The sequence below is a fragment of the Limanda limanda genome, chromosome 4 (assembly GCF_963576545.1).
Source record: "Limanda limanda chromosome 4, fLimLim1.1, whole genome shotgun sequence".
NCBI classification, from domain to species: Eukaryota; Metazoa; Chordata; class Actinopteri; order Pleuronectiformes; family Pleuronectidae; genus Limanda; species Limanda limanda.
In genome coordinates, this window is record NC_083639.1 from 7527004 (window position 1) to 7740536 (window position 213533).

Consider the following 213533-nt stretch of genomic DNA (forward strand, 5'->3'; position numbering starts at 1 on the left):
ATCACATGTATTAGTAGCTACAGGTTTTTGTAGGTTTGGCCCCTTTAAATGCAACAAGTGGCATGTGATTGCTGCTTTTAAAACTATATGTAAATCTAATAGACCTGGTGTGATATTACCTCAACTAAAGGCAAACATGTACGATTGAAACTTTTCTGGCTGAGCAGGCAGATACTTTCTGGATAAAGACCCCAAGATATCACCTTTCCAAAGGTTGTCTCTCCGTGCTTCGATCTACATTTAGCAAATATACCAGTCCTCCAGTTTTGACCTGACCAGTGTGTGTTTGTGTTCAGGAGTGATTCGAATCTATAACATTGAACCTGTCTTGATTTTATTTAGACTTCAGAACTCAATAGTGTGCATCCTTCAGAGAAGACCAAGTAGTCTCCTTAAATTCAATCAAACGGAATCAAATTACACAAACTCATTGATATCAATCTAGAAAATATGTGTGATTGTCTTTCATCAAGATCCCAGCGTGGATAAATTAAGCAAATTGACCAAAACAATTCCACGTGACCATGTTACAAAATATTCTAAAATATTCAATGGCCCACTTTCAATACAACTCAGGCCTGAGACTGATCTTGTCACTTTCTTCACCATTCACCAAAAACCATCGCTTTAAACATTTGAATTTATCCAAATCAAAAGGAGTGTTATAAGCAAATGTTATGAAAAATACCTTCTTGGTAAGTAAACATTCTTTTCTCAAGGAATCAATCAATTATCCTTATTGTCATTGCATTAGACAAAGAAACAGTGAAGCTGGTTCAGGATGATCACATTTCATTTCATTGCTGTGCTTGCAGTCTACCAGTCTAGTTACCAGACAAACTGTATCACACACCAGCCTCTCCCAGTTTTCCCAACCATCGAAAAGAGACACAACTTTAATTCAGTGTATTGTGATACCTTAATTCCTGTAATTTTTAATTAGGGTGTGTCACACAACCTGACATTATTTCACTTTGGTAAAAAACAGGAAGCAATAAGTCTGTCTCTAACAGACTGTCTCCTTCTCCAGTGGTCATCTTTTCCGTGCAAAACCTTGTTGTGGAGCCGTGTCTCTTTGGCGAATCCTCCTCTGGTTGCTCTGCTCCGGAGAAGGAGAAACCGCTTTGAGGTGATGGCAGTGAGTGAGTGTGCGCTTTGTTTGCTTCTGAGTCTTCTCCTTCATGCTGCACGATGCTTCACGTTGTGTGGTTGTCTCTACAGAAGTGGACAGGTGGTGAGACATAGAACGGAAAGGCATAGAAAGGTTAAATAACTAGTGGTATTGAATCTAAATACTTTTTTATAATGTTTCTTGGACATGTTTATTGAATCAGATCACAGATTACAGTTGACCTGTAACAAAATGCATGTGAAATAAAAATCACTTGCTTTATTGACAGTATATATTTACTGGTGTATAGTGGTTACCACTGTCACCAGCCTGTGTGGAGTTTGCATGTTCTTCCCATGTCTGCGTGGGTTTTCTCCGGGTACTCCGGCTTCCTCCCACACTGGGGTTAGGTAAATTGGAGCCTTTAAATTGTCCATGTGAATATAAGCATGAATGGTTACCACGCCTCTCTCCCAGTGTCTGCTGGGAGTGGCTCTGGCTACCCTGCGAAGTGGTGATAGATGATTGACGGAAGGATTTAACTTTTACTTTGTCACTGAGAAGTTTGGCTTGTTCTGATGAATACAAAATGTTTTGTTAATATTCTTTGCACTCAGAAACATAGACTGCACTTGAACCATATCATACATTACTGGAATATTTGATTGAATTTTCAAATCACATCCTCTGCAAAGAAATGGAAATGGGGCGACGTTGAGCAGCTCACACTCAGTATTCAGTCAGAGAATGAGGAAAAAATTATCCACTCACGCAGTTAATGTGAACTCTGAAAAATGTTTGGGAAATTCGGACATTCCGAGTTCACATATGAGGAACGCAGCAGGAGTTTGTCTGGGTCAGACGCGCTCACAACAACAGGGAAATGTCTGGAACATTAATGCGAGGGGGGGCGCCTAAGAAGAGCATGCAGGCGGCAGGATATAATGTATAAATTCCTCTGCGGAAATCATGCATTTTATTTAACATTACATTGACACTGGCGTCGGCCTTTATTGCCAAAAGGTCTTGAATCTCCTCTTCTTTCCAAGTGGACATCTCCCTCAGCAACTTCTATGTGTAGGACATTTTCAGGACATCTAACAAGGCGACTGGAAGGAAAAGTTTCCCGGAAAATGTCTGGAGCAACTAATTTGGACATTTGTGTTCTCATACACAGCCCCTCCCAAGAATTTCTGGAAAATGTTCGGACTACAGTGCATGTCCGGTAGGAGCTGGAGTTTCTGTTTCAGTATTTTCAGATTTTCCTCTCTACTGATGATGTCCTCATTTCAATTTAGGATCTTTTACTTTCAAAATAGTACAGTCAAACTGACCTACTACTTATTTGCTAGGTAATTTCTTTGAATCTTTCTCAAAATGAAAAATCTTTCAAGCCCTTCATGCATTCAGTACATCCATTAGCTTCCTTGTGTACAAGCAAGTTCGTCCAGCAGGCAACTCTCGTGATATAGCAGTGATGGTTTTGCCATTTCTTCGTCTTGGTGGTAACATGAAAGCACGGCAGCAGCACAAACAAGCCTGAAACAAAGCACTGGGACTCTTTGGATGTTAGACCATGTCTATACATTGACATCACACGCTTGGTTTTAAGTGCTTCTTTCTTTTCGGGGGTGAATAGCCTTCTGTTTTCTACATTTGTTTTAAATTGGCCTCTTGGTAACATTAGGCCATTACAGCGACCGAATAAGTGTGTATAATGGCGGATCAATGGAATATCTCGCCATAATGCATTTCCCTTGACATTCCCCTCTGGGCTGCAGCCCTCAGAAAATTAACAATGTTAATAATACTGCGACGGAGGGGGAAAATTGAAATGATTAGATGTGTTTTACTTTGCTGCTGATGGAAATGTGGTGAGAGGGAATCAGGGTCAGGGATAGACTTGCCTTGCAGCATGACTCGGTGCTATTTTTCCAGGCTGTGTGGTCAAAGATTCAGAGAGCTTGTCAACGGAAAATGAGAGAGCGAGAAAAGAGGAGAAGAGAGAAAGAGGGGGAACATATAGACAGAGAGGCTGCGAGAGAGGAATAGGGTAAACAATGTACCAGTGAGTAGCATGTACATTACTACGGCTGTGGATGCTGCTGATTGTAGCTTCAGATATTCGTCACTTGGGCCGTCACTTGAGCCGGCCATGAAAAAAAAAAAGAAGAGACAGCACGCTTTAGATTAAATGACCTGCCCGGCTCATGTGGTCGGCCTCTATTTGGAGCATGCTGGTGGTTCTGAGTAATCCAACCGCCAACAGGCTGCATTTCAACCAGTGGACAGAACGTGTCCAGTCATCAGACATGGTGGTAATCAGGAGAAAGTAATCCTTTCCCTATGTGATGATTTTTTCCTTTTCACCTGCGGACTGTTTGTCCAAACACGAGTACAAGCTAGGCGAGATGTTTCCCGATGGTAAATACTTTGAAGATTGTTCCTGAACGATCGTTTCAGTGCAACGTCCCCCCCCACCACCATCAAAGTCTCATTCGCTGCCGTCTCGCTGGGATATCTTGGTGACCACACGTCAGAAATAATCCCACATGGCGCTGGGGAGACATTAATTGTTTTCCTCTATGAAAAACTTTCTGACTGTTTGTAGAATGAGGGATTATCCCGAGCTGGAAGCACAAAATGTTGTGTAAAACGCTGAATGTGCTGTTTGGCATACTGGGTATTACGTTGAAGTATCAGCTCGAGGAACACAGAAGTCCATCTACTCCCAAACAAATCCCAGTCCACCGCCTTCTTGCTGTATACAAGCCGACATCTGGCCTGTAATCTCGCCGTCTGTCGAGGAGACCTGTGGCCACCTAATGACCCCAACAGGCGTCATGCATGCAATTGCTCAGGATGGCGCAATGGGAGCAATGACAGTCTCTTTCAATATTTCTTTATACATACTTTGTGAAATGAGAGGGACTTAGAGGATTACTGTGCCTCTGACTGGACACTGCAGGTTAAAGCGGCACTACATGCAGTGTGGCAGGGTTGGATGGGTCTTAATAGCTCAAGAAAACCTCTGTTGCAACAATAATTTTGTGCATTCAAAATTAAAATACATAAAAAGAGGTTTGAATCTGGATGGTTAGCCTCATCCAGATTACGCCTTTTATCAAACTGATTTGATCTGGAAATTCAAATATAAACTGAACAGCACTTAGAGGAAAGCAATCCCTCTGCCAAGGCCTTTTCTTCCCCTTAACTTTAATTAAGCTGCATCAAATCACACACACGTATAGATATTAGTTCCCTAAATGTGCCTGATTTTTTTTAAATCAAGATTGATGAATTATTCGCTTGGCTAATGGAGGAAATGTTGGAAAATGCACAATGTTATTGCAAGTAAAAAAAATATTCCCGAATCCACGCCCTGATCCAGATCCGTACCAAAATGAAACGTGTTTTTTCTTGGTCGCCACCACATCCCTCCACCAAGTTTCGTGGAAATGCGACCAGTAGCTCTTGTGTAATCTTCCTTAAAAACAAACCAACTAACGAACAAACGGAGAGGGGTGAAAATACAACCCCCTCGTCGAAAGGTAAAAATATCTTTCTGTTTGTTGTGTTTGAGTTTATTTTACGGCAGTGCCGTGTACTTGACCGTTTAACTCGAGTCAAACCTGGGTCACAATGAAGTCTTCAGGCCCCATAAAATTTTAATTAGACTTGAGGCTTGAAACCAAAAACATTCAGCCTGGCTTTGACCTGGTAAAATCCCACGAAAATAAAAAGTTAAAAGAAATAATCAAGCCGATTTTGCATTGAGTTTCAGCTAAAAATTTAATTGCTTGACCTTTGTTTAACTGTTTTCTGTTCAAGCTGAAGTCATAATAAACAAAGCTCTGAAAAAAACCTCATTAAATGTTGTGTGATATATATATATGGTCAGTGTTGAGACCTGAAAGACACTGGGACTCGTAATCTGATTTGGAGGACCTGGATTTGCCTTGAAGGACTTAAAGGTCACAGTGTGCTTCAAGTGAGGAACTTGTCAGATCATCAAACAAACATCTGAGCGGACGTTTTGACCGAAAACAGCCCTGTGTTAGAGCAGTGCAGGGGGGCAGCGGTGCTGGGGGGCAGCGGTGCTGGGGGTGTGTTGCTTTAGGCACTGGTGAGGCATTCAATTCCATCCAGGAAGTCCCGTTAGAGGAAAAGATCTGAGAATCTGAAGCCTTCTCCGATGCCAAAACACTGCTTTGACGATTGCAATGTAAACATCAGAAATACCTTTGGCCAATGCTACAAGCCAACTTGCATGTATGTGACTTGCCAGTGCAGCACCTTGCCGGATTATATCATGTTGCGTTGTCTCAAAAGTTGAAAATGGTTCGACAATTTTGCAAGACAACCCTGTGTTGCTTCGGTGGGTGGAGACCTCTGCTTTGACTTCCTCTCTTCATTCAAATAAGTGAGAAGGCTGCGTTTTCACATTGGACATTAAGATAATTGTCATAATTTCTGAAGAAAACAGTTCAGGCCCCATATTTAATTCATAAGAAAATATACTAAATTGTAATGTAGTTTTATTTCTCCTCTCTCATGGTGGTCTCTGGAACAAACAGTACAGCCTGGGCCTGGTTCTGGTGCAAACTTCTGGGTCATGGTGTCTTTAGTGTGAGTCTCTGTATTACAGGCCACTACCTCCAGCTCACTCTCCTCAGCTACTACTACGGACCTCAGGGTGGACCGGTACAGTGCCAGTGTGCATCTGGGCCTGCCAGGGAAACGTGTGTGGCCACAGAACATGAGACCATCAGGAAGTAGGCGAGCAGGCAGCTGGGTGAGCAGAGGGGGAATATGGCGAGTGGATTAGAAGCAGACGGAACGGTCCACCTTTCTGTCAGCATCAGGCTGGGTGGAGTTTTAAATGGAAGTGATCGGCGAAAAAAAATTGTTAGAGGAATCTGGCATCAAGTTCTTAATGAAGCTCAAATAAAAATAAATCAGATTTCAGGTGAACACCCAGAGAAACCAAATCCTTAAAGTTAGTCGGTCCAAGTGGGCCGTGCTGGAGACGTAGGTGAGCGACATCACATAATTACACAAGTCTCATTTTAGGACACAGTGTCTGAATATGAAACATGTAGAAAAAAAAATTACTTTTGAAAAAGATGCACGCATCTACCACAGTGACTTGTGCGACTTTTCTTGTGTATGAAAAAATATAACACCTCGAATTTCCTCGACCAAAGATTGTGTAAATTGTATTCTCATTTGATTGATTCTAACAGCTATAAACAATTTTGCCTTCAGATTACTTTTTATACAAACTTGTACATGTTACGGATACGTAAATCTTAATACTGACCAAACGGGACCAGGTGTCTTTTACTTGGTTTTTAGGTTCAGGTCACAATTAGATTTTAGTCAGTTAGGGTGAGATTCAGTTTTATGATATGGGCTCGGGTTAGGAATTTCTTGCTGTGATTCCTCTGATCAATTTATCTTTTTTCTCTTGTATTTGAACTCCTAGTGATTTCTTTACACCGTGTCATGTCAGAGGGTGCTGAGCTGTACAGTACCCCCCCGAGGGCCGACCAACACCCTCCCCTCTCCCCCGGCCGGTTTGTACATATTTAGTCAGTGCCCCCAGACTCTGACAGCAGCTGGTGCTGAGGTTTGGGTGGGAGCTCATTACTCCCTGGCGGAGCCCTGCCAAAAAAGAGGGGAGGGTTTTTTAAAGGGAGTAAGTTGAGGTTTTCTTTTTTTGGGTTACTTTATTTCGTACGGCACATCCAACTCCATGCATTGTGTGATCTGTTCCATGTGTCGTGTGTGTGGGTCTGTGTGTGTGTGTGTGTGTGTGTGTGTGTGTGTGTGTGTGTGTGTGTGTGTGTGTGTGTGTGTGTACCACCAGCAGTCATCTCTCGTACCCTCGCCCTGGAAATAATTTATGTTCCTCTTGATTTAATGAACTCTCCTCATGGATGTTCTTATTGTACTAAAATAACCAGAATTCTACTCTGCATTTCCCTAAGTCCATCCCAGTTTTTTAAGTGTTTCCTGTTAGAAATGCTTTTTTCCTGGTTTTTCATGCTAATTCTTTTACTTTGAAACAGAAGTCAGACACAGCTTTTATAAAATTGTAATTTTGACTCGATGAATCTTTTAAAATTCAAGCTAACACACTTTAAGGACCTATAATGTAACTTTAACCCTGATCTGCTTCAGCTCTGTGGTCCACCACTCTCAAGTCAAAGCCTCCATCTCTTTTCCTCCCAACAGAAGATCGTTCAAAGCCGTACATTTGATGCCTTGGTGCCATAACGATGTGGTTTTGAGGACTGGAACTATCGTTTATTTATGAAAGACATATCGCACTGCAGGAGAGGGATAATGTCTTCAAGTGGGTCAAACGAGTGCGCTCGCGTCCGTGTTCTAGACGGGTGACCAAGAGTATCATGTGTCCCTGTCTATTGAGTGATTGTGTGGAACAGAAGTGAAGTGTTTTTGACTTGTCTTTTCTCTTCTGGAGAGGAGACTGATGTGGGGGCTTCCTGGTGATTCAGATCAAGACGGGAGAGGGGGGATCGGGACGAGCAGAAGCAAGGTTAGAAAGACAGGAGTTGTTCATTAAAGCAGGATTTTAAATGGTCAAAACTAGAGCTGGGAATTATGCGAAAAGTCCAGATTTGGGATTTGTGGGAGGCCTAAGCTGGAAAAAGGCTGCAAGCACTGAGAGAAATTGTGAGCGAATAGGGTAGGGCGTATAATACAAAAATAGAAGGACATTATAGGTAGGTAAAATAAGCAGGTCATACCTAAAGGGGACTTTATTACTTATAACCTAAAACCCCTAAAATCAAAACAAAAAGGCCAAGCCGCACCATATGTGTGCAAGAGGAAGCTCAAGTCTTCTCTCCTTTAGACCACCCAACGCTTTACCCACACACTCTCCTGAAAAACACTGAGCCTGCGCAGGTCTAAATCAACCCGACTACACATATTTCACAAGATCTTGGAACTAAGTTTATTACTTTCAGTTAATCTATTCTTTTATTGACGGGAGAAACACCAAACCGCACAAGTAAAACAGACGGAGCAAGGTATCGGGATGTGGAGCTTAACTTGTTTTGAATGAAAAGTTCCACGTTGCTGAAAAGTTTGATGAAAAACTTTTGCAGGAAGTAAGATGGGATTTCCTTTTCTTTTCCATCTATGAGATAAACAATTTGTCCGAGCTGACTGAGGCTACTGGAGTGCAAACGTAGGAATTCTCTCAAAGCTCATGGCACTTTGACTGAAAATAAAGAAGAAACCTTCCTTCCCCCCACTTGCCTGAAGCCACAGCATGTGGTCTACTCTGCTGCTGCTCTAAAAATGGCAGGCGGGCGGCCTCGGGAGAAGCCCAGAACAGCCTCCACCGTAATGGCCGTGTGGGTGTGGCCCCTCGTAGATGGCTTTTGAGGGGGCCCCTCCCGGACGCCCGCACCCCTTGCCAGCGCCCAAGGGCTCCAGGCTGCCTGACCAGAGACACCGCGATGCGGCCCACGCTGAACCCAGGCCGAGCCGGGCTAGAGTGGGCTGGGCCAGGCTAGGACCAGGACAGGCTTCACAGCAGGTTCCTGTGCTCCTGCCCTCTGCTGGGGTCACAGAGGACAACACAGAAATATGTGTGAAAGAGGACAGGATTGGCCATCGCGGCCTTGGTGCTCCACTGAGGAGCATTTTAACAAAACAATTAGATTTGTTTTTGTAATTGTTTTATAATGGGGTTTTTTCCTGCTTCAAGTTACATGTCATTGATCTATTTAACTCCATGTAGTAATTATTGAAAATAAGTAAAGGAACACATATTGAATAAAATGTTCCAAAAAAAATTTAAGTAAATAAATTATTTAAAATGTAAATTTGAAATTAAACAGGAGAAAACATAAAAATCAATGTAACATTTCACAAATTTGACTCACCTTTGAAAATATGACATTTGAAGAAGTACTTTTACTCATTCTGTATTACTCACAGTTACATGGTACTAGTATTTTCATCTAATGCTGCAATACAGTTCAACTCCATTACATTTAGAGGGAAATAGTGTCGCGCTACATTTATCTGGCAGAAATAATGATCAGATAGTTTGGAAGTGAAAGATTTGCATGTAAACCTTTTGATGGGTTTATATGATTTAATGTGTTGCTATAAGTAAAATTAGCCAACAGCATATAAAGTTGCTTGAATGTAGAGAACAATTAAAATCAGCATAAAATGAATGTGGCAATAATAAGTCAATATATAATGATAACTCTGATGAGACTAACATTGAGTACCTTTATTGTGTTATTTGTTGTATTTCTCCTTCAATACTTGTAGTAATTTTGAATCTACTATAGGACTATGTCTTGTAACAGCGTTATCACTTTTAACAAGACCAAAGAATCTGATTACAAGTTCTTCCAATACAGTGAAACCATAACAGACAGTAGTAGGTGCCTGGCAAAGACTGGCGCCAAGACAATGAAATGAGCTGGTATGTTATTTGCTGCCATTTCTACTGTTTTAATGTGGTGAAGAGAAGGCTTTAATCCTTGAAAGGATCCCTGGCAGGTCAAACAAAAACAGAGCAATTCCATGTATGTATCCTGTGGAGGTGTAGCCTGTCATTGAGAGAAACATACAGCAGCGACTTCACGTCTTAAAGCTTTGTGACACACGGACAAGTGTTGGAAGAGCAGAACAGCCTCATGGGTTTAAAAACGTTTTGAGAGTTGTAACATTTCATAACGTAATTTTTTTTTTTAAAAGGGATCTATCATGATTGTCCTTTTTTTCCCATCACATATTTATTATGTACAGTCATTTGGTGATGGCAGAATTTTTAGTAAAAACTACTGCATTTGTTTTTCCTGACCTTTTCCGGTTAATTCAGTGTTTTTAGTACACTATCATTCAACTATCAACAGGGACATATATAGAAAATCGTAGAAAAATTATTGTGAATGTAATAATAAACCATGTGTACATTTTAAACAACAGTGAAATTAGAATTACACTCAGTAGAGGGCATATCTCTGCCAACACCCAAGAGTCCCCTAAAGTTCAACTCACCAAGTTACACACATTATAAATATCAGTTCCCTAAAGTTGCCAGATTTTTTTCTTCAAGATCCTTAAATAATTACATTGCATAATGCAAATGCTGTGTCTTTTAAGTCATGCTGTGAGCATCGCCTGGTGCGAGTGAGGTGTGATCGTGTCTATTTGAATCTTTGCATTAACTTTGCGTTTGGTGTGAACACACGGTGACGCAAATCTGTGGGCCAAGCTCGACAGCTCTTGCTTCTTTCGTTTCCACAACAGGTACAACACAACACAACTGTAGTCACAGGAGAAACACAAACGCAAAATCTGCTCCACATTTGGTGTGAACACAGCGTTCGGCCTCCAGATGTTCAGACAGTCAGAGGAAGTGGGCCTTCAAGGTGTGAGCCTGTTTGACTTTGAGGTTCAAGTCCAACTGAGGAGCTGAATTAAAGACAGTTTAAGATAAATAAGAACCTTTTTTGAACTGTGAATCATGCAACGATGCTCCAGTGGACTCTGAGAATAAAACATATAGAGCTTGAGATGAGCATAATGGAGGAGGTGTATGGTCATGGTTAAAGGTGCCCTATTAACAATGACCATACTGCTGATGTGCACTAACCATGTGCACATCAGCACGGGTTAGGTTCTATGTGTAAAACGTCCCATGTGACGGTAATACGGCCTGAACTGTGATAGTGAGTGATAGGGTGAAGCCAGCCAGTCACCTTCTGGTTCGAATCAGTGGAAGGGGATCGGGAGGGGGGGGGGGGGCTGCTCTCGGTAGGTTTGGCTTTTATTGCTTCTCCCCTTTGGTTTTAAACAGATCTGCCTGTTTGTGGAAGTGTGGCCGGCGGTCGGCTCCTCAGCTGGCAAGGCAGCGGTGTTTAATTGCTCTTTGTTGTGGCAGGTCGGGGGGGAAGGAGGCGCTGTGGTCGCCGCCTCACAATGGCGCTTCGGCCTGCCAGCGCACACACACACACACACATATTGAAACACACATGGATGCACGCACATGCACCTACACACTCACACAAGCGTGCTATGCATACTTGAACACAAATCCTTATTAGTATGCACACCCAGATGCACACATGTACATAAGTATATATATCTGTTTTAATTCACATTAGCTGAGAGCTCCATAATCTTGATATATATAACAGTGCACCGAGGAAACGACTTAATGATGTAACAATATTGGTTTATAATGGACTTACTAAGTGTTGGGGCAAATAAAGGAGGAATTACGGGGAGAATAAACAGGAGCAGCATGGTTTGTATATTTGTGCTGTTCTGTGAATGGGCAAGTATATAATTATCACATTTACGGGGAAGAGCCGCTGAATAATGGGTCATAGCGGGTGTAGGGCAGCAATTCACCCGCCCTTACTCAGCCCCTCCCTGCTTGTGTGTTTGTGCGTGTGTGTGTGTGTGTGTGTATGTGTGTGTGTGTGTGTGTGTGTGTGTGTGTTTTCTTTTTTGTTAGAGAGAGAAACCTGGAAACATCTGATTTATCTTTCAAGGCTAGTCTGTTCCTAATCATATGATGAACTAATGTTTGAACAGTGAGCAGCAATTACACGTTTCCTCTAGACCAGATCGCATTGGGACCCGGGTTCGCCTTTCCCTCCTACAACCAATCAGGTTTGTCGATCAGACGACGCAGCTTCACCTTCCTCCGCCTCCACCCCCCAGCCGTCTCCAGCGATGCCCTCGGCCCCGGCCAAACATCTCTTTGCCCTGTTTACTTTTCCCTCCAGCCCCTGCACGTGTGTTTACCCAAATCCCAAGTAGACAGGGTTCTTTTTTTTTCCTCTGCTCCCTCCGTCACGATGGCTTTTGTGCTCAGCTGTGGTGAGCTTTGTGTATTTTTGTGTAATTTACTCCTACAATTGGAGGAATGATGTGCTCCCCCTTGCTCTGCCCAGACCCCACCTCCACCCCTCCCTCCCAGAGAGGCTCTTTTCCATTGATGCGCTTACTGTAAAGTGTTCCCCCTTGCCTCCATCGCTCACCACATCAACTTGGCCAATCACTGATGACTCATTATACACACATAAACAGAACAAAGCACAAACAGTCATCACAGAGTTACAGCATAGGTTTACACGTGCAGCGCAGCAGCGTCTCTCTCTCTTTTTGCTGTTTCTCTTTGTCGCCCTCCCCCTCCTTCACCCTCAGTGTCTCTCGCTCTGTACCGAACACACACACACACACGCACACACACACACAGAGCGTATGGATGTGGGCAGAATGAACAGAACGCTACGCCACTGTAATTTCTGGAAATGAAAATGGAAACTGGCACCAATTAGGGAGACCAATAAAGCAACCTCAGTTCCATACGTCTGCCAAGTGGTAGAGGGGATTCAACTGGAGAGTATGGAGTTACATCAGGCCTGTAGGTTATCATCCAGATATCATCATCCAGTTTTATCCCATTGATGCCGCTACATCTCTTCTGCTGCCTCTTTCCTCTCTGCCTGAACAGAAGCACGACGGCGTATTTAGCAGATGTTTTACTGTCACTTATCTATTTTTTACTAGGGATGAGCTTGTTACTTGTTGATTTAAGGTCTTTGTTATCTTACATGTCGCTAGATGAACTCACTGAGTCATCTCAATAGCCTTATTTTAAGTGAGTCCATATTTAAATACACTGACAGATGAAAGTGCAGGAGTGAAAGGGACATAGTTTGTTTTTTGCTTTTATACTGTCCAGATTTAAGATACAGCTGAGACAACAAACAGAAACACTCACAAGTCAGGATATAATAAATAAAATACAAATGCAAAACCAAACACAGACAAAGTTAAACCTGCTGTATGTAACTTGAGTTCTTCGGGGTCAATCAAAACAATAACAAAAGACCTTTGATGATGTCGCGAAGCAGCGTGGGATCATGAGAGTTGAAAATCGGCCTGACACGAATTGTGGATTTCTCTGGATCTGAACATTGTTGCTAAGATTTTGGATAATGTAAGAACACAAGTCAACTAAATATACAAGAGAGGTCTGGTTGTTTTTAGACGTTGCATATTATATCTTTAAGTTGGACATGATTCAAAAGTTCTTGTTGATTTATTTTGCACAGAAAATCTTTTACATTCCAGACATGAGAGAGGGACATGTTTTGATTCAGTTTAACACTTACTAATTGCAGCCCTCATGGCTGCTGCCATTAATTGGTTCCTGCAGACGGCTGTATTTTAGAAAGGAAAAGGAAAGGAGGCAGATGGGGCTCTAAGTTGAACGCTGCCTCTGGTAGAGACACAGTTATGGGGTAATGAGTCTGTGTCCCTCTGGTGCTGATGTGGTGTTGAAAGAGAGAGAGAGAGAGAGACCTGAGCTTCAGGAGAACCACTAAATACTGCCACATTCGTCCACAGCAGCAGTCGATGGCACACGCCAGTCACATGATCAGGTACGCACTCACATGTGCATGCTCACACACACACACACACACACACTCAGACACACACAAAGTAGGCAGCATCTTTCATGTATACCATGGCAAAGAGAACTTAATACACAAATACAAACAAAATCACCACCCTGTAGTTGTATGCCTCCGCCAACAAGAGCAGTTTCAATCTACATTCCCTTTTGTCACCGTATGAGGTCACTGTGACTATGACCTATTTGAAATATGTTCCAGACGCCAAAAACATGTTTTGTAAGGTCTCAATGCACATGGCCTTTGACCCCCCAAATTGAATCTGTTCATTTTTTAGTTCAATAGAATCAACATTTCCTCGATGTGACGTCGTGTTCACAAGAATGGGACGGACAGAGAGACAGAGAGACAGAGAGACAGAGAGAGAGAGAGACAGACAGACAGACAGACAGACAGACAGACAGACAGACAGACAGACAGACAGACAGACAGACAGACAGACAGACAGACAGACAGACAGACAGACAGACAGACAGACAGACAGACAGACAGACAGACAGACAGACAGACAGACAGACAGACAGACAGACAGACAGACAGACAGACAGACAGACAGACAGACAGACAGACAGACAGACAGACAGACAGACAGACAGACAGACAGACAGACAGACAGACAGACATAATGTCCGCATAATGTCTCCGGCCGTCTGTCCAGAGTGGGGAGGAATAAAATGCTTTCACCCATAACAAAACTGATTCTTTACATAAAAATGCAGAGTCCAGACTCGAGAAAAGTTTTTCATCCACAAATTCATTCGAATAAAAGAGTTAAACTTGAACTGAGTTGAACTCACAGACTGAGAAATACTATTGAAGACACAGAGATGTGAAAACACCCAGTTGTCAGTGATGCAGTTTTAGAAGATGCAAATATATGCAGAGTCACAAACATCCCTGTGTGTTTACTTTTCCTGAACTCTCCCTCACAATGAATCATGGATCCGCTCAAACATTTTTGTTCTATAAAAACAATTTCACTCCAGACACTAGTTTGTTCCTGTAGTTCTCTGTGGCTCTCAGACTGTTGAGCTGTATCCTGACGTTTGCCTCCTTTATTGCTCTTTTCTTTCCCCTAGGCCGTCACTCCTCCTGCTCTATACATCTTCCGTTTCCTGTTTCTTTTCCTGTCCTCCATCCCTCCCTCGCGTTACTCTCTCCATCCCTGCCACCCCTTCTGTCTCCTTCTCTCCGTCTCTCTGGCCTCCCTGTCTGCCTCTCCCTCTCAGTTGGACTCATGTGGGACTGATTGAGCTGGAGGATCCAGCCCTCATCAAAGGCCGAGTGTGGTTGAATGCGAGCAAGCCACTGAGGCTCCAATCTCGCACTGGTTAATGAGCCTCCTCTCCCCCTTCCTCCTCCCTCTCTTCTTCCTCAGCCCCCTCCCCAGCCCCGGCATACCTCCAGCGGCAAAGCTCATACGATACAACCTTCCCCCCTTCCTTCTCTTTTTCCCTTTTCTCCTCCTTCCTTCCTCCTTCCCCCTCGCCTCTCCACACTTCAGTGCTCTCATATAACACATCTCTCGTCCTTTTTTGCCGCTGCCTCTTTCCGCTCCTTCAGCTCATTCGTTGCCAACGCAGCTTCCTGCTGTCCTCCGTAATTTATCTACATTTCAGCATTACTATATCCCCAAATTCTCTCCTCACTCTCCTCTCCCCTCGTTCCCCCAGTCGCTCGGCTCCCTCTGTCAGCCAGAGTCCCTCCTCAGGCTCAGCTCCAAACCGAGGCTGGCGTCTGTCTCTCTGTGTCTGACCCCCTCCTCCTCCTCCTCCTCCTCCTCCTCTAACCACCACCACCATCACCGCACTGATGATACATACACTCTCGCACTCTCTCTCGCTGCAGACCCTGACTTTAATCACTGCACACACTCAGGCACACTCCAGCCACACTTGTGCAAGTGCACAAACTGTGCGCACACACAACTTTACACAGGTGGGCAACTTGTGAGCAAAAAAATTCATGCACATGTCTTTGTAAACACACACACACAGACTGACATCATTTTGTTTAAGCACACATGAATAATTTATCATTTCCGCACTGGGTTCTGTGATACTTTTTCTGAAGCAAGAAAAACAGCACAATAATTTGCATGAATTCACAAAGTCAGTGGTACAAAGGAACCACGGTTGTTTCTATTCCAGATGGTAACTTGGTTTTGGTCATTGAAATTCAAACAACTGCTTCTAAACATCACAGGAAACCAGTGAAGTGATGGTACAAGTTGTCGTGTTGGATACTATTTCAATCGCAGCTGTTGGAGAAGTGAGAGAAACAAGTGAGTGAATAAAAACTGATAAATAAAGGGGTGATACACAAGACTTATTAAATCATAAGGTCATTTAAAAAAAGGAAAGCATTTTTCACTGGAAAGAAACAAGGTGGAAAATGAATCTCACATTTGTTGCAGGAGATTTAATGTTTGCAAAATGCTGCCAGAGAAAATAAATTGTGGGACAAAATATTACATTTCAGTAGATAAATGCAGGTTCAAAACACCGATGAGTTTTGTTGACACTCACTGTAATAGCATGATGAGAATATCTTACTTTTATGCGCATTTTATGATTTATATATCTTAATTTATGATTAACCCAACTTTGAAAGTTGTACTGTGTGTTCAAAATATAAAAACAAATAATACATGCTTCACAATACAGCTATACTTACGATATACATTATAAAACACACACAGACATGAACTTAACTTACTAGAACTTACTTTTAATCAGATAAACAATATTTTGATGCATCGGCCACAAACTATACCAAACCTTTGGGGACACATGCAGGCTCATATTGCCTCGACAGAAATGTGACTTGAAGCTTTGCACAATATAAAACCAAACTCTCATTAAAACACAATAGGGGGGGGGGGGGTGCTGGGGGGAGATTGGGGGGAATCAGGAACAAACTGGGGCTGTTGTGGTTAGAAATATATACGTCCATTTGTCCGTCAATCTTTTTCTTTTAAAAGAAACAAGAGAATAGTGGTATTGTTTTCCAAAGAGTCAACATTTGAATATGGACCATATGTGCTTGTGTTGTACATGAGTGGCAGTTTATGGTTTTGATGATCTGCGTTTGTCCTGCTTTAATCCATTTTGTTAAAACTGGAGGCTTTCTCTCTTCACGTGTCAAATTCCCTGTATCAAGATTAAAATAATTCTGAAAACCTGAGGCTTCGACGTGGTGACTACCTGACTAGTGGCCACCAAAACTTTCCGAGCCTTGTTCACCATAACGATGCCTGGAATGATGAGCTGCATCTAACCAAATGAAAATGTGTTGTGTCATTTTCAGTCTCAGCTGCGGTTCCATTGTTGCTGCAGAGAAAGGCCTCTGACTCGCCACTTTGGTTTGGGGCAGAAAGGACTCACTGTCCAGTCTGGTGAGTGTTTCTTCAGGGAATCATCTTGATGTGGTACCAACATCAGCAGGCGGAGCTTAGTTGACAAACGACGGCACAGAGCTCCTTTTGGTAATTTGGCCAAATCATCGAGTTAATTAGCAGCAGATGAAGCGGCACCACTCGTCATGTCTGAGCTCCACATGAGAAAATGGCAATCTCGGGGTTACGGATTTTGAAAAGAATATTTTTCAAACTTTTTAAAGCAGTTACACAACCATACGTATTTGTTCTGCTGTATACATGACACGCTTGCACTGTCCATATTTATACCCACAACCATTCCAACTTTGAAATGCTACTTGTGGCATATTGTGTCATCTGCATTTGTTTAGCGTTTGCTATAGTTGCCATCTTTCTTCCATAAAACACTGCCAGTCAGTGCCCATGTATCATCACCTTCGCACTCAGCCTCACACCATCTCTGGCCCATCGCCCGTCTTTGTTGTGTGCGGTCGTCTGGATGAGGGCGGAGGGGGGAAGACCAGCAGTCAGACCACTGCATGTGTTTCCAATTCCCCCTTGTAGACCTTCGCCTCTCCGCTTCTGGCCTCCTTCTACGCTTCCATCTCTCCTCTCCTCTCCTCTTGCGTGTGCCTGTCTCCCTCCTGTCCACCAAATTGCCCATTAGACTTAATATTTGTCGATCTGCCAGCCTGCCTGCGGCGTGGCGGCTGGCGAAGACCATCCTCCAGTTCATGCCAATTACACCATGGGAGACCACTTCTAACAATTTAGACACACACACGCGCGCACACACACACACACACACACACACGCACACACACACACACACACACACACACACACACACACACACACACACACACACACACACAGTAGTCTCCACACTTCAGAGGACATTACATTAACTAACATTGAATACCTTGTCTAAGAGTCTCGCTTAACTGTTAACCATAGTTCCCTAACCCTAACCCTGACCCTAACCTTAACCTTAACCTAAACCTTAATTAAACTTTAACAAAAATCTCACCTTAACTTTAATCTAACTTAAAACCAACTTTTATCTCAACTGTAAACTAAGCTTATTATCCCTGCCCTTAATTTAACATTGACCTAAACTTAACCTTAACCTAAAAAACGTGTCTTAAGATTCAATGACACACACACACACACAAACACACACACACACACACACACACACACACACACACACACACACACACACACACACACACACACACAGTTTTCCATCCATACATTAAGCACACATTGTTTCTGGTAAAACTTTCTTGTATTCTGTTAGATATGAGTAGATATGAGTGGCCTTTGTACAAAGAGTTTTAACTTTTGTGGAAAGTTTGATGATTGTCAATCATGCAGCTGAAAAATAAAGCTGAAAAAATATAGTTCATCGAGGGACGATTAAACATCTGGTTTTACCCGACAATACGTACATGAGTGTTGTTGATGCTTTTTTAAAACATCTCTTTTATGGGACATTTGTAAAACTAAAAAAGTCCTTTGTTCCAAGAAAAAAAACCGACTGATCAAGTTAACACATTTCGAGCCCAAGACACTGACCAAAAGAAATCAAACGATGCGGTCCAATGCTAAGCTAAACATTGTTATTGCAGTCTGTAATAAAGAGAGGAAACCTACAAAACCAGAGGCCCTCTGAGAGAAAGTTATTAATATCCTGTCAGCAGTAAGTTAGCTGTACGTGTACATGCCCCCTCCTCCTTCTCTTTGTTTTGTCTAGCAGTGGTCCTTACCACCGCTGCTGGCTGAGCGTGTCCCCCCCCGCAGCGGCCAGACGGAGACACGGCACGGTGATAAAACTGCTGACAGGAACGCAGAACAAATGGAGCCCATATATATATATATATATATAGTACATGCGTACATGTGGAAGGATGACATGTATGGTCAGTACCAGGACGTGTTTCTTGATGCACTGTATCTATATGCAACAGACATAAACCGAGGAAGTATTTAGACTGAGGTTAACACGAGAAATCGGGAAAGGATGGTGACGTGGAGAGAGAAACAAACAGAGAGAGAGAAATGTAGTGTGTGTGTGCCAATGAAAATACTCTTAGAGCAACATGGGCAAAATGAATGAACCTAAGTTGTCCGACTACGCTTGTATGTACAATGAGAAGCGATGCCACCCAGAGTGAGAGGATCCTCTCTGACAGGCATGGTGAGGACTGCACTGTTTGCCTGGCTGTAGTAACTGAGTGCAAAGTAATTAGAGACCATCTCCAGTAGGTCACAGTTTAGTCTGTAGTGGCCTTGAGAGAGACAGAGTGGGAGTGAGCGCACAAAGAAGAAGGTGAGAAGAAAGACGGATAGGGAAATGAAAGAAGAGGGAAAAGAGATGCTTCATCCTGGAGAGGAATTACGTTCTGCTCAGATAAATGGAGCGCACGCCACTGAGTCAGCACAACACATGATTGTCTAGTTCTGATTGACTAGTTCTCAAACTCAAACTAAAAGCCAGTGAGAAGAACTGGGTCTTTAGCAGTGATTTAAACATTTGGTCTGAACGGTTGTGATATCAAGAGGTTAACTGTTACAGAGGTTAGGGGCAGCCACTGTAAAGGCCTGGTGATCATCTGTTTTTGAGCCCTTAGATCCTGGGACATCCAGAAGCATCAGCTTGGTGGACCTCGGTGTCCTGGGGCCAACAGGCAGACAACATGGCTGACACCTACATCACCGTGCTGCCTTAAAACATATCGAGAAAGTACAGCACCAAACTTAAAAGGGTTCTTCCCAGGATCCGTTCCTCCATGAAACTAGTTGTTCTTGCATAATCGAACAAATAAAAAAAACACGGGTGAACACATAACCTCTTCGGCGTAGTTAACAAGCCATAAACAATTAGAGAAAACACACCTAAAGATCTTAAGATTTTCCGATTGCCTGTCACGAGTAATACACAGACAGATCAATGCAGCTTTCAGAAGTGTTTTTCCCTGGATGTGGTTCAGGCTACATCGTTCTCCAACTGTCCAACTCAGTTAATAACTGCAATACATTGGAAGCCGTACGAGTGAGGAAGTTTACTCTGCATGTGTGCCATCCCTCAGCGCTGGTGGAGGCTCCTGCTGATGTCTGCATATCCTGCCTGCCGCCTTGTTAACCCAGAATACCTAAATGACTTCCCCTCTCTGACTGTCAAGCCACACTGTGAAGTCATCCATGTTTCCATGTAGCCTTAAGCGAGGAGAGGAGGAAAGGAAACAGGCTGGACAACAACTGGTTCACTGGAAAGGAAAGGAAGGAAAGGGAACCAAAGGAATTGAAACAATAGGAAATGGCTGGAGGGCCACTGGAATGGAAAGGAATGGTAACGATAGAAAGGCTGTAGGACCACTGGAAAGGAAAGGAAACTACAGATAGGCTGAGGGCCACTGAAAAGAAAAGGAAAGGAAACTAAAGACAGGTTGTAGGACAACTGAAAAAGAAACTAAAGACAAGCTGGAGGACCACTGAAAAGGAAGGGAAGACAGGCTGTAGGACAACTGGAAAGGAGAGGAGACTAAAGACAGGCTGTAGGACAACTAAATGGAAAGGAAGGAAAACTAAATGCAAGCCGAGGACCACTGGAAAGGAAAGGAAGGGAAACTAAAGACAAGCTGAGGACCACTGGAAAGGAAAGGAAACTAAAGACAAACTGGCACCACTAATGAGGTGTGCTCTGATGGCATAAATCTCTCCAGAGGGCGAAGTATCTGAATGGCTGCGTCCTAGATGAACATATACTCAGAACCACATATAGAACCATATCCTGCCCTGGTCAGCTGTAAAGTTGCCCCATTTACTATCTATGCTCTAATATTTCTCCTGACTCCACTGCAAGGGTGGAAAAATAGTTAAATAAGTGATTAGACTCATTTATTGCTCTTCCTTTGAGGGAAATGCAAATAAAATGGAGACAGAGAAGGCGGGAGTGGAGCAGCGCTGCTGTTACAGGCCACAGAAATGTCAGCTTGGTTTTATCGCTGTTTTACATCACTGTCGGCTCATGGAAATTATTGCTAAAAAGCTCATGTGTGAAGGATTCAGGTTTTAAGGTTGGATATCAATATAGTCACATGCAGTACACACTCATTTAATTAACTGTGATCTAAAGATATCACCACCAGAAAACCAAAAACATCAATCATGTATAATGTTTTGGTTAAATTCTCTTTTTCTTTTCATTATTTTGAAGCTTTCTTTGTGGGGGCACATTTAGGGTCCGTGAACATGATGTTAAAGTGTGGAGCGTTCAGTAGGGCAATTGAATGTCGCCACCTGGTGGTTGAATAGAACAGCCCCTAACTCAATGCAGTGACTCGTGCATGACACCTAACTGTGAGCAAATGCGAGTAAATGATGATGATAATAATAATAATAAGTATAAAACAACAATATGAATTAAATAAACAAGTATTCTGACTTTCATAGGACACCAGGTTTAAAAATTCTTGATATGATAAGTGACTGAGAATGTTGCAGGTGGCAATGACTTCATTTTCTATGGGTCACATGCACTAAAGTAACCCAGCAATAGACTTCTTTTCAAAGCAGGTATTTTGATTAGTCATAGTTGGAAAAGTACCATTGTTATCAATATCTGTAGTAGTAATAGTATTGGTATCATTAACCATGGCTCTGTAAGTATTCTACTGAGGCACAACAGCGTGACAGAGAACCGACATTCACAATCGCACAGTAATCCTATCGCTTCCACCTTTCATTCTCTTGTTGGGACGTGTCAAAATCAGAAAAAAAGACCGGTTGTGTCAGATGTGTGGGTCAGTGCACGTACAAGCACACCCACCGTGCATGCACAGGCACATCTAATGTGTAAAAAAAAATGAAAATGCATTTCCCAATGACGACTCTAGAAATAATAGTCTATACTGTGTGACATGGAAGTATCACATTAAAGTGAGATATAACAGTATAGATATAGATAAGACCGGGTTAATGATAAGAATAGGTAGAGTGAGAATTATGAGTGAGTGATTCTCCTCTGAAATATCTCCAATAAGAGGAAGTTTAATAGTTGGGCCTCCTGTTGTGATAAAAAAAGTATAAAAAATGTAAGCTGCTACAGATCATTTACATATTTATTTTAAAAAAGGATCTATGCTTGAGACTTCGTAGTTTCACTGACATTATCTAAAAAAGGAAATAATCTCTTCTTCTCCTGATGCCTGTTGATAAAATGATGCCACTGTATTATAGATCCACAGTATGAAGTAATAAAAACAACTTCCCTGTCACCAGTGGTAATACTCCGCTTGAATATTTATGAAGTACTATACTGTTCCCCTTTAAGCCACTTTTTACTTGAGTGAATACAATTAAAAGTAATATTGAATGTTTTATGCACAGGAGCTCTGTGAGTGTGTGGAAGTTGGTGCTGCTTCATGAAATGTAAGGGGACTGTTTGGCCTTACAATCATATGAGCTCTCTGGGTTCCCTTCTGGTTGTATATAGATCAAACTAGATTCACATCATGAAAGTCCATCCATCCATCTTTTATCTATACCGATTATCCTTGGGTGGGAATTGTAAATGTTATATAATACATAATAGTGTATAATAATTATGATTATTATATATATTATGATTATATATATTATGATTATATATATTATTATTATTATCCATCCATCTATTATCTATACCGATTATCCTTGGAGGGTTATGGTTGGGAATTGTAAAGTTTATAAAACACATAATAGTGTATAATAATAATTATAGAGACATATATATATTATTATTAGTATCCATCCATCCATCCATCTATTATCTACACCACTTATCCTTTGAGGGTCATGGGGGGCTGGAGACACCATTATTATTATTAGACAGAAAGATAGATAGATAGATAGATAGATAGATAGATAGATAGATAGATAGATAGATAGATAGATAGATAGATAGATAGATAGATAGATAGATAGATAGATAGATAGATAGATAGATAGATAGATAGATATTATAATTGATCCCAAATTGGGAAATTATTATTACTATTATTAGTATTGTTTTTAACCCACCTTATTTCGCCTACATGTGTTTTTCTATAGCGCCCTCGTGCGGTTTAATCCTGTCTGCCTCTCTCTTTTCAACACTCCATTGTCATTGGTTCAAAATGCCATCGTCCCTATTTTAGACCAATGGCACCGGTTTGACTGTTTATTTTATTCCTCATGCATGCTCCTCCCTCTTTCCTTACCAGCCATCCCTCCTCCTCTCACACACACACACACACCCTAATAATCACCCCCTGCGATGCCAACCCGCCCCACGTCCGGACCGCACGGCTCGCTTGTCTGATCGCACCACTGACCCGGGATAAGGTGCTGCAGCAGCGGGCGTGCTGAGGGAGATGCACCGGAGACAAAGGTTCCTCCATCTTCACTCCTGCACTAACACTGATTCTCTCCGCAGCGAGGGCGCCAACTCCCCTCTGTTCTCTGCTACATTGTGACACATGATTGTTTCTCCTCCTCCTCCTCCTCCTCCTCCTCCGGCAGACGGTCGCTGTGCACGCTGGGTCGGTTCCACTATGATCGGCGGTGGAGAAGCGCGGAGAGAGAAGTCTGACTCGACCTAATCCAGCAGGACACCGGCCGAGGAGGGAAGAGGGGGGGGCGATGAGGAGCACGATGGCCTCGATGAAAACACCATTATTCCTGTTCCTGCACTGGGGTGAGTGAGAGCACGATGTGTGTGTGTGTCTGTGTGTTGTCCTGGAACCTGTTCGATCTGCACACAGCACCAGGCACAGCCACAGCCATCTGTCACATGATGGACCCTGTGTGCATTTGCATGATTGTTTCTTCATGTGCAACAGTGGGATTATTAATTCAGTGATCACCTCCAGCACGGGGCTTTTAGTGTATCATGATTCAGTCTGCAGCAGTTAAGTCTGTGTGCAGCAGGATACTCCTGGATCATGCGTGGGGGGGTCATCAGCCTCTCTCACCATCCTGTCGCCTGTGTAGGTGTTATAACTTTAGCCAGAAGATAGATAGATAGATAGATAGATAGATAGATAGATAGATAGATAGATAGATAGATAGATAGATAGATAGATAGATAGATAGATAGATAGATAGATAGATAGATAGATAGATAGAGACAGTCAAACACAAGAGCACAATGCCTTTATTTGTATAGCACTTATCTGACAATAATAAGAGGTCAGGATAGGTCAAGGGTTAAGTTCACTGCAGTGAGATGAAAGTCTCACCGCCAGAACGACTACAAAGCTGTCATTGTCCAGAAGTATGTGCTAATGGAGATGTTGACAATACAGAAAGACACAAGTAGCCGAGGCAGAGTGTTGAAGCCAAATACAAACACAGATTTAAAGATAAATAACTGAAGCTATTCAAAGTTGTGCATTAGACCGACAGAGCCTGTACAGTTATGGGACAGCATATGTAAGTGTATTGAAATAAGTGAAAACAATGAAAGAATAAACTTTAAATGATAAAACTAGAGAAAGTATAAAAAGTGACTGATGGGGTCGCCGTCAAGTTTATTACATATATACAGACACAGGTGCTTTTTAGTATTTGTTATTACTCGTAATAACTTTTTTTCTCATCTGCCTGGTTTCAGTTTGTCAGAGAAGCTTTTAGTTTTCTTTCATGTGAACTCACCATAGCAAATACCCATAAACTAGTAATGAAATGTATAAAGTATTGAAAAGTAGTGACATTTCTATATGAAACACATGCACCTGTTGGAAAAAGTTATTCGCTTAAGAAGACTTTTCTGTGAGAGGTGTTCTCGCATAGGGAATATAAAATAGAGGAAATACATATGCCAAGGCAATTGGCCACTTTATCACTATATTGCAAATATGTGTATTACATCAGATACATTTACCATGCACATAGAAAAGTTCTGCAAACTGTTTACATTAAATGTAAGCAGAATAAAGTTGAAATAAGTATTTGTTGCCATCCAGTAAAAGAATAAAGATCGGCTCCTTAATAAATACATTTATTTTGATTCTCAGAATCCGGCTCTTTTAGCAGATGGGCACAGAAATGTTGAAAAACGCCCTTTATCCTAATGTCAAAGAAAGGGAAAACACATTCCTGGATCTGTCCTCGGATCCAGATCTGCAGCAACATTTTATGGGTTCTTCCATTTCCGCATCCTTCCAGCAAGTTCCCTCCTAATCCATCCTGAAGCTTATCAGGTGGTCCTGTCCTGTAAATTATCTCCTCAGTGGAGATAATTAACCAAACCAAAGCAAAGTGCCTTAAAGTTAAAAATGTGCTTTTATTACAGGTTGAATACAGAACACACCAAAGACAATAAAGCTGGTGCTCTGAACTGTGCTTTGATAATTTGTATAATTTGACAGTTTGGACAGAAGGAGAATGTGCACATGTCTGACTGACACAGTTTGTAATCCCCCTGCTCATAGTTTTGATAATTACATGAATCTGCTGTAATAACCAAACAGACTGGCTTTCATGGGACTGAATTGTAAGGGCGTGCATTGTCTTCCTCTATGTGGGTCCCTCATAAGAAAACGGGCCCCCCCCCCCTTCTTGTCGCAGTTTCTAATCCAGACAGAATTGAGCATTGTGACGAGCGTTGGTGTCCCCCCCCAGGCCTATCAGCCAGAGCCCAGTGTTAATTAGGACTTGATCCGCTTAAGCCTCCCACTAGTCTCCCATGTCATTATCTGTGGGCGTGTTGTTATCGAAACGAGGTTTGGCCTGTGGGAAAGCTCCAGTTGTTTTTTAGGACCGACAAACCCACACACACATAACACACACATATACACGCACACGCAGATAAGGAGTGCCAGAACACACCTGTCGGGTTTTTCTAGTTTAGGTAGTTTAAAATAAATGGGTGTGGCCCTTTTGTTCAGTAAGTGGGCGTGTGTTTGTGTTTGTTTTTTGACTGTCGCGTAGAGATACTTGCATCTCATTAGCTTTGGGAAATGACAAGGTTATTCCACCACATGCAGATTAGCATCAAACCAGGCTTAAAGATGTCTACTGCTGTTTAGAATATCGTAAGTCTTCTTGGTCACAATATTTAGTTTTCAGCTTGCCAAAATGTAATTTGTTTATTTAGGAGAACCTTACCTACTTATCTTTCATCTCACTGGCTGGTTACTGCAACAAACAACTGTCAGATTTGTAATTGCCTCAGCCAAGGAAGTCATATTACCTATTAGTATTACAAACAAAATTTGACCACAAAACTTGGTGAAAGGATGTAGTATGAGACAGGATCCTGATGAAAATATCAGCCAACTTGAGAGGACTGGGATTTATGAGCGTGCATTTAGCAAATTAAACTCTGGATTTAGTGAATTTAAATGTTCATTTGGGGACTGCTGAGCCTTAACGCAGTTAATGGATTCTACTGAGGGCCGTTCTAGTTTATTTATTTAACTTCCATGGTAAGGGTTAGGGCTTCTCTTTATTTTGAAGCTAATCTTTTAATTAAATGTTAACTCTTGTTATTTGCATCGTCTTTCTTTTATTTAAACAACAACATATGGATTATCCAGTGGCGAGCAACACCAGGAGGAAAAGTTTCAGCCTTTCACAGACTACACATCTCTGAATAAACTTCCAAGCATCACCAGGCTTAAAATTCATACTTTACACACAGTAGGTAGAAGTGAAACACATTTGCATAGATCATCTTTCTCAAGATTAATTTGTGTTTGTAATCTTTATGCCATCGCAGATAAGACTTCTTTGAACAGAGGAAATGATTAACCATGTGTGAATTTCCCTGTCGTGTTTTCTTGTAAAATGGTGTCATTTACCTTTTGACGGACTCAGTATCAGATTGAGTGTTTTGCAGAAGTATCACAAGAGAGAACTGGTGGCATGAGAGGTTTCAGGACCTGAGGCTTTGGAAGAGGGTTTCACTCCTGAAAAACTGGAGTCTTAGCCCAAAACTGTTTCAGAGACATTCTATGGGGGAGTGGGGGGTTATGTTGCCAGATAATGAGGCAAGTAGACGTAGTGAAATACAATGAAGCTCAAACCTGCTGGAAGCTCGCTGGTCTCAGACCTGAGGCAGAAACAGAACACTTCAAATCTGCCACGTTACCAGACTTCCATTTAACAGGATGTGCTCGGCCCCCAGTACTGTTTGTATAACTCAACACAGTTTCACCTGTTTCTAAATGTAAAGCTGCTCACTTCCTTGCTCCATTGCCGTAGTTATTTACAGAAGTAAGAAACTGTTCACAAGCTGGGCAGAATATTATAATCTCTGTTGCTGTATTAGGAGCAGAGATGCTGCTGTGGAGTTATTCAGATTCATGTATGTTAAGTGTGCGTTTTATGTAGAGATAAACCAATACTGGCTTTGGATACCACAGTAAATGTAGACCTTATACTAAAGGAAATAATAATAATAAAGCCTTTTTTTGGACAAACAATTAATTGTGATAAGAATCAGCAGATCAATTGATAATGAAAATATATTTGTATCACATGCACGTTGTGAAACACAGCCAGTACCTGCTAATATGATGTGTATCTCCAGCACACTTACTAATGTTCTATCTTTAGTGAACTGTTCCTTCAAATCCTAATTAGTGAATATTTATGGCAGAGGAGAGTAAAGATGCCCTCTGAGACGATTGTAGTTCATTTATTATGCACATCAATCTGTTCGGATGAAGCTGGTCCAGCCCTTGGCTCAGTTGCTGCATTTATTGAATTGATTCTCTGTTAGCCCGTCATCAGCTCCGGTTATTGATCAGTGAGAGCATGTACCCAACATGCTGCGAGGCAACACCGTGACCCACACACATTCACACTGCTTCCATTACTTTCCCCCTTGTCACGTCTTTCATGCTCTCTCTCTCCCTTTCTCTCTCGATATTTTTCCTCCACAGTGCTGCAGTGTGCTGTGTGTCGCGACGTCACCCTTCCCATTGGGAACCTCTACCGAGTTGCAGGGTTCCAGCTCTCCGTGCCCTGTGTGGTGTCAGGATACGACGGCCCGCGCACACAGGATTTCGAGTGGTTCCTGTACAGGGACGATGCAGGTGGCAAGCAGCTGGGCGTGGTGTCCACCAGGGACAAGGGTTTCCCCTACGCACCCTTCCAGGCCCGGGTGAGGAACGGGGAGGTGAGGGTCGAGAGGGATTCTGGGGACCGGGTCCGACTGGTGATCCAGAGGCTCCGCGCCGACGACCAGGGGAAATACGAGTGCTACACACCCAGCACAGACACTGCCTACCAGGGAAACTACAGTGGCTCAGTAACTGTCAAAGGTAAGATATAATGTATATATATTTGTATAACTCAAATCAAAGTACGGCTTCAATAATCTATACTTCTGTCATTGTAAACAAATCCCACAAAAAGACCCCAAAATAATGATGTAGTCCATATGTCATGGATGGATGGATTATCTTTATTGTCCCCGAGGGGCAATTTGGATTACTGCAGCGGTCAACATCAGTGCACACAATACACACAATAAATAAGACATGCAGGACAAAAGTACATGTGAGGGAGGGGCTGTGGTAGATTACAGCCACTAAATTATGTTTCACTGGGATAAAGCCTTGACCACAGGTTTCTGGTACTTCTTGTTTTATCATTATTATTGCAACAGAGAGAAGAAAGATGAAGCTGTTGTTCCTGTCCTCTATATAGGAAATGCTTTTTTTGTGTCTGATGGAACTGATATAAGTGTGGTTGCAGCACAAAATATAGAAACACATTAAGTATTGCAAGCTGGCATTTGAATATCTGCTCGGATCACATCCTTTTCTCATCTATTTTTTGATCAGATTAAAAAAGGAAATGCTCATTTTCCCACTGCACATTATAGAAAGAACGATAAATGGATTTATGGTAGACTTTATTCATCTCTGGGAATAATAATAACGATAACTGGGAAGATCCCATTTTACAACAGCAAGGTATCAAGCACAAAACACACCATATGAAACATATGAGAAAATACTCCAGTAAAACTATGCAAAATAATATATATACTAATTATATAATTTAATCTAATCAAATTGAATATATATACTTAGTGTGAGAGGTTGCAATTAGTTACCAATAATGTGCAGTGAACTCAGAATATGGTAACAGGAGGTTTTTATTTTATTTTTGTTCATGGCTGCTTGTGTTTGTACATTCGAGATCTGTGGTTTCAGTGGTGTAATCTCTGAATCACGAATCCTCCGTCACAGAGTTTTAAAGCCGTACCGAGTTCTCAATGCAGAGAGATGCCAATCCTAGTTTCGCTGTGACATACAAAAATTCTGTCACAGAGGTGTTGACGTAAAATGAAAAGATTTTATCAGCATCTTTGCTCTGAGTCGGCCTGATGGACGACATTTTCCAATGATTAATTATACCATGTGTTTAACTTGGTGCAAGACTACATTCCTCTTTCAAGGCTCCCATTTATATTCCACCATCTGGAGTCTGTGCTCTTCTTTCTGTTTCCCTTTCCCTACACAAACTTCACTCAGACTCAAATCCTTTTGCTCACACTGTCCAAAATATTTAGGGGATTTTACACCGTCAATATCGTTGTTGAATCTTTTTCTATTCATCAGTTTTCCTTGGGAAGATGCTTTGGTTTTGCTGCTTGATTTCCTCATAACAGATTGCTAATCCTCTCTCTAAAAGGCTCCGAGTCTCTCTTAGCAACGTTATTTCATGATTCACTTCACTGTAAACATAGAAATGTCAATGAGGAACACAGGCAATAGAAATTTGCACATTTGTTTTCCTCCCATCTGGCTCCTGCAGCAGCTTGATGTAATGTAATTGTGTGTGTGTGTCTTCTTTGCTCACCGACAGTGATCCCGGACACACTCCAGATCAGCTTCACCCGCTCGCTCACCGGCCAGCCCGTGCCGGAGGGGGCGGAGTTAACCCTGACGTGCTCATCCAGCATCCGGTCGGAGCAGCTCACACATCTCTCCATCATGTTTGGGAAGCGTGGCGGTGCCGAGGCCCCGGGGGGCGGAGCCGGAGGAGGGGAGGTCAGCACCGTCAGAGAGATCATCGCCATCGACAACCTGCTGGGGATCGTCCCCGGGCGTTCCTACAAGAAGCGCTACGACAATGGCGAGATCACGCTGGAGAAGAGGAACGGAGAGGGCGGGCAGGACGTGTACCTGATGAAGATGAGAGCGGTCCAGCCAGACGACGCCGGCTCGTATTTCTGTGAGGCCACGCAGTGGATCCGGGACCCCGACCGCTCGTGGCAGAAGATCGCACAGAGAACGCTGGATATTGGCAACTTGACTGTTCAGCAACTAGGTCAGTGGGACATGGAAATGAGTGCTAACATTTCCCCATCCAGGTCGAGGTCAGACTGAAACAAGCACATTGCAGAACAGCTGATTATTTGATGCGGCGGTCATTGTTCAAGAAAAACATGAATTGAAATATGGCGAGTTTGGTAATATATGTTATCGCAGTAGGGAAAGAGGATGCGGTATAATAAAGTCGGCTGCTGTGGTCGCAGAGTAAGTCAGGGATAATAAAACTGAAACATCTGAAGTTTGGTTTCGACTAATCACCTCAAGGCTCCTGATTCGTTCTCGCTCGTAGCCAAGGAGCTGGCGTCAGTCGGCCTGGGCTTCAGTGCTGTTGAGCACACTGGACGTTTTCCAGATTTCAGAATCCAACTCTAGATGTTTGTGTTATTTAGAGCGTTACTGAACGTTGAGCTTCCTGGAGCGCCGACTCAGCTGTTTGCTGACTGTCTGCATAGGCAGTTGATAAAGTAACTGGAGACACGTCTGTTTTTAACTGCTTGGATACATTAAGTGTTGGCATCACTAATTGGCTGCCTACTTGGTTGGGTGGACGTCTGATTGTTCACGATGCGTCTAAATACACTTCATTTGTTTTGATATCAATTATTCTGCGAGTGATTTTAGACGTGATTAATAAGGGAACAGTTGGGCCTTGGTGGAGGTTTGAGCTCCACTGAGTGACATTCAAGTTGTTTTTCATCCAGTGATTTATCCTCTTGTCCTAAACACTAGAGATGCAGAAAGGCAGCAGATTTATGATCGGGAACTATCATTTTTAGTTTGGGCAGTTTTTCTTAAAAAGCAATCAATCAACAAAATAGGAAGCAATCAATTTCCTCTCGGCTGGGTAATTGCAGCTCTGTCGGCTGCCCGGCTACGCCAGTGACACGCTGAATGCTCGGCTGCCTTGTTGATCATCCAGGCGGATTTTAAAGGTCGATAGCAGACCGGCCTGGCAGCTGGATAGCTGCCTGTTGCCTGCACACTCGGCCCAGTTTAATTTCTGAAGCGCTCGTGTAGATCTGAAGGATTAAGTAATCTCCCCCCCCCCCCCAGCCTCGGAGAGGATGACTGTCCATTACTTTCAGAACAGCACAGTCCTTCCTCAACAACCCACTGGAAAGGGAAGTTGACCTCTCACATGCATTGTTTGCTCATGAATGTTTTACCATCCCTGTTTCGCCCTTTATTTCCGACTTCTGATAAGAACAAGTGTAAGACCTGGACGGAATTGATTGACTCATTATATCCAAAGGTTGTTTTATTCATCATTCCTGGTGAAAGGTAAAGAAACTAATTAGTAGTAAGTTACTACCTAGTGAAGCTAAACGTTATTGAGGTCATTCTTTATGCATTGTTTCTCACAGACGCTGACAAGCACAGCTTCATTGTGTATTTTCTGTCTGACTCACACAATGGTCCGACACGTCACCTTTTGTTTGTGTAAATAATGTGTCTATTATTGTGCAGAAAGAGAAGTTGTCTGTGTTTAGAGAAGTTTCAAATGAGGCTCTGCACACACCCTGGATCAGCAATGTTCATATCCTTTAATCATATCAACGACATTTTCATCTAATTAAAAAAAAAGTGACATCTTTTACTTAATTAACATCTCTGAATGCAAGAAAGGGATTTCATCGTTTTATTTATCAAACAAATAATCTAATATTAAATCTTTGATTGGTATAATTCTATTATTAAATATTAGAAAGGAGAACATTCTTGTTATAATTAATCAAAAGTATAACACTGTTACTTAATTAATACTACTTCATTATTTCCTCGGTTCCTGCCAAATGGTAGAGCCTTGGGTTATGGGAAACTGGAGACTACTAAAAATATGACGGTGGTGTTTTAGTTAATAAAACGACAGTGTATTTAAGTTCAAGTAGAGCACACTGTATCTGACACCAGGAGGAAATCTGCAGAAGACGCAGGTTGACAGATGCATGTCCTGATAAGAACAGTGCACAGTGGTTACAACCGTCACACCCAGCCTTTTGGACTGGGAATACCTGACCGGATTTATCTTTTTCTTATCAGCAGAGCAGAGCCCCTGGAACCAGCCAAGTACCAGGGGCACGGAAGACATGGTCTGTTAGAACAGAAAGCTGCGGCCTGACCTTCATTCCAGTTGTGAACACTGCAAACAAAATACAGAGTTTTGTTTGGTTTTAATATTTTTTAGATGCCAGAGATTCTAGTAATATCTTGGAGGAAAGTCTGGAGAAAAAACACACAATATGTTATGATCTTATCATCCTAATTATTCATTGCAAAAACCCTTCTGGTTTACTTTGCGACCTGTTATCGTGATTTTTACCCTCAGATTATGAACCACTGATATGGAAAGTCCAATACAGTACATGTACGGAAAATATGAATATGAAATCATTTTGTTCCATTTTGTCTCGTTCTATAATAACCAGTGGGTGACGTTTGAGGCATTGTGGCTCAGCTGACGTGATAATCCATTTTATCCCGACCATTAAACATGTGATGCACTAGAGAAGCTTCCTAGCTCGACCGCAGGAGTGATGCTCGGTGCGGTGCTGTAGATCACTTCCTGAGACATTTCACCGACACAGTCTAAGTGCTGGTTTGAGGTTTTTTAACCAAGACAGATTTCTGGTACTCGGACTCATTACTCTCTCCCTCTGTCTCTTCCTGTGTCCAGCCGAGTCCCTGAGTGTAACGTCCTCGCCCAGAGGGGAGGTCACCCAGCAGATCGGCTCTCCTCTCATCCTGACCTGTGAGGTGCTGGGGCTGCCCTCTGAAGTGACCTCTGGCCTGCTGGTGCAGTGGATGAAGAGGGGATCTGTGAGCAGCAGTGACGTCAGTAGCGGAGGAGTTGAGGTACATTCTCATCTCTCATGTTTTCAGACTTAAGCTCCTTTTCCACTGGTTTAAAGAAACCCACTGACACCCACTAACATCTGGCTTTTGTCTGCAATGGGGAATATATACGATAGGCATTCACTCCCGGGTCTAATAAATCAGTATCTACGTGGGTTTTATCGGCTTTTTCAATGGCAGTGATTGAAAATTAAACCTGGGTGAATGTGCTATTTTCTTCTTCTTCTTCTTTATTTTGGCAGTCCAGACGCTGACACTGCTGTTAGGACTCACATTGAACTTGTCTTGTAAACAGCCATGAATGTGTGTGTGTACTTCCACAGCGATCGTGCAAAAAAAAATGCAACACTGGCAAAACAGTGAGATCTCTGACGTGTTGATTTCAGCACATTTTGACGTCAAACACAAGTCTCTGAGGGGAGAACACACATATACAGTATATATACTGTATATAATGTTTTTTTTCTTCATTGTTATTATCAAATCGTATACTAACTGAAAAAAATGCCTATAAATGAAAAACTGCTTGCAGGGGCTTGAAATCTAATACTAATTATGATTAATGGTAAAATAATCGACAGTGAGTGTTATTTGCACTTGTAGTCACGGACGGGTGATTCATCATATGCACAATTAATCCTCATTTTCTGTCAGTAACGTTATTGTTGTGTGGTCATTCATCTAGAGGACAGATTTGCCGGTGGGGGGGCGTTCAAGTGCTGGAAGCAAAGTTTTGACAAAATTGATAGGAGGCTGCAAAAAGCAGCTTTTTCCATTAAAGACGTGAAGAAAGTGACTGTTAGTTTTTCATGACTCTGATGTTTGCTTGAGGTCATCACTCTGCTAAGCCACGACCTAGTTTCTCTGGCAGTAACATTAAGTATTCTCAGACTGGGAATGGAAATACACGTGATTTGTTTCAAGGCTTTTACTAGAAATCAACGCACACTGACTTTGTTTTAACCTTCAGGTGGAGGTGGCCAGGATGAGCACGGGCGGCGTGGTGAGCTGGGGCGATGACCTCAGCAGAGCGAGTGGCGGCTCCATGGAGAAAGTGGCGGAGGGGAAGTACGCTCTGAAGCTTTTCTCCGCCCGGCCGTCCGACACGGGGGTGTACCGGTGTGTGGTGAGTGTGTACGCCGGGAGGGCAAACCCCAGCCCGGCTACGGCGGCGACGCTCACCCAGAAGTCTGAGGGAGTCACGGTCAACCTGAAGACCAAAGGTGTGCGGCGTTACTCGTGTTCTCAGTTTGTTCTGTCATTGTTAGACAAATGAAGCCCAGGTGTGAGTGAGGAACAGAGAGTGTTAACACAAGTATTTGATAAAAGTAAAAATGTGTTACTGGATCTCGTCTAAGTGCTGTTTTCTGTCCACTGCTGAGTGCATTTCCTGTCCAGTCGCTGCTGTATTGTTGTGGTCTGAGGACGGATTAAAAAATCTGCTGAGTGTCCCCCCGGTGGTCTGGGCTTTGGGCCATTTGGCTGCGATGTGCTGGGCTCAAGTCTCCAAAAAAAACTGACCCATCTCCAAGTTTCTATTTCATTTGTAAAAATTAAATATTCATAGCTGCCTCCAAAAAAGCCATTAATGTTATGACATGTTTCACTTTGTGTTTTATGAACAGTGGTTTTGCTGAAAAAGGAATAAATAATAAGTTGTTGTCCTCTTCCAGTGATTATTTGGCTCAAGGGTAGAACACCAACCAACGATTCAATCTGCAGTGATTCCTCAGAAATGCATGCTGGCAGATCTCAGATCACATTATTGAAATGAAAACGTGTCTGTGTAGTTTAACCTCTATCGACCACTTCCTTTCACAGATGTGCTGGTGTCAGTCGCGGCTCAGCTCCCTCGGGGCCCGCTGCTGAAGAGAGGCAGCACCATCACCCTCATCTGCAACGTCACCGTGACAACCACAGGCCCCGCCCAGGTGCAGGTCCAGTGGCTGCGCTGGCCAATCCCGGCACCAGTGTTCAGGAGGGGACCGGGTTCAGCCGTTGACGTTGCTTCGTCAGAGGCCCCAGATGTATTGAAACCCACACAGGTGGCTGCTCTCATGTACGACGGCGTGGCGGACATCTACGTCAACGGCAGCGAGATCAGCATCGACCGCCTCTCGGCCATCAGCTACCGACTGAGGGTCCACGCCGCAACGATGGAGGATCAGGGCATGTATGCGTGTCATGCCGAGGCGTGGGGTCAGGACCCGCACGGAGGCTGGTACAACACGGGAGTCCGGGCGGAATCGAACGCAGTGACCGTTTACCTGTACGCGAGAGGTGAGTGTGTCCTCTTAGATTCTTCCTCTAAGATTGGATTTGATCTACCCGGGATCGAACCGACGGATCAAACGGGGATCAGGCCCCTGTTCGATCGGCCTTTGGTCGGTAAATATAACTGGAAATTCTCAGCATTTACTCTCGACCTTGAAGTGTGTCTACACATTCTAAGTAGATTGATTCTTCTCTTCATCCTTCGCAGACTTCAGGTCGTTGCTCCTCCTAGTTTTTGGATTTAAAAAATTTAGATTTGAGCTCAATCTCACTTGTTCCCATCCTGAGGGAAGTTGTGATTTCCTTACAGCAGCTATTTAAAATGAATGAAGGAACATATTTGAGATTCCTATAATGCGAGAGTCAATAATGCTGCAATTAATGATTGTTTATTTCCCATGAATAATATATTGAATATTTAAAAAGTAAAAATGCTTATTCAACTTTCCCAGAGCCCAAGCAGACATCTTGAAATTCTTGTTTTGTCAGACTCACAATCCTAAACCAAAAGATATTCAGCTTTCTGTCCCAAATGAAGGGATTCATCACATTTCAAAAAACTCAATAAAGAGATAAAAGAAGAAAAAGTACCTAAACCTTGACTTGAGTTTGATAAATTGAATCTGAAATAATTAATCCAGTAGCAATAAAAGATACATTTTCAGTTAATCAATGAACTGACGTTAATCTTCTACTTCTGGAGGTGGTTTGAAGGAAATGATCCTCAACACGACTTATGTAAAATGTTATTCTTATGAATATTGGTCCAATCCAGTTGCAGTTGAAACATCCAGAGTTTATCTCCATTAACTTGGTTCATCAATGTGTGTTTGTAGTTGTTTTGCAGTTTTCATACAATTGTGTGTTTTCATCACTGAACCCTTCCCTCTTATCTCCTCTCGTTTCCCCAGCTGCCGACCTCCTCCTCATCCCTCTGGTTGTCGGCGTCTCCTCCGCCTTGTTCGTGGGCATCGTCATCATCGCCACAGTGACCTGCTGCTTCATGAAGCGCCTGGCGAAGCAGCGCGCTCGGAAGTAGGTGTCCTCTGTCGGCGCCCGTCTGAAATCTGCTCGGTCACGAAGGGGCCGATGCTCAGAACACCACGGGTGAAATAACTTCAAGACTGAGCGAAGTGAGAAAAGACTTTGTGACCTTCACAGCTCATCTTCTGTGTTCTGACGTAAACAATCAATGCCAAATGATTCTGTTTTCTATTCTCTTATATTTTATATCCAAACCTCCTCTGGAAAAACAACGTGTTTTAGTGAGCGCTGCATCGCACACCCACGCCACCACTCCCACTCCTCGTGTGGGTAGACTAGAAACCAGTTTCCATGATAGTCGAACCCACTTTCTTCTCTATCCCCTTGTCCAAGCTAATCTTTCTGTTTAAACCGGAAAAAGGGTCAAAAGACAGAGGTACGATTTTGTTGATGAGGTCAAACGTTTAGATGTGAGTAACCGTACAGAGTTATAGATGTCCTCTAAGAAGTGAGATGCTAATGCTACATAGTTTGATAACGGTTCTAGTTCCTTACAAAACAAAGACCGTTCTGTTTTCACAAATACCACTCGTCTCTTCCTGAAACTGCTTGTTTTCCTTTTAGCACAATATCCCAACTCTGTCTAAATGTACACGCAGCTTCCAGCACTGTCACATGCTGTGGGGGGGGGGGGGGGGGGGTCCGCTCAGCCTCCGAGAAACTTAATATGAGCAGGGACCTTCCGGTGCTCGCGGCTCGGCGCTGCTTTGCATGTAAACAAACGACTCTGTCTGTGACTTAATAAGGAAGGTGCCAGCCGGGGGACTTTCTGATGCCAAGACCAATCGAGAACCAATTCTAAACACGAGCATTCCTCGGCACTGACTCCTCACGCTGTCGGGTTTTCTAAACGGACTTGTATAGATTCGACAAAGAGAAATGGAGGAGATCTCCATTATGCACTGAATGAAAAATGTAAATACTCTATGGAGTTTGGCTGTTTTTTTTTTCTTAATGTAAGTGAGAGCGTGCTGCGGCGCCATGTTGCTGTTAAGGGAGCACCTGTGATTAACAGTCTGCAGCCGTCTGCTCGGCTCGTTTGAAGCACTTGGACACAAATTGGAGCCGGGACCAAAGGCCCTTGGTTTCCTTCTTTTACTTGATTTTCTTCCAGCTGAAAAGTCGTTTCTTTGTGTATATTTGTGTTTTTGTGTGCAAATGAATGGCTCCTGACCAAGATAGAAAAAAAAAAAACTGTGAAAAAAGAGGTCCCTGTTTGTTTCACAGGAAAACTGTTGTGTTTTTTTTGCGTTTTGGATTCTTGTCCCCGAGGTGAAAAGTTCCTGAGCACTGCAGTCATATGACTAGTGACGCCTCACTATAGTCTTGTCATCATCTATCATCTGGTCCAGGCCACTCTTTTCCAACTGCCAAGGCTTTCTACAACTAAAGTCCCTGTTGCTGGCCTGTAAAAATCGGTGGGGCCGATTCACTCTGTGAACTCCATCCTCCTCTTCCTGCTCAAAGTAACACTTCAGTCAAAGCTCGGCCACTCGAGCGTTGCCGCATTGTTTGATAAAAGGTTTGATACATGTTGTTATCCAGCTCACAGGGCTCTCATTCAGAGTACTTCAAGTCTTTCTTTGGGGGGAGGCTTTTCTAAAGTTGCTTGCACTGAGCTGTACTTGACAGTCTTATCGTCTCTCCTCTGACTGTCTGTCCCCTGGTTGGTTTTCCACAGTGAGCCCCTGTCAAACTTGTTCACGATTATTATTAATGTTCACAAACGTTTGGGAATAAAAATCACATCTCCTGAGCCACTTTGTTCCAGATCAACTACTCAAAGCTGATTTGTCCCTCAACACAACCCACCCTCTGCATGCTTACACACACACACACACACACACACAAACACACACACACACAGCTAGATGCTCGTGCACTCAGCAGTGGCAGGATGGGGCTAGCTGGCATTTCAGATGGGAGTGAGTGAGTATCTGCGTGTTCTTCTCTAATCCCTCTTTATAGCTGCAGTGTGTCCTGCTGCCCTTCCCCCTCTGTGTGTGTGTGTGTGTGCGTATGTGTGTGTGCGTATGTGTGTGTGTGTGGCTCAGCTCCCTGAGAATTGCAGCCAGCTGTAAAAAGTGTAGCACACAGCATGCACAGTCTGAAACCTGTCCAAGTTGTGCATTTGTTTTCGAGATGTTTTTAAACCCCCTTTTTCTTCCACGTTGTAAATGTTTAGTTTTTGAATTGTTAACTTGCTTTAATCCCACTGCTCCTGAATGCATCTCGCTGCCATTGAAATGTATTAATTGCTTTGTTTCTTACGGTGCTTTGGCAAACCTGCCAGTTGATAAAACCAATAAACCGCTCTTGTCACTCGGGTTCTATTTGTCCTCTTCTTTTTTTCCCCCCGATAAGACAAAATTGTTTGCGGCACAGAAACTGGAAATGTTCCGAGGCCTCTGCAGGACGTCCCGAGGAGAGGAAAAGAACCCAGACTGACTGAGGACGTGTCCATGTGCATATTTTCCATCTTTATAGAAAGAAAGAACCAAAACATTTCTTGTGGTTCAGTGAGAACCGGCCAAGCAGGGGTTTGAATTTCAGCTCCAGTTAGCTCTCAGCAGTTTGTGATGCAGACAGCATGAACCATTTCTCATGTGGTGACAGAATGAGACTTGCATTTGTTTAACAAGTAAAAAGTTTCACTTCTATTCATTTGTTTTTCAGGGGGGTGTATTTTATATGGCTCATGCAGAGAATAGAAACTCTGGATGGAATTTAAAAAGCAAAACATCCATCTCACCTAGAACAAAAGCATTGGCTTAACAACAATTCAAACAAAGTCAGTGACGATTGAACAGAGGAGAAAAAGCTGTTGTGGACTTTATTCATATATTGTCTAATTGATCCATTTATCAAGTCGTTCAGATGCAAGTAACAACTGACTGAAAACATCATTAGTTTACCAACCAAACATTTCAGCTTCATACAGTCCTGCAGCCCACATGGCAGCCATTTTCCTCTGACTCACAAACTTTACTTAACTGCAAAGACGATGGGTAGTTAAAGTCTGGACATGGGACCGTGATTCAGGGTTAAAGGACATGTTTGAGTGGCTCCTCTCATGTTAAGGATAAGGGATAATAAAAAGGTGAATAATCAACATTTTACATGAACAATGCATTCGGTGCCTGTGCAAAGCCTTACGAGTTCAACTCTTCACTTTTAGTCTCACTTCTCTCATCTGTCTTGAATTCCAGAAGCCATGCGCTGCAAGCTCGGCACTAAACAGCCCTGCAGACGAGGTTGTTTACTACCAGGTGAACACTGGGGAGCATTTAGCGGCTGCAGAGATAGATGTTGCTCTCAGACACGCGCTGGACACCCGAGCGGAGCTGAAAGGCGAGCGCTTGGTTTATATTGATGTTCACAAACTCAACTCCAAAGTAGTTACAATGTTCTTCCATTTCAGGATGCTTAAACGTGTGTGTAAATTGAAATATTGAATATTTTAAAAGTCTACAACTTTCCTCTGGTCTGTGTTCATCCAGCAAAGACGATGTTTCAAATTGGATCTTTGATATGCAGAAGACCTTCCTCTGGCTCATTAACCACATTTGAGTTCAGAAATATGTGTAGCCACTTTGATAAATGTCAATTTATAGAATGATGGAGGTAAAAGATGTCAAACAAAATTTAAGAAAAAAGAAAATACAATAAAAAAAGTTGATGAATGTCAAAGACACAAATACACAATTCTGCTACTGACAGTGGATCCAGCAGTGCACGTCCTGCTCCACCACTGTTTTGGTTGGTATCGGTTTACAGAGCATTACATCACTAATGCAAACACTGTACCAATGTTGATCCTTCTCTTCCTGTGTGACTTCACAGGGACGTGGCAGCCACACAAACAGAGGCTTTGTGGCCCACTGATAAGACGCCGTGCTTCCTGTGGTTGGTCGGTTCACGTACCTGCTCTTCCAACCAATCCCTGCGCTCTGAACCGCAACCAGGGCAGGATTGCACAGGCGACACTCTTGATTAATATAGATCCTCACTGGTCGAGCCACAGATGATAAATCACACACACACACACACACACACTCACACACACACACACACACACACACACACACACACACACACACAGACACACACACTGCGGGTCAGGAGCCCCACTACACAAGGCTGCTGTATGGAAGCGTATTGCTCTCAGTTTCCGATCAATCTACACAGACTGGACATCGGTGAAACGAAAGCTTCTCTTGGGCTCCGGCTGTCTCGTTAATTCAGAGAAGAAGAAGCAGAAATTTTCTCAAGTGTATTCAAACCAATACAAGATGAGAATAAACAAACCTTTCCCAGGTTCTGTCAGCACAGCTTTAGTACAAATACAGCAGAAATAAATTAAATAAGCATTGAAGTTGACATCAAGTTGTTCTGTGGTCTGAGTCCTTCAGGGCTTGCTATTAAAATATGTAAACTTAAACAGTAAACGCTTTTCTTAAACAGCTTGAATTATAAAAACACTATTTAATACAAAGTTATCTCCGCCAAGGCCCGACCGTCCCCTTCATTAAATCGCACTGCACACATTCATAGATTCTTTCATCAAAATCTGTGCATTAGATTTGATCTGAAATTCTATGAATTCCTCACATTTCCCACCCTTCCACCAAGTTTCATGGGAATCTGTTCAGTAGTTTTACTGCTGAACAAAACTAAAACAAATGCACAGGGGCGAAAAACATAACCTCCTATAGGTGGAGGTAATACTCCAGATGTGACATAAGGAAAACATCACTTCAACATTATGACCAAAACAGTAATAGTCATATCTTGACCCAAAGAAATCTTGATGGAATAAAAAAGAAAAATACACGTCTTTCAAGTTTTCCTTCCACACTTTCGTCTACGTTTACTCTGTCATGATTTTCATCTTTTCATCCCTTCATCCGTCCCGAGCAGCAGACAGGCAGCTTCACCTGTGGTAGCTGCAGGACCAGGACCGAGGCGTCACCAGCTCCCAGAAACTATTCTGATGGAAAAACAGAAAGAACAGAGTAGTGTTATTAACATCCTGTTATTATCGCATTATAATCTCATTTTACAGACACCACTTCTATTTTTAGACAGATGTTATCTATGTTAAGCCATTGTGTGTGTGTGTGTGTGTGTGTGTGTGTGTGTGTGTGTGTGTGTGTGAGAGAGAGACACCCCAGGCTGTAGAGGTGGCCTCAGCCAGGGGTGATACACAGAGATGCAGTAGTAGTCCACAGAGGAGTAAGTATGTTAAGTACGTCTGTGTCCATCTGTCATGAAGATCCTTCACATCTGGGACTTCATTAAAACGCCTGGACGTAGAGGAGGCAGGGGTATGGGGGGGGGGGGCCGATTAAGGGTTAAATACATGTCAGAGTTTTAAAACCCTCAGCTGCTCAACACGAGGCGCTGCGTCACTAGTTGACGCAAGGAGACCAGATGCACTTTCACCTACTGGTCTATTTACAATCCCAGTACCTCAGGACCTGGGGTCAAAGTACAGTCTAATGACATCACTGTAGTCCAGACTCCCACATGTAAACCTCACCGCAGCTTCTCACTGAGCTTCTAAACAATTCCGTCCAGTTGTTTATGCCCTGAAACTCCCCATAGTGAATAAAACAGTAGAGATACTTATATCTTCATATTTCTCCTGGAGAAAAGGTCCCGATCTCACTGTCAGTCAGGTTTTATTAGCTCCGCCATGAAGGTTATGTTTTCACCTCTGTCCATCTGGTCTGTTGGTTTGTTTTTTTGCTACATGGACATATTATCACACAACCCGGTGGAGGGATGTGGTGGAGGTCGGGGGGGAACCCATCAAACGTTGGTGCGGATCCAGATCAGAGGGCGGATCATGGATTTATTTTAACATTGCCAGATTTTTTCTCAATTATTTAATTTCCCAAAGAATAATTCATGGATCTAGATGAAAAAAATCAGGCACATTAAGGGAACTGATATCTATGAGTGTGTGAAATTTGGTGCAGCTTGATTGATTTTAAGTGGACCGTGGTGGAGGTATGAGCTCGACTGAGTGCTACATTATCTCTATTTTAATATCTTGAAGATACTATGCTCATCACCCCCAGTAAAAAGCAGCTGTTGCAATAAGAACATTACACTTTACATGGTCTTTTCATTAAGTGGCAATTGCTCATATTTACTTTACTGTCTATAACTTCACTGCAGCTTCTCACTGCAGCTTAAAACAGTGAACGGTGAAGTTTTTTAATAAAGGCTTAAAGCAAGTAATATAACAGCAAGTAATATAACAATACTGATTCACAAATCATCATATTTCTGCTGAAAGAGGCTCACAAATCTCACTTTCTACGAGCTTTTATTCAGACGAGTTCCTGCTCTGTTGCAGATGTGGCCAAAGTTTAATAACACCCAACACAACTCTTGGTATTTCTTGCAATAAAATGTAGTGATTTCTATCTAGTCCAGCTTTAGGGAGGTTTTTGAGTGACTCCACCACTGATTATGTGCAAATCTATAGAAAAGCCTTATAACTGATCTATTAATAAGAAAGAGTATCTTCTCCATATAAGTCCCATACACAATAATCATCTTTTCCTTCCAGCTAGATTAGACTCCGAATTTACTCTATGGCAAAGACAAGGCATTTACAAATTTAAAGATATGTATATAAACAATATTTTTGCTAGCTTTGATGACTTATCACATAAATTTGGCCTCCCTCGCCTTCTGGTTTAGATGATCTGTTAGAAAATACCTTCAACTTTAAAGGACTTATTTCAAGAATCAATAACTGTATATCCTCTTTTAAAAATACAACTCTTGCAAAGATCAAGGCAGCTTGGGTGGATGAGCTGGGAGAGAACTTGGAAGAAGACATTTGGGACATCGCTTTACTAAGAGTGAATGACAGCTCTTTATGTGCCAGATTAAGCATAATACAGTTTAAGATCTTACATCGCATCCACTACTCCAAAGCCAGACTTGCTAAAATATACCCTAACACGGACGCAAGCTGCGACAGGTGTCGAAATACTCCTGCCGACTTAACCCATATGTTTTGGTTGTGCTCAGCCTTAACATCCTATTGGTTTGCAATAATGGCCATATTTGGTACTACTGATAGAAGATACTGTACAATAAGGAAAATATATAAAAACATCATTGCTTTTACAACACTGCTGGCAAGCATGAATTTTATTACATTGGAAATCTAAAAATCCACCTATTGTGTCTCTGTGGTTTAATGACCTAATGCAGTTCATACAGTTAGAGAAAATAAAATACACTCTCAGGGGGTCCAGGGACAAATTCTTTTCAGTCTGGGATCCAGTGCTGACATATTTGGGTAAACTTAAGACTATGCCTGCTTAGTACCACTTAGCAGCCCTTTAGCATCTACAGTTGTGATATTTATCCTTGTGAGCTATAGTGTGTAGTACACAACTTGAAAAAAATGGTGAGCCTATGTTAAGGTATGTGTTTTTTGTTGTTGTTTTTTTCTCTTTCCTTTTTTTTTTTTTTTTTTTTTCCTGGATGGATGTCCTGTATGTTCGGGGAGGGGGGGGGCGTAATTTATACAAAATGATGTGAGCATTGGTCTTAAGTTCTTTTGTGAATGTTGTATCATGTACAACTCCTGTGATATGAGTGCTCAATAAAAAATATATTCAAAAAAAAATAAATAAGAAAGAGTAGAATCAGCATCATGCGGATATAGTGAAAGAAATCAAAGTCGACATCGAGCCGTATTGCTCCTTCTGGTAACATCTGCAGTGCGTACCTCTTTGCGTGGGCAGTGGATCTGAGCGTACCACTCCTGAGAGTACAGGCACACCTGGACGCCCTGGCCCAGGAAGAGACACGCCCACATGATGACGTTGAACACGGGGCTCTGGCGCTTGTCGTTCATGGTGAAGTTGAACACCACTGCACACACACAAAACAAAAAAAAACAGACATGAGGCAAATGAAGGTCTTTGTGTGGTTAAACATCAACTCTGTGTTGGTGTTCAGGCTGTGAGATCTGGGACAAACAGTCTGAGTATTTCATGGTGATAAATATTTGTTCTGTATTCTATCCGTCACCTCCCAATACTGCAAACAAGCAGAACATGACGGGGTAGAAGAATCCAAGGCCCATGGTCAAGGCGTACTCGTGGACGACCGCGGAGACGATGAACACGGAGAGCATGGCAGCTGCTCGGAATCTCCTTTTGGACAGCTGCAGGGATCAGAGAGAGACAGGGAGGGGTCAGAGGTCAGGCTGGCTCAGAGTGTGGATTTTGTGTCACTTGATTTACAGGACGGCAGCAGACTTCATCGTGTGCTATGCTGATTTGGAAACGCATAGACAGCCGCATGTGATTTGTTTATTATTTGTTTATCTAATGAGAGTTGTCTTGTTTGCTCACCCAGAGGAAGTCTCTGTAGCCGTAGTAATACAGCCAGTCGTGAACCACCACATTCCAGGTTCGGTAATAGTTGGCAAAGGATGTAGAGTTCCACCAGTCCTGGAAAAGAAAAAGGACAGGAGAGTTAAATCAGTGGGTCAGAATGAAAAACTGCAGCAGAGTACGATCATTTTTAAACTTGAGAAAACACGAGACAGGCTGAAATGATGTAATTCATACTGCACGTTTACGTTACACTGGTCAGAGCAAAATCTGTGTGATTTAACCCCTTAAACATTTAAGGGAATATGGCTTTACTGTTTTAAGAACAAATATGTGGCCACATTATCATAAAAAAAAAGGAAAATCACAGCAAATGAGAGAAGTAAAATGATAAAATGTCTCCACACGGCTCCAGTGGTGTCAGCCTAGTGTCTGTGAGCTGTATGCAGGCTTGTTATAATTTTTTTGTTTTGTTTTTTCACATTTGATGAAGTGGTCACCATTTATTTCAGTTGTATCAGATTTTGGCTGCAACGCTGTTTACACCTGAAACTCCAGAAGTGTTTTGTGGACTCAAACACTTCCCCCCCTTCCCCTCTCTCGGCAAAGTGGTGAGTAGATAATGAGGGAGTTTTCATTTTTCGGTGAAATATGTAATTTCTCTTGATTAATATAGATCCTCACTGGTCGAGCCACAGATGATAAATCACACACACACACACACACACACTCACACACACACACACACACACACACACACACACACACACACACACACACACACACACACACACACACACACACACACACACACACACACACACACACACACACACACACACACACACACACACACACACACACACACACACAAACCTTGTAGAACATTCTGTCAGCGAAACGCAGCAGCTCCCCGAAGAGGTTGAGCCAGCAGTGCAGGAAGGCGAAGAAACACAGGAGAAGCAGCATAATACCTGAGACACACAAAAACAAAGAGAGAGAAATTTGGTGCAGTGCTCCCAGCTGTCTGATAAGAACCATAACTTAACTCTGACGCTTTTATATCAGCACTTCCTCTGAAAGCTGTTCACGTAAAGAGGGCAGTAAACATGCCAGTCTTTTAGTTAAACTGTATCGGATTGCACAATTGCATCTTTAATCTTATCACACTAATTTATACGTCCCATTGAGAAAATGTGATCGGAGCTTTATGTAGTGGGTGTGATGTGTGCAGCTCCTTTTTAAATACCTGGTAATATTGAGTGGAAAACAGACAGAACCATGGTCCGAGTACTGAACGGCTGGTTGGTCTGGGGTCTGAAGACGGGAATGCAGAGGCGGACCAGAATGAAGTAGCCGTAAAACAGGCAGCCCAAGATCTACGGATAGAGATCATAATTAATGTTGTAAACGATTTAGACAGATGAAATACAAAGTAGAGCATGCTCACAATTACAAGACCCAAGATCTATGTTATCACATCAAATATTTAAGCTGTGAACCATCTGTAGTTCACGATCACTTTTTTTATATGAGCAACTTAATCTTTTGTTGGTGATAACCCCACAAACGGCTTCTCAGTAGGTTTTAATACGTTTCTTTTAAATATGAATATGAAAGTGTCTCAGTGTGATGAAGAGTCTCAGAGTCTTACCATCGCAAGAGTGCTGCCCACATAGTTCCATCTGATGTGCTTGTTTCTGTGAAAGAAAGACAGGATGTTGCATTTTCAGAAACAGTTTCACATCTTATGAGTTTAGAATCGTGTCATTGCTTGATGTTTTTATCTGCACGGACATTTCAGCCCAAATTAAGAATAAGAAGCACAGACATATTTTACAGATTCCTCAATTCTATGACTGCTAGAATTGTTTTTAGATAAATTCTGATGATGCTTTTAAAAAACAAACACATGAATTAATTAAACAGAACAACTACTAAAAGAAACAATATAATATAGAAATATATATGACTCTATAGTATAAACCTAAATATACAGTGAGATGGAAATAAATCAAATTGATATGAAATTCTTTATAAATGATGATAAGCACGTACTGCACATGAAAGAAAACATCTTTCAGGGTTTATGTGCGTTCAGTGTGAGTATGTGTTGCTGTTACATTGTCATTTGCCGTTTGTGTTTACATGTGTTCATGAAACAATAAGTGATCAACGTAGGTGGACAATGTAATGCGTCTCACCGGGGGTATGATTCCCTGTAGATGAGAGTGGGACAGAAGAGGAAGTACAGATAGCTGGAAAATGGCGGAATAATCGGACCTTCTCCTGAAAAACAAAGAGAGTTCAGTCAATGAGAAAATCAAACTAGAAGTGATTCAGTTCTGAGGCTTCAAGTGCCTTGAATTATTAAAAAGAGGTTCTAAAAATAGCTGATTCAAAGTCTGAGGGATAAGACGTTAAGCTTCTCATGTCATTGTTCTTCTTTCATTGTCTGGCCTGATATTATCGTGTCCAGCTTTTGAATTCTGTAGCTTTTCGGTGCCTTACTGTAGGAACCTGCGAACAAATGACTCCCTTTAAAATTAAATGAGTCGCTTTTACTGCAAAAATCGTTAAACCATTAAACCACATGATTTGTCTTAAAGACCGTAATTTATTCTCCTGATTGTTTGCTTTCAGTAATTCGGTCTAGTTTGAACCTCTTGCTAATAACGAGAACATTTAAAACTTGTTAAACACAGATGAGGTTGTAAAAAAATTAATCCAACCTCAATCCATGCTAGTGAATGGGACAAAAATCAAAGTACACGATAAATACATTTTTCTCAAACATTGTTTGTGTCGTTTTATGTATTTCTTATAACGTTAATGCATGTTTTTGTTTTTTGCTTTTCAGGTGCTCTAAAACTGGGAAGCTTCATGATTGACAGCTGATACTGATTTGTGATTGGTCAACTCTGGCTCCAGATGACGTCAAAATTATGCGATGATGGCACAAGTATTTTATTTTGACTTTTTTGGGATGAAAGAAGCGGAGATGCGTCGTCCATCTTTATAAAGATCTTGTTTGATTCCATATAACGACATTCAAACCCTGGTAGACTGTAGATGCAGTTTTAACGCTTTTAACATTTTTAAGGATTATATTATTTTCTATTGGAGGTATGTTACTGCAGTGAGGGACTTTCTTCACCTCCTGGTTTCTTAGTCTTTCATCAGCAGACTTTTACAACAGAACCTCATTGGGCCGCACACTCTCCAGGTCGGTTAACGTATGTGTGTGTTTGCATTGTTAGTTCTCACTTCAGCATGAATCATTAGGCGGTAACCTACTGAGCTCTGCTTTGGTCATTTTTCTCTGGTGCCCGCTCGAGTCACTGTGAGTAATGGCGCAGCCTGAGGAGTAAATACACCTGACATCTATATAATACAGTACCTTCCTTTGGAGTATTCTTCATTATAATAGGAGCAGTTTCTCTTATGAAGGAGTAGCTCTTCATCACGAATCGAATCTGAGGGAAACGGACAGAGATATAATGTGAAGTGAGACATGCACCAGTAGTAATAGTTTCTGTCTTCATCGCATGAATGGACAAAGTGTCTGAGGACAACAACCCACATCTTTATGGCCTCAATTTCTACTTTTGGATTTGAAACACATGCTGTATGGGAGTGTTCTCCTCTTCTGCGGCTGGAGAACTCATTTATCATTTTCACCTCATGCAACCTGCAATTTAGGCCGCACAGGTCATCCGTCTGCACAGAGCAGGAAACGGCTCATTCCTTTTGTGCAATTTAACGAAATTAAAATCCTACATTTATGCATCAAATCAATGGACAGCTTCGGAATAGCAACCACACTGCCTGCATGGACCCGGGTCAGATGAGGATCAGGTCTTGGTTTCCCAAAAGCATCAGAGCACACAGGGATTATCTCACTCCATCGAATGGAGATAAAATGATCTTAGCACTAAGGCGGGTTTGGGAAGCCGGGCCCGGTGTAATAAAGAGGATGAGGAGGTATTACAGTGTGGGTGTGTGATGTTCAAACGTTTGAGAACACTGAGATCTGCATGCTGTCTCTCTCTGTCCCAGCTGGACGGACGCCATCTCTGTCCAGCACGGGTTCCTTCTCACAATGTTCCTGCTGCTGACAGGGCTGCGTTTATAACGTGGATGATCAATTACTATGATCCTATGTCCATAATATGTTGTTTTTTTACTAAGTTTTGTCATTAGCCTCGTCACAGTGGTTATGTTTCCACTTCGGTTTGTTTGTTCTTGGATGGTTTGCTGTTTGATTACACAAAAACTACTGGACACATTTCCCCGAAACTTAGAGAAAGGAGGCGGTTTGTATCACGGATGATTATGATGCTACTCAACCTGACAACTTTAGTTCTCTAGGAGAAATTCACACCAGGCTTAGCTCGGTTCCCCTCGGGTGGGTGAAGGTGGCCCGGTGAAGAGTCTTGTGCTGCCTGGAGTTGGCATTGAGCGGAATGGTTCTACAGTGGTTATCAGTGTAACCTCACAGAAACAAGGGTCTTAATTCAAATCCTGGTCCTGCTGTGCGGATATTGCATGTTTTTCTTGAGTCTGCGTGAGTTTTCTCCTGGTGCCGCAACTCTCTCCCACAATCCCAAAACATGCAGAATGGAGTTTACAGGGGAAATTACATAGTAAGTGGATGTGAGACTTGATTTTTGGACCTGCTGGGATTGGCTCCAGTTCCACCTGAACTGTCGAAGGATAAACTGTGTTGATAATGGATGAATGGATGAATGCATGGATAAACATTATGTGGCAGGGAGAGGAAGGGCACCATATAAATGTAACTGGACACTTGATTTGCTCTGAACTGGTTTACGGGCTTCGCTACATCATGTATAATCAATACCAAAAATGTCCAATTCTTCCACTGGTTTGAAGCATCTATATAACAAATCACATTTTTCATATTTTGAGACTCAGAAGAAATGAAACCTCGTTTCTCTGTCGTCGGTTTCATCGCCGTCGTGTCGCCTGCTGTGTGACTGCACTCAGAAATAGTCCGTCTCCTCTGTGTGTGTCCGTGAGTCACGGAAAATTACATTTACACCCACACTGTCTGCCAAGAGTCTCATAAAGGGCGAGTGTGAACAGGTTTTGTCTGTTGACATGTTTACTGTGCTGTGATTAAGCCTCTGATTTAGGTTTTTCTGCTCTTGTTGCCTCGTTTATTCTATTTATACTTTGGGTTCAAGTCTTCTGGTCTGTTCTCTGACACACACACATAGATTAGTAGCTACCAGCTATTTATTCCAATGTTCCTGGGGGTGTGGATATCATATTTTTAAGGTCAGGTCTCATACTGGAAATTGAAGAATTGTGCCCTCATGGATATTTTACAGCCATGTTCTCAGACGTTCTGCAATTTTCTACAGTGTGTGTGATAAGCAAAATTGTGCCAGTACCAACGGCAATTCTAATGAATGTGGATGACATTTACGAAAGGCCTGAAGCAGTGTTTTACCTCGTTCTTTAAAAATATGACGGCAAAACAATCCAGCTGAGGAACTCATCACTCATATGCTACTTGGTATTCACCGTATTTTTGCACCTGTGCACCTGAGAAGCTTTGTTCCTAAAACAAACACACACAAAGTCTCTGTCACACACACACACACACAGACACTGACCTGCTCCAGTATCACAATGAACCGCGAGGCTGGCGGCAGCTGGTTCTCTACCACAACGTAGATCGGGAACAGTCCCAGGACACAGGTCTGTGCGGCAGACAGGATTAAGCCCGTACCCAGAGAAAGACCCAACTTGGAGGGCAACTTGTGGTAGAGGGACGCCCAGAACACCAGCGTGTAGTAGGGCACGAGCAGGGTGTAGAGGAACATCACCAGCCAGGCCTGGATGACGGTACCCAGCTTCCCGAAGGCGAAGAAAAGCATGTCAAACTCCAAGACCAACCTGGGGTTTGGGAGAAAGGTATAGAAACCGTCAGTGCGTAAAAACAAGCAATTCGTTTTTACAGTGAGATGTTTAAATACTCATGCTGATCATGGTTCCTGAGGGGATTGAGTGTCCAGTAACAGTATTTACGCTTTAAACTGGGCTTCGAATGGCCAATTAAATGATATGAAGACGTTTAATAAATGCAAAGACACAAGTAAATGCTTTAATTATTTCTCCATTACTGTCTCCCATTAAAAGAGCCCTCTGGTGATGATTATAAATATATATTTAAAATACCTGCCCACTGCAGCGTGTCGGAGGATTGGCTTAGAATTAAACATGTGCTTGTTGCAATATTATTTCTTATTCCATTAGTTTCTCACCATTGACAAATCAATGTTAACTGAAGGGTGAATGTATCGAACGGAATCGCCCGGCGGAGCTTATTGTTCCAGTGAGAAACACAAGAATTAATCTCACAATCCTGCGTCCGTGTGCGTCAAAGCAAATTCGTTACAGCGCCGCCCAAAGCTGCAGCAGCAGAAATACTCAGAGGGATTGATTTCCCAATCTTTCTGCGGCCACGATGAGCAGAGGGGCCGGGAGAGGAGGGGACGGAGGGAGGGAGGGGAGGAAGATAAGAAGTGAGGGAGACGTTTTAGAAAAGCTTCAGGGCGATTGAGTCTGCATTAGATTTGGTTCAGGGTCGTGGAGTTTAAGGAGGATGTGACACACCTGCCCTGGTCGATGAAGTCCACAGCCAGCGTGCTCAGAAAGAAGATGAGGAGCACGGCGATGAACATGTGGTAGATGGTCCTGATGTGACTGATCTCAAACAGCTCACTGGTGGAGAGGAGGAAAACACAGGCAGTAACATTTCTTTAAAAAACACACTGGGCCAAATTTATGTGCATATTTATATACAGTGTATGCATCATATATTTCCCTCGTCAGGATGATATAAGGTTGTTTACAGTTTCTTCATGTACAATCTAAACTAACCGGGTTTCCACGAAACATGGTGGAAGGATGTGGTGTCGGTAAAGAAAGATCATATTAAATCCAAAGTTTTCATTGATTTCTCAGAGAATAATTCATGGATCTTGAAAATCTGACATGTTTAGAGGACTGATATTTACGAGTGTCTGCAATTGGTGCAGATCCAAGAACCTGGATCTAGTCGATTTGAATGTGGTTTCATTAGAGGACTGTTGGGCCTTGGCCGAGGTTTGGACTCTACTAAGTGCCGTTGTAGTTTATTCATGTGACTGAGTTACAATAAATAACATAACCCTGAAATGTTGTAAATAAAAAATGTACTTTGTAAAGCTGCAACTGTGATGAAAGCAAGATCAATAAAAAATATACTCAAGCAATGGACATAAAGTGTAGGGTTACAATTTATCATTACATCAATAAGTTAATCGATAGAAACATTTTCATGAAATATATATTTTTGTCTTACTTGACTGTAAATTGTGTATTTGTGTTTTTGTTGGTCAGACCAGACAAGGAAGACGTCAGCTTGGTCTTTAAGAAATCACCATGTGCATTTTTCACTGTTTCCTCACATTCTATGGACCAATTCCTCAAGTAAATAGCTGATATATTGTTACTTCACATTGATCTTGACTTCACTGTGTTTGCATACCAAATAGGAAATCAACCCTCAGCCTTTTATACTTACTCCAGCAGTGACGGCCTTTCTATAAACACTTTGCCATCAGCCATTTTCTGAGACCTGAAACAAAACCAAGAGGGAAACGGTTCACAGCAATGATCAAGTACATCTACCGGACCAATGTGTGTGTTGCTCCTTCTCACCTCTCTGAGGTCTTTTTTGTCAATCTGCCGTTAATGGTCGACTGGCTGTGGGTGAAAGGATGACCGGACTCACTCAGAGCTTCATCTAGAATGTTACTGAGCTGATCCTGGACCTGCTCCAGCACTTTCACCTTCACCCTCTGCAGGACGAAGAACAGGAAACTTTCATTTAACCAACGCACAAGGAACTCTATAACGTAGCATCCCACACATGGCACATAAAGCTGTGTTCAGTTTGCTCTGCACCGCCTGAACACTGATGTTTTTATATTTAAGAAATGCAGTAAACCTGGGCATGTTCTTTCCACTGTCTCTGCTCGTCCTCCTGCACGTTACCAGGGCTCACAGCTGCAGAGAGAACACAAGTTACACTGTCTCCATCCTCTGCTCATATTTTCACAATAATCCTACAAATAGACGATTTCAAAAGTATGGAATGTTCAGTAGTGCTGGATGTTGTTAAATGCTTTGTTTTTCACTTTCAAAACACATATTCACACATTTGGCAAACAGACAACAAAATTTGACTGTAATTTGAATTACATCACTGCTCATACCCTGGTCGGAGAGCTCATCTGATGGAAGGGCCTTGTTGTATCTGTGCCGCAGTTCTTTGGGTGGCTCTGCAGTCGTCATGGTTACCACTGGAGCGGGCCACACCACACAGAAATGTGGAGGAGCCTGTGCATGCAGAAGTTGCAGGTTAGTGTCACATGCAATAAAGGTTTGATGAGGTTTACATTTGATGTGATCTCATGACTGATTTGTATTTTCCTGTTTTGGTCCTTATTGATTGGTCCAATCAATATGTGAAAAACCTCCCCTTTGCCCTAAATCATAAAGAGTTTGTTCCATACGAAGCTCTGGGTGAAAAGTCCTGGTTATAATCAGAGGTAATATAAATCACTTTGACCCAAAACGATTGATTTAAAATCAAATGTTGTTGACATTAAAAAGCTTTAAGGCATGAATGTGATTCCCTGATATTTACTCTTTGTTGATGTTTGACGATTCCGAGCGAGGATTTCTAAAGATAAATCGAGGGATTAAATCAGGTCACAGGCTTGTGTTGCTGGCAGCTTGCCTCATGCTGAGGAATTAATATTCCTGACGAGCATCAGTGCCCAGGAGCTGAGCTTATACTCGTGTGAATCCCAAAACACGCTGAAACTCCAGGTTCTGAACATTATGTGTATGTCGGGGCCTTTGAACTGCAGTAACCTCCAGTGGTTTTCCAGCAAAGCCGCGTTATCACCAGTCACTGTGGGTCAAGCTGAACAATGTAAACAAATTATAAAGCAGCTGTACCTGGCTCCAGTGGGAGTTCACACACTATAGATAAGATACACAGACAGAGGGATTGTGTTACACACACTTCCAGGCAGGAGACATGGGAGTGACCTCATTTTCTAATCCATGCTGTTTGATCGCTCCTCAGGACCAATCTCAATATAACAGATAAGCTCGGCACAGATATGCAGATAATACATTGTGTGGCTCAGGCTGAGAGAAGGAGATGAAGAAAAACATGTTTCTGAGGAGTTATGCAACGCTTCTTTGCAGAGGAAGTTGAGGGTGAGTATCGTGCACGGTCATGTTTAAGGAAAGACACTTTTGGTTTTACTTCGCAATTGGGTCTTTAAAAATGTTCTTTCATTTGCTTAAAGAGTTAATATAAGTCAGAAGGAATGAACTGATTTTATGAACAAATCGTAATAATTATGAAATGATACAATGACATCATGCATCACTAGACGATATCATTTGACATGAAAAGATACGATACAATTTGACATGATATGATACAATATGAGGCGATAACATTCGATAAGACTCGTTAAGATTGAAACAATAAGATACAAACCACTTTATGACATATACCAGCATGTTCTTCTAACATCAGAAGAAAATGTGTCAAACTGCACAGCACCAACTTCTTAGATACTCTTCAGGTATAAAGTTTAATATTTTGTATAAGGCCTGGACCACTGCTAACTTCACAGTTTCATTTTCTTAAGAAGTTTCTCCAAGGTCAGAGCTTGTTAAACTCGTATTACTTTAAAGACGAGCAGCATTAATATTTCAGATGGCAAATATCTAGCTGTCATATCAGCTCCAACTCACTTCTGTACGGAAGGAGATCGATATGAAGGACGATGTTAAATGTCGATCCTATTACAGGTCAACCGAGGTTACAAAAGTAATAAAAATAACAACTCAAATCAACTAAATCGATCATGTTTAACTGTTGACTGGAATCAAACGTTTGACTCATAAAAACATCATATTTGTTGAAAGTGAGAACACAGTAAACATTTGAGGTCAAGTTTTAAAGGTACATTTCTAATGACCCCCTGATGTTTTCAGCTGAGTGCTTTATAATCTCATCAGAGGAACAGAGTCAATATTATATTAACATACTGAACATCAACTGATTCGATCACACATTTCCCTCACAACAAACAGTTTTAAAGACATCGAATCAGAAAAACTGGTGACGATCTTTGTTTTATTATAACTGTTGCGCACTTTAATAATTTAGAATTTTTTCTGTCTTTCCGTTTGTATTTTAGCTAATTAAACTTACAGAACAAACTGAGACTGAGGATTTCGGTCACATCTGATTCACTCGATACTGTGTTTTTGTTTAAAACGACACAACTACACAAATTTGTACAATACCAGGAAGTGTGGACTTTTAAATCCTGAAAGCGACAGATGTCAGACTCAGGCTGAGTGGGGCAGACGTGACGTTCATGATAAACATCGTCTGTATTGTACTCACTCTGTCTTGTCGCCTTGGGCTCAGTCAGTGGTCCACAGGGTGAGAGGCTCTGCTTCAGTCAGTGATTGACGCTGAGAGATCTGCTGGAGTGTTTTTCAGTGAGTCTGTGTCACAATTCCTCTGATTAGTGTCCTCGTCCCTTCTCAGCTACTACTTTGAACTTTGTCCCCCCGGCTCCTGCCCCAGACAGGACAGGTCCTCAGCTCTCTAACCCCACTTACCCCCTCCTGTTTATGTATTTCACATTATAATTGTTGCTTCACTGGAGCAAAACTTACGTGCACAGTTTGATGATATTAGACCGTTTCCACAGTCATCTTCAGAGGAGGGAAAGTGTCTCTGTGGACATGTTCATTTGTGACGCACACAAAATATTTTACGGTCTCACAACTAGATTAGAAACGGTTATAGATTTAAAGATTCTGAAAGTCGTTTTTTTAGAATAACCGCATCACTCACAAATGGTTATTTAACGTTAAGCTCTGTGTCTTAAACATGTCCAGAGAGGATAGTTACAGTAACATACCTGATATATTTGGGAGTTTATTTATATAGTTTATAATACAGGCAAATTTGTGCTGACACTATTCTTCTTGGTAAATAATTAATTAGTGTTCTTCGAAGTATTGTGTGAGGGAGGAAAATAAACTTGAGTCCACAGTGGGGCAGTGACATTCAGCAAAAACAAATCAATAATTAGAGCAGAGTTATTTGCCTCTGACAGAAGTGACCTAAGAGAGTTCACCTTCACTGAGTAACCTTACTCTGGCTTCCTATAAATTCTGCACTAGTTCAAATGAGTTCATGAGCAGTGTGTTGGTGCTGATGTGTTGATCACACGGTTATAGCTGTTTTTACTCTATTATCCAGAAATGAAGCCAGAATATCGTGGATATGGGGGATGATGCCTGTCAGGGTCACAGAGATCATATAGAGAACATATGGATCAGAATCCAGGTCCCAGTTTCCCCAGCTCATCAGGAGCAATGGGAGGCACCTGAAAGCTGTTGGCATTGAGCTGAGGCTGGGGGGGTTTATAAGGAAGTTCTTGTTCCGTTGCTTGTTTGCAAATCAGTCTCAGCTGTCAATCACAATGTTTCACCCCATTTGAACATTTACTTTCCGTATTTCAATATCATATTAAATGCTCCATTTAACTTGATTACGTAAGTTCAATGAAAAGTGTTTTCTATCATGTTGAGTTAGTGAATAAATCAAACTTACTTGAGAATGACTTAATTCAATAAAATGAACTTATACATAAATGAATACATTCAATACATTTAATCAAATCATCAAGTTATTTTACGTGTACTTTGATGTTTTGCTTTGCTCCATGTCCCATCCACTAACATAAAGGAGGCAGGGTCTATGACCAATACTGCCACAAGCCACTGGGGGGCGATTGAAACACTTTGGCTTCACTTTTGGGAGCTGTCATGTCGTCCATCTTTTATATAAAGTCTATGATCTGGATTTACTGACAACATTAGGGTGCCTATTCACGCAGAAGTTTTATGAGCCTGTTAAAAGGGATTTTTAAAGTATGAAAGTAAAAACAAGACGGTGTCATAATGATATGTACACAGTTTCATCTTTATTGAAAGTTGGTATGAGATAACAGTTCTGTTTCTCAGCAGCTACAGGAGAGTACTGCATGCACTAGATCACACACTGGAAACCAACCAACGCACGCACAAACACAAACACTTTGCGTCTGTCTTTTTTAAACGCTCGGACATTCTCATCATATTTCTATTACTGCATATGTTCGGCTACAGTATCACAATTACTGACCTCGCCAGAGTATTGTTTTTTTACACTGGTTACAATTACTGTCAGACAAACATAACAATCGGACTGAAAATAAACTGGACAATCATTCAAACGTTTACAGCTCAGTATACAACCATAACACATGACTGGTTTCTTCACTGGACCAAAACAAAAAGTCCATTCACGTTCAAGTGGTGGTTCCTTTGTCATTTAAAGTCGACTTCAATGATAAAGTTGAATGACCTTTTTTTTTTACCCTTTAGAAAGTCTGACAGCTGCAGGAGGAGATACTCAGAGTAAAGGGGGAAGAAGACGAACAAAAAGAGAGAGAATTAGGAAAAAAATATGATAAAGTGCTTCATGCATTTATAATGAGCCTCAGTCTCATCATAACAGAGGGCTTGTTAGTTCCGCTTTAAATGTCAGCCCACACTTAATATTGCACATACGGGGCATCAATGTAACAGTATGAAGGGATCACAATTTTGCATTTAAGAGGGAGCTTGAATAAATTACTTAAGTATTTTATAAATTACTGAATTTATTTTTTATAGAAACTTACATTGGAACAATATGTATGATTGTGTATGAAACAATTTGTTTTAATCTCAGAGAAATTCATTCTCATAGTTGATTCACATTATTAAGCAAAAAAAAGATGTCAATGTTAACTATTATTATTTATAATATATAAACTATTAAAATATACTTTGGGCAATGAAATGAATGAAACAATAACCATAACATTTGGAATAAAGTGCCGTGTGGTGTGCTAATCAACACACTCATATAATCTTATTTTACATTTAAGTTGTCATGATACAGTTTTTGTAAAAGGACACATACTACTAAATTACCAAGTAATTCAAAAAGTTCTTATTACGGTGTAATTTATATCAAGGTCCCTCAAGGCAAATTTGTATCTCCCCAATGTGCTTTGTCCCTGTATTCAATTGTGAGCAACACTCGTCCGTATTGTTAAGTCTCTCTATTGCTCTGTCACACACACGCAAACACACACACACACACACCCTGGTCCACCTCATCCTGACTGGTTGATCAGGAGGTCGACCGAGAGCAACAGACTGTCAGTGTGTGAGTCATTTTAACTTTATCTGCTCAAATAACCTGGACAACAACCAAGTAATACAGGATATGTAATAAAACTGTATTTTGGGGTCAAAGGTCAGACACAGTGTGTGTGTGTGGGAGTGTGTGTGGGAGTGGGATAAGCTTGATAACCTACAGTAACCCTCGGTTCACGTCTCCTGCTGAGCTCATATACACTATGTTACAGAACAAGTTCCACTTTAAATGACTCACTATACAATCAGGGCTTTGGTTTCAGTCTGACTTGCATCTTAAAGAATCGTCATTAATTAATTCGGAACAGCAGCTGCACACGTGAACCCATTTTATCATTCTGCATCACAGGAAACACATTAATACGTCAAAACAAATACATACGCTTCATTTTAACTGCCATAAATAAATAGCAAGGAGCAAATAAATAAATAACACTTAAAATAGAGCAGACGATAAATAATATATTATATTGTCTTTGAAACTAGAACTAGCGGTATAAAAATAGTTGCTACACACTTTTTCTTTGCTCTTGTATGAAATGAAAATGGCTGAATATCTCACAAATGATCCCAAGCAGGATTCTTTTTTTTTCTCAATGACAATTGAACACGTTCAGCCTCCTAAAAAGATGAGAGTGTTTTTTTTACCTGTGATTCAGATCGAGTTACGTGTCATTCAAGTTAAAGCAAGTGACAAGTACCAGACGTGCCGTGGCGACAGATCTTCGCCCCTCACTATTTCAATCAACCAATCGGATTTTATTTGTAAAGCCCATATTCACAAATCACAATTTTTCTCATCGGGCTTTAACAAGGTGTGACATCCTCTGCCCTTAACCCTCAACAAGAGAAAGGAAAAACTAAAAAAAAACAAAAACATTTTAACAGGGTAAAAAGAAGGTAGAAACCTCAGAGAGAGCCACATGTGAGGGATTCCCTCTGCAGAAGTGCAATAGATGATTATTTTTAGCGACCCTCCAACCTAATTCTTCAGTAGCGCGGTGGTTCTTCCTGTTCAAGGTGCCAGTGTCACAAGCTCAAGCATCAAGATTCACGAGGGCTTCTGGGTGTTATTTGGATTAATACTCCTGTTAGTTATTCTAATTGGTGAAAACATGATAATATAGAATATTGACATGTTAAATATCCTGCAAGGGTAATAAAATAAAAACAAATTGTTGTCTTTAATTGCTGGGTTGCATTTTCTGCTGCTAGTTTGAGTGTATAGTAGTTCAGTTACATTCTATGTGGCAACAGTGGCCGACATGTGACATAAAAACTACTGAACCTATTTCCACCAAACTTGGGTCTGGAAAAAACACATGATCTTTTGATGTGGTTGCGGATTAAGTTGTGGACCCAGGATTTTGTTTCCTTTTCTTTAACCGTTCTTTTGTTATGTCTTCTAAATAATAACGATTGTTTGGCCTTGGCGAAGATATGTGAGGCTCCAATTTTTTATTTTTTTTAACAAACCAACGTTAAAGGTGTATATTTCAATTGCACTAACTCCCACACACTCTTCTGTTCTGGTGTTTTAGACGAAAACATTTCACAATCATGTTGCTTCACGAGCTTTCTTCTTCTTTTGTGTATTTTCCCAGAAAAGCTGAAGACCAACATCGACATGCACAGTTAAAAGTATCATTACAAGTGGTTCACTCTTCTGATCCATCCAGACTTAATTTCAGTTTCATGTATCATCTACTGTTTGACGTCCACTGAGACTGCATCGTTGAGACAAACGGCACTGCCTAGTGGTCACCCACAGCGCTGCACCTTGTCTTCCCCCCCCCTTTCCATTCAAAGTCCCTTTTGTCAAGGGAGAAAGGGTGCAGCAGTTATAAGGGTGTAAGCTGCCAGGTCAGGATTTTGAGATGCAGTGTTTGTCAGACTGATACTCACATACACCCCCCACATCATAGCACAGAAAGGAGGACGGGCGGTAGAGGAACAAGCAAGAGGGAGGAAAAGGGGGGGGAACAGGAGATAGAGGGCTGTTTACAGAGGCTGAGGATGGGAGAGGAAAGGGAGTCTGGGAGGACTGGGATTGGCTGCATGCAGATTTACAGAGGGGGCCCCGGAAAACACATCCACCTGGAGAGAGAGAGAGAGAGAGAGAGAAAATGAGACGGAGAGAAACAGAGTAAGAACCACAGTCAGACACTTTTGAGGGAAACAGGGAGAGAGAGAGAGAAGAGGAGACAGCAGCCGGTGAGTCATGCTAACATCGCCAGAAGGAACACGTCTCAAGTCGTTTTACTCCTGGTGTCGACGCTGAGAGGCAGTTGTGTTCGGGAACTGCGTGAAGCACTCGGGGGCCAAATTTAGACTTGACAGGATGGAAAATCCGGCAGCACTTTGCAAAACCTACATTTGCTTCACAGAAAAACTCTACAACGTCTTAAAGACCCAGAAATAAGTTAGATTAAACTTTTACGTTTTATCGTAAAAAAACGTATAATGTGGTTTTCAGCCTGCAGACCAGCTCCAGGGTTTTATTATCAGCATGTTGAAAAATAACTTGAGGAGAACATTAATACACAAAAACAGACAACCAAAAAAAATAACCCCATGAGAGTGGGCGAGAGTAAAATCCAAAACAATCCCCCTCGTGCTCAGAAGCAATATTCTATATTATATAATATTTAACTCCTGGATAGGATTTACACACTAATCTCCTCCCCCTGCCCCCACTGACCCGATGTGACACGGACGCTGTGTTTTGAAAGTACTTCTATGAAAAGTGTCCCAGACTCAGTGTATTTTTAGTGTCGGAGGCCCCAGCAGAAAATAAAATGTAAAAATGCTCTTTTACCCCGGCTGCTGGCAGATTTACCGCGGTAAACTCCCCGAGCCCAGACAGAGTCATAATAATGTTTCTCGAGACCGGGTCAGCTTCTGGCTTTAACCTGGGACCAGGCTTCTCTGATTGGTTTTACAGGACTGAAAATAATCCAATAATCGAAATAATAAGGTCACTGTTCTTCATTTCTTCTGGCTACCGGCGTAACCTTGGTACCATTTAAAAGATAACTCCTTACAACCAAGGAGTCAGAATATGAAGAATAAAGCTGATATCAGACAGAACACGAACATCATCCAGAGGGGCTGCGGGTCAGAGCCCAAAAGTCTGAGACGGAGGCTCCAGACAATCTCTGGAGCCATACATATAGAAGACATCGACAGAGACGTCAACTTGGAAAGACAACAATATTCTAGAGTTTTCCGTGTTATGGGCAGACGGCAGTTTGTGTTGTTAACAAAAACACATGATCTCTGCAGCAGAATTAATACGTAGCGCCGAGCCTCCTTCATGCTGAACGCCTTATTGTTGTGATCGAATCTCCTGCTGTGTTCTTCATATGTGAAACTCCATGAAACACCACATTGTACAGACAGTGTACAGAGTTCATGTCTGAAAACAGCTTAAGATACATGGGGGGACAAAGTAGGTCTGTGGAAAATATGTGGAGCCGTAGCCACATGTCTGAACAACTGTCATGTGATATGTAGATCTTAAAATGATTTAATCATGAGACTTGGAACTTTCAAGGATTGTATAATTTGTCAAGGTTGTCTGAATAACAGCTCCAGGACAGACTGAAGAAACGCTACCAGGGTTTAACTGTTTTATTTAATGCCTGTTTCAAATTTCAAGCTTCATTTTGCAACATCAATTTGATCTCCTTCTAAAAACTTGACATTAGTATCCACAAGGTCTCACGAATGTATCTGCAGTTTTCAGTCCTCAGTGGTGTGAGGGTTGATGTTATCATGCAAGCTGTGCCTGCAAACTGCTTTTGAATTGAAATCATCTTTAAACCCATTTGTATGTGAAACGAGCACCTTAACGAGCAGAAGATGTAATAGCTGTTTCTACTTCAGCTTTTCCAAGAATTTATCTGTTTGAATCTGTATAAAAAGCTGATTTTTCCGGTGGTTTTACTTAACTATTGTGGGTAGATTCAGTGGAGTGAGGCGCTGTTTGTTAATTTGTTGACTGTGACATTGCTTAATCGTCTCATTCCCGACCAGTGATTCATGCAACTGGGTTCTGAAGCAAATAAATCACAGTCTCATCTGGGTGTTCCTGTGATTTTCTGCCTTCTTACCTGCTCAGGACTATTAGCTGGCAGAGGCCTCCTGTTGCAGGCTGTAGAGTTTGGCTGGGTCCTGATTGTCGCAGACGTCAGTTCTGGACACAGAATTCACATTCAGACTCAAGCTACCCCTACACGCCAGAATCACAGGGGGCCGCAGCGTCATCAGCAGCGGCAGGAGTAGCAGCAGCAGGAACAGGAGCAGCAGCAGCAGCAGCAGGAACAGCAGCAGTGGCAGTGATAGCAACAAGGGGGCAGTGATGGAGCAGAGAGACAGAGCAGTGAGGGAGGCGAGTCAGTGATGTTACAGGAACTTATTCGTCAAACTCAAGAGGGATCAGTGCACGTGGGTCGAATGTGGCAGTGACCTGTTCATTGCCCATAACTGACAATCATCCCAGATACAGTTCCAGAGGTGTTGAGTTAATCACCTCTGGCAATAATCTACAGCTGATCAACTATGAATTAAAGGTTATATAAATATAACCACTGTATGTTGTGCTAACATTAGCATCTTGAACCGAAACTAATGCTTCAAGAGACTGAAGCATTAGGAGGCAGCATCTACCAGCAGAGACTGTGATTTCATATCTCCGCTACATCTTAACATGGAAAACAAGTGTTGGCTTTTATATAAATGTAAAAGATCTCATATAAAACCTAAAGAAAACCTTTCAGGACCTTCAGTTTAACTCAAACTATCGAGTCTAATACAGAAGGTTTGAACATAACAGCTGAAAAGAATCCTACTCTCTGGAGGTGTCGGCATGACGATGATATGACGACGTGAACTTCTGCAGTGAAACAGCAGCAAATAGCAGCGAGTGTTGATGCAGTCCAGTCTTACCTGTTGTCATTGATATCGGTGGTGTTTCCTGTGGACAGAGAGAGGTGTGCGTGAGGAGGCAGGCAGGTCCACAGTGGGGGGGTGGGTGGTGTGTATATGAGGGGGGGCTGGGGAGTGGGTTTATCACAGACTCATACCTGTGGGATTCATTAAAAACGGCCAAAGACAATTAAGTCAAACGACTTTGGATACAAGCAGCTGCTCGAACATAAATGACTGAATCTGGTGTTTGTCACAGCTTTCCAACCCAGAGCATGTGAGCGTTTTATTGATCTGACCTCATTAGTCAGAGCAAGGACACGGGGGAAATGTGTGTCTTCACTTCCCGCACATGGATGAGGTGAGTGAGAGATCGTTGATAGTCAATGACGTGGGTGGTATAAATTGGAGAGTGACATGGGACAATTTACAAGAGGACATAAATTCAGCTCATTTCCCGCTCGGTGAACATGTGATCTCTGCTCTGAGGTCATAATCTGTGCGACTTGGGAGCAGAATGTAAACACGGGTCATTTCATTTTACACTAAACAAGTGACAAACGCTGTTATTTCTCGGATGATCCAAGTCTCACCTCTACCACGATTGCACCTAACCACATAAAGAGCAAAGAACCGCAAATGGTCACAAACAGAAAGAGAGCTTCCTTTGCAAAGCACGGAACTCTTCACAATTACAGTCAGATCGATAGTGCAGCAGAACAGCACTTAAATGGAAAATTGGTTCCCTGGGATGTCTCTATTTGTGGAGACATCGCTGTGGCACATTCTGTAAAAACCTCATAAACTGAATTATTTTGTGTCATGTGCTGAATCAAAATCCTTCCTACTTCTGGCGCCGACTGAACTTCCCCAATCCTCCAAGACTTTCTCTCTGACAGGGATTCATGCTGCAAAATATTCACTCAGCCTTTTTATGTGACACCCAGACACACCAGTGGAGTTTGATTATGACTCAATCGCCAGCAAATGAAAAGCAAACTCTGAATGGATTTATTCATTATTATTCATGGAGGGAACTCCACTTAATTCAGGTTGGGTTTCATGAGTTTGCCACTATCAAGGGAGCTCATGCTTGACCTCCTGCTTTAAGGCTGCAGAGCTTAATCTCGTCGGTGGAGAAATGACCAAAGAGTAGGAAATATGAATAGAGAGGTAACTGCCTTTGAGTTTTACACTTTCCCTTAAGCTCTTATTGAAATTCATGCAACAAAGTAGTTTAACTTCATTGGACGGTAGAGAAAACTGTATAAGCAGTTCAATTCCAAAATGTCCAATTTGGGAAAAAGTACCCATGGAAAGAGTGGAATTTAACCCTGTAAAAACTAAACTTCCTGCAGGCAGACCCCTAATTGGCTGCAGGAAATTGTTGTATTCACATCCTTTTCTATTTGCAGCAGAAGGCCAAAGTCGCCGCCTCATCAAGTTGTCTGCTTGTGATGAAACTGTTACTTTTTGTTACATGGACAACGTGCTGATATTGTGTGGTTTCACCAGAGAGTTGTGTGACAGGAGCAAAGATAATGGGCACATCTCAAGAAAACTAAATATATCACATAATTCAAATAGCTTCTGAAGTGTTTAGAAAATATTAAGTTCTTGTTTTATATATTTAAAAATCTTTTGGACCGGTGTGTTGCGAGTTTAGTCAGCTAAATTTGATGAAAGACATTATTTAAAACCTAATTTTTGTATTTACTTCATATCTTAGCTTAAACATTATGCATTTGAAAATATACATATCATATAATATATCACAGTATGCAGAATACAAATGTAGGCACTGGCGGACTATTTCTATTGCAGAGTTCTAGTTCTATCTTTAGTGATAACAAATCTTCAGATATCTGCCAGTGTTGAGTTTGTTTTATGAAAAAGACAAACGGGCGTGTCTTCTCTCCCCTGTCGGCTTGATGAGCGTTGTGGGAAACAAACGTGCCGCCCTCGATCATATTTACTACGAGGCTGGTGATGTTGCTGCAGATTGACATATTGGCTCGGACCCTGCGTTGGACTTTTATTGATATTCCCGGAGAATCAAAGAGGTGCGGTGTTGTTACACAACTCTACAACTGCCATAGTTGGGGCAGAGGCAGAGGTGGGCACTCAGCCTGTCTGCTTGGCTACTTGTCTGTCTGGCTGAGTAATGACACTGCAGGCCTAATCTATCTCCAGGGTCTGGAGCTGATGAGACACACACACACACACACACACACACACACACACACACACACACACACACACACACACACACACACACACACACACACACACAGAAGCCTTAAACAGCAGCTGTATTCCATAGAGATCTGAGCGTTTGTAGAATTTTAATGCATGGCCATCTCCCGTTAATCTAAGGACACTTTATCCAATTCACCAGTGGCTCAGAAAAACACTCAAAATGCCTCAACTAAAAGTCTAGTGCACAAAGATGAGTGGAGATGTGAAGAAAAGAAAAACAACAGCAGACAGAACTGTTGTCATGACGCCAGGAGAATCACTGGGAACCAGTTTAACAACCAGTAACATTAAATAACATTCACACAGAATGGCTGGTTTGATGGAATAATGGAAATCACAAAGAAACGAGTGGATTCACCGGCTGATTGTAATCACAACATCTCTCACTGTTTCAACAGGACCTCACCGTTTTCTGAGTCCAGCATCTCCGCGGTGTTGTTGGCAGCTTGGCTCGTTGCTTCAGCTGGAAGTCTGCAAACAACACAAACCAGCGCTTGTGTCAGTGTCGCTGCAACATCTCTGGTTCAAAACCTTGAAGGATTTATATTAAACTAAATAAGTTTGTGTTTTAAAAAAGCGAAAACAAAATAGGGGCTAAAGTTCAAATAGATTATAGAACAAGTTGAATGATTAAGGTCTTCGAAGGAAGGGCATTATAATGCAGGACACAGTGTATTTGTAGGCGTTGATAGAATAAACTTAAGTTCTTTCTTGATCCTAGAAATAACAGTTTGATCAATTGGTCTCTACTTTTTAGCGCCTATAGCTTTAGATTTCCTCTGGACTCTTTCATTAGATGAAGTTCACTTATGTTCAGGAGCAGGGTCACGCCTCAACCGCACCTCTGATCTCCTGTCAAGCCAAAATTTACCAGGTTAACCCATCACGCCCTGTTTGTCTCAGAGTTCTTGACCCACCCTTCCTAACCACATCCCTTCATCCGTCCACCCCTCTACCTCATTCCCCTCTTTCTGCTCATCCCTACCCACATCCCTTTTTCATCATTTCCCTCATCCTTTGTTATTCATTTTTGGTCCATACCTCATGCACGTCTCATTCTAAGTCCTGGCTGTAGGGCTCCTAATAAGCTGAGGTGGTTAGGAAGCCTGAAGCGGACCCCCCCTCACAATGGCTCTCCCTCTGCCCGATCGCCATCAGACACAAGCTCATCTCAATCCCTTCCCCCTACGTCCATTTATCCTCCTCGACGTCCAATAAATCAATTACAATTTAAACCTTTGCTTAAAGTTGTGGTCTGATGAACGGATATTTGTCTTGTCAACTGCGGTTGAAAACCTTGGAAAAAGTAAATAATTTGTGATTATTTTGTCAAACCATTATCCTCAAGCTCAAGAAAGTGGTTGGAACCACAGGGAAGAATTTGCCAGTAGACCTTATAAAAAAACCTTGAGTTAAAATGTTTTGCCCAATTTCAATTGCTTAATCATTTTTCCAGTCAAGAAAGTGTGGGGGTGTGATTGAAAGCAAGAAGAAAAGCCAGTAAGTGAACCTTTTATCAAGATGTACTCCTGAATAGGGTTGCAAGATTCCGGGAATATTCAAAGTTGGAAACTTTCCATGGGAATTAACAGGAATTAACGGGAATATACGGGAATTCACGGGAAGAAACTGGAAATTTTGTGGGTAATTTATACTAACTGTATTTACCTTGTGATATACAGACATAAATATAAACATTTTGTTGTGTCATAGGCTGATTTGAGCCCTGAGGAAACTTTGGGCACTTGACTATATGCTTCTGCATCGTTGTGTCATTCTTAACATAGGTCTTTGCACAGTATTTGCAAATGTACACAGCCTCTCCTTCTACATTGGATGGGGTGAAATGTCTCCACACATGAGATAGTGCACGTGGCATTGTTCTGTAGAATAAGATGAGAAAAAAGTTTGTAAAAAAACACTAATGCAATGCCAGAGATATAAATAGTTAGCCAAACAATTGGAATTGTCTGTGATAATATAAACTTACCTGACTAGTCCTGCACACTACAGCAGGTCTCAACAGCCCTGCTGTAGTGTGCAGGATGCTGGGAATTATCTGTGCATGTGATGGAAGAATGCACAGTGGAGGGTTGAAACTCAACGTGCAGCGTGTGCTTCATTCCATACATCTTTAAAATAGAGTTTTGAATGATGTTTTTATTGCTCAGCCTTTAATTTGCATATTTTTTTTTTTTCAAAATTCCCAAAATTCCCGAGCTTAACTTCCCATGGTAAGTTTCTGGAAAGTTTCCGGAAATTTACCGGAAACTTTCCGCCCCTTTGCAACCCTACTCCTGAACTCTGCCACATGTTTACTCACGTGTTGTTCTGAGCGTCGCTGTCGTGTGCCTCGTTGATTTGGGGTTCGGGATGTTTGACCGGGCTGTTCCTGTTGGAGTCGGCCTCCGGTAACCGGGCCTCGCTCTTTGGCGTTGCAGGAGCCGCGGACGCCGCCGCCTGGTGGTTGTTGCTGTTGTGGAAAACGGCGTTGCAGAAGGCGGCGGGGTGTTCGCTGTAGCCTCGGATGAAGAAGGGGTTGCTGGGAGAGCAGAGTGGGTAGTGACCCGGGCGCACCGGCTTGGCTGTAAACGGTTACAGAGAATTGATCGATTCATTGATCCAGAAAAGACAAATACATCATATTTGTTTATCTAATGCTTGTCCACTGTGGCATTAAACAACACAACACGTTTAATACTGAGAACCTGTTAACAAACAGCAGAACGTCACAGGAGCTTTGGAATGATCCTGAAACAAATGGTTCTATAAATACTCTCAGATCAATAGCTCATTTTCTCACAACAGCCGGCGTGTCTCATTTATTTCAAAGAATTCATATATTCGTGGGAGAGTAATTATCTTCGGCTTAACCAGTGAAGAATTGATTACACTGCTTCTCTAATCAACTGTTTTTCCCTCAAAAGAAACGTGCATATTGTGTAAATCCTCGCATGAGAAATCTTCCAACTAACTGTCATAAATGTTTAATTCTCAGAATCTATGGCGACCTGGTGAATTCGTTTAGATTCCGGTCCTGAATATGAAACATGATTGGTGCATAGAGCTCCATCAGACAGCAGCTCACTCATGCAGTGGCTGTAATGATGGCGATCTGCCGAGGGGGAAGGAAGTCAATTTCAGAGCAGCGAGTGGAGGGAGGAAAATCCAACAAGGGGTGTTGCCTGTGAGGAGCCACAACAGAGACATGAGGCGGATGACTAATTCCCCCCCCACACAGTGCAATGCAGGGCCCAACCTTCAGATGTCAAGTAGAGGGAATGTTTCTGCCAGATACACACGGCCGTTCACTTGCGGAACCAAACACGTGACGAAGAGGATTTGAGAGGATTAACGTTTTTCATTTCTTGAATTTCATTTGAAAAAAACGGCTCCTACAATAGCTGCTATGTATCTTTAAATGTTCAGAGGACTCCAGTTCCTCCGGCAGGTATCTGAGACGAGCTGGTTAGAGAAAAATTTGATCAAATTTGGATGATGAGTCAGAGCTTTGTGAGGCTGTCGAGCTGCACAGGATAAATTGATGTGATGATTGCACTTGTGCGAGTGAGAAAAACAGAAGGGGTTGTAGAAGTGACTTGTGTGTGTGTGTGTGTGTGTGTGTGTGTGCATTTGTGTGTCTGTGTGTGATCCAATTGTGGACTGAGTTGTGAGGATTACAAGAAAACAATCGATGTCCTCAACAGCCGTGTGGGAATAACTCTGGAATAATATCCACAGATCAGATTTTAATGGATTGATGCAATGGATCACTGCCCACCTACAGATTAGAAGATACTTATCATGATCTGATTACATAAATTCTACTGAAACAACATATATAGCGGCTCGTTATGGCTGCCCAGTCGTTTTAAAAAAAGGTCTAAATCTGCCGATGAGGTGTTTGTGTTACCGATCTGTGCAGCATGGGGCCGGCGGAAGGGGTTTCGGGCCCTCATGACGTCTTTGATCCGCTCCACTTCCTGTTGGTAGCGGCAGCGGTCCTGCATGGCGCCCTCCTTCGCCTCCTTCAGCGCACCCTCCAGCGCCTTGACTCGCTCGGCTGTAGAGCGAAGACGTTTCTCCAGTTTCGGAAGCTCACAGCGAAGGTCTGAATTGTCACGCACCAGCTGCAACACACAACAACAACAACGTGTACAGTATTGATGGGATTTCCGCGAGAACTCTGAAGTGAGGCACATCATGTGGCTCAGGAATAAGAGCCGACTTCCAAAAGGCTTTAATAATACACTCAAATAAAGCAATATTACGACCTATGATTTCTGTGTGCAATCTCAAATTATTTGGAGGGAAGAGGATGATTTTCTGTTACTATCAGCCATTAAGTCAGGTTGAGTGGAACAGGATATCCACGCAAATTAGTGGAAAACTCTTTTAATTTGGACGTTTCTGGTCGGAGAGCCTGTTGGAGGCATGAAGCAGCCAGTTAGTCGGGTCCCGCTGCCAGTGTCTGCTGGCAGCAGATATCGGAACCACATTTCCGTTAAGCCTTGTTGAGCCTTCACCAAAGTAACCGCGGAGAGAGAGCCTTCAAAATTATACTCTCTCTCTATCATTTAAGTTCGGCACGCCAGATCGGCTCATTACCTTAACATTTTTTCCCCCCTCCAGATGGTCACATTGAGGGGCGGGCTGATGGAGCCAAATCCAAGAATATTCAGAAATGTCAAAGATTGAAAAGATATTGTTGAGATCTGTCTGGGACGATCAAATCGCTCCCATTGACATATTTAAAACTTAAGGTGACTTTGTTCCAGTGAATGAACACATCTATTTCTGAATACCAGTATTGAAATAATAGTCTGATCAATCCCGAGGACAAAAAGTATACTTTCGGTAAAATATTTGTTCATGACTTTTGTGCAGATTCATGGATTTTACGTTGGTGCAAACATCCTGTTTCTTATAAGAGGAAAAGGCAAACGAGAAAAATCCACGGCTGAGCACCAGGGAGCCTGCTGCTGCGTGATCAAGCAAACTAATCTGTCCCCTGCAGAGAGGCTGAGGTTTTAGCAAAGTGACAAAGTTATTTAACAGGAAAAGCAGACAGAGGACTCAAGGATTCAATAGATCCACCTGAGGCTTGGCAGCACCAGTTTATTGATTGGTAGTGAGGCACTTCAAGAGAGAATGCAGGAAAAATTCAGATGGGGAGTAAGTGATATTATAAAATATGTCAAGATATGCAGGTGGACGGATGGACAGATAGTATAGGTTTGCAGGGACACTGTCCACTGCCTGTCTTTTTGGAGCCTTATCACTTTCCTCTGGGAGTTTGCTGATTTATGGCCATGTCGTTCGTCTTCTATTCCCACAGTATCAGCAGGTGGTAGATGGGATGGGGTTCTCCCAGCAGCCACTTATAGGATTGGTTTTCTGCCTGACAAACTGCTGCAGTGCAGCTCAAGCGAGAGAGAGTAAGCGTGTGTGTGTGTATGGGTGTGTATGTGTGTGTGTTTGTGTGCCAGAACATTTAGCACATCAACACTTGCTGTAGTCTATTTAGTAATTTTCAAGAAGGATGTGAGGTGTATGTTCGGTTATGTCTCATCCGAGCTCAAGGTTTGTGTGTTTCAGCTGGAGGGAAAAGACTGCGGATGCTTGTGTGCACCTGCATGAGTATGAACTCATTTGTGTTTATCAAATCTGAGTAACAGTTTTATGCTGTGTGGATTCCTTCCCCGGGAAGCAGCGTCTTCACCTTGGTTTAACACCTTCTGCTCAGTATTCAAGGAGACTTTCATGCTAAGTTACTGCATAAAATGAATGATAGTCCCAATGTTCCCTTGTCCCTTTGGAGAAGCACAGAAAACGTCCAATGCCCTGTACTTTATTCGGACTCTGTCCTTTTGTCCTCCGCTCATATTCTTCTCAGATAAGACATCTCTGCCTCGCTGCACAGTGAGAATTAAGCTTCCAGGCTGTGGGAAATCAGATAATTTGTCCACATCCAGAGGTGGAGGAGAGGCAGAGTGTTCATTTTTTTTGTCTTCTTCTCTATAATTTATAATCTGAAATCAGCTACTTGTTGTTACCTGTTTGTGAACTTTTGTAAGCTGGTCCAGGTTGTTTTCAAGAAAGGAAATCTTCTGTTTCTGGGTGATGTATCCTCCATCAGGCCCTATCCCTGCATTCTGTCAACAGAAACAGCAGAGACATGAATGAAAAGCTAGACATGGCAGTTGTAAATTCCCACCAACCAGTGCAGTTGTAAATTCCCACCAACCAGTGCAGTTTCAGCCTACATAAACAAAAATTGTCAGACTCAGCTCAGGTAAATTTGACCTTTGACCTCTGACATGGAATCAATTCATCTCTAAGAACAATGACAACTGGTCAAAAGTCTTTAAAATAACATGTTCACAGGGTAAAAAGAGTTCGGTGAGGTCACAGTATCTTGACCTCTGAAATCTAGTCATCTTTTAGCCCAAGTGAATATTTGTGCCAGATGTAATGAAATTCCCTACAGGTGTTCATGATGTGTCACCTTTGACCTTTTAACCCAAAAAAATCGAATCAGTTCCTCTTTGAATCCAAGGAAAGGTTTCTACCAAATTTGAAAAGGTTCCCTCTAGCATGCTTGAGATATATCATTTTCACAAGAAAGGATGCATGGACAGACAGACAACCCGAAAACTAGGGAACAGAGTAATAAAAACACACATCATCTCAAAATTATCATCTGCACAAGGTCACACACTCTCAGACTCCAGTGGTTCTACGTGGAGTAATAAAGGTTGGCTTACTTTTCTAACTCGACTGGTGAGGTCTTGAACAAAAAGCTTGCGGAGGTTGTGCAGGCTGTGGAGCTCGCGGGCCTATACAGCACGAGGGAAAGGAAATGAAGCGGTTAAAGCAGTTAAAGAGCATTTAGTGGATCAGTGGCCTCCGAGGGAGCCAAGTCAATCGTGACGGCAAATAATGACTTACAACCGTCTCCTCCAGCCCTTTGAGGTCCTGCTTCGACTGCTCATGTCGCTCGTGGAGAAATCTATCGACAGAAAGAGAGGTGGAAAATTCTTTACCCCAATAAATACCACTTTCTTCGGGTTAATTAATGAAAAGAGAACAAAGGCAGCGTGTGCCCAGCTGCCATCTGATGCAATATGCTGCAAAGGTCAGGGCAGAATGAGGCCTGTTGGCTGCCAGCTGCTGCCCTGTTCCAAAACCTCATAATGGGATGCAGAGGCAGAGACAGAAAGAGAGAGATGCACAGAGAGGGTTAAGGGGTCAGCCTCCAGCTAATTTTAGCAACACTCTGTATGAATGCATCCCTCCACACCGAGAGAGGCGTCCTGTAAATAAAATATCAGAGCTGCAGAGCGAGAGGAAAGTAAATAGACAAAGGGGAGACGGATGACAGAGAAGACGTGTAAGTGGTGGATCGAAAGGGGCAGCTCAGCCCCCCCGGCCTCCATATGGTGAAGTGTTTGAAAGCCGGCCAGGACGGTAAAGGAGAGACTCACGTCAGTTCCTCCAGCTGCCGGCTCTTGTGATGTTCTCGGCCCCTGAGATGTTCAAAGTCATCGTGCAGTTGCTCCAGCTCCAGCTGCAGCCGCTGGTTACAGCTAAAAAAAAAAGAAGAAAATGAACTCACTCACAGACTCATTGTATGTAAAATGCATGTGTCAAAACCAAAGAGTCGCCCTTTAGGGTAGAGATGCATCAGGGTTTTGAAGAATATAGGCCACATGGATTTAGTTTTAATTAATGGATTGATTGAATGTCGATTGATTTATTATATTGATACTTTTACTTTATTTAAGCTTATACTCATATTGATCCATTTATCCATCCATCCATCCACTTTCAAGCTGCCTTTCCAAATCAGGCTGTGCCAGCAGTACCAGCAGCACAGCCACAAATGTCCATTCATTCAGAGATTCTCTGCAGCTGCTCTTTTTCGCTGTTACCAAAAACTCCTGTGCCAGTGGGGAAATGTGCTTCAGCCCTACAGAGGCTCTGCCCTGCAGCCTTCACACTGCTTTGAGGGTAGAATTGAATTTCAGATTTGAGCCTGGTTCAATCTCTCTGCATCTGGACACATATATGACCTGCACTGTATAGTACCACATCCTAGTCCTGAATATCAACATGCTTTCTCCATGACTTTATATTTAGGTGCATTTATCTCTGGTTTAAAATAATCTTGTATGTATGTTCCTGTGCATCAGGGAAGATAAGGAATAATAATGAAGCACTGACTCCGTTAACTCGTCGATGATCTTCTGCTTCTCGTTGATCTCGTCTCGCAGGTGGCCAAGTTGTTTGCTGTGCGTTTCACGGTGCGACTCCATCTGCTGCTCCAGAGCCCTCTGAGGGACGGGCGGAGGGACAGGAGGGGGCGAGAGACACATACGGTTCATATACGGAGAGAGAGAGCGAGAGAGAACACCCAGCGGTGGGAATAAAAGTCCACAAAAATGACAAGAGAGATGGAAATTACACACACCAGTGCACATGTAGACATGCAAAGCCACTAGGGTATTAAACAAACACACACAGATAGTGTCATTAAGAATGAAGCGAGACATGGCTAATGAAACTGGAGCCGTCGAACACACGTAAATACACCACACACACACACACACACACACACACACACACACACACACACACACGAAAAACACACTGTGGAAAATGTGCACAAATAGAAGCAGTTGTACAGGAGCAGCTGAAAACTGCTTCTGTTGCTTATTTTATGACTATAAAAGCAAATCCCAGGGACCCCAGACCTCCAGGGTTATTCTGTTGTTTGGAATTTGCACCTTTGAATCGCAAATTAAGATCTAATTCCTTTAGATTTCAGCATTCTCGTGTGGTGCATTTTTCTTTATTCAATTAAATCTTAAAACTAAACGACACAAAGTCAACCCATGGCCAAGCCAAACATTTGCAGTTTACAGCATCTCAAGTGAGAGGATTTACTGCTTCTCTCCATTTTTGTGATTTATAAATTGAATAACTGTGGAGTTCAGACTTTTCAATTGAAGGTTAGGCTTTCGTAAACTGCCATAAAAAAGAAAAGTATAACCTTTGTGTCATGTTGCCTTAGCTTAACACAAAGCCAGCTAACCTGGTTCTGCTATAAGGTAACAAAATCTGCCTTGTAGTGCTTCTGCAGCTCATTGTTACCACCTTATATCTTGCTTGACCCATTGTGGCATTAAAAAAAATTAAATCTGCCATTTTTCCAGATGTCTGCTCTCACAGCTCAGTGGAGTCTTTCTACCGTTTGGCAATTGGCATCATGCCTGTCTGAGGCTTTCTCTTGACGAGCCGGCTGACGTCCTGCTGCCTCCCTCGACACATGAACGGCATAAATAATTTAATCATGAGGCTATTTCAGACTTTCCAGCTTTTATTGGTCCAAATGACTCAATTTCAGATAGTAAAATGAATCTTTACATGAAAGTCAATCATGCTCCAATTCCCCCTTCTCTTAGAATGATTAAGTAGAGGAAGAGCGCTTACTGGGCCACTGGCTGTATATTTTTCGTCCCCATAGGAAAAGGGACTAGATTTCTTATCTTTCTATATGGGGAGAACATTTTTTTTTTTCCTCAAATGTCAGATTGTCCCTTTACAGCCCTGCAGTAATTTACATGCAGAAACACTCATGCAGCCATGCAGCAGTGGCACAGATGCAGCATACTGACACTTAAAAGCCATAATAGATGCACATCCACAGCTGAGTGCCGAGGTGCCATTAAAGGTTACACCAGGCTGCTCTCACTCATGAGTAGTCATGACTACCTTTATATCACTGCAGTCCAGGACAGACGTTGGATTCTTGCCACTGGTCATCTGTGACACGCTCTCTGAAACACACATTTAGGAGAGGGGAGACAATGAGAGATCGATGGTAAGAGAGAGAAGAAGGAAAAAGGGGGAGGAAGAAGATGGGAAGATAAAAGGGAGGAGCACACTGATGTAGATGGAAGAGGTGACAGCCACCTGACATTGACGGCACAGCAGTGGCTCGCTCGGTGTTCACGGCGAGGTCGGCGTGGCCCTTGTCATGCCCTGGGTGTGATATGATCTATTATCCCAGATGACAGCTACTGCATCACGATGATCTGATCTGTTGTTTGCTCACTGCCGTTCCTGTTTGTCTGCTGATGAAATTACGAGCGCGCCGCCCCGCACCAGCCGGCGTGCCTCACATGACCCGCAGCACATTGTATTTATCTACTTCTGTAATAACTGGAGGAGTGCCTGGCGCAGGTTTGGAGTGGGGATGGAATTGATTTACCTGCCCTGAAATCCACGGGTTATTTATCGCGGCTCGCTGGCTCTCCTCGGGGGAAGAAAGACTTCCATCGCCTTTAGCTCGATTTGCCTTGGGCCTGAATTGTGTCGGTGCCCTGGGGACTTTCTGCAGTCAGCTGAACCCTGCACTAATTTCAAATGAACCACTATTGCTGGTGCTGTTAAATGTTCTGGAGCCTAAACTGTTCATTAGCATTTACCCATTTTGTCCTCCCTCTTGACAGAATAGAAAGGCTTCTGGCACCGGCTGAAACTTCCCATTAATGCCAATAAAACCGCTCTAAGCCGGGGAAGCGGCTCCTTCCAGTTCCCCTCAGCTTCCTGGAGTTAAGACAGATTTGTTGTCTGTTTAGATTTCATTTTGTTTAGACGTGCTTTTGTTTGACCGTGTCGGAACATTAATGTTAAGTGTGACTTTGGCGTCTCAAGTCAGCAATTCAGCTAAATTTACAATGTAGATTAGTGTTTGCAGCGTCCTTCACTGTGCAGTGGGTAAGAAAAGTCCTGCAGTGTTTAGCAGAGCATCATTTATGATTTAAAACCTGTCAGCAAAATGTCATATTATCAGTTGGAAGACTTTGCTGGTTTAAAGGTCTAATCTCCTTGAATTTATCTTTAGCTGACAGTTTTATTGTTCATCCGACTTGTTCCTGAAGCTTGGTATTTCGCCTGATTTTTCAGTCATAAATCTGCAGTTTTTCACATTAGTCTTCTCAAATTTCTCTAAGTTTGGTATTTTCACAGATAAAATATCTCAAACACTTTTATCACAAATACAGTACTTATTCCATGTGTGCAATATTTATCTTTTAACTACATGATTGGCAAGATTTCACCCAAAAACTTTTACATAAGTTGGCAGTTTATCTTTTTAGTCACAGCAATGCTCTGTGCATGGTCCAATGTTCCACTTGGGGACAGACTGAACTACCTCAACACATTTCTGATGAAATTCCATGAAATATTAAATAAATTCATGATGCCAAGGGTATGAAGGCTGATGCTTCTGACTTTATCCAGATATTCAACCAGCAGGTTGAAAATGTGATGATGAGATGTCTAGATTGTGAGATGTCTCAAAATCTGCTCGATTGGCTTGAGGTAATATTCATACAGATATTCATGGTTCACTGATGATAAAGGACTTTTCCTTTAGTACCACCAAGACGTTGATGTCTGTGTTCCTCAGAGGATTTTGATGTTTGACTGGATCCATATTGTGACGGAGCTACGACCTGCTAGTACAACTCTTCCACAGTAACACGTGGGTCTACTTCACCTTGAGCTTGGACTTTGGCCAGCTCCTCGCTCAGAGAGTCGTAGCTGTCCTCCAGCTGCCTCTTCTTCAGCTCCACGTTCTGCAAGTACTCCGTTAGAGAGCGGATCTTTGCCCCATGCTGAAAGTCAAATAACATTGTTATAGATGCAGAAAGGATACTAATGAGCAAAGGTCCGCTACCCAACTTTACACCGAGGATAAGGTGCTTTTCCCTCGTCGATATATATCGTTTACATCGAGGATTTATGATCCCTATTCATGAGGAAACTTCATTTGCAAGGGAGAGTCAAACTAACACCAGGGAGGCCTCAGGCAATCACATTAACGTATAGAATGCAAAACACACAGTACTTTGAAAAATCAGAGTAAGAAGCTTCTGATGCAAACATTTTCAGCTTCTCCAGTTCTTATTTTCCCCGGTCGGTCACCTGTGAAATGAGGAGGTGACACGAGGACAGCTCTCGTCCGGTCTCCTCCATCTTGCGGTGACACTCCACCTGAAGGCTCTCCAGGTGGCGGCAGCGCTTCACCATGGACTTCACCTCGGACTTGATCTTGCTGATGTAGAGGCGAGCCACGGTGAACTCCTCTTCGATCACGCCGGTGAGCTCCATGGGCTGGGGATGAACGGGGGGGGGGGGGAAGAGGAGGAGACGTGTTCGGTTATGATTTAAAGACAGCAGGGGGGCTGAAGAGGCGGGGGGGCATTTCACAAGCACTCTCTCAGGCACTGTGCATTAGCTTGACATCATCATTTAGCAGGTGCTTTGAAATGAACTTGCACATCCGAATCTATCCATCGTTAGAGATGATAGTGATATGCTTATAAACCGACTTCATGTGTCATATTTAAAACTTCATAAAAGCTTTAGTGATGCTTTGGAACAGGCACATTAAATATAATGAATATAAACATGGCTGTGATGTAGAGTGTGACATTTAAAACGTTCTGCTTGGTGTTAAGTCCCTCTCTTGGTCACATGTCTTAGCTCGGAATATATATTGCTATTTATACTTGGAAACAGTTTCCCCATCATATATTCAATTATGTACATGAGCTATCATAGCTGTGGGCTACAAAGCAATTATTTACCTAATGAGTTTTACATTTTGGAGAATGCATAGAAGAAAACATTTTTAATTTGAGTACCATTAAGGAAAGTCATCACTGCTTTCACTGTAAACATTAAGTTGAACTGATTCTGGTTTGAGAACTGATTTTCACCTGATATAACTTTGGCCATGAGGCTTTCCTGTGAAAATTGAATCCGTTTGGCCTAAATATTTAACAGTTTTTTTCTTGCTTTGATACTAGGCAAAGACAGGGATTTAAAGGTTTAAGAAAAGAGGCTTAAAATGCAACAAAGTACTTTCTCCTTTTTTGACAGAAACATGAGGCGTTTTATTTCAGTGTTCCCTCATTTGACTCTTGTTTGTTCCTTGGCAAAATCTTTGGTTAGTGATACCGTCTGGAAACCTGCAGCCTCTGCTCCACTCACCAGCTTGATGTCCTTGTTTCCGACGATGCTGCTGAACTCGCTCAGGTCCTTCATGAGCCCGTTGAGAATCTCAGCGATGCGTTTCCTCTGGTGGCTGCTCACTTGTTGGATGCGGGACAGCTCCGCCTCCGAGGCCATCAGGTGATCCTATGGGAGGAGAGGAGTGAGAAAGAGAATGAACATATGAGGTTGTGCGAGAAAACACATTAGCGAGAGGGAGAAAACCCGGCGGAGACATGAAAACACAGGGGAATGATGAAGTGGGAGAATATTGTGTGGGGGAGGATGGAGACTGAGAGCCCTTTAACCTGAGAGCACACACAGCTGGGACACACTTTAACCTCCATACTCATCCAAGAAATCCAAGTAGCGCGATGTAATGGCTGCTAAATTACAAATCAATAAACTTCCGAGAGAGAGGCTGATGGCTTCGATGCCGGATGAAAGGATCTGGGACAATGAAAGATGGAGCTTCCTTTTTTCCTTCTCCATTTTGTACAGGCGGTAGCTTCTACACAACGCTGTTGCCTCGATGGCTCGAGCACAATGAAACAATTTGGATTCGATCTATGTGCAACAGGTCTAATGAAAAGTAACTGAAAGAAGGGCAGTGCAGGGATTTTAGTCCAGAAACAAATTCTTCGACTGCAAAATTGTAGAAATTCATTTTTCTACATTTTAGTAACATTCCATTTTCCTCCATTTCCGTGGATTTCTTTAAGAGATGGTGAGTGAACCTTGATGAAAGAAATTACACCCATGTAGGGGGCTGGTATCATTAAGTCTGTGCAATGTTCTGAGGATTCAAATAGTGAATATAAATGAGGTTTCATAAGGGGGGAGGGTTTTTTTCAGACACTTTATGAGGCAAATTTGTAGCTGAGAAACATAATGTGGCCTTAGCTACAAGGCTTCTTTCTATATAAGGGGACTGTTGGGCCTAGTTAATAATATATGCAGTAGGTCCAATTATTTAAAGATTTTATGAACATTATTAACATGTACTTACACTCTAGGTGGCTTGTCCACAGTACCAGGTTATAATCTGAGTGGAGAAATACTCAATCCTGCATTTTATCTTTTAATTCAACTGTATATTAATTGAAGCCTTCAAAACCAACCTTGTGTAAATAGTGTTTTTTTAATTCAGACATTAACTGATAAATGACTTTGGTGTCTTCATTGATAGATGGAACCCTGGTCTTGGATCAGTGGTTTCCTCTGATCACAAGTAGGCAAAGTAAAAATGTGCTGATTTCAAATGTGAAATCTAAAATTTGAGGGTTTTTACTCTTGTTGACAACACACGTTAAAGATTTATTAAACTAAACAAAATGGATCATCTCTTATCGGAGAAATAATGTCCTTCTTTTTAGTGGCAGATTTGAGATGACTGCTCATGAATCACCAAGTCGATTGAAGGCCCCATTAAACACCTGTTTAAAACGCAGTCACATTTACCTCTTAATCCACTTCTCCATCTTCTTCTCCTTCATTACCTTCAAGCCCTGTGATCATTTTCCAGGTCACTTGTCACGTCACAACATTAACAGCGTAAACGTTATCACATTGTTTAACTGAAATCAATTATTTTATGAATTAGTAAAAAGGAGATGAAAGGTCGACGAAACATGTTCGGTTTAGTTGAAGGGAGATTTGTGACGTGATTCCGCGCAGGTTGGTTCAGATGATGAATGGTGGTAATCCTCATGATAGAAAGGAGCTTAAGTAGACAGATGGATGAAGGGACGTGCTCAAAGGAGCAGATGAATGACAGTGGCCTGGCCCTCCTGCAAAAGAAGAGAGGACTTTCCACTGTCTCAATGTGACGCCGTTCATTATGTGATCAAATCTCTGCATCTCACCGCCGAGACAAAGCGTGTGGAATTAGAGTCAGAGCGTATAGGAAGCTGGGAAATGGCCCCAGACAGACTGGGATTTGTTGTGCTCCCTAGGTTCTCCTTCCCTGTCACATCCTGTCATACTGCCAGGTGGGATCCCCGAGAAGACGCAGGGTCAGGTGAGAGGTCAGGGCGCAACAAGCGAGAACACGGGACCTGCCAAGTGAAATATGATTGCCGTGATTGAGGAGAAGCAGAGGTTTCCGCTACGTTTTGCTGAACTGAAGGGAGCACTCAGTGTAGTTACACTGTCGACTCCTTTCATCAATATCTGGACAGTGAAAGACAAAGAGGGAGGAGAGGACACGGTGGCGGATGGTAAAACGGTGCATGAAATATTGAAGAGGCTTTAAGAAGTTGAATAATGGTCGACTCAGTCCACTCGGCCGGGAACAATAACTTTATTAAGGATTGACCAGCTCTGCCAGAGGTGTCTATTTTAGATCTATCTCTATTTGAATTTTCACCTCCGCTAGGGATTTAGTTAGAAAATATTTCACTAAAACTATTTGACGGGTTACGAACAAAACTTGTGGTATGGATCAGGGAAGAAACTATCGGACCCATTTAGGGAACTGATATTTATGAGTGTAATTTGGTGCAGCTTAAGAAGACTGTTGGGACTTGTTCTCTCTGAGTCGATCTATTTCTCCTCCCTTTCAATAACTGTCCATTGATATAAATGCACCAAACAAGTAGCTGAGAGATTAACTGTCATCAACAAACCATTATGGGAACCTTAGTTCTAAAACTTGGAGAGTGATTATCTACTAAATAGTCAAATTATCCATTTATATATTTTATATGTAGGGGGCTGGCAGGTTATCATGAGATTTTTAAAAACCTCTGTTATATTAAATATTCATGTACACTGGTTTCATAGACTGTGACTAAAGAACTGTTGAGTTGTCGCAAAATCTTGATTGTTACATAAAAAAATGTGACATCCCTATTTCCAATTAAAGCCTGCTCATATCAAAACAGTGAGAAGAGCGCAGAGAAATAAACAAAGAGATCTAAAAATCTCAAAAGTAAAATTAATTAATTTGATCGCAGCAAACAAATGCAGTTTAAGATTTGTCAAAGCCTTAAAAACTGACAAGAACGTGTGCTACTGTAAATGAAACAGAGCAAAGGCTCTGCAAGGCTTGCTTTCATAAAAGCCGAATATTCATTAATAAAATAATTTCCAGCACTTTGATGATAAACTTTGCCGGATTTAATTAACTCAAATTTAATCTTTGACAGTGCCGACGACTTCCCTCAAGCAAACAAGCTATTCAGCCAAAAATCACAGCGACAAATTCTGAGATTACTTTGAATACTGACCTCAATCAAGAAGAATCAACCATGTGCTGCTGTGACTGCTGCTGTCAGCGTCTTTTAGTATTTACTTATAATGAAAAACACCAGGCCTCAAGTCAGATGAATCTTTCAATACAGAGTTTGTCGTAGGTGCCAGTGTGAATTCAGGTTCAAGCTAAAGCAACACAAGTGCTGTTTTGTATTTGGTCTAAATCAGACAACTTGTGGCTTTTTGTCAAGTTATTGATTACTGGATCGATCACGCAACAAAAGACCTTCACTTTTGTTATATCCACCGAGTAAACCAGTGGACTACTTTCTTCAAAGCTTTTCGACTCTATTTTTCTCCAATATTTATGTGTCTGTTCAAGGCTGCATGGGCAGAACAATTCTAATTATTCTTCTATCTCACAGCTCTCCACTTCCACACACTATCTCCCTAATTGGATTTTGAAGCCCTACATCTACATACTCTTGACAGATAGGGGCTTTAGTTGACATTAGGACAATTTTTTTATACCAGAAAGTTCCCTTTTATTTGTTATAAGACAGCACATTTGTCCATCCCTCTATTAACCGATTTTTGATTACACTTGGAGGATCATTTCTGTTTGAATTTTTCTCTTCCAACATATTCACACATATAAAGGTGTGGTATAAAATATGAACTACGAGCCCCTTGGATGCGTGACTCACCATTTTCTTTTCAAACTCTTCAGCCAGCAGCTTGTTCTGCATGCTCTTCTCCAAGACCTCCAGGCTCTTCTGGTCGTAGTTGACAGCCAGCTCCTCCAGGGCCTGCAGGACCTCCTTCACCTCCGCCTTGGCAGAATTGTTCTCCCTCTGCAGCCGGCCGAGCTCAGACTGCACCTTCTCACTGTCGCCCCTGGACGAGGCCAAGAGCTGTGGGGCATAGAAATGCAACTGTTAAATATAAACGGTGACTAAAAGATATTGGGTTCTAAAATACGATGCAAATTTACATGAATATTTGATCCAAAAGCAGCGTCTCCATTATTCACAATTCACAGCTGCTGGGTTTCAAAGGAACATAACTGAGATTCATGTAGTACACTGGGTCATGTGAGATAAGCAATAGTGTGATTTATCAGTTTAAAAGCATTTTTGAAATACTCATTTTGGAATATTACTTGACACCGTATGAGCTAGCATTATTTTACAGTGTTTGCCTCTCCCGCCCTGCCGCAGCCCACTGTGGGTCATTCCACTGAAAGGATGCCATTAAGTCGAGATGTTGCTCCACCCAGGGTGCCAGCAGGTTTGCACTGCAGCAAACAGATATAGATTCTGTTTGGCCAAATGGATGTACATTTGAGTTGCTGCACACAAACTAAGGTGGGAAAGTTACGATCATGTCAGCTCAACGCCCCCACAGGACCATTTTAGAATATGAATGAACCCATTTCGCAAATGAGAAGTCTTTTTACTTGGTAATGTGCTATGTGACAAAGCCAGTTTGGGTTATTTAAACAACTTGTTCAGCCACTGTTGTTAATACGGGTGTAAATACTGTTTGTAAATACTTTATAGTGGAAGTTTTCTAATTGCTTGTTTTCAAGTTACATAAAACAGACAGAAAAGCCTGTTTGCTATAGAAATGTAACATCCTGATAAGTTTCTGGAATTTTCCACTGCCTGTTTTTTGGGGTCAATAACATCTCCCGTCTTTGTACTTCCTGGCTCACGGAACCATTTCCATCTCCATTACCTATCACTTGATTAGCGTCCTGGCCCAGCCCTCACTGCCAAGAAACCCCTTCATTTCCTGCCAGTTTGTCTTCATGTGCAATAGCTTTTCGTTTTGTTTCCCTGTGTGTGATCTAGGTTTTTGCAGCTGCCTTCTGACAACTCGAGTTTGATCATCGTGACGGTGAGTTTATACCAAATCCTGCTGTCCTCAGTGTTCTCTGCCAGTGTCTCAAGAAACGTACAAGGTAATGAGGCAAAAAACATTTTTCTGCTACGTTAAGTCTTTGCCTTAACAAAGATCATACCCTGTCACAACAAAGTGTATGTGCTGCATCCAAAGGTGTGCACCAGGGTTCCATACTAGGACTTCTGCTGTTCTACATATACGTCAATAATTTATCAAATGCTGGATTCCTTTTTTATGCTAATGATTAAAACCCAAATATACGCATTGTTACACGATGGCCCCCTAATGTTATTAAAGTGATTGCTGGCACCTGAAAAACATTATTTTTTCTCACTTTTGACATAAAATCTTTAGCGACTGACTTGAAGTGTGACTTTGCCACATTTGCAGACGTGCAGCCTACTGTTGGGTCGTTTAACTAAACTGATGAAAGGATTTTAAAACCAAGGTCTTTTACCTCCTCCTGGTCGAGCATCTGTTCCTTCAGCTTCTCCACCATCTGGCTCTGGTGGTTGATCTCGTCATCCTTTAGTGGTAGAGAGGCACATTACATATGCACAGTTCATTTACAGTATTATGCATACCAGTAGAGTAGAGATACTTTGTACACTGTCATACTTTTTACAATCAAAACAGTAGTTCAACTTCATTGATATTCAGGAAAAACATTGATCAGATCTAACCATCGATGAAATAATGAAAAATAAGTGTGTGTCAATGATTGTTCAAAAAGCAGTATGAGAAGTCTGTGTTAAACTGACCATGCATATGATAGTCGATAAACCAATGGTAAACTAAACCATAAACACTGGATTTAATAGAAAGTAGATGATTTCCTGTGTCGAAATACACTTACATGCATCATATAATATCCCACATCAGTTTTACTATTGCCACTATTCTGCATAAGTGGAGGGGGGAAAGTTAATATATGCATTTCCATGGATCTCCCTTCACAGTATGTGCATCCACACACCTGTTACTAAACACGTGGCTATTTTATGCACAAAAATGTGCATTGCAAAGGAAAGAGAAAGTACACACACATAGACACGTTGCATAGTTAATGTAAAATCTGGTGATCAAAGCAACACAACGACAGCTCTGTGCTCAGCGTGCACGTGCATTGAGGATATGATGTGTTAAATAAATGAAAACTTGAGCTTTTTATGTCGAACATTACTACTCCCACACAAAACCAATTCCTGAGAATATCTACATTAGTCACTTGGTGTCTCAAGCTGAATTCATTAACATGCATAATACATGTATTATAGGCTCTTTGTATTCATGGGTGCATACCGCTATCAAAAGGTCCAACCATGGTGTGTAATCAGCTCTACATTCATGCTCACAAATTGTCCTCATGCGGCAGCCATTCATCACCTTATCGTCCAGCTGTTTGTACAGCCTGCGGATCTCCTCCTCATACTTCTGCCGCTCCTCCTCAGAAATGCGAACCACAATGGAGGAGGTGATGGAGCAAGGGGTGCACGGGCTGCAGATGTCAAGAAGCAGCTCCTCGGGTTCCGGAGGCTCGAGGGGAACATCCTCCGATCCTTCACTCAACTGCCCCGACACGTTCTCAACTTCAAAACACAGACATAAAACAATCTAATAAATCCGTCTTTTTGGATTAATGAATAAAAATGGATTAGTGGGATAATCTTCAACATGCATTGGAATCTCAGAGCTGAGATGTTTCAGTGCCATAAATTAGCATAATTTTCCATGTACTCAGATCCAACAACCCACGACCACCATATGTTTTATCAGATTGTCAGTTTTGTTGTGTGCGGCTCTGGTAGAGATCCCAGCAAGAAAGACAGAAAAAGAAGGGGTGAAGGTGAATGCAGAAAAGAAAGGAAACGCAGGAGAAAAAAGAAGCGGGGATCGGCAGATACTCTGGATTGAAATGCATTTCAAGCCTGATGTTCTTTCTCAGGAGGATTGTGTTGTTGTGACTCAGGGAACAGGGAAAAGCAAGAAGGGATGTGAAGAATACACCATGTCATAACACGGACACATGTCAGTGAGTTGGATTCTCACACTATTGGTTGAACAGTATTTGATCTCCACATATAATGACTTCCCACTATAAACTATTTGCATTATATGTAGGTATAGTAATAAGGTCCTGAAATCATAGTGTGATAATATATCCGCATAAAACAACTACTTCTAAAATATTTTCTTTTTTCAGGGGATGTATTTTCTCATTTTCCCTTTTTTGTGTTAAAAGTGTGATTTATGGGCACAATCTGATCGCATTGCTTTTGTCACCCTCTAAGCGAGAAGAATCATTTTACTTAATTGGAAACAGGCTGCCCCGCCCTCCTATATACATTGGGTTAGACATACGCTGCAACTCTTGAAGCTAGAAAAGATCAGACTGGCTCTGCGACGTCCTAATGATAACTTCAGCAGGATATGGAAACCTTTTATTACATACCTGCTTGAACAAGTGTGAAGTTTTGTCCTATATGTCATGTACAGTATATATTGTCATTTATCATTACTGAAAACCACATGAATGTTCTCTCACACACACCTTATGTTTTGTCTGTGTTTTTTTTTATTTTTTTATTGATGACAATACAATATATATTTTTTTTAAATTATTATTATTTAATTTTTTCTTTCCTGTTTGTCCCCTGGGGTGGGGGTGGGGGGGGAATTTGTTCATATACGTCTGTATGTATGAGGTTTCATTTTCAATTGTGAAAACCAATAAATAAAGTGGAAAAAAAAAAAAAAAGTGTGGTTTATCTCTTTTGACTGCTTGGTTGGTCTTGGTCAGTGGGTTTTGTGTTGCCGATGCCCAGTCGTATAAAAGAGCACAGGCCCTTTGCCATGCTGACCAGGAAAGAACTCTGCTCCTCGATGCTCCACACTCCCTGCATTTAGTTTTGTTCCTCCTTTTTACCGTTCAACATTTCACACCATCATTCATGAAGACATGCTGACACTACTGATTAACTGAAACGTCTCATGCCTTTAGTTTTCGTCTGCTGGTTGGATTTAGTTCAAATAACCGTATTTAATCATTTGTTTTCAGCCAGTGGTGACAATATGCAAGATTATATACTATAACGTGAAGTGTTTACAACTCTATGGCATGAAAGTAATTTATCATTTCACTGTCTGCTGCTCTTCACAGTTCTCAAGAAAAATCATCATATAGCTCTTGATGCTGCCTGAAGAGGACCGAGCTCCAAGTGCCTGTCAACATGCACATCTCCGGTATATTAAATTTATTGCCACTTTTCAGCATCTACTTTGACTCCACCGGGAGGTAATGTTTTAACCCCTTACTATGTGTTAGTTTGTAAGCAAGATATGGAGACATTTTTTCAATTTCTTTTACATCGTGAGATAGACATAATACTTATATTTACGAGTGAGTCCAATTTGATGCAGATCAAAATAAAAATCTGGTTTTAGTGAATTTAAAATTGATTTCTCCTGTTGGAGGATGTATGAGCTCTACTGCCGTTATAGTTATTTGTGTTTTTACTGAATCATCTCAGAAACCATGTACATCTGTTTGTGCGACTCCACAGTTTCACAGCACTGGTTTAACTCACTTAATTTACTGTAACTGGCCAGAGGATCAATTTGGAAATTGAGTCATTTGCCCTTTTAAGAAAAGGTCAAAGTGATCCATACTTAAGACAATACAACTTTCTGACACCTTCCACAGATCAGGCCGTCCTGACTGGTTGAAGGTGAACTAATCAGTAAAGGCATCTGCCAGGTTGAATGTAACAAAAACCTGCATTGTATTATATGGGCGATGGCTGGTATGGACTGAGGAGAATGGAGATGGGATGGAATTTACTATGTGAGGCAGCTGCTCCTGTCTTTGCGCTCTCCTTGATTAAAGAGTCAAGTAATGTTGTGCAAGATGGAGGTCAAATCCTGTCTCGGGGAGTTTCTGGCCTGAGGTGGGCAACAATACAAGAATGTGGGAACGGGGGCAAGAGCTGTTGTCAAAGTGATCTATTAGGAAATTAAAAGTACTAAACTATAAGAGAGACAGAGGGGGAGAAAGTCGAAGGGGTGAGTTAGCGCGCGTGAAAGCGAATCTGAGGAACCGAGTGGGATGAAGCGATAAAAGGAATCATTTCCACTGATAGGTGTTCAATAAAGATCTGCCACGGCATTTTAAAAATTCAGGTTAAGCACTGAGGGAATGATCATCGAGGCGAAAAAAAAACACAGGACAGGATTCATTACACAACTTGAATGTCAACCGATCACTACCACTGAGAGCGCTGGCATTTGAATCGACCTCGAGTCCGGCAGGAGCGGATGGATGTGTTGGCGTGTGTGTGAGTAATTATGAGAGGAGGGACGTGTGTGTTGTCCTTAATGTGCTTGTTTTCTCGAGTGTGCGCTGACACGGACGAGGACAGGTGTAAGTTATGGCTTTTCGGTCGCCGCCATTAGCCCCCGTCTTTTTGAGGATTACTAATACATAAGATTTCACAAAAAACACAAAGCCTCCAGCGTTTACTCCCTGTAGCACAATGTGAGGAGATCTAGTTATACAAAGTATAAAAAGCCTGCATAATACGGAGCATAAACAGGCAAGAAGGATTTTTAAGTGTTTTGGGCACAAGTCCAGAAAGTCTGTCTGGCTTCTCTCTTCCCAAAACGTCCACTGGCATGTATTCAGACGGTATCAAATGAGGTTAAACCTGCTCTTCCGTGGAGTGAAAGGTAATGTCTGCCGGCTGGGGAAACTTCCAGTCCTGTTCGGTATTACTCTGCCATGCATGAAGAGAGACCGGGACAGGGACATGCAGTGAAGTGATTTTTCTGTAGGGGACTGTGTACAGGCTGCACTCCCTGAACTCCCTTTCCAAGGCTTTCCATCACACACATCTCCTCTTTACTTTTTGTCAGTGGCAGCTCGGTCACCAAGTAGAATTCAGCTGATTCAGAATCCTGAACCTGTCCCTCTCCTGGTGCCTCGTTGTTGTAAACACTGCACTGGAACACGAGCAGTGGGGCAAATTAAAAATCTTGAAGTAATGAGGCGCTAAATGAAAAAGTCGAAGGATGGTCTGTGTCATCAGGACTCATCCTGAGAGGATCCACTTTTATTACAATCAATTCCATCGTTGTAGAGACATTTCCCTATGGGTGCTCACATCTGGTGTTATCATCTGCCCCGAGTGATCGGATCACCAGAGGACAGTGATTAGTCGAGGTCTGGATGTCGCTGTATCCCGAGATTTGGAGGTTGTCTTTTCGCTTTTTTTTTACGTCCTCTGATCCGCTCCAGCTTCACAGTGAATCAAACATACGTCTACGCCTTTCAGTGCCCATGCATTGATTTGTTCGTAGCCACGATATCAACACCGATCAATACATAATGATTGATCGTTTCGTCCAAGCAGTCACAGATTCCTTCAGCCCCTCCTGACTCTGTCTCACATTTGCTCGCTTCGCTCATGCCGACACAAAAACACACACATTGAAAACCCACACACCATTTGGTCTTTGCGAACACAAATGACGTATGTGATTATTTGCAGAGAGCGGGGAAGTGAGATTCGATCCCGGTGGTCACAGGAGACACATTCAGGACACATTCTAATGTCAGGTGTGGACGGATGAACTAACCACTGGTGATTGGATCTATCAGGACAGATGTTATTCCAGGTCTGAACAGGAGCTTAGATGCAAGCTGACTTAAACTCAGCTGACGTCCTCTGACCTGCTACAGTTTCAAAATGAATCAAAATCATCTTATTTTCACACTTCTCAGCATCTCACATAAACAATATTAACACTCACCGCCTAATGTTGATTTTCAATAATTACCCAATTTATCTATCCAATTGTACTGAAATCTGACTCGCATCGATTCACTCACCCCCCCCCCCCCCCACTTGGCTCCACTCTCTCTCCTTCTCACATACACACACAAACAAACACATTGACAAAGGACCCAGCTGTAAACTCAGACAAAACAACATCATTTGGTCATTTGCATATAGAGCGAGGGGAAGTGAATTCAGATCACAAGTGGTTGCAAGGACGCATTCAAGACTCCTTCTAAAGTCGTGTGTGAACAGATGAGAGGTTCGATCACATGTGAACAGATGAACTGTCCACATGTGATCGAACCTCTCAGGACGGATGTTCATACCAGGTCTGAACACAGCCTCCCAAACACGCATGTGAAAATGTGTGGCAAAGAACCACACTTGTTATTATTCTGACGTTAAAAACAAAAAGTATTGAAAATGTCAATTCGCTGGCCGGCAATTTTCACGCTTCTCCCCCGGCAGAGTGTTTTTGGTGCCGACATGAAACCAGAGCGGTTATTACCGTCCCTCCTGCAGTTCAGCTCAGCCTCGAGCCTTTGAATAGTCTCCTTCATTGATCTGTTCTTCCCTTTCTCCTTTTCGTATTTCTTCTTCCACTGCTCCGCTGTGAGCTCCAGGTTCACGGATACAGTGTTTCGGATGGTCTTGGCTCTAATTGGAGGGGATGCAATGAGAATCAGACGGGGAAGGGGGGGGGTGGGGAGGTGGGAAACAGTGTGAGGGTGGAGGAGAGAGGAAAAGAAACAGAGAGGGAAACATTTTTGTAAAAGAACAGCGGCGAGCGGAGAAACTGTCAACACGGGTGTTTCAGCCTCCACTGCTCAATGAGAATGGGCTCGCATCTCATTAATTGGTATGCAAATTGGGTTTGTACCTACTGTGGGTCGTGGTGCATGAGGTGAGAGGGAGGCGTTCGGAATTCAAAATGTATTCATATGTATGTAAATATAGCAGTCACACCGTTTATAAGAGAAAATGCGAGTATATTTTTCAATTATCACCCTCATAAGTGGCGTCGCAGAGTTGAAACATCGCTGCAGCCGTGGCACTCGACTCCCGAAGAGAATTTCTCATCAGTGGCTATCGCACAATTTCACGCCTCAGTGAGAAAAGACTGTTTTGTTTTTTATTTACATTCATTTTCTTGTTTGACAAGCAGCCTCATCGAAAATGTTGTTCCATCACATCTGAATTTTACCAAAATGCATCAAATCCTGAACCAAACCATTGATTCTCTATAACTTACATCGACAGAAACTATCAAATGAAGCCTGTATATGTGAGTTACCTGCTTTGAAAGGTTTGTTGTCCCCTCAGAAATCTATATTTTTTACCACTGGATTTGTTGATAGCGCTGAACTTTCTGAGTGAAGTGTTTATTATCATATCAGAGCGCTACTGACGTCATATTGATCTAGAAAAACAAAGAGATTAGCCGTGGCTTGGGCAGATACTGGGGCTGACGGAGGGAGATAAGAGACCGAATTTTCTGTTCGGTAAAATTCAAATATCTGCTGTGGATTCTGTCACTCCCTTTGCTCCCTCATACATTATTTATTTCAACCAACACAGTCTATATTCAGGGAATTCATTGGTAGGGGGCAGATCTCTCCATCTGTGACTTTCTCTGTGTTGACAGCCAGCAAGAGGAGTGTGAAGCTGGCAGGTAAACCAAACGCTCTGCTTCTATAGGTGCAGCTCAGCCGAGGGGATGCTCTTTAAAGAGTCACAGCATGATGAGGAATCAAACTGCAGCAAAGACCCAGACTCTGGAGTCGAGTGTGGTTTGTCAAAAGCAAAGTTGGCCATTTACTGTTGTGTACTTGGGATAGGGTGAAATCATGCGTTGCGGTTCTGTTTTGTTGCTTTGCCTTAACAGCCAAATAAATCGTGTTTAAAAAAAAAATACTCAAGCGTTCGCACTAGCCAATCGAATCACGTTAATGTGAAAGAGGAGAGAGAGGCAGGACGGGAACCTGGTGTGTTTTCATCCAGTTGTGGATTATATTTCCCATTCAGTTCTCTTTAGTAGTGTACTGATTACTGTGGCACATTTGCACCACAGCTGGCTATGTCCCTGTTTTGACTTTCAAGCGTTAACGCAACTCATATGTGTGAGCGCAGCAGTGAGGTTGGGTATAGGGCTGCTGCTGCCCTCTTTTGTGTAACTTTGTGGCTGTTTTTTGAAACTCTCCGTTTGGAGATTTATGAGTTTGTGGACAATGAACTTGTTTTTTGGTCATTTGAACTTGATAATTTCGTCTTTGTCTGGTTTCCCGCTTTTGTGATTGTCTGCTGGGCCCTGAGGTGTTTTATCTCTGCCCAATTATCCCAACCATCAGACTCTCAATGTCACTTGTTCATTTTGGCTTGGTTCTGTTTACTCCTTATCTTGTTCTACCTCGTTGCCCCAGTGTTTCCTGTACATACTAATTTTCTGTTTAAAAAAGTTTAGCCGTTTCCTTCTACCGGAGTTCTGGAGTTTGCCTGTGCCAACCAGCCCTCCTGCCAGCAGAGATTATAACCTTGGCTGTTTGAAGAGATTTTCTCTGTCGCTCAACCTGCCTGTCCAATGTCTGTAGTTTAGATCCAGTATATTACCAGGCCTCAACAGTTTTCCTTGTGTGTCTTTCCCCTTGCATTCCTTCTATGTGTTGTCTGTCCCCACTCTCACCCTGGCCGGCGGGACGTGGCGTTCAGTTGCCACCAACACAACTGTTCAGAAATCAGGCTATATCTAACCACGTCTCAAATTGGAACAACTGTGCCAGACCAGCTAGACTTCTTGTTCTCTGCTTTTTGACTACCTCATGTGCTAACGCCTGTTTTTGTTTGCACCAAGCATCATCCTGTTCCTCTCGGCGACATTCACCGCATGTCCTGCTCTCTGTTTGGACTTAAGTTTGGTTCCCTGCCTGCAGGTCTCGGTTTGAACTCAAAGAAACCCGCCTCCCTTCTGGACCTCCGGCCTGACTACCTGCCTGCCAGCTCATTACAGAAACTCCTCCTCACCTCCCCGTCCTGCTTCATGCACATATAGAGTTCAGCCTAAAACCTGAGTCCTAACAGTTGGAGGCAGCAGTATGTGACGAGCATATCAGAGTTGAGCTCATTTTAGCAGAAAAACATCCTTATGGCTGCAGCTGAGCGAGACTTGAATGTGTGTGTTGTTATGCACAGTGCGCCTGCCCATAGCTACTTAGCATGGAAGCATATTACCGTTGGCCAAACATCAAGGTGGATTTGGTCTCTGCATCGTTGTAGCTGGAGGGAGAGCAACAGATGAACATGGTGGTGCGACAGTTCCCGCCCAGCGAGTCCTGCAGGATGCGAGTCATTTTGCTGTCACGGTACGGCACGTGGGATTTCTTCAGAGAGATAAAGAAAGCAAAGAGGAAGGATAGTTAGATAAGCCATTTCAAAAAGAACTGTAGGATTTAAAAGCTGTGTCACACGTTCTGAGTTTCCGCACCAGGCACATCCCTTTTATCACTAAAGGAACGTGTTATGAGCATCAGCAGAGAACAAAGGTTTCTCTCCATCTGCTGCATCGTACACAGAATTACCTTTTTAACCTTTAAAGCGCCTTCAAAAAGAGCGTGTCCTTCCCGAATGAAAGAGAATAACAAGCTGTAGATTTATGAAGGATTTTTGAGGCATTAAAAGTCGGTGAGCCTTTTCATTTAGTTTACACAGACTTCCCTCAGCCTCCAGAGTAATACTGAGTGGTTTAATTATGATGATGGAGCTTGGAAGGACTAGAATGGGTTGAGAGGGGGAATTGGCTGGTTGAATTTGGTGAAATTTAGAGATACCAGCGTTGGCAGCGTTGGGCACTTTGCATGAGGGGACAGAAAATGTGCTCATGTGCTGCTGCAGCATTCATCAAACACAATTACAAGACAGGAAAGTCAATACGAGCGGACTTGAGAAAACCTCTGATCACGTTGTGTGACTCAAGACTTTATCTTTGGACAGAGCCAAGGAGGCTGTGTCATCCTCTTTCCGATCCATGTGCTAAACTAAGCAGACCGACTGCTTGGGTCTGCAGTGACATGGGACTGGTATACATTGCTTCATCTCACTCTCTGCAAGGAAGCAAAAAAAATCCCAAATAAATCAAGTATTGGAAGGAGACATGTCTGCGTGGGGTTGCTTCATGTACACGAGCTTCCAGCCTCAGTCCTAACGACATGCAAATTGGTTAACTGGCCACTCTTAATTTAAATTAGGTGTGAACGCGAGTGCGAATGGTTGTTTGTCTCTGTAGATACGCCCTGTGGTGCCCCAGTGACCTTTCTAGGATGTACCCCCCCTCTCGCCCAATGTCTGCTTGGATTGCCCTAAAAGGATAAGCGGTATAGATAACAGATGGATGGATATCATGCTCATAATAACATTCATTTGGGTTATTACTTGAAAAGATTTACATGCTCTAATGTTCAGTACACACATCGCTCTCCTCATACTGTGCATTGCTGCAGCTCCTCTTTTCAGCCTCCGTCTGAAACACTTGGGTTTAGCTCCTGTCTCTAAAAGAATCCAGTTCATTGGGATTTGTCAGCAGCTTTCACTGAGAGTAGGGAGTGTTGGCATCTGTTATACCTGGCGGTTTTAGGGGGCGTGTCAGACTAGCCGCGAGTCGTGCATTGTGATGACATGTGACATCCTCATATAATCCTACTGAGAATGCATTTCAAGAGCTTCAAGAGCAGTGTTGTTTGTCTGAGGGAGGAGCTGCCTTTACTGCAGACTGCAGACTACATAACTGCAAAACTGTTATATACAGAGAATCTATAATCCATCTATAAAACCCTAGAGAAAAGAAAATCTGAATAAGCATCATATATATGACGGCTATATAGTATGGGTTAGGTTTAGTGTTATGGACGTGATTCCAGAGACAGTGAGCTGACTCACTGTTGTCTGTGATTTGCTCGTTACTTTTAGTATCATTAGGCACTAAACAAATCCCCATGTAGAGAAAAGCGCATTGTTTTGAAGGTAAGCTTTAAGTATCTATTAAAAACAAACTAATAAGAGGGAAAAGCTTGAGGGCACGTAAATCCCTGACTGAAGATGAAGACTCCATCGTACCGTTCCCTCGGCCAAGGCTGAGATGACGTTCCCGAGGGCCGACAGAGACTTGTTGATGTTCTTGGCCTCATCCAGCACTGATCCCTCCGCCCCTGTCTTACTGACCTGACACAGAAACACACACACACACATACACAATCACACACACACACATAAAAGGAATTAGGTTGTAAAGTTCACTGCCATCATTAAAATGTCAGCACTAAACCTGTGTTTGTTTTCCTGTAATGCTTTATTTGACAGTTCCTGTAGTGTCTTGTAATTTTGGTTCTAGAAGGGAACTGATTTGTTACAGTAAATCCAAACCAAGGTGCCTGGAAATGACAACGTAATTTGGTTGTAATTATGGGGAGAATGCTGAGAGTGTTGTGATGGTAGACACACAATGAATCAATTCCAATTACTTGCCATCTTAACCTTTGTATCAGCACACAGCAGGTTAGTGGAACATGACAAAATTTAGTCTACACACAAATAATAACAGATATGCCATTCAATAATAATGGATCTCTATTTTCCCTGTAATCCTCATTGCTCATTTTAGGAAAATTGCAAGAAAATGATTTTGGATATTACAGCGCTGTGTTGTCTTGTATTATAAATTGTTACAAACAGACTGGTGACATTGTTCCTGCTTGATATTTAACTTGGGAAAATCGTCATGGGATGCAATTATTTACAGCGAGATAATGAGGAGCTTAATTATGGAGGAAAGCAAGTCATCTCATATCAAAGCCTTTTTTCGTGGATGCATGCAACCGCTTCCTGTTCATTCATAATATTTCGTATCAAAGTCGGTGAAGTTTCTGGAGCAGAGCATTTCCTCCTTCACCCCCCGTGGGGAAGACTTAAATGACTTACAGGTGCAGCATCGGCACTTTTTTGCTACGAACCGCAGACGTCAGCATCTATCCAGACGCTGTTAGCATCTGCAACTTCTAAGCACGTGCTGTATTCTCTTTCTTGCATCCATATTATCGCCAGCAGGAGCCAAGGCCCATGTTCAGCCATGTCTCTAATGTGTTTCCCGTCAGCTCTCCAGGGTACGACCTGTGTCCTAGATACAAACTGCTTTATAGATAGGGGAAGAGGCGAGCTAACTCAGATTTCACCTGAAAGGCCTTGAAACAGGCGATCAATTCGTTGTTTGAGGCTTCTCCCCTCAGTGTGACCTCTGTCTCGGCTGAAAACCTCCTTAAAACCTTATCTGAATTGAAAAAAAGTTGCCAATGTTTCTGGTTCACGGAAAATGACTTTCTTTTGTTCCGATGAGTGGAACTAATTAGATTCCACAAAGTGGGCAAACACTGACCCTGATATTGCATCAGTGATAGACTGAGCCAAGAGAAGCCCTCACAATTAATTATCAGTCTCTATTATAAAAAAAAGCTAAAGTGCCACAAAGTGCATGCATTGAAGGGTCACATTTATCACTTTTACATTGCCTGCTTCTTAAAACACCATTTCTCTGAAAGGACGTCTTGTTCCTTTGTTACCAAATCATGCTGACGGTGAATATTTGGGGTGAATAGCAGTGCAACGTTCTATTTTTGATATTACTCAAGAAATCCACATTGATCCTACCTTCTCACTACCAGCCAGGTCAACCAGGTACAGCTTCCCACTCAGCTGCTGCTCCGTCTCCACGTTTTCCTGTTTGATGTTTATCAGGAAGATGCTGTGACTGCGGGAGCTGTGCTCGTTCATGTCTACAGAGCAGATAGAGAAGAGAGGAGGGGACTTCAATTCAAACTCCTTATCGAAAATGTCATTTAATTAATTGTTTTTCCTCATAGACAGTTGTTAAGATGTTCACTTTGCACCTCATCATGAATTCTTCCTGTTGTCGTGTTTTTTTTTTTTACTTGAACTAAAAATAAAGTCTGATGTGAAATGTCTGTCAGTGTCTGAACATCAAAAAAATCAACTGAGTGACTCACTGGTGACAGCAACGTGACGGCTGGCCTTTCCTTCATCTATCACATCCATCACTTCCTCAGGACTGGTGACAAAACGTTCGGTGCAGCCCTGAGTGAAAAGGACACACATGCACACATTCATTTGAGCAGTTAAAAATCATCTACACATACAGTCTATGCACAAAACAAATACTGTATACCTGTATAGTGTTGCACATAGAAGGGCAGACACATATTTATGTATACACAATCACAAAGGTTTGCTATTTTTTGCTTTTAGATTATCATCGCAGTGTTTGATTGTTTTCCGTCTGCAGGATAACTCAAAATCCACCAAACTGATTTCAATTCGATTTTAAAGAAGGGTGGGCGATGACCTAAGCAGCAATAAAATTCAGTGGATCGGGTCAAATGAACAGATTTCAGTATTAAACATGGCTAGATAGAGTGTCAGTCTTGGCGGACGTATGCACTTTCCGAACACCCTTCTATTGATGTTACGTTGGTAGCTTGAAGATAATCTACTCTAAACAATGTCTATATTTAAAAAAAGCTCATATAGAGCTTAGCTTGAAGATTGAAAACAAGAAAACAGCCAGACCAGCTCTGTCGAAAGGTTGCAGCTTCGGCCTCCCAGTGCTTTCATGCTAGCGTGCCGTGCTAGCTTTCCACACAATGCTAAAGTACACAGGAAATAAAGTCTGCGACTGGATTAGGTTCCCCACTTGCCTCTTTTGCATTAACGTGACTTGATTAGCTAGTGCTTTAGCGTTTGTTTAAACAAGATTTGTTTGACTGATGCCTCTTTTGCCTCATGAAAACTTGAGCTCTCAGCTTCTGACGCACAAGGAACGTGACGCAACGGAACCACGATGAGTCCTACGTAACAATGAAATCATCGTGAATAAGTATGTTTTTCGAAACCTCATCTGTTCTTTCAACAATCGGCCACAGCACAAACAACATTCACGTCATATGAGCGTCACATGACTCACCTTCACATACGGAACTCTGTATTTGTCCTCGTGCACTGAAAGGTTGGTTTTTGTCACTGGGTTGTGAGAGAAAAAAAAGAAGATAGGTCAGTGTTTTACCCAGAGCATTGTGTGTGTGTGTGTGTGTGTGTGTGTGTGTGTGTGTGTGTGTGTGTGTGTGTGTGTGTGTGTGTGTGTGTGAGTGTGTGTGTGTGTGTGTGTGTGTGTGTGTGTGTGTGTGTGTGTGTGTGTGCGCGCGCGCGCGTGGGTGTGGGTGTGTGTTCGTGCTACAATAAGTGTAATCAGACCTGACTGTTCCCTGCGTGTTTGTGACTCAGATGTGTCTGTCTAATGCGGTGTGAAAATATACTTCAGTCTCCAGCTCTGAATGTTTTAATGGAGCTGAACTAGTTTTGCCAAAGTCACAGAGGTCTTATGATATGCCTCTGCTTATGTCAACGAACAAAAAAACTCTCTTTTTTTTTTTGGCAAAGCCACTCATTGGCCCGAATTCCAGCTTCAGTCATTTCACATTTCCGAGTCCTATATTGTCGACGGTAATTAAATTCCTCCTGTTTGTGCGACTGTTTTGTCCTCCGAGGCCGTGTGTACAGTTGCGTGTCGGTGATTGCGTGATTCGAGCACCATCCTGTCATTTTTTTCTCTTGGCAAATACCTCTACAGGGTTTTCGCTGAGCCCCATCGATTCATCTCCCTTGTTGGAGACTCTGTTTTGTCTTGTACATGGCTTACATGTTCCTCAGCAGCTGAGCCCTCCTCTGCATACAGATGTGGGCTTTCACCACTGTCCCTGCTTCCATTAAAGATGTTATCACAGGGAAGCTGCCTCCAGTTCTCCCCCCAGGCCTCTCCATCATCATGCACCGGTTATATCCAGTGACACGACGGAACTGTTATGTTGCTGTGCTTTATTGTTTGAAGCAGATAAGTAAAGGTATAAAGGAAATGAGCACGGTTGCTCACTTTTTCCATTTAACCTCATCAATCAAGTCTTCTCGACCTTTTACACAGTTGTATAACTTACCACCATTACAAGGACATATGTTGTGGTTTTAGAAGTGAGCAGGAATCTATTAATACTAAAGTATCATTATGAACCATAACTTTGTCATAGATAATAATACCATTTTTCTATTTTAAATGATGTTAAATTCTAGCTTAATTCTATAAAATACAGAGAGTTTTATATTAAAAAGATGCAGATATGATTTAAGCACTGTTTTCCGACAGAGAGTTATCTTTGCAATCTTCCTCTCCGGTGGCGTAAAAGAGGATTTTGTGGATATTACACATTGATGACTGCTTATACAGCGTATCCTTATGTACTTAGATGTATGATTATGTGCTGCAAGATGGCTGCATGTATACAGTATGAATTATGTTGCATGTTGCATCACATTTTCTCAGTGCATAGACACACCATCCAGCAGGTCCCGGATTTTATCCAAGTAGATCTCAAAGTAGGATACCTGCAGCGCAAAAGAAAAAAACAAATCATGGGGCAGTGGATTTTTTGAATTAAAGTAGGAGAAAGAAAGAGAAGCTGATACAGATACATGAGGAGAAAAAGATGAATGCTCATTGTACAAATAGCAGTAATCTGTCGCCCACAGGCCAGGCAAGGTATTATCCTCTATTATAAAACTGTGGTGTAAAATGGACAAAAGGAACAACAAATATTCCAGGATTATCATGGTTTATATATCATGATTTATTGATGCTCCACTCCAATCCATGTGAGGATTACATCAGAGGTTCCAGCCGAAATCCCACCGAATGTGTCACTGTATGGAACTGAACGTCCCTGTGCGTGTGACAGCTGCACAGATGCACATGAGCACACACAGCAGATTGAAAACCCCACAAACCTTTATATGGAATTCGAGGTTCTCATCCATGGCAAATATATGTTCAAAAATGTCCTGAGCGATCCGGGGAATGATTCCCATTCCCTGGGGATTGTGAAGGTTTCCCTGCAAAGAGATAGAGATGAGATGAGAACAAGTGAGCGGAGTGGGATAAATGCCAGACCCTGGGGTGAATTTAGGGGAGATTACGTTAAGAGACAGGAGAGCATTTGACTTGAAAAGGAACTGGGACGTTTCCCGGAGAGAGTCGTAAAGGAGGTTTCTTCCCACAGAAGAACTGGGGAAGTGAGATACAGAGGGATGACAGTGATGGAGAGAGATGTCAGGGAGAGCAGAGGAGGGGGGTTGTATGGTATTTCAAATAAAGAAGACGTATGTGTTAATGTGCATGTGGCATATGGCACAGTGATAGTTCTACCGTTTGAATCACTGTACCTCCATTGTGTGCGTCTTTCCCGAGGAAGTCTGCCCGTAGGCAAAGATGGTCCCATTGTATCCACCCAGGACATCTGCAATAGGGAGGAAGAAAAGAGTGATGTTAGATTAAAAAAAAGGACATGATGTGAATATTAAAAGAAAATCTAACACAAGCCTTGGAAAAATAAGACAGGTAGTGATGGAACCGGTTTCACAGTGTACGGTGGTAAAATTCCTGATGGTTAGTTGTACCATATTTATCTTTAATCAAAGGGATTTGGTTTTTACAGTAACAGCATCCACTGTCACCAAATTCATGCTTTTAACAAATGTCGTAATTTTATCCGCCCTTATCGTAACCTTTGTTTTGTGTTATTATTTTATATTTGTTGTGTCACTAGTAATCAGATTTATTTTTCATCTGATTGTATTGTTCTTAAATGAACATACTTGTTGTAATATGTATATTTTCCTAATATTGTCATTGATAATTAATATATTATTTAAAAATTACCTCAGCCTGTGTATCAAGTACTGTTTTATTACCATGTAGTATTATGGTTTTTGAACATTTTACCCATTAAACCATTCACCGATAATACTGATGACCATGATAATTTTCGTCACTGTAATTGTGAAACTAGATTTTCATCTGTAACAGGGAGGCGGAGTTGTTCCCAGACAAAGACAAATATCTTTGACCTCTCCAAGGACGGATCAAACTGCTTCTTAGAGAGCGTGTGAGGCGAGCAGCACATGGTATTTAAGCTTAGTTAGAAGCCGAACGACCTCTGTGGCTGCACACAATAAACAACACATACCTGCAGCGTTAAGAGTCACCAAGCGACACTGAGTGAAGGAGCGAACCAAGCATAAATATATGATTCCCTCCGTTATTCTCTGTGATGAAGTGAGAACAACTCCACCTCACCAGCGGAGGTTAAAAAGCAGCACCCTGCAGAATGTCATATATTACTGCAACAGCCTAATAAAACTAAAAGTGGCAAGAGTCAAACATGGATAAAGAAAAACACATCACCCTGAAAGGACCCGGCTGCCGCAGGTAAACTGACAACTCACAAATCACAGGAGCTTTCAGGTGCAACAATGTCGCCCCCTTCCTCTCCCTCCCCCCTGGTGTTGCTTTTACTCTCCCAGCCCCGGAATACGACTTCCTCTGCCGCCCGCTGGTCCTGGTGAGACCGAAACTGAGCACGACACATAAAAGAGCAGTGAATAAAGAGCGTATGTCTCTGAATGGAAATAAAGGCAGCGGGAGATGATATGGTTAGACAGCGGAGACCACCACAAAGGGAAACGAAGAGGAGAGGATAGACAGCAAGAGTGTGAGAGAAAGACAGGGAAAAAGGGCAAAGAGAGTGACGGTGAAAAAGGGAGATATAGACAGCCGACCAGGCAAAAAGGTGAGTTGACAAAAACATGGATTCATTTCTCTGGGCAGGCTTTCCATCTCGATTTCCCTGTTTCAGACACTTTTCAGATCTCTCTTCACATCTCCTTTCCATTTGCCGAATCCTTAACTGAGATTTTTATTGTCCTTCCCTGCACCACATGATTAATCTTGCCATTTACTGTCTTTCCTTCTTGCCATCATGGTAAACTAACGCTCTATAAATGTGCACACCAAAATCAATCTCTTTTTCATGAACTAGTCCAATGGAGTCTCTTTGAAGTTGGTAGAATAATGTAACCTTAACATTGGGAGGGAAAAAAGAGGAAGGGGCACACATGAAGCTGATTGCAGATAGAGGGATGGGGGTTGGAGGAAAGAAGATGTGGCTCTCCGGGGTATTGGTTTCGTTTGATCTTTACGGGCCTTGTGTGTTTGCCCGTCCCGTCCGCAGGCTCCGCTGTGATACAAGCACGCATCTATTTCATGCTCATATCTGCGAGTCGCGTGGCCACATCATGTCAGGAAAATTGTTTTTCTCCTCATTTACAAGGTGCTGCTGATACGGGTGAATCTTCTCGCTCCAGTGAAACCAGCTGTTTGCCGTGACTCACCTCTGACAATCTGCTTGGCACAGGTGTTGTAGACCTGTTCCTGGGTGGTGTTGGTGGGGAACACCTGGTCAAACACGTACGTCTTCCCCTGCGAAGGACGGACAACACAAACAGAGTCAGGTACACAGCGCACAGGACAGTTAAGACGTTTGTTTTGGAGAGTTGTCAACACCTCAGCCTCCCCTGGTGACTCGCTGTAAAAGGGAGTCATGTGTGTGTGTGTGTGTTTGAGAGAGAGAGGGAGGGGTGGCGACTTCACTCAAACATCATGTTTATCGCTAAACATTATGTAAAGCCATATTGCCACCATAAAAAGAAGTGCCACATCAATATTTCCTTCACGCGCCGTGCACATGCTTTATAGATGCTGGGTCCATCTGTGTGTACTAGGCCTGGATAGCAGCTCATTTATCAGTTCAAGAGGCCCATCTGCCTCCTTTTAAGCAGAACAGTATACAGCCAGTGCATACTTTTGTACTGTTAAGAGACGGTGGGTGTTTTGAATGGGCGCAGTGCAGCATTAAACCTCAGGCAAAAGGCTGGGTGACCCCAAGAGAGGCAGAGACAGAGTGAGAGAGAGAGCGAGAGAGAGAGAGAGAGAGAGAGAGAGAGAGAGAGAGAGAGAGAGAGAGAGAGAGAGAGAGAGAGAGAGAGAGAGAGAGAGAGAGAGAGAGAGAGATCGCATCTTAGGTATAGCCATTAGAGGCTGGAAGACGCAGAGTGATGGAGAGAAGAGAGAAAAAACAGTGGAGGCAGAGCCGAGGAGAAATGCAAGAGGGCATGACCGTAGCAAACATGCTCATGTGAGGAAGACGGCAAGAGACTAACACACAGAAGGCGAGAAAGAAAGAAAGAAAGAAAGAAAGAAAGAAAAACAAGCGTCTGTATGTTTGAAACAGGTCACATGTCGGCTAACAAGGCCGTCAACCAGCAAACAAGCCTGGACGTCTGAAGGGAAACAAACCAGTCCACCAATCAGGTGATTATCGGCCTTGAAAAAAGGCCACACAGTCACCCAGAGATATATGCTAATTCAGCACACAGGTTTGAATTCCCAGTCATCCAGTTAATTAGCCAGCGAGAATCATTCTGCAGGAAAGCCATGTTGACCCAGATACTCCGTCAAGCACACAGTTGGTCATACATCAGCAACATGTCTGACTGCAGGTCACGTTTCATGCCGTGTGTGCATCAAATGCTAGTGGAACATAAACAGAAGATGCATAATCATCAGCCATGTTAAATCACATTTTTAATTTGCTCGGTTTGAAGGGTTTAATATGTGCTGATTTGTTGGAATACCAACTCCACAAAATGTATCTAAGTAAGTGAACTGCTTTGAACTTTTCATTTTTATGCTTTATGTCCTAATTTGATCTAACCCCTTTTCCCACCTGTACAGTCCACTTGTTTGTGTGTGCAATGGCATCAAATTATGTATTTGAGGTAATATTCTTGTCTGTTTGTTTGTTTTGTTTGTTATCAGGATGACACCGCTGGACAGATTTCCATGAAACGTTTTGAAGGATGTGGTACGTGTCAGAGAAGAAGCCAATAATTTTGTTGATCCGTCAAATAATAAGTGATGGATCCATGATGAGTAAAATCAGACATATCTAGCGAACTCACATTTACGAGTGTGTGCAATTTGTTGCAGCATTCAAGTATGTTGTCATGAGGGGGAAGCAGAGGAATGAACTCCAGTGGGTGCTATTCTAGTTTCAGTTCAGATTCATCAAAGGTGCGAGGACCTAGACAACCACACACTGTATTATCTTCTTGACCCATTAACCATAGAAAGATGACTCAGATTCGTCTTAGTCATGACTGCCTGCAGAAACCCCTGCAGATTTCTCAGGCTAATTTATCTTATGACTGACAATAAAGGTTTCTTATGTAATCTGTACTGTGTAATGGACAGGATTCATAATGCCAGCCAACCTACATTCCAGGCTCACTTTCATGAGGATTGTATAGTGAGTGTTAGTGGGAGTGCCATGTTACATAAGCATTAAATCCATACAAGCTCCACGTGTCCTGTTCTATTCCTGCTCCTATACAAGGAGACAAAAGAGACCTTTCCTGTGGGGGGATAACACATTATCGATGCTTGGATTAAGACATAAAGTACACTTCCCTCAGGAAAAGTAAAGAGAATTAAAAAACTTAAAGTTTGGAATTAAACCTGGTTTGACAAAGGGGAAAAACTGAAAATTAAGAATAAATCTGCCAAGCCGTGACGTTATTATTTTTATTGTTCTTGATTTGCTCACCGGTTGCGCTATATAAAAGCCATACAACATGGGAGGATGCTCTGAACTGTCTGTCAGCACTGGCAGCCTTGGATGAAATACACCAATAATCCTCTGCACCTCAAAGTATTACATATAGGCCCTGCTGCTTCTCACCCTTTTAAAAGACACAGTCAACAACAGGCAAAACACAAAATCCCTGCGCACACAAGTTTGTCAGCGCATGAATAATAAGCTCTGTTCCAGACTTTCAAGGATGGATGCCTTGGTTGTGTAATTTAAAATGCAATGTTTTCCTTTTTCACGTCAACAGCACATTTATCACGTTGGTTTTCGTGTCACATTCAATTTGAGACTTTGCATTTATCCGTCAATTTGTGCACAAGAGCTAATAGTCACAGAGAAGAGTCTTCTGTTAATTTGATAATGAGAGGTAATGAATAATGAAACCTTGAACTGTATAAAGTCATTAATATTTAACAAAGTGCTGTTACTACCTCTTAACAGTTAAAAAAATATATAACATTTTTTATTTATCCCACTTAATCCAATGCATTCTGCTGATGTCAGTTAAGCTAGATAGTTGAATGAGCCGGTTAGACTTAAGTAGACGTGTTTACTACTAGATTTATCTTGTGTCTTATTTATGTGGTTTAAAAGAAATGTTGGAAAATCTAAATAGATATTTTAAGTTGCAGGAGATGGGTATGCAAGTAAATCTGCCTTTTGTCTTGTAGGGCAGTGTACAGTGTTTTTTGGGACAATGGTGACAATAGTGAGGAATTGACGTGTGGAATTGTCGAGGCACCTCTCACTCACACTGACTCACTGTTGAAATGGTAAAATCACATGCATCAAGACTGTCAGAATTGATTTTTATGGCCTTTTGATTATTACATATTTTGAGACCAACATAATGAGCTGATATATTGAGATCCTATTGCATACAATGATTTTCTCTTATCACTCAGTGCTTGTGTACTGACATATTTTATAAGGAAAAGGAGGAATAACATTTCTGCCCCCCATAGGAGCTGGAGCTAAAAATGAAGCAGTTTTGCTGCAGAGTAAGACGTCGACCGGGACCTTTTCCACAGTGACCGCCTCCACTTTACAGTTCTGGCTTTGCATAAAATAATTTGTTTTTGACAGTGAGGGTGGAGGGAGGTTGGCAGAATCCAACCCTGCACTTTTCTCCTCCATTTCTCGATAATCTGAACTGTTCCGCTGTTGTTTTCAAGTGCTGTAATCACAGCTGCAGGTACTGTATACAAACAGGCACCCATTCACCGCTGAGCAGGGCTGACTCCGGTCCCAACAAGCCAATTTTAAAGCTACGCAACGAGCACAAACCCCCTCACTCAACAAGATTGAGACAGCAAGAAGGAGGGGGAATCGTGTTGTGGTATTTGTCGAGATTGGATAAAATGAGTCAGTTATGTAAGCCGGATGAAAAACAGCCCTTTGTCAATCATTTGTTCAACCATTTAAGTAATCTGCTCTTGTGCTGCATATGATTATAGCATAAATGCATCAGAACCTCTGTACGCACTCTATCTGCACGTCCATCTCTCTGTCAGCCTGTATCGAAAAAAAGTGTTTGTTTGCATAATTCAATGCCTGTCCTCTCAATTAGGCCCTTGCACGTTGATGTGGTATGCTGGAATGGGAAGCAAATATATGTGTGCATGTGCAATTGTCTGTTTGTGTCTACATGCGCATTTGTCCAAATGATATATCCAATTATGTTTGTGCATGCTGACATTGTTCATGGCCCTTAGCTGTGTGCGTAATGTCAAACACCCACATCTCCTGTCCAGCCTGCAATCTGCTGCCAGGAGACAAAGAGGCAAATGCTCAACAGGCAGCAACAGCCAGAGAGACCAAGAGGCTGACAGAGAGAGAGAGAGAATTAAAAACCACAATAATCAACTGAAACTGTGAGAATCATCGGTTGTGGGTAAGAAATAGACGGGAAAACAAGCCCAAGCTGAAGAAATCCAATAAGAGCAGAAAGCAGCGGTGAGGAGAAGTGATGACGGAAGAGAGATCCAGACAGTCTGCATTATAAGAACCAAAGAGGAGAGACTGAGGGAGCTTAATGCAGTCAAGATCAAAAGATGACAAGCGAGGGAAGTGGACAACAGACCACAAGAGAACCAATCGAGTGAAGGCCAGAAAATGAGTTAACAGAAGCGAGGAGGAAAATGAAAAAAGAGAGGGATGAAGGGCTGCAGCAGCAGAGTTGGAATTTAGATGGGGGTCTGCTGGTGGGTTTTAGACCCTGGGGACCAGAGAGATCTCTCACTCTCTCTAACCAGAGGGCTTAGTTTGGATCTCACAGAAACATACACACAGTTTGCACACTGATTTAAATCTTGTGCCATGAAGGCAGGCATTTCATCAAAAATCACAATCTTCACCAGATGATAGATCTGAATGATGAGTCCAGAGGCTATCAACATTTATCGTGAAATTCATAATTCATCGTCATATCCATCATGTAAATTAAATCCAAAATCAATTCAAAATGTAATCTTAATCCAATATATAGTTGTTGAGATACTAAGGCGGTGGACAGGCAGACTGTCTGACCGACTGACATCTGTTTAGGTTTATGCAACTTAAACTACTTGTTTTGTATGTTAAGGCATAAAGAGAATGCATGATATATTTGCTAAGAGTAACAGTAAATCCTAATTTTGTTCCCAGGTAAACTTCACAGGGCATCTTTAAGGTCAAGGGAGAGATTATGGGTAATGTGAAGGTTACAAAACCAACACTGACGGCATCACTCTCCTGAGTCAAAGTCACACCGTTTTCTTCCCAGTGTGGTTTCACAGCACTGTCATTACCTCATGCTCCAGCCACCTCAGCTCCGAGCAGACGACAGGCCTCATTCACACGTCCACACAGCAAAGCGTGTTTTCAGTGGCTGAGCGATTGACCAATGGCCTCGTTGTTACGATGAGGACTGTCTCAAATGGGCAAGAACAACGTCTTCAGGAAAAGGCAAACACAGAAAACAACACCCTCTGCATAAGGTGAATATTTGTTGACTGCCAATACTGGCTGAGCCGGAATAACACACACACACACACACACACACACACACACACACACACACACACACACACACACACACACACACTCTCTCTCTCTCTTTCTCTCTCTCACACAAACACATGCACAAAATCACACGCTTCCATTGAGAATTTTGTTATTCTTAATTCTTTAAGCGTCCCCCTCGCTAACTAGGAGAAATATATAGCTAAATGTTTAAAACGACAGAGTTGGATGAGGTGATAAGAAGATTAGGCATGTGCTCCTCCTACACAGTGGTGGTCTCTGACAGTCAGGCTGGCAGGCAGCTGCTCACTTGTTTTGCTTTGTGGATAGTTTGCGGTGGTTCAGTCAGCGTTGGTGTGTGAGCTCGGCTGATGTCGGAGGAGGAAGAAGAGGAAGAGGAGGAGGAGGTGGAGGAGGAGGAGGAGGAGAAGGAGGGGCCCTATTTTGTCTTATCAGAGTCTGTGTATGAGAGCTTGTGGTTGCAAGTGTGCGTGTGTGCGCCATGGTCTCTGTTAGCCCCCCCACACACACTCATCAAGTCTCACACACACACACACAAACACACACACACACACACACACACACACACACACACACACACACACACAGACACACACACACACACACACACACACACACACACACACAAGTCAACATGCAAGCACAGAGGGAAGGAGGAGATCAGGCTGCCAATGTCTGCTCCATCCGTCAAGCTAATCAGCCTTCAAGCCCCAGATAACAGGATCATTAGCGGCTCTCCCGACAACAGAAAACCCCTCACGAGTGCAGAACCTCCAGTCATACAATATTACCAAACATTACAGTATTTCCTTATTCACGCTACTGACAGGTCTAAGCAGAGTGGACGGGCCCAGAGCCTCGAGGGCAGAGCAGCTCCCTGTAACTCAGATATACAGCAGAGAAGATATAATGCTGAGATCCAATGATAGTGGTTTATATTTTGAGTTGTCCTGCAGCTATAGCTTGTACTCATCACACAATATTTTGTAGCATGTTCGTTAATCCCTCACTTAAGGGAAGAAAACCACCAAACATTGCATTGCTCATCTAATAATGTAATGTCAAGTTTTTCATTTAAGAGCCACACACAGAAGTAGAGCAATTAGTGCCCCCCATCAAAGTGAAATGCTCTGCATAATTCATCAGGATGGGTGAGGGGTGGCGAAGAGGAGTGGAGAACTGAGGGAATTGAATATCGAGTTTTGTTCATGGAATTTCAGAAAAAAGCCGCAACCACACGGTGAACAACGGGAGAGTGAGAAATCAAGAGATTGAGATCCACATAGTTCAGGATGATGAAAACCATGACAGCTCAACTGAGCCAGAGAAAGACACACGTGGAGAAAACACAGCGATAAGCATGCTTAGTCTCTAAGTGCGCAATGTAATATGACACCACTCCAAAAGTGCTCGACCTTCCTGTCTTTTACAGCTGGGTATTAAACCGTCTTTGTATGAACAACAGCAAATCCTGCCACTAGCATCTCCAAAGCCTACTTTAATACCATACTCTGTTTATAAAGATGAACAGCATCTCTCCGCTTCCTCACATTATCCAGAAATAAAGCCCAAATATCCCAGATACGATCAGCACCATCTGCACATCTGGAGCCAGAGTCTTTGCAGTAGTGATCTGGGGGATGGAATGGTACGGTCCTGCCGATACGCACGCCTGACCAATCCTGAGTCAGTCGGACCTGTCAATCATCAGGCTTTTAAAACATTAAATAAAAGGCTATTTATTGAACTTTAACTTTCTTGGTCCCTGTTCACTAACATGGAGGAAGTGGAACTTATTACCTTTTCTGTAGCCAGCCATCAAGATGCTTTGGCTTCATTTTTGGGGAGCTGTCCTGTTTTCCATCTTTATGTTGAGTCTGTGGCTAATACATCTCATCTCATTTGTTTAATGTACACAATAACTAAAGTGATGAAAGATAAACTGTTGTTTTACAGGCGTTCACTCTTTCTTGGTCCTGAAGGTGTGAGGCAACCTGCTACATGTTTAAAGACTTTGTGCTAGGTTAAATTAACCTACATGGACTAGTATACATGAAAGTAGTATAATTTTTTCAACTCCCTCTCGGCAAAAAAGTCATTTCCCAAAATGTACATGGACAATTATCAATATACCATCATTAGTATCCCAAAATTTCACAGAATCTCAGGCTCTACTGAATACATGTATACCCCCAGGAGAGCTCAGAACATCCTCCCAGAGTAAAGCACACAGACAATATTTTACCAGCTCAAATAGAATGCTAATGTACATTCAGTACTTCAGAGAAACAGAGAGAATAAGAGAGGGAGGGAAATGACAACAAGAGGACAAGGAAACACTTGTCAAGACACCTCATCATGTAAGTGACAGTTTGTTCCAGCGCTCGCCTGCAATGTCATGTTTGATTGGGTCCTTCACATGCCTCCCAGGTATTTATACTATGGATTTCTAGAAAGACGCAAAAATAGAAATTCACCCTGAGAAAGCAAATGAATTGTTGAATATGAATTGGGAGCAGCGACCTCAACGTGCGGTGGAGAGCTTCCATGAGAACCGTCTGAGAGCCCAGCTGTTAGCCGTCCTCAAAGGGAATATTTGATTTCAAGGGAAATATCGGAGATCTTGCAGATTCGCACTTGTTATCTCCTTTTCCAGACCCCAGCCACGTGCTTTCAGCTCGACCCATGTATAAGTAGATCCAGTCATAATTAATTCACACAGGATGCAAGATTACCTCTGACAGCAGCCTTGTCTGCGTTGCTCCTGCAGAAACAGGGTTAAAAGCCAAACACGTTTAGTATTTCACATTGGAAACAATCTTGTTTTTCAGGCAGCAAGCTTACCTTGCATCATGCGTAGGTACTAATATAGCTCTGAATGTGTTAAGCAAACCAATCAACACTTAGTTAGAATAGGCAATACATCATGTCACAAATATAATTGTTCTGCAGGTTTTCTTATTAAAAATGTTGCATTTATGAAATGCTCCCTCGTTTCGAGGGTGAAGCCATCGATCTCTCCACCAGTAATTTAATTACTGCATAAACCTGTGAGCCAACTGTGCCGACTGAGTTTAGTGGAGATGTAAAACTCGGATGAAATGTCAATGCAAGGAACTTTTAATGCAGCGTCCGTATACATCCCTAACCCTGAGTCAAATTAAAATGAGATTTCCAGTGATCCAAGTCCAAAGTTCCAATTAAATCCGGATCCAGAGACTCAACACTCTGACTGATCCTCAAAAAGCAGTAATCCACCAACTATACCAACAAAATGCAGCAAACTACTTTAAGCTCTGCTCATGACCTCATGTAGCAAAGAATGAATTATAAATTGAACCATAAAGGGGTCTGGAAGATGCTGTAGAAATATATTTCCATCAACTTGGGCACACTGGCAGCAATTATTTAACCCAGAGGAGCTATAGGGGAATAGCTTGCTGGGATATAACGCAATCTGAGGATTAGCAGGACATTATTTAAATATTCAGAAAAAGGTCAACAACGTGGTTATGGAGATTCTTTTTGTAATTCAGCTGCAACTAATGACGGAGCCATGCAGAGAGGTAATTTGAAAAATAGAAGAAGAAAAAATATATTAATTAGCGGCTCAGAGAGAGGGAGTAGAAGAGAGAAGAAATGAGTGTGTCGTGATTATCAATGTTCCTACTGGGAGCCACAGACACAGCTTAATGGTGCTGCCGCCTGGACAAGTGTTTTTTAAAGGTGCCGGATTGGTTCCATGAAAAGATGAAGACAAAAAGCTTGACACTGATGTTTGCCAAGATCCCTAAGCCTCTCTTTTATAATATAGTTTGAATAAAATACTCAGATCATGGGAAATTTGATTAACCTAGATCAAAAGCAGCAAAGCAGAATGTCCATGAAAGCGGGGCCATGCTGAGAAATAGACTAAAAAATAGCAACCCTGAGTCGACGTCAATGTTCTCAAGTGACAATTCGATAAAGTCAACTGTGATTAATTGAAGGAAACAGGAATACTGGGCTTGCATAGGGCAGGGATGCTCTTTTGCTCTGCTTGGGATTTCCTCCCTGCACTCGTAGCTGTCTAATATAGAGCCAACTGCTTGGGGTCTTGCCATGTGCCCACACGTGTGTAAGCATGTGCGGCTGGTTACGATGCACTGCCCACAGATGCCGACGGCAGACATGAGGGCCAGGCAGCATCCTGGGCAGGGCCGTGGCTAATGGGGAGAGGATGCTCCATTAACGCTCCCCGGAGCTTTAAGCCTCGCACTCACAGCCCACTTCTGTCGTAAAAATGAGTGAAATGGACACAGAAGGTATTGACGAACTGGCACAAGCTTATCTAACCCTGGCACACATGCATGCTGTGTAAAAATAAAGATGAGCCAGAGTAAAAATAAAGATGAGCCGAAGGAAATGGCAGCGTATCCTGTTGAGTGTGGCAGCTGACTAAATTGGTGTCAGTGTAATATTAATATCTGGGGAAATATTTAGAGGAAGAGCTGGCAGCACTTGTTGGCTCTGATTGCTGGCAGATGAGGTTCTCCTGAGGTTAAGGGTGTTTTCACACAAGAATTAGGTCCAGACCGAGGTTTGTTTAAATTAGCTCCGGTTAGGTTTGGCTTATCACTGAATCCTATCCTATCACCTAAGTAGGCTGCGTCTTCCTATATTTGACATTGATTGGTTTGAAGACGGAAGTGTATCTGACGGCTAGAAATCGTTCCATTTGATTGGAGAAAAATAACGCCACGGTCAATTTTGTTAATTCCGTTGAAACTGTAATAACATGATGGTAGAACTACAGATCCTTATTTCTCCACGGAGAAACAACAAAAAGACGAACCTGGACTGATCTGTCCAAAAATCCAAGAGGATTCTCCCTACCCTGTCTAGTGCCCCTGAGCAAGGCACCTTACTCCCCCAACATCTGCTCCCCGGGCACCTTACATGGCTGCCCACTGCTCTGTGTGTCCTGCACCAGATGGGTTAAAGCAGAGGTTAAATTTCCCTCCTTGCATGAGTGTGCTTGTGCATGTCTGTGCATGTGTTTGGGACAAATAAATGTATCTTAATCTTAATCTTAATATGTAAAGGTTCTTCTCCCCCGTTAGCATAAGGAGGCAAGGCCGTTATCTAGCATGGTGGCTGTCTGCACAACAGCATAGAGCACAGGGATGTCACTTAGCATGGCGGCTGTTGTACCGTTAGCATTTAGGAGCAGGGCCGTCACCTAGCATGGTGGTCGGTCGCCATGTTTAACTATGCGTGTTTGCAGGGTATGAGTTGTCAGAAGCAGGAAGTGTGGGGAAGCGAAGGCATGCGTCACACAGGAGAGGATGGTCCAAGGCAGTTTTCACACCTGTCACTTAAGGTCGAACTAAACTCAGAGATCTAAAGGTCGTGACGTTAAAAGGCAGGTATCAAAAAGCACTAAGTTAGCTATAAGGAGAATCTCAAATTTTCTCCTAAAAATAAAGCAAAAACAATTATTGTGTGTAGTCTCACATCTCAGAGGAACCAGGGACAGATATTTCTCTCTCATTGGATGTGATTATTGGGGGGGGGGCTAAACAGAGAAATTTGTCAAGTGCAATTACTGAGGAGGACAGTTTCATTCCATTAAGTGAAAAAATCAAATTAATCCTGACACATCCTTTATATTTCTATTGAGGAGCTGCGACATGACAAAGAAAAAACTGAGATCACATCGCTCTGAGGCGAATGAGAGGGAAGTTCGGTCCTTCAAAAGTGCTGTCAATAGATATTATTATTATATGTTAACCTATATAGTTTTCTTTGAAATGCTAAGGAGGGACAACTCTCCATTAATCCTAGTACGGGGGCCCACACGAAATCCGTCCTCTGACACATTGAGCCCCTGATATTCAGACACCTGACTGACGAGAGTTCCCCCTCTTGACACCACTAAAACATTCTGTGCCTCTCCTCAACTTAATTAGATGACAGACATATCTACGCTTCTTCTTTCACATCTTCCCAAAAGTACTGCTGAGTCATGAGGACAGGAGCGGCGGGATCATTACGCCGTGAAATACAGCCAGACAGAGAAAAATAAAGTGAGCCCATATTGAGGAAGAGCTCAGATGGGGGCTTCTGACGTGATGAGTGCAGATCTTGACCCTACACAGCAATCCCATTACACCAGCTAATTGGATAGGGTATGTGCACAGCAGTTATAGAATTACAGGACTAAAGGGTGCACAGGGGTGCAGGGAGGAGCAGGTGAGCCCCTTGTTCCTCTGTTTCTGTTCCTGTTTGGTTCACAGACAGTTATGGTCATTGTAAAGAAATATTCTTGAGGACAAACAACTCAGGTATAGATGACTTTATGCTGCGCCCCGACATGCACTGTAAACAATTAGTTTTTACAACCGTTGCTTTCCCTTCCTATTTTCCTGTAGTGTCTAATCAAGAAGGGGATAGAGGAAGAATAGAGGATGATCCCTCAGCTTTGCACGATAAGAGAATTTGCCACAGCCCCATTATAAATCAGGCAGACATCTGAGAAACTAAGTGGCCGTTGATGACTAATTGGTTAATATTTTGAACTATTTGGCATGCCTGTTTTCTACAACAATAGCCCGGCATACGATCTCATACTCATAAATCGCAGAAGGAGAATTTAAAGCCTTTTGAAAAGGCTGCTCTAATCCTTCATTCTTCCTAAATATGTAAACAGGGTGTATTTCACAGCTCTGAATATACAGCCACCTTCAACGACACAAGATTCTATAGAGGACTTGAAAGCACACAAGGGAACAGCAGCCAGAGAGGTAATCCATAGGATTGTAAAGGGCGCGCAGAAAATAGAGAATCAATAGTTCTTTAATGGGCACATTTCAAGTGGGGTCAGTAATGCTGGTGAAGGGACCAGTTTCATCGCAAACAAGTTGAAGGTCTTCACTTTAGGGCTCAAGCAAAAGACATTCATGACTTTGACAGTGAGGTCAATGTAGAGGTTAGGGACTTGATGTAATGAGGTTTATAATCTAGAGTTATCACAGCCACTCACATATACCCCAAGGGGGGGTAAATCTGACTGTTTGGGTAACAAGAAGATGGTTTTTTTTGTTTATATGTTTTGGTCTAGAACCAAATCAACGTTGCTCTGGGACACAGGTTGATTAAATCTACCGCTCATCTTGGAGGCTAATGGCTAATGATGAAAGGGACCAAAAGACTCAGCCACACAATGACCTACAGTTTAAGAGACACTGTGGAGTAATTCCACTGTAGAGGTTACAAAGACTTTTCTCTCAGGCCCTGTCCACACTAGTGCAGATATTTAGCAACAAAATGTTTCATCTCCGTTTGGGCCACTGGTCCGTTAAAAGGAAGATTTGAACAGAAAGCCTTCAAAATGCCGATTTTCAAGAACTTCCGGTTTCTATTTCAAATGTGCATGTAAAATAGAGCGCTTTCATGGGAAATGATGACATCACATCTTATTTTGTGCATTGCCTTCTATTGCTTTTTGTAACGACACATTTATTACACACATGCTCCTCAGGAGGTCGCATTTTCGGAGTCACAAAGTCGTTGTTCTGTTCGGTTTGGTCATGTGCTTTGAAATCGGAATGTGGGAAAAACATTAATGAAGAATACAAAATGTGTTGTGTTTATCTGTTTCAGAAATTTAGACAATACCTTCCAATATTTGCACAACAACGTGCACACGTCACAAAAAAGTCAGTCATGGGTAAACAGTATTGTGCTGAGAGTCGACTACTAATTAAAGTAGATTGATTGTGAATTTATAGTAATTGATTTATAAGTGATGGTGTCAGCAAGTTGTGTGCAAACATTTTTGCTGACTTTCCGGATTGTTCCAACTGACACCACATGAACGCACAATAAGCATGCACCAGAAAACAACAACATAAATGGTGGTAATTTGACGGTGTGTTGTTTTAGACTTTATTACCACCTACTAGTCTGGCATGCTTTTTGTGTTGCCGTCTAGACTGAGATACTTTGTAAAACGAAGGTCATGTGGACTTTCCTAATGGAGGAGAAAATATCTAAAAAAGCAGTCATGTAGTCAAGACCTAAGACATTTGTGCAAAGGAATGAAGAGGGATTTAATAATCTGTGTTACTAAATTGTGTCATTGTGGGTTACTCCTTCAAGTTACACACAGCCTAAGCATGGAGCAAAATATCATCACTAGGGTTTACAACAACGGCAGCAAATGAAGCTTATTTCATATTGAACAAAAGGCAATGCATATTATGCCGTTTATCCTCTTCAGCCCTAGCAAGGCTCTTAAAGCTCTTGCAGCTTAGGCGTAATAAAAGACAACAAACAAGCACAGGTTTGAGTGACAGTCATTTCAAACAGACTCCTAACTCATATTTTACCATCACACACTGTCACTGGTATGATGCATAATGCATCCCATCTATTTTTAATAAGCCTATAGTCTGTGTGCAGCCCTTAATGCACATGCATGCGACATCTATATGTCAACGACTGCTAGCAGAAAAAAAATTCCATATCTTGCTGCTCTCCGAGGCGGCCGCGATCATTTATTTATTCACTGTATTCAAAGTGTGATTCATCATGGCAGCCCTTTTTTGCCTGCCAGAAGATTAGGCGGGACAATCTGGCCCCCGTGATGCTGCATTATTGCAGACAGTGAAATACTAGAGACAGCTGTGTCAATCTGCCATGGAACAAACAGAAAGGCCATGCCCTGGTGCAGTGCAGGCTGAGTACGGTTATTACTGCCACATAGCTACAGAGCGCTGCCGGGGCTCCACAGGTGGTCAAGCACGTCAGATGAAAAGAAGAATGGAAAGATGAGATGGGAATGTGATGATACTAAAAAGGAATTCATTTTCTTTGTCACACAGGTCAAACACAAAGAGATGCAGCGAAAAGTGGTTTGGGGATGTGCAGCAAAAGCTTTTTCCGGGGTTTGGTGTTTCATTCCAATACAAATGCGTTTCTTTTATGATGAAACATTTGCTGCACTGGGTTCAGGGGTGTGATTCTGCTCGGTACTCTGGTGATTGTGCTGCTGCGTGCTGCACTACTGCTCCTCTGCTGCTCCAGAGTGGATGCTTATTCCTCACTGCAGGTGTCAAGTGGATGGAGCATGTAGGAGATCTTTAAGCTCCAGTCGATTCCTAAGTCCTTGCAGTGAAATGTACTGTAAGTAAGAGTCAAATAGTAAAAACTGAGTTGAGTTCTTTGTTATGACGTTCATGCCTGAGCAACCCCCCCCCCCCCCCCAGTTTAAAACGAATCGATAAGTTTCATTAAAACCCATTAATTTCCACCGACATCTTCCCTTTATCTGCAATAGGAAAGCAGAAAATCCGCATCCAGTTGGACTTTTTGACCAGGTTTACCCACGTTTAAAAAACGGAAAATTCCTCTTCTGGCAATGGGAACGGTGTCAATCACCTTTTTGAGCGCTTTTACCCAAGTTTAAAAAACCTGCTTATATCTTATATCTGCTGATTTGGGTCGGATCACACGCACAGTTCCTGCTATCTCCGGGCTCCTCCGGGGTTCTATCTTGTCACCCAATCATAACCTGACACGCTCACCTTGAGCCAATCGCCCTTGAGCTGTCAGTATTTAAAACCTCTCTCTCCTGGGATTCAGCTGTCAGCTCGGCAGTGCGATAACTGAGCCACCCAGCACCACCTCAACTCTGGATAACAGGTCATCTCCGTTCAACCGTCCAACCAGAAGCCTTTCATGAGACGTCCCAGCTCCGAGCTCCTTCCCTCATCATCACCACCAGTGTATAAGCTTCAGGAGGAAGACTGTTTCCTACCGGAGTCAAAATGCCAAAGACTATTTTCTATGTTCACAATAAATCCTGCTTTAGTTCTAATATACTCTTTATCATTAAGTCTCTACTGATTGAAATGATAATCTCCCTTTTCCATAGTTCTGCTCAGTTACAATGGAGGGTTTTTATTATCTTTTATGTTAGTGCTGTAATTTTTATAGTCCACAACGTTATTGTTTGGATTCAGGTCTCATTTCTCTCATCAGCCTCATTTCCCGCTGCAGCAGGCTGCGAACCAAACGCTCCGACAATCCCACTGTTTGCTACCTGCCCACAACAGAAGGACAGGCTTGGGCTTGTAATTCCAGCTGCTCAAAACACGAGTGGAGGATTTGGCAGCTGAAGAGCCAAATGTTTTCCCCAGGAGTGTGGAAACCGGAAAACATAAACTCGGTGTGACACCCCCGAAGAATGTGAATGTTCCTCTGTGTTTGCTTGATGTAAACCAGCAACTGTCTGCCACTGTTTGCATTTTTCCTTTTTTTATGCACAACCAAACGAAATAATGGAATATGTCTCTCACAAAACCATGCATCCACCAATCCAATGTATATTGTGTATAAGCATGTCAAACAGGAACCATTGAGATTGTCTGTTAAGTGACTTACAGTCAGACCGGGGTAATCAAGGGAAATCAATGTACCATCATCCTGTCGTTGTTGTTTATGTTGCAAACGGTCTAAGTTCAGCAAATGTTACATATTCCCACTATACTGTAAATGATTCTTATGAGAACACATAACAATTGCATTTCAGTCACAATTAGAAGGTCGCTGCTGGTGCTGATTATCGCCCTACAGGTGTTAATGTCTAATTCACACAGTTTGGGTGTTCAGGTTTTATTTATTGTAACATTAATTTTATTTATTTAATGGTGGCACAGTGTAGCAGTGTCTTATCACCGCAGGAAGGTTCAGGGTTTGAATGCAGATTCTGCCAGGGTCTTTTTGTGTGGAGTTTGTAGATGTTCTCCTTGTGTCTTTCTGGGTTTTCTCCATGTACTCCGGCTTATTCCCACAGTCCAAAGACATGCAGATTGGTTTTTAGGTTAATTGGAGACTTTAAATCTGCCCAAACCTTCAAAGGATAAGCGGTTTAGATTATGGATGGATTTAATATTGGCAGATGCTCATATCAATATCAATAGATGAGCTGCTGTGACAACTTCAAGTGCAACTCCGAGTTCCAGTTGTTAAAATTCACGTCCAAGCCTTCCGTTGTTCACTCTGGTATTAACACACTACACATGTCTCCAGTCAGCCATCACCCAAAAAACTTTCCTTCATCAATTCAGAACACATCAACACACCATTTTCCTCCATCTTTAATCTCCTCCCGCCTGCCGCCCAGGTGCAGTCGAGCCATCACTCAACAGCACAAAGCCCTGCCTCTGTCAACAAGATGTGAAGGAGAAGGACTCTTCCTCGGGCAGACAAATGTGAGGCCATCAGCGCTGCCCAGGTCCAAAGAGTTTTTATCAATGGTCAGACTGTGAGCACTTGCTTGTTTCTACACGCCTGCTCGCCAGAATCTCAACTCTCGGGAGACTGTTTTGTCTAAGAGAATGCCAGAGCTGCAACAGAAGGAAAACACGCACTTGGAATACATTTGCACACCTAAAAGCCAATCACATCCTACAGGCCTCCGAAGTAATTACATTCACAAAGATGACAAAAGCGTGCAGGCTTTTTGTGATGACATTCATCTGAATAGAAGGAAACGGGGGGGGCAATTAGTGCATGACTGGGCATATAAGCACAGAGCTGCACGCTTTTGTTTTGAAGGCTCCTGCTGCCATACAAGTGTTGGTAGGAAACAACAGCAGAGCAGTGATTGTGTTTTTTTTTTATAGTGGCAGATCACAGATCCCCCAGTTGGGTAATAGGATTTCATTGCCGTTGAAATCTCTTCATCTGTAGGTAAATATGAAGCGGGCACTTCCAGTATAACATGAATAAAACAAAAGTGGCATCAAATACACTATTTGAGGAAGGGAAGGAGATATTCTGTAATATTTCAAACTGAGATACACTAGTTTCAATAATGTAATAGTCTAGTTACCATTTTAATATCGCTGTCTACAACAACAACAACCAGATTGCATTAACAGTAAACACAATTGCCAGGATTGATGTGAGAAAAGAATGATTTCAAGCTGCTGTAATGTCAACCTGCCATCCTCAAAGAGCGTCAAAATAATGTGATAATGAGAATTCAATCTGTTTGTGGAAGACATCCTGCTGTTATATGCAGCCGGCAAGACAGGCACATGGGGATATCTACCCGAGCAAGGTCCTGCATTTCAATGTGTGTGTATTAGTGTGTGAATGGAAGGTGAGCCTCTAGGGATTTTCCTGCCATCTTTATCATGCCCCAGGCCGAAAGGGTGTGGATCTCTCTCTCTCTCTCTCTCTCTCTCTCTCTCTCTCTCTCTCTCTCTCTCTCTCTCTCTCTCTCTCTCTCCCTCTCTCTCTGTATGTGTGGATGAATGAGTGTGCATGTGCGAACAGCAGCTGTGTGAAACTCACATATGTGTGCATGTTTCAAATGCATATATGCCCATTCATGTATGTTTGTCTACGCAGCTGTGTGTGTGTGTGTGTGTGTGTGTTAGACTCAGCCCAGATGTGCTTTACATCTAAGCAACAAGCACATTTGCATCACTGCATTTCTAATCTTCCTCCTGCAAGCCAGTCCTTTTGTTAAAATGTCACAGACGGAGGGATCGCGATCAACCTGTTAACCTCAGCCTCTGGTGTGTGTGTATTCATCAAGCCGGTAAACATTATATACTTTGCTTCATTTGCATTTCATTGCTGCTCTTAAGCAAGTCACAGCAATCTTTAGCTGCTTTCCAGATCCATTTCGCAGGAGAGAGGCGACCCAAGGAGCATAATTAAGACTCTGGTTAATATCTGCAGCACCTGAAAATGCACTGGTGCGTTTCAGGCTCGGTTAGAATCAGCAGCAACATCACTCAGTTCTGCATAATTTTCTGAGACAGCAGAACCAAGAACATCCTGCAAATCAATACCACAGATGAAGAACAATCCTAGTAAAGCACAGTAGTGGGGTCAGGATGCATCTGATGAGTTTTTGACTTCTTATATTTTTATGGAAATGCTGTCAAAATCCAAGATTGTGGGGTTTATTGATAAAAAAAATAAATAAATGATGCTAATAAATCATTTAAAAGCATGACACGATCTGTGTCTGTTCATTTGGGTCCAGGCTCCTCTTCCTCTGCATGGCTCAGTGACAGGTTTTGGGGAAGAAGAAGCAGCAGCAGCAGCAGCAGAACACACCTGACTGATGCTGATCAGAATATTGATAGGTGCTATACTTAGTTTGATCCAGAGGCATTTAAAGACACCTGGTCCTGTCTGGCCAGTATTTCTTTTTTTTTAACGTGTGTGGCAGATGAGAAAGTGTTACACCCCTAGCGTTAACGTTTATGGACTGCATGGGGGAGAGAAAACCAAGATCGATGGAAATAACTTACCCCGAGGATGACAGTGTCTTCTCCTGGAAATATTGGAATGAACTTATCTCCTCGGATAATTTCGGACTGGTTCATCGGACGAAATCGACACAGCACCTTGATATTGCATTGTGCATTCGCATCAGCCATTATTAGAAGAAGAAGAAATGCTGATGCGCTTCCAAAATATAAAGAGGAATTTATAAAAGATTATTTTAAAAAATCCCGTGTGGTCTTCTCCAGGACGCAGGCAGGAAGCGTCGGCTATACCCACATGCAGAGCGACACTGGCAGGCGAGGCATTTGGAAGAAAGGATGGACTACTACGAGTTCTGGCAGCCGGAAATCATTGAGGAAACTAAAACAAAAGAACGCACGGCCGAGAGTGTTTCCTGTTTTAAAAAGGAGCAAACTCGGGTGCAGCTGACAGCAGATGCAGAGTTGTGAATGTGGAGTAGAGTCCACAGTGAGTGGATAGGCTGCAGGCTTCCTCAGGATCACGCCCTCTCCTCCCCGTCATCCCTGCTCCCTCACTGGGGGCGTGGTCAACTCAGAGCCTCTCTCATCAGCACCACGGAGCAGAGGAGGCACCGAGGAGGAGCAGGGAGAAGGAATCTTGCTTTTTATATTCCTGCCATCACCGACCTGCAAGTTATAAGACTTCCATGTCCAAATTATGCAACTTGCACAAAAGCTGCAAGTGTTGGCAACATCTGGTGAGAGGTTTCCTGAGGCCAGGTAGTTGTGAGAGTTGAGAAGAGCTTCTTTAATTATTTCTCCTCCTCCACGTCTGCACCAGACTGGTCGCCATGGCAATGCCGCTTTGCATGGTTGACTAGTCATGTGGGAACCAAAGGCTTTATCATTTATTTTTTGCCTGGAGATTTAAAGGGCTCTCCATTAATGCAGCCTTGCACTGAAGTTATGAAACCTGCAGAAACAGATGACAAGATAAAACCATCAAACTCAAAGTTATCCTGACCTGACTGGGATTAAAGTTGTTTTTCATCAGACTTGCCTGTGTGGTAAATGTCAAGTGTTCACAGCCGTATTATTAATAACTTGAGTAAACAGCAAGTGTGTAAATGTGGTGGAGCGTGCTTGCAGAAATAAATCCACCAGCTTGTACCAGGTAACATGGCTTGAATAATGAAGAATAAAAGGCTTATGCTGAAAATGAATACATTTGCAGTTAAAATCTTAAAGACAAATAATTAAACTGAATGTAACAAACCATGACCCAAGAAATAAACCCAGTGTCCTCAATGTTGTGAAATATTGCTTGTGATTTTATTGTAGTTTTATCACTGCAGATTCTTTTTTTATTTGAGATCCCCCCGCGCAATAACTTGTGGCTTTGATAACTAGTTCCATTGTTCATGAAGTAGCCTTGAGGTAATAAATAATAATACATGAGTTGTCTAATCATGTGATTTGGCAGCAGAATGAGTCATACTAAATCAATGGAAGGAAGAAGAGCAGATTTCTTTAAAGGTCCAGTGAAAGCAGATGACCCATGTCCAGACTGAAAGCAGATTACCAGTTACTGCAATTCTTCCTCTTTCACTCATGTCTCTGAGACAAACTAATACACATTTCGCAGAATGTTAGATATTCCCATACACTTTTTGCTTGTAGTAATTACATGATCAATATAAGACATGTAACTCATATTACAATAAAACACATTTTCACTTTATTACAATGGTATAGTATGGCAAAACATTATTATTATATTTTTATTTCAGAGTACTTTTTCAATAACTAAAATAATTCTATATATTCCTTTCTCCTCACTGCAGTATTTAACTAAAAGTAAGCTTTGATATAACACTGAAAGTAAAAAATTGTATCAATTGAGACATGAAATAAACAAGATGGCTTGGTAATACTTTAAATGAGGAGGGTATTATTTCCTAACTGAGTGAATCATCATTTTAATCGACCATCTTTGGCCCATTGGTTGAGATGCTTGCTTGTGCCTTTAGCTCCACCGTGTGACCACTCTGATATATTCCAACCAGGTTAAGAAAGACACGTTCATGTTATTATTGGAGCAAATCTCTTAAACACACCATCAGAGTATAATCAAATAATATATTGTATGAAAACTCAAAGAAAATGATGCTACAACCACATAAAGGTGCAGGTATATAGTACTGGTCACATGAAAGCTCCACATTCACGGGGATGCTTGTTTCGCTCACGCTGATGGACCGCCCAGCTCCCTCCCAATGACTTAAGCGAGCACAGCACCGCCTGCCCGCCCGCCCCTGAGTCAAACCCAACGTCCACGCTGTCAAATCGAGCTGGTGACCACATCGGGCTGTTCTCTGCTGCCTCATCCCCCCTCTGCTCTTCCTCAGCTCCTCCGGCTCTTCCACACGGTCCATCGATAACTCACACATTTTAAAAAACTGTCCGTATTTCCTCTGGTGGATATTTCGGAGCCTCCCGCGGACAATGGCTGATCCTAAATACGCGAACTTGCCAGGAATTGTAAGTGGCTAACGCTAGCAGGGAGGCTAGCTCTGATGCTAGTCGGCTAACACCGCCTCTGTTCGTGTTGTCTGTGTTTCCATATGCTAACTAATAACTGTAAAGTGTTGCTAGCTTTCCGGTTATGTTGTGTGTTGTGATAGAAGCCACCTGAAGAGGAGGGTTAGCTTGTTGGAGACGTGTTGCTGGACGGGCCGGGGCGTTGGCCAGGCTAACGACGATGAACCAGACATGTCTGATGCTTTGCTCTGTTGTTTACCTCATTGTGTCTCCAGGCCTTTAACGAACCGGACGTGTACGAGACCGGAGACCTTCCGGAGGATGACCAGGCCCAGTTCGAGTCGGTAAGAGGACGGGTTATTCCCTCTGGGTGTGAGGGCTGAGCAGACTGAGCTAACTAGCTGCAGACTGAGCTAACACAGCTAGCTAACATGTTAACACGTAATATTCTGGACAATCTACGGGCTGCTTTCTTTTTGTCAATGTGCGATTCGTCGTGAGAAAGTTCACGTAATCATACATACACAGGTCAACAACAGTGTATTAATGCATGCGAGAAATCCCATGTCATCACTGAGCTGCTGTTAGTGATAGTGACAGTGTGTGTTGACCTAACAAGCTCTGCAGGACAATTATATAATAGTTATTCACTGAGCACAAATGCATGAGGAAGTCATGACGTAGAGAAGTTGTCATATACAGTAGTTTTATTAGATATATCCAGATAAAACTAATTCAACAGTCCTGCGATCAATCCCCTTCATTATGGAGATGTTGATCAGTTTTGCAGAAAACACGTAAACTATGTGTTAATTCAACTGGGAAAAATGTAATTATTGGAATGGGAAAAATCATAGGATCACACGATCATCACACAGTTCCTTTAACACTTCTTTAACAGTTTCAACATGACAATGAACATTACGAACTTGACATAGGAGGATTGTTCTTACCAGGACTGTGTAGACTGCAGTAGCTGTGTAAAGAATATTTTCAAGTTATGACAAGATTTAGTTTCTATAAAACTATGTCAAGGTCATGTTTCGTTGGAGAGAAAAGGTTTTTAAAAATACTGTTCCACTCTTATTCCACACTTGAGCGTTTCAGTATATCTGCTCATTTATGCAAACGGGCAGAAGTGACGAAGGGAAATGAAGTAAACCTTTCTCTTAAAGTGACAGAGTACAATCTAAATAAGAGTCAGGGACCACCATCTCTGGAATGATGATGGTTATGTGACCCCGGTCTAATGGATAATCTCCCCGTAACCAAGCAACCACCTGGATTTAGTGGTAGTGTTGTTCTTTAAGCAGTGCTAATAAGTCGGGTGATGCTGGTCTGACTTTGCTTTATTCATGTCTCGGCTTCTGACTGACCAGCTGATTGAATCCTAACGGCCTTTTCCCTTCTATGTGTCCACCTTCGTTCTTCCCATACCCCCCCACCCTTGTGTTTTGACTCTCCCCCACCCTTCCCGGAACCCTAGTGTGTACAAGTAAGACTGGCTCAATTCTACTCCCAGTGAGCTTAATGCCATGCCTTTTATGCATGTTTAAAAAAAAAAAAAAAATCTCATATCCACTTTTCCTACCTCCTCCTACCTTGATTGGGATGAAATGAGAAGTAGATTGATGGAGTGAGTCTTTTTTTTCCCGCTCTGCAATTCATTGATTGTTGACTGTTTAGAAGTGCAGGAGATTGATTCTTTTCCCTCTATTTGTGTTCCTCATTCAAACTCTTCAGAGGCATAATGATGTTGATGGGTTCTCATCAGCACTTTAATTCCCTCTTACATTTTGCTACACTTTGACAAAGCAGTGAAGGCTCCGGTGTGTGTCTGTGTGAGATTGAGGCTCCTGACAGAGAGACAAATGTTTGTTTGTTTGTTTTAGAGGTTTCCCTTGTTAACCCGTCTTCGCTTTCTAACAGTTGCTTCCTGACTAACCACACTATTCTTACTAACTATTCATTAAATGCTTGTGTATATATATATATATATATAAAGGGCTGTGTGGCATGGTTAAAAATTATATCACTATAAAAAAAGGTCCTGTCGGTCGATATCAGTCAATAGAATGATGGGTGTCATGACATGTTTATGACTTTTGCACCTGATAGAATTATGACAAACACGTCCTCACTGTGCTGTACAATGTATATCACTATATATTTAGCTTTTGTTAAAAAAAAAACGTTGCTCATGAAAATTGAATAAGACGGAAAAAAAAGCTTTGGCCATGTTGTTGGAATTCATGTCCCCTAGGCCTGCTACTTAACATTTACATTACATTACCCAGTATAAACTGCATTATTCTATGTAGTGATGCTGCTGATGGAGATTTGCACCAGTTCTGATCTTATTAAGAGGATCAGATGTGTCTAATCCATGTTGAGATGACTCTTTGTTATTTTCAATCTTGTGTTTTATCTATGACTTGCATTCATTCAGTCTCAGTGAACTAGAGCCTTTTTAGTGCCGTAGCTATTCCTGGCCTAATGTGACTCTGGAGAAAACAAGTTCAGTCCAGCAGATAAATTTAGGATGAACTTCATGTTGTCAAGAATTATTTACGTCAGATTTTTGTATACCTCACTGTACTAAAGGGTTTTCAGGCCTTTCGACTTTCCCTGGTTGTGAGACAGACAGTGCTCTACATGAGAGCATATGGTAGCACGGCATTTTAAAGTGTATCGACTGAGAAAGTAGCCGGGTGGTGTTAATGGGGCGTTCTACTACATTGAACTGGGGAAGAGAGAAAGAACTGTAGGCATCACAAGCTGTCTGAACACACTGTCTCCAGGGGGTTTAAGCAGCAGCTCTCAGAACACTGCCGTCTTTCTTATCTTTCCCTGACCTTGGCCAACTGTTCCCGTTGTGTGCATGGCATGTGATAACCACATTAATCTGTGTTGTCTCTCTCTCTCTCTCTCTTTCTCCCCCTCTACTTTTTTCTCTCCCTCTGCTCTTCCGTTACTTTCTCTAACTCTCTTTGGAAACCCAAGGAGCTGGTAAGAGCCTGACTAACTCTCCTCCTCTTCCCCCTCATCCTCCTCCCCCTCCACGGCATCTGTGTTATTGTGTGTTTGTGTTGGTCTGTCTGTCTTTTTTTTTCGGCGTGAACTCATGTCATCTATCTGTATGTGGTGTTTTAATCCTACACATAGTCTCTAGAAATCTACCATTATTGATCACTAGGAGATGTTGATCAAATGACAGACTTGTGTCACCCCTCAAATTCACTAATCAAAGAGTCATCATATAGAAATGTGAATATAGTGGCTTCTAGATTTAGTTTTGCCCTTTTTCATTCACATAAATTCTTTTTTTGACCATGATGGATTCATGCCACATCACGTATATATTTTTACAACGATTCATGTATGTTTTATAATGACTTGAACATTTTTATTATGATGGTCTTCAGGTGACACAATCAGGCCTTGGCATGGCTGTGATATCTTATTTCGCTCATCCGCTTCTTGCCTCTAAATTATGTTGAAATCCTCCGGTGCTCTCCAAGACGGCTGCAAATAATGGCCGTGAAGCTCCTGCAGATTTCCATGATTTATGGCTTCAATGACTTTTTAATTTCTGAAGGTATTTGCCCTTGGTGTGCGACAATAAACCCATAGACTTAAACACATAATTTAGTGAAAGCACATCTCCCGGGCAATGATCAAGAGAGATCTTACCTATCTGCCAACTTAATTCAAGTCCGGCTTTAGCTTTGACACACCGGCAGTAAGCTACGGCTGATTGTTAAGTGTTTGCTGCCTCCACAGCCCTTTGTGACTTTGATCTGACTTTGTTTCCTGGTGTTTCCACATGACAGGAGGAGCTCTGCAGTGACAGCGTGGAGAGGATTGTGGTCAACCCCAACGCAGCCTTTGACAAGTTCAAAGATAAGCACGTCACCACGAAGGGACTTGGTCAGTTTGAAGTGGATGAGAAATCCCTGTTAACTTATTTATGCATGTTAACTTATTAAGTTAAGTGTCAGGTGGAAGACAAGTGTTGTCTGTGTTAAGCATATTATAGGATTATTGTTGTACTCCTCATTGAGTTATAGTTGGGGATGAGAACTGGTGACAAAATGACAAAATTAAAATCATCATCATCCTTTACAATAACTATCTTACAAATGGCCAACTTTAAGTAAGGATGAATATTAACATGGGAGATAAGATGGGAAACAAATCCATTAACATACCACACAACCGTCCTTTGTCTTCAGCTGTCTAACCTTTAGTTGTACGAGAATTGTGGGTTTTTTGTGTTTCCTTTTATATCCCACTCATTTTACTTAAAACACAAAGAGAATCTCAAGTAACAAAACAATGTTACCATCATATGTTTGAAGTAGTATTTACAAAATACTGTATTTAATCTTAAGGGAGTTTAAATTTTACAAGCACATTAAATGTGACTACAAGTAAAGACAAAACTTTCAATATCACACACATTGCTCTTTACAAAATAAAAACATTGCAAGCAAGGTGACCAGCTCCTGTTGCTTCCATCATGGCTGTATTGATGCTTAATGTTATGTTATTGCTGTGGTTCAGTCTGGGCTTGATACTGACTCCAGTTTGCTGTTTTGTGTTTCTTTCTTGATTTCTCTCACACTATCCATTTGTCTCCTTTTCACAGATTTCTCTGACAGAATCAGTAAAAGCAGAAGAGTGGGCTATGAATCAGGAGAATTTGAAATTGTAAGTACATTTTGTTTGGCAGAAATGGATGTTTTTACTTCTTATTCTTTTAGAAGGTGCTCTATTTTTAGGGTTACAACATTATTATGATTTTCATTTCACTAAATGTGTTTCTCTCTCATCTCGGTTTAGCTTGGAGAGGGCTGTGGAGTGAAAGAGACGCCCCAGCAGAAGTACCAGCGTCTGGTGAATGAGATCCAGGAACTCTCTCAGGAGGTGGATGTCATCCAGGTGAACAGACAGCAGGACACACGCATGCACCCGGGGACATGTCTCCCTCGTCCAAAAGACTTGGCCAAGGATGGTGACCACTGATTGTCCAGTCTTTATCTTATTAACTGGGCCTTGTCACAGCAACAGAAATGTGGTTGTCAGAACCAGTACAGTTGAAATTCTGTGAATCTCAATACCAATAGAGCCAAACATATAGTGACAGATCAAACTATATGAAAATGTTTTTTTAAACATTACTCTCAGACAGACTGAACAGCAATGACAGTCGCCTTTAAACTTCATGAGCTGTTTCTATACCAGACGTAGCCTTTTGAATGTTGAGGTTGGAACATTCTTACTACAGCCCTGGGGCCATGAAAAATTCTTTAATTTCATTAATCAAAGTGTTAAATTTTTTCTCCTGCTTGCCATAATTAGTACAATTAATCATACACTGTTTTGTATGGGGGGGGGGGGGGGGGGTGTCGGAAGACATTACACACCTATAAACAATGCTTTTATCTTTTGTTGTGGAGCAATCCCTGTACAATTTCCCCTTCGCTGGTTTCTCCTGCTTATCTGAGTCCAAGTTGTGTTTAATTATTTAACGCCATCATTAGAGAATATATAAATATATAAAACATATATGATAATGTCCACGGTTTCCTCAACTCCTGCATCGCGGCTCGAAAAAAAAAAGAAATCCCTAGTGTCTTGTTAACTTGGTGTCCCTGATGCTGCAGGCTGCCACGAAGGACAGCAGTGCAGAGGAGCGCCTGACCCCGGTGGTGCTGGCCCAGCACGCAGCCCAGCTCAAACAGCAGCTGGTCTCTGCCCATCTCGACTCACTGCTGGGACCACAGGCACACATCAACCTGGCTGATCCAGATGGAGCACTGGCAAGGTGGGTTGAAAGGAGGGTGACACGACGATAAAGCATTTGACATCTGAAACCTGACGCCACAGCCTGTCAGAACCCAAAGAAGTGATGAGCTGGTAGACAGGGACTCGATGAAGAGAGGTACTGGGGGGAAAAAACAGTAGTTTTAAGAAACAGATGGAAAGAGAGAAGAGCAGGGGAATTCATTTCACTGAGCTCTGGACTATAACCCTGATAAAAGGAGGGAGGGGGGAGGAGATAAGGAAGAAGTAGTACACCTGGTATCAATTGCCCACATAAACCCTGTCAATCTCATTGTAGCGCTACCTGAGGAGCACAAGACCTGATGGACGGGTGCTTGAGGAAGGGAGATAAAAACTGGAGAAGTTGAAAGATTAAGTGAGAGAAGACGTAGAGAGATGAAACATGTCAGAACCTGGCCGAGCACGAGGGAGCAGAGCTGAGGATAGAGAGGTAAAGATGCAGTAGCACAAGTCAGAGAAGGGGATAAAAAGAGTTGTAAAAAAAGATCCAAGCTCACCTTGAGCGTGTAGTTTACAACCGAGCCTGAAAAGACCGGATGCAACGGAGCAAGGGGGAGCACAGACATGGCAGCACAGGAGGGGTGATAACAATATTGAACCTATAATCCTCTTCCTTTTCTTTTTTTTTTTTTGCCCCCTTTTTCTATCCTTCCCTCAGGCGTCTGCTCACCCAGCTGGAAGTGGCTAAGGGCAGCCGGGGCAGCGCCGCAGGAGACAACAAGCAAACGGCTGCGGCTAAGGGCCCAGATGGAGTGGTGCTCTACGAGCTGCACAGCCGGCCGGAGCAGGAGAAATTCAACGAGACTGCAAAGGTAGCGTAGAGAGGGAGGTGGAGCAGTGGAGTCTGGGATGTGTGCACACGTAAAACAAGCATGTGTTTGAGTCTCTTCGACGTGGTTTTTGTTAACATTGTCGTGAAGGAACCCTTTGAATATTATACGGCTGTAAAAAGGACAAAAGGCAGAGAACTGTCTACACGAGTAGCTGTATGTGTGTCAGCCATGTGTTGTGTTCCCTCCCTGCAGGTAGCGGAACTGGAGAAGCGTCTAGCTGAGCTGGAGAACGCTGTTGGCTCAGGATCAGACAAGCAGGTACGAAGCCAATCGCATTTCGTCCCCCCCCCCCCCCCACACACACACACACACACACACACACACACACACACACACACACACACACACACACACACACACATCCTCTTTAATGCTTTTGTCTCATTCGCACTAATTCTATTTGTCTCCTTTTCTCTTTCACTCTCACACCAGCACAATTTTCACGCTTCTGTTGCCGTGTACTCTCCCACAAAGTCAAATTGAAATCACATCTTCCACTTAAATTATGTAAATTGGGCGGTGGCTTCATTGCCTCCTGATATAATGTGTTTTTTGTGTCTCTTTGTGTTTGTCTTGCAGGGACCTCTGAGCGCTGGGGTTCAAGGAGCCAGTTTGATGGTAAGAAGTCGACTGCTTTCTTTGGAACACAATGGATGGAGTTTGAATTTGTACCTTTTGTGTATCTGACATTCAGCCAGAGAAATGGGTCACACTTTCAACAGGATAGAATTTCTTCATTCCTGTTTAAATATAACATTTGTGTGTGTGTGTGTGTGTGTTGCATCAGGACACCATAGAACTCCTGCAGGCGAGGGTCAGCGCACTCGACTCCTCTACTCTGGATCAAGTGGAAGCAAGACTGCAGGTAACTAATTCCTGCTCAGCATGCAGTGCAGGGTTTGGAGGTCATGAACAGACAATTTCAGTTGTAATTTAAATATATTCTGATTTGTACAGCAAGCACTCTTACCATAGAAGTCTTTTGTTTTGAAGGAATACTGTTTAATGGAGATTTCAATGACAATCTCAGTATGTTATCCATTTTTATGTAGTATAGAGATAAATGTGGGATGTACTTCACGGGGGGAAAACAGCTGGTCCAGCTCCTGCAGCAAATTCTAAGCCAACTTTAATACATGTTGGATCTTGTTTATCCAAGAATTGCAAAGGCAAAAAACATAGATCTTTCCTTTTATTCAAGAGCTCAGCTGTTCCTATTTCATGTGTTTGGATCTACTGTTGCGAGCAGTGTCTGTTGAAAAGATGATACATTTCATAACTTTTAAAATGCAGTACTTGTTTGGGTTGCATGTGATCAATTTACCACAGTATTTACAGATAATCTGTTTTCTATCCCGATGCCCTCAAACGAAACCTCTTGTAAAATTGGATTTTCTTTTTCCTTTTTAGAGTGTCCTTGGGAAGATGAATGAGATTGCAAAACACAAGGCAGCAATTGAGGATGCTGATACACAAAACAAGGTCAGTCAGCCCTTTACACCCATGCGAGTGAAATGCTATAATAATCTCAGTTGCATTTATTTTCTCGGTAAAGTCTATGAAAATTCACAGCCCTCACACAGTCGACTTGTGATTCCTCCATTGAGAAGCCCTCTCAGATGGAAGACTCTCCAGGCAGATTGCTGTAATAATAAAGCTGAGATGTTTTGGTCCGAAGTTGTATAATTTATTCAATTAATATTGTTGCCTAACAGGAAAAAATCTTCTGACTTCGCTCTTATAAAGATTTTCGTTTTGAAAACCTCCACAAAGAATTTATAGTCTAGCCTGTGGCCCTCAGACTAACCGATGAAGAGTAGCAGCATATGTTCAATTTGAATTTAGTGTTGTTTTTAAGAGCTAACACAGACGTATCAAATTGTTCTCATCAGCCGGTCTGAGTTTACTCTTTTTTTAGACGGTATCTAAAATCCAGCCAATGTTCACATGATCACATTAATATGTACAGATAAGCAGTTACACAATGCTGAGATGCTGCATGGCACAACTACCACAGTATTGATTATATACTCAGCTGTATAAATGTATTTATTTATGAATTATGATTATAGCATCATTGTTCTTTGCCCTCTTTGTAAAACGATAATGTTCTTTTAGGTGGAGAGCTTTATCTTGGCATTAAATTTGCTTGTGTCTGTTTACCTGCCAGGTGTCGCAGCTTTATGACGTGGTGCAGAAGTGGGATTCCATGTCCACTTCTGTACCTCAGGTGGTGCAGAGGCTCGTCGCTGTCAAGGAGTTGCACGAGCAAGGTAACGCACAGGAACTGGGTTCTAGCTCAAGACTTTGTTTGTGTCCTTACATTGATGTTCGGGTGTGTTTGGGATTTGGAGGAGCTCGCATAACCTTTACTCTAAATCGTAACACAAATGTACTGGTGTTGAATTACTGGTGTATATATTCCGTATACTCCAGAGGTCGATTTCACCCCAGTAAGGATAATAAAAAGGAAAACTTGGATAATTTATGTTGTGCTCTTTGATGTGAGGGGAGAAAAACCTTGAGATGACACCCATGAGAGTTCAAGGAGAGGATGTATGTAGGTTAGTGGGGGTGGGGAGCAGCATTAAAGATTTAAAGTATGTTGGATATAGAAACTGAACATAACAGGGTGTGAACCCCGACCACGTTCAAAGCAGCGCTTGAGCTGGGAAGCAAAACTGAAAGATTTGAATCCGCAACGTGAACGTCTGTATGTGTGACAAAAGATGAAAACTAAGTGAAAATAGGATTCTAATGGATAATGGAATTAGTCTAAACCATGCCATTCTATTATAGCAGAGGGCAAAAAACTCCCTGAGAGGGAGACTTGAAATGGTAATAGAATTAGACTAAATCTGGCAGAACTGCTAAATATCCCTTGGGGAGAAAGAGGTGCATGATATCAAATTATCATATTTTTATTATTTAGCACATGAAAGCAGAACCTTGGCATTAATAGATGATATTGATAATTCCTTTCTGAGAAGCTGAGAGAGGTGATTTATCATCCAGCCTCTCTATACATCGATCTGTCACAGTCTGCAGCTCATGTCTTCTCTGCTCAATAAGGTTTAGCGGCTCTGATTTCATCATCTTTACCAATGAAGGCAAACAAGGAAAAGAAAGAAGTTCTTTCAAGCAGTCATTGTCTGTTTCAGATTCAATTTACACTTGTTTGTCCTCTTCACACACTTTATTTTACCACAAATGTTTGAAGGTGTTAGTTAACACTGTGTCTTACCTGTTCCTTCTTCTCTCCTGTCTTTTGGTTTCATTTGATCCGACCTCCTGTCTCGCAGCCATGCAGTTTGGCCAGCTGCTGACCCACCTGGACACCACCCAGCAGATGATCAACAACTCTCTGAAGGACAATAACACTCTGCTAACACAGGTAGGAACCTCAAGCCCTTTTGGACATTGGACACAAGGTTATGATGTAACACTTGTAGGGTGTGGAACTTCAATACACCACCATGTCAAAGAGAAGAGTGGACCATGCGATGTCCTTGACAAGTACAATCGTCTGTAGCTAGCAATAAATTTACCTAGTTGAGATCCCTGTATTGTCCAGAATGAACGTGCACAAACTCTGCTTGAAAAGCCTCAGCCTTTGTCCATCAAAAATCAAGGCAACAGCGGATAGTCTACCTAGTTTCACCTACAATGGCCAGAAAGCCGGCAACTTAACTAGAAGGACACTCACAGAGTGCGTACCTCAGCCAGGGCTAACCCCTATCTTCCCATGGTAAAGAAAATGAAAAAGAATTGTGTATCTCTTAGTTTATCCGGATCCGATCTAAGATGTAATGGGTTCTTCTTTGGGTCATTCCCATTCCCCAAATCTCATGGAAAAAAACGTTTTATGTACGTTATCATGCTTACTAATGAACAACAAACCCCAATGAAATCATCCTATCCTCCGAGCTGTAAGGAGAGATATCGATTCCACTTTGTTGGTTGTGTATTTTTTAGCTTTAACTGCTCAAGCCTTGTTTCTCCTGAACTGCCCCTGACCGATCTGCATCTTTTAAGGTTTTTCATAGGAGTAAAATGTTTGAGAATTCATATAAAAATGTGACAAACTCGGCCACCTGGCAAAAGGCCTTCTGTTATGTTGAATAAATGAATGTAGGAAGTGTCTTCTGATGACTTAAAAGTTTGCAGCAGAGGCAGCGTTTTCATTTGGCCAAGTGACAATGTAAGAAAGAGCAGCTTCTTATTAGGACAGAGGCTCTGCGCCGTCTCCTCCAGAGTCGATAATCAACCTGTGCTTTCGCAGTTCAAGGCTTGTGTCTGCACAGACAAAGCAAAGCCTCGTCAGACCTGAACTATAAAAACCTTCCTTTTTGATGAGGTTTGTTGAAACTTTAAATTTAACAAACTTCTGAACTTTCCACAGAGTGCATTGTGTTCAGAAATGGCTGAGGGCTCTCTACAGGTTTATTGAATCCGACATCGACATGTTTTCACAGAAAAGCCAATTTCTTATTCAGCAAGTCAAGTTATTTTGCAGCCTCCTCGAACATCATGCTGTCAATAGCATTTTCAGATTTCAACTTCTAAAAATATAACTTGCTTATAGACAGTTTTGTAAAATGTATTAAATAGGGCTGCATTTAATGATCATTTCTATAATTGGTTAAACTGACAACTAGTTTTGATGAGTCCCTCAAATATGTTGTCCAGCGTAATATCCAAAAGTTAGTCTTTAAAATGAATGAAAGAGAAAAGCTAGAACAAGTGAGTGTTTGGCATATTTGATCAAAGAAAGAATGTCACTAAGTAGAGAGTCTAACTCCGCCAAGGCCAGACAGTCTCAATAAATTCCATACAGATGCACCACAGTGTTCAGACTGGTACATATCAGTTGCCTGGTTTCGTACATCAACGTCCATCCATTATTCCTTGGGGAATAGGGTGTTTCATTCCTGGATCCACCCCTTTGTCCAAATTCTCACCTAATGTCATGCATTCTTTCTCGACCCTCGTCAAATCCTTCCAACAAGATTCATGTTAATCCATTCAGTAAATGTTGTGTAATCCTTCTGGCAAAAGAACAAACGGACAGGGGTGAGAACCTAATCTCTTTGTCAGAGTTTATCATTCACGTTAATTGGTTTACAGGTTATTGTTATTTAAAATTGTGAAACTATGTCATCCCTCCCTGAAGCACCTCTGCTTTCCATTGTGTCTCTGACTCCTCCCTCCACTTCTGCCCATTTCTTTATCTCTGATCACCCAACTCTCTCCTCAGCCTTTTCCTGCCACTACTCTTTCGTCTGCCTCATCAATATCTCTCTCTCTCTCTCCTCTACACGTTTACACCCAACTTTCCCCTCCAGCCCTAATTCTCTCTCTCTTCCATCTCCATCACTTCTTAGCTAACTGCTTTTTTTCTTCTCTTTCAATAAGGTCCAGCAGACAATGAAGGAAAACCTGGGGGCTATAGAAGAGAACTTTTCTTCTCTAGATGAGCGGATGAAGAAGCTCTCTCAATAAGCGATGGCTGAGTTAGGGGCCGGTCCAGGAGAGAGTGTGCAGAACATGGACAAATAGGAGCGGGCGGGGGAGCTCCGAGAGGGGACTGGGTTTTTAACTCTGTCCTTCCTGGCCGACCCTCTCTTGATCTCTACTCATGCCTCTGCCTTTTTTTCACTATGTGGAATGTTAGACCGTCGGCAAAAAGACGGAATAACCTCAACAAAAAAAAGACCAAATTTTCTTGTTCACACTCCTTTCCTCTTGCTTCAAATTCATATCAACCGAAAACACTTTTTTCCCTCTTGCCACTGATTGCAGCCCCTCGCTTATTGACTTTTAGACTGGGTTGTTTTTATAATTATTAGTGTTAAACGTAAGAGATTCCTTCATTCCTTTGGAACGTCACACTATTATTAGATTTGTACTGTATACTGTGGTCAAATTAAATGACTCACGGTATCGTTGGGTTGATGGATGACACACTTAACATGTTGTCAATTACGTCAAATAAATAAAGCTCTGTTGTCCTATAGGGTTGTAGCAGGAGCACGTTGGAGCGAGCGTCGGGGCCACGGAAGGAACGCTTGTAAATATGCTTGTGTACTTTATTTTTTTCTCTTCACGCTCAGTCGCTTGTAACTATAATATTATGACTGAGACCAGATGCCACAGACAAACTTTGAATCTGCTTCGTCATCGCCTACAAGTCGACTGTACTGCTCATCTGTGGTCATGAAAACAATAAATAAAACAAAGTGCGATAATAATGTTGTTGTTGACATGGCTTCTGACCTCCTTCTTGGTTGGATGGAAAGTGAAATGGTTCAAGCACTTTCATTACTTTAGATTATGAATCTCAACAAGTTACTGAAACAGTTCAAATAGTATTTCTCCCCTTTCCTAGAGTCATCTATTATTTACAAAATCTTTTTTTCTAATGAAATGAGTGCAGTTATAAATAACGTAACATATTAGCTTTTCATCATAAAAGATATAATAACAATTGTGGATAATGATGCATGTGAAATATTCTTAATTCTAACAGGCAGATCGTCGAAGTAATATATTTTCTTTAATGGATATAATTGTTATGCCTGTTTATGAACAGTAGGTGTCAGCAAAGCATTTAATAAAACAAGCCAGACACACTGAACGTGAGCCTTCTGTGATATCAGTCCCACAAACTATTCTTTAAACTTTAAACCATGTTCTGTCCCATTAAAACTCCCAGTAGAATGAATGATTACACCCCTAACATTAAATTCATAGTAATCCAGTTTATAATGATAAAATAAAGAACTAATTAAAAAATCTGGAATAACTTTATTCTACGAGAATAAAAACTATCATTAAAAACACGATGTTCTAGAAACACCCTCTAGGGACCTTCCCATCTGGTTTGCAGGTCCCAGAAATATGTTTATTTTTAAAAAAGTATTTAAAAACTTGATAGGACCTCATCATTAAAATAGACTTCTGTTACTACTGTAAACACACACACAGTTGTGCATAACACTGAATGCATAAGTGAATTCAGTCAGAAAGAATATGTTGAAAAAGTCAGAAATAAGGTCAATACGATCAAATCAGTGATTGTAAATGTATCAGCTCTAATCTGACCCTCGGTGTGAATTAACAGAATGCTCTCAGTGAACTGCTCCGTGAGGTCGGCCTCAGATCAATGAGGGCGTGTTTGCCGTCAGGTGATGGCTTTCGTGTCAAAGGCAGCCAGATAACATCCAGCAGGCTGAGGATCAGGTGCCTCTGGTGACTCATCCTGGCACAGGGACTCCCCCGAGTTCAGTAACTCCTGCTGCGAGTGGATTAATAGTTGACTGGGATGCAGAGTTAGCAGAAAGAACGCACGGTCAAAGGTTGGCTTCAGGACACAGATCACAGGGACGTCCCCGTCAGCTGGAGAGAGACGTGTCTGCCCCCTGGATAATTTGGCTGAATAACTCAAACTTAGAATAAACTGCTTGCTGCTGATTTCTCATCTACTTTAGCTGTGTGTGTATTGCATCTTACGGCCTGGGCTACATCTTTTTTATTCTTATTTCAGAGAGGATAATCCCAACTTTCTTTCTGTTTCCTTCGAGCTGCTCGGACAAGAGATATCAAGTGTGTCTCACGGGAATAAGATCCCGAGATCCGATTTAGAAGGGAATGCCCCAGATGAGCACAGACACATACTGTGTTATCATGTTATACTGCATTTGTCCTTCTATTTTTGGGCTGCACTAGATTGGGTGAGCCCGGCCCCATCTGTCATGGTCACGTTTCCACACAGTTACCATCTGAGCGCTGACTGACCAGGGGTTCAGCTCAAAACTGTTAACCAGGGCGTTAAAGAATAAAAAATTAATTCCCGGACTGTTGCTCTCCTCGCAGCGCAGAATACAAACAAGGAGAACAAGGCCAATGAATGAGTGATAAAGAGAGAATCTCTATTGGAAAACGGACCTTTTTTAAAAATGGGTTGTTCTAAGAGGGCTCTCAGCAACATAAAATACTAGAAAACTCAGCTCCTCGTGTGTGTGTGTATACATGCATATATGTATATTTATATATCCGAGCAGCTTCCACCAACCTTTGGTCCACTGGGCAGAGTAAACGTCTAAGTCCTTAGGCAGCACAGAGCAGCAGGGAGGAGGTGGGAGCAAGCAACTGCTCCCAAATCCCTGCTTCTGGTTCTGATGCGGGGAAAACAAAGAGGAGAAGAAGTGAAGGTTGAAAACGAAGCTGGAGAGGGTGTGTGTGTGTGTGGGTGTGTGGGTGCCTCACTGCCATTAAACTCACCTGTTCAGACCACAGGCTTTTAAACTTTAATGTAGTCTTCCACTCCCTCACAGGAGCTTGTATTTTCGCCAAAGCCTTTTTTCTTAAGTTTTACATTTGAGACAGATTTGTGTAAAATGCTGGATCTGTCGTTGTAAAGTAAATGATGGACGGGGGAAACTTCTTGAGGAAATAAAATGCAAACGAGTTGATTAACGTGCATTAGCAGACAATAGAGAACAGCAAAATTGGCCTCAGCTAAGACGGGCAGAGGCAGAAGAGATGTAGTAACAGCATGGACATGAAGATAAAGACAAAGAACTGTTGTTTACAATTACATTTGAGACAAATTTAGAGATGGACAAAGGAAGGCACTGGGAGTATATGATGATAGTAGCATGTGCTTATTCACGTCCATATTGTAGTAGGTAGGTTTTTGAGAATCTATAACCCGAATCAGAAAAATAACTTGAGGAAAACAGTTTCAAATTGTAAAATAAACAGTAGTAACATTTCCGACAAAACAAATGCTGCAAGAGGCAAGGAAACCTAGACACAGAGAATAAACACCTGACATCAGAAATCAGCAACAAGCTACAGAGAAGAGAAAGAAAAGCCGCACAGTGGCCCCTGTATCAGTTTGTCAGATCTTCCTGAACGAGTGTGGACAGGTGAGGAGCCTGTGGTGAAGCAGAGAAAGAGAGAGAGAGAGAGAAAGAAAGAGAGAGAGGGGGACAGAAGAAGTGGGTGGAGGTGAGCGGAGGAAAAACTGGGTGGATCCCGTTGTGGGGCAGAATGAGGCTGGCAGCGAATGACAGGATGGGAAGAGGGAGATGGTATAGGGTGAAGATAGGTGACGCTCTGCATGGGTTTAACATACGTAACGAGATTTGTGGGCAAAGTCGTCCAAGAGCTCGGGAGAACGCAGAAATCTCAACAAGTGGATGTGACGTTCAGCAGCCGAGCCAGAATTGGATGAGTTGAGGATGTACAGCTTGATAACTCAAAAAAATTAGGAATAAATTAACTTGCTTGTGTAAATTGTGGGATATTTTGCTGTAAAGTAAATGATGGATGGGAAAAAACAGTTGATTGATGAGCATCAGCAGACAATAGAGAACAGCAATAGCGGCCTCAGCTAACATGGGCGAAGGCAGAAGAGAGGAATGTAGTAACAGCATGGACATAAAGATTAAGAGAAAGTACTGTTGTTTTTAATTAGTTGAAAAAATAAATATTCATATGCTTTAAAATCTCCCAGCACTTTGAATTTTGAAGTTACGTTTCACCTTAAACACAATTTAAGAGTGTTCTGGAATTGTTTTTCTACAGATCTCACTAACATAACGTAAAGAATAAGTCATATTTATGTAATTTTTATGTAATGTCTGATAAGGTGAGGAGGTCTTTGTTAGAGACGGAGGAAAAAGAATTGGAACACACGGTGAGAAAGGAGCGAGAGAGAGAGAGAGAGAGAGAGAGAGAGAGAGAGAGAGAAAAACAGGATTTACTGTATCACCATGTTAACAGCTGTATCAGTTGGTCCCCTCTCAGAAAGGGGAAGATTTCCGACAGCTGGGGTCTGTGTGTGTGTGTGAGTGTGTGTGTGTGTGTGTGTGTGTGTGTGTGTGTGTGTGTGTGTGTGTGTGTGTGTGTGTGTGTGTGTGTGTGTGTGTGAGAGTGTGTGTGTGTTTGTGTGTGTGTGTGTGTGTGAGAGTGTGTGTGTGTTTGTGTGGAACTGGGTGTGTGTGTGGAACTGGGTGTGGAGCCTTGACCAAGGGCACAGGACAGAGAGGCAGGAGTGTGGTGCTGGGCTGCCTGGAAATTTCCCAGACTCTTTATGTCTGCGAAACAGAAGAAAACAAAAGAGGGGATTTGATATTAGGGTGTAACAGTAACTGAAGAAAAACAACAAGCTCCACTGCTGAGCTTTTCTTTCTTTTCTTTGCTGGTTATTAGTTATATTGCACACAACAGTGTAAAATCAGCATAGCGACGCACAAAGAAAAACAAATTCCTCAACTCACATTTTTTTAATTAAATACATTTTCTCATCATCATCATTGTAAAATGTTGTTGTTTTAACTGTTTTGCATTATATGCCTCTATCTGTACTCCAGTACGCTTAGTGCTGTTTCCTGCTTTGTGTGGCTGGTGTGGTAAAAAAACATGATGTAACATGTGACACAGTTGTGTAGTTATTAAAGGGCATTTAGTGTGATGAGGCTCAGAGCAACACAAACCTTACAGACACACCACTACAACTTATATATCTGTAAGTGCCATTCAGCCACATGATGTTTGTTTACACTCTGACCTCAGCTCAGTCCACAAGTCAAAAATCAATCAGACAAAAGGTGACCGAATAAACTATACGTACGTGTGTGATGTGTAACATGTCGTTTCTTAATATGTTTAATTATTAAGGTAACAACAGTTAGAAAGCATGGCCCATCATCATCATCATAATCATCATCATCATCATCATACTGACAAAAGCCAGAACAAGAGGCAGCCTGGGTGTGTGTGGTTGTAAACACTGTTTTATAATGAATACAACACAGACTATGGCACTGACAAAATAAACAGACGGCAGGGGTGGAGAGGGAGGGATGGAGGGTGTGTGTGTGTGTGTGTGTGTGAGGGAGAGAGAGAGAGAGGGAGAGAAAGTGCGCTGAACTACTCAGCAACAGCCACTCAAGTGGTGACGTGTTGGCGGTGCTTCCTGCAGCGCTTTAACCCGGGTCCTAGAGACAGCACTGGAGCTTTCTATTCGCTGCTTGGCGCTGTTGCTATGGGGCTGCACGCGTGTGTGGAGCCGTGCGCGTTGCATGGGAACCAGTCAGCGTGCGCGTGTCCGGGATCAGGACACACAAAGTGTCTGGAGTCGCAGAAAAATCAAGGAAACGTGCTTTTGTTGTGTTGTAGTTTTTGTTGTTGTTGTCGCGGTCGCTACCAACAACCCAAACAACAACAACAACATCGAGGCTGTTGTTTACCTTCCTCATGATCCAAAAACAATTATAACAATAATAATAACTTTCAATAAAAACAATAACTATCACAGGAGAACATGTCTCCTTCCATGTGTGAGACTGTGAGACTGTGACCTTGCTGAACCCGAGTGCTTTAAATCTCATGTTACATCACTTTATATTGTTTAATAACGACTTTTATTGTGTGTGTATGATCTTTAATGTGAGTTTGCTTTAATTTTTATCGGTTGTATTGTGTCATTAAACAATAAACTAAATTATAACAGTGAGAATGTGCTGAAATAGTGAATTTATGGCAATATAACCTTTAACAGGCAGTTTGTTAAAGTGAATGTGATATTTTCCAAGTTCAGCTTCTGAGTTAAGGAACTGTCTTTAATATGTGTCAGTAAACAGTGGTTAGTTTATAGTGATAATGACTTGGTTTATACAGCACTTTTCATATAAACAAAATGTAACACAAAGAGCTTCACATCACAACCCACAGTATAGGCACACACACACAAACAAACACACACACAGAGCAAGGGCTGACCAATAGGTACCAAGGAAAAAAAAATTAGAAAAATGTATTTATTGATTTAAAGTGTCACAAAGCTTTCATGTAAATTCTATATAGTTACTCAATTTTGTTATAAGCTGTGTGTATCAGCAAATGTGAGACTGTGGGGAATAAAAAGTTGAATTATTTAAATATTGCCATTTTAAAACTGATATTTAATTAAATATATAGGCTCATAATATATATTGTAGCTATATCTATCGGCTGACATCTATTCTTAAATAGCGTAGAAAGTATTGTTCGGCTGTGATGTGTCCGTGTTGTTTTTGTGAGGCTCCACCTCGAGCTGTGAGCTGACGTTTCAGAGAGAAGAAACAAACAAACCGGAACTGATGAAATGAAAACAATTAAAAAAAAATCACCTGCGAGTTTTTATGGCGAACTAATGAAGAAATGTGCTGAGTTTCATCATTCACAATCAAACCGGACACGAAGAAGAAAGGGATGAGAGTAAAGGTGGGGAGGGGAGGGGGGGGGGCAGTGTGTTGTTGGATCCCACCCATCCGAGACGCACACGCACGCGCGCTCCACGGGAATGCGACAGGGAAAGTGTGTGGCATTTTTTTTTTACAAAATAACACCGGAAATACACAAAAGACAATCTGACCTACAGAAACACAACATGGTGGTGGACCAGTGACACTTTGATACGGCCATTGTCATCATTATCATATTTAATATTACTCTTATTGTCGATATCATCATGATTGTTGTTATTGATGTCCCACCCCCTGGTGGTCATGTGGGATACAGCAGGTGTGTGAAGTCAGGTGCTGCTTGTTATTCAGACTCAGGAGAAAACCACACATCTAATAAAATTAAATTTAAAAACCCATCACATTCACAAATAAATGGACATGTGTACACTTATTTATTTATATATATTAAATGTTATATTGGCGTGTAAATCGCTTCGGCCTTTGTGCTCCGGAAACAAACGATTCTTCGACATGAGCGATGCGTCCGTGCATATATGTATATTTTTAGATTTTTCTCCGGAGCCGAGTCTGTTTAATAAAACATGCTGTGATTCCGCTGGAGTTTTATCCCCGGCTGGAAACCGGTTGCCAGGAGTTGCATCATTCCTTTCATGTGACTCCCATCCGCCCCACATTCGTCCTGGCCGCCTCACGCCTGCATCACAGCTGCTGCTCGAACAAACTATGCTGGAGAGGAGACGAGCAGCGGGGAGACGACTTGCTGCTAGCTCCCGCCCCCTTCCCCCGGTTCCGAGCAGCCCATTGGATGTCGCCAAGGAGAACAACTCGGCCTCTCTCTGCTTATTGGACGCTCTGCCACGTCGTTTTGTCGACCTCGCAGCATGTTCGGTTGCCTCGACTCCGCCTCCCTCCGTGCCCCGCCCCTTCCCTAGCATAGTTCGGTTGGCCGCTCTCCTCCCTTATAAACACCGCCGGGAGTTTCCGAAGAATCACATTCAGCCGCACAGACTGAACAATGGTTAACATGAGCTATCGACATTTTTTACTAAACTACCCACATTCGAGTTCGAGACAGTCGAGAAGGCGAGCGAATAAACGGAAAAGGGTGAGTGGCTGTTTGTGGACTTTGCTGTCGGGGGGGGGGGGGGTTCGGCCGGTGCTCGGATTTACGAGCTCGGATCTGGACCGTGAACAAACGAACCGGAGAGAGAGAAAAGGGACGAGTGTTTTTATTCACTCAAATATCTCATTGACAATTTTTTTTTTGAGTCACGGTTGTTTTTTTTAAATCTAATATTCACACCAGAGTTGTTGTTTTTGTTGCGTGTTGTCTGCGAAGTTGTTTATTTCGAGCTTCCAAGTTGTTTTATTTTTTTTAACTCCCCAAGTTAATATTTAAGTTTTTAAAAGCCTCGCTTTGCATTTGTTAAATCTCCAGGTGTCAGTGAATTAAAATGTCATGAAAGATGTGAGACTCGTCTCTTCGAGTGAATGACACTGACAGTTGTTGTCAGACGGCTTTTTAAATTCCTCCGTACACGCCGGTTCAGAATAAATGTCCCAACGCTAAATTGATAGATTTCTAAATTAAAGTGATTTCGTTTTTCCTTCTCTATTAAACCCGTTATTGTTTTTCACTGTGTCGTTTCCTTTTGTTTCGCCCAGTCTTCCTCCAGCTGGACTCGCATTTCCATGACGTAACTGTCTTGGCTGTGACTGGACATGTTGCCTCGTTTTAAAGAATAAAACAAATCTTCTAAATATAACACAATTACCAGAGGAAAGACACAATCTGTACATTTCAATTTGCACATTTCAATTTAAGCGTCTTCCTGCTCGCTTAGTTTGTGGAATTTTAACATTTAACAGCAAGTTAAAGAGAATTAGATTTTTTTTACTTCTTTATAAAACAGTTAGATACATCCGTGTAAAAATGTAGTTTGACTTTCTGCCATCATCACACATGTGAAGCAGAAACTCTGACTTTGATTTACAATGTTCACCCAAGCTTTGTCCAGAATAATTATGATATAATAATAATAATTGTTCTTCGTGAATGTAATGTGTGTGAAATGGATTCAAACCGTGAACAGAAGGAGCAGGTTGGACTGTCAGACCTCATTTCATTCATCATTGTCAGGATTTATTCATCCCTTCATTTTTTTTACCACTTGTTTATCGATCCCAACGTGTATTGAGGATCGAGGAAACCAGGGGGCGCAGTGGAGATCATTTCGGTCTTTGTTTACAAGAACGAAGTGACAGCATCTCCTTATTGGATCGATTCAACAATTATTGACATTTTATTTGGCTTTAATTATTTTATTTTCTGTTCTTTCCCAACGCAGCTATTTGGTAATTAGAGTTGCCTTTTTCTTTCAAAATCGAGCCTGCTCTGTATTTGTGAAAATCATCATTATTATTTTGAAATCTCAGCAAAATTCAGGGTTCAGATTTTTTTTTAAATGAGTATGGCTAATTTATCAAATCCTTTTTTTTCCCCCTTTCAGAATAGTTGGGACAAGCTATCTCCGACATATTGGCATACTTGATAAACAGAGACTTTCCAAAGGTAAACCTGTCTTCTATTATTTGACATTGTGAATGCTGCATGTTTGTTATTCATGACATTTAATCGCTTCATTCATTTCTACATTAACCGTCCTGGAGGTTGAGTTTTTTCATACACATTTAGAAAAATTTCAAATTCCTCATCCTATCAACAGTTTACATGCAGTACAGTCATTGACTCTCTCACTGTTATTCCATCAGTCAAGTGGATTAGACTATGGTCTGCTTGGTTTTATCATGGAGTAAACTATTATAAAGATAACTGCTTCTTGCAACAACCTCAGTAACGATACACACACCTCCTTCATCCCTCGTTCCTACGAACCACAACTCACCTCTTCGCCGAACACTGACAATTTAAACTGACTGGAGGCGGAGCTATGAGGTGTCACTCGACTAACAGGAGTTTGCTCTGCCCTCTTCCCTTCATCTTTGTTTTTCCCCACCGCCCTGCGTGTGCCGCCCCCCCGCCCCACCCCTCCAGGTCCAGTGTGAACCGTGTGGCCGAGTATCTGTGCGTTGCGACTGACTGGCGAGATGACTGCCGAATGGCTTCACCTGCCCCCGCCGTACCCCCCCGGCGTGGGGCCGCTGTGTGGTGCAGAGTTGGAGGCGTGGTATGAGGACCTGCAGGATATTCTGGGCTCCGACACGGGAGGGGCAAAACTGGCACGTGCCCCCCCATGCACCGAGGTCAGTAGCTCAAAGAGGAAAATGCCTTTCACGCCCTCAATGAGTGTGAGTGTCGAGGTCCATTGTATTTATTATGATTTTAATTTTAAAACGTTTTGCAAAAAATGTATTTTCACAAACGAGGTGATGTAAAATTCTGTTGTACTTCTAAGTTTTTTATCGGGTGTTGACTTTTCCGCTTCTTGTTCACAGAAAGAGCCGGAGTTCCTGGATGTTCTGGAGAGTTGTTCTCTGACATGGCTGACGGACGGAAGCCAGACGTGGGGCGAGGGTGTCCAGAGGGCGACCGAGGAGATCCACAACCCCCAGCCTCTGCATCACACCTCCTCCTCCTCCTCTTCCTCCTCCTGCATGAGTCCAGCTGTGGCAGAGGAGCGGCGGGGCGAGGCCGAGAGCGGGAGAGGTGGAGATAGCTCGGCAGGAGGAGGAGGAGGGGGTGACCTGCTGCCTCCAGAGTTCTTTGAGTTGCTGAGTGAAGGAGGAGTGGGAATGGTGGATACGAGCGGAGTGGTGATCAGCAGTGGCTATTATTACCACCACCATCAACACCACCAGGCTAATAATGTCCAGCCTGCGTCTCCCTCAGCCAGTGAGGAGGAACTGCCCTGTGTCCCCGACTCCCCGTCCTGCTCTTCCTCAGCCTCACAGTCGCCATCTCAAAATGGCTCTTCTCCCTCCTCGCCCGAGTCGTCTCCCTCCGTCTACCCGTCCTCCCGCCTGGGCAAACGCAAGAGGACCACCAGCGAGAGGGCCAACGGTGCCTTGTCCTCTTTCGCCTCCTCCACACAGCGCACGTCCTCATCTTACACGTCTGGCAAAAAGAGTCGCAAAGAAAGAGAGCACGACAACGAGAGGAAGGTGACGGAGCTCACGGAGCAGAACGAGCGCTTGAAAGCGGAGATTGACAGGCTGGGCGAGGAGGTGCAGAGGACACGTAGAGCCCTGATAGAGAGACTGGTCAACACCAGGAAGTGAGGATGAAATAGACAGGATGGAAGACAGGAATGAAAGATGACAGGGCCTGCAGATTTAGAATCAGTGGTGGGAAAAGGTGTAAAACGGTGGTCACGAAATGCCTCTTTTAGACAAGAATCAGATGGAAACCAAAGATATAATTTATAAGAGGTAGTTTTTGAAGTACGGAGGGCTAAAGATGTCAAGAAGGAGGAAAGTGATGAAAGTCAGGACAAGAGAAGGCACAGAGAGAAATAGCTGCAGCAGCATTGCGGCAAATAAAGACACAGCACGTGTAATGGAAGAGGAAGAACAGAGAGCTCAGATCATACAGTGGTTCGGACGAATGTTTGTCATGTTGAAGAATTTCATCACTCAGGATGGTAGAGATAACGGTTATGAGCTTTTGATGATTTGTACGTTGGACAGAAAAGGAACTTAAATTCAGAGAGCGCATTTCATTGTCATCTGTTGCCACCATTTTGCAATAAATTGTAACTCCTACTTTAAGGGCTGCAATCTGGCTGGTAGAGATTATTTGCCCCAATTTGTGGAGAGTTGTCGGAGCTCAGGAAAAGTTTGAAAGTGCCCAGAGCATGTGTGAGAGAAATATTTTTGTGGAAAGAGAGTTTACACCCTTTCTTACTTTTATAACCCATGGCCTGTTTGTACGTGTAACTGTGTATTTAGATAAAGCAAGTAGGACCCAGCTATACTTTCTAAACCAACCTTTTCTATCAAAATGGGAATTTTGTGGGAGAATTGTTACATCCTTCTACCTTGAGTTACTATTTTTATACAATGCTGTAATATATATACACAATTGTACTGTAATGGGTTGTACTGTAATATGCCAACATGTCCACGGTTATTTTCTCGTTGTACTCACATTAACTGTTAGTCGTAAAATAATATGCATGGCTTTTATCACCGATGGCATCGAATACTGTACCTTTTTATTTAATCCATCATTGTAATCCCAATTTTACAATAAAAAAAGAATGACATTTTTTGTGTCATGTAAAATTATTTGTCTTGTGATTAAACTGTGTCTTTGGGGAAATTATGTAAACTAGCCGTAATTGAGAAATTGGAGAAGTACAGACAATATTCAGATTCACATCTTTTATTTTCTGCATCTAAAAAGGGTACTTGTGGTAAATAACAAAGAAAAAAAATTCCAGAGGATATAAAAAACATCTTTAAATGGGCAACACACCTTCCAATGCTAATATCGTATGCTGACTTCATCACAGGGAGAGTATAAAATCAGTTTCTTTTGGTGTAGGGATTTGGAAAAATCCCTCCATTCTGTAGCTGTATTCATTTGACTCCCTCTTTGTGTTTTCATTTCCCCGTCGGCCTATCCAGCATTTCATTAGTCCTCAGTGCCAATACCACAATGTCTTAGATCCTGTCACGGCTTTGCCGTAAGCTAATACCCTCATCTCTCTTGGTGTACATCTTGTTCCCGTTCTCCACTATCACACCTCAAACCATTCTACTCTTCCCTTCCTCTGCTGAACCTCTTTCATTTTGTTTCCCGTTGTGTCGGTCTCACTTCTTCTTGCTCTTCTGAGGTGCAGGCTCAGGGTTCTTCCCCTCAGCCGCAGCCAGCTGTTTCTTAAGGTCCAACAGTTTGGTCACTTCTGCTGTGATCGCAGCCTTCTCCGCCTTCTGGGCTTTGAGTGCTCGCACCTTTTCTCCCTGTGATGGAAACAATGACCGGATTTTATTAGTGTCTCACACCAAAATAGGATTTGATTTAAATACCTCCGCATTTACGGACACAAACAGAGATTGGTAGCGTTCTGAACAAAGGCAGCCGCTTGTCCGTTTGTAATTAGTCGCTTCTGTCTGGGTTTACAAATATGGAGGTTTTAACATCGGACGCACTGCAGAAAGTTGTAAAATTTAAAGATTATAAATTTGTAAATAAAACAAAACATTTTGATTTATGACTAATTCCTTGCATTACAGGATACATTTTCTAATTAGAACATATTTCTAAATTATAAAATGTAACTCAGGAAATTAGCCGTTTATTTATGTGGCCGATAGTTTGTTGCGTGCAGAATTAGATTTTTTGAGGAACTTTGCCGTTCATCACGGACGACTGGGTCGGCTTTGTTAGCCGGTAATACGAATAACGATTTAAAAACAATTAAAGGAAATTAAAATCGTTTAAACTAAATCTGGAACTTTTACTAATAACATGCTATTCGGACTCTAAAATGACTGAAGTAAGAATTGATGTGTTGGCACCAGCCAGCAATCTCACCTGCTCAGCCACAGCCTGAGTGAGCAGCTTGGCTTTCTCTGGGTCGGCTCCGCTCACCGTCGGCGCCGCTGCCACCGCGGCAGCGGCAGCAGGAGCTGGCACAGCGGCAGGCGGCGAGCTGGCAGCGCTCTCAGCTGTCGTCTGAGGGAGAAGGCAGCACACACGAGAAGATGCTTGAATCTGAGGCGATTTGATGGTTGTTATTTCTACAGATGACTTACCTCATTCCAGACAATAACACTCATCACTCAAAATGTCGACAGGGTTTTATGAGTCACGATGTGTGAATGGACAATAAGTCACACAGGACACACGTGTAAAAATGTAAAATATACGAGGACATTAGATGAGCCGCTGGTGTTAGTGGCAGCGTGCGGGTGACACAACAGAACCAGTGTGCTCACAAACAAATACCGCTCAATACCTTTTTTTGAGGTGGTTCATCTACAGGCTGCAGGCAGCAATTGAGCCGAGGGTTTAGCGAGGGATTATTCTTAATCTATATGACGGATGCTCGTTACACAATTTGCACAGTTTTTGCATTGTGCTTCAAAATACAGACACGCAAATCAAGTACAAATTCGTATTCCTTATAATTCAGACAGCGGCTCGTGCACAGCTGTGATTTATCAATTCTTTCTTATTTCATTATTCATAAATAGTCAACTTATATTACCACAAGACCTGACAGAACTCATACACAGACCATTAGGCATCATAAACATCAAATACCTGCTGTCCGCAAAATTTCTTCTTCAAAGCCTCAATCTGGTCCGCCTCCAGTTTCTGGAACAACGGACTGACCTGGGAATAAAACGGGGAATAAAAAGTTAAAATAAAATAAAAATGTATTTGCACAAGTAAAATAAAAACTTGCAATTGTGGACCCAGCCCGGGGCCAGCGTAACTGGAAGATTCAACCGGGCGGCTCTGTGCTCATCTTTGTACAAATAGGCTTATGCAAGTAAGTAAACGACTGTGTGAAAAATGTAGTTTTTGATCAAGATTGCCACTTTCTAACGCAGGATTACACTGATGATCCAGGGTGTGGTTCATCAGGGAGGTTGTGTGCATTGTGTAGTCCTGGTGTGACATTAGAGTAGTGTGGTTTGTTGATCCGTGCTTAGAGATCGAGGTCACGAATCCCGATCACCTTGGAGACTGAATGCAGCGTCGGCAGGCACCTGCAGACGCCGGCCACCACAATTAGGCCTGAAGGGACAAGTGGCCTGAGAGAAATCTGGGGCCAAGAAACAAGAGTCGAGGCTATTTATTCTTGAGCGTGTGTGTGTGTGTGTGTGTGTGTGTGTGTGTGTGTGTTCACACGACTACAATGTCCTCGAGAGGACTGAAATATTGACAGATTGTTGCATCCTCATTGTATCACCCAGACTCCACACACTAGACATCTTGACATGTATGGACTGTGTGTGTTCGGTTTTTCGGGTCGCACTCACAGTGCCGATGCGGTGGCCCGCTCTCAGGGAACACACAAAGGTGCCAGTGCCTTGGAACATGGTATGGAGGCCAGACTCAGGGGCGTTGAGCTGATCCCTGATGGTTTGGCTCACTGTTGGCATGTAAGGTAACAGCATCACCGACAGCAAGCAGGCGATATTCACCGAGACGCCAGTGACCGTGCCCGCACGCTGCCTGAAGAGGATAATCAGAGAAACATCAGTCAGTCAGTTGCATCATCATACGTCTGCTATCATTACTGGTTTTCTCATCTGTTGCACGCACAAATAATTATCTTTACTAAAACTTGAAGTCATGAATTCAGCCTTTGCATTTAAGTTGTAATTTTACATGAAAGTACATTTAAAAAAAAGTGTGTAATCGATTAAATCCAGTTACACGCATATCCAAACTGAAATCCATCGACAAGAGGCCGAGTTTGCATCTCAAGTCCATCTCACCTTTCTGTGTCTCCTCCCTTGATCTTCTTCCAGGGTTCGTTGACCTGAATGTACTGGTTGCCATGGCGAGAGATGTTCATGATGTGTTTGAGACCATCACGAATTCTGGGGGAACATTTGATCAAAGCATGACAATGTGCACCATTGATTTATGGTTGTTTTGCAAGCACAAGACTTCCTACAGAGTCCACTGTAACTGACTACAAGTCCAAATATGGGTTTATCTACTGTTTTACTTTCAGTGTCGAGATACATTTTAGAGATTTTAAAACTTGGGCTATATATTAGTATATCAAACTATACCAATACATTTTCATTGCTTCTGACAGGTGTGTGACGCAACCGCTCTTACTTGACTTTGTCCATGAGCTGGATGTACTGCTGCAGCTCCCAGTTCACCAGGGCCAGCAGCTTCTTATCTTCCTGCTGCAGCTCCATCGCAGGCACACAGCCCTCAAAGAACTTAGTGACAAACATGCCGGCTCTGGAGGAGAGAGGGAGAGCGATTGAAGGGGTTTGATTGAGACAGATTAAAAAAGGGGGATTTCTGGGAGAAAACGTGTGAGCTGTGAGAAAAAGGCAGCAGGAGAAACAGAGTAGGAGGGAGATGAGAGGAGGACATGCTACTTGACTTCCTAATTGATTAGAAATTCTAGATTTTGATGCGAAATGAAATACAGTGAACTCCCATAAAAAACTCCCGCTACAGTATACTGTGTTGAGCCTCCTCACAGCTCCTTCATTGCCCATACGTTGTAGCTCTTTGAAATGAGTTGAGTGTGTGCACATCAGAACCACATTTACAGCGTGAACGTTTTTGTCACGTCTGATGCAACTAGCAGTTTTTCTCTATGGAAGGTTCGTCAGACCAAAATGCGTTGACGTGCCTGTTAAATTGTTAAACTGTGATTTTGATGTCAGCGTAAACCTTGTGTGACCTTTTTTTTTGTCTTTTTATGCTTTTTTTTTTCATACTTGGGAAAATAAAGAAGATAATTCTTTAAATATTCTGTACAATGACTGAATAATCCTAATCAATCAGGTAAGGTTTTACAAATTTTTGTAAAAGTTAGTCAAGTTCATTATTGATGAAATTGTGAGTAAAAGGTTAAGACTGGACAACAATTAGCTGGAAACAACAAATCCCAGGATCGTTTATGAATTAGAAAAATTGACAAACTGTCACAAACAAGGTAGTGCGGTGATATAGTGACTGGATCCAGGCGAGGACAGAGTTTCTTTTCTGAAGCAGAATACTCTCTACCTCCAACACCTTAGGGTGGATGCAATCTACAAGATATTTTTGAACCAATTAAGCATCAACATTGCTGCCCGAGACCAATTCTGAAGATCAAGGTACTTTGAAAAAAAGCTGCTGAGAAACATCTTTGATGTGGGATTTAACCCTGATCTTTTAAAAATCATTTGAGGCAATGGAATTGGGGCTAAATTACGCCATCCCAAACAAATGTAGAAAACTAGGGTGAACCTCTTGTAATAGTTACGGCTCCAACTTAATTTTCTCAAGTAGTACAACAATCTGAAAACGTATTCATTGGACTGGATCAAAGTTTTGCTGCATTACTGTACAAAATGCGAGCAACATTTTATAATTTTTTTTACTGGTGACTGTGATGAAATTGACATTTATCTGATACCAACCTGTTGATGAAGTTGCCCAAGTTGTTGAGCAGCTCGGAGTTGTTCTTCAGAGCCATGTCGGCCCAGGAGAAGGCTGAGTCCTGTCCCTCTGGACGCACAAACAGCAGATAGAAGCGCCACACGTCGGATGGAATGCCCGTGTCTTTCGCCATGTCTCCAAACACGCCGGTGCCACGACTCTTGGAGAACTTAGTGTCCTCGTAATTCAGATATTCTGTGGGGAATAAGAGCATGAGTCACTGTCAGAGCTGAACTCTAATCTCCAGTTATAAAGTGATTATTCCTAATGGCTGTGTTGCATAAGCGTAAAACAGGATGAATGTGCCATTATAGTTTTTTTTTTAAACATTTTAAAAAGAGTTGTGATTCCAAATATGACATCAGAAGTATTAATAAACTGCTGATCAGTCAGTGATATTAAGTGGTTACCTGTGGCAACGAGGTGGTTGACCAGAGTGTAGTTGTCTTGAGCTCCCAGTAGGGAGCAGGGGAATACTACACTGTGGAACGGCACGTTGTCTTTGGCCATGAAGTTATACAGCTCCACCTGTTGGCAGAGATGGGACATTGCGCTGTGAGGATGACATCATATTAGATCATCATGAGATCATCCAGTTCAAAGAGGACTTATCAGCTCTCCCCAACCCCCATCTCTCTCTCACTCACTCTGCAAGCACAGGCCAACACACACACACACACACACACACACACACACACACACACACACACACACACACACACACACACACACACACACACACACACACACACACACACACACACACACACACACACACACACACACACACACACACACACACACACACTCCTGGGCTTTTAGATGGAGAGACATGAGATGAGTCACTGAGAGTGTAGAAGATATGTTAGAGCTTGTTAGATTTTAAGTCTTTTTTAATCAAGCTGCAGTTAAATGAAGCCAAGCAAAGTGATAAGTAGCTCAGTATCACTAGTCCAGCTTGTCACGTATTACTGTATGTGTGGGGAGTGGTGTGAAATCTTTAAAAATGAAATTCACATGCACATTCAAAATGTCAATTAGATCAACTTTTCTAAGTGAGGCTGATAACAGCATCACAAACAAGAAAAACCAGGGAAAGCAACAGCAGTCTGCTGAGTGTTATCTCAGAGGGGAGGAATCTAGAAGAACTGTTACACTGACACACATTATATCGTTATTAACCCATTCTACTGTGTCTGGATCTGAATATTACATTGTATTCAATAACAAAAGGAAAGGATTTTCAGGAGCTTCAGGATGTCTCATAAATCCTGTGTATTGTGGATGTGGGCTGGGATGTGGTACCTGACTAGGATTCTTCCACCACTTCTCCCATTGGTTGGTGTAGTTGGCGGTAATGGACAGGTAACCAATCGGTGCATCAAACCACACGTAGAAGACCTGCAGAAACACAACAAGGAAAAAGCACATAAATAACTCTGGATGACATGAATGAAACTGTATAAGCACAAGATTACGATGCATGAGGAATGTTACTATCTAAGATAATGTGTCGGATGTGTCACCTACAAGAAATGATCCGTGTCCAAACAAATTTGTACATGCTACACCCAGAAAACTCAGTGAGAAACCACTGAACAATTAGAGAGCACAGCAGTATCATCAGTCACTGCAGCAAACAGTGCACACAGTCAATGTTTAATTAGGAACCATGACCTTATATATTATGTGTGTACATTCATTATCCTCTCAGCAGGTAATACAGCTTTATTATGTTTCATTAAAGTGGGGGGAACATCTTTTCCACTGCCTGCAGGGATACCAAACTAAAACAAAACAATCTTACAGCAACATCTGTAATGTGAAACATTATGTTTTGCTTTCCATCTGCATGTCATACCTTGTCTTTAAAGTCGGGGTGAGGCACTGGTGTTCCCCACTTCAGGTCTCTGCTGATGCAGCGAGGCTTGAGTCCATCTCTCAGCCAGGAGCGAGTGATCTGTTTGGCGTTCTGCGTCCAGTCTCCGGTGCTCATCGACTTGTCCAGCCACTGCTCCAACTGAGCCTCCAGCTGCACGAAAGGAGGAGAAATTGAAGCCACTTACTACGTCTAAAGTGGAGAATGGAAAAGTAACAACATTACAATGCAGAGTGAGAAACAAACCTTTGGCAGGTCAAGGAAAAGATGTTGTGAGGAGCGGACGACTGGAGTCTGGCTGCAGACTTTACATTGGGGTTCCTGGAGGGGCGACAAGGATAAGATTGACTTTTATGTACTTCTATTTATAGCATGTATACAAGGTGCAGGTAACATCCTAGACCCCATTCTCCAAATAATAGAATACGACATTTCCCTTGATATATAGATTTACAGTTTCATTACATTCCAGTATTTATCTCAATCATTTTCCTAATAGTCATCAGTGACAATAATAACAAGGGGCTGATAATGACAATCCTCATTTTGCCCTTTACATTCACTTTGTTCCATCTGCTCCTCCGAACGTACCTTGAGCTCCACTGCATTTATGAGCTTCCCGCACTTGTCACACTGATCACCGCGAGCTTCTGGGTAGTTGCATTTAGGACAAATGCCTTCTACGAAACGGTCAGCCAGGAAACGCTGACACTTCTCACAACGCAGTTGCTCCACTGTGTCTTCCAACAGGAACCCGTGCTTGTGAAGTCGCCAGAATATATCCTGAGCAATCCTTCATTAAAAAAAACAGAGAGAAACAAGATGGTTGAAAAATGCTTCTGGGGTTGTGCCCATGATGCAATTCTTTTTGCTCGGTGTTAAAGGGGCGAAAAACACAGTGACACTTGTCTTATGTGGAAAATAATAAGTCATTGAAACCTGACCCCGGTTTTGCCTTCCAACTCAAACTCACTGATACTGCTCTCGTCAGCAAGAAAATGATGTAAACTTTCTGGGTTTATATGGTAATACAGAAAAACAGATCAGACTACTACAAAAAGAAGACGAATGGAGGAGTTTGTTATTGATTAAAGAAGAAAAATATTAAGTAAAATGGTACAAAAAAAGCAAAGCTGACGGTAATCTTTGCTTGGGAGTTGGTGAATCTAAAAGCTAAGACTTTACATCCAAAGTACTTGAATGGAGTCAAGTCTTGCTGTTTTCAATTTTCAAAGAACATGGTGCTTGGGCCTTTTATGTTTTACTCACAAAAAATATAGAAAAAACTCTTTAAATCTAATTTTCACTGAAGAAAAGTGACAGTATTTTGTTTTCCATTCTCCCATGAGAATTTGAAAGCGATATATTTTTTTGTACAAATAGGCTACATTACAAAACTATGAAAATAAAGTGCAGGCTACACACAACCATTGGTTTATCCACATGTGTTATACCAATATTTGACAAATTCATAAGTGCCAAGTGTTTCACATTATAATTGATAACAGAATAAATGGAATTACCACCTTGCGGTTTTATGCCTCAACCAATCTGTCACGTTGCAGTTTACATTTATGGCTGTCTAGACTTAATACCTACGTAATAGAATGTATTAATAGAAGGTATTAAGCATATTTTGTTGTAATAAGCGTATCAATGATTGAGTTGTGGTGAGTGGTGAGTAGTATGTGTAAGTCTATCTTAAGGTCAGAGTGACCTTGAAGAAACTCCAGGTGTTCCTGAGATATCATACAAGAGCGAGACAGACGACCCAAACACGTCATGCATCCTGCTGCTGCTGCCCCCCCGGTGCAGACGCATAAGACAAATGTAATTTAATAGGATTTCTTTTCTTTTTTTGGTAAACCTCTGAATAGTAAGCAATAACCTACATTCCACAATCATCCTTGATAATCTCTAAGATTAAGTGAAGCAGAATTTATGGTAGCAAAGGCTAGACGTCCACACTGGTATCAACAGCTAAGATTATAGTAATCCTATGTTATGTAATTTTGAATAGTAAATGTATGGAAAAATGTTTGTGCTTTCATACCACAAAAACCATGTAAGGACCAGGATCGTGAAATTAACTCCTGATTAATATAAGATACCTTTTTGTTTAGTATTTGTCTTGAGCTTTGTTAGATTCTTAAAACAGAATCTTTAATTTCTCACAAATCAGCAGATTCCGTTTCCCCCCCGCTGTTGACCCTGAACAGGCCGACACAGCCTCCTTCCCCTGCCCTGACTTACTCTGTCTGCTTCTCAGTGGTGGTTCTGCCGAAAAAGTCAAAGTCAATCTGGAACCACCTGTAAATGTCGGCGTGAATCGCATGGTACTTGTCGCAGATCTGCTGCGGGGTCAGGCCCTCCTCTCTGGCCTTGTTCTCCGTCGCTGTGCCGTACTCGTCCGTGCCACACACATACAGCGGGTTCCAGCCGCGCAGACGGGCGTACCTTGAGGAGGACAGAGGGACGAGAGGTGAGACACAGAGATGAATGCGCAAAGGGACAGATGTGGAAAATAAAAATAAGGAAATGGAAAAAACAAATGAAGGAGCATAAGGATGTAAAAAGGTGTGAGTAGGTGAGATGAAAAATGATGGACAGGTTTACTTGAACAATTCAAGGTCTGTGCAATCCATTACAACAATCCATACACCTGTATGTTTTTGTGTTTATGAATACAAAAATACGTTTGATACATTGGTCAAATTCTTCTTCATGATTATCAGTTTTTTTTCTCGCACCTTCCCAGAAAAAAAGACAGAACTTCCTACCTGGAAAAGACGTCAGCGCTGAGGACACAACCAATGATGTTACCCAGATGGGGGACATTGTTGACATAAGGCAAGGCACTGGCCACCAGGATGTTTCGTTTGCCCTCCTGTGGCAGACTGAGAGGACATAAAAATGATTTGAATCGGCTCCTGAACCAGGATCTTAACAGGGTCTTTGTATCTGTTTAGTTGGGAAATGAGACTTGTTCTTTACTTACATGGGGTGCTGTCTTTCCGTAACCTTTGGGCTGTCTTTCAAACCAGTGTTCCAGGAGAGAGCAGCAGCCTCCATCTCCTTTTCAGAAACCACACGTTCTCCCTCTTCACACTAAACACATATGCAGAGAAAGAGGACACGTTAAAATCACACTGAAGTTAATGTGTTAGGTTGGTTATCTCCACAAGCAGTTATTTTACCCAAATGTAAGTATATAAAAATAAAAAAGTAACATTCATTTTTGTAATTTTGTTGCACATCCCCCATCAATCACCAACTCCCACTTGCCCTCCTGACGCCCGTGGATCTGAGGTCACGCCACCTAAAACCTCCTGACAGGAAGCCATAACTCCTGCTGCTACATTTTGATGAACACCTGTTCAAACCCTCCCATGTTCAAACAAGACAGAGAGTGGAGGATAAAGAAATAGTGATGTAACCTTAACCTACTGCACGTTCTGAACCCTAATATAGATGTTAATATAGCTTTTAAAGAGCCACAATCCCTCTAGAGAGAGCCTTACTTACTTCAATAGGCTGAATTGTGATGTTAAATCTTTATTCTATAAATATAGTGCAGTAAGGACGTGTGACAATACGCGTCTTGAAAGATGTTTTGTTTGTGCAGCTACACCTTGAAGAAAACCCCCCAAAAAAGTTACAGGACATTTTCTTGGAACCCTGACAGGGTTTCCTGAGGCATGAGCCCAAATGAAGACTTTTTTGTGCTGAGAGAAAGCTTTAAATCTAACAGTTATCCTGATGATCAAGCAGGTACCTCAGCAGGGCTGCTGTTGCATGGCTGTGCGTCTCTGCACTGGTTGCTCTGACGGGCAGGCTGCCTCTGCATGTAGCTCTTCATGCCCTGCAGGCCTTTCCCCTGCAGCACTTTCTGAACAGCAGACTGGCAGCCGTGCATCTCAGCCATTCGGTCAAACCAGGCCTTCAAAGACTTGCGTTCACCTGTGTGAAGTCAAAGAGAACCAGAAATGGTAAGGCAGAGAAAAGGAAGGGGAGACATTTTTTTTAAAGGATGCAGTAAGGATCTTTAGATCACAGAGAAGGACAAACTACAACATGTGAAGATTAAATAAATGAAAAGGGTAAGAAGAGGACAGAAGAAAATGAATTTAGGTAATTAAAATAGTTTATTGTATTCTAAAAGGGAGTCTATAAGTCAATGGATGGACCATTTATCTATGACCAACAACAAAGAATTTCATACTTTATTACTACTTACCCAGTGCGAGTGAAGAGTCAGATAGAAGAGGGTAGAGCGCAGCCCACAAAACAACATCAGCAACAGAGACAGCTTCCTAAACAAAGCACAGTTAAATTAACATTTAAAACACAATGTTCCTAAACTTGCCATGTGTCCAGTCACAAAATTAATCTGCATGCATGTTAAATGTACAGAACAATCGATTCAGAAGAGTGATCCATGCGACCTCTTGGGATTTTCTACTTACAGAAACAAATGTGAGAAAGACCATTTCTCATTTGAATGTGCTTTGTGCTCAAGTCTCCCTAAATACAAACTGCTGCGATTGCCTCACATCACCAAGAGATTTAATAAAACATTTTTCTGAACACATGAAATATATGACAGAGGCAGATGACTTATTGCCCCAGGGGCTGAAAATACAACAGTATTGACCCCCTCACACACACCCTCACACATCTGTACCATATGGGACCCCCTCTCCAGATGAATCCTTTCTAACTTAAAAAAGCATTACTATGTCAGCATCAGCTGCGGAGAAGAAGAGAAAGGAAATGTTGCCAGAGGAGCCTGATGTGGCACACTGAAGGCGCTCAGTTAAACCCAGCTGAGCTTCCTAAGAGACAGTTTGCACTTTTGACGTATATATTATATCGACGGAAAATGCTTTAAATTAGAATGTTTGTGTTTATCTTCTAATTGTAGTAATAAATTAAATGGCAGCTAAATGGAGACGGGAAAATAAGAAATCAAACTGCTGAACAAGAGACGTTGATACCGTACCCCAGTTAAATATGGCGTGTTTCCCTTCGTCAAGCCCTGGTCCAAGTAGTTTAGGGGCGCCTGGAGAACCTGAGACACTTCTGAAGCCTTCCCTTGCAGCACTGCCATGTGAAGAGCCTGAAGCAGCGCAGGCTGCATGAATAAGACAAAACAGAGGTTAATTAGAAATGATCAAGAGACATTGGATCAAGCTTTAAACCAAATAAATGGGACTGAAGTTTTAAAAAAATCATTCTTTCTGCTTATGTTTCAATTATTTCAGTTTATTAGATTTGGCAACACACTGACGCATTGTTAGCAGAGTCTGTAAAAATACTTTACAAAGCATGAACTAAAAATAGCAAGAGGACTTTCAGGCAAAGGAAGGTCTAATTTTTTTTATGTGGTTTACCTGGAGATCTGTGGCCTCCCATTCCAGCCACTGGTTGCAAAGGTCAGTGGATTCTTGTCCTTTTACTTCATAGAGGTATCTGAGGTGACACACACATGAAATACAGTTATCTGCAATATTAGTGCTCCATCTTCATGGGTTAGTTTCAGTGCAACACTAGAGTCGACTGCTACAAGCTTTAAGACATTATTAATAAGCTATGTTACACTCCATTACTGTTGTTGGCCTAATTTTATATTTATATATATTATATATATATCAAATAATCATAGTTATTTCAATACATTGTCAGATATTTGGGATCCATACAAATAAGACTAGGTACAAATTGAGGTAAGTGAAATATTGTTAAAAGTTATACAGTAGCAGTGACTAACCGGCTCTACATTCATGACTAATTGGCGTTCAGTAATGGCCGAGTGGGAAGGACTGTGTGTGAGAGTCTACTGACTGGCAGATGGCATTAGAGCTGAAGAGGTGCAATCCACTGGGCAGGAGGAGGGCTGGCAGGGTTGGACGGCTAAGAAAGGGCACCATTGTCTCTGAAAAATAAAAAAGGAAGAGATTATATGTTTGTTTAGATCATTCTGAATAAAATACACAACAGCAGAGAAGATTATCACTGCCTGCTGCTTGTTTGTTTGTTGACAAGTTAGACTGGTTATACTAAATTCTTTATCCGGCTGCTAAATCCTTTCTCTAATGTTTTTGTCTTTAGAGAGATAAATAAGATGAATCTACATCTATAGCAGTACACACGGTTTTATTACAAAACATACAGAGCCGATATTGAATTTAAATTCAACAACACATCTTCTAAGAGAAGTAATAATAACAACACTCCTCAAATGCGTCAAGGATAATCCGGCGATCAAATTCTCCGGCGCAATACTTATCAGCAAAGTCCTTTGAACCGTCGGTGATGAACACAAAGGTCAACCTAAAGGTCAAGGATTTGATTATTTAATCCGGAGTTTTTCCGAAGGTATGGCAGATGAGCCTAAGAGGAGATTCTGATTACATTTTGTATAGATGTCTTTACTTTGATGGTTCAACTCACTGGTTTTATGGCAACTCAAGGATTTAATAAATGTGTTATATATCAGACTTTGTGTAAAAAAACTAAACAATGGATAAATAATAAAAGACAGCCATTCACTCATCAAGTAATGAGACTTGCATGATTCAACAAATTTGGCACAATTATCCCAGGCCTTTCGGAATTTTAATTTTTTTAAATCCTGGATCGACCCCTGATCCGAATTGTGGCCCAGACATTAGCCTCATGACCCTTAATGGAGGGGTGAGTGATCTAATATAAATCACTACCAGCTGGGCTTTACTTTTAGTCTCAGCTGATACAGTCCACAACATGGTTTTGATGGGTAGAGTCACAAAGCCAACACTGTGTTAGGCGTTCTGTCTTCCTGCACTGTAAACATGCAGCATTATAATTGTTATATGTGTTCAGGCCTTTAATCATCTACCAACGTTTGTTCTTGGGTGCAACCTGATGTGACTGTCAGAAATAACACTGTCCACATGGTGTGTTGGATCAGATGTGGAACCAAAACAAGCTGGCAGGTTCATAAAACGTTCTATTTTTCCTACAACCATGACAGACTTATTAAACAAAATAAATTTAGATTTTAAACTAACAATATTAATTTGTAATCAAACCGGAAGTGTTTAAATGCAGTGCTTCCGGTGTATACGATCATTTTTTAACTGGATTTCTCCACAGAGATTGGTTCTACCTCTGCATCACAATCACAGGTATAAGGGTATAGAATGAAAACAGGACAGCTGACACCTTTACTAGTGATACACCGCAGGAGCTGAACACCTGAGTCTAAGCCCAACACAAACAAATGCTGTGTGATGATGTACAGACACACAACAATACACAACAACACAAAGCAGATACAGGTTTCCTTCCAGTCATCGTGACTGACACTGACAGGCTGTTGACGAGTAGCTGGCTTGCTAACACACATTAGCAGCTGTCAGATACAGCAGAAGTCTGTGTATGTAGCCTTTAGCTACACGTCAGCAGCTGTCCACAGAGGGACACAGAGGAACATAGAGGAAGACAGAGGGACACAGAGGGACACAGAGGGACTAAGAGGGACTAAGAGGAACCCAGCTGTCCACAGAGGGACACAGAGGAACACAGAGGAACCCAGAGGAACCCAGAGGGACACAGAGGAACCAAGAGGGGCACAGAGGCAGACAGAGGGACACAGAGGAACACAGAAGGACTAAGAGGGACACAGAGGAACACAGAAGGACTAAGAGGGACACAGAGGAACACAGAAGGACTAAGAGGGACACAGAGGAACACAGAGGAACACAGAAGGACTAAGAGGAACCCAGAGGAACCCAGAAGGACTAAGAGGGACACAGAGCTAACCAGGCTGTCTTACCCTCGTGGTTGACATACTGCACGTCACACGGGAGCTCGGTGACGTGCAGGGCGGCTAGCACCTTCAGGCAGTGCGGGTTCCCTTCGCTCACAAACAGCTTCATTTGACGGTGTTGTTGTTGTTATTTATTCTTTACTTTAAAAACCAGGCACGCGGCTGTCGAAGGTAACTTTCCCACGCGAGCTGATGCAAGCGAAGCCGGCTCTTTTACAAATGGCGGACTTGTAGTTTTGCCGCGGGTGCCAGCGTCGTTCGCAGATAGGTAAACCGTCCGGTTGAAGGACTACAACTACCAGGAAGCTTTTCCCCGGAGCGGAAATTCAGCGAGCGGTGATGCCGCTTCATTTTATCTCACACCGCAGCTCCGCCGGGCGGGTTTAAGTGCTGACCATAGACTGTATGGTGCTGACGTCTGATCGCTAAACAACGGGAGATGCTGTGCACTAAATTGAGCGCGACGCAGCCCACGCCTGTTCTGATTGGTCCACTGTGAAATCACATTGTAGCCAATCACAACGCAACAAACCCACTCAGCGCAAAGCAATATTTCCCATCAGCTTAAAGAGCAGGAGGTCGCAGCAGCAGCGTGGAGCGTGTCCAGCTGCTACCTGTCAATCTATGACTGTTTGTGTTTATGAAACTCAGTTAGTGTCTGTTCCCTCAGCGATGTGAGGGGAGGTCTCCAGAGATTCATCTGAATTCAAAGTGCATCAAACTAACGCGAGAAGCAACTCCTGCTCTCTGCAGCTCCACAACTGAGCTGTCACCGTCTCCTCGCTGCCAGGTGAGTGCTGCTGCCACACAAACACACAAACACACAAACACACAAACACACAAACACAAACACTCTAACCGTCAAACCTCTGTCACACACGTTTCCTGTGTAAATGTTACTGAGGAAACAGTTGCAGCTGCAGGCTCCAGCTTCTGGGCTGCTCACTGCCGGTGATCTACTCTGCAGATGAATGGAAACTCATTAGATAAATAGCCTGAACACAGGGGGGGTTGGCTTTATGATAAATGCTTTTAAAGTTATTAGATGGTGTTATTTTATTACCTGAAACATCTGACTACAGGATTAATAACCATAATATAATATATACATAAGACTATAATATCTTCTGTTTCTCTAATAACTGTGTGACACAATTGGTGTGTTTGCTTAATAATGATAATAATAACAATAACAATAATAATGAATGGAAACTCATTAGATAAATAGCCTGAACACAGGGGGGTTGGCTTTATGATAAATGCTTTTAAAGTTATTAGATGGTGTTATTTTATTACCTGAAACATCTGACTACAGGATTAATAACCATAATATAATATATACATAAGACTATAATATCTTCTGTTTCTCTAATAACTGTGTGACACAATTGGTGTGTTTGCTTAATAATGATAATAATAACAATAACAATAATAATTAAATGCCCACCTTGTTTCTTCCGTCAGTCAGTAAGGGCAAGCCCAAATCGTGGCAGCTGAGTACATCGATGAAAAAATGTGGAATATGGCCAAAATGGCCACTAAATGCAAAATAGCAGGCTTCCTGTTGTGTTTTTCCAATTGCACCTAAGACTTTTTTGTTTGTCTGGTCATGATACACCTGTATATTGATTTTTGTGAAGACCAGTCAATGTGAACATGTTCCAGGGGTCTCGGGGGTCTCAGGGGGCACCATTGAGCCATTTCGCGATGCCCATTGAAAATTCATTCAGAATACGTAAATTTTCACGACTTTCTAACTTTCTGCAAATTTTGGTAAGAAGTTGAGCATGGTAAAGCTCTCAAAAAGCCAATTAATTTGCCTGAATAATAATAATAATAATAAGAAGAAGAAGAAGAAGAAGAAGAAGAAGAAGAAGAAGAAGAAATAATCCTTACAATAACAATAGGGTCCTCCCTGACCTTTGATCAGTGCTCGGGCCCTAATGATACATTTATGTGCAGGGTTTCCCCCAGAAAACTAGGGCTGCTAGAAGGCACCCGCGGGGGGGGGGGGGGGGGGGGATTTTGAGCTGGACACCATTGTTTCTTATACTCTAAACATGTTGCACTTTGTTTAATATGCACACCTAACTTGTTTATTTTGAAAAGGGGTTAAATAGATACTTTGATATCTTTTTGAGTTGCACTGCTGACTTAACTTATAAGTCCTCTTTTTTATTTATTTTTATCACGTTGGAGTTGCTAGTTTAAACCTACAGTTTTGCACTTTAATATTTGAGCCTTTGTTTACATTTTGTTTTGTGCTGCATTAATATAGCAGTCAGGCCTCTTATTTCAGAAACAATGAACCGTAACAGTTTGGTTACCAATAAAAGGTAAGCCTACTACTTCTTTGCTTTCAGCTAGCTACTCAAACAGACAAGCAACAAAATAACAAACAAACAAAATACACAGGCAAGTGTCGGCTTACTTTGAAATAAATTAAACACAGAACTTTGTAGGGCTATTTGAGTCCTCCTCATATTTGTGGAAAATGTATGAAATAAGAAGTACCCTATTTTTAAATAAATAAAACCAAATAGCTGCAGCCTAATAGTGTAACGGACTAGGTTTATGTTTATGTTTGGTTTTGACTTATGTTCAGTAAAACACTGTGTTGAAGGAGCGTTCTGATGTCTGACGGTCAGTGAAGGTGACGTATGTTCAGTAAAACACTGTGTTGAAGGAGCGTTCTGATGTCTGAGGGTCAGTGAATGGGTCTGGGTGGGACATTTGACTGTTTGGACCAATAGGATGGTTGCTTGGGGATCGGGGCCATGTCTCTGATCGGGGCTCAATGAGGAAGTGAAGTGTTGTTGATGTGCGCGAGTGACCGATTTTTTTTTTTTTTTTTAAATAAAAAAAACAATCGACGCTTAGCCTGGCGGGGGGGGGGAGCCTGGCGGCCCGCCAGACCTATACAGCACTGGGGGAAACCCTGTATGTGTATAGCAATATATCTAAACAAGGTTACAAAGTGTTTCCCAAAAAAATTCATGGAAAAAAGAAGAATGAATTGAGTAGATAACATTACTTACTTACTACTTACAATACTACTACTCTTTATAGAATTGCTCATTATAAACTACAATTTAACTTGTAGGACAAGTTGTAGGCCAATGCTGATAGTCTTTTTACTTATATTTAGTAACATAGTGGTCTGCAGCCACAACAAGAGGTTCCACGTTTCACAGTTAATAAAATAACAAGACCCCCTCTTCCAAAACAACATATTTTTCCACATCATATTTTCAGACCGCAACTTTTTCTGTCGCAAGTACCACAACAGCTGGGGCGCCACGAGTAGCTGCTTGTTCTACCCGGCATGCTCTTCAAACTCTTCAACCATCTAGCACTTCCTGTGGAAAAACACTTAATAAACCATTTTCTATAATGTGTGTACTGTATGTATGTAAATATACACTTGGTTTCAGGCACAACTTCTTTCCCATGACCTGAATTATTGGCCATTTCATTGAACATATGAATGATAACAATTGCTTATCTCAACACTTTCCATATGACAAACCTCTTTGCATACGGACTTATTTCCATGCTTGTGCAATGGGAGTCGGGCCCTGCTTGCTCCGCAGGAAGTGTAATGACGGGTTAACCTCAGTGTGTGATGGAAACAGTTTGACTGATGCTCGCATTTTTGCTATTTCATAATCTGTCTTAAGTCCATGCAAAGCAGGAGATTTGCTCCCTTTTTTCACCGGCCCGTGACGACACTGGCTCGAAAGATTATTCCCCGGTTGCAAGTTTGCTGATTAAAAGAGCCCTGTATGTGCAGTATTAGCAGCAGGGTTACGAGTTGGCTGTGATTACTCGTGCGCTCCGCAGATTGCTGTTGTGGTTGCAGTTTGAGATTGAGATTGAGAGAATGAAGCTTTTTTTGACGTCAGGGCTTGTTACTGGTCAGATTATGACGCTGCTCTGGGAAAGTCTGCGGCCTCGCTCTGTGTCTAGATCTTCGTCTTTTGTCCCTGCTGACTGTTTTGCAAAAATATACAGTACCAGACATTTTGATTGATGGTTAGATTGATTTTCTTATCATGGTGCAAGTGCTGTAAAAATGACATGTCACCTTTTTTTACTTTCTACTGAAGGAACCATGCAGCTGACTGCAGGCAGTTTAGTGACGACTTAAGAAACTCAGGGTTTCTCAACTTTTCTCAACAAAAAGTCCTTGTGACCCTGACCGAGTCACGTGACCCTGACCGAGTCACGTGACTTTACAAGGCTTAGTTTCACAGAGTGGCTCCAGCAGATTATATGTAATAATGTTGGTAAATTATTTGTTGCATTGATATCTGAAATCGAGGAACAAAATACAAAAGTTTTTGTTGGTGTTTGAGAGAAATGTCTTTGTGTCATTTTGGCTGCTATGGTTTCGGGTTCTTGTTTTATCCACCACATTTGAATGAAGGTAGACGGTTGTGTATCCTGGGGCCCAAAGGTTAAGAAACTCTCTTGAGCCTAATCCTGTTTAATGATGTCTAATGATCAAAATTATGACCACGTGCTTTCCACAGAAGATGCTAGGCTCAACATGTTGTCTCTAAGTGGTAGCTAACGGAAAAAATACAATCAAAATCTTTTCAAGTTCAGTGTCATTACACAGATCAAGTAACTAATACACTATCAGAGGTGTTTGTGGCCGAAATCCTCAAACAGACAAACCAGCTCTCCCATTTACTCACTACACTGTATCTGAACTGGACTATCCCAGCCCCCATCTGAGCTCTGTTTTAATCCAGTTTAATCCTGCATTTCATTTTAGTTTCTGTGTGATGAGTTGTGCGCTCACTAGGCTGTATTATGCAAAGGTACAACACAGTGCACTGTACATCAAGGTTTTTTCCCTCCAACGTGCTCTGTTAATAATAACTTTTAATAACTGGGCACGGTTTATTAGAAAGAAACTAAAGTCACTGATGAACGATTTTGATAATACATTGATTATTTCAGTTAGTGCAAAACATAGACTGAATATAACAATGAACGACTTGACTGCTCCCCAAACCTGAAGCCAAACAACCTGAACCGCCACCTGCTGGCTGACTGCAGTGTAGCTCACACATCCCTCCTCCCCTATGTTAATGGATGGGACATGGACCAAGTCAGACCAGGTTGAGTAAAACAAGTCATTTGATGCTATAAAGTTTTAGAAAGGCTGATCTGCTGTTTTTAACAGATTCTTTACAAATATCACTAGTTAGTTGTAGCCCTCTCGCATATTAGAGAAGTTTAAGATATAATATGTCAAAACTCTTTATTAAATTTTCTAACAACTGCAAGACCTTTGTTCTAAACGTTGTTGACCTGTGTGTTTACATTATCCAAAATGTTTCCAACAATATTCAAACCCAGAGAAATCCACAATTTTATTCAAGGTAATGGGACGTTTCACTTTGGTCGCCTTCTAATTGCATTATATCCCCTTCCCAAGTTTGTCTCTGCTCTAACATCCAAGTCAAACTGCATAAGACGAAGTAAAAAAACACTGCTAGCCAGTTAGCCAGGTAGCTTTTTTTCTTCCACTCTTTGTATTGATCACTCGTAATGAATCATGATTATTTATGGCTGTCTGATGCATAACGTAAATAAAACCTCTGCTGTGAACATGATTTGCGCCCGAGTTGCGTCAGGTAGATTCTTACTCCCACGATCCCATGCTGCATCACAATTTCATCAAAATAGGTCTTTAGTTATTGTTTTGATTGATAGACCCCTGGTGGTAGAGGGTAGAAGTTCAATATTGTACATTAAAGGAAAAAAAATAGACCTGAAGGCACATGGGTGAACAGGCCTCCAATGTTTGACTTGTCTTAAACCTGTGTTGTTATTTGTCTAATGCTCCTTTATTGGGCAAACAACCCCCTGTAAGCCTCTGAAGGCATCAAAGCTTGTTTCTGCGTGTGTGAGTCTCTTCTCTGTAACATTTGCCTCCAGAGGTTGAGCTGCTCTTCTTGTGCCTCAACAGAATCGTGCTCACTTCAGCCGTGCAGGCCTGAAAGTGGGACTTTGACTTTGCCTGATAGCTTTTGACAGCTCACTCTCATCCCCGGTGGATCAATGGAGCTCAGCGCTCTTCATTAGAAACATCAATGTACCGCACATTCCCAGCGGCTCAGCCACAACCCACCAGCCCAGTCAGAGAGTGAGGGGATTTATTTATTTTTTTATCCTGGAGAAGATCATTCTTGACTGCTGTGGGATATTTTATTTTCTTCAATTGGAAGGCTAATGCAGGGATACAGTGATCTAGTTTGTCTGCATTAACTTATACGCAATATATTAACAACGATGTGCACAAAAGTGGGCAAACTTCACCTTCCGTGTGAATAAAACATGGATAGTTTTGATTTTGGTTTATATCCAAATAGTTGCAACTCATCGTATTCTGTCTGGCTGCTCCAGACAAAAATCAATGCTCTGCAAAATCCATAACTTGGCAACCGTGTTCTTATACTCAATCTTAAAACAGTCTTTAGCAAGAAAATAAATCAGTAAGGTTGACTTGTGAAAGTATAGCTTCTTTACTTCTTTGAGAAAATTAATAATTTATCCCTGCTGACTTGAAATGATTCATCGATTAATTAATTAGTTGAAGTCATTTTGAATTATTAAGTTATCTTGTTTTAATGTATTTTCTTTCATTTAATAATCTATACCTATATAGATGGGAATATGCTGTGATAAAGTTACCATCGCCACTATTTCTTAAATGTTTTTTATACAATTTAATCATTTATACCTATTATTTTTATACGCAAAATTGTAATGTGAGATTGATAAGATGAGAAAAGCAGTTTACTAAAACAAGAAGCTTCTCTCTTGAGCTTTTTTCTCTCACTAAAACAAGATTATTATTCTTTAACTCAAAGTAAACTGGCTGCATGTTTTCCACCCTCCACTTTTTATATAAAATGCACAAGCTAATTAAAAAATGTGATGCTTGAATTCATTCTTTCAAGTGTTTTAAATGGCCCCTGAGCAATCCTGCACTGCTTTGCCTAACTGGCAAACATTGGTCTGAAATAGTGAGCTCTCTCACTCTTTCTCTCTCTCTCTCTCTCTCTCTGAGGAAGTTTGCGGTGTGTCGATGGAGGCTGCAGGGTTCATTGTAAACACAAGTCTTGCATCAGCAAATACTTGAAATGATGGCATCACACACATATGAAATGTTGTTATATGCAACAAGAAACACACATTCTGGAGACACTGGAGATGGTAGTTGGTCACGGAGGTTGTTGTCATAATAATAGTAGCAAGAATGAGCCAATGGCTGCTGTTCTGTCATCATCTGCTTTTTGATTGGCCCGCTGACAATTTACACAGCTAATCACTGAGTGAGAATCCAACCCACCTGTTTAGTCTCACACACACACAGATACACACATACACACATACACACGTACACACATACACACACACATGCACACGCACACGCAGCCAGGCAGCCATCACACTGTGTTTCAGTGTCTCTCTCTGGTCTAATCATCAATAATGCATGGCGTTGGAAGGATGAAAGGCTGTTTTGGCTTGAGGCATGTGTCTCATATTGAGAGAGAGACATCAGCGCTGGTAGTTCTAACTGTACATCCACAGACAGAGTGAGTGTTCCTTCACACGGCTGTCCTCAGCACAACTGCTCATCAGGCCGGGGGTGGACTGATTCCAGGCTCGAGGGCTAAATTGACAGATTAATTGGTGAAAGGAAAGTAATTAGAAGTTGTATTGAGGGTTGTTGTTGTCAGAAATGAAGATCTAAGGAGTGATGGTGTATTATCTTGTATGTGTTGAAAGCATGTGGTCATAGATAAAGATGGTTTTGAGGGTTTTGCAGAAAAAACAAGGACTTTTGTTTTAGCTTCATTCATGTTGAAGTTGTTTACTGTTAATCTCGCAGTCCATCGACTATCGTCTGATGATTGATGACAAATTATTCTCTGTGGGCAACAGCTGATATTTTAGGGCGTCCGGTAGACAACGAATATTCGGGCCAAGCCTCCCTGTTGGTTTCCTGTACACAGTTTGCAGTCCGAGTCAAACGTTTCTCCTCACAAAACACAAACAGTGACACTTTTTGAAGATGTTTGTGGTCCAGACCACATTTTCCTCTCTATTTAAAGCTTTCTGCATGTGCATACAGAAGAGTTAAAACGCCAATAGCCAATATATGCTCAAATGCAATTGGTCAAGCTAGAACAAGAGACCACAAGCCATCCGACCCCAAAATGCCAAAAGGGTTCAATGTCAAAGGTCATGTTTCACTTCATGAGCTTTAAATCAATCAATCAATCAATCAATCAAGTTTTATTTGTATAGCCCACATTCACAAATAACAATTTGTCTCATAGGGCTTTAACATTGTGTGACATCCTCTGTCCTTAACCCTCAACAAGAGTAAGGAAAAACTACTAAAAACCCTTTTCACAGGTAAAAATATGTAGAAACCTCAGAGAGAGCCACATGTGAGGGATCCCTCTCTCAGGACGGACAGAAGTGCAATAGATGTCAGGTGTAAGAAAACATCATCAGGATTTTTAGCAGCATCCATTAGGCTAAACATTTTTCAATACTATGTGTCAGGCAGTCCCGCTGCAATCACAGTCTCTGGCCAGCAGCAAGACCACGATCCAGCATCAGGATGGATCCACTATAATCCACAGTCATTGTCCACCGCCGCCAGTTAGAATCCATTATCAGCTGCCGCCTCGGTCGTGGTCCCTCATCATCCGATGCCAACGCGACAAAGGATCCTCCATTACAACGACGATCAGCTGGCACGATACAGAATCCACCGAACTGGATCCACCATTGCGACCTCCGACACGCGATCCACAATCATAATCCATGGTGCGGCCACAGCTGTGGCCCTGCATCCGCGGGCGCTAAGGCACAGAAACTCCGGGAAAGGGGTCAAGTTAGTAACATGTACTGATCAGATAAGAATTATCTTGATGTGATAAATATGGAGAAAAGGAAGGAGAAGCAGGAAAGAGAAGCTCCGTGTGTCTTGTGTCATAAATTCCCTGTGCGTCTTAGCATCATCAGGGGTTTTTGCCATTTAATCAAATTTGGAACATCGCACAAATTAGCTCTAACTATAAGCTTTATAAAAAAGGAAGGTTTTGAGTCTACTTTTAAACGAACAGAGCGTGTCTGCCTCCCTAACTGAAAGTGAGAGATTATTCCACAGCAGTGGGGCTTGATGGCTAAAAGCTCTGGCTCCTACTCTACTTTTAGAGACTTTAGGGACAACAAGTAAACCTGAGTTCTGGGATCGGAGTGCTCTAGTAGGTTGATATGGAACTAACATCTCTTTAAGGTAAAGAGGTGCCATATCATTAAGGGCCTTGAAGGTGAGGAGGAGAATTTTAAATTCTATTCTAGATTTAACAGGAAGCCAGTGTAGCGATGCTAATACTGGAGAAATGTGCTCTCTTTTCTTAGTTCTCGTCAGGACACGTGCTGCGGCATTTTGGACCAGCTGCAGAGTCTTTAACGACTTACTGCTGGAGCCTGATAATAGTGAATTACAGTAGTCCAGTCTCGATGTAACAAAGGCGTGGACTAGTTTTTCTGCATCTTTTTGCGAAAGGACATGTCTGATTTTTGAGATATTACGCAAGTGGAAAAACGCGGTCCTAGAAATTACTTTTAAGTGACTATTAAAGGACAAATCAGGATCGAAGATCACTCCCAAGTTCCTGACTGTGTCATTGGAAGCAAGGGCAATGTCATCTAGCGCAGCTATATCATTAGATAATGTATCTCTAAGGTGTTTAGGGCCGAGTATTATAACCTCTGTTTTATCTGAGTTTAATAAGAGAAAATTGCGGGTCATCCAGGTTTTTATGTCCTTGAGACATGCTCGAAGTTTAGTTAATTGATTACTTTGATCAGGTTTTATTGACAAATATAACTGGGTGTCATCCGCATAACAGTGAAAATTTACCGAGTGTGTCCTGATAATGTTTCCTAGTGGAAGCATATATAATGAGAATAAAATTGGGCCGAGCACAGACCCCTGTGGGACACCATGGTTAACTTTGGTGCGCACCGATGACTCATCATTGATTTGAACGAATTGGGAGCGATCAGCAAAATAAGATTTAAACCAGTTTAAGGCCGTTCCTTTAATGTTAATTAACTGTTTTAGTCTCTCTAATAAAATTTGATGGTCAATTGTGTCGAATGCTGCACTGAGATCTAACAGAACGAGGACAGACACAAGTCCCTGATCTGAAGCTATTAGAAGGTCATTAGTGACTTTTGCCAGGGCTGTCTCTGTGCTATGATTGGTTCTAAACCCAGACTGAAAGTCTTCATATATATTATTTTCCTGGAGAAACTCACACAGCTGATTGGCTACAACTTTTTCTAAGATTTTAGATAGGAAGGGGAGATTAGATATTGGCCTGTAATTTGCTAAAACCTCTGGGTCTAGGGTGGGTTTTTTGAGTAGGGGTTTGATTACAGCTATTTTAAAAGACTGTGGTACATAACCTGATGATAATGACAGATTGATTGTGTTAAGTAACGAATTATCTATTAGGGGCAGAATTTCTTTAAGTAATTTAGTTGGAATCGGATCTAAAATACAGGTTGTTGGTTTAGAACCTGAGACTATTTTGGTAAACTGATCACGGGTGATCAGAGAGAAGCTGTCTAAATAATGGGAAGGATTCTCAGCCGTTTCTGAGATCTCTATTGTTGGGAGGGTATTAGTGCCAATTGAGGGCAGGAGATGATTGATTTTATTTCTAATAGTTAGAATTTTATCATTAAAAAAGGTCATAAAGATATTGCAATTTAGGGATCGAGGAATACTGGGTTCGGTGGAGGTGTGACTCTCTGTCAGCCTGGCTACAGTGCTGAAGAGAAACCTGGGGTTGTTTTTATTCTCTTCTATTAGTTTTGAATAATAGGCAGCTCTTGCTTTGTGGAGAGCCTTTTTATATTCTGTAACACTACTCTTCCAGTCTAGGAGATTTTCAACACTGTTGCTGGAGCGCCACTTCCTTTCTAATTTTCTTGATATTTGTTTCAACTCATGTGTCTTGGAATTATACCACGGAGCTAATTGACTATGTTTTACACATTTCTTTTTTAGAGGCGCTATTGAGTCTAATGTTAATCGTAATGAGTCTGCAGAGCTTTCTACGAGGTGGTCAATCTCAATAGAGCTCGGGTTTTTAAAGAATTTGTTGTTTATGTCGACGGATAATACGGGTTTAAATGTAATCGGAATTATTTCCTTAAATTTAGCTACAGCACTATCAGGTAGACATCTAGAAAATGAGTTTTTTATTAGTGGCATATATTCAGATAGTGAAAAATCGAAGGTTATTAAATTATGGTCTGATAGTACTGGATTGCGCGGAAGTACTGTTAAATGTTCAATTTTGACACCGTATGATAACACAAGGTCAAGTGTGTGGTTACAACAATGAGTAGGTTGATGCACACACTGACTAAAACCAATTGAGTCTAGTATTGAAATAAATGCTACGCTCAGGCTATCTTTATTATTGTCAACATGAATATTAAAGTCACCAACAATAATAATTTTATCTGTCTTTAGGACTAGGTTTGATAAAAACTCAGGGAATTCTGTTAGAAATTCAGTATAAGCCCCAGGAGCACGATAAACTACAGCAAATATGATTGGCTGTTGGTGTTTCCTGGATTGACGTGGAAGATTAAGAACAAGACATTCAAATGAGTTGTAGCTAAGTTTAGGTTTAGGATTAATTGATAGACTGGAGCTAAAAATAGCAGCAACTCCACCTCCTCGCCCGAGTTCCCTGGGAACGTGTGAATTTATATGACTGGGGGGAGTAGATTCATTTAAACTGACATATTCATCAGGATGCAGCCACGTCTCAGTAAGGGACATTACATCTATATTGTAGTCTGAGACTAGTTCATTAACTAAAATAGCCTTTGAGGACAGTGATCTAATGTTTAAAAGACCACATTTGAAAGTCTTAGTTTCCTGTGTTGTTCCAGAGGTTGTGTTAATTTGTATAAGATTATTGTGAGTTCTCGCTCTGTTATTGTTTAATTTAAATAATTGAATCGGACGGTAGACAGAGACAGTCTCTATGCGGTTGGGTGACTGATCCAGAGGGAGCGCAGAGAAGTGTTTAGCACTGCAGCTCTGCTTCCTGGTCCCAACTCTGGGTTGTCATGTGATAGACTTAGTAATATTCTTAGATAAGAGAGCTGCTCCATCCCAAGTGGGATGAACGCCGTCTCTCCTAACAAGACCAGGTTTCCTCCAAAAAGTTTGCCAATTATCTATAAAGCCCACACCGTTTACAGGACACCACCTCGACAGCCAGCGGTTAAAAGAAAACATGCGACTAAACATGTCATCACCTGTAGTGTTAGGGAGAGGGCCAGAGAAAACTACTGTGTCCGACATCGTTTTAGCAAAAGCACACACAGACTCAACATTAACTTTAGTGACCTCCGACATACGAAGCCGGGAGTCGTTGCTGCCGACGTGAATTACGATTTTACTGTATTTACGTTTAGTTTTAGCCAGCAGCTTCAATTTGGATTGGATGTCGCCGGCTCTGGCCCCCGGGATACAATTGACTATGGCCGCTGGTGTCGCTAATCTCACGTTTCTGAGAACCGAGTCGCCAATAACCAGAGTTTGATTCTCAGCGGGTGCGTCGCTGAGTGGAGAAAATCTATTTGAGACGTGAGCTGGTGGGTCTTTAATCGTGGGCTTTCTATGGGTGGTACTATGCCCCCTCCGGACCGTCACCCAGCCACCCTGGGCTCCCGGCTGCCCGGGGCAAGTCGAGGGACTGCTAGCTGAAGCTAAGCTAGGTGGCTTCGCTGCGGCTAGCACGGGCCGGCTAACTATAGCTAACGGGGGTTCTAAGCTGAGGAGCCGAGCTTCTAAGTTGCTAAGCCTCGCCTCCATGTCTACCAACATACTACATTTATTACATTTACCACTACTGTTAATGGAGGCGGAGGAGTAAGTAAACATGAGACACTCGGAGCAGGAGAGAGCGGTGGAGCGAGAGGGAGAGAGAGAACACATCGCTGCTAAAACTATGAGTGTGAGATTTAAACAGAACACAGAGTCACAAAGCACCAGAGAGGAGGGGCTGGTATGTGAGGGTCCTTAACTATATACCGGTGATTTTAGCCGTAGTAGAACAGAAAGACAGTTGTGTTTAGCGGAGGAGCTAATTCAGATAGCGACTACACCACCCGTGTCCCGTGGCAATAACAGGAAGTGACGAAATGACGCAGCACGCTTACCGTAAACACTGGAGAAGATCCCACATCCACCAGCAACCTGTGAAGAAACAACGTCCTCCTCCAGTTCTGTAACACACTGTTTGGTTGAACATTGATTTTAGGAACATTTCAAGGCACCTCTGTGTAAAGTACTACACTCTGCTGTGTTACAACTCCTTTTTCTGTATGATGTGATGCAACATCTCATCTCACACAGACTGCACCAGGAGTTGGGACTGAAGTAGCCGGTTGAGCAGACAAACCAGGATGCTTGTTTGCACGTAGAGATCATGCACAGATGGCAAGGCTGGTGTCACAGTGAGGGACTAAGATACGAGCAGTTGTTTGGCTGAGAAAAGTTATTTAAACAGCTGTCGTGGCTTTGAATCATTTTCTAACTTGTTTTTGTGAAGTTTAAAGTTACCCAACAGAGTGCATCATGTGGAGAGACTTGCCTCCTCTCAGCTTCCTGTGAACTCTTTGGTAATAGACATACATATGTAAATACAGTACAGCGTGCGTGTGAGTGTGTGTGGGTGTGTGTGTGTGTGTTTTTTTCTATGTGTATACGGATGTGGGAGTGCACTCGAACCCTTTGAAGTTCCTCATTCACTCTATACTCCTCTTCCCCATGTCTCCTCTCTCTTTGAAGACCATGTAGCTATGATTTTTAAAGCCGCCCTCTTTCCACTTCAAACATATGGAATGAATATGGATATGATATGACGGAAAACTTTGGCACCATCTCCCTTCACTGCGCTCTCGTCAGTCTGTGTGGTGAACTTTGACTGGCACCAATCGTCTGAAACGCTCTCTGTGGGAGCTAAGCTGCATGGTCCCTCAGTGGCTGGTCATAGAAATGAGGCTTTACAACGTCCACCAGGGAGTTTGTGTTTAGTTTGTCTGTGTGTTTGTGTTTTTGTCAGCACAATTACAAGAAAATTACTTGTTGGCACCACACTGGGTACAGGGATGGGACATAGGCTGGGGAAGAATCCTCTCCAGTTTGCAGGGGATCCACCCTAAAGGGGAAGATCCTGGAATTTTAATCACTTTCTTTCAAATTGCAAGAGTTTCAACGTTTCAATTGGTTTCATAGAAAAGAATATGGATCTTTATTAGAGTCCCACCAATCTGGACTTTTGGGGCATGATGCTGATCCTGATATTCTGAAGGGATACCGATATATCGAGCATAAATTAGTAATGAATCCCAAGATGTCGTTATCAAACCTTTATTACAAAGAAATGTAATTGAGGCCGGATATATTTATAAAGAATCTTTTACAGTTTAACCATTCATTTTACTATAAATACCTATAAATAAAATAAAAATGAAAAATACAAACAAATATATTTAACTTCAATTGATTAGATAACTTTACTTATTTTATCTTTTTGCATAGTTTAATCTGTGAAATAAAAATGTTAGCACATAACGGCAACATTAATGCAGATATCAATATGTCTGTCAATATGTCTGTATTGATGAATCATTCATGTTGTTTGGCCTGAGGTCTACATGCTCTATATCTATCTATACAAATATATGACTGGAGTGTATCTTTAACTGACTTACATTTTAAAAATGTAATTTAACTTCAAATGTTCTCGTTGGAGGATTGTCAATGGCAAACAGGCTTTAAGTGGACTTTCTTTCCACTGTTAAAATCCACAAAATTAATCTACAATCTGATGTATGCTTTGGAAAATGTTTGACCAACATCTGAAACCACCAGGAGGGCCTGTAATCCCTGAAGTATTTAATCCAAAGGTCTTTGGGGAGGGTTGATTATCCTGAAAATGTAAAATGCTGGTGGTATATCATCCCTAAGATGATTTGGATGAACCGGGCGTACTCTGCTCTCCCGCTAACACCCCCCCATGTCGTGGCTTTTCTAACTAACCGTCCGGGTGGATCTCTGATGTCCAGCGTGCACTGTTGACCAGCCGGCTCTGTGCATGGATCGATAGCTCGATCAATCCACTGGTCACTTTTGTTTTCGTCAGCGCCCAGGACCTCTCCAGCTCCGCTTCTCCATATGCTCCTCTCAAGTGCAAATATGGTTTATTTGCATGAATGGGCAACAGCCAGCTGATGCTCCCTCTGTCTCTGTCCCGCCTTCTGTTTTTTTTTTATCTCTCAGGCAAAATGCTGGCTGAATGGATGAAGGTAGGGTCAGCAGGGGTTCAGTGAGTGGAGGCAGAATCATTTGGGGCATAGGATTAACTGTGTGTCCACGAGAGAGAGAGAGAGAGAGAGAGAGAGAGAGAGAGAGAGAGAGAAACAGACAGAGGGAGATCGTGTGTGATTTTCTGCAGGAGGTAGCTTGTGTCCATTTTTCTGGTTTTCTGCCTTTTTCATAACTCAACTGTGTCAGCAGTGCATCTTCTATTTAGGCTTTCAGAGAGTTGTGTGTGTGTGTGTGTGTGTGTGTGTGTGTGTGTGTGTGTGTGTGTGTGTAAATTTGACCACATGCATGGATCTGACTGTAGAGTGAGCTGGCGACCCTGCTGACGTAGATATACTCTCTCACTTCAGGACTATGGTGAGTCGAACTTCTCTCGGTCTGTCTCTCTCTTTCTTGCATGCATGCACAAATCGCATCCTCTCCATTCCTTCAGCTCGGTCTGACTCACACGCACACACACACACACACACACACACGTACACACACAGTCTGAGTTTAAGTGAAATCAGTCAAGCAAAGGCAGACAGGCATTTCACATGTAGCACTCCCTTCTAGTGTTTTGTCTTCTGAAAGTTTGCTCTCATTTTCCATCTTTTCATTCTTCCTCAACTGTTTACTATACCTCCACCATTGAGGTTATGTTTTCATCTGCGTTTGTTTGTTTCTTAGCAGGATTACACAAAAACTATGGCCGGGAATTTGACAAAACGTGGTGGAAGGATGTAGTAAGGGTCAGGAGAGAAACCTTTACATTTTGGTGCAGATCCGGAATCCGAGGGTGAAGGAAATCAGGCATATTAAGTGAACTGGTATCAATTAGAGTATGTAGTTTGGTGTGGCTGGATTTAATTTAAGGGGACTGTTGGGCCTTGGTGGAGGTATTCACTCAGCTGAGTGTCATTCTAGTTCCGTCTGTGCCTCTGTCTTTCCAATTGTGTTGTTGATGCAGCATCATAAGCCCCCGTGCCCTCAGCTCCTGGCACAAATCTATCGCTCAACAGCCGTGGCAGGATGCCTGTGGCTGTGGCTGACACCATATGGCCCTCTCTGTGTGTTTGGGTGTGTGACGCTACTTTCCTCTCCGCTGCCATCTGACCTGCAAATACAAACACGGCCTGGCCTCTCTCTACCAAATCATAATGTGTTTGTTTTTTAGAGATTCACTAAATTTGTTCCATCGTTTGGTTTCTGTCTGTTCTTAGTTAGTAGTCTGAGATGCTGCCCCTTAGGAACGTCATTAAAGTGTCCAATACGGAATAAAACATCCAGGGACTTTAACCCAGCTTTTAAAGCCTAATTTGCACACAACATGATGCAGCTTCCTGTGTCTGTGTAGGAATTTTAGGCCTGTGCTGATACGTGAACTGATGATACCTATTACTGTTACAGACGTTATTGATTCACCCATGTCATTGTTTATTGGTGGGTTTGTTTGTTTATTTGTTCGTAAGCAGTAATGACAAAAAAACTGCAGGACAGATTTGTCATTTTGGTGCTGATCTTCCTCAGAGGGATGATCCAGATCCCCCCCCCCCCCCCACACACACACACACACTTTTTAACATTGCAATATAGCACATTTTGCAAGAGTTTCATTCATTTCTCAGAGAATCATGTATGGATCATAAAGACAAAAATCCGACTGATATTTATGAGTCTCTGGATCTGGATCTAATGAATTTAACAGAGGTCTCACAGGGTTGACTGTTCGGCCTTGGAGGAGACATTGAGCTCTAATGAGTATCATTCTTGTTTTAGTCTGCATTCAATGCTATATTTCCATATAGTTTTTTTCTTGAGCAGCAAAGAGAGACAGGAAAAGAAACAGGTGCAGCAGCATCAGAAGAGCTCTTCCTGTGTGTGAAGAAAACCTTGCTGTGTGTAAACTCAGGGTCTGTTGTAACTCTCAGTAAAGCCATTGAGTAAAGATGTTCAGTAGTTGAAACTAAAACTCAAGTAGTTCATCATCATTATTGTCATCATCATCATCATAACTGGCAGTTATCTGTTACAGACTAAAACTAAACTACCAAAGCTGTCTCACAGTATTTAGGCAAATGGTAAGATCCAGAGGATATGACCTAAACTGTCTGTGGTAGAACCTCGATATGAGTGGTTTCCTGTTTACCTGCTCCCCTTCTGCCTCTGACTTCTGCCTTTGTCCTCCCTGAGAACAACTGCAGCTCTTAGAGGAGTGTTTCTGAACATCAGTTAGATTACAATACTACCTCAGCTCATTTTTAGAACTTAAATTTTGTCTTTGAATAAATTCCAGGCGTCATTTATGTTAGATAAGATAAGATTCATTCATTCTGTGTTTTAGGAAAGACAAGCATGAATATATTTAAGAGCAGCACAATATTGCAGATACAGATGCTGCAGCAGTTTAATTCCTGCATACAGAGGTAAACATTATCACACCAGCCAGGAGAGGATATCTATGCATGTGATCGGTCTTAATATGCAGTTTAATTGGTAATTCAATTTGCAGGTGAAGACAGTGAGCACATGGTTGAATAAAAAGAAATTCAGGTGTGGATTCCCATCTCCATTTTTTTTTTTTTTGACAAAACATTCCTAAGAATCCAGTCCTGTCAACATTGCAGGGTGGGGGCTGCAATGGGACTGGATGAAAAGCCTGGTTGGTATTTTGCAAGCCAAGTTAGCTAAGGGAGCTAAATCAGAGCTGGTGATGGAGCCAAGTTTAATCAAGCAAAGCTTCTGGATCTAGAAGATGTAGCTGGAGATGAGTTGCTGACTTTTGTTGCTAGCTGCCACCTCGTGGTTTGTTTTTGTTTTAGCAAGTCAGAGGCGCAGGACAGCAGCTGAGGGATGGGTGGAGGTAGAGGCGGAGCTAGTTTGCATTTTTATAAACACACACATTCTAAATGAGCGTAAGGTGTAGAGTTACATCCAAGACATGTTAAAGCCAAGAATGGAAAAACACTTTAAAATATGTGATGTTGAAGAACTGAGCGTTTTTTGGCGATTGATCACTTCCATCAAATGAACCTTAAAACTTCTTGATATTTATTTAAAGGCTCTACAGATGGGCACAGATGTTTTAGCTGTGCATGTATGCAGGGGTTTTCAGAAACTCTCCAAGTGGAACCGCTCGCAACACAGTTTGCATGCGCGTCAAAGGGGAAACAACTTGCATATATGCCAATGGCCTTAAAGCCAGATGATGCTATCTTTGTAATGAAAACACTGAAAACACACATTCAAATGATGAAAGTTGAATTTATAAGAAATCAAATGCAATCTTGCTCGGTTCACGTCCTTGTTTGTCTGGTGTGACCAGAAGCTCATGTTAAAGAGTAAACGTTATCAAACACTGGAGATCCTCCTGTGTGTCTTGCAGTGGTCCTCCTGATGGTGTCAGTCTTCCAGTCCTTCAGCCCATTTGCTGGTGCAGAGGGGTTTAATTGTAATTCTCTGTGGCGGTGGGGTCACAGATTGACTCCTTTGCTTTAATAGCAGTGGGATTATCAACGTCCAGCCAGCTAACCCCGCCTTCCAGCTTCCATTGCCATTAGCTCACAGTTTCGTCTATTCCTCTGTAGCTAATGCTGACTGTTTTTCTTACTTTCTAATCGACTGTGCTCTTTTTGCACGGTTTGGTTTGCTCCTGTTGTTCACACTTGTCTTCTTTCCCCTGACCAGTATCTAATCTCTCTCTGTCTCTGTAACCACATGCGTTTTCATGTTAATTCTCTGAAATCTCTCTCGTTTGCTGCCACTGCTCTGTCGAAGAGTGTGGCCGAAACTGACTATGGTTTCCATGGTTCATAGGGATGTTCCCCATTCTGTGAAAGCTTCTCTGTATTTACCAGAGCATGCGTGTGTGGGTGAGTGGCAGAAAGTGGGATGCTCTCTTATGTAAGTGGGTCTTGGCTGGGTAGGGCAGGGGATGCTGGCTCAGGTGGAGAGACGCAGACGGATGCTATTTTGGTTGTGCTGCACTTACAGCCTCCGGTCCGAACGCATGAGTTATTTACTCACGCGTCTCCTAGTTCTGCCACGATGAAAGGACAATAGAAAAGCAGTGTATTATGAGGTTTTTGAAAGTTCTGCATTGACATTTCATCCTCAACCCCACCTGTCAAGAATAATACAGTTAGAAGTGTTGATTGCAAGTGGAAATGTTTATTTTATACATTTACAGTAGCAGTCACTGACTTCTCTCTGGTGCTGAAATGATTCATTGCTTATTTGATCAGTCACTTTGCAGATAATTAAATTACAACTTACTATGTTGACAATTGATTTATATGAAAGATATGTTCAAACAAGCAGCAGAAATGCCCCCGATGCCTGGTCTGGTATCGCTGAGTAACAAAATATTAGATCATTCCTTTTAAATTTCTGTCAGAACATAGTAAAATATGAAGAGTAAAAGACCAGCAATCAAAAACATAGAGATATTCAACTCTCAATTATACAAAAAGAACAACTAATAAACCCTAAACCTTGAGGAATTAAAACAAGCGTATGTTTAGTCTATTTTGCTAGAAAATGGAGAGAAGTATTGTCTATTGTTGTCATACAGGTCAGTGATTTGACATATTAATCCACACTTCCATTTTTAGCACTAAAATCGTCGACGTTGTCTTTTGAACCTGCTCAGAACCATGACGTGTTTCATTGTTCTCTGTCAGCTCCAGTAATCTCTCTCTCTCTCTCTCTCTCTCTGGTTCTGTGTGTGCTTGTTTTAGAACATGGCACCGGCCTGGCTCCTGTCTCACCTGCCCCACGCTAACCCGACCAGCATCTCCACTGTCACACAGCTACACGCCTCCGGTAAAGCCTGCTGAACGGGACTGCACACCTGAGCCATGCTGTCAGGGACATGGCGGCGCTCTGTGGGGCATCAGCAGCCTTCTGCCACGCCTGTGGTGACCACCAGGGGGATGACGGTGTGTGGGGTCCCGAGCGGCACGGTGGTCCTCGAGGCCCAGTACGACTACAACTACCGTGGTGCCGATGGACGGCAGGTCTGCATAAGGGAAGGAGAACGGTTTGTTCTCCTGAAGAAGACCAACACTGATTGGTGGCAGGTCAGAGAACAGGTCATCTTTTGTTTCTGTTGAGCCTGAGTCAGAGCCATCTTTAAAGTCCCTCCTTAAAAGCCTTTCCTGATTATATGAGTTGTTTGTTTCCTTTAACTATTTCATTTTTATTATTTTATTCACTCGTGGTACACATGCTTGATATCATCAAAGTACCTATAATAAACACACTGGAGGAAGTGACAGTAGCTCACACAAGTTGTCTGTGGACAAAATATTAACTTTGTGTTTCCAAAGGGAAGTTGTGGGTTTGATCATTACCTCTGTAGCACTCGTAGGACTTGTAGCGCAAAACCTTTCCGCACTGATTGTGACCATCTGTGCACTCTGTGGCAGGTACGGAGGATTGGGGCAGCGAGTAAAGCAAAGCCACTGTATGTACCTGCTACATATGTGACGGAGGTGCCTATTGCACCCATGGCGTCGCCACAGCGCCTGGTAGGGTCTGCCTCGCTGAGCTCCAACCTCAGGATTTTGCCACGGGTGTCACTCTCTCCCAGCCCTTCAGGAACTCCCTACCCTGGACAGCATCAAGGTAAAGTCTGAGAAAACATCTGGTGTGGGCTGTCGATTCAGATGATTGTTTTATTCTGTATCATCTATGTGTCTCTTCAGTACAGAAGGAAAACAAGGTTAGAATTGACAATTTTATATTCTTCTCCTCCAGTGAACAAACCCATCTACCGCTCCATGGAAAACCTCAACTCCAATAGTGCCTTCCAGAGGCTGGACAAAAACACCGGTAGCACAGGTGGACGGCACTTCCCCACCCTGCCCCTCTCCGGATTCTCCTTCACCCCCAATTGTTCCACCTCCCTGTCGGGCCACCTCATGGCGCCTGCTGCCTCCAGGCCTCAGACAGCGCCACCGAACCCCAGGGTGGTCCCCATGATCACACGGAGCCAGAGCTCCAGCAACCTGCCTGAAAACCTGACGGAGAACCCGTACGATGAGGTGGGCGGAGGCTTCAGCAGTCGTGTCAGCCACAGGGCCCCGAAGAAGTCCTGCAGCCAGTGGGACATGGTGGGGGCGTCGGGCAAGAAGAACCATCTGCAGGTAGGAAGAGAGGAGACCTGCAAAACCTCACACACGTTCAATCAAATGTTTCACGCTGCAGAGCCAGGACGTGACTTTAAGGGAAATCCTGGTATTTGCTAACCAGCAAATCGTCCTGTTTTTGTCTATTTAAATTTCCTTAAAGACATAACAAATCTCCACTATGCTTTAGCTGTTAAAGTGTTATAGTTACCTCTCGGAAAAATTACAATAACCAGTAGTACAGCATGTTAACACTTATGGCCTGTGAAATGCATCCTTGGCTGGAACAAAATAATTGACATTGGAAGTCAGACAATAAATCAATTAGTCAAACCTATGACCACTGAGGACAATGGATATTTTCAAGTCATAGGCAAGAGGTTACTCTCCTGAATGAAATGATAAAAAGTTGAAACGACATCTGCAGGTGTGGGTTGAAGGATTTATGGTGTTAGATTAATTTTCCTTTGTCTCATTGGCAAAATCTCTAATCTGATGGATGTACAGGTCATGTAAATTCAAAACAGTCAAAAACCAGCTGGTGTTTTTTACTAACTCTGCCACAGAGCAGGTTGTAGGCATGGTTCCAGATTTATGAAATGCTATGCATAGAAAACTGATTAATGTGTGATGTATTTTTTTAAAATTGAATTACATTAGAAATGTGCTAAATTATAGGCTTTCGAACTTCAACTCTTGAGAATAGTTTAATTTTTAAACTTTCTATAATCAGACAAGCTTTCCGGGTAGAAACAACCATAGTTGTTTGTTTTGTACCAAACAGATCAAAATGTAAAAATAGTGCCTCGTGTTAAGATCCCAGCAGACGTCAGACTTGGACATGTCAGTGCAGGTTGCATTCAATTTACGTCTGTAGTTGACCTCAATAATCCTCGCAGAGCAGCAATCAAGTTCCCACTGTCATGACGTCAGTGCTTCACTGTCTTACATCAGAGAGGATTACACAAGACAGGAGCTCTCTGAGTTCTCTGTCCGTCAGCTGAGGGAAGCTCCCCCCGCCGAGTAGCCGAACCGTCCGTCCGAATGGGGGCTTTGTTTCTGCCGAGCTGCACAGCCACGGGTGACTCTGTATAGCTGTGATGTCAGTGGAGATGACAGTGGTCTTTTTCCATCTCTCTCATTCTCCTCTTCCCTGTCTGCCTCTGTCTGCGTCTCTCTCTCTCTTTCTGACGATCGTCTTTGTTCAAGCCTTAAACACCAGTGAGCAGGATTATTGCAGCCACATTCAGGACACTACTCCACATTTGTCATCCAGGAAACACACTCGCTCCATCTCTCACCATACATTTTTTTAATGATTTATTTATTGGCTTTTCAACATAAAAATACAATAAAGTATATTAACCCTTGCATATATGGCTGGATATGTGAGGTGGAAAAAAAATTCTGTAAAAGGAAGTTTGAAAAAAATGTAGAGGAAATCGATAATAACATACAAGGGACACTCTCCATCTTGTGTTCTAAAATAAAAAGTATAGCAAAAAGGACCAAAGTGCAACCAGAACTAGAATGACACTCAGTAGAGGACATCATTCACCAAGGCCTCACAGTCTCCTTATGAAACCACATTAAAATTCACTGGATTCAGATTTTTATTTGGATCAGCACCACTTATGAATACGAGTCCCCTAAATATGTCTGATAGCTGAAGTATTCTCTGAGAAATCAACGAAATGTTGAAAAATGCCTCTCACAAAACAATTCCTGGATCCACCTCCAATTGGTTGAGTAGTTTTTGCATTAAAAATCCTTTGCAGAGATAATATTGAATAACCTCCAGGAGTCGAGGACTGTAATCTGGGGAACAAACCAAAGAAAAGTCTGTTGCCACTGTTGCCACTTCTCTTAACCATGTTAAAATTTTACACACACACACACACACACACACACACACACACACACACACACACACACACACACACACACACACACACACACACACACACACACACACACACACACACACACACACACACACACACACACACACACACACACACACACACACAGCGAAATGATTGTGTTCATTGTTCTGGAAACTGCAAACCGATACAGTTGATAATGCTTGTGATGACCTAACTAGACAAGTGTGCATGCAGTGTGTTCTCTCTGGTATAGAAGTTCCATGGATCATAGTTTAGGAAGTAACTATTACACTGTTTCATGTAATTTATGTGTCACACATGTTATGGTTTGCTTTCTTAGTTGTTTACTGAGCTTATTCCATATTTACCAAATCATTAATCAATCTTTTAAATACAATTCGAGAATGTTGACAGTCCTGTGTTGCAGCAGATATTTTGGAGAGGTATACATGTATAACCTGTGTGAGTGTGCAGGAGGTGTTTCGACAAATATCTCAATAATACACATTTCCAAATCTGCAGATACTTTTATTTTATTAAGAATGTTAATCACATTACAGCCAGAATATAAATTGCAAAGTATCTTTAGTGGAAATAAGTTTTGTTTGACACTAATATACATACTGCATATATTTTGCACAAATAAAGACATTCACATAAAAATAATCTGTCTTCCTTCCGTCGTGCAGGGCTCTATTTTCTATATATTTACATTTGTCCTCGCAAAACATGTTGGTCTTGTCAAGCAAGTGAATGTGAGTTAATGCTAGTTTGAAATTTACCAGTGATTTGAGCCCTGACATTAACAGAAGGAAGTTAGGAAAGGAGAGTTCAGACGAGTTGAGGACTCAGTGCTGCCCCCTTGAGTAAACTGCAATACATACAGTTTGACATCACTTACATTAGATTACACATACTCTGCATCAATAAAACAGCCCACACACACACACACACACATACACACTCGTCCCCTCTGTCATTATCTGAAATGACTTTGTGCTGCGTGTTACGTAACAGGGATCAACCAGCCAGTCAGTCAATCAGTTAGTGAATTATGTCTCAGCTATGATTCGTGGAAAGATGATCTTCCATGCACATCCTTTCAATTAATGTCATTGGATTTGTAAATTTCTTATGGCCGTTGTTTAGTCCTCGCTATCTGAGCGACCACATGCATTTCTATAAGCTCTGTCGTAATCCAAAGTCTGACAGGTTATTCTGCAGTAAGAGGAGGTGGATTCTATTTGTTTCTCTTTGTGGTTTCTGTGAGAGTAACTGTCTCTTCTTTGCACACTGACATGAGTGCTCCTGTTCAAAGCACTGCTATCCATGGTGCTCTAACGAACATGCTAACCATGCTAACCCTAACCCCTTCGTTTACATAGTGTAGATGGAAAGAAATCCTTAAGAAGAAATATAATGTTGCACAACCCAATTACATTCGATATAGACATATTAATGGTTCCATACTAATGCACAAAGTACACAATGCACACCTACTATACTAATATGGGTCGTTCTCTCCAGCTTTGGTGATATTCAGTAGATTCTTCTCCCACAACAATGATTCAACAATTCCTATCAATACAACACCCAGAATTAGCTTATTCGGCTATTTCGAGCACTTAAAAGAAGCCTCTGAAAAAATGTCTAGTGCAATGCAGGAGTTTGTTATTTCCTATATAGGATGCTTTACACCAAGGTATTTTTTTATTTAATCTTTTTTTAATGTCTCGCAAATTACCTGAGAAATAAATGTCAAGAATCTGGAAATGAATACACACTGCCAGAAGCAATGGAAATATGTCCCCCTATCTGAGTAGCATTTGATTCATAGGGGAGAGGGTAAAAAGATTTATTTTATGCAAGGTTATAAAGGCTGTATGGCAGGTTTTGTGCTGAGTCTACGGCTGTCTTACCTAGGGTGGATCTGATAAGGTCCACAGCCGCCCCGTCACCTTCTATACATCCTTTAACTAAATCTCACTACAAGAAATATTTGGAAACTCAAATGCCAGACCCAAGATGGGAATAAAATGATGATATCAGAGTTTTCATGGTCAAGGTAGTTTATTTTGAGTCAATCCCACAGACACCACCCTGCTTCCATAAATACTCACCAGTGGACCAAATGTGCATTAATCTGCAGCTGAAAATAGTCCCCAACAAATGCACTGCTGAATTATTGAACATTTTCCCAAAAACTTTCAGAAATTATTAAAACTCTTTAGAAAGGAAACTTTGTATTTCTGACCTGTTTCAAGGATTTAGTTTATTTCTCCTTTCTCTATTTCTGCCTACAAGGTCCCAACAGAGTCGTACCTGTCACAGCTGTCCTGGCAAGACTCTCCTCTTTACACTGAAGGCGTGCAGCCAGACCAGCAGCCGTCGCAGCCCGAGCCGCCCTGCCCTGCCCCGGGTCAACAGCCTCTTCAGATCAAGGACCTCTGGGAGCAGTACTCGGACCCAGCTACCGGTAGACTTTACTATTTCAACACCATCACCAAGGAGAGGTCCTGGAAACCCCCTCGTCGGGCTCGCGGACGCACCAATAACAAGGTACAACGCTCAACCACACTCCTGCTGAATCCACTATTTTAATTTCACTGAAATTAACATAAAAATTGCTGCATGAAAGCGGCTTTTCTCTGAGGAGACTGAAAAAAAGGGTCAGAGTGTCGAATGAAACAGAAAACTCATTTATATGCTCACATAGTTTGACTGTATCAGCACTAAAAAGGACCTTTTCAAGCAAGGAGCCTAAAGGAAATCCACCTGCCTAACTTATTTGACTCCGACACGAGGTGATGATCACAGCACAGGTTTCCACAGCTGGAAGCTCAAGTCTAATGCACGTGAGGAGACTCATTTATGAGTGAGAGTTACTCTCTGTATTCTCACTTTGGCAAAGAGTCACATTGAGCTTAACACCAGGAAAGTTGCTGAAAGGTAACTCTGTAACTGAGGTCAACGATAGGGATCATAGACTGTTTTTAAAGATGGACGACATGACGGCTCCCCGAAAGTGAAGCCAAAGAGTCTTGATCACCACCTGGTGGCTAACTGCAGCATAGGTCATACATCCTGACTTTTCCATGTAAGCAGATTGGACACGGACCAAACTAAAAAGTCAAACTACATGACAAATACCTTTTTCTTAGGTTTCTGTCATTGCAGGTAATTCTTATTACACCGATGTTTCTTCTTTTTTAAATAGGTTTGGTTTTAATTAGATACTTGATGCAAAAAAGGAAAAGTTCCCTGTCCCTCTATGTGTTTGTCAGTTATGAAGCTAATAAAGAGAAAGTTAGCTTAGCGTAAAGACTGGAAGCAGAGGGAAACCTAGCCTTGCTCTGTCCAAAGCTAAAGTAATACTCTTACCAGCTCCACTAGAGCTCATTAACTAACATGCAGCACATATCATTTATGTAATCTATACAAAAACTCAAGTATAAAAAACCACATTGAGCAATTTCATCTAAACTAACCAGACTGGCTGTATTGTACTGTGCAAACATGAGCATTGAGTCAATCTTCTTACCCTATAATATCCGAACATTCCTTGTACAGAATATTGTACAATAAGTGGATTCAATTACTGACACAGACAGTTTTTAATTCTGGGATTATGAGACCAGCTAATTAAAGCAATGAAGGTTGGACACAAATACCTCACAGCATATTGCACCAACAGTAACAGTGAAAATAATCTAACCTCTGTGAAAGGCATTTAGTTAATTGTGCATGTTTAACAATATAGGGTGATTATGTATGTTGATTTAATGTTTCTGCATTTACAGAGTAATTTTAGCTAAAATTAGTCAAAGATTTCCACAGTAACAATCAGTGTTTTCTTCTGTTTCCGTGACAGACCAGTCCAGCACAACCTCAGACTTTACCCAGGGACACCAGCCACCTTTCACTACCCCTTACTGAAACTGGCAATGGAACTGTGCGCAGGGTAAGTCTGTTGTAGAAAGATGGTAAATGAGATGAATGAAATAGAGCATGAAGGTTAGGGTTGGCTAAATGTTTCTGAAACACTTTTTTGTTATACTTGTTGAAATCGTCTCGACAGCCATCAATGAACGAAATTGTCTGACAAAGAAAGAGAAAAAGCCAGAACATAACATTTCATTTGGACGTAATGAAATGATTGGCTGGTGAAGATGTCTGTGGCCTGCATGTTTGCACCCTGTCCATTCTCTCACTGCATATGAATGAGTCTTCAGCTATGGAGACAATGGCCAGATATCAGGGAACGAGTCACAGAAGATGTGCCTTCCAGCAGTCGTCAGGCATGATGGGAGTGGGCGGATGGTATCAGTTGCATGTTTTTCAAAGTAGCCTTGCTCGGTCACTTTTCCAGGATAACCAACCCTAGCTTTAAATTGATGGGTGTCTTTTATGCTCTTAACCTATTGCTCTGTCTCTTACATGTAAATATCAATCAAAGGAATTCAATAATAATTCTTATGTTAAATGGTTTGTATTTATATAGCACTTTTCTAGTCTTGATGACCACTCAAAGCACTTTACACTTCAGAACTGCCCACCTTCTGGTTGGAGGACGACCGCTCTACCTCTCAGCCACATGTGCTTACGTAACCACTGAGCTTTGGTATCTGTAAACACAGACGTACGGAACAACAACACACGCCCATCTGCCCGTCTCTCTCTGCAGACGAATCTGTCGTGAGCCTCGGTCACCCAGACTGGACACGATGTCAGGACCAGAGACGCTGAGCGAGGTCAAAGGGAAAACAGGGTTACATTATCATCCCTGTCGCCACATCGTTTACTGACAAACCTGCTGCCTTATTTATTTATTAACCGTCCTGTGACACACGCCTCCTCCTCTGGAATGGTGTCCTCTGGAATGGTGTTTTTGTCAGGCTAATCCCTGAAGGGAATAACGAGGTAATGCCTCTTGATCTGATGTAGATGAGCAGAAGCCATTAGGGCTACACACAGGGAGACAACGTTACAGAACATTGCTAAATTTAAAACCACTCGCTAAAACTTCTCATCAGCTGTAAACCCCACCCTGACCTCACAGATGTTGTAATATAGTGTAAAAAAACTTCCTAAAACTAGAACTTCCACTTTTTCATTAGTTTCTCCTGTTTGTTGTAAACTTTTGTAAACCGCTTCGATTGGGGAAGTTCATGTGTTGTTTCAGGCGTTAAGGATGTAGGAATTTATGCAACTCTCATTGAAATGGACCCGTCCACCGATTCAGTGACGACATCCACGAGATAAAGTGACACGAGCTGCGTGATCCAGATTGTTAGGGATAAGCATTTTGCATCTCAAGGTTGCGTTGCCTCAAGGTTGCGTCAGTGTTTCAAATTTAATGTAGCTCATCAAAATCGTACGCACATGATCAAAGCAGTGATACCCCATCAAGTTGGTTTGAGGTGCATTCTGTTGACCTATATGTGTCAGTTCTTATACAGCGGAACATGTGTTAGAAAACAGGAACCATACCAATGATATATAATGCATATGTGTGCCACATGTAAATGAAGCAGGTGTAAGAACCAGCACAAGTTGTTCTCCACTCTGGATTCAAATGGTTGTAATCTTTATCATGCTGACTCTTGGGTGCATTCGTCCAAAATGAATAACTACATTTTGAGTTTTTAAGTTTTATTTATTTCCATTTTATTTTACATACTGATACACTTAAGGGAGAACCTGTGTACTTTTTACCCTCTTTTACATATCTTCTATATGAGCTGCAACAAGTTGACAATTCCTGGCTTAGCCACCAGAAAAAAAGGCTGATAGTCAACAAATGGTTCATCTTGATTTGATGATGATGAATGTTTCATCAAATGGTTCATCTTTAACAAAAGGATTCTCTGGTTCCAGCCTTTCAAATTACAGCATAACCTGCTTTTCTCCATTTAATTTAATTGTAAATGGAATATTTTTGATATCTTCCCTTTATAAAATAGGATGCTTTGTAAAATCATCCAGTTGTCGTCAATGGTGATGTTCGCGAGTAACTTTATCAATTTGCACCTACACGTGTGCATTTACTTTCCTCCGTATTACAGACATTTGGATTAGTTGTTTTTGCTGCTTTCCTACAAACTCATTGGTAATAATGGCTTAAAAAGTGTTAATAATTCATTAAATTAAAAGTATTAGAAATAGAACATTGAAGTTCCTCTGCTGCCCTTTACTTCACAACTTACAAACAGAGGGTGTTGGACAGCGGTTAATGTGTCATTCTGCTGTGGTTGTTCAGCTGAGCTCACCTTCCTGGTTGAGCAGCTGTGCATGACACTCACCCGAGCTGATAAACCAGCTTCTCTCTAGAATGGGGAAGTAGACACAGGCCGAGACGAGAGGGAGAGATGAGTGGTTTCTACATTTTCACACGCGGCACGAGTTGAGGACTTAAAGTCGACACATGAGAAGCAGTCAAGAGATGAAGGTTGTTCTTGATTCTATAACTGGGTGATTTGTGATAATGAGCATCTATGATGTAAGTTGATTTTTATTTTCCTACACAATATTATTATGTAGTTCTGATGGCTTTTTTTCTTTCAGCAGCACGTGTCTTAAACTGCCTTTTTTTTATTCTCAGAGGTGTTAGTACCGACTTTGACATTCTCAGAAGAAGCTGATGTGACTGTTGTAATGTGGGTGTTTGTGATGTGTGGCCCAGTTCAACAACTAAAAGTCCCCAGTTCATTTGAAAGGCTGGAACCAGAGAATCATTTTGAATGTCTCACACTTACCGAGCAAGTGCCTTTCATTAGCTTCAGTTGAAAACTTGCAAGTGTGTGTGTCATGGCGAATCAAAGAGCATTTTGGCCTGGCAGGATGGGGTGGGGGGGGTGGGGGTGGAGAGAGGTTTCACTGCTGGTGTGACAGTTAGCCGGGGCGTCATTGCCTGGAGTAACAGATTATCTGTCAGCATCCTGTTGCTCATGTGGGTGTGTAATTTACCCAAATTGCTGTCATTCCGCCTCAGACTTATTGCTGCACAAATAGAGACGCCTCTCGTTTCCCCCAAGTTAAAACATTCTCAGATCTTTTCTGCCGGTCGATTGCGCAGAAAATTGAGGCGACTTGTGTTTTTAAATTTGCATTAAATATAAATGGTGTCTGTTCATGTGCGTTTCCTGTGTTTTTCTTCCTGCATCACTCTTCCTCACTGTCTGTCTCTCTCTCCGCAGCTGTCATCCGATTTGCTTTTCGGGAGCCACCAGAGGAAAAATGACTGTGGCTGGCAGATGAAACAGGTGAAACTCTCCTCCACCCGCTGCACTCTTTCATAGCCAGAGGCCGTCTCATTCACCTTGACTCTCACCTTGTAAAAGAAAAAAACAATAGTCAAAAGATTGAAGTAACAGATAAAACCCTGCACCAGCTTTACATATTCTGTCTACACAGCATCATGCATTTGTTTAACAAATCAGGACACCATGAGATCTCTGCTGGCTTTGTTTTCCACCTTGCCTCTGTCACAGCATTAGAGAAAATCCTGCTTCATGTTCTGCTCGCACACAACACAAGAACTTTGACGTGGAAATCTATAGATTGCTTTGCTTATTGCGCTTTAATAAAAACAACCTTAATGGCAACTCCTGCTATTGTTTGCCTGTCTGGCTGTGGTAAGGTAATCCTAAGTGTTTTGTCAGCGCTTAAAGGGCTTTTGATGGAGGGTATTTTCCTCATGAAAATCAATGAACTTGAGTCATTAGATTTGCAAAAACTGCATTTCCACTGTATTACTGCAAAATACGTTATAATACTGCCAGCTTTGCTCTTTAGATTCTCAGAGATCAGCGTTTATGTATATGAAGGTGGTGAAATAGCAACTCATGGTGTAAAAAGAAAGGCTGTTATCCAAGCAGTTCTTACTGAGACATGTTGCATCACAGTGGGGTGTGGGTGCGCTTGGTTTAAAGCCCTTTTAAAGGCCTCATCTTAGCAAAGGAGCAGATTTGGCTCTTAGTGCTAATCCGCCTTGCATGAGGAGATGGCAAACATTAGGAGGGATATTTAGTCTGATTGTTGGAACTGGGTTACAGGGAATCACAAAGGTACTTAATTATGGCTGTTGCTGCAAAAATTGAATTTGTGTGAATATGTGCATTTATGTGGGGATGATTCATTCTACATATGCATGGGATTGTAAGCGTAGATGTTTTGCATGTAATGTCACACGTGTGCATGTATGCATCATTGTGTCTGTGACAATCTGTCTCTCAGCCGTTCCCGGGAACTCAAGCAAAACTAGTGGAACTTTTAAAGGAAACTAGTTTGTCTCCATCTGCTCATGGGCAGAGTTCTCATGATGAGCATCGATGCTTGAGGTCATTGACGTTTCTCAGATTGCCAGAATGCTTCTATTTGCAGTTCATCAATTACTGTTTGTTCTAATGAAGTGCCGCTGCATTGTTCACCCTCAGTGAACTTGCAGCTTAAAGGTATAGTTTACCGAAAAATGTATATTCACTCATTATCTACTCACCACTATAAAGGAGGGGTGGGTGAAATGTCTGAGTCCACAAAGCACTCCTGGAGTTTGACGGGTAAACAGCGTTGCAGTCAAATCCAATACAATTTAAGCAAATGGGGATCGATTCTTCAAACGTAAACAAAAACTATAGGTGAATGAGTTTCAAACCGGCATTTAGTGGTCCAAAATTATAAAGACACAGCATCAAAGTGCATTTCCTTATCATCTACATCCACTACAGCAAAACATGACCTTGAGGAAAAAAAGTCAGAAGGTCTTTATCTTAGTTGTAACATGGAGTGAAAAGTTCAATGAATGGAACGGAACAAAAACAGCAACGGACACAAAATACATATTCATAGTGCGGATTATAAACGGAAAGTTCCATGCAGACTAAAGATTGAATATCCTTTATTCCGTTGTTATTTTCCAGGCTTTTCATGCATTGTTTGTATTAAGACTGCAAAGCTCACTGATCTCAAAAGCTCTCAGAAAAAATCGGGGGAGAATCTGCATGATGAGTTTGACCTTTGTGCTGCTCCTTACTGTTGTTTATTTCTAATTTCAATTGTTTTGCAAATTAGGCTCATTGTACTGTTGTATTCTGTTTACCAAAGGCAAGAAACTCAATTAAATACTAAAATATATGGTAAATATCATATAAATATACTTTATATATATATATATGAACATCTGCTTACAGTTGTTATTTGGAAAACTAATCAAATGGGAGTAAGTTGTATATTTATCTCTGTTGACACACAGTATAATAAATCCTTGCTTCTCCCTTGTCTATCCGTTCCACCTCTGGCCCAAACCTGTGACCCTGACCTTTTAACCCCTGTAAAGAGCATGCAGCGCGCAGCCTCCTCCGACACCCTCAGCATGACGGCATTCAGCAGTGCAGGTGCCAAGTGCCGTAATTCTGCCTCCGTGCATGAAGCCAAGCAGCAGCTCAACCACTCCCAATCTATGATCCTGCCTGAGAATGGCAAGGTACTCGTCTCCAGAGCACATACACACAAGCAAGTAAGCTGTGAGACACATGGAGAGAGACAGGGAAACCAAGGGAGACAATGCTCCGGTGCAATGACCACATACTGTTTTTCAGGTGGCCCAGCAGTGCAGAGATTACACCTGTAACGTGACCAACATCGTCGTGGAGCCTCCGTCCCCTGAGAGCTCTACGGACAGCGACGGCTGCAAACCGGTGAGACCACACTGCCTCTTCACTTACAAATTAATATACCTGTACATGTGCAATATTTGTATTAATTTGATATAATGGACTGAGAGTTTGTCTGTCTTTATATATTGTACTCAACACATCCAACTTCATAGATTGTATTAAACGGGGCCATACCGCAGTGGGAGACTGTACAGCAGCTCCCCTCCCGCTATGTTTTTAATGATGCAACACTCAAGTTAAATGGGTTCGCTCAGGATGCAGTAAATTTCACAGAGGAAAAGCCCTCTGCTGCACTTTACTGTTAACATTTGAACATGTCCTCACATACTCTTATTGTTATTGAGAGATAATAATTATTCAGGCTTCTCTTCCTCTCAGGAGTTGGAGAAAGCCGGCCTCTTGAACAAGACAAAGATTGCAGAAGGAGGCCGGAAACTGAGGTGAGGAGACAGGGATCAAAAACAAAAAGAAAACCTGTTTTTAGGAATGTATTATGGAGTATATTTGTTTGGGCTAAATACTGACTGAGCAACACACACCTGTTTGTTGGGTTGCAGGAAAAACTGGAGTCCGTCCTGGGTTGTGTTGGTTGGGAACAGTCTGGTTTTCTTCAAAGATCCTAAATCACAGACACCGTCCAGCTGGGTAAGAGCTCAGAGAAACCTCCTGTTTAATGGTTTAAGTCAAGGTTCGGGTTATGGTCACAAAGTTAAGTTTTGCTGTAGTATGGTTTTTTTTCGACAACTAGGAAATAATTGCAGAGGGCCAATGATGCATTGATTACAAAATCCCCTCCCTAAGTGTGAGTCATGTCAGAAATACCCATGTTGCTAAATTTGTTGACTTCTCTTTTGAAAAATGCAAATGGCAACATACCCAATCCGCTAATTCTTGTCCGAGTTTCTTTCTCCTCACGGGTCACTGCAGTGAAATGACAAGATATCAGCTCTTGTGATCACCCAAACCTATCGATTTAAATCAATCCACTAAACTAAATGTTGAGAAAATGTTACAAATATGTACCTTTTACATGTTTATTGAAAAACAGAAACCAGGAAACAGTCGCCCTGAGAGCAGTGTCGATTTAAGAGGTGCACAACTGCAGTGGGCCAATGAGCTGTCCAGCAAGAAGAACGTCTTCAAGGTAAGAGACAAGAAGGATCACAAACAGAAAATCAAGTAGGAAACAAACTTTCATTATTTGATACATTTATGTGAACCTACATATGAGGGAACATGGTTAAAGTGAGTAGAAAAAACACAGTGGGATTATATCTGTCAGTAAAGATTTCTTATGTAGGAGAGAAGTGGAAGTGGGAAGCTTACTTTCATCCTGTCACTTATCAACGATGACAAGGAGGAAGCAGAAATAAGTCTTCCAGTTAAATTTGGCAGAATTAAGTGTTGTCAGAATCAAAGAAAATTCCATAGAAGCGGGAAAATAAATCAAAATTTCCTGAATGAGGAACTTTGGGGACAGTTTTTCATTGTTTCATATCTAAATTTAGAAATGTTGATGTTTCAGCTGAGGACAGTGACAGGAAATGAGTTCCTGCTGCAGTCGGACACGGACTCTCTGATCAGAGAGTGGTACAAAACCATCCAGAGCGTCATCGACAGGCTGGTGAGACACAAACACACACACGACACACAATGAGTTCTACTTAGTAACGAGGTATTTCACTGTTTGGTCGACTCACAAATCTCATCCCTTCTCTCTTTTACTGAATTTTAAACATGCAACCTGTTACGCACCTTTCTGTCTTCTTTTCTTTTTAAATTTGAATGTTTTATGTTCTATTCATTGTCTTTTATGTCAATGCAATATAAGTAAACGGCCTCACTTTAGGGGACGTGTAAATTCATTTTATAGTGAAAGGATGACGAAAAACCTTTGAACAGCTGAAAACTGTAAAATGTCCCACTCACACATATGTTGGTCATAAATGTTGAATAAACAAAGTAGTTTCAGTTTGTTGCTGCTGCACTCATCAGTCTTGTTCTACTGGCTCCTGTTTCCAATTAAAAAGAAAAAGTTTCATATTAAACCACAGTTTACCACACATCGGAGTAGGTGGAGGCCAAAAAGGGAGTTTAAAGAAATTTAAACTCCATTTAAACTTTGTTTTGCTGTTTTTTGTTCCACTTTACAAAATTATGTTTACAGGTTGTTTGATTAAACCCATTTTACCAAAAGACTAAATACTATTTTAAGAAAAAAAATATATATAGGTCAAAATATCTTCATCGGGCCCTTTATTAAAAGTAACATTTGGTTTTCTGGTCAAACCACCACTTCTGCAATATGTAAATACATCTCTGCTACTGTGTGCAGCAGAGTAGTGGTAAACCAGTTTTAATCGAGGATAAACAGTGAGTAGCATAATGTTTCTATGTTCTACTCTTGTCCTCCCAGGACCGTGAAAACCCGCTGGACAATGTCCTCCTGTACTCCCTGAGGCGAGCCGGCAGCGTGGAGATGCTGGACCACAGCGGAGATGAGGACGACAGGAGAACAGCACGTAAGTTCTCACCTCATGACGCCGCTCATCTCTCCATTCAGACGTCCCTCCTTCACACAAGCATCACACGGAACCCGTCCCTGCCCTCAACTCCACACAACAACCTCTCACTCCATCATCATCGCCACTTTTTGTTTTCTTCAAACTTCCACACAGGCTTCTTCCATCCCTCCATCCTCTCTTCCATCCTCTCCTCCATTCAGCCCACTTATATTTTCACGCGGCCCCCCTGGCAAATCATCCCCCCGTCAGTCCTGTCTCACCTCCGCCGCCGCCCGGCCCTCCCACTCTTCATCCTCACCACCATCCCCTCTCACCTGCTCTCCTGCCTCGCGGCCGAACGCCCCACACTGACCCCCTCCTCCTCTTCTTCCTCCTTCTCTTCCTTCTGCTCCACCCTCTCCATTCCTCCCTCCGCAGTCCCTCGCTCGTCGTCCAACCTGGAAAACACGGAGAGGAAGAGAGTAAAGTCGCGACTGAAGAAGCTGATCCTGAAGAGACCTCCACTGCAGACTCTGCAGGAGAAAGGCCTCATTAAAGGTGAGATTTCTGTTTGAAGTCTTCAGTCTATTTGAATGCGTTCGTATCCTTTATTTAGCGGCCGTGAATAATGGACTTACAAGTTCTCTTTTTCTCACTCATGAATTTCACAAATAAATCTATCCAGTGGACTTTTGTTCTGAAGTTGTAGATATTCTTCCTTTAAGCCGGCTGTCGTCACAGTTACGAGAGCAGGCGAGAAATCTGTGTTTATCCCGTGGTGATGCCTCATCAATCGTGGATGTGAATCGCTCGCCTTCTCCTCCAGAAAAAAGTTTTTCACACAGCTTGTCTGTCGATAACACTGTTAGGACATCTGTTATGTGTCTTTCCCAAAAGCTGGATCAATCCCTGGGCTTTCCGTGTTTTTTTTAATGGGTCAGAAGAAGTAAAGTCCATTTTTATGTCCAGGCTGTCAACTGAAAGTAACAAATAATATATAAGTGGACAGAAAAGTCCCTTGAGTGCAGGTCAGGACACGCTAGGGAAATGTTAGTGTGAAAAGGATGTGAATCATTTCCTGTGGCCTCTAAAAATAAGGTCGTTTGGGTTTTTCATCTCTGTAGATGAAACCTTTTATATGCCTTTTAAGCAGCTTTTTGAAAAGCTTAAATATGTTAAATGATAGGTTTTTATCCATATTCTGAGCTTAAATTGAGCTTAAATGCAAAAAAATGCTGTTTGGGGGTATTTTCATTTGCAGGTCATTGTAACAAAAATATTGGACTTTTCCAGCTACTATGAGAGTAGTTGGAAAGTCTGATATAGTTGAATGGGTTGCAGTGACCTCATTGACTAACCAAGTTCATTAGAGCCCTCATCAGAGAGCCACACTCTGGAGTAAAGGTTTGCATATGATTTGTTTCATCCTATATAATATATACAGTACAGGGGTTGAGTTGCATCATCAAGTGTGAGCCTTCATCTCTGGGAGCAAAGTCCAACGTATAGGTTTCCTCCCTCAGCGAACTATCTCGTCTTAACGTGAGCTTTTAGCACTTACATCACGTCTGTTATGTGAGAAAAAAAGTTAACAGTAACATAAAAATTGTGCTTGTGTTCACTCTCCAGATCAGGTGTTCGGCTGTCGTCTGGAGATGCTCTGCGAGCGGGAGAAGAGCAAGGTCCCTCGCTTCGTCCGACTTTGCACCGAGGCCGTGGAGAGGAGAGGTAAGAGTCACTGCAGACTGATGGGATCTGAATGACCATCAGTCTCTGCACCTGCTGCTCAGCACAAATCATCAAATTGAAATTCACAGGAAAACGTTTTTGATTTCAAGAAAGAAAGTCGACTCAATTTTGCACAGATTATGACAGTTGCCAGAGAGAGATTGATATTAGAGAAAATTGAGTCTTGTTTAGAAACATTTTTGCAAGTAAATATTTACTTCACATTCGTTCAGTGGTGTTTTGATCACGAGAGCTTTATAAACTTAGTTTTTCATTCAAGGTGTGACAGGCTGACAAAACCTGATGGTTCTCATATCTATAGTATAAAATTACTGTGGTAGAAAAGGAAGTATTTTTCTTCAGCTCTATAGTGGCAAGTATGTCTTTATAGAGGAGAGATGTTTATTTTCTGTGAGATTTCTCCCACTCCCCATTAAACTGAACCTTTACTGAGAGTCGAAGGTTAAAGGGTTTCAAATATCGAGGGGCAGCTCACAATTCTTTTCATCATCAATTAATCTGGAATTTATTTCCTTGATCAATTCATAATTTAAAGTATGTAACATGCCATAAAATGGGGGAAATTTGTCTGGCTAACCCTAGATATTCAAAAATTATCATAGTAGAAAAACAGCAAATATTGATGTGAGGGATCTTGATCAAGGTTATTTCATTTTTGCTTAGACTACGTCTTAAACAGCTAATCTATTATCAATATATTTCCCTTCTGTCAAATTGAAAACGGGCCGTACAACCTGGACCAATGAAAACGTGGTTGAATCACAACAACATGGAAATAACAATCAACTATATTCACGGTTCTGGTGCATATTAAAACATCTTCTCATAGGCTGTGTATTTTAAAGCTGTATCATGATACATGAAATGTCACTCAGTGGCTCCTTGTGACTGTGAAGCTGTGTAGTCTAAGCTTACTGCAAGAGTAAAACAATCAGTGTTTCACAAAGGCTCACTTGTTCTTCCCTTTATGTCATTATACGTTATCGTGGGAAAAGCAGAAACTCATTACACGTGTCGTGTTAAGAGGAAGTTTCCACCAAAATGTTCCTTTACTTTATTCAAAAGTAGTGAACAAATACATTAGGTGTGTGTGTTTTTCAGCGTTTGAGTGTGTGTGTGTACCTACATCCTTGTGTCTCATATTGCAGGACTGGACACCGATGGAATCTACAGAGTCTCAGGAAACCTGGCAGTGATTCAGAAACTCCGCTTCCTGGTGAACCACGGTGAGGAGGACGGGGAGGAGGAGTCACACTGATCAGTTTGTGATGATTAATGCTGATATTTTCTGGCAGGTGGAAAAAATCATTACATTTTCATCCAATTTTTTTTTACTTCAATTCAAGACAATCCTCCCTGATGCTCTCTTTTCTACTCAGATTGTACATAACGATTAAATATGAGTCATTGCACAGACACACACCTCTTTATACCTGCGTGGAATCTATACCTCTCTCACTGCCTGTGCACCACGTCCTTTTGATGAAGTGAGGAAAAGCTGACTGAGTAACTGTTTTCCGCAGAGCGAGCGGTGACTACTGACGGCCGCTACATGTTCCCAGAGGAGTTGGTACAAGGTAGATTCAGACGGACGAGCAGAACAGTGGCTTTCATGTATTAGTGCTGGCCCGGCTTGTTTCTTGTGCATTATTTGTTGCATAATGCGAACAGATCTCCGTCAAACACACACACACACACACACACACACACACACCAGCAGACTAACACGCTGAGCTGTGTGGCGCCGACGTGCACTGAACGATGAAAGTTTGGTGCTTGTGCTACCATTTGCTTAATGTGTGTGTGTCCCTGAGGCTCTTCTGCTTTAAGTTTTCTGATGTAATACCACGGAGCAGGTTGTACAGAGAGCTGTCGCACGGTGCACGGCTGCCACCAAGTGGAGGAACCGGAAAGTCAGCAGCTCGTGTGCTCGGAGGCATAACATCTCACTGACTAATGCTTCTCTTCATAACGTGATAGACAGCCTTTTTTTTGTTGTTTTTTTTAAACATATATTTTATTGGTTTTAGACATTTACATCAATTGACATACATACAAGAACCTTCCCCAACCTGAACATATGGCAGTATAAAATGACAGTAAATAATACAAATATCACAAAAATTGCTAAGTTATGATTAAAACATGAATTCAAGAAGGCCAAAAACTTACAATGAAAATACTAATTTAGTTTAAACTAAATTAAAACAAAAAAATTAAATAAATATATATGTACATAAGTAAAATAAAATACAGTCACAAACATGAAACAGAGTGCAGCGCACATTCCTCACAACAGATTAGTCACTTCACATTTCCAATGCCTCTTCAATGTCACCATTCTTAACGAAGTCCAAAAACATCTCCCAGATACTGTAAAATTGAGAAGCTTTCTTCTTAACTATATATGTTAACTTTTCAAGACCCAAACACGATGTGAAGTTTTTTAACCAGTGGCCTTGAGAGGGGCAACGCACATTCTTCCACGACAGAGCGATTTAGCGCCTGGCCTGTAGGAGACACAGGTCAACCATTTTTCTTTCTGTATTAGACAGAGAACAATTGTCTGGATAGAGGACATGTTTTTTTAAATATTTGAACCATTTATCTCATTGACACCGAGATCAAATTAAAGCTCTTGTTTTCTTTGGATCTATTTTGAGAAGCACTAGTCAGGCCTGGATTTTTAAAGAATGTGTGTGTGTGTGTGTGCTTGTGTGTGCGTGTGATTTGTGCGTGTGTCTCCTCTTCCTCTCACAGAGCATCTCTATCTCCCTCCTGCAGCTACAAGCCTTCATGTTCCGCCTCAGCCCCGACGTGAATTCTCGCTCTGTTTACGTTCCTCCGTTTACACAACGCCGTGACTGTAACTCCACTTATTTTCTCTCTCTCTCTCTCTCTCTCTCTCTCTCTCTCTCTCTCTCTCTCTCTCTCTCTCTCTCTCTGAATTCAAACTCTTTTGTCTTTCCTTCACGTATTGCCCCACTTTTCCTTCACTTCCTCTTACCCTGTCTGTCTGAATTTCTCGCTGTTCCCCTCATCCTCTCTCCCTCCCTCCCTCCCTCCCTCCCCGTCTCTCAGAGGAGAAGCTGAATTTGGACGCCAGTGAGTGGGAGGACATCCATGTCATCACAGGAGCTTTGAAACTTTTCTTCCGCGAGCTTCCCGAGCCTCTGGTGCCCTACGGCTTCTTCACAGACATCGTGGAGACAGTCAGTGAGTGACCACTTTCAGACCCAATCAGGCTCCACTTCTCTTTTACTCCCTCCCCCTGAACGCTGCGTCTGAGCATCAGTCAGAGACGCTCGTCTTTGATCCGTCTGAGAAAGAGATTAAAGAACTTTGTCGGTTGATCTCATCACTGTGTACAAAGCTTGTGTGAAATTAAAACTAAATAGCAGCAAGAATTACATTTTTACATGAGGTGAGATGGCTTTTTCTCCAATTCCAACCAAATATTTATTTTCTTTAATTTGACTTAGAAGAGGGTTATAGATGTAAAAATTTTGGTTTTATTTGGAATAGTCACAACACTGCACTGCTGTGGTCCTAAATAGTCGCTGTCTGGTGCATTCCCACTTTGCCAAACTGTCGTCAAAATAAAACTGCATATACACAGCACTTTTTTCCTAGCTAGAAATGTTTTCCACAGCCGTACACATATGTTTTTATTGTTAAAGATACATAAAGACATTTTTATAGCCGCTTTATACTTTAAAGACAATGATATGTAAAAGAAAATGACGCTTCCTGAGATGAAACGTGAATGAATTCTGAGGCAAGGAAAGAGTAATTACATCCTGACACAGCTGGAATTTATTGAGCTGCATCAAATTAAAATGAAGCGATGGTCTCCCCGCAAAAAAATAAAACTTAAATTACAGATCTACACATATTCATAGTTGCAGTTTTCCATACTGTAAATACATTTTGACACCTTTATTTAAAGGATGAGAGTGGTGTTGTTCTATTTCTATATTTTTTTTATTGTCAGCGGATCCCATGAATGAAGAAAAGGAAAAAGCGGCAATGTGTTGTTTTTGTTGGTTTTCATTACTTTATGGCATCTCCACCCTGCCCGTGGCACTAAGGCTAAAAACCCATTCACTCGTACTGACGACATAAATCTTAAATATGTGCCACAAATGTCTTAACAAAGACTCTGTATTCTCCTTAAAAATATAATTTAGGCTCTGCATAACAAATCCTTCTCAGATTTAAGTTAGTTTCATTTATCAATTCATTTTGTGTGCGGCAGCAAAGTGTGTGTGGGATAACTTCCCTTTATTGTCTGTTTTCAGTGAGTTAGGTCGTAAAAGGTCATTCACATTTCATCTGCTGAAGACCATAGCTCAGTGTTTATCTCCCAAGACACATCTGGTCCATTCCCATCTGCAGTGACCATAGCAACCAAAGTTAGAGAGGAGGCTCTCATAGATAAGACAGACAGAGACAGGGAAGGGAAACACCCAAACACCCGGTGTCTGCGAGTCTCAAGGTCGTTGAAATAAACATCAGGAGTTAATGTTTAGGATTAAATTGAATTTCCAGTAGAATATTAACAAATATGTATATATAGAGGTATGGATGTGAGGAGTTTTACCCAATTGGATTTTTTTACATCCTGATGTTTGACCTTTAAACACTGGGTATTATTTTGACTAGGTAATGGTAAAATAGTTAATGGTCTGTATTTATATTCTGTTTTTCTTAATGACCACTCAAAGCACGTAACAGTACAGTTTTCCTTTTCACACACATTTTCATACAGTGTTTCTACAGTTTGTGCAGCACTTTCTCTATCATACATCATTCACACACTTCTGGCACAGCCGTTAGGGGCAATTTGTGGTTCAGTATCTCGCCCAAGGGCACTTCGGAACTTGGTATGGAGGAGCCGCACCAAAGTACAGCGAAGTGAACTCTGTAACCAACACCAGTCCTGATTTTGTGCTCATCTCTTTTCTCCTGCAGTCAATAAATGCTTCGCTTAAAGACTTATGAAGTCTCCAAAAAAACTAGAAAAAAAAAAAGATTTCCTCCAGACTCATTGTAACAGACTGTCTAAATCTGTCTATTTATTGAATAAACCAAATCAAACACAACACTTGTTATTCACTAATCAAGGTTCTGATCTTTTCATAGGATTCGTTGGCATGAAGAAAATTACGAAATATCTCTAAACTCTTTATCTATGTGCTTCAATTAGATGCAAAATTGCCGAGACCGCTTTGATACGACGGTGTATAACGATATCTTTTGACTTATCCTAAAACAGGAAATAATCTGCATTTTAATATAGATTACATTCAGTAAGACATTTTGCATATCAAGAATAAGAAATGTAGTGTAAAAATGTAAATGTATTCATGTGTCTGCACAGCCTGTGATCAGCGCTTCACTCTTCATCAAACCACGGTGGTGATAATGGATAATTGCGAGCTGCTGTATCGAATTAGATGTTGGAGGCTAATAAAGTACATGTGATATCAGTTAGCGGATACAAATCAACTTTTTGGATGCTAATAGAGGAATGTAATATCATGCAAAGGATAACAATGCGTTGCGATCTGACATGTGTGTTGCTTTGTGTCGCAGAGATGTCCGACTACATGGATAAAGTGGATCGTCTGAAGTGTCTGCTGCTCAACCTGCCCCCCCCGAACCACGACACACTGCTGTTCATGTGCCGCCATCTCAGACGGTGAGTGGGGGGGGATTGGAACCATGTGCTGTTGTGTCTGTCCTCATCTCCGCTCTGTTTTCCACGCAGCCCTGATGGTTTCAGGGTTATTTCATAAGGCTGTATATTCCCCTGGTGCATTTCGGGCCATGAAAGAATGAACCACATGCCCTCGAAGGGAAATCAAGTCTCCTGCTTCTGACTTGTTCCTTTAATATCGACCACAAGATGGTGTAGTTCCCTCGTGGATGTCAGGGATTTTCTGTCGTGGGATTGTTCGTCGCTCGGAGATTGCCAGCGCCGCTCCGCGATCGCACTGTTGTTAAGTTTGGGTCGTCTGAAGATGAAAAGGCTGGAGGAAGATGAATGGTGCACGATGCTTTGTGAGCCAGTTCCTTTTACAGTACATAAAATGTGTGTTTTTTACCGCTTATGGTTTTTCCTTCCACTCCAGGGGTGAGTGTTCGTGATCTGAGGCCGATGTTTGTGCCAGGGTGTGGTGGGCCCCATGAATTTGTCAACTCTGTGTCTTTCTCTCATTTTCTCTCCGCTGTCACCCCCCCCCCCCTTCTGTTTATCATTTATCATCTTCCTGCCCAATCGACCTCTTTCGCCTCTTCTCTTGCTGGCTTGCCACCATTGTTTCCTCAAGTCCTCTTTATCCTCTTCCCTCTCTTTTCACTCTCCCCTTCCTCTTCCTCTTCCTCCTTTCTTCCTCCCCTTTCTCCTTTTTCTTCCATCCACCCCTGCCCCCACCCCCCCCCCCTTGTGCCTTCCCTCCGCTCTCCTCCTTGCCTCGAAGGTCCCATGGGAGCCTTGTGGTTCGTCTGCTGGAAGGCATACCGACACCACCGCCGCCACCACTGGAACCTCTCTCTTTTCTCCCTCTTCGCCCTCTCCCTCGCTCGCTACGTCTTTTTTTTCTCTTCCCTTTCCTCTCCTCTCCTCTCTCTCTCTTTTTTCCTCCTCTCTTTTTAATGTGGAAGTTTTGAGCAATTGCTGGCTGCTTCTGTGGCTTGGTGGGAATGGCATTTTTAGAAGAATGCCTCATGCTGTGGCTTTAACCCATTCCTGAGTCTCCCCAGATCACACACACACACACTCAAAGACACCAGGATAGTTCGATACAGGCGGGGGACACTTGCATGCATGTATCTACTTTATAAAAATACACAAAAGCATGAACATGCATGCAAAACTGAAAAGTGTCAGTCCTGAGTTTGCAAGATTTATGTCACACGTTGACCATGTATATACTTGTAATTCCAAAGATTAACTTTAACAAGACTATGTGTACAGCAGTAATAAGTAACTAAATGCTAATATCTTAACAATATTTATCATGGTCAAGACCTTAGTAGCCCATCATCTGTAAGCATGCTAACAATGTTAGCGCTTAAAACAAAGTACAGATGAGACTAATTGAAATATCATCAGCTTTATAGGTTTCTTGCCATAAAGCTGTTATTGGACCATTTTAGATTTTGACCTGCTTTGGTACTTTAATCCAAAGTGGCTGAAAGCTTCAGTACAGCAGGAAACCTGAAGGAGAGGAGGTATGCTCTTCAAGAGGACAAGAGAGGATTAGCTCTGATAGCATTTGGAAGCTCGGAACACCGTCGGAAAACCATAAGCGATACTGAGATGTCCTTGTGTTCAAGGATGGCAATGCCAGACCACGTTCCTTGGAGGAATGCAGTGGCTGAGCACAAGGTTGTATAATTGAGTTTTAAGTAGTGGGGTGCAGAGCCCAAGCCATTGGATTTTGATTTAGGTGGCCATGGGTGGCCAGTGGACATCAATTTGCACCAGAGTGACATGTCCCTTTATGGGCTGATCAAAGTTGCGGCGTCACATTCTGGACTTTCTGAGTTTCCCTGTATATGTATAGGAGACCTGCCAGAAGGGCTTTGCATTGGTCCAGGACAAAGAACCATGGTTTGCAAAGTGGCCCAACCAGAATGCAGATGCAAAGAGGTCAGATAAGCATAGCTGGTCATCACACACACACGACTCTCACAACTTTGGCTGGGTGAGACATAAATACATTTTTCTATCCATGTAAAAATATTTGTCTGACATACAAGCCGAGATCTAGCGGGAGTCTTCTGGCAGGAACGACAGCTTTAGCTGGGTTTCATCTGTAGCAGTGATATGAGAATCCGTGCATGAAGATAATAAGACCCAAGGAGGTGGTGTCCTGAGCTCTGGGCCAACCGAGACAAGAGCGAGGACTGAGCTGCAGCTCCAGCTTGGCATCTGACGACTGCACCCAAGCAACCAACTGCAAATAAACGGGCACGTGCATGACCAGTGTAGAGGATGTGTGTTTTCAGGTGTGTTGGTATTGAAGGAGATTGTGTTTTTAGTCGTTCTCTTGCCCACAATATCAGTCTGATCATAATGGTGTTAGATAGTCGCTGTTGGATTCTATCTCTTTTTATTGACTTCCTGGTGCCTGCAAATTGGCTCACAGCGCCACCTGCAGTTGTGGTGAAGGGAGGATATTTGTGAGAAAAAAATCCTCTGCATGACCAACGGTGTGGTATTTGTAACAAAAGTCACATGATATTTTATTTTGTCATAATGGTGTATATTTTTTTAAACTTACAGAAAATATGTTTTTTGTACGTATGAAATGTTGAAGGGTTTTGTTTCTTAAAGGGACTCTTACCTTTGTTGCATTTGAGAATTACAGCACATTCAAATCATCCCGCCTTCCTCCAATGCCCCACCCCCTCGTTCCCATCCGCGGTGTTTTTTTGAAGAAACTTTATTTACAGGCAGACTTACAATACTGCCTCCGCGCACGCACGTGAGTTTTTGTTTACCAAAGCAATGGATTCGGATTCAGAAGCACCGGTAAGTTATATACATTGATGACGCGGGCCCGAATGCGCCACAAGAAGCAGACGGAAAACCTGCATGTCCATGCAGCAAAAAGACAGGTCTGTCGGCCAATAAGGTCCTTCGGTCCGAAGAATTTTATTGGTTGAAGTTTTCACTAAATATTATGAGAGTGAAATAATTGTTTGTTTTTACTCCTGGTGGGTCTGTCTTGCATTTTAGAGTGTCATTACCTTATTAATACCAATTTAATCTTATACAAAAAAAGTGTAAAAATGCAACAAAGGTAAGAGTCCCTTTAAGCATAATTTGTTAGAAACAAGTGCAGTATTAGTTTGTCAGATGTGTTTTGTGTTTGCAAAATAAAATGCATTAGTTTGTTAATGGTGTTTTGTATTTGCAAACCACACTGTGTTTGCAAGTGAATGGTTGGGAATGAATATTTAAACCAAAATTTATACTGGTCCGTCTACTTTCTCCTGTGATATTTCATTCTGAACCACAATTGTTACCCTCCTGGTGTCTCCTGAGGAAGTTTCACTGAATCACCAACATTCATCATCTATTCATTTCTGTTTGAAATGTCATGACAATCCAGTAGTAGTTTTTGTTGGTGTTTTAGGTTTTATTCAGAATTGTATTTTTTCTCTCTTTTATTCATTGCAGAGTGCTGGAAACGTCCGATTCCAACAGAATGACCCCACAGAACATCGGGATTGTGTTCGGGCCGACGCTGATGCGCCCGGAGAGGGACAACGGCAACATGGCGGTGAATATGGTTTACCAGAACCAGGCGGTGGAGCTCATCCTCAGCGAATACGACCACATCTTTGGAAGGAGAGGCCCCCCTTGATCTTTTTCGGACAGGGCTTTGGGGGGGGGGGGGGGGGGGGGCTCCTGCAGATCAGACGAAAGCACAAGTAGTGCAGCGTTTGTCCTCTTCGCCTGTTGACTCATATGGTGTAAAATGGATTTCACATCAAAAGATAATTATGGGGTAAAAAGAACCAGGACAGAAAGCTGCTAATCATGACATCTGGCCTCCATATAAAGCCATGTGAAAACAATAATAGTAAAACAAGCCAACTTTTAGCTGCAATACTTGTGCCTTTGCCTGAAAATGTGGAGCCCAGCCCTGCAGTTCTTTACTGCGTGAACAGACGCCTCCTTGTCACTTTTCCTTCATGTTTCAGACTTGATCATGACAAATAAAAAGCCATAAAAAGTGAAGAGCCTCCTCAGCCAGCTTTGTTTAACCAGTTATTTTTCAAAATATGAGAGGAAAGGTGGGGTTTTTTTAGACAAAAAGCAATAACCATCTCACTGTGAAACAGCAGCACCTCTTGCAGGAAGGTTCGACAGATCCAACCTGCAGCGTAAGAGTGGGTATACTGTAAATTATGCAGAGAAGCAGAAGGCAAGCTGGGCGTGTAGATGTGTCGGCATCTCCACTGAAGTTATACAGTGTTCAGACATTTCATTTGATGGAACTCTTCACAGATATGAGAACAAGTTCAGTGATGGGGAGATTGTGCCAACAGGGCAGCAAATGTTCCTTTGTACCAACTTTGTTGTGTTTGGATCCTCAGAGTTTCTTTTATAGTACAATTTCTGACCTGTCTCCTATTTCTATTAGTGCAAACTCCTCAGATTAGGTTAAAGATAATAAGTTGTAAATATGTGACATAGTGTGTTTGTCAACTTGTTGCACTTGGGAGACAGTATGTAACCTGTAAAATAATATATTGGCCACTTTCAAACTGATACATTTCCTTTGAAAGGAGCGGTGTGCTGTTGAACAAATGTTACTCGGACCTGAATGTTAACTCTCCTGCAATAAACACAAAAAACAATCTGAATAAAGTGATTGGATCTGTTTTTGTTGTACTTGGCCTGTATGCGTCCATCAGGTTGTTTGTGCCGAGGGACGGGTTGCATGAGAGATAAAGTGTGTGGAGGTATGTGGGCGTCTCGAGACTTGGCGGTTGGAGGCCTCCCCGGTGATTGGTGCAAATGCTGCTTTTAATAACAGAACAAAAGAGGAACTGGAAATGCATATGTTTAAAAAATGTGGATTCTCCCCCCAGAAAACCTTCTCACTCTCTCTCTGGCTCTGTGGCTTTGGTAATTTTATATTGACTGTGGGTTTGGCAAAAGACGAAAAGGAGCAGAGAAGAGGCACAGGGGTGGAGGGCGGGGGTCTCGGAGACTTTGCAGAGTTTTATTAGATGTATTTATTCCTTTTTTTGCTTGTTTTATTTCAAGTCATGTGAGCGTGCGAGGAGGGGCTAAATGAAAGTGATCACTGTGTGCAAGGTTCGAAACGTTTTCTACTTAATTTCTACTCAAACAGACAATTGCACTTGTTTATTTTTGTTCAGGGAGTCGTCACATTAACCGTATCTCCGCAGTCATTTGTGCACTTTCTGTGATTCTTTCTTTGTGTCCCAGAGCCTCACATTAAACTAAGCAAAGAGAGTACAGCATTGTGAAAGCATTAATTGATTCAACGTTTCTTAAAGTAGTTTATTGTATGTTTTGTTCTCCAAACTGAAGGGATATTCCATCAATAAAAACCCAGGGGAACAAAGAACTGCCGTCAAGCTCTGTGAAGTGTGTTTTCTTTCACTTTGGTGTGAAGATGCTAATCACTCCCTAAAATTAGAGTCAGTCCGTAAAGAGACACAATCAAACACCCGCCCTTCTGATCAGCAGCCGTGAAAGTCAGACTCTGCTGATCTTCTGCTTCACTTTTTTAAATAAATGTGCTCCCAGCTACAGATTACTGAGCCGTGGACTGATGACAACATGTGGGCCAACATTAGCTTTTCATTGTGTTATCTGCACAACTGAAGCAAAAATAATTCCTGTAAATAAAATAAAAATAAATATTTGTAATGTTTTTATCCGTCACGTGTTTTTTTCATTCTTGTGAAATTAAATCTTCACAGGTAAGATTTAAAATCAACCACTTTTTCAGATACTTTTTCCAAGTGTCATCAACAATACTGTGCTGGAGCAGTGCTGTCTGGGGCCCATGACGGGTGAAGTTAACTCTACTCTCTAACAAAGAGCAGATATTCTGCAGTTTAAGCTGCGCTGCTGTAACAATGTCCTATAGGCAGGAATATACAGTTAATCTGCTCCAACATCCTGAGGCAAAAAAGCCTGTTTAAAAATATTGAACATAATTTAAGTGGCTCCTAAATGGTGGAGTGAGCTCCCCATGGACATCCGGACATCAGAAAGTTTACACATCTTCCGCCGTAAACTAAAAACACACCTCTTCCGACTATACGTTGAATAAAATTTTGAAACTAACAATTCAATAGCACTTAAATGGCACTTACTTATAGCACTTTGTAGTTTTGCTTTGTTTTTGAAGACATTGTACTTTCTTGATTCTTGTTGTTCTGGGTTTGTACCCTCAGGGTTAAATGCAGGTGTTTTAAGTCGCTTTAGTCAACTAAATGAAATGTAATGTAATAGTATATAATAATATTTTACTCGTACAAAGCTGCTAGTTTACTGTAAGCACCTGTGAGCATCGAATATATGTTGTTTTCAAATTGTCTCAACACATACCACTTCCGGGTGTGGAGCGCCGGCCGAATGAAGGTAAATCTGGATCCTGAAAGTTTTGGCAACCACGTGATCTGAGGGAGCTTTTTAATTGGTTGTTCCTGATTTCCCACGGAGCGCAGGACACTCCCACTTTTATTCACAGCCAACAGGTACTGATTTATTTTATTTTTTGGTTATTATTGGTCGACGCCGTCTCAGGTACGTCCGACGTCACTGAGTTACTTCCGGTGCGAGCCGACCGGCGTCAGGGGGAGCTGCGGTACATCCGGTGAGTTCTTTACAAAAACACCTCAACAAGACAAAAAGAGGAGAAAGGAGTTTGATTGACAGATTCAGCAGCAGGTTCCTGCTCTGGTTCTGAGAAACAGAGGTGACTAACTGGATGTGGTTTGAGTCTTCTACTGCTTCACCTGTTTGACCTAAAACATCTGGCTGAAAAATGCAAACGCCATGAAAGCTGCCACCCTCACAATAAGGCTCCATTTTGGATGAAGGCTACAGAACTGACGTTTTGTGCTGTTTCTTGTTGAGTCTGGCTTCAGCTTGTTTGGACTCTCGTGGTTCTTCCAGACTCATCAGGCTTACACTTACAAATGACTTTTTACAAGCAAACGAGAGTGAATTGGACCGTCCTGTATAATTAAATGAATGAATGAAAAGACGTCCTGTGATGACACACAGGTGCCATGTTGCTCTGGGGGATGAACAGTTTCTCTACTTAATTAATCTGTAGCTGTGTTCAAGATTCAAGACTTTATTATCAAATGCATAACAATAGCATTAAGCAGTCGCTGGCAATGAAATGCTTGAGTCACAGGCTCTCTCCTAGCAATGCTCAAAGTATTACAGACAAAAAAACTAAATTTGAATAAAATAGTATAAAATAGAATATAAAAAATTTAAAATAGAAGATAAAACATATATACACCTGAAGAAAAAACAAGTGCAATTACGTGCAATAGTTTCAAAGTCTTATGGCCTGTGTTCATTCTGAGGTCTGTTCGCTTTGTGACACTGTTGTTCCTGCGAATCGAAAACACTAAAAAAAGCTCAGAAGCAAATGTGACAACCAGTTGCTCCGGGCTCGGCCTGTAAGTGGAGGCAGCTCTCCGTTAGATGTCGTCCTGCTCATGAGTCCAAGACAAATGTCTTAACATCCCCTTAATGTTGCTAAATGATCTGACCTACGTCACAGCATGGTGTTTGTTAATGTTATGGTTAGCTGATTGTTTACTCAACCTACTGTTTAAAGTTCATGGGTATCAAGTATCCGCAGAGCTGCTCAACCCCACAGTCCCCCCCCCGCCGCCGCACGCACCGAGCTGCCACCTCTGATGAATCATCATGCAAATCGATCATGAGCGCTGATGGGAACCGCTTCTGTGATGGGAAACTGAGCAGCAAACATCAAGAGATTACGGCGTTTGATCACTATATAATTGAAGGCCCCGTCTGATTTTATATAACCCAATATATTTCAAAGCCCCAGAAAGACGTTTAAGTTGGAATAATTTTATATTGACTTTTAAAAACTTTTACCACATTAGAAAACTCACTTTAATATCAATGAAATCAAAGATTCCGGTGTAAAACATGTACAATTTTATTACAAATATCCACAAACATGCAAAAACAAATAAGTATAAAAAGTGAATACAAAAGTTGCATCTGTGCAAGTAAAAAAATTTAAAAATACTGCTCAATATTAAAAGTCTGCAGATACTGAGTGAAACCAGGCAACACTTTTTTTTAATATATGCCTATTTAAGACACAGAAGTAACAGGTAAGGCACTACAAGGTGAGAGTTGACGTGGCACTTATGCATATCTGTGGTGAGAGACACAAAAAAACACACACACACACACACACACACTGGTGCTCTGATGCATGAATGCCACAAGCTTAGTCACACCTCATGCACCACCGTCTTATCTTGTCATACCAAGGCTCGGTCGGATCACTCACTGAGACTGAGTGCATCCGAGGCACTTTTCACGTTGACTACACTGCAGTCGGAAAGAGGAAGTGGGAAGTAAAAAAAAGCCGACGTGTGCATGAGTCCTGAGTCTTGACCCTCTTGCCACATCTCAACGTGTGACACCTTCTTGTTCCTGACAGGCTGCGGCACATGTAGATCATCGCGAATAAGACAAGACTTCGTGTCTTTAGATAAAATTAAAGCAGCTCCGTGTGGTTATTACACAAACACTGAGAAAAGTACAAGGTTGAATTTACTCCCTCACAATAAAAATCCAGAAGACCTCCCTCCCTATAACCTCAGACTGAAATGACTTCTCTTACTAAGGCACGCCATTAAAGAGGTGCAGTCCACGTTTCTTCTTAAAATACAAATTAAAAAACCCGCTGCTTTCCAGTTGTTCC

At 42.0% G+C, this 213533-nt stretch overlaps 7 protein-coding genes across 10 annotated transcripts; 4 read left to right on the plus strand and 3 right to left on the minus strand.

Annotated features, from left to right (window-relative positions):
* Nucleotides 1-23275: 23275 nt before the first annotated feature.
* On the plus strand, nt 23276-37102 carry igsf8 (immunoglobulin superfamily, member 8). Its single transcript, XM_061069938.1, has 8 exons — nt 23276-23402; nt 23534-23708; nt 27904-28284; nt 29840-30304; nt 32984-33162; nt 34133-34385; nt 34984-35442; nt 36348-37102. The coding sequence occupies exons 2-8, from the start codon at nt 23654-23656 to the stop codon at nt 36473-36475; spliced, it is 1920 nt and encodes a 639-aa protein (XP_060925921.1). The 5' UTR covers nt 23276-23402; nt 23534-23653; the 3' UTR covers nt 36476-37102.
* Nucleotides 37103-39287: 2185 nt separating this feature from the next.
* soat2 (sterol O-acyltransferase 2) lies at nt 39288-55551 on the minus strand. The gene is made up of 16 exons (XM_061068990.1): nt 55378-55551; nt 53150-53273; nt 52882-52940; nt 52593-52732; nt 52456-52509; nt 51504-51611; nt 50501-50783; nt 48256-48331; nt 47060-47144; nt 46510-46555; nt 46105-46234; nt 45732-45829; nt 44874-44972; nt 44548-44683; nt 44243-44388; nt 39288-41470 (listed from the first exon to the last, which is right to left on the minus strand). The coding sequence occupies exons 2-16, from the start codon at nt 53226-53228 to the stop codon at nt 41414-41416; spliced, it is 1596 nt and encodes a 531-aa protein (XP_060924973.1). The 5' UTR covers nt 53229-53273; nt 55378-55551; the 3' UTR covers nt 39288-41413.
* A 6815-nt stretch (nt 55552-62366) lies between these two features.
* On the minus strand, nt 62367-120557 carry kif5ab (kinesin family member 5A, b). 2 transcript variants are annotated; one of them, XM_061070200.1, is made up of 28 exons: nt 120429-120557; nt 101765-101852; nt 99758-99831; nt 99323-99427; nt 98875-98923; nt 97455-97510; nt 96481-96568; nt 96125-96249; nt 94541-94645; nt 92663-92811; nt 89946-90094; nt 84987-85189; nt 84058-84126; nt 82400-82606; nt 78498-78644; nt 77427-77615; nt 76999-77116; nt 75204-75268; nt 73653-73762; nt 72914-73015; nt 72378-72438; nt 72194-72265; nt 71483-71581; nt 69340-69556; nt 67750-68011; nt 65833-65897; nt 63189-63216; nt 62367-62466 (listed from the first exon to the last, which is right to left on the minus strand). In XM_061070200.1, the coding sequence occupies exons 1-28, from the start codon at nt 120555-120557 to the stop codon at nt 62367-62369; spliced, it is 3231 nt and encodes a 1076-aa protein (XP_060926183.1). The 2 variants fall into 2 exon arrangements, with proteins under 2 accessions (XP_060926183.1, XP_060926182.1); XM_061070199.1 differs by having other exon boundaries at nt 65833-65919; nt 67769-68011; nt 73653-73772; nt 75202-75268; nt 89931-90094.
* Nucleotides 120558-122704: 2147 nt separating this feature from the next.
* On the plus strand, nt 122705-135840 carry dctn2 (dynactin 2 (p50)). Of its 2 annotated transcripts, none has more exons than XM_061070145.1 (14): nt 122705-122906; nt 123182-123250; nt 126740-126836; nt 127558-127619; nt 127752-127850; nt 128576-128736; nt 129415-129568; nt 129782-129847; nt 130169-130207; nt 130377-130454; nt 131000-131071; nt 131760-131862; nt 132892-132983; nt 135607-135840. In XM_061070145.1, the coding sequence occupies exons 1-14, from the start codon at nt 122871-122873 to the stop codon at nt 135661-135663; spliced, it is 1185 nt and encodes a 394-aa protein (XP_060926128.1). In that variant the 5' UTR covers nt 122705-122870; the 3' UTR covers nt 135664-135840. The 2 variants fall into 2 exon arrangements, with proteins under 2 accessions (XP_060926128.1, XP_060926127.1); XM_061070144.1 differs by having other exon boundaries at nt 135005-135679.
* Nucleotides 135841-142829: 6989 nt separating this feature from the next.
* ddit3 (DNA-damage-inducible transcript 3) lies at nt 142830-147074 on the plus strand. Of its 2 annotated transcripts, none has more exons than XM_061069336.1 (4): nt 142830-142954; nt 144360-144421; nt 144905-145158; nt 145306-147074. In XM_061069336.1, the coding sequence occupies exons 3-4, from the start codon at nt 144958-144960 to the stop codon at nt 146086-146088; spliced, it is 984 nt and encodes a 327-aa protein (XP_060925319.1). In that variant the 5' UTR covers nt 142830-142954; nt 144360-144421; nt 144905-144957; the 3' UTR covers nt 146089-147074. The 2 variants fall into 2 exon arrangements, with proteins under 2 accessions (XP_060925319.1, XP_060925321.1); XM_061069338.1 differs by having other exon boundaries at nt 144905-145113.
* A 103-nt stretch (nt 147075-147177) lies between these two features.
* mars1 (methionyl-tRNA synthetase 1) lies at nt 147178-161833 on the minus strand. Its single transcript, XM_061069339.1, has 21 exons — nt 161647-161833; nt 159672-159762; nt 159221-159299; nt 158830-158961; nt 158065-158140; nt 157603-157787; nt 156826-156935; nt 156608-156724; nt 156081-156284; nt 154419-154620; nt 154074-154148; nt 153810-153980; nt 153254-153349; nt 152359-152476; nt 151930-152143; nt 150620-150751; nt 150268-150372; nt 149806-150001; nt 149081-149152; nt 148349-148489; nt 147178-147774 (listed from the first exon to the last, which is right to left on the minus strand). Exons 1-21 carry the CDS (start codon nt 161747-161749, stop codon nt 147625-147627), a joined length of 2769 nt encoding a protein of 922 aa, XP_060925322.1. The 5' UTR covers nt 161750-161833; the 3' UTR covers nt 147178-147624.
* A 540-nt stretch (nt 161834-162373) lies between these two features.
* arhgap9 (Rho GTPase activating protein 9) lies at nt 162374-208422 on the plus strand. The gene is made up of 21 exons (XM_061070077.1): nt 162374-162430; nt 181831-182172; nt 182521-182719; nt 182852-183240; nt 187413-187667; nt 188980-189069; nt 192305-192370; nt 194443-194589; nt 194705-194803; nt 195161-195222; nt 195340-195427; nt 195831-195926; nt 196308-196406; nt 197199-197304; nt 197725-197844; nt 198916-199014; nt 200184-200261; nt 200559-200612; nt 202117-202251; nt 204634-204739; nt 208232-208422. The coding sequence occupies exons 2-21, from the start codon at nt 181951-181953 to the stop codon at nt 208416-208418; spliced, it is 2697 nt and encodes an 898-aa protein (XP_060926060.1). The 5' UTR covers nt 162374-162430; nt 181831-181950; the 3' UTR covers nt 208419-208422.
* The last annotated feature ends 5111 nt before the right edge of the window (nt 208423-213533 follow it).

Coding starts and splice junctions, on each gene's coding strand:
- igsf8 (XM_061069938.1), top strand. CDS start 23,654: ATGAGGAGCACGATGGCCTCGATGAAAACACCATTATTCCTGTTCCTG. Junction 23,709..27,903: donor ATTCCTGTTCCTGCACTGGG/GTGAGTGAGAGC, acceptor TTTCCTCCACAG/TGCTGCAGTGTGCTGTGTGT. Junction 33,163..34,132: donor TCAGTAGCGGAGGAGTTGAG/GTACATTCTCAT, acceptor TTTAACCTTCAG/GTGGAGGTGGCCAGGATGAG.
- soat2 (XM_061068990.1), bottom strand. CDS start 53,228: ATGACGACTGCAGAGCCACCCAAAGAACTGCGGCACAGATACAACAAG. Junction 52,510..52,592: donor ACAAAAAAGACCTCAGAGAG/GTGAGAAGGAGC, acceptor GTTTTGTTTCAG/GTCTCAGAAAATGGCTGATG. Junction 46,235..46,509: donor TGGGCAGCACTCTTGCGATG/GTAAGACTCTGA, acceptor CTCTATCCGTAG/ATCTTGGGCTGCCTGTTTTA.
- kif5ab (XM_061070199.1), bottom strand. CDS start 120,557: ATGGCTGATGCGAATGCACAATGCAATATCAAGGTGCTGTGTCGATTT. Junction 99,832..101,764: donor TGCCAAGCAGATTGTCAGAG/GTGAGTCACGGC, acceptor TCCCTATTGCAG/ATGTCCTGGGTGGATACAAT. Junction 82,607..84,057: donor AGATGCTCGACCAGGAGGAG/GTAAAAGACCTT, acceptor TATGCCCCACAG/CTCTTGGCCTCGTCCAGGGG.
- dctn2 (XM_061070144.1), top strand. CDS start 122,871: ATGGCTGATCCTAAATACGCGAACTTGCCAGGAATT. Junction 129,848..130,168: donor GCTCAGGATCAGACAAGCAG/GTACGAAGCCAA, acceptor TTTGTCTTGCAG/GGACCTCTGAGCGCTGGGGT. Junction 131,863..132,891: donor CAAGGAGTTGCACGAGCAAG/GTAACGCACAGG, acceptor CCTGTCTCGCAG/CCATGCAGTTTGGCCAGCTG.
- ddit3 (XM_061069336.1), top strand. CDS start 144,958: ATGACTGCCGAATGGCTTCACCTGCCCCCGCCGTACCCCCCCGGCGTG. Junction 145,159..145,305: donor CTTTCACGCCCTCAATGAGT/GTGAGTGTCGAG, acceptor TCTTGTTCACAG/AAAGAGCCGGAGTTCCTGGA.
- mars1 (XM_061069339.1), bottom strand. CDS start 161,749: ATGAAGCTGTTTGTGAGCGAAGGGAACCCGCACTGCCTGAAGGTGCTA. Junction 152,477..153,253: donor GGTGGAAGAATCCTAGTCAG/GTACCACATCCC, acceptor CTCTGCCAACAG/GTGGAGCTGTATAACTTCAT. Junction 147,775..148,348: donor CTCAGGCTGTGGCTGAGCAG/GTGAGATTGCTG, acceptor TTTCCATCACAG/GGAGAAAAGGTGCGAGCACT.
- arhgap9 (XM_061070077.1), top strand. CDS start 181,951: ATGCTGTCAGGGACATGGCGGCGCTCTGTGGGGCATCAGCAGCCTTCT. Junction 197,305..197,724: donor GGACGACAGGAGAACAGCAC/GTAAGTTCTCAC, acceptor CTCCCTCCGCAG/TCCCTCGCTCGTCGTCCAAC. Junction 199,015..200,183: donor CGAGGCCGTGGAGAGGAGAG/GTAAGAGTCACT, acceptor CTCATATTGCAG/GACTGGACACCGATGGAATC.